The sequence below is a fragment of the Oncorhynchus keta genome, chromosome 13, assembly GCF_023373465.1.
Source record: "Oncorhynchus keta strain PuntledgeMale-10-30-2019 chromosome 13, Oket_V2, whole genome shotgun sequence".
Lineage (NCBI taxonomy): Eukaryota > Metazoa > Chordata > Actinopteri > Salmoniformes > Salmonidae > Oncorhynchus > Oncorhynchus keta.
In genome coordinates, this window is record NC_068433.1 from 36,887,875 (window position 1) to 37,135,931 (window position 248,057).

Sequence of the window (248,057 nt, forward strand, 5' to 3'; positions counted from 1 at the left end):
AGGACCCAGGGAGTTCAGAGACTGCCAGGGGCTTTCAGAGCCTCCTGATTAGAAGGGGAATAATCTGAATTACATCAACAATGATTTTTACAATAATAAACAAATGCTTGGCAATATTATGGTGCGTTTCCCTTGTCAGACTTTGCACCAGTGTTTTGGCCCAAAGATGTTTCCTTTTGTGCTTCCACCTCCGAGGCCTGGCCCAAAAACTAACTTTTTACGTGTTAGCTTCTTATATGGCCCTTGACCTTACAATCAGTCAAACACCACTTGCTTATTCATTGGGGTGCAACATTGCAAAACATTGCATATGCCTACCCCTGTGTTGCTCCTTTCCAAACACTTCCTTTCACACTAAACTTTGCATTACATCTACAATAAAGAGAACAAACAGCTGCCTTATTCTGTGTGGGCAGCACATTCCCTCCTGCTTTGGTTGGGTTTGGTTACTTCTACAATACACATTGTACATTATACAAACAGATGCTTAGCTAACTGTTTCAGTGGGCATCAGCCTTCTTACGCTTTTTGTTTTGGTTTCGTTGTGAAGGTTCAAAAACACTGGATGCTCAGCTTCTTCCTAAGCTCCATATCCTCTCCTTGGCCGCCATGCTTCTCCCTGCCTGTATGAAAATGCAGCAGCGAGAGGGGCTCTGCTCTGAAAACAAGATTAATATTAAATCACGTCTGCTAACGAGGCGGACCGCATAATAAGCAGACAAAAGGGCTCTGATTCACTCCCAGCGCTTCCTGATAAATAATACTGCGATTTCTGGAGGATATAGGACAGCCCAGGCTAGATTCATGTGTGTGTGTGTGTGTGTGTGTGTGTGTGTGTGTGTGTGTGTGTGTGTGTGTGTGTGTGTGTGTGTGTGTGTGTGGAGGGGGGACTGTTTCACTGTAGTCTGATGGGTCAGGACAAGGAAGGGCAGGGGAGGGGTGTTAGGGATAGAGGATCGAGAGGGCATGCTGAGACATGACACACCTTCCTTGGACAACTTAGCCCAACCAACCAACTCACTCACTCTGCCCACCCAAGTATATGCAGGCTCATGCCTTTGAGCACTTTGTCCTAGGGTGCAACCAACCAACTCACTCACTCTGCCCGCCCAAGTATATGCAGGCTCATGCCTTTGAGCACTTTGTCCTAGGGTGCACTACTTTGACCAGGGTCAAAGTAGTGCACCATATAGGTAATAGGGTGCCACTTGGTACGCAGGCAGAGACTCAGAAAGCAGGGCTGCTGAGTCATAAATTACGTCTGCACTTCGCTAATAATTAGCTTCTCCGTATTCAAACGTGGCTGCTGGAGCTTCTACTGTAGCCTACATTATGCGTGTGAGAGAGAAGAGAATATGAGAATATGTTTGAGCAGCCCACCATTGCTACACATACACATTATCATCATAGTTGTGTGTGTGTGTGTGTATATAGTCCAAGCATGCGGTTCTTTAGGGGTAAATGCGCCAAGCTAGCACGTTAATTATTCCATTGAGCTGTCATTTGAATAAGTGGTTGTGACGTTTGGCGTTAGGAGGGAATGAGTGTCCAGGGCTCAGACCGGGGCTGGGGCTTATCCCTCGAAGGCAATTATGTGTTCCACATGAGCTGGCTGGGCAGCATCAAACCATTCTGTCTTTATCACTGCAAGACTTAGGGCTGCCAAGCCTGCAACAATTCCAGCCAGCACAGCAGCAGATATATAGCCTATAGCGTGAGGCAAAGGATCAGAATCTCAAGGACAAAACTTTGATGTGTAGCTAGTTAGATGGTATGTTACATTGTTCTTTGTAAAGCCTTTCTTAATAATTTCTCAGTAAAAATAGACATCACTGCATAGGGGAAGATGGGAGGAGTGAGAGAGAGAGTGCTTACTTTAGCTATATGTGTTGACATTGGTTAATTGCTGTTAATCCAATCTCTGTAGCAGTATTAATAAGCGTCTACTTTACAAATAACTACACATCTAAACTCAACTCAAACTCATCAACATCCGTGTTATGACTTAATGCCATGCCATCAGGAGCATTAGTTTGTAGGCCTTAGTCTTTTTCATATTGTAACATTGCCCACTCTAGATAAGTGGTTTTCAAACCTCCTCTGGGGGACCACCAGACATTTCACAATTGTGTTGTATCCCTGAACTAATTCACCTGATCAAGGGCTGGATAATTAGCTGACAAATTGGGTCAGCTGTGCTAGCGCTGGAATACGTTGGCTGGGGGTCCCAGAGGAGCGGTTTGATAACCCCGGGTCTAGATAGCCTATGTCATATCTGTCACAGCTTGATATTTGTTTCAGCCTTGAAGTCACAGGGACATTTGTGAGCGTACAAGAGTGTTTCCACTTGAAAGAAAAAGGAGAAGGGAACAGGCTGCAGTGTTCACTGAAGCAGATCTTTGAGTGACAGAAGCAATGGGAAGATGTCAGAGCATAGATACAAGTCTATTGGTGACTGGAGAGTAGCACTAAACTGTGTGTGGGTGTGTGCGCGTAAGAACACTGATACAATTGCAGCTAGCTAGCATGCAATGTTTTGATTATGCCTACTGTACGGTGGTTGAGGATGGGGAGAAGCCCAAATACAGAGGTGTACAGAGATGGCCATAACTGTATGGAGGACTAAGTTATAAGGCAACTCCTGAATTACTATTGAAGTGTGTTGTGCTTTCTGGCCCCTTGTGACTGCCGTACCATTACCCAAGTGGGTACTGCATTTTGGTAGTACAGAAGAGTAGCTAGCTAATAGTCCAGTGGCTAGTGTCATGACATTGTTATTGTTAATATGATGACATGCTATTTATCAAATAATTAACTATGTTTATAATTACATGATTTAATTAATCAGGTAACCATTAACTCAGTAGCCTGGGGCACCACGGGAAAAGTTTGTTTAATGAGCTACCATTTCCCGAATCAACTCAAAGAATATCAGACTATCGATTTCATAGCAGTCACCAATTAATTAATTTCCTCATCAGTCTCATTCTGAACGTCGCATAATTAGTAAATCTGCGCAAACCCGGGTCTCATTAAATCATTCCGTACCACACAAATTGAGTTGATTTATTTTCTGGATACATTTGTAAACTATGCTTAGTTTAACCCGAACACCTTGCCCCGAACTGCTGCTCATATGGGTCAGAATTATAATGCCTGTATTGACACTACCGTTCAGAAGTTTGGGGTCACTTAGACATTTCCTTGTTTTTGAAAGAAAATGACATTTTTGTTCATTAAAATAACATCAAATTGATAAGAAATCTAGTGTAGACATAGTTAATGTTGTAAATGACTATAGTATTTGGAATATCTATGGAATATCTACACAGGCGTACAGAGGCCCATTATTAGCAACCATCTCTCCTGTGTTCCAATGGCAAGTTGTGTTAGCTAATCTTAGTTTATCATCTTAAAAGGCTAATTGATCATTAGAAAACCCTTTTTCAATTATGTTAGCACAGCTGAAAACTTTTGTGCTGATTAAAGAAGTAATAAAACTTGCCTTTAGATGAGTTGAGTATCTGGAGCATCAGCATTTGTGGGTTTGATTACAGTCTCAAAATGGCCAGAAACAAAGAACTTTCTTCTGAAACTTGTCGGTCTATTCTTGTTCTGAGAAATAAAGGCTATTCCATGTGAGAAATGCCAAGAAACTGAAGATCTCGTACAACGCTGTGTACTACTCCCTTCACAGAACAGCGCAAACTGGAGGAGTGGGAGGCCCCGTTGCACAACTGAGCAAGAGTACATTAGTGTATTACTGAGTACATTAGTGTGTCTAGTACATTAGTGTGTCTAAACAGACACCTCACAAGTCCTCAACTGGCCGCTTTATTAAATAGTATCCACAAAACACCAGTCACAACGTCAACAGTGAAGAGGCGACTCCGGGATGCTGGCCTTCATAAGCCAAATGCCTTATGAACCATAAGCCATTCCAAATAATACCAAATTCGATCTGTAGGCCCATCTCTTGTACATCTCTTAACATAGTTTGAGAGAAGCTAAGGGATTGGTTTTTGATAAATCTGGAAAGCCGATTTTACATGTCCATTTAAATCCACTTCACAATGGCTTATCAACTAGAAACGTTGTAGGCTAAACAAATACTTAACCATGATAAGTTTAAGGAAACTATTAACAAATATTTTCTCACTATGTAATGCTAATGCTTAAAATAATAATAAATAACCTTCATGGACTAAGTCAAATTCACGCCAAATGTGATATTTGGACTCATCACAATAGTCCCTAAAGAGTTAATACCGTTGATGCATTAAGAGATTGCCACACTGTAGATGCATATTAAGACAGATGTTAATATGCTAAAAATACTTCTAAAATCTTATTTGCATGAACCATAGGACCAAATTTGGAATGTAGGCCCATGGTACATGTCTTAACTTTAAAAAAAATATATGTGCCCATTTAAACCACTGTAAACCCACTCCACAGTGCCCCCCCTCAATCTACATACAATACCCCATAATGATTAAGCAAAAACAGGTTCATAGATGTTAAAAACTATTTATTACATGTATTTACATAAGTATTCAGACTGTTTATTCAGCACTTTGTTGAAGCAGCTTTGGCAGAGATTACAGCCTAGTCTTCTTGGGTATGAGGCTACAAGCTGGCACACCTATATTTGTGGAGTTTCTCCCATTCATCTCAACAGATCCTCTCAAGTTCTGTCAGGTTGGATGGAGAGTGTCGCTGCACAGCTATTTTCAGGTCTCTCCAGAGATGTTCGATTGGGTTCAAGTCTGGGCCACTCAAGGACATTCAGAGATTTGTCCCGAAGCCACTCCTGCGTTCTTGGTTTCAATAGACCAGAGAATCTAGTTTCTCATGGTTTGAGTTCTTTTGGTACCTTTTCGCAAACTCCAAGTGGGCTGTCATTTGCCTTTTACTGATGAATGGTTTCTGTCTGGACACTACCATAATGGCCTGATTGGTGGAGTGCTGCAGAGATGGTTGTCCTTTAAGAAGGTTCTCCCATCTCCACAGAGGAACTCTGGAGCTCTGTCAGTGACCATCGGGTTCCTGGTCACTTACCTGACCAAGGCCCTTCTCCCCTGATTGCACAGTTTGGCCGGGCGGCCAGCTCTAGGAAGAGTCTTGGTTGTTCCAAACTTCTTCCATTTAAGAATGATGGAGGCAACTGTGTTCTTGGGGAGCTTCAATGCTGCAGAAATGTTTTGGTACCTTTACCCAGACACAATCCTGTCTCGGAGCTCTATGGACAATTTGACCTCATGGCTTGGTTTTTGCTCTGACATGCACTGTCAACTGTGGGAGCTTATACAGACAGCCTTTCCAAATCATGTCCAATCAAATTGTAGAAACATCTCATGGATGATCAATGGAAACAGGATGCACCTGAGCTCAATTTCGAGCTAAATAGCAGAGTCCGAATACTTACATCAATAAGTTTTATTTTTTATAAACATTTGCAAAAATGTCTAAAAACCCATTTTTGCTTTTTCATTATGGGGTATTGTATGTAGATTGATGATAAAAAAAATGTTTTTGTCAATTTTCAGAATAAGGCTGTGTTGTAACAAAATGTGGAGAAAGTCAAGGGGTCTGAATACTTTCCGAATGCACCCATGACTGCACATAAAGGAAAATAATTCCTACATGATAGAGGGCTTGCTTTATTATCCATCTGATCGCATGTCCTTTGTCATCCTGTGAACCATGTTCATTGCTGCTCACAGCTATATTTAATATTATTTTTCATTACAGACTGGAGGAGCACTAAAGCAGAGTTCACTGATGATAACCATGGCAACCTTATGTACTGTACAGTATGGACAGCTCTCTGTGCACTGCGGTCTCTCTATGGAGACATTCTGTAGACATAGCTACAGCATGTAGAGCCATAGACATACAGCAGCTACAGAGTTCAGACTAATCCATTACAAACACTCCAACCACCATTATAATTCGAAGGCAAAATCCCAAATGACTTCCTATTTACCACTGTACAAATTAGTACCACTGTAGGGTGGTATTTGAGCCATCATCAATCTCAAACAACGTTTGCCAAACTCTATATTTCTCTGCTCTGTACAGCAGTGTGCATGCCCTACAGCCGAATCTACCTCCGTAAAAGGGGGTCATTGTGAGTCCCATCTCGGCCCATGCCACCTGTACCATGTGTGAGCGACTCAGGAAGTCCAGGTGATTCTAATGACTTTTTAAATTCCTGCTACTGTGAACATCAGTTAGCTTAATGAGAGAGAGGGAGGGGAAAAGGAGAGATAGAGAACGAGGGACTCCCTACACGCACGAAAAGGGCCTAATTACCACCACCACTCCACAGGATCACAACAAACCTGTTTACCAGCCGAGGCAGTGCGTGTGCGTGCGTCTGTGTGGGGAGCAGCAGCCATACGCATATAATACAGAAGTTATTAATACAACAGTCTAGGCAAACAATGCAGAAGCTATTACAGCCCTTATTTATGCAGTTGCTAGGCATGCCTGGGTTGAAGTGCCCTCAGCCGAGGTGAACGTCATTTAAATAACAACGTAAATACTTGTAATTTTCATGTTTTCATTGTGTGGTATGGAGACTTGAAACCACTGGGTAATTCTGGTGTTGAATATATACAGTTCTAATCTTATTTGATATTATAAATGGTTGGTTTGAGCCCTGAATGCTAATTGGCTGACAGCGGTGTTATATCAGATCGTTTGGTTTGACTGGTTTGACAAAACATGTATTTTTACTGTTGGTAACCAGTTTATAATAGCAATAACGCACCTCAGGGGTTTGTAGTATATGGCCAATATACCACGGCAAAGGGCGTTGCGTCGTGCCCAAGAACATCCCTAAGCCGTAGGATATTGGCCATATTCCACATACATGTGATTGCTTAAGTATACCACGGGTATGACACAACATGTATTTTTACTGCTCTAATTACGTTGGTAACCAGTTTATAATAGCAATAAGGCCGGAGAGGGTGTAGTATATGGCCAATACATCACAGCTCGGGCTGTTCTTATGCAAAACGCAACGCCATGAAAATATACAAACAGTTTGGTCATATATAGCATTTATTTACACTTTTCTATTTACAGATCTTTGTTTCAAAATTCATTTGCTCTGTACACATACATTTAAAAAAATAATAATCACAATACCTCTCCACTGTATGAGACTATGTCTTAGTCAGAAGTCAGAAGGGAAAGAGGACCAGTCTTAGTTTGGTCAGAAACATTAACATCTCTGAAAAGAAACAGAACAAAAGAAAGAGTGAAATTCAAGCCTTAAAAAAAAGCTTTAGTAGGGAGACCAAACATGTTAGGTCATGCCCCATGAGATGCTGACCGCAATGTCCAGTATGTGTGTCCGAGGGCTCCAACCAGCAGACGGACACCTGGTCACCACAGTAACCATGGTAACCAAGGGCTTGTGACTTTTACAGAAGGTGTGTCTAAGGTTTGTTGGGAGCATCAAACCAAGTTGAAACACATAAGGATACCAGAGAAGGCAGCTGCTAGACTTACCGATGTGATTCTGTGTACTCACTGGTTGCATCCCAAATGGCACCCTATTCGACCAGAGCCCATAAAGTAGTGCACTATATAGAAAATAGGGGGCCATTTTGGATGCAGTCACTGTCATGGCTTAGCAAACACAGAGAGTGAACGCATCAACTGAAAAAACATCCCTCGTTTCATTTGCAGAGCTTAAATTAAGGTAAAATAAATATATATGATGATCTGCTCTCTCTACATTAGGCACAACTTAACAGGCTCATGTAAACAGTATGTAAAAAAGGGAGGAGAGAGACTGATATTTAAAGCGGATTGCAAATAATATATTTCGTACAGAAAAAAGGGAAGAAAATGTACTTTTATCAAGTGCAGTTTTTTAAATTTCTAATCAATATGAGAATAGGAAATTGGGCCTGGAGCTAACATGGAGCGCAAAAACGTTACTGACATGATCAAAAGAAGCTGAGGAAGTTCAAATACTGAGAGTATTAAGCTGCCCCATCTATACATACACTCCCAACCCCACATATCAACAACACACATCATCGAGGGGCTCATGCAACAATTATTGATATTCAGTGTTACCTGACAGGATGTTTTTTGATGATACAAGTTGTACATATTATTTCAACATTTAATTTACATCATATATCAATCCTCTACACAAGGGGTATACAACTCTTACCCCACATGGTGCAGAGCCTGCTGGCTTTCTGTTCTACCTGATCATTAATTGCACCCACCTGTTGTCCCAAGTCTAAATCAGTCCCTGATTAGAGGGGAACAATGAAAAACAGGAGTGGAACGGAGTTGAGCAGTCAAGTGAAGGCAAACGGAGAGAGTTAATGTATTACACCCTAACGCCCTAACGCCCTCAGTCAGTAAGTGTTTATGAATAGACTGAATAACCAACAAAGCTACTGGACAGGGTACAATGCCCCATGTCAGCAATTTAGTTTATCTTTTTCAAAAATCTAACCATGGGCCCTAGTTCTGGACTATGAGCAGTTACAAATTGTAGTAGTTCAGGAGTTTTGCCTGACCACGTAGCCTGACCAGAAAAAAACACAACTCGTGGTCCTATTTCTGTGTTTTGGAGAGTCATTTTGAACCCTTTACACTCGTTGAAATCGGACAATATGGATAGGGCTAAATTGAAATGTTTCTTACAGAAGAAATATGAAAAGCATATGCATGACCATGGTAGCAATTGAAAGGGAACAGTTAGGAGGGTATGGGAAAATGATTACACTTGATTTTATGTGCGTTCTACATTTACTGTACTTTCACTGCATTTGTTGGAAACAAAATCTGAAAATACTCTGGATATATTCAGTAACATGATAAGAACATTCCTGGAAAATGTGGGGTAGGTGCAACATAAGACAAAACGATTACAAGGGTTTGAGAGCGAGGACTAACTGGTGTCTCCTTGTGGCCACATACCTCTCCAGTGTCCACAGTTCCTATGTCATTTCAAAGCACTATGTCTTCAACTATAAGGTGCCTTTATGAGCTCTCCTAGCTGTGCCGTTGAGGAACTAGCGCAAATACACTTGTAGTTGTTTTGTTTGGAACACAACCCTGCATTCGCATCATCACACAATTACTGTTGTTGTTTACGCAGTCCAAAAACGGTCCATTATAAATCGCAATCTGGGTCAGGTGGGCCTCATTTGAAAGCTTGTTCTACTGCCACAATGACTAGCTAAGTTATAAAATGTGATATTACTTGCTTTCACAATGCAATTCAGGGAAACAGATGATAATCTTGGTGCGCAAAGAAAGGAGTCTTGAGTGCATTCAAGTGCGTCTGCCGTGGCAAATTCTCTACACAATAGACAATCATAGGCTCATTCTGTTCAGAACAACGCAGTGTATGTCACCATGCCATCTTGTAACTGTATATCAAACATAGTGATCATAAATGTTGACACTATATATGAAATGTGAAGTGCATATTTCAACTCATGGGTGTTTGTCTTGCTTGCATGACAAAACGGTATTTATTATAATCCTCTATGCCTCACCTTTCAAAAAAAAATGGACAGCAATTTTCAGTTTTACCCGGTAAATTGACTGAAAACACATTCTCATTCACAACAAGGTCACGCGAGGTGCTCAAGTTCAGAACGGATGTCAGTCAAAAACCCATACAGCGATGTGAAGCGCAGAGCAAGAGCTCTGACATGTATAGCACGTTACTGTACAGCCACTGCGTTCCAATTTAGTTCTTTACTAGTCCCCAAATCTGCCATTATCAACCCGTATATGGTTACGAGTGTAAAGGGCTACGGCCTGGAGTTGTTGTTTTTTTCAGACCATGTGACCTAACTGGGAAATCTCCTGGCCTAAAAGGTGACTGCTCACCACTGCATGGTGCTGTGCCAACGTGTCTAACTGATAGACTGATCGAGTTAGGTAGTGAGTCCTAGGTTCAGAGACGATCGTAAGTCAGGCAGAGTCACGCGACACTCGTCCCTCCCTCAGCCAACCGACAAATATCTGACATAATACAATATAGTTCAGAGAGTGTTGTTAGACCTTATATTATTAGACCAACCCTGCGGACCATGACAGAGTCAGAATGAAACCATCCATAATAATACATACTTTCTGATCTCCCTATTACCTAATTATTGCCTTTTATGTGAATGTGTTTCTGTTTTTAACTAAAAAACCCACTTGTCTCTGGGGGATTGACCGCTTGTCTTAAACTGAAATCATGACATGAGAGAAGAGCTCAATGCCAGCTAGGGATGACTAGAATGATGACGTGTGTGTCCTCAGTTCCCTTAGGAATTAAACGTGACAGATATCAACCTAGTACAGAAGGTCTCGCTCTCTATCCCCCCCCACTGGGTTAGTTCAGGATTACAATTAATTCATTAGGTCTCGGGACATGTTGAGGCTGCTGTGGCCAGTCAGGGACAAATAGTACAGTACAGGACAGTCTAGAACAGTCATCCATGCGTCTGCAGCAAAATCTCTTTTATCATACTGACTGGAGGTCTTTCTTTTTTGGTTGGTGTCTACTTCAGTGGGACAGGCATTGATGTTGTTGCAGTGTTGCACAAATGTAATTTCATTGTTAAGAACAAAGAGAAGAGGAGTTAAGAAGAACAGTCGGTTGGAAAGGTACACACATACCAAGAAGCACTGGTTGGATGCTTCCCAAATGGCACCCTATTCCCTACATAATGCACTACTTGGGGCTCTGGTCAAAAGTAATGCGCTTTGTAGAGAATAGGGTGCCATTTGGGACCTAAATGTGTTTTTTGTTTTAATCTACTATTAGCAATGGTCGTGGACTGCCGAGGGACAAGAAAGTCGAGGAGGGGGTCCATCCGTCCTCCAGGGGGCCTCTGTCAGGGGTTCAGTAGCTAACTGTCAGGGGCCACATGGGCCAGACTCATCTCTTGTAGTGATTGGGGGCGTCAGCGAAGGCAAACTTCAGCCTGTAGGCCTCGGCCAGGAGCACGCTGACCTCCTCGTTGCCCCAGTGCATGGTGGGTAGGTTCTGCAGCAGGATCATCAGACCCTGTGGGGCAGAGAGAGAGAGGGGAGTGCCGTGAGACAGAGAATAAGTGATATGGCCACAGAGAGAGAGAGCGAGACAGAAAGACAGCGAGAACCAAGTGAGAGAGAAGGGCACACCACTCTGTGAGCATTACAGTGTGTGAATGTGAAGGTGTCGCCAGGGGCAACAGTAGCGAAACAATCAGCTCAGAGGAGCAAGAGGAACACACTTACACTTTTAATCAGCGAGTAATTCTATTTAACAATCTGCTGTGTGTCATTTCATTCTGAACAGAACCAATATATTTTTCATTCAGTTCCACTGTTCTGACCAGCATAATAAAATTCTGAACCGGTTTGAACCAGAATAAAAAAGCACTGGTTCATATAGTTCCTTTCTTAACTTGTGAAATCAACAGTTAGCAGTTAACATTTAGCTCATTAAATTACTCAAAAATGTGTGCAGATAGAGCAGGTTTCTATGAACCAGGCAAGCTAGCTGTTTGCATGCTCGATAGACAAGTGTAGGGAGTGAGATGTGACTGAAATGCAGCGGGGTTGGGGTGGACATGGAGGCTTGGCTTAAAGCGCTGGGCATCATGATAAGACATGCATTACAATGTGTTTAGTATTTTATTAGGCCTATCATTACTTCACTGAATCAAATAAGTATATCCTAACAAGGACGAACATCGGAAAGTTGGCTCAACGCTGAGGCTTGCTCAACTACTTGGACCAGAGCTAGCTAACAACCTTGTGTGCGCAGCGGCACCCAAATTCAAATCACATCTTACCTTATTATTGTAAATAAATCCAATGTGAAACGGGATAATTATAGTATCTTTAAATAGCCTAGAAAACTAGATGGCAGGCAGACACAAGAAAGAGAAGCTTCTGAGTGACAGAGTGAGTTTTTTTGCATAGGTGCCTTGATGGCATTTTTTTGTGGGACTGGAAAAAAAATGCTTGAAATTTAAAATAATGTTATTAACTGCTTCCCGTGATTTGGATATGAAGCGCAAAAATGCTAATATAAGTACCACCGACTTGCATTGGATTTGTGCCATTAACGCTAAAAAGTTAGCATTTGAAACAATGGCCAGGTACACAAAACCAAAGCATGGGTTGCTGTCATACCTGCTCCATAGACTGATTACAGTTAGAAAACAACATGTATTTGTAATTTAGGTGAACTATCCCTTTAACAATAGAGGGGTATTCTTAAAAAAAATGATCACCCAATAGCAGAACAGTGTCATCTATTGGTCAGAACCTGGTATTATCCTTGCCCAACAAAACGATACCAATAACCGATATTACATTTTTTTTGCGGCCTTTTAAGCATTCTACAGTTAAATAGTTAACACACAAACATGGACGCAGCGGCCTAAGGCACTGCATCTCAGTGCAAGATGCGTCACTACAGTCCCTGGTAGGAAATTATTTTATTTATTTATTTTATTTATTATTTATAATTATTTTATTAATGCATTACAATGTGTTTAGGATTTTAGTAGGCCTATCAGGACCCTTCTGCAAATAACAAATGTGTTTCTGTAACAGGGTTTTATTTCTGTATCAGAAAGGGGTCAGATGGTAGGCGTGGTAGGGGCGATCCCGCAGGTGAAGAAGCTGGGCTGGCGTGATTACACGTGGTCTGCGATTGTGAGGCAGGTTGAACGTATTGCCAAATTCACCTGTCAGGTGGATGGATTATCTTGGAGAAATGCGCACTAACACGGATGTAAACAAATTTATGCACAGAATTTGAGAGAAATAAGCTTTTTGTCCATATGGAACATTTCTGGGATCTTTTATTTCAGCTCATGAAACATGGGACCAACACTTAAAACCTGTTTGGGATAGGAGGCAGCATTTTCACATTTGGATGAAAAGCATGCCCAGAGTAATCTGCCTGCTACTCAGTCCCAGTTGCTAATATATGCATATTATTAGTAGATTTGGATAGAAAACATTCTGAAGTTTCTAAAACTGTTTTAATGATGTCTGGGAGTATAACATAACTCATATGGCAGGCGAAAACTGGAGAAAAATCCAACCAGGAAGTGGGAAATCTTTGGTTTGTAGTTTTTCAAAGCTTGGCCTATCGAAAACACAGTGTCTATGGGGTCAAATTGCACTTCCTAAGGCTTCCAATAGATGTCAACCGTCTTTAGAAACTTGTTTGAGGCTTCTACTGTAAAGGAGGGGCAGTGTGAACAGACAACAACACAGAGGTACACATGGAGTAAACAATAAACAAGGCAATAACATAGTAGGAACAAAAATAATCTATATACATTGTGTGCAAAAGTCATGAGGAGGTAGGCAATAAATAGGCCATAGGAGTGAATAATTACAATTTAGCAGATTAACACTGGAGTGATAAATGATCAGATGAACATCTGCAGGTAGAGATACTGGTGTAGTCAGTTTTCCTAGGGTAAGTTTTGTGGCGTGAGTGAAGGAGGCTCTGTAGTGAAATAGAAAGCATTTGGATTGGAGATGTTTGATATGAGTCCAGAAGGAGAGTTTGCAGTCTAGCCAGACACCTAGGTACTTATAGGATGTCCACATATTCTAGGTCGGAACCATCCAGGGTGGTGATGCTGGGCATGCGGGTGCAGGCAGTGAACGGTTGAAAAGCATGCATTTGGTTATACTAGCGTTTAAGAGAGTCGGAGGCCACGGAAGGAGTGTTGTATGGCATTGAAGCTCGTTTGGAGGTTAGATAGCACAGTGTCCAAGGAAGGGCCAGAAGTATACAGAATGGTGTCGTCTGCGTAGAGGTGGATCAGGGAATCGCCCGCAGCAAGAGCAACATCATTGATATATACAGAGAAAAGAGTCGGCCCGAGAATTGAACCCTGTGGTACCCCCATAGAGACTGCCAGAGGACCGGACATCATACCCTCCGATTTGACACACTGAACTATGTCTGCAAAGTAGTTGGTGAACCAGGCAAGGCAGTCATTCGAAAAACCGAGGCTACTGAGTCTGCCGATAAGAATATATGCACTTTATCGAACAAAACATACATGTATTGTGTAACATGTAGTCCTATGAGTGTCATCTGATGAAGATGAAGATCATCAAAGGTTAGTGATTAATTTTATCTATATTTCTGCTTTTTGTGACTCCTATCTTTGGTGGAAAATGGCTCTGTGTGTTTTTGTGACTTAGCTATGACGTAACATAATCATGTTGTGCTTTTGCTGTAAAGCCTTTTAGAAATCGGACATGATGGGTAGATTAACAAGAAGTTTATCTTTCATTTGGTGTATTGCACTTGTTAATGTGTGAAAGTTACATATTTCAAAAAATATATATTTGAATTTCGCACGCTGCCTTTTCAGTGGAATGCTAGCGGAGCCCCTAGCCATAAGAAGTTTTTAACATGTGTTCATATTTTTGTTCAGTGGGGCAAAAAAGTATTTAGTCAGCCACCAATTGTGTAAGTTCTCCCACTTAAAAAGATGAGAGAGGCCTGTAATTTTCATCATAGGTACACTTCAACTATGACAGACAAAATGAGAAAAAAAATCCAGAAAATCACATTGTAGGATGTTTTATGAATTTATTTGCAAATTATGGTGGAAAATAAGCATTTGGTCAATAACAAAAGTTTATATCTCAATACTTTGTTATATACCCTTTGTTGGCAATGACAGAGGTCAAACGTTTTCTGTAAGTCTTCACAAGGTTTTCACACACTGTTGCTGGTATTTTGGGCCATTCCTCCATGCAGATCTCCACTAGAGCAGTGATGTTTTGGGGCTGTTGCTGGGCAACACAGACTTTCAACTCCCTCCAAAGATTTTCTATGGGGTTGAGATCTGGAGACTGGCTAGGCCACTCCAGGACCTTGAAATGCTTCTTACGAAGCCACTCTTTCGTTGGGATCATTGTCATTTGTCCTCCAAACACGACGAGTTATTACCAAAAAGTTATATTTTGGTTTCATCTGACCATATGACATTCTCCCAATCTTCTTCTGGATTATCCAAATGCTCTCTAGCAAACTTCAGACGGGCCTGGACATGTACTGGCTTAAGCAGGGGGACAGGTCTGGCACTGCAGGATTTGAGTCCCTGGCGGCGTAGTGTGTTACTGATGGTAGGCTTTGTTACTTTGGTCCCAGCTCTCTGCAGGTCATTCACTAGGTCCCCCCGTGTGGTTCTGGGATTTTTCTCACCGTTCTTGTGATCATTTTGACCCCACGGGGTGAGATCTTGCATGGAGCCCCAGATCGAGGGAGATTATCAGTGGTCTTGTATGTCTTCCATTTCCTAATAATTGCTCCCACAGTTGATTTCTTCAAAACAAGCTGCTTACCTATTGCAGATTCAGTCTTCCCAGCCTGGTGCAGGTCTACAATTTTGTTTCTGGTGTCCTTTGCCAGCTCTTTGGTCTTGGCCATAGCGGAGTTTGGAGTGTGACTGTTTGAGGTTGTGGACAGGTGTATTTTATACTGATAACAAGTTCAAACAGGTGTCATTAATACAGGTAACGAGTAGAGGACAGAGGAGCCTCTTAAAGAAGAAGTTACAGGTCTGGCAGTAGCTCAGTGAATTTCAACGTGGCGCCTTTCCAACGAGTCAGTTCGTCAAATTTCTGCCCTGCTAAAGCTGCCCCGGTCAACTGTACGTGGGGTTATTGTGAAGTGGAAACATCTAGGAGCACCAAAGGCTCAGCCACGGAGTGGCTCAAGAACTGTTCGTCAGCAGTTTAATGAAATGGTTTCCATGTCCGAGTAGCCGCACACAGGCCTAAGACCACCATCTGCAATGCCAAGCATTGGCTAGAGTGGTGTAAAGATCTCCGGCATTGGACTCTGTAAAGTTTGGTCTGGGACTGTTTTTCATGGTTCGGGCTAGGCCACTTTGTTCCAGTGAAGTGAAATCTTAACGCTACAGCATATAATGACATTCTAGACAATTCTGTGCTTCCAACTTTGGGCATGACAATGCCCCCATGCACAAAGCAAGGTCCATACAGAAATGGTGTGTCGAGATTGGAGTGGAAGAACTTGACTGGCCTGCACAAAGCCCTGACCTCAACCCCAACGAACACCCTAGGGATGAATTGGAATGCCGACAGCGATCCAGGCCTAATACCCAACCTCACTGAGTATATGGACCAGAGAATATTCAATAGGACAACTCATTGGTATTCAGTGTCCTACCTAATGTGTAGAATAAGCCAGTAGTCAAAACCACCTCCCTGGTGACTGGCTGGTGAGAGTCCTTCATTAATGACTTAAACATTCTAATGACCAGCTGTTGGCTATCATTTATATTCCGCTAATGAGCTTAATAGACCTTAATTACACACATCTCACAAGCTGCTGCAGAAATCACTTTACTAACACAGGAGGGGCACTTCAGAATGAAGGGGGTACAATGTCTGTGTGTCTTAATATTTTAAGTCACATTCTAAACAGCATCAAAAGAGGCCCCCCAGAAGACTCAAAAACATCTGAACAGCCTCTCTAAAGAAGCAAGGCCAGTGGCAAAAATGCATAACGTTTAGAAAATGATGGGTCTGTTTGTTAAAGCATCCTCTTCAGGAAGTACAAATCCTTTCAAGCCGACCACTTACGCAAAGTACAGTTCTATGGAATCAAGCACCTGCACAAAAGGTAATCCAAAGACCCATTGATTCAAAATGCTCTCCTCACACTGAATAGGACATTCCTGGATGTTGCTCAGATTGTATTAAGTTAAATGAAAAGCCTGGTATGTCTCAAAAGGACTCCGCTGTCTTTTCTCCCCACAGAGCTAACGAGAGATCAAATTGGATAGATGGATAGAGGGTGGACTGTGTGTGTGTGCTTAGCGTATGTCTGTGCGTGTGTGTGTGTGTGTGTGACAGTGCTCCTGGGGATCATAATGGCTTAACACATTACGCAAAATTTTATCTTTGGTTTCACTGAGATTAAGGCGCAAGCAGACACACAGTCACAGACGCAAAGCCAAGTCACAGACCCAGAGTAAACGTCACAGGCCCAGTAGAGGTAAAAGTTCACAACCCCGTCTCTCCAAGTTGTCCTTGTGTCCCGGTCTCTCTTCCCCAAATCACCTCCTAAGATAGCTCCTCAGCCAAATCTATCTCCGCTGCTCTCACTGCTTTCTGATTGGCTCTTATGTAAGGCAATAATGACATTTATTTATTTAGCCTCACTGAAATCACTGAAATGAAGAGGCGGCTATGGTTATTGAGTCCTGTCCATATCGCAGGTGGCACATAGCGAAGCAGGAGCCAGAAAGAAGCAGTTTAATTATTTAGCTGCACTTTTGGCTCACTGTGGTGGGTCCGGGCCGAGCCAGACACGCAGCCATGCACACTGATAAACTGCAGGGCCAAAGACAGGTCTGGCAGCAAGGCAGACCACCGCACCACAGGCCGCTGGCGTGGGGAGTGATAACTGCTTTTAGGACATTTGTGAGTACGGATGAAAAAACAATCGACTGAGCCCCTCGTCAGCATCAGAGCCGTGTGGCACCCTGGTGTAGTTTATTGATCACCGATGGAGAATGCAGGGGCAGTCACTATCAAACTGCAAAGAAGTCTCAACACTTATACTGTATATCACTGATGGAGAATGCAGGGGCAGTCTCTATCATACTGCAAAGAAGTCTCAACACTTATACTGTATATCACTGATGGAGAATGCAGGGGCAGGCACTATCATACTGCAAAGAAGTCTCAACACTTATACTGTATATCAATGATGGAGAATGCAGGGGCAGGCACTATCATACTGCAAAGAAGTCTCAACACCTATACTGTATATCACTGATGGAGAATGCAGGGGCAGGCACTATCATACTGCAAAGTCTCAACACTTATACTGTACAGTTGATGTCGGAAGTTTACATACACTTAGGTTGGAGTCATTAAAACTCGTTTTTCAACCACTACACACATTTCTTGGACATCTACTTTGTGCATGACACAAGTAATTATTCCAACAACTGTACAGCAAATTCCAGTGGGTCAGAAGTTTACATACACTAAGTTGACAGTGCCTTTAAACAGCTTGGAAAATTCCAGAAAATTATGTCATGGCTTTAGAAGCTTCTGATAGGCTAATTGACATCATTTGAGTCAATTTGAGGTGTATCGGTGAATGTATTTCAAGGCCTACCTTCAAACTCAGTGCCTCTTTGCTTGACATTATGGGTAAATCAAAAGAAATCAGCCAAGACATCAGAAAAATTGTAGACCTCCACAAGTCTGGTTCATCCTTGGGAGGAATTTCCAAACGCCTGAAGGTACCACGTATAGTATAAACACCATGGGACCACGCAGCTGTCATACCGCTCAGGAAGGATACGCGTTCTGTCTCCTAGAGATTAACGTACTTTGGTGCGAAAAGTGCAAATCAATCCCAGAACAGCAGCAAAGGACCTTGTGAAGATGCTGGAGGAAACAGCATCTTCAGATACAAATGTATCTATATCACTTCCTATTGGGGCAGTAAGCAGACCTTGGGTCTCGACCCCGCCCTGTGCAATTGGGTCCTGGACTTTGGGTCCTGAAAGGCTGCCCCCAGGTGGTGAGGGTAGGAAACAACATCTCCACCCAGCTGATCCTCAACACTGAGGCCCCAGTGACCATCACAGAACCCTGACCTCAATCCCATAGAACATTTGTGGGTAGAACTGAAAAAGTGTGTGCGAGCAAGGAGGCCTACAAACCTGACTCATTTACACCAGCTCTGTCAGGAGAAATGGGCCAAAATTCACCCAACTTATTGTGGGAAGCTTGTGGAAGGCTACCCGAAACGTTTGACCCAAGTTAAACAATTTAAAGGCAATGCTGACAAATACTAATTCAGTGCATGTAAACTTCTGACCCACTGGGAATGTGATGAAATAAATAAAAGCTGAAATAAATCAATCTCTCTACTATTATTCTGACATTTCACATTCTTAAAATAATGTGGTGATCCTAACTGACGTAAAACAGGGAATTTTAACTATGATGAAATGTCAAGAATTGTGAAATACTGAGTTTAAATGTATTTGGCAAAGGTGTACGTAAACCTCCGTCTTCAACTGTATACTCTGTCCGGGTGGTATAGAAAAGCCAGTGCTACGATACTTCAATCTCTGTATCATATTGTCGAGCACCGTGCGATATGGTTGTGATGGCAGCAACATATGAGGCAGTCACACTCCCAACCTGTTCTATAACAGCTACCAGGCGAGACCTATCTTAATCATGCAGAAGTTTACACCTCCTCATCTCAGTGTAGCGGTCTTAATAGACTCACAGCCATAACTCACAACAGCCAGGCATCCGATGCCTGACAAGCATCCGATGAGCTCGACACATCAATCTCTACACCCAAAATACATTTGGGGAATTTTTTTACATACAAAAACCTTCATTCAATCAAGGGCAATTTTTAAATTATTATAATAAATTACATTTAACCCCCATTTCTATCTCTAAAAGTCCAGCAAGTGCCAATAGAGTTATAGGCCTAGTATGTGTACAAATTCTCTCAAAAAAAGGAGCATCATTTCCATTTCTTTTGGGAGTAGAGATTGATGTGTGGAGCGTGTCGGATGCTTGTCGTTTAGCTGCTGGCTGCTGTGAGTTATGGCTGTGAGTCTATTAAGACCTCTACACTGAAAGATGAGAAGGTGTAAACTTCTGCCTGATTAATACAATGCCCCCACCATTCATCAAAAAACATGTAATTTTGTCCAAACTTTGGCTGAGAGTGGAAACTCATTTAAACTACGTGTAGCTTGTTGAATCACCGTGCGCATGCATGCACGCCGGCACACACTCATTCACTCACTCGGAGGGAGGGAGGGAGAGACTGAGAGAAAAGGAGTTAGAGAGGAAGGGAGAGAGCGAGAGAGCTAGAGGCAAGGCCTCCCCTGTAAATTGGCTTTAAAACACTCTGTTAATGGAGTCTGTCGCATCGGCAGTATGATTCCACTCAACACAGGCTTTTACTGAAAGGAATGGAAAAAAACAAGATAATACTGTGGATGTAATTGTATAAACTCTCTCCCTGCATCGTTCTCTCTCTCCCTCCCCCTGCGTGTCTCTCTCCCCCTGCGTGTCTCTCTCTCCCTGCTTCTCTCTCGTTCTCTCTCTTTCCTGCTAACGTGTGTGGCCCATTGTGTACATTATCCATAAAACCCAGGACCTCCTGATAAATAGAGCTGTTGGTAAAGTTGCGCGCAACCAATCACCCGTCTGTGGTGGTTAGTGTGTGTGTCCGTGTGTTGGTGCCTGTGTGTCCGTGTGTTGGTGCCTGTGTGTCCGTGCGTTGGTGCCTGCGTGTCCGTGCGTTGGTGCCTGCGTGTCCGTGCGTTGGTGCCTGCGTGTCCGTGCGTTGGTGCCTGCGTGTCCGTGCGTTGGTGCCTGCGTGTCCGTGCGTTGGTGCCTGTGTGTCCGTGCGTTGGTGCCTGTGTGTCCGTGCGTTGGTGCCTGTGTGTCCATGCGTTGGTGCCTGTGTGTCCGTGTGTTAGTGCATGTGTTATATACCTTCATTTAACTAGGCAAGTCAGTTAAGAACACATTCTTATTTTCAATGATGGCCTAGGAACGGTGGGTTAACTGCCTTGTTCAGGGGCAGAACGACAGATTTTCACCTTGTCCGCTCGGGGGATTCAATCTTGCAACCTTACAGTTAACTAGTCCAACACCTGCAGAAGCAGGCGCGTAAACATTCATTCAAATAGCACTTTCGGGCGTTTTGCCAGCAACTCTTCGTTGTGCGTCAAGCATTGCGATGTTTATGACTTCAAGCCTATCAACTCCCGAGATGAGGCTGGTGTAACCGAAGTGAAATGGCTAGCTAGTTAGCGCGCGCTAATAGCGTTTCAAACGTCACTCGTTCTGTACCTTCTAGTAGTTGTTCCCCTTGTTCTGCTTCGATGGTGGCTTTTGTCGTTGTGTTTCTGGTTCGAGCGAGGAGAGGGACGGAAGCTATACTATTACACTGGAAATACTAAAGTGCCTATAAGAACATCCAATAGTCAAAGGTTAATGAAATACAAATGGTATAGAGGGAAATAGTCCTATAATTCCTATAATAACTTCAACCTAAAACTTCTTACTTGGGAATATTGAAGACTCATGTTAAAAGGAACCACCAGCTTTCATATGTTCTCATGTTCTGAGCAAGGAACTGAAACGTTAGCTTTCTTACATGGCACATATTGCACTTTTACTTTCTTCTCCAACACTTTGTTTTTGCATTATTTAAACCAAATTGAACATGTTTCATTATTTATTTGAGACTAAATTGATTGTATTGATGTATTATATTAAGTTAAAATAAGTGTTCATTCAGTATTGTTGTAATTGTCATTATGACAAAAAACTTCTTTAAAAAAATTATTGTCCTATTAAATCGGTATCGGCTTTTTTGGTCCTCCAATAAACGGTACCGGCGTTGAAAAATCATAATCGGTCGACCTCTAGTCAATACATGTTAGAATTCCCTTTGGCAGTGATTACAGTTGTGTCTTTCTGGGTAAGTCTCTTTGCACCCCGGGATTGTACAATACTTGCATATTATTATTATTTTTTAATTCTTCAAGCTTTGTCAAGTTAGTTGTGGATCATTGCTAGACAGCTATTTTCAAGTCTTGCCATAGATTTTCAGGCCAATTTAAATCAAAACTGTAACTAGGCCACTCTGGACCATTTAATGTTGTCTTGGAAAACAACTCCAGTGTAGATTTGGCCTTGTGATTTAGGATATTGTTTTGCTAAATGGTACATTTCTCTCCCAGTGTCTGTTGGAAAGCAGAATCAGGTTTTCCTCTAGGATTTTGCCTGTGCTTAGCTCTATTACATTTTTTTTAAATCAGCAAAAAATCCATAGTCGTTGCTGATGACAAGCATACACATAACATGAAGAAGCCACCACCATGCTTGAAAATATGAAGAGTGGTACTCAGCGATGTGTTCGTCTGGATTTGCACCAAACATAACACTTTGTATTCAGGACAAATTCATAAATCCTGAACTTCTTTAGGCTTGCCATAACAAATGGGTTGAATACTTATTAACTCAAGACAAAGGGCTTTACAATTTTTATGAATTTGTAAAAATTCCTAAAAACCCAATTCCACTTTGACATTATGGGGTATTTTGTGTAGACCAGTGACACAAAATCTACATTTAATCCTTTTTAAATTCATGCTGTAACACAACAAAATGTGTAAAAAGTCATGGGATGTGAATACTTTCTGAAGTCACTGTGTACACTCAAAAGTATAGGCCTACAGACATTGAAGTAGCACCAATATTAATTTAGTATAGAGTTATACACTCAGTACACATAAAGTCTAACTATTTTCTCTCTCTCTCTGCTAAGAGTGTCTATGTTTGTGTGTGTGTGCCCACGTCTGTTTCCCACAGTGACATTGTGATCTTTGATTTACACCAAACAAAGAGCTTTATGTGTACATGCCAGTCAGGCTGGAATTAACTATCCAATTGACGTTCCAAGCATTTATTCAATACCAGATAATAATGAAATCATAGAGAAATGGCATGGCGGCTGTATCGAAGCCATTGCTATTCATGCTTCATGAAACATTTGGTCCTGAAATTAGATTTGATGAATTCTAGGAAAGAAACATAACAGGCTCCCCACTCTTCTGTCCACTTGACCTTTTGTCACTAGCTGACTGGTGCAAATGGAAAGGCACCATTGAGTATAATTTGATATGATAGCCTTGACATCAACTTTGTGAATGCTCGTAATTCTTAGCAAAACATGATTGTGCACTTTATCCCTTGATACAGCTACAGGCCAGAGTGTTGGACGGATCAAGAGTTCTAGCATAGCGCTACTGTGAGCCAGTTAGAGCCAAACTCTTAGTCAATGTTCTTGGAGTATCTAGGGGTATGGTGGTAATGTAGAATGGCAGTGAGTGCTTCAGCCTTCTGAAAACAGCACCTCGGGCACTCTGCAATTATTCCAGAGCCCTGAACAACACATTGAGTGTGTGTGTGTGTTCGTGTGTGTGTGTGTGTGTGTGTGTGTGTGTGTGTGTGTGTGTGTGTGTGTGTGTGTGTGTGTGTGTGTGTGTGTGTGTGTGTGAGAGAGACAGAGACAGAAAGAGAGAGAGTTGGTGTGTGTGTGTGTGAGAGAGAGAGCGAGAGAGAGTCAGCGAGAGAGATCGTGAGAGAGAGACAGAAAGAGAGAGAGAGTTGGTGTGTGTGTGTGAGAGAGAGAGTTGGTGTCAAGTAAGTTATTGAGGCAGACAGAGCGGTATACCAGTTACAGTCGCAACGGTTCCCAGCCACCTGAGGTGGATCAGTAGAGAACATTTTCAGAGAACGTTCTGCCTGCTAGTTTCCACTTAGTCATTTACCTGCTTAACCAATCGAACCCTTTTTCTTCTCATTTAATTACTTACAACATTTTTGTTTTTTTCTGTCTCTATTGTTTCATTACACTGCCTATTAGGGGTCTAGGAGGGCATCAGAAACTTCTCTGAAGTAAGTGTGATGCCTCCATTCACCTCACTTCAGTGTGCTGGTGAACCGACTCTCTCCAAGTAGAGCCCCACCAGCCATATAATTTGGGATGCTTTTAAGGCATATATTAGGGAATGATAATTTCATATTCTGAAAAAGTTAAATCTGAGATAGAAATTAAAATGAAAGAAAAATAAATAAATCACCATTTTAGAAAAAGCCAATAGAAAATCTTTACAAGGTAAAGAAGAAAATATATTTTCTTAACTTAACCTTTTTGGGATAGGGGGCAGCATTTTCACTTTTGGATGAATAGCGTGCCTCCTTCTCTGTCCCAGATGCTAATATATGCATATTATTATTAGTATTAGTATTGGATAGAAATCACTGAAGTTTCTAAAAACTGTTTGAATGATGTCTGTGAGTATAACATAACTCATATGGCAGGCAAAAACCTGAGAAAAAGTCACAACCAGGAAGTGGGAAATCTGAGGTTGGTAGTTTTTCAACTCAGCCCCCATTGAAGATACAGGGTGATATTAGTTATGTTTCACTTCCCAAGGCTTCCACTAGATGTCAACAGTATTTAGAACATGTTTTGAGGATTCTACTCTAAAGGAGGGGCTCATAAGGGCTCTTTGAGTGAGTGGTCTGGCATAGTGCCACAGCCTCGGTCTGGAGCGCTCACGTGAAAGGTAGCTACGCTCCACTTCATTTGTACAGACAAAGGAATTGTCCGGTTGGAACATTAATGAAGTTTTATGTTAACTTCTTCGATATAGGGGGCGCTCTTTTAATTTTTGGATAAAAAAACGTTCCCGTTTTAAACAAGATATTTTGTCACGAAAAGATGCTCGACTATGCATATAATTGACAGCTTTGGAAAGAAAACACATTTCCAAATCTGCAAAGATATTATCTGTGAGTGCCACAGAACTGATGCTACAGGCGAAACCAAGATGAAATTTCAAACAGGAAATGCCCCAGATATTGAATGCGCTTTGTTCCAATATCTCTTTATATGGCTGTGAATGCTCAAGGAATGAGCCTACACTTTCTGTCGTTTCCCCAAGGTGTCTGCAGCATTGTGACGTATTTGTAGGCATATCATTGGAAGATTGACCATAAGAGACTACATTTACCAGGTGCCCCCCGTTGCAATTATTGCGCAATCTCCAGCTGCATGCATTTTACCATTTACTTAAGCAGGAAAATGATCTTTTACTTTTGAAGAGAGCCAACAGGTTAAACTCAAATAAAGAATACTACAGTGGTTCTTCCGTTAAAAGTTATGGTAGTGGTAGATGGTGGCAATTCTGTCATTGCACCACACTATCACAAGGGGGAGTAGGAATGCTGCTCTATCGGTAGTCTAAACCGTGGCACAAATGGACTTTTCTTAAATTAATGGAAGCGTTTTCAGTCTGAGAGTCTCTCTTCTCTGGCACAAGAGTCCTGCATCAGGCAACAACAACAAAAAACTGTCAGTGGTCCTGGAGTTAACAGAACTTGAGTAAATGCAATGGGAGAATTACACTTGACATGTTGCCTGAAGATTTTCGAAAATTAGGCACAGTGGGCTTTTGTTTTCTCTTCCTCTAAAAACAGAAATAATTCTAAAAAACAAATTGGCTTTATTTACAAATTAGTAAGAATGGCTCACCCCATGTTCAAGAATGGCGTTTTCCCCTTTATTCAGATTACAACCGCTCACTCTCGGTTTTTGAAAACGAAATCTCCAAAATATAGTTATTTTTAAAACAAGCAAATAAACCTGGTAAACACAGCCCTCACAAAACCAACGAATACACACCAAACTAGATATAAGATACACAAAACATTGCAGAAAGCCTATACAACTAAAGTATTGGAACCAACACCTAAAAATAACTGATATGGGCACATAATGGAGTGAGTGTTAGAACACAACAAACTAAATGACAGTAAATGTATGCTTAATCCAGTATAAACTAATGTACAGAATTGTTTATACAAGAGACAAAAATACATTTTTTTACAGCACAACGGCTGAGTCATCTGTAAAACGAACAGTGCTAGAAAGTCCAAAATGTATGGGCGGAGTTAGAGTTGGCTCTTTTACAATATCAATTAATTACAATATCAATTTTAAGACATGGCATATGAGGGTGCGGTGAGACTGGCTGGACTGACTGTACTTTTGTCAATCATTTTTAAAACTTTTGCTAAAAAACTGGAAATCAAGACAGTGGATAAATCAAATGCATTATTATCTAAATACTAAAAAAAACTTGGGCTACAGAGAGAGGCAGAATCGTGCAGTTCGAAGCTAGATGGCATGAAGTATTGCAAACACTGGTGATGTCCAGGGGATGAGAAATGAGAAAGTGTTATTGTGAGATGGGCAGGATGGGTGAAGTTACAGTGGGAACATGTGGGTCTGAGTAAGTGTGAGGTCATTAATATTTGTGTATGTAAATGTTGAGTTGTCTATTTTTTTTTGTATTGTCCAAAAAGTTGACAAATATTATTTAAACAATTAAAAATAAAGTGTTATAAACCTGATGGCGGAAGAAAATGTAAATGGAAACTGCAGTCTAATATTAAGGGAATGAATGATAGTGTGAGTGAGGCATGAATTATATAATGTGATATTGTATGTGTGAGTTAACATGCAGGTTATTACATGGCCATACATCCTCTCTTTTTAATTAAAGCCTGCACTCATGTATGATGTCGATAATAAGAGTGCATTACTTCCAAGTTTTCTGCTTCACACGTTTGATTGGCTGCTGGAGCTGCAAGGGCCATCTCGTGCGTGTGTGTGTGTGTGTGTGTGTGTGTATGTGCCATTGCTCGACGACTGCAAGTGTGTATCAGGGTAAGTGCTCCAGGGCTGTGGTGTAGAACTGTGAACAGATACAGATTACAGAACCCTGGAACAGCCATACAACAACCCCTGCACGACAGCGTCTCAACTCCAAGCCCTCACCATTATAGGCTAAACTCAATTTAAATCAAGTCAAACAGTGGAAGATTGATTAGACCCGTTTATATTGTCTTTCTCCCTCACCCCACATTTAAACGTGTTACACTGGTCACAAAGATCACAGGTGTCTTTCACAAGAGAGTAAGAGACGGACACACAGAGATAGAGAGGGCCTACGACTCTGTTCTGTACAGGGCTAGGCTGGGAGGGAAGGTGTGTGGGAGGTGTCAGGTGAGCCAGCCCCTGGTGTATGGCAGGACAAAGACATCTGTATCGGACAAGTAATGGACAGCTAAGACAGCAGCTACCGCTAGATTGCTTGTAGACTGCTGACTTTAGACTGGCTAATGATGCTCTGAGGAATCTGTATGAGCATAGGAATGGCTGTTTAAGTAGCGCCTGTATATAAGCCGTATAAGCACAGGTTATATCCTGCAATAAAGATCATTTCGCCCCAGTGCCTTTGTTATAATTTTGTTGTGTTGATTCAACGGAGAAGAGGAGCATCCGGCAGCATGGTAAAAAATATTGCGGTACATATTCTGCTGTTCTATCGCGTGTGCGATGATGTCAGAGGTTTAAAAAAAAAAAAAAACAGTGTTCATTGATTGCAGGAACTTCTTTGTTGTTGTAATATCCCAAACAGACATGTCAGGATTTCTCCAATGAAGGATTCTAGCTTTAAGGTAATGTCCAGGATGCATTACAAGATGGTGGGCCTCGATTCTGTCCTGATTTGTAGACAAGTTATATCATCACATCATTTTCTGTGAAACCAGAGGCCAGGGGAAATGTAATCGCTAATCAAAGGCTGGAAGGAAAAACAATCTTTGGATGAATCCTAAATGGCACCTTATTTCCTACATAGCGCACAACTTTTGATCAGAGTCCTGTTCAAAAACAGTAAAGGGAATAGGGTACCATTTTGGGCTGCAGCCTTCGTGTCTGTTTCATTAGCCTGAGAAAAGGCTTCCCATTATGTGATAAACAAATAGATAATGAGGGCTCATTTGCTGCATATTGGCCTCAGTACATGCCAGCGGGCTGTGACATTTGGCTGCCTGTGGCCTGTGGTGGCTCACTGCAGGGGGGCCAGGAGGGGATAGAGGCGAGAGGGGTAGAGCAGAGAAAGAAGAGAGCAGATGGCAGGCACAGTGGAGAGGAGTGGTGAACTCTTCAACTCTCTGTCAACACACACAACAAGAAAACTAACTCTGTGTCTGCACATGCATGTGCGCACACCCACACACAAACCCAATGCACTTTGTGTCACAAGCAGTGCTCTTGGGAGCTATACGAATATACTCAGTGATTAGAGTGGCTGACCAGAACAAGGTCTGTGAACCACAGGAAGCTGTCATTATCCCTCCCCCCAGGCTAACAGGCTGACTACACCGCTTGCGTTGCATGCGCTGCAAAATAAATGTAGACATGCATGTTATTCAATTATTGCACCCACACTGCTCGCGTGCGCCAACAAGCGTCTGCGTTGCCAAGGGCTAAAATAGAAGTCAGTTCTATTTCTGATGCAGATCGCGCTGCAAGTCCTGCCTCTCCCATCTCCTCATTGGTTTATAGAAGCAGGTACCCACGTGGGTGACTGAAAGACGAAATAGGTCGGTGGCGGTAATGCATCTAATTTATGAAAGTTGCCAATCGCAATATGAAGTCAAGAGAAGAAAAAGCCTGGAAGGAGGAGAGATAACTTGAAATGATTCGGTTGACTGTTTCATGTGTGGATTAATTGCCAAGTAGAGGACCTTGTGCATTTCAGGTAAAATAACAACTCAACATTTATCCCAGGACAAATTAGCTAGCAACAGCAAGCTAGCTAAATAGGACAAATTAGCTAGCAGCTGAAAGCTAGCTAGCTAAATTGCCATGAATGTTTAAAGCTTTTCGACCTGTCCCCAAATTAATATAATTGGTTCAGAGTTTGTTTTGATATTTTAACCTGCGTGTCGTGATCGCGTTTGGTGTGGGCGGACAAATTGAATTTGCGCACAATGACGCACGCACGCGGACGGGTTGGGTACAGAGCCATGGCATCACTATGCACTGCACTTATTACATAACTCCTCTATGGGTCATTCAGTTTAATGGAGGTGGAGGAGGGATGCAATAACCCTTTAGACTCAGAGTCAATTGAATGTTCTATCCTGCATTGAGTTGAATTGCATTGGAATGACCCCACAATCCAACCACACAACAAGGAAGCAGTGAATAATGGATTACTGAAGCCTGTTTTCTTTTTGGTCCTTCTGTAGCTCAGTTGGTAGAGCATGGCGCTTGTAACGCCAGGGTAGTGGGTTCGATTCCCGGGACCACCCATACGTAGAATGTATGCACACATGACTGTAAGTCGCTTTGGATAAAAGCGTCTGCTAAATGGCATATATTATTATTATTATATATTAATAATCAGTCATAATGTCAATGACTTGCTACACCCTACCAGGGGGGCCCTAGTGTTCACTCCATCAATACTGAGCCTTGCTGTAGTCCAGTGAGGAGAGAGGAAGAATGTATGTCTCAAATGGTACCCCGTTCCTTTATAGTGCATTACTTTTGACGAGGGCCCATAGGGCTCTGGTCAAAAGTACTGCACTATATTGGGGAAAGAGAACCATTTGAGACTCAGTCAGAAAATTTGGACAAGAGTAGCTTGGAGCTACCAGAAGAGTACAGTAGTGTGAGAGGAAAGCAAAATAGTGGGAGTTAGTGTGGTCTGTACCATCACTGGATGGTAATCACAAGACCCAGACGAAAGGTCACTGCTGAGAGAGACAGACTGGGTGTGGGAGTAATGGAGCAGACTGAGGCCTGGCCAACCTGTGGAGATGGTGCCAAGGCCTGGAGCTGGGCTGGGTCAGGGTGGGTGGGCTGCTGGTGGGGACCAGCCCCACTGTGGGGGGGATTTCCTGGGGCTATCAACTAGAGTCTGAGGTCGGTTTGATGGAGGCTAAGGTCAAAGCCAAAGCCACTTAATAGGGGCAAAGCCAAAGACTAGGGTGGGTTAGTTAGCTTGGAGCCAAAGACACAGTCTTGGATGTGAGTTTGAAGGGAAGAAGCCCAGAGGTAGGATTGTTTTTCAGGGGATCAAAGCCCTATTACTGGGGTGGGTTTGCTTGAGGCAGGTTGGCCTGAACAGCAGGCCTCGGCCTGGGATGATGGAAGGAGGTACGGTCTGGTCTCTGGTCCTCCCCTGCCTGCCTGCTAAATAATGGACCTGAGATTGGGAGGGGAACTCGGGTCTAATGTCAAGTTCTGGTCCTCCGCTGCCTGGCTGCCCAATTAGGTCAAACTTATTGCCAGCCTTTCTGCCAAGAATAGGCCTGGCCTAGAAGACATCAGTGGTCAGTACAGAGGACGGTACTGGCTAGCTGGGGCTGCAGATGGTCAAAGAACTGTCAGAGCAGGAGGCACAGAACACTGACAGGGAGAATGTCAGCCACACACACACACACAGACTCAAACACATACACACAGACTTGCACACACAGACGCACGCACACATTGGCATTAACCCGAGTCTCATCCTGTAACACGGTCGCCGTGGTGACTCATTGTATAGCCAATCCACACATTTAGATTGAACACTCATTTCAGTTCTCATAATCACACTTCACTCTTTTCTCTGCCTATACCTCTCTTTGATGCCTATCTCTCTGCAGGGTATCACACTTATCCCCAGAGGGAAATGCCAAACCTCCATCTCATTCCAAGTAGACTCGATACAGTACTGTATGGAATTAAGTAAGAAGAAAAGTGAATATGGCCCGTAGCTCTATAGTCAAAAAGGTATAGATGTTCTCTTGAGGTTTCATAGTGGGTGTAAGGTATGGGTGTAAATCAGTGGTGACTGTATATATACAGTGCATTCGGAAAGTATTCAGAACCCTTGACTTTTTCCACATTTTGTTACGTTACAGCCTTATTCTAAAATGGATTAAATAAATACAAATCCTCAGCAATCTACACACAATACCCCACAATGACAAAGCAAAAACAGGTTGTACAGTTTTGCAAATTTATTAGAGATTAAAAACAGAAATACTTTATTTACATAGGTTTTTAGAGCCTTTGTTATGAGACTCGAAACTGAGCTCAGGTACTGAGCTCATGTTTCCATTGATCAGCCTTGAGATGTTTCTACAACTTGATTGGAGTCCACCTGTGGTAAATTCAATGGATTGGACATGATTTGGAAAGGCACACACCTGTCTATATAAGTTACCACATTTGACAGTACATGTCAGAGTAAAAACCAAGCCATCAGGTCGAAGGAATTGTCTTAGAGCTCCGAGACAGGATTGTGTTGAGGCACAGATCTGGGGACGGGTATCAAAATCTTTCTGCAGCATTGAAGGTCCCCAAGAACACAGTGGCAAACATCAGTCTTAAATGGAAGACTCTTCCTTGAGCTGACCACTCTGAGCAATTAGGGGAAAACGAGCCTTGGTCAGGGAGGTGACCAAGAACCCGATGGTCACTCTGAGAGCTCCAGAGTTCCTTTGTGCAGATGGCAGAACCTTCCAGAAGGACAACCATCTCTGCAGCACTCCAACAATCAGGCCTTCATAGTAGAGTGGCCAGACGGAAGCCACCCCTCAGTAAAACACACATGACAGCCCGCTTTGAGTTTGCCAAAGGCACCTAAATACTCTCAGAACATGAGAAATAAGATTCTCTGGTCTGATGAAACCAAGATTGAACTCCTTGGCCTGAATGCCAACCGTCACGTCTGGAGGAAACCTGGAACCATCACAACGGTGAAGCATGGTGGTGGCAGCTGTGGGGATGTCATTTACATTACATTTACATTTAAGTCATTTAGCAGACGCTCTTATCCAGAGCGACTTACAAATTGGTGCATTCACCTTATGACATCCAGTGGAACAGCCACTTTACAATAGTGCATCTAAATCTTTTAAGGGGGGGGGGTGAGAAGGATTACTTTATCCTATCCTAGGTATTCCTTAAAGAGGTGGGGTTTCAGGTGTCTCCGGAAGGTGGTGATTGACTCCGCTGTCCTGGCGTCGTGGGGGAGTTTGTTCCACCATTGGGGGGCCAGAGCAGCGAACAGTTTTGACTGGGCTGAGCGGGAACTGTACTTCCTCAGTGGTAGGGTGGCGAGCAGGCCAGAGGTGGATGAACGCAGTGCCCTTGTTTGGGTGTAGGGCCTGATCAGAGCCTGGAGGTACTGAGGTGCCGTTCCCCTCACAGCTCCGTAGGCAAGCACCATGGTCTTGCTTGGGGATGTTTTTCAGCAGTAGGGACTGGAAGACTAGTCAGGATCAAGGCAAAGATGAACAGAGAAAAGTACAGAGAGATCCTTGATGAAAACCTGCTTCAGAGCGCTCAGGACCTCAGACTGGGGCAAAGGTTCACCTTCCAACAGGACAACAACCCTAAGCACACAGCCAAGACAACACAGAAGTGGCTTCTGGACATGTCTCTGAATGTCCTTAAGTGGCCCAGCCAGAGCCCGGACTTGAACCCGATCGAACATCTCTGCAGAGACCTGAAAATAGCTGTGCAGCAACGCTCCCCATCCAACCTGACAGAGCTTGAGAGGATCTGCAGAGAAGAACGGGAGAATCTCCCCAAATACAGGTGTTCCAAACTTGTTGTGATATCATTTTGTTTTTGTTTTTGCTGTGTCATTATGCAGTATTGTGTGTAGATTGATGAGGGAAAAAATTTAATCAATTTTAGAATATGGCTGTAACATAACGTGGAAAAAAATCAAGGGGTCCTATACTTTCCAAATGCACTGCATGTTCAGCTAAAGAGAGAGAGAGAAGAATGGAGGTAGAGAGAGCAAAAGAAAACGAGCAAAAGCAAAAGGGAGAGAAAAGGATAAAGAGAGAGAGAGAGAGAGAGAGAGAGAGGGAGAGAGAGAGAGAGGAACACTGAGGGTCTGAAGAAGGGAGAGGTACAGAGAGTGATGAAATAAAGACAGAGAAAAAGAGAGTCACCTCTCTTCCCCCTCTCTCTCCCAGGGGAGGAGGAAAGGAGGATAGATGGATGCGAGTGTTAGGGCCTCTGGCACGTCGGTGGCAGTCTGCATGCCAAGGTGTGTGTGTGTGTGTGGTGCAGCCGTGCAGCAGGGATAATACTAAATCAGTGGGCACTGTAAACACTATAAATCAACTGCGACACACATACACACAGGCGCATGCTCACACGTGTGCACACACACACCGACACACAGAGCCCCTCGCGGCATGCACCACTGAACCTCTGCATATTCAACCACACACCAGTTTCAATTCAATTTGCACAGAGAAGGAAGAAGGAAGAGGGGGAGGGAAAAGGAGGGAGAGGAAGGTTAATGAGGGACTAGGAGGTAGAGCAAAGGAGAACTTCGAAACGGGTCTTATTAAAGTTGAAGAAGCACTCATTGACCTAAAACTCTTCAGAGTGTGGTTGAGAGAAGACAAGAGAAGATACATCCGTCAATAAGAGAAACGGAGAGAATAGAAGAGAGGAACTAGGGGAAAGGGCCCAAAGTCTGATTCCTGCCTCATGCCAATGTCACCTTGCAGCAGCTGCTGCTGTCATCCCACTAATGCAGCCATTGTGACCCCTGATCCCTGTAGTTAATGATGAGCGTGGTGCTGGTCTGGGATGTGCTGGGGGAGAAGAGGACACTGGCTGGCACACTCTGTTCAGCCCTACTGGGACTCACATTCATACTTAGTGGCACAGTCTCAAATGACACTCTATTCCCTGTATAAACAGTGCACTACTTTTAAACAGCACCATCTGTGGCCAAATGACCAAAGCCCAAATTACACAATTTTTTAAACAGAGCAACATGGGAGTAGAGTGAGACCTCACTCACTCTTTCAAATATAAAGTGATGGAAACACCACTATTAAGTGGGGTATTTTTCTCACCCAGAACCTCAGAAAAAGGTGATGTAGGTATGACAACATACATTTCCATCCTTCTCTCTCTTACCTGGAAATCTCTCTCATCCAGAATCTCTTTCCTCCATCGCACCAGGAAAGCAGCACACACATAGAGATGGAAGTGAGAGAATCCCTCTGGTTCAGCCTGCAAAGAGAGAGAGAGAATTACACAACAAAACACATTTTCTAACATATCAGGCGTTAGCAGCAGTGGAGCGACAGCGAAGATAATACTGTAGCATCCTCCCAGTGCCCTCCATCTACATCTCTCCACTTAGGCCTACTCTACCTTGACATTATGTTTGATAGGAAGACAAATCTACACTCAGAGTGGGAATTTGGACACTTACTGCCTGGCAGAGCGAGAGAAGACAGGAAAAAGAAAGAGACAGAAGATATTAAATATTTTCTGTCACAATCAGAGAATTTACAATCGACTAGAAGCTGAAAGACAAATCCCTGTTAAATTTGCCCTTTACTTTTTCTCCTGCCTTCATTCAGACGCTCATTACATTTCCAGGCCGGCTTTTACAGGGCTAAATAAAGGAGGGGAATTAAAGTGAGAGAGAGCGAGTCTGAGATAGCCCTCTTCTATAGCCCTGGATAGCCCTCATCTAAAGGGCTATCCAGGGGAAGACAATTAAAGCTCTTAAAACAGACTGAAGAACTAAAGGAGTGGAAATGGGACAATATGTTCAAGTGCTTACAGTAATACTGGTCTTCACAAACTCTCAACATCCAGTCAACTTAACTGCATACAGTTGAAGTTGGAAGTTTATGTATACCTTAGCCAAACACATTTAAACTCAGTTTTTCACAATTCCTGACATTTAATCCTGGTAAAAATGTCAGAATAATAGTAGAGAGAATGATTTATTTCAGCTTTTATTTCTTTCATCACATTCCCAGTGGGTCAGACATTTACATACACTCAATTAGTATTTGGTAGCATTGCCTTTAAATTGTTTAACTTGGGTCAAACGTTTCGGGTCGCCTTCCACAAGCTTCCCACAATAAGTTGGAACCTGAGTCAGGTTTGTAGGCCTCCTTGCTCGCCCACACTTTTTCAGTTCTGCCCACACATTTTCTATAGGATGGAGGTCAGGGCTTTGTGATGGCCACTCCGATACCTCAACTTTGTTGTCCTTAAGACATTTTGCCACAACTCCGGAAGTATGCTTGGGTTCATTGTCCATTTGGAAGACCCATTTGCGACCAAGCTTTAACTTCCTGACTGATGTCTTGAGATATTGCTTCAACATACTTTTCCTCCCTTATGATGCCATGTATTTTGTGAAGTGCACCAGTCCCTCCTGCAGCAAAGCACCCCCACAACATGATGCTGCCACCCCCGTGCTTCATGGTTGGGATGGTGTTCTTCAGCTTGCAAGCCTCCCCCTTTTTCCTCCAAATATAACGATGGTCATTATGGCCAAACAGTTCTATTTTTGTTTCATCAGACCAGAGGACATTTTTCCAAAAAGTACGATCTATGTCCCCATGTGCAGTTGCAAACCGTAGTCTGGCATTTTTTATGGCGGTTTTAGAGCAGTGGCTTTTTCCTTGCTGAGCGGCTTTTCAGGTTATGTCGATATAGAACTCGTTTTACTGTGGATATAGATACTTTTATACCCGTTTCCTCCAGCAAGGTCCTTTGCCGTTGTTCTGGGATTGATTTGCACCTTTCGCACAAAAGTACGTTCATCTCTAGGAGACAGAACGCATCCCCTTCCTGAGTAGTATGATGGCTGCATGGTCCCATGGTGTTTATACTTGCCTACTATTGTTTGTACAGATGAATGAACCTTCAGGCATTTGGAAATTGGACCCAAGGATGATTCCTTTTGATTTTCCCATGATGTCAAGCAAAGAGGTACTGAGTTTGAAGGTATGCCTTTAAATACATCCACAGGTGCACCTCCAATTCACTCAAATTATGCCAATTAGCCCATCAGAAGCTTCTTAAGCCATGACATAATTTTCTGGAATTTTCCAAGGTGTTTAAAGGCACAGTCAACTTAGTGTATGTAAACTTCTGACCCACTGGAATTGTGATACAGTGAATTATAAGTGAAATAATCCGTCTGTAAGCAATTGTTGGAAAAATAATTTGTGTCATGCACAAAGTAGATGTCCTAACTGACTTGCCAAAACCATAGTTTTGATCTTTGTGGAGTGGTTGAAAAACGAGTTTTAATGACCCCAACCTATGTGCATGTAAACTTCCGACTTCAACTGTATGTATATTTGCATATTATCTCAGCCAAAATCAACAATCAAACAGAGGGAGCAGAGAGATGGAGCAGAGAGATATAATGTGCGCATACTGTGTGTGTCTGGGAGCGAGAGAGCAGCTCCCACTAAGCAATAACCCAATTGGGTCCGACTGGGCCAGCTTATGATTAGTTCCACCAGTGTGTCTACAAAACTTCCCTGGGACGTCTCTTACAGACGCAGCGCCATTTCAAAAACTCTCTGAAGGAAGGGAACTTATTCCCACTTTCCTGAGTAAATAGTCAGGACTAATGCTGTTCTCACTGGAGAAGAGGGGGTTGTTCAAAAATTACATTCTCCATTCCGGGGCTGGTGTGCTGCAGTTCAGTGGCGCAGCACAGTGAAGCAAAGCACAGGGCGAGGGTGATATTTGCGTATTCACAGCGAGGGGCGACGGGCCGTCATTTATGCCAGACACGGAGAGAACGTAATGAAAATCAATGGCTGTGTTCCTTCCTCAAGCCAATAAACAGGCAGGACAGACAGGACAGGGATAGTGCTCTTCAAGGGTAACTAACTGTTGGAGGTACGGCTGTGGAAACATTCCCTTCACATTGAGGTTAAAACATACACAGGTTTGACACACTGCAGAGTGCAGACTGTTAATATGGATATAGCTGTGTAGGGAACATCGACTAAGCCAACAGCTAAGCAAATCACTTCTCTGCATGGAAATTCCAACACATCTATGCTATGTACATTTTATGAAAAAACGGCGATACCGATTATTGGAGGACCAAAAAAGCCGATACCGATTAATCAGATTTTTTTGTTTTTTTATGTATTTGTAATAATGACAATTACAACAATACTGAATGAACACTTATTTTAACTTAATATAATACATCAATAAAATCAATTTAGCCTCAAGTAAATAATGGAACATGTTCAATTTGGTTTAAATAATGCAAAAACAAAGTGTTGGAGAAGAAAGTAAAAGTGCAATATGTGCCATGTGAGAAAGCTAACGTTTCAGTTCCTTGCTCAGAACATGAGAACATATGAAAGCTGGTGGTTCCTTTTAACATGAGTCTTAAATATTCCCAGGTAAGAAGTTTTAGGTTGTAGTTATTATAGGAATTCTAGGACTATTCCCTCTATACCATTTGTATTTAATTAATCGTTGACTATTGGATGTTCTTAAAGGCACTTTAGTATTGCCAGGGTAACAGTATAGCTTCCGTCCCTCTCCTCACTCCTCCCTGGGCGCGAACCAGCAACACAACGACAACAGCCACCACATCGAAGCAGCGCTACCCATGCAGGGCAAGGGAAACTACCACCCCAAGGCTCAGAGCGAGTAGCGCGCGCTAACTAGCCAGCCATTTCACTTCGGTTACACCAAGTTCATCTCGGGAGTTGATAGGCTTGAAGTCATAAACAGCTTGACGCACAACGAAGAGCTGCTGGCAAAACGCACGAGAGTGCTGTTTGAATGAATGTTTACCGCTCAGTCAGATACTTAGATACTTGTATGTTCAGTCAGATTATATGCAACGCAGGACACGCTAGACAATATCTAGTAATATCATCAACCATGCGTAGTTAACTAGTGATTATGATTAATTGTTTTTTTTTTACAAGATACGTTTAATGCCAGCTAGCAACTTATCTTGGCTTACTGCATTTGCGTAACAGGCAGTGCAACGAGAGAGAGGCAGGTCGTTATTGCCCTGGACTAGTTAACTGTAAGTTTGCAAGATTGGATCCCCCGAGCTGACAAGGTGAAACTCTGTCGTTCTGCCCCTGAACGAGGCAGTTAACCCACTGTTTCTAGGCCGTCATTGAAAATAAGAATGTTTTCTTAACTGACTTGCCAAGTTAAAAAGATTAAATAAAGGTGTAAAAAAAATCTATATATATTTTAAAAAACTATTTTTTTTTTAAATCGGCAAATCGACGCCCAAAAATACCAATTTCCGAATGTTATGAAAACTTGAAATCGGCCCTAATTAATCGTCCATTCCGATTAATCGTCAACCTCTAATTATGAAGCATGTGATATGGTAGCTTCACATGAGTTACTATCAATTATTATTCATTTATAACCTTTAATTTAACTAGGCAAGTCAGTTAAGAACAAATTCTTATTTACAATGACGGCCTACCCCGGGCCAAACCCGGACGACGCTGGGCCAATTGTGCACTGCCCTATTGGGACTCCCAATCACGGCCGGATGTGACGCATTCGAACCAGGGACTGCAGGGAGGGACGCCTCTTGCACTGAGATGCAGTGCCTTAGACCGCTGCGCCACTCGGGAGTCTACTCCATACCATTCCCCCATTTTGAGTCTTTCTTCATCATCCAACCGCTCTAACTTCCTACTAGAGGTCACTTTCAATAAGCAGACAGTATTCAATGGTAAACTAGACTAGTGGGTGTAATCATACATCATTAGAATTATACATGGCAGTGATGCCAGGGTACACCTTAAAGGAAAAAATACACTATATTTTGGTATCTTTTTCATCAGTCCACTGTTGATACGGAGTAATACGCTTTTAGCTCCGAAGCAACTTTGCAGTATTTTTTATATTCATTATTTCTGACATTTTTAGCCCAAATAGTTTTTTTTGGTGCTATTACATACCACCGGAAAGCAATGCCACTCTGACATTTCACATCCTATTATTTATTTAGTTCTTAATTCTATTATTTTACTTTTAGATTGGTATGTATTGTTGTGAATTGTTAGATACTACTGCACTGTTGGAGCTAGAAACACAAGCATTTCGATACACCGGCAATAACATCTGCTAAATAAAATTAGATTTATACAGTCCAAAAATGTTGTGCATGTCAGCAGTCACGTTTTCAAGAAGAAGAATGAATAAAAACAAAGTTCGTTTAAGTGGAGTTTTCCTTTAAGTGTCAGTTAACTGCAGCAGCGTCTACTCGTGGATCATTTTAATTGTTTCTCTCTCACTGCTCCTCGGGGGAATGGGACCTTAATAAATGACCACAATAAAAGAAAAGGCACTGGATGCTCTTTCTCCTCTCTCTATGACTTTCCTTGTCCTTTATGCCTTCCAAATTTGTGCCTTTGCTTTCTCTCAAAACATTTATTTTGATTAAATGTAAACTTTATTTAACTAGGCAAGTCAGTTAAAAACAAATTCTTATTTACAATGAAGGCCTACCGGGGAACAGTGGATTAACGGCTTTGTTCAGGGGCAAAACGACAGATTTTTACCTTGTCAGCTCAGGGATTCGAATCCAGCAACCTTTCAGTTACTGGCCCAATGCTCTAACCACCTGCCGCCCTAAAATACATCTTTGCACTCTAGTTCTTTCTTAGCCTGTCTTCCCTCTCAGCCACGCTCGTCTTCCCTCTCAGCCACGCTCTCCTTCCCTCTCAGCCACGCTCTCCTTCCCTCTCAGCCACGCTCCCCTTCCCTCTCTCTCCTTCCCTCTCAGCCACTCTCTCTCCTCTTCTTCTCTTCCCTCTCAGCCACTCTCTCCTCTTCTTCTTCTTCCCACTCTCCCGCCCCTCCCTCTCAGCCAATCGCTGCCTCTCCTTTTTCCTATTAGCCAATCTCAGCCTCTCCTCTCCCCTCAGACAATCTCAGCCTCTCCTCTCCCCTCAGACAATCTCAGCCTCTCCTCTCCCCTCAGACAATCTCAGCCTCTCCTCTCCCCTCAGACAATCTCAGCCTCTCCTCTCCCCTCTCAGACAATCTCAGCCTCTCCTCTCCCCTCTCAGCCAAACTCTGCCTCCCCTCTCAGCCAAACTCTGCCTCCCCTCTCAGCCAAACTCTGCCTCCCCTCTCAGCCAAACTCTGCCTCCCCTCTCAGCCAAACTCTGCCTCCCCTCTCAGCCAAACTCTGCCTCCCCTCTCAGCCAAACTCTGCCTCCCCTCTCAGCCAAACTCTGCCTCCCCTCTCAGCCAAACTCTGCCTCCCCTCTCAGCCAAACTCTGCCTCCCCTCTCAGCCAAACTCTGCCTCCCCTCTCAGCCAAACTCTGCCTCCCTCTCAGCCAAACTCTGCCTCTCCTCTCAGCCAAACTCTGCCTCTCCTCTCAGCCAAACTCTGCCTCTCCTCTCAGCCAAACTCTGCCTCTCCTCTCAGCCCAACTCTGCCTCTCCTCTCAGCCCAACTCTGCCTCTCCTCTCAGCCCAACTCTGCCTCTCCTCTCAGCCCAACTCTGCCTCTCCTCTCAGCCCAACTCTGCCTCTCCTCTCAGCCCAACTCTGCCTCTCCTCTCAGCCCAACTCTGCCTCTCCTCTCAGCCCAACTCTGCCTCTCCTCTCAGCCCAACTCTGCCTCTCCTCTCAGCCCAACTCTGCCTCTCCTCTCAGCCCAACTCTGCTTCTCCTCTCAGCCCAACTCTGCCTCTCCTCTTCCCTCTCAGCCTCTCCTCTCTCAGCCAAACTCAGCCTCTCCCTCTTCCCTCTCAGCCTCTCCCTCTTCCCTCTCAGCCTCTCCCTCCCCCTTATTCTTCCCTTTCAGCCACTCTCTCTCTCTCACTCTCTCCTCTTCTTCCCTTTCAGCCACTCTCTCTCTCTCACTCTCTCCTCTTCTTCCCTTTCAGCCACTCTCTCTCCTCTTTTTCCTCTCTCAGCCCGTTTCTCTCTCCCTCTCTCCCTCCCTCCCCCAGCCCGTTTCTCCGTTTCTCTCTCTCTCCCTCGGCCCTTTCTCTCGGCCCCTCGGCCCCTCTCTCTCTCCATCTCGGACCCTCTCTTTCAGTCCCTCGGCCCCTCCCTCGGTCTCTCCCTCGGCCCCTCGGTATCTCCCTCGGCCCCTCGGTATCTCCCTCGGCCCCTCGGTATCTCCCTCGGCCCCTCCACTCAATAAGGACATGTCTGGTAATAAGTTTAGACTAGCCAATACATGTAGCGTGGAATGTAGGCTAGATTGGGAGAAAGGTCTTGCATAAAACGATAATATAACTGGGATTCACCTTCTCGAGAAGGAGAGATGAAGATGGAGGAGGAGTGGTGGAATTAGAAAATAGAGGGAGAGATTGAAGAGAGAGAGCTAAGACATGGCAGAACACACACCTCATCTTCCCTGTCAATCACTCAGGCAGGGGACAGGCAGAGAGGGTACAGGGCGGAGTAGTAGAGAGAGAGAGAGAGAGACCGAGAGAGAGAGAGAGACACCGATAGACTGAGGCATAAAGAGAGAAACAGATAAACTGACAGAGATCGAAGGAAGAAAAACAGAGATACAGAGATAAAGTGAGTGAGTAAGAGAGGGGAGAGAGAGAAGTGTTTTGCAGAGTGAGTTATGGTCTGGCTGATGATTGCCTATTGGTCTACCCTCACGGCTTTAATCTGACCAGCTGATGGGTAGGAATCAGTCGCGCACACACACACACTCAAGCTCACACACACACACACACACACACACACACACACACACACACACACACACACACACACACACACACACACACACACACACACACACACACACACACAGACAGAGGGACTTCTGGGAGTGAGAGCGTGATCACCAATCTCTTGTGATTACCTCAGCCCCATGTTCTCCAACATTTCTCTGGGTCTATATCTCACCTCACGCTCTCGCTCAATATCCCCCCATTCAACTCTATCTTCCACCCTCAGCCTTTCATACAGATTACCTCATCCTCCATATAAGTCTTCACACTAAAAGACTACAGTACACCCTCTGATAATTACTGACTTCAAGTTTCTCTATAGTGTGCAGTATGCTTCCATCTCCTTCCCTATTGTTATTCCTGGTGCCAGTCCCGGTGTCAAGAGTCACAGTATTGGAGAAGACAGGCATGGGTTTGTCTGAGTGGGCCTGACCTGCAGACATGGTGTACAGTACTGAGGTTCTCTATGTGATCAGGAGAGAGGTGCAGAGTCAGGGAGTCAGGCGCTCCAAACTGTATCGCAAGCGGTCTTGTCTCTCATCTCAACCTTAACTAGTCCTATTTGATGTGTGACTAAAAACGTCTGCTCTTTGTGGAAAACTGATAACCAGGATTCAAACCCTGAAGGTGAGAGTAACCAGGAGAGTTGAGGTAGTGGGTGATGTGTGTGTGCCTGTGTGTGAGGAAAAACTCCTGCTGAGAAAACAAATATACAAAAGGCCTGTTGCTGTATGCTGAGTGAGACAGAGGACATCCATGGGAAGGAGGTGTGTGTGTGTGTGTGTGTGTGTGTGTGTGTGTGTGTGTGTGTGTGTGCAGAGTCAGTTCAGCAGCAACACTTCACACACAGGGGGTTAGTACTTGGCGAAATGCTGCAGCATACTGCAGACCAGAGCAATGTGGAAGCACAGCAAGGTGTTAACAGTGCGTGTTGGGTTCTGTGTGTCAGTGTGTGTCCTCACACGTGAAAGCTTGCCAGTGTGTTTGTATGTCTACAGCATAGAAAAAAAAGGACAGAGAGACAGAGGGATGAAGCGAACATGGCCGTGGAGGAGAGGGATAGAGTGAAAGAGAGAACGGTGTAGAGGAGGAGAGAGGACGAGAAAGATGGAGAGAGCGGTGCATCAGAGGAGAGGTATAGAGAGATGGAGTGAGCGAAGCGGCAGAGTTCTGTTTTTTAGAGAGAGCAGAACAGATTAAGTATTGATGCTTGGGGCCGTGTGGCTGACCCCACCTCTAACCCTGTCTGTGCCTGCTGGGGATTGGCTCTCTGTGTCACCAATCAGCCAATCATTAGGAGGCCCCTGGGGGCCTGGAGGGGAGGGGTAAAGGGGCTGGGGCCACATCCCCGAGGTTCATTTTGCCGTTCCTGTGCCCTGCAGAGGTATACACTCGCTCTTCCTCACTCAATCTCCCTCAATATCTCTGTTGCGCTCTCTCCATCTCTCTCATTACTTCTCTGTAAGCCCTGCAGTCTCCATCTGTCATTCTCTCTTTCCTTCTCTCTCTCTCTCTGGATAGACATAACGTAATAAGGTAAAACATTACAGCAATCTCTGACAATATAGTCAACCAAAATATAGGAAAATAAATAAATATAAATCTGAACAGACAAATGTTGGCTATACCATTGCCAAAGATAACACTCACACTTCAAGTTAGAGTAGGTCCATTGGCAGCGTGTGAGTTTCAAGTTCGGGGAAGCAACAACAACAAAAATCATGTTTTGTTTGTTTTATCTTGAATGATAAGTATTCCATGCATCCATCATCGCATTTTCAGACTCAAGTAAGATAGTGTACTAGTCCCTAATGTGATGAGTAGATTGGATAGTCCAGAAATTAGGCTAATAATATAACTGACTCACTGTTTGCAGGATATTTCATGCAGACATTCTACGACACTTTGCTCTCCACGACTGGAGATAATAGCAGCCTCTTCAATAAACAAAAATGACAGGGCAGACTACTCTGCTGACACTGAAAAAGTGAGAACGACATTGTCGTGAACGCATCCATCTAATTGAGGCCCGATGAAAAGGTCGTAGGCCTTGACGTCCATCAAGCCTAGATGAGATAATTGCCCTAAAAGAAAACTGTTCAGGAGCACGGACTCACCCAATGACAAAGACAGTGAATATGCGCACTCACCGGGGATATGGCTGATGCTCTCCCAATAAGATAAGCTACTGTTCGCTCAATAAATAGCCTATTGCGAGTTGAGCATTTTTATGGCCTCCCTAAAGACAGGTTCTAGTTTTATCTTTGTCTCCTCTCTTTTGGTGGTTTTCCAGCGATTGTATTTTGAAATATTACGATAGACCTAGGCCTATTTTAGATGCATTTCGCTGACAGCCGCAAATCAACAATCATCTATTTGACATGTTATGCGCGGTGCCCAATTCGCACGCCTTTAGGAAATGCCCTGGCCTTGTGATTTAAAAGAACCTGCAGCTATTGTTCGAAAATAAGCTAATGATAATCTGTGGCAAAATCATCCTCTCTGGTGTAGTGTTTTGAAGGATTGTAATATATTTTTGGAAAGACAGCAGTAAATATATACTGTCATTTTCGTCATTTTCTTTAGGGGAAGCTTCTATTGGAGACGCCACCTATGAATAGGGCAGATATGCTGTGAACCGTTCCAACAGCTAGCACAGTTCTGCCTAAACCTAAACTCTCTTCTGCCCATATGAACAAAGTTGTTTCTGGCCATATAAAGAACAGGTACGCATGATTTCATGAAAAGCAGCAAACGGACAACATTGTGTCTTTTATTAAAGAAAACCAAACAGAAAACAAACAGAAACAAGCAATTGGCCACAGCTCGCTTCACAGTTTCCCTGCCAAATAGGCCTATATGATACCTTCCACAAACAGTTTTGCTAGACAACAACACACATAGGCATAGTTCTAGAGGAGGGAATCTACCTCCCTGCCTTGGGGCTCTTTACAATGGAGTGGTGTAGCAGTAAGTGATGGGGGGGGCAAAAATGTATCCGGTTGCATATCGGGATATTATTTTTGACCATATATCGTATCGTTTTTGACATTATCGTACCAAAACTCCAGTATTTTTCCTTCACAGCTTGTTCTCCTTTTTTTTTTTTTTAAATAGAGAGCCAATTTGTTTTCAGCACTCATTTCCATGACTGAGCACAAATCGTTTTCTCATGGCTCTCGCTTGTTCCTCTGCAGCGGACATGTGGTGAGAAATATTTTGGGGGGGGGAAATGGAATTGCAATAGATATCAAATCAGGAGAATCGCAATACATATCGTATCGGCACCTAAATATTGTGATAATATCGTATTGTCAGGTCCCTGGCAACTCCCAGACCTATGTAGCGGCAGACATTCTGCATCATGCATACCGTGTTTCTATCTTCCTGGTTACACAAAAGAAGGGGGGGGGGGGCTTTCTGCTCCCTAACACCCCCTTGCTAATGCATTCACACAGAGCCACTTGCTAATTTCATGCTCTGTGCAACAAGGATAATTTGGACACCCCTCTGTCAGGGACGAGTGGAGCGTGGAGGGAAGGAAGGGTAGGAACAGTGTGAATGTGTGTGTGAGGGGTTTTAGGAACAGTGGTTTGGGTGGGTGTGTGGTATGGGTATGAGAAGAAGCCATGAATGAACATCCATTACATGCAAACACACACTTTGTTTTTCTCTCTGGCACACACACACACACACACACACACACACACACACACACACACACACACACACACACACACACACACACACACAATCAAAGCCCACCTTCAAAAGTCATATTTACTCTATTTCAGTCCTGCCAGTCATATTGGTAATACAATGGTAATTCACACATTAACTTCTCTGTGTGAACAGCTGTGGGGGGCCGCTGCATTATGTCGCCTGTTTGACATTTGACCTGTGATGTGTGGCAGAACCACCACAAGTACTTTAGCGGTCAGCAGCAGAACCCCTAAGGGCTGTACATGCCGTGCCCTGATCCTGCCTGCATTAACGCGACACACACACACACATTGACACACATGGTAACAGCCCTAAGGCTGGCTGCAGGCGTTTCCACCTCCAGGTCTGTCCACGGTAACTGTCATGGCTGGCTGAAGGACTGGACCAAGGTGCAGCATGGTAAGCGTACATTTTCTCTTGATTAGAAATTATGCCGACAAAACAAAGAACAAAACCAAACCGTGAAGCTTTGGGCCATTTGCCCTGAACAAAGTCAAAGTTAACTTCCCACAAAACAGGTGGGGGAAGAGGGTACCTAAGTATGGTTCTCAATCAGAGACAACGATAGACAGCTGCCTCTGATTGAGAACCACACCTGGCCAAACACATAGAAATAGAAAATCATAGAACATAGAACACTGCCCACCCAAATAACACCCTGACCAAACCAAAATAGAGACAAAAAACGCTCTCTACGGTCAGGGCGTGACAGTAACTACCTGTGAGAGCAGATACAGGACCCAACCAATGACTACACAGCATGGCAGTCATGCAACAAACACACACGATGGCACGGCAGTCATGGCATGGCCAATACCAACCTGATACAAATCGAATAATCCCACATGGATGTGGTTAGACTGTGTAATTTACACACATATGTGTGTCATTTACAAAGCAACTAAAGCAGGCGACGATAATGAATTAGAAGGTCTTGTGAGTGCATACGGGCACATGGCATTACATATGGAGGATGTGTTGGAGAGCAGATGGGCTGACTGCAGAGAGAGAATTTCAACACAGGTTAAACCCTCCCCTGACATACTGCTGCTCTAATGGCACAATACAGCCCTGTTGAGGCTCAGCGGCTCACATTGACCACACACACACACACACACACACACACACACACACACACACACACACACACACACACACACACACACACACACACACACACACACACACACACACACACACACACACCAGCCTAACCAATAACTACATATGCTCTGACATTGCTTTGCACTTTCTCTGGCGTTCATGAAAACAAGCACTAACTGTGCAACAGCACACTTATGCTGCCACTCGATGGACAACATTCCATACGTGACATTCTACAGCCTACGTTCTACAGGCTTGGAAACCTCTCCAAAATCTCACCTTGACTTCACAACACAAGAAGTATACATACATGTACTCATACGTGTACAGACTCTCAGGTTTGAAAGGTAGAACTATGTCCTCCTCCTGACACAATAACCAATAATGTAAAGAAATCCCCTCTGAACCTTGTGTGACCGAATTTATCTTTGGAAGCATGTCGAGAGCAGCCTTTGTAAATACAGTATAAACCTTCCCAGTCTGATGGAGAATGTAGGGGAGGCATAAAGGAAAAGAAGAGGCGAGAAGAAGAGGTCTCATGGTGAGTTAAGGTGTCCGCATGCTTCCCAGTTGAAACAGTTCAATAATGGAGTGTATATGCACAATCTCTACCAAATGTGTGTGGACAACTGCTCATCGAACATCTCATTACAAATTCATGGGCATTAATAAGCAGTTGGTCCCCCCTTTGCAGCAAGAACAGCCTCCACTCTTCTGAGAAGGCTTTCCACTACACGTTGAAACATTGCTTCAGGGACTTCCATTTAGCCACAAGAGCATTAGTGAGGTCGGGCACTGATGTTAGGAGATTAGGCCTGGCTCGCAGTCGGCGTTCAAATCCATCCCAAAGGTGTTCGATGGGGTTTGAGTTCAAGGCTCCATGCAGGCCAGTCAAGTTCTTCCGCACCGAACGACAAACCATTTTGGTATGGACCTTGCTTTGTGCATGGGGGAATTGTCATGCTGAAACAGGAAAGCGCCTTCCCCAAACTGTTGCCGCAAAGTTGGCAGCACAGAATTGTCTGGAATGTCATTGTATGCTGAAACGTTAAGATTTCCCCTTCCCTGGAACTACACCATGAAAAACAGCTCCAGACCACTATTCCTCCACCAAACTTTACAGTTGGCACTATGCATTGGGGCAGGTAGCGTTCTCCTGGCATCCGCCAAACCCAGATTTGTCCGTCGGACTGCCAGATGGTGAAGCCCGTTTCATCACTCCGGAGAACATGTTTTCACTGCTCAAGAGACCAATAGCGGCTAGCTTTACACCACTCCAGCTGACGCTTAGCAATGGAAACATATTACATGAAGCTCCCTACGAAAAGTTAATGTGCTGACGCTGCTTCCAGAGGCAGTTTGGAACTCAGTAGTGAGTGTTGCAACCGAGGACAGATTATTTTTTACAAGCTACGCGCTTCAGTACTCTACAGTCCTGTTCTGTGAGTTTATGTGGCCTACCACTTTGTGACGATCCGTTGTTGCTGCTAGATTTTTCCACTTCACAATAACAGGACTTACAGTTGACTGGGGCAGCTCTAGCATGGCAGAAATTTGACGGACTGACTTGTTGGAAAGTTGTCATCCTACGACGGTGCCACGTTGGAAGTCACTGAGCTCTTCAGTAAGGCCATTCTACTGCCAATGTTTGTCTATGGAGATTGCATGGCTGTGTGCTCGATTTTATACACCTCTCAGCAACAGGTGTGGCTGTAATAGCCAAATCCACTAATTTGAAGGTGTATGCACATACCTTGGTATATATAGTGTATTATGACAAGATTTTGTGATGTTTTTATTCGTTTTAGACTTCGGGGAGTCTTTTTCCGGCTGTTTAGGCACACCAAAAAAAATTGCGAGGCAAGTCGAAGTTTGGAGCCGAAGTCTACGCCCCTTCGTCTGTGACTGATCAACAGTAGGTAATTCTTCAATGAAGTCTTTGTTGTCATTCAACGAGAGACGACTCGTTTTCATGCACATTTTCTCATAAAAAAATAACGTAAAATTGCGCGACTAAGATCTCTTTGGCAAAAACGTTAAATTTAATGACAGATTTCTTGAGTTTTCTTAGATTAATTCTGACTATTTTGAGGAAGTGTATATGGACAAACAGTACTATTGCCGCTTTATTTCTGGTTTGTCGAGCGAAGGCTTTTAAAGGGAATTATGGGAGCACACTCGCTCGGTTCGACTAGGCGCCAGCTGCACTGAAGTATGCTGATGCCTTTACTGTGACACAGACTGTCTCAGGAGCATGTGGAAAGGAAAGGAGGAGAGGGAGGGACACAGACCGTCATAGGTCCCTCAGAGAAGGGGGGAGATTGTCATCATTCTCAACTATTTTGCAAATGTATTAAATATTAAAGGACTGAATTACATTCTATTTTTTGGTTTTGTTGAGGAAATTAATCTGTTTAAACTCTCTTTTATGGTATACTTTTTCAAGTTGTATAATTATTGATAATCATTTCTCCACCTTGCTACAGAAGCCTAAACTTCAAAGTTAATCTCAGTGCCTAGTCTTCAATTTAGTTACTGGGTTACTATATAAACCATACAGTGACTTCAGAAGTTATTAAGACCCCTTGACTTATTCCACATTTTGTTGTGCTACAGCCTGACTTATGATTAAATATACATTCTCACCCATCTACACACAATACCCTATAATAACAAAGTGAAAACATTTCTTTAGAACATTTTACATTTTGCTAATTTATTGAAAATGAAATACAGAAATATCTTATTTACATGTATTCACACCCGAGTCAATACCTTGTAGAAGCACCTCGGGAAGCGATTACAGCTGGTAGTCTTTCTGGGTAAGTCCAAGAGCTTTGTACACCTGGATTGGACAATATTTGCATTTCTCCTTTGCCAAGATAACCCATACACCTGACAGGTATGCCATATCAAGAAGCTGATTAAACAGCATGCTCATTACACAGGTGCACCTTGTGCTGGGGGTAATAAAAGGCAACACTAAAATGTGCAGTTTTATCACACAACACAATGCTACAGATGACTCCGGTTTTGATGGAGCGTGCAATTGGCATGCTGACAGCAGAAATGTCAAGGAATGTTAGATCTAGTCCTTTTATTTTTATCCTAAAAAACTCCCTTGCCGACAACAAGCATAGCCGTAACATGATGCAGCAACCACCATGCTTAAAAATATGAAGTGGGTACTCAGTGATGGATGTCATAAGGTGAATGCACCAATTTGTAAGTCGCTCTGGATAAGAGCGTCTGCTAAATGACTTAAATGTAAATGTAATGTGTTGAATTTTCCCCAAACATTACCCTTGTATTCAGGACAAAAAGTTAATTTCTTAGCCACATTTTTCACAGTATTACGTTAGTGCCTTATTGCAAACAGGATGCATGTTTTGGAATATGCTTTATTCTGTACATGATTCCTTCTTTTCAATCTGTCATTTTGGTTAGTATTGTGGATTAGTAATGTTGTTAATCCATTCTCAGTTTTGTCCCATCACAGCCATTAAACTCTAACTGTTTTAAAGTCAACATTTGGCCTCATGGTTAAATCCCTGAGTGGCTTCTCTGAGTGGTTTCCTTCCTAACCGGCAACTAAGTTAGGAAGGACACCTGTATCTTTGTAGTAACTGGGTTTATTGATAGACCATCCAAAGTGTAATTAATAACTTAACCATGCTCAAAAGGGATATTCAATGTCTGCTTTTTTAAAATTTACCAATGGAGTCTTGGTTGTTGAACCTGTGTTTGAAATGAATTACTGGACTAATTCTATGTGTAGGATACAGAGATGAGGTTGTCACTAAAAAAATAATGTTGACTATTATTGCACACAGAGTGAGTACAAGAAACTTATTATGTGACTTGTTGAGCTAATTTTTACTCTTGAACTTATTTAGGCTTGCCACAACAAAAAGGGTTGAATACTTATTGACTCGGACATTTCAGCTTTAAATGTTTTAGAATTTGTAAGCATTTCTAAAAACATAATCCCACTAACATTTTGGGATACAGTGTGTAGGCCAGTGACATGAAATCTCTATGTAATTATTTGAAATTTGAGGCTGTAACACAACAAAATGTGGAAAAAGTTCAGGGGTGTGAATACTTTCTGAAGGCACTGCACATTACCTTTGTGCCCAGACATAAAATGGCCCCATTTACGAGTTGTTTTCCTCCTACTCAAAATGATTGGGGAAGGGATCAATTCTACACTGTAGACCCTACTTGGATATAAACCCCCACTATGGCAGAACCACACATCTGAGAACACAGGGGTTGTCTTTAATCACTGATGCAGTAGCAGACATTTTCTCTCAATGAGAGAGAAGACATACAGCTTTTTATCATTTCGCTACATTTTAGAGTGTGTGTGGGTGTGAGACTTGCGTGTGTACCGTGTGCGTGCGTGCAAGTGTGTGCCGAGTATGCGTACCGTACGTGTGTGTGTGTGTGTGTGTAGGGGGGTTGGAGATGAAGAGCCAAGTGGAAGATTGAGAGGTCCCTGTAGACAGGTTGTTGGCAGTGATCTTACGGTCATAACTGAGGGGAACAACCGAAGGTTTTTAGCCCAAAAGGTCAACCACTCAGGGTTTAATTCATGTCACGGTCATTCCCTGCAGGCCCGACCATTGATTAGAAAAACTCCAGTCATTCACCACTCAAACCTCCAAAAACTCATATCAGCAAGAATGAAGTCTAGACAGTTATTCCTTATCACAACCCATCATCAGTGGATCCATAGTACAGGCAGCACATACTTCATATCTGCCAGGGCCTGCAGAGCCAGGGCTCAGAAGTGTTTTTAGAGAAAGTAGGCTATGTGATTTACTACGAATAATTCATAGGTAGAAATCAATTGAGTTTTATTTTGCAATTAATTTTTGGTAGGCAGCAGCTCAGTGTTGACTTCATAAAAACTGAACATTTGAGGCCTTCCTGACTGCTGCTCTCTGGGATTACGACCTGGGAATTTGACTGGGTGAGTTCATAAGCAGTCAGAACAGTGATCTTGAGAGTGTATTAAACTTCATAACAACGTCATGAGAGTTTACAGGCTTACCACTTACTGTATGGTCAGTGACTTTATCTTGCCACTAAGGGGCTTCTCCTGCCATTTTGCTTTATTATTACGTGTCATAATGCTCTCTGACTGAATCTACAACATTCACTTTGCCTGTGCGTGTGCGTGTGCGTGCGTGCGTGCGTGCGTGTGTTCTCTCCCAGTCAATAAAGGGGGTAGAACGGTAATTGAAGGAGAACAAGGGTATAGGTACACAATTACACCCCTCTACCCTCCGAGCGCCCCACCAAGACGTTGATGCCACGGTAATTAAAGTGAGTCATCAGGAGAGGAGGGTCAGCTTCCTCTACATCCCATAATGTAGACACACATTTTAGAGACGCAATAAGTAATATCCTGCTATTATTGAATCCTGGTGTTATCCTAACAAGAGAGCACACAACAACAAAGTACATACGTCAACAAGCATCTAAATCAATGGCAGGGTCTGATAGTGGTGGATACAGAGGTACAGAGGAAGCCCTCCATCTCTCCCTTCATAATTTCCTCCCTCTCTCTAACGCCTTGAGGTAAACAAAATAAAAGCCACGGCCGCTGTCAGACCACACACCCAAGGGCGCACGAATTCTGTGTGGCTCGTCGATAGGGCTGGAGAGTTTTGACCACCAGCTAAATTCTAAAGTCCTCATACGACCTTAAGGAAGTAGCTGATTAGTAGAACCAAGTGAAAAGCCAGGGCCGCTCCAGAGCTACTCTGTGTGTGTGTGTGTGTGTGTGTGTGTGTGTGTGTGTGTGTGTGTGTGTGTGTGTGTGTGTGTGTGTGTGTGTGTGTGTGTGTGTGTGTGTGTGTGTGTGTGTGTGTGTGTGTGTGTGTGTGTGTGTGTGTGTGTGTGTGTGTGTGTGTGTGTGTGAAAGAGAGAACGAGATGTGCATGATAAAATATATTAACAAATATATATATATAAAATAATATACATTTATGTAAAATATATATACAGTTGAAGTCGGAAGTTTACATACACCTTAGCCAAATACATTTAAACTCTGTTTTTCACCATTTCTGACATTTCATTCTCGTAAAAATTCAGTGTCTTAGGATCACCACTTTATTTTAAGAATGTGAAGTGGCAAAATAATAGGAGAGAGGGATTTATTTCAACTTGTATTTCTTTCATCACATTCCCAGGGGGTCAGAAGTTTACGTACACTCAATTTGTATTGGTAAAATTGCCTTTAAATTGTTTAACTTCGGTAAAACGTTTCAGGTAGCCTTCCACAAGCTTCCCACAATAAGTTGGGTGGATTTTGGTTCTGCCCACACATTTTCTATAGGATGGAGGTCAGGGCTTTGTGATGGCCACTCCAAAACCTTGACTTTGTTGTCCTTATGCCATTTTGCCACAATTTTGGAAGTATGCTTGGGGTCATTGTCCATTTGGAGAACCCATTTTCAACCAAGCTTTAACTTCTTGACTGATGTCTTGAGATGTTGCTTCAATATATCCACATAATTTTCCTATCTATTTTGTGAAGTGCACCAGCCCCTCCTGCAAAAAAGCACCCCCACAACATGATTCTGCCACCCCCGTGCTTCACGGGTTGGGATGGTGTTCTTTGGCTTACAAGCCACCCCCCCTTTTTCCTCCAAACATAACGATGGTCATTATTGCCAAACAGTTCTATTTTTGTTTCATCAGACCAGAGAACATTTCTCCAAAAAGTACGATCTTTGTCCCCAAGTGCTGTTGCAAACTGTAGTCTGGCTTTTTAATGGCGGTTTTGGAGCGGTGGCTTCTTCCTTGCTGAGCGGCCTTTCAGGTTATGCCGATACAGGACTCGTTTTACTGTGGATATAGATACTTTTGTACCCGGTTCCTCCAGCATCTTCACAAGGTCCTTTGTTGTTGTTCTGGGATTATTTGCACTTTTCGCACCAAAGTACGTTCATCTCTAGGAGACAGAACGCGTCTCCTTCCTGAGCGGTATGACGGCTGCGTGGTCCCATGGTGTTTATACTTGCGTACTATTGTTTGTACAGATGAACGTGGTACCTTCAGGCATTTGGAAATTGCTACCAATGATGAACCAGACTTGTGGAGGTCTTGGCTGATATCTTTTGATGTTCCCATGATCCAGAGCAAAGAGGCACTAAGTTTGAAAGTAGACCTTGAAATACATCCACAGGTACACCTCCAATTGACTCAAATGATGTCAATTAGCCTATCAGAAGCATCTAAAGCCATTACATAATTTTCTGGAATTTTCCAAGCTGTTTAAAGGCACACTCAATTTAGTGCATGTAAACTTCAGTCCCACTGGAATTGTGATACAGTGAATTATAAGTGAAATAATCTGTCTGTAAACAATTGTTGGAAAAATGACTTGTGTCATGCACAAAGTAAATGTCCTAACCGACTTGCCAAAACTATAGTTTGTTAACAAGAAATTTGTGGAGTGGTTGAAAAATGAGTTTTAATGACTCCAACCTAAGTGTATGTAAACTTCCGACTTCAACTGTATGTGTGTTTCCTGTCCTTCATGAGATCACCAAATGAAACACACTCGACATGACTGTCCCTTAAGTGTCCACGGACCACTCCCACATTCTCAAAAATATAAATATTGTTTAATTATTCAAGCTGTTGATGTCCAAGTGTCTCTCTGTGTTCCACCGTTTACATTCAAATCTCGAACACTACAGAGCATAGAGGCAGCGTATTTTATGACCGCCCATAAAACAGCCGACTTCCCGCTCTCCCCCTCTACGAGAGAGAGGGAGATCATGCTGTAGTGTGGATCCACTGTAACCTGATCCTTCAGATCGCCACAGGGGAGTTACGACAGTAACTAGGCTTCTCCAAAACTGCACTCTGATGCCTACCAAACTTGCCAACAACCAATAGCTAATAGTGGGTACTCAGCACCCTGTTGTCTCTCTAATCACTCTGACATGAATGCAAATGCAACAAAATTCAAATCAAACACTTTGTGAGACCCTGAGTTTGAGTGGAATAGGGTTACTTGATGCGCACTGAGTCAGCTCCTCATACCTGGTTTTTATTTAACCAGGTAGGCAAGTTGAGAACAAGTTCTCATTTACAATTGCGACCTGGCCAAGATAAAGCAAAGCAGTTCGACAGATACAACGACACAGAGTTACACATGGAGTAAAACAAACATACAGTCAATAATACAGTATAAACAAGTCTATATACAATGTGAGCAAATGAAGTGAGAAGGGAGGTAAAGGCAAAAAAGGCCATAGTGGCAAAGTAAATACAATATAGCAAGTAAAACACTGGAATGGTAGTTTTGCAAAGGAAGTATGTGCAAAGTAGAAATAAAAATAATGGGGTGCAAAGGAGCAAAATAAATTAATTAATTAAATACAGTTGGGAAATAGGTAGTTGTTTGGGCTAAATTATAGGTGGGCTATGTACAGGTGCAGTAATCTGTGAGCTGCTCTGACAGTTGGTGCTTAAAGCTAGTGAGGGAGATAAGTGTTTCCAGTTTCAGAGATTTTTGTAGTTCGTTCCAGTCATTGGCAGCAGAGAACTGGAAGGAGAAGCGGCCAAAGAAAGAATTGGTTTTGGGGGTGACTAGAGAGATATACCTGCTGGAGCGTGTGCTACAGGTGGGATATGCTATGGTGACCAGCGAGCTGAGATAAGGGGGGACTTTACCTAGCAGGGTCTTGCAGATGACATGGAGCCAGTGGGTTTGGCGACGAGTATGAAGCGAGGGCCAGCCAACGAGAGCGTACAGGTCGCAATGGTGGGTAGTATATGGGGCTTTGGTGACAAAACGGATTGCACTGTGATAGACTGCATCCAATTTGTTGAGTAGGGTATTGGAGGCTATTTTATAAATGACATCGCCAAAGTCGAGGATTGGTAGGATGGTCAGTTTTACAAGGGTATGTTTGGCAGCATGAGTGAAGGATGCTTTGTTGCGAAATAGGAAGCCAATTCTAGATTTAACTTTGGATTGGAGATGTTTGATATGGGTCTGGAAGGAGAGTTTACAGTCTAACCAGACACCTAAGTATTTGTAGTTGTCCTCGTATTCTATGTCAGAGCCGTCCAGAGTAGTGATGTTGTACAGGCGGGTAGGTGCAGGTAGCGATCGGTTGAAGAGCATGCATTTAGTTTTACTTGTATTTAAGAGCAATTGGAGGCCACGGAAGGAGAGTTGTATGGCATTGAAGCTTGCCTGGAGGGTTGTTAACACAGTGTCCAAAGAAGGGCCAGAAGTTGATGCCTGGAATTAAATAAGTGTTCCTATAAACCCATGTTGTGCAACATTTCTATAGACTATGCCATGTAATTGAGAAAACAGAGATTTGATGGCCTCTATTAAAAAAAATAAGGATCCCATCAGCTTCCTATAGGCTAGGCCTACTATATATTTAGTTTGAAACTTTCCTAATATTAAGCACACTGCTTAATATACAACTGGAGTAGCCTACCTGGCTGGCAAGAAAATGAACTGCAGGAAAAGCGTCCTGCATTCACTATTCAAGTGCAAACGGATGATGTATTTTTTTATCGTGTCCCTGTTCCGACAGGTGCATGATAACGGCCCATTCAAAACGGTCCACAGGAGTGCTGGCCCATATGGACTCCAATGCTTCCCACAGTTGTATCAAGTTGGCTGGATGTCCTTTGGACCATTCTAGATCCACACGTGAAACTGTTGAGCGTGAAAAACCCAGCAGGGTTGAAGTTGACACAAACCGGTCCGCCTGGCACCTACTATCATTCCCCATTCAAAGGTACTTACATTTTTTTGTCTTAACCATTCACCCTCTGAATGGCACGCATAACACAATCCGTGTCTCAATTGTCTCAAGGCTTAAACCTTCTTTAACCTGTCTCCTCCCCTCCATCTACACTGATTGAAGTGGATTTAACAAGTGACATCAATAAGGGATCGTAGCGTTCACCTGGATTCACCTGGTCAGTCTATGTTTTGCATACTCAGTGTATAGTGCACTACTTCTGATTAGAACCCATAGGGATCTGGTCAGACATAGGGAGTAGGGGTGCCATTTGGGAGATAACCAAAGGCAGTAACATGTCCTTACAAAACGCCTTCCTTGGCTCAGTGCTGTATTATACCGTACGTGGCGGAACAAAGGAGAGATGTTTGTTAGATAACCTACCTGTGGCCTAGGGTGTACTAGCGTTTAAGCAGCTCCCTCTGGAGCACATGTACAATAAAACAAAATAAAAAATAAAAAATAACAGGCTACCTTAGATGATGCACTGCTGAGGCAAAGGAACACAATGCAGGACACATACACCTGCTTCCTACATGGAACCAGTCCTTCAGTGCCGCAGTCATTTTTATCTCTGCGGTACTTCATGGATCAACTCATGTCATTGACCAACCGCCAGTTTATAGAAGTCAACCGTCAGTTTATAGTCAGACAGAAAAGCAGCAGACACTGTGGCCCTTCAGGGCCAAGCCACAGAGTTCTGCACCATTGTCCTACTGCAGCCTTTCAGAGGCGAGCTAGGTCGTACAATCTGAGGGGAGGGATGGGAAGAAGTCGGGGAGTTATAAAGGATGGTTTGTTAACAAGGCTTTTGTTTAGTAATAGTTCAGTGGTGTTGAGGCACGGGCTCATTGCTCTGAGCTGCTGACAGACCGAGAGAGAGATTGAGAGATAAAGAGCCAGAGGCACAGGCCACAGAGGAGAGGACTGACAGAGATGGATGACCTCCGCTGGATAGGGTCTTATGAAGGAACACAATGGGAGAATAATACACACACGTTGCGGCTGTGAGTGAGTGAAATGTGACAATTTGTGTGAATGCATGTGAGTGTTTTGTGTGTGTTCCGGCGCGCGCACAGTATGTGTGCGTACGTACGCGTGTGTTTGTACCTGGTAGGTGTCCCAGAGGCGTATAGTGCAGCGTAACGGCAGCTCTCTCATCAGCAGGTTGTTCATCCAACGGAAGGCAAACTGGAGATACTCCACTTCATACTGCTGCATGTGGACATGCACCGTTTCTGAAACACACGAATACACACAGACTCGTTAAACTGAAACACACACACACTTCCGTCAAACAATGATCCTCCTGTGGCTCAGTTGGTAGAGCATGGCGCTTGTAACGCCAGGGTAGTGGGTTCGATTCCCGGGACCACCCATACGTAGAATGTATGCACACATGACTGTAAGCCGCTTTGGATAAAAGCGTCTGCTAAATGGCATATATTATTATTATTATTATATTATGATCAACGCACGCACATACAGTATGCACACACACGCCCGTCAGACACTGATGAACACACACATGCGCGGTTCACATGGACAGCCGCTGATAATCTTCTGATATCCACAGCGCGCACACACACACACACACACACACACACACACACACACACACACACACACACACACAATTCTCTTTCCACCGATTATGGCTGGGCGGTCAGAGACAATACAGCAGTAATTGCATAGCTGTCAGTGGACCTCTCAACGAACATTAAAGCTCCTATAGAGCTAGGGAGAAAGACAGCATTATAACAGTGTGTGTTGCGTGCAAGCGTGCGTATTACTGGGAGCGATTGACACTGGGAGCAGGGTGGGAGAGACGAAAGACAGCAACCAACCAAGCCGACTTGTGCTATAGTAGACTAATAGCTGTCATACAGCTAGGGTATTTATCAACAGATATGATTAAGTAGTACCAATCTTGACTGCATCAAACCCGGGAGAAGCGAGTTTAAGGGTTGAGGGTACAGTACATGCGCTTTCTCATCCAACAGTTAAAAATAACTCCATTCAGAATATTAAGTAGCAGCCTTACCTGTTGGCTCTTGGTCGTTGTATTCTATACCTCTCTTTTAACTTTTCATTTAGACATTTTAATTATATCTTCCATTGATTAGATACACTATATACGCAAAAGTATGAGACACCCCTTTAAATTAGTGGATTCGGCTATTTCAGCCATAGACAAACACTGTAGAATGGCCTTACTGGAGAGCTCAGTGACTTTCAACGTGACACCGTCATAGGAAGCCACCTTTCCAACAAGTTAGCTTGTCAAATGTATGCCCTGTTAGAGCTGCCCCAGTCTACTGTAAGTGTTGTTACTGTGAAGTGGAAAGGTCTAGGAGCAACAATGGCTCAGCCGCGAAGTCGTAGGCCACACAAGCTTACAGAACAGAGCCACCGAGTGCTGAAGCGCGTATAGCGAGTAAAAAGTGTTGCCCTCGATTGCAACACTCACTAATGAGTTCCAAACTGCCTCTGGAAGCAATGTCATCAAAAGAACTGTTCATCAGGAGCTTCATGAAATGGGTTTCCATGGACTAGCATCAATTATGTTGTAGACGATTCTGTGCTTCCAACTTTGAGGTTAGTCTGTTAAAATGACACATACCCGAGACCCGCAACAATCATATCAGATCCGACCCGTTACATTATTTACAGTTCTGTGTCCGGAACGACTCGTGTCCCGGATTAGGTTTTGTGAAGACCTCTAGTGTGCATAAATCTGAGACTCTGACACAGCTAATCAGTTTGTTTGCATCAACAGAGTGACCAGGGGAGTGCAACTAGTTTTTCTTCACACACAATAAATGAATGCAACACATTCAGCAGAAAATAGCTTCATTTTCATCAGATGAAAAGAGAAGTGCCACACTTTTTAGCCAGCAGCCACACATAAGTACATTAGCTTACAGGGGGAAAAAAAACATTCATGGCCATCGATTCCTCATGTTTATCATAGAAGAATGTAGCCAGCTACATTTCCTAAAGTTTTGCATGAAGTTCATCTTGCATTTTAACTACCTGGAGAAAAGTACGCATTAACGTGACCCCTGCTGTACCCATCACGATTCACTTCGTTTGTCACCCGACACATGTCAAGACACTTCACATTAGTTCGTTCTCGCACGCACGCACACCCACACAAACACTCTCAGAGGGTGAGGTAAACAGTGAACACTTTCCCCTTTTTCGCTCTCGTCTCCACAGTTTAATTATCACATAGCTATGCTCCTGCGTAAACAACTTAGGCCTACCCTCATTAACAGTGAATAAATCACAGTAATATATCACTTCCAAACAGCTTCCCTAATAAGAGGCAAGAAACACTTTAGAGGAAATAAATAAATAAAACATCTTGAAATTAAACTTCTCACATGTAGTCAGAGGAGTTGGCTTGGCTAAAGTACACTCAGATCTGGTACCAGGCTAAGACTAATGTTAAGAAGATTAGCGAAACCATCCTACTATGTGTGTGTGAGAGAGTGGAGAGAGTGTGAGTGAGTGAGACACAGAGAGAGACTGAGTAGTGAGTGAGTGAGAGAGAGAGAGAGAGTTGTCTGAGTTCCTCCTGGTCCCCTGGAAGTTAATTAGTTAGTTATTGTTTATCTGTTCTAGAGCCAGTAGGAGAGAGGAACAGCTGCTATAGCTGGGGAAGGAAGAGAGAGTAAGATTATTAATGTTTGCTTCAGTACTACGGAACCACTCTTTCTGCTCCCTCTCTTTCTGCAATAGAGAACATTATTTTACTCCGTTTACAAACCCAGGGAGGAGGGAACCTGCTTTTTTTGGGGTTGAGGGTGAATTCAGTCAAGCCTGTGGTTGAAATTGTTTGCCCCAAAAAGTACTTTACCAGATCAAAATCAAAGTCAGTGGTAATTAACTCGTGAATTCTGTTTGCGAGTAGTCAGACTATAATATGGTAAAGAAGATGCAAGTTTTAGCAGGACTGTTTGTTTAGTAGAGAGTTTTGTAGCGAATTCAGCATCTGGGCAGACTCCGACTGGCAGCGCAGGGCCTGCTAGGTAGATTTGGGTTGCGGGAGGACAGTTGGAGGTCAGGGGTCAGAGAAAAGACAAGTGATGGCACTGAGATGCATTCTGCTGAGCTCCACACTTCTCCCTGACTTCTGCTCTCCTCCATCTATCCAATAATTACATCTGCGCAGTGACCCTCTCTTTCTCTTTCCGCATTCTCTCTCCCGCTCTCGTGCACGCTCTTTGTCCCTCATCTCTCTCCTCTTTCTTTACTCCTCTCTTTCCCCCCCTCTCCCTCCCTCTTAGCTACGTTTTCCGTGTGCATGCCATGTCTGCATGGGTTCTCTGCGGAGCTCTTTCTATTACTTTACCAGACCTCCAGTACTCTGACAGTACTCTATAGAAATCATTTTCCATGGCATACAAACAGCGTGTCTTTTTGCGTCTGTGACAGCTCTGCTGTAGTCCTTGTCATGTTTCAGTGTCAGGCAAAGTTGATTACATAAGGAGATTGATAAGACAAACCACAAAACGGTGCATCCTATATTCTTGAGTGTGTGTGTGGGTGTGTCTGTACTCTATATCCCAGGATGACAGTGTCTGTATGCCAGGCTACCAGTTCTTTCTCTCTGTGCTCTTAGTGATGGAATTTGTCACAACATCAGGAACGCGTCATTCAGTGCATCCTTCAATCACACACAGGGCTACAGCACTGACGACTATGATTTAAACCATCGACCAGGGACTCCAGTGTCCAAGATCAAAGTCAAATCCAGCTATAAAGAACAAATCTCTTCAAAGCACAATAAACACATAATTTTTTGATGCCAATGAATTAATGTATATTTGAGTTGCTTTTATGGTAAACAATATAGCAATATGCATAAAGCTGCTAAGACGGTAGAGGAAAGCCAAGCTCTATGGCCCTGTGTGAATCAATAGGTTATGTGTAGGTGGACTGAGAGGTCTAGAGGAGATGAGAGGAGCTCAGAGGAGAGGCAGAGAGATCAAAGGTGGGGTGACTGCAGGTTGAATCCTCACAGCAGAGACTTGACTTCAGGACAACATAAAGCTCTGCCATGGACCTGTAATCACAGGCATACTTAAGAGAGTGTGTGAAAGACACACGCAGGGAAGCACGCACAGTCACACAAACACACACACAATCATGCGCATACACACGGAATAATACCATCTAGCATCTTCAAACAAAGGAAACATACAAGGTTTTTCTTCATAGATACACAAGTCAACTGTTTTCCATTAATTCTATTCATACTTCTGCCTCAACAATCGAACCATGGGAGTCTTACATGTACATGATTCAGAGTGCAGAAACCATGCGGTTTCTCTCCTTCATTTGCATAAATAAATTCACCTTTAGCAATTTCCATGCTGATGAACCCTGAATGTATTCTGTATTCACACAGAACAGAGAGAGAGAGATGAGGAAAAATGTACAAACCTTAGAGAGACACACACAAAAAAAAAAAATGTAAATTCATTTTAGGGGGTAGATCAGCTTTAATATTTCAGATAGACTGTAGCTTCCGGTGAACATCTGGTAGAAATCACACGCTTTAGTGTCACAATAAGAAAATGGGGCTATCGTTTAATACTGTGTCGTTAGTTAGAGCGAAGCTCCTGATTGTTACTAAAAGCACCCGGCGATGGATCTGCCTTTTGGCTCCTGAGTAGAGGGGATTAAATTAATTGCATAATGAGGGGAGCAGGGGCAGCCAGGGGTGGAGAGGTGAAGAGTTCCACAGATTAGAGACGGCTCTGTTTTAGCTATAGAGTCAAAGGGGGGAGATCCCAGGGCCTCAGAGAAAAGATCAATAGGTTAGGAGGATCCAGATCAGGACTAAGTGACTAGAGAGTTAACTTACCTTGTGTCCTATGTCTGACAAGAGTCATCTCACGCTACACTACCACTCAACAGCCTAACGGTCCAACTGATGGAGCAGCCAATCATAACTAAATGGACATAAACCTCAATACCTGTCTGCATTTCCCAACACCTCCGGAAAACGGTGTCTAACTCACTGACTAATGTCACCTGTAACATCAACTCAAGTAGAAAAATGAAAAGTGAGCATAAAAGATATATTTAGCTGTGGTAGGCTAAACGCATAAAAAAAACGACATCCCCTTCTGGCTTAAACTAGGTTTTTGTTCCCGTCCGTTCTCTCCTGGATTGAAGGTGACCGTTTTCTCCTCCTCATTTATCTAGAGCACACCCTATGCACTACCACCTCAGCGCATTCATTTGAACTGTGAATGCACTCATCTCCATGCCTGGTTCTGTTTAAAGGGCCTGAGAGCTAGGATGGTAGTGTGGGCCGCGACAGAGCAGGGGAACATGGGGGATTACAGGACGAGATAGGGGGCTGTCATCGATCACGTGGAGGGACGAACTCAACACACATCTATATGCACACACACACACCACCTTATCTCTGCTTCAAAGAGATATAGATAACTTAAATTAGTACATAGCTTCCATACTGTACTGCACATACAGGAGCCCATCTTTCTACTCTTCACAAACTCCTTGTAGCATATAACATGTTAATACCCATCTAATCAACACATCAATCAACTTATGAACCCCGTTCTTTAAAAAAAGCACAAAACAAAATGTGCAATCTCGACCACCACGACACCCTGGTCAGGCAGCTAATGACAGACAGCAGTGACCCTAGGCGGCTACTGTGCGGCGAGTGAACACAATGGCATGAGTGACTGATTTCTAAAGCTATAGTGAGTGAACACATTGGCATCGACTCCTTTCTATAGCTCCACACGGCCCAGGCCATCCATCCATCCACGGGAGTGTATTTCTAAAGAGCAGAGAGAGAAGAGAGGAGACAAGCTGCCGCGTCCCTGCATCAGTCGGTCAAACGTAAACAAAGCCCAGAGAGAGGCAGAGAGAAGGAGAAAGGAAATGGAACAGAGGGAGATCGATGCTGTGGGGGGCTTTGTGTGTGATCTGATTCCCATTTCTGTAATAGCCTCACACCAGCCTCTGTATTTTAGAGAAACACAGCCCCACACAAAGGAGGATGAGGATAGAGAGGAGGAGAGATGTGTATTACTCCTGCTGTGTTGTGTGGAGAGGAGATTAGGCCCTGAGAGAGAAGAGAGGAATGCCATGTGGAGGACGAAGAGGAGATTTGAGGGACGCACAGTCCCACACACGGTTAGGGTGCACGCAACCCCGGTCTTAGTCAGAAGTGGTAAAATGTACTCTTCATATTCCGTTTTAACCCTGTACGCCTCTTCAGCTGGAATCTATACATCTCTACACACTGTAGCCTATATTTTAGATGTAGTGCACACGTACAAAGGCATGAATGTCTGAATGGCATGCAATGTTCTTTTCGAACCCTTACAAGAGTAGCATGGCTGACACCAGCTCTCAAAGACACAGCTCATTGTGTAGTCACATGGGTCACGAGGCAGCCAGGCTATTACAAAAGCAGACGTCTTTCATACCAGCTATCGCCATATCATCTTGGCAAATCAACTATAATACTTGAATATACCAAGCTTGAATAACCTCTAACACATTACGGAATCGGAGCGAATCTCCAACATACTCATCTGCCTCAGTGCGCCTATAAAGTATACGCTCCCTGCTCCTTGAAACATTCTGTGGAAGTCTGCAATAAATAATATAGTATAAAGTTAGATATCCAATGAGGGGGGAGTACAGCAGGTACCCCTCCACCCCTCCACTTCTCCTCCCCCGTAATAATGCAGGCCTGTAATAACAGAGCTAGAGGAAGCAGGAAACTGCTACAGGGGGACAGGACCCATTGGCTCCCACTGCCTCTCTGCTCGGAGATGTACAGATGAGATGGTACGGTAAGCAGAGACCTGGTTATACTAGAATAGGGGTAGGCAACCCTGTTCCTGGAGTGCCACAGGTACTGTATGATTTTGTTCCATCTAGGCACCACACCTGACCAACTGAGCTAATTGATCAGTTCAATGATTGCATAAATTCAACACACCTGGTCTTCCAGGTCGGTTAAATCAAAAAACATTTAGTGCCTGCGGCACTGCAGGACTAGGGTCGCCTACCCCTGTACTAAAATAACCGGTGGTTGTTTTTACCCAAGACGGGTCGTGCACCAAAATGTGTTAGTGATTTGTCACCGGCCTATTGGAGGTTGAACGTTCACTCCTCTGCTAAATTCAGCAGGGATTGGTCAGAGAGCCTAGACTATGCTCTCTGATATATAGGCTACTGTACTCTATGGACCTAGTGCTACACAGAGGCATAGAAAAGGGAGAGTTCTTGAGGCATCGTGCCAAACCGTTTCCTCTCTCCACCCCTGCCGATTTGAGAGGCAAGTGTGGGTGGTTGAGGGTCCAGGGAGGGCTGTGCCCTCCCGCTCTCTCTATTCCTCTCTGTTCTCTCTCTATTCCTCTCTGTTCTGTTTCCTCTTCTCTCTCTGGTCTCTCTTTACCCACGGTGTGTTTGTGTTTTTCTTTCTACTCGCTCGCTCTACTCTCTCTCTCCTTTGCTCTCTGTTTGAGGGAGATAAAGGCAGGTGAGCTGGCAGTGTTTGGGCTGAAGGGCAGGCAGGGAGAGACTGAAGGACGGACCTGAGCCGCTGATACAGAGCAGACGAGTCACAGGGTAGGACGGGACGAAGCGTTTATGCACTCAGACACTGGGGGTGAGATCAGCACCACTTCACCACCTCTCCCCTCCATCACAGGTGGTCAAATTGGACTGGATCAGCCAAGGTATAAGGAATTACAAGACTCTGTGGAGGCCGTATAACACAACAACACAGATCAGTTTCTGTATTATCATCATCATCAGGTGGGGATCAGTTTCTCATGTCATCACATATTTGCTATGCATGTAATTTAATCTATCAGCATCACTGCAAAGGACGATGCAAGGTGAGATCAATTCACCATTACACTGTCAACTCGTAAGGCACCTTGAGAAGCCCTACAAAATGCAGCATCGTTAGTATCTAATATAATTACAGGGGCCAAATGAGAAAATACCTCTTCATACAGTGTAGTCTGGGCAGATATTGTGGTTGCTGTTCTAGCATGATGTGGCTATTCAGCTGTATGACCACAATCTGTCTTTGCTGATGGCATCACGAGTGACGGACAGTTTAAGTCTTTCTCTCACACCACCTCCGCGCCCTCCTTCCACTCCCATCTTTCTCTGTCGCGTCCAGACGCTCCGCTGTGCTTACAGACATTATGTCAGGGAAGGCTGGCAGGCTGGTCAGATTCCGTGATGTCCCTGTGGTGCTAAGATAGCTCCTTCCTTTCTGTCACCTGACAGAGCAGAGCCATATGGCTGAGGAGCCAGAGGTGTGCTTCAGGAACATGTCTGAACATCAGGGCCACAGCCCATCAAGTAGCACCAATCTGGGAAGGCCATCTTTCAGTGGTACACCTCCAGCCCTGGCTAGCACACACCTTCTAACATCAGAGACTGTGGTAGGTGAAAAATACACAGTGGTAATAGGATCAAATACAAACTGGATTGTGTACCACATAGAGCAAGAGACTAAAGCTGATATGTGTCTCTGACGGAAGGGAATGTAACAAGGGCACTGATCTATCTCTTCACCACAGCTGTTGAATCTGATGCTTTCTTCCCATCTTCCCTTTTTCTCTCTCTTCTTCTTCACTGGCTCCATGTCCTCCTCTTCCTTTCTCTTCCCCTTTTTCTCTATTTTTCTTTCTTGTGCCCTGCTGTTCTCTGCACTCTGAACAATTTCCTCTTTTCAAGATGTAAATTCCAGTGTGGAATGGTGGTTAGGTGGTTATTTTTAAGTCACTCTGGGCTTTGTAGGACTGTTGTTACACTGTGCCATTATCCCAAAATGACCCCCTTGGAGCCATGTCCTGTGTCAGGTTTAATCAGCTAGCAGAGAGCTGGCAGAGTGGTGCTGCATAACATCTCCCCTGGAACAGCCCTAATGGATCTAGTTACGCAGAGGTGGAAATCAATCCACACCAACTCATACATGTACGAGGACATACTCACACACATAAACATGCATGGGCAAACACACAAACTGATATGCACACGCACGTGTATTTGATTATTTGTTATTTCCTGTGTATTTAATTCGTTGTAGCCTGAATCAACTGGAATATTGGAAGTATTCAAGTATTTTCAAATACTTTCCTATAAATAGCCTACTACTTTAAAGTATTTTCACAAACATATTTCGAAATACATTATTTAAAATACCAAACAGACCTGGTTCGAGTGCATGTACTTCCTAGATGTAGAAATAAATATGGAAATGTAAAAATAGGTGTACTACCTAAATTAAGAAAGCTAAATCAAGCTACTTTCTAAGTTATATCACAGACTCTGCTGGTGATCCATCTACATTTTGGAAAATAGTTAATGCAGTGAAGCGTGGCAATTCATCTCCTTCCCTGCATAAGCAAGTTGTGTCAGACACTGGCATCATTACTGAGAAAAATAAGACAAGTGATGCTTTCCCCATTTTATCTCTCCAGGCTTTTTATTTTAAGAAATGCTGGTTAAATCGACCCTGGGCAGTCAGTCGACTACTATTCCCTCTCCCAGCCGCCATTTGGCTCGTTGGAAGATCAGTCAACTTCTAGTGAATATGTTTTCATTTTCAACAACCAGGGCTTGACATTAACTTTTTTAGCCTCTTGTCCTTTGAACAAGTAGGACAGATTTTTTTACTTGTCTGAAAGCTGAAGTCCCAAAATAAAAGGTCTGTAACACCATCAGTCAAAAGTGTGACAGAAAATGTGTAAAGTACATAGTAGTGATATGGAAAAAAATTATGCGCTTGCCCATAGACCACGTGTCAAACTCGTTCCTCGGAAGGCCAAGTGTCTGCGGGTTTTCGCTCCTCCCTTGTGCTTGATTGATGAATTAAGGTCACTGATTAGTAAGGAATTCCCCACCTGGTTGTCTAGGTCTCAATTGAAAGGGGAAAAAAACTATAACCAGCAGACAATAGGCCCTCCATGGAATGTTTGACACCCCTGCCATAGACGATGTTATCTCCCCCTAGCAGCCATCCAAAATAACGTACAAACTCATTTATTCAAATTTTTTAAAGAAAGAAAGACTGCTACGCATTTACTGGCATGCTATTGGAAGGACGAGAAGTATCATGACATTGACAAAATACCTTTAGCTGAGACAAATCTTTTCGAATAGCTTATTTCACTCTGGTGGAGCTGTGACACGAAAGAGATGTGTAGTAGCCTAGGCCTATCTGGCTAGCTTTGTCTGCCAAAGTGTGCAGATGGAGCGAGTGACACAGTCAACGAGCCTCGCTAGCAGTGCGTCTTGTGCTGGGATGTCATCACGGGCTGCAGAGCAACTCTGCTATCCTCAGAGCTGGAAAATTATAAACTGATTAGCATTTTTTCCTCATCCTCTTCTCTTATTAAACCTAGGCTACTATATGCATTGTAAGTACATTGCTAGAATTATATGGAAATAGGCATAGGTCAACTACTCATTTCATTTCATAAGCATTCCTCAGCTGAAGTCTAAGTTTTTGACTCCTCATTGGATTGAGAATAGCATAGACTCCGACTTCCATAATTCATCTCATTTACGACATTAAACACTCAAATATTTTGGAAAATACTCTTCATAACTTGAATTTGTCTTAATGCTTTTATGATATTTTGTTTGGTTTATAAAGCTTTTGGTTGTTTGGTTCACAATGGCAAGGAATTTTTTTGGGGGGGCCTCGTATGCATAAAGTCTGTCTTATAATGCTTTGCTCAACAAGAAGGTGTTGTTCAAATTTCTCATTAGATGTGTATATATTGCTATCGTTTCCCCTGTCTCTCTCGTTATTACCATACGCCTTGGGGTTATTCAAAAACAATCAAACTTTCTGAGAAAGTCCAGAACTCTATTACATTAATTTATTGCACCGTGATCATGAAAAAGCATGGCAGGAGAAATCTGGGATGAATTACATTGAAGAGTGGCTTAATAGGCCAGGTCATATTCATATCAAAACTACATTTTCTGACCGGATATTTTGTGGTGCTTTGGTGAGGCTCTTAGCTCGGTCTACATTGTTCTCGTTTTGTATAAATATAACTTATTTATAGAAATGTGTTATAGCAAATTGGAATATAGGCAATTTACTCAGAATGTAAACCATGCACTGCGGCGCTGCTTGATCCAATTAAGATCAGAGTAATAGTTTGATAGTGATTTTCTACTGAAATCTATATTCCGGTAATCCTTCCTTCCTATGAGATGTATTCTAAGTGCTCACCAGTCTGGTTTCATGCCGGTTTATAGCACCATCCCTCATGCAACCTTGGTGTTAAACGATGTGGTAAAGGGTATGGATAAGAGAATACTGTTGACCACACTTTATTGATTCAAAGATTGTCTGTGGACATTATGGATATTATTTGGAATATAATATTTGTCTGCGTTGTCGTGAACGCTCTTTCCTGTGGATTTCTGAACAATAACGCAACAAACAAACGTCGATATTTTGGGTATAAAAATAATCTTTATGGAACAAAAGGAACATTTGTTGTGTAACTGGGAGTCTCGTGAGTGAAAACATCCGAAGATCAAAGGTAAACTTTTTTTTGTATTTGCTTTTCTGATTTTTGTGACCTAGCTACTTAATGCTTAGTGTACATAATGTTATGTTATGCTATCGATAAACTTACACAAACGCTTGGATTGCTTTCGCTGTAAAGCATAATTTCAAAATCTGAGACGACAGGTGGATTAACACAAGGCTAAGTGTGTTTTGCAATATTGCACTTGTGATTTCATGAATATGAATATTTTTTTGTAATATTATTTGACTGTGGCGCTATGCTATTCAGCGGTTGCCGATGACAATTATCCCGGTACCGGGATGGGTAGCGTCAAGAAGTTAAGAAGCAGAAGAAGTTATCCACATCGACGGGACCACAGTGGAGAAGGTGGAAAGCTTCAAGCTTCTATATTTGTGTGAATTGTTGTTAAATTGTTATATTTGATCTGCTTTTAGTTTTTTTTTTTGCAGCTTCCTTGTCCAAGGTTCTCAAAAAGGTTATGAATTGATGCCTCTAGGGCAATTCAAAAGGCTGATTGTTTTCTATGATTGTGTTTTTATTTGAGTGTATTGATGTGAATATTGATGTGCATTATTAATGTGTATGTGTGTTAATGCAGGGCTCAACTGAGAAATACACATTGGTCTCAGCATGACTACCGGTTGAAAAAAACGTATAAAAAATTGTATATGAATAATGTATTTGAGTATTTTCAAATATATGCCAATACTTTCCATTCCCATATCAAAAAATATCAAAATACTTACTTCCAAATGTCTTTAAAAGTAGTTAAAATACCATAAATAGTATTTGAACCCAGGACTCACATGCGCACGAACGAACACGTGTGCAAAGTATTTAACCACAGCCAATTAGCACATCGTATTTGTCACATGCCCCAAACATGTGTCACCTACAGTGAAATGCTTACTTACAAGCCCTTAACCAACAATGCAGTTAAGAACAATACCTAAAGAAAAATAAACAAAAGTAACAAATAATTGATGAGCATCAGTAAAATAACAATAGCAATGCTAAATACAGGGGGTACTGGTACAGAGTCAATGTGCGGGGGCACCGGTTAGTCAATGTAATTGATGTAATATATACATGTAGGTGGGGGGGTGCAATGCAAATAGTCTGGGTAACCATTTGATTAGATGTTCAGAAGTCTTAAGGCTTGGGGGTAGAAGCTTTTTGGAAGCCTCTTGGACCTAGACTTGGCGCTCCGGTACCGCTTGCCGTGCAGAGGCAGAGAGAACAGTCCATGACTAACGTGTCTGGATTCTGACAATTTTTAGGGCCTTCCTCTGACACCGCCTGGTATAGAGGTCCTGGATGGCAGGAAGCTTGGCTCCAGTGATGTACTGGGTCGTACGCACTACCCCCTGTAGTGCCTTGCGGTCGGAGGCCGAGCAATTGCCATACCAGTCAGTGATGCAACCAGTCAGGATGCTGTCCTTGGTGCAGCTGTAGAACCTTCTGGGGACCTGAGGACCCATGCCAAATCTTTTCAGTCTCCTGACGGGGAATAGGTTTTGTCGTGCCCTCTTCACGACTGTCTTGGTGTGCTTGGACCATGTTAGTTTGTTGGTGATGTGGACACTAAGGAACTTGAAGATTTCAACCTGCTCCACCAGAGCCCCGTTGATGAGAATGGGGGTGTGCTTGGTCCTCCTTTTCCTGTCGTCCACAATCATCTCCTTAGTCTTGATCACGTTGAGAAAGAGGTTGTTGTCCTGGCACCACACGGCCAGGTCTCTGACCACCTCCCTCGTCATTGTTGGTGATCAGGACTACCACTGTTGTGTCAATGGCAAACTTCATAATGGTGTTGGAGTCGTGCATGTCCGGGCAGTCATGAGCGAACAGGGAGTACAGGATTGGACTGAGCAGGCACCCGATGGGCCAACGTGTTGAGGATCAGAGTGGCGGATGCGATGCCACTTATCCTTACCACCTGGGGGGCGGCCCGTCAGGATCCAGTTGCAGAGGGAGATGTTTAGTCCCAGGGTCTTTAGCTTAGTGATGAGCTTTGAGGGCACTATGGTGTTGAACGCTGAGCTGTAGTCAATGAATAGCATTCTCACATAGGTGTTAATTTTGTCCAGGTGTGAAAGGGCAGTGTGGAGTGCAATAGAGAATGCATCATCTGTGGATCTGTTGGGGCGGTATGCAAATTGGAGTGGGTCTAGGGTTTCTGGGATAATGGTGTTGACGTGAGCCATGGCTACAGACATGAGTGCTGTGGGTCGGTAGTCATTTAGACAGGGATGAGAGAGCCAAGCCTATGGTTTCGTATTTTCAACCCGACACCACACACACACACACACACCAATTAATGTGTGTGTGTGTGTGTGGACTGCTGAATGTATATTTTTTTTATCTTGCTTTGTTTGCTTTTCAGTATTATGTCTATCTCTGATAAGCTGCCCAGGAAAGGACTGAAAATAGCCCATATTAATATATGCAGCCTTAGAAATAAGGTTCATGAAATCAATAACTTGCAAACATCAGATAACATTCATATATTAGCCATTTCTGAGACTCACTTAGATAATTAATTTGATGATACAGCAGTAGCAATACAAAGCTATACCATCTATACAAGATGCTTATTGGGGAGGTGTTGCTCTATATATTCAGACCCATATCCTTGTCATGCTTAGAGAAGATCTAATGTCAAGTGTTTTTGAAGTGTTGTGGTTGCAGGTTCACTTGACACACCTGAAGCCTTTTCTTTTGGGGTGTAGCTATAGGCCATCAAGTGCTATATATAATGTGTGTGAAATGCTTGCTAGTGTACGTGATGTAAACAGAGAGATCTACTTTCTGGGGACCTGAATATTGACTGGGTTTCATCAAGCTGTCCGATGAAGAGGAAGCTTCTTACTGTAACCAGTGTCTGTAATCCGGTTCAGGTTATTAATCAACCTAGCAGGGTGTTTACAAACACTACATGAAAAAGATAATCCACATGTACCGATCACATTTTTACTAACACTGTAGAACTTTGTTCTAAAGCTGTATCCGTATCCATTGGATGTAGTGATCACAACATAGTGGCTATATCCAGGAAAGCCAAAGTTCCAACAGCTGGGCCTAAAATTGTATATAAGAGATCATACAACATATTTTGCTACGACTCTTGTGTGGATGATATTAAAAATATCAGTTGGTCTGATGTGATTAATGAGGAGCATCCAGACGCTGCACTTGATTAATTTATTAAATAGTTTCTTCCAATTATTGATAAACTGTTAAGAAACTGACTGTTAGAACTGTTAAGGCTCCATAGCTTGAGGAATTGGAAAAACTGTATGGTTGAAAGAGATGGGGCAAAAGGAGTGGCTAATAAGTCTGGCTGCACATCTGACTGGCTTATTTACTGCAAATTGAGAAATAACAAGAACAAGAAGAATAAACTGTATTATGAAGCCAAGATCAATGATGTAAAGAATGATGAAAAAAACGTGAGTACTTTGAATGAAACTATGGGCAGAAGGACAAATTCAACTCCATCTTTCATCAAAAGCTTATTCATCACAACACCATTTGATGTTGCCAATTATTTTAATTATATTTTCACTGGCAAAGTGGGCAAACTTAGGCAGGAAATGCCAACAATGAAGAGTGAGAAATTGTATTCATGCAAAAAATAATATTAATAATGAAAGAAAAGCATTGCAAGTTTGAATTGTGTAAAGTTATAGTGGGAGAGGTGGGAAAATGACTTATCGATTAATGGTGACAAATCTTCTGGCATTGACAACTTACATGGAAAGCTACTGAGTATGGTAGCTGACTCTTTTGCCACTCCTCTGTGTCATATTTTCAATCTGAGCCTAGAGGGAAGTCTTTGTCCTTAGGCCTGGAGGGAAGCCAAAGTAATTCCTCTACCCAAGAGTGGTAAAGCGGCCTTTACTGGTTCTAACAGCAGACCTATACGTTTGCTGCCAGCTCTTCGCAAACTGTTTGACCAAATGCAATGCTATTTCTCTGTAAACAAATTAACAACAGACTTTCAGCAGAGAAGGGTACTCAACGTGTACTGAACTGACACAAATGACTGGTGAATGGTTGAAAGAAATTGATAATAGGATTGTGGGAGCTTTACTGTTAGATTTCAGTGCAGCCTTTGATATTATTGACCATAGCCTGTTGAAATAACGTATGTGTTATGGCTTTTCAACCTCTGCCATATCGTGGATTCAGAGCTATTTATCTAATAGAACTCTAAGAGTTTTATTTAATTGAAGCTTTTCTAATGTCAAACATGTAAAGTGTGGTGTACCGTAGGGCAGCTCTCTAGGTCCTCTACTCTTTTCTATTTTTACCAATGACCTGCCACTGGCATTAAACAGAGCATGTGGGTCCATGTATGCTGATGATTCAACCATATACGCATCAGCAACAACAGCTAATGAAGTCACTGAAATCCTTAACAAAGAGTTGCAGTATGTTTTGGAATGGGTGGCCAGTAATAAACTGGCATTGTATTTGGTACAAATCATTCCTTAAGTTCTAGACCTCAGCTGAATCTGGTAATGAATTGTGTGGCTGTTGAACAAGTTGAAGAGACTAAATTACTTGGCATTACCTTAGATTGTAAACTGTCATGGTCAAAACATATAGATTCAATGCTTGTAAAGATGGGGAGAGGTCTGGCCGTAATAAAGAAATGCTCTGCTTTTTTTGACACCACACTCCAAAAAGCAGGTTCTGCAGGCTCTAGTTTTGTCTAATCTTGATTATTGTCCAGTCGTGTGGTCCAGTGCTGCAAGGAAAGACCTAGTTAAGCTCCAGCTGGCCCAGAACAGATCAGCGCATTCTGCTCTTCATTATAATCAGAGGGCTGATATAAATACTGTGCATGCCAGTCTCTCTTGGCTAAAAGTTGAGGAGAGACTGACTGCATCACTTCTTTTTATAAGAAACATTAATGTATTGAAAATCCCAAATTGTTTGCATAGTCAACTTACACACAGCTCCGAGACACACTTATCCCACCAGGCATGCCACCAGGGTATTTTCACAGTCCCCAAATCCAGAACAAATTCAAGAAAGCGTACAGTATTATATAGAGCCTTTTGCATGGAACTTCCTTCTATCTCATATTGCTCAAATAAACAGCAAACCTGGTATAAAAAAAACAGGCAAAGCAACACCTCACGGTACAACGCCTCCCCCCTATTTGACCTAGACAGTTTGTGTGTATGCATTTTTATGTAAGCTACGTGTGCCTTTAAAATAAATGTACGTAGATATGTTCTTGAGCTGTTCTTGTCTCTTTATGTTCTTTATTATGTCATTCTGTATTATGTTTTATGTGAACCCCAGGAGGAGTAGGTGCTAATGGGGATCCTAATAAAATACCAAATACCTTAGTGTTCTTTGGCACAGGGACTATGTTGGTCTGCTTGAAACATGTTGGTATTACAGACTCAGACAGGGAGGTTGAAAATGTCAGTGAAAACACTTGCCAGTGGGTCAGCGCATGCTCGGAGTACACATCCTGGTATTCCGCCTGGCCCTGCGGCCTTGTGAATGTTGACCTGTTTAAAGGTCTTACTCACATGGGGATCCTAATAAAATATCAAATACCTTAGTGCTCTTGTACACAGGGTCTATGGTGGTCTGCATGTTATTGGGGTAGCCTAGTGGTTAGAGCGTTGGACTAGTAACTGGAAGATTGCAAGTTCAAACCCCGAGCTGACAAGGTACAAATCTGTCGTTCTGCCCCTGAACAGGCAGTTAACCCACTGTTCCTAGGCCATCATTGGAAATAAGAATTTGTTCTTAACTGACTTGCCTAGTTAAATAAAGGTAAAATAAAATTACTGAGAGTGTGATGTAATAACATGTTATTACAGAGAGTGTGATCACACAGTCATCCGGAACAGCTGATGCTCTCATGCATGTTTCAGTGTTACTTGCCTCAAAGCGAGCATAGAAGTAATTTAGCTCGTCTGGTAGGCTCGTGTCACTGGGTAGCTCTACCCTTTAGCTCAGCGTGGATGTTGCCTGTAATCCATGGCTTCTGGTTGGGGTATGTACATACAGTCCCTGTGGGGACGATGTCATCGATGAACTTATTGATGAAGCCAGTGACTGTTGCGGTGTACTCCTCAATGCCATCGGAAGAATCCCAGAACATATTCCAGTCTGTGCTAGCAAAACTGTCCTGTAGCTTAGCATCTGCTTTATCTGACCGCTTTTTTGTTGAACGAGTCAATGGTGCATCCTGCTTTAATTTTTGTTTATAAGCAGGAATCAGGAGGATAGAATGATGGTCAGATTTGCCAAATGGAGGGCGAGGGAGAGTTTTGTACAAGTCTCTGTGGGTGGAGTAAAGGTGGTCTAGTTTTCTTTCCCCCTCTGGTTGCACATTTAACATGCTGGTAGAAATGAGGAAAAATGTATTTAAGTTTCCCTACATTAAAGTCCCCGTCCATTAGGAGCGCCGCCTCTGGATGAGCGTTTTCTTGTTTGCTTATGGCGGTATACAGCTCGTTGAGTGCGGTCTTAGTGCCAGCATCGGTCTGTGGTAGTATGTTGACAGCTACAAAAAGTAGAGGATGTAAACTCTCTAGGCAGAGTGTGGTCTACAGCTTATCATGAGATACTCTACCTCAGGCGGGCAAAACCTTGAGACTTCCTTAGATATCGTGCACCAGCTGTTGATTACAAATATACATAGACCACCACTCCTTGTTTTGCCAGAGGCTGCTGTTCTATCCTGCCGATACAGTGTATAACCTGCTAGCTGTATGTTATTCATGTCATCGTTCAACCACGACTCGTTGAAACATAAGATATTATGGTAGGATAAATGTGCTTTTAGTTCATCCAATTTATTATCCAGTGATTGTACGCTGGTCAATAGTACCGATGGCAAAGGCAGATTAGCCACTCGTCGGCGGATCCTCACAAGGCACCCTGATCTCCTTCCACGATACCTTTTCCTTCGCTTTCTCCTGTGAATGACGGGGATGGTGGCCTGTTCGGGTGTCTGGAGTAAATCTGGTCCGAAGGATTGCACTATATAGAGGATAGGGTGCCATTTTAATATCAGAAGAATTAACACATTTGGGGTTCTTAGAAGAATTCCCAGGAGAAAATGTTTGTCTCTAATTATAATGAGTACAGAGTTTGCTTGTAGTGTTGGTTCTGCCTATAAGGAGACATGTGAGCGTATAAGTGTGCGTGTATAGGTGTCTTTATGGTTCAAACCTTTAAGGGGCTGCGTGTTGAATTAATGAGCAATATGTTAAATTGTAAAAAAAAATATTAAAAAAATGGAAATTTAAAAAACAAACATGTTTTTGTCATTCAGCAAACGGTCTTATCCAGAGCTACTTAAAGGATCAATTAGGGTTAAATGCCTTGCTCAAGGGCACATCGACAGATTTTTCACCAAGTTGGCTCAGGGATTTGAACCAGCAACCTTTTGGTTACTTGCCCAACACTCTTAACCGCTAGGCTACCTTCTCTGTTACAAATCAACAGAGAAAAGGCCACCCAACAGCTGTTAAAAATATCACGGAAATAAATACCTGGCAAGGTATGGTTCATTCATAAGTATTTACCGGTAATTTACAGTAGACATGTACTGTAGGATCAAGAAAATGAAGGCAACAACACTGGAAACTCAAAATGATAAAGTAAGAGAAAAATAACTGAAGTTCTCAAGGAGGACTGGTAAAGTTCAATATCTGTTTAAGAACAGTCTCTTACTCCAGAGAGGGTAAATCTAACCTGCGACCTAAAGACATTTATCTAGTCCAAAAAGACCAACTCAATTTCCCTCCCTGCATAAATTTGGTTGTTAAATATAGCCAAGTCCAAACTGAGCAGAGATGTCAGGAAGAAAGAAAATATAAGAACGTTTTGGAATACAAATGCCTGGGTCTGGGCTGGATCTGTCAATAGGGTATAGCGCTAGGTGTTGAATCTGGGTCTAGAACTGGGCTGACTGTGTGCAGTGCAGGGCTCGGTTTCTGTCCCTGTTCTGTAAGAAGATGTCCACTGAATCCTGATTACAACTCTCTAATATTAAGAAAGTATAGGAGTATAGGACTAGGACTAGAGTCTAGATCTGGTCCGGCTTTGTGCTGTGCAGGGACCGGTCTCCCTCCACCCTGGCCTTATCCTGCTCTGTGAGGACATGGTGGGAGGAGAGGATGGCCAGTGAATTCTGATTACACCTCAGTAATTTAAAGTAATGAGAGGATCTCATGCTCTGGTGGCTTCTGCTTCCCCCCGGCGGACCAGACGCCAGCCAGCCACCACTCTTAAAAGCCACACTGACCCGCCGCTGATTGGGTGGGGATGACACACAGCAGTCAGGGTCTGTGTGTGTGCGCGCGTGATCACTATGACAGAAGGACAGACTAATCATCATTCTGACATACAGGAAGAGATATATGGTCAGACAGACAAAGAGAGCGAGAGATATGATGCAGGGGTGTGCTCAGAGACAGGATTTCCCTCCTGGAAACCACACAGATCGAAAGAGGGAGATAGAAAGTGGGAGAGGACAAGCCAAGGGGAGGGAGGGGTGAGAAAGATGGAGAGGAAGAGGGAAAGGACCACAGGAGAGTAGAGGACCACAAGAGAGGACAGGAGAATGAGCGAAAGGGAGAGAAAGCACTCACCATCGATCCTGCTGACCAACTCCTCCAGAGCCTTGACTTTTCTTTGGATCCCAGGCTGGGCAAATGTGTAGTTGTCCTTGATTGGAGAGAGAGCGAGAGAATGTGAGAGAGAGCGAGCAGAGAGAGAGAGTGAGAATGTGAGAGAAAAGAGAGTGTGTGAGAGAGAGCAGAGAGAGGAGAGAGAAAGAGAGAGATGAATTTCACAGTAAGGTGAGGCCTGACTTACTAGGGGTGATGGCTGCACTATTATTGATTTGACTTAAAAACAGAGACAAGACTGTTGTACCAAACTGTACTTCAATAAAGAAAGAGGATGTGTGTGAGGAATAGTAATGATGACATATGAACAAACATCTGTGTATACTAGCTGAGGGACACTGGCACACAGAGCATACACAGTCTCATCTCAAGTGCTAGCTACCACAGCTCGTGATCACCCTGTGGCCATTCTGAAGGGGGCTGACAGACGGACAGACGGAGAGACAGAGAGATGGGGAGAGGGAGAACAGGATAGATCAGGAGTTGCGCTGTCCTCTCAACCAATAAACACATGCTGACAGGGGATTAAATGCAACATTTACAGTCTAAATGCAAATATCAGACAGCAGGGCTTGAAGGGTGGCTGAACTCACTGATTTGGCATCTGTTTTTCTCCTCCTCATTACTACATTTGACTGTTTTGAGACTAGGATGTATGTTTATGACTATGTCGTGATGTGACAATCATCAACGTGATGACTGTTATTTACCTTATCAACTAACTATGTTTAAGTGTTATTCGATTAAATTAATCATGTAGCAATTAACTCATTAGGAATTTGGGGCACCACGGAAGAAGTTGTTAAACGAGTTACCTTCGCCCGAATTAAACTCAAAAGATATATAGATATCTTACATCAATAACAGTCAATTATTACCTCAATCTCACTCTGAACGTGGCATAATCCTTGGATCCGGAAGAACGCTAGCCCTTCTGAATATTCAGTACTAAACAAATTGATTTAAATCATTTATTTACCAACAAAAAATTAACAAAGAATACACAAAACACACTTACATGAGATAAAAGTCCATAGGGGGATTAACAAGATATGACGGCTTGTTACACATGGAGAGGGAGGGGTAGGTAAAGTTCCCTCCTACTAAAATGGAATTTACGCTCAAAGGAATAATAATACTTTGCACATGAACCACCACTCTTTCGGATAAGAAATTAAATATATATTCTAGCGTTCAAAAGTTTGGAGTCACTTAGAAATGTTCTTGTTTTTGAAGGAAAATATAATTTTTTGTCAATTAGAATAAAATAAAATGTATCAGAAATACAGTGGAGACAGTCATTTACAACATTGACATTGAACCTTTATTTAACTAGGCAAGTCAGTTACGAACAAATTCTTATTTTCAATGACGGCCTAAGAACAGTGGGTTAACTGCCTTGTTAAGTGGCAGAACGACAGATTTTTACCTTGTAAGCTCGGGGATTCGATCTTGCAACCTTTCGGTTACTAGTCCAATGCTCTAACTACTAGGCTATCTGCCACACCATACATAGGCGTACAGAGGCCCATTATCAGCAACCATCATTCCTCTGTTCCAATGACAGTTGTTAGCTAATTTAAGTTAATCATTTCAAAAGGCTAATTGATCATTAGAAAACCCTTTTGCAATTATGTTCTGATTAAAGAAGCAATAAAACAGTTATTCTTTAGACTAGTTGAGTATATGGAGCATCAGCATTTGTGGGTTCGATTACAGGCTCAAAATGTCCAGAAACAAAGCACGTTCTTCTGAAACTCGTCAGTCTATTCTTGTTTTGAGAAATCAAGGCTTTTCCATGCGAGAAATTGCCAAGAAACTGAAGATGTCGTACAACGCTGTGTACTACTCCCTTCACAGAACAGCACAACAGCACTGGCTCTAATCAGAATAGAAAGAGGCGTGGGAGCCCCGGTGCACAATTGAGCAAGAGGAAGGGTACATTAGTGTCTGGTTTGATAAAACAGACACCTCACAAGTCCTCAACTGGCAGCTTCATTAAATAGTACCCGCAAAACACCCGTCTCAACGTCAACAGTGAAGAGGCAACTCCGGGACGCTGGCCTTCTAGGCAGAGTTCCTCCGTCCAGTGTCTGTGTTTTTTTGCCCATCGTAATATTTTATTTTTATTGGCCAGTCTGAGATATGGCTTTTTCTTTGCAACTCTGCCTAGAAGACCAGCATCCCAGAGTCGCCTACTCACTGTTGACGTTGAGACGGGTGTTTTACGGGTACTATTTAATGGCGGCAAAGGTCTTCTGTTCACAAAGGCCTTTCTTTGGTGGATTTTTAAAATGTATTTAACCTTTATTTAACTTCTTGACTGTACCCCTCCCTTAAGCGGGATAATTGTCATCAGCAATTACGCAACTACGCTGAATAGCATAGCGCCACAGTCAAATAATATTACTAAAAAATTGTCATATTCATGAAATCACAAGTGCAATATTGCAAAACACAGCTTAGCCTTTTGTTAATCCACCTGTCGTCTCAGATTTTGAAATTATGCTTTACAACGAAAGCAATCCAAGCGGTTGTGTAAGTTTATTGATAGCATAACAAAACATTATGTACACTAAGCATTAAGTAGCTAGGTCACGAAATTAAGAAAAGCAATCAAATTAATAATTTACCTTTGATGATCTTCGGATGTTTTCACTCACGCGACTCCCAGTTACACAACAAATGTTCCTTTAGTTCCGTAAAGATGATTTTTATATCCAAATATTTGTTTGTCGCATTATGTTCAGAAATCCACAGGAAAGAGCGGTCACGTTTTTTTATAATCAATCCTCAGTTTGTTTTTAAAATATATAATCGATTATATATCAACCGCAAATGTCTTTCACAGTAGGAGAGGGAAAAACAATAGCTGTCCAAATTCTGTTGCCCGAGCAAAACTCATGTGACCACTTGACGCGATGTTTTCGTTCTGGCTCATTTTTCAAAATAAAAGCCTGAAACTATGTCTGAAGACTGTTGACACCTTGAGGTAGCGATAGGGAAAGGAATCTGGTTGATATCCCTTTAAATGGAGCAATGGGAGGCTATGGAACATGGAGTATTCAAAATAGAAGCCACTTCCTGGTTTGATTTTTCTCAGGGTTTCGCCTGCAATATCAGTTCTGTTATACTCACAGACAATATTCTGAGAGTTTTGGAAACTTTAGAGTGGTTTCTATCCTAATCTGTCAATTATATGCATATTCTTGCATCTGGTCCTGAGAAATAGGCCGTTTACTTTGGGAACGTTATTTTTCCAAACATAAAAATAGTGCCCACTAGCTTCAAGAAGTTAACTAGGCAAGTCAGTTAAGAACAAATTCTTATTTACATTGATGGCCTACACCGGCCTAACCCGGACAACGCTAGGGAAATGGGTCTCCCAATCACAGCCGGTTGTGATACAGCCTGGATTCGAACCAGGGTGTCTGTCATGATCCCTCGAGCACTGAGAAGCAGTGCCTTAGACCACTGCGCCACTCTGCACCACTCGATCCAGTGTTAATGTATCATGAACGGCCCAGCCCCCCTTCCCCTCTTCTGTGGGAGAGAGGGGGTCTGGCTATCTTCAAACATTTGCCTAGCTGATGGGTCCTTTCATCCACTGTCTGGAGAGTCATGACAACTACTACCGATGCCACATAGGCCGCTTTTCAACCAGAGAAGTCGTTTTTTGGTTCAGTTCCTCTTAAAGTACTGAGACCATTATACATCCATTGATGTCGCCTTTAGCCACAGTATGAATAGATGACAGCTCTTGAAGAGCTAATGATGTCTCCTTATAGCATAGTGAAGATGGTATCCATCTAATGGGCACATGTACGATCAACTTTATATAACAAGCTCCATTTAGAGAGTGCATATGGGTGTGCTAATAACATAGGCGAACAGTAATTGGAAATTGAAAAGTCACATGTGTTTGAGGTTTGTCCTAATGTACAAATTGTCATTGGAAGTGGACTTAACATAGTGGAGCAAGTCACATGTACATACAATCCCAGTTTTGATCCTAATGTACATTTAAGTAATCAAATAATGTATGATTTGATTAAGGGCTTCGGGGACAAAAAGCAGCAACCTCACAACAGGCCTTGGATCAACCATGCATTTACGAAATTATAAATGATAAAATCATGGGCACTAAGTTTAAGTTACTACAAATTTTGTGTGTGTGTGTGTGTTCTACGTTTGTGTTCTGTGTGTGTGTGTGTGCTGCGTGTGTGCGAGACCGAGGGAGCTCCAGACATTTTAGACAGAGAACGAGACAGAGAGCGAGAGACATTTTAGATAGAGAGAGAGATATTTTAGACAGAGAGCGCGAGACGTTTTAGACAGAGAGCGAGACAGAGAGAGAGAGACATTTTAGACAGAGAGAGTGAGATATTTTAGACAGAGAGCGCAAGACATTTTAGAGAGAGAGCGCGAGACATTTTAGACAGAGAGCGCGAGACATTTTAGACAGAGAGCGCGAGACATTTTAGACAGAGAGCGTGAGACATTTTAGACAGAGAGCATGAGACATTTTAGACAGAGAGAACGAGACATTTTAGACAGCGAGCGCAAGACATTTTAGACAGAGAGCGCGAGACATTTTAGACAGAGAGCGCAAGACATTTTAGACAGAGAGCGCAAGACATTTTAGACAGAGAGCGCAAGACATTTTAGACAGAGAGCGCAAGACATTTTAGACAGAGAGCGCGAGACATTTCAGACAGAGAGCACAAGACATTTTAGACAGAGAGCGTGAGACATTAACCGATAAACAATTGCTGCCCGACCTTCAGGCTCAGCTGTGCATCCTGCGGTGAGCGTTCTGGTGCCTGAGTGTTGTGGCCATGAATACAGGAGTGCCTCTGGATGCAACACACTACTATACTGACAGAGGGGGAGAGAGATGGAGAGATGGAGAAAGATAGAGAGGGTGGGGGGGGCAGAGATAGAGAGCGAGAGAGATAGAAACCTTGGCCTACCATCACCTCTCCCTTCACTGTGACCTTCCAGTGCTACTGTACAGCCCAGCTATAAAGAAGCTACTTCAAGAAAATAATGCACTATGTAAAATGTGACAAGGATTTCACGTAGGCTGACACATATAAATTATATTTCAATGGCTGGCATGGATTCAGGAGTACACAGCAGTACCGGGTCAAGACATTTGCCTTTGTTTCTTCCTTACCTCGCTCCCTCCCTTGCTCCCTTGAGTTACCTCTACTCATCTAACTCCATTCAGCAGGAGTCAGTCCATTTTCCTATAGTAGAGCTACAGGGCCAGACTAGACAGTAATCTCCCTAACCTAACCACATTAACAGTGAGTGTTCTGAATCCCCTGAAATCACTACAGTGAGATCATATCTTGTTTGATGGGCTACGGTCTGACTTATTAGAGAGAGTAGGGATTGAGACTTTCTGGCTCTATCTGCACACGTGCAGTAGCCATGTCCCCGGGTCAACAGACCATAATACGCTTAATCGCTCTCCCTCCCTCTTTCTCTGTCCCTAAATGCAATTACCTGTTAAGAGAGTGAGCAGTAGGCCAGTTTGAAGCATGCATTAAGACTAACCCAGAGCCCACAGGCACCAATAAGTACGTCAGCTTTAAGATCCCCTGCTTTAATGAAGTAGCTACTGTACCGGTCTCTCTGGTCCACTCTAAGCACTGCTTCATGCAGAGAGCCGTAAATAGGGAGGGCCTAACGGACACATGCACAAACTCTTAAACAGCTGCAAATTAGAGACATCAAAGTGTCACCAACAAAAACATAAATAATAAATATGTAGTAAATGCACCTATGGCATTCATTTTTCACGTACTGTATATTGTACTTTTCGGTAGTGCAAAACATGATACTCCGAGGGCAACGTTAACTTTTCAAATCAAAGCAATGAGCCCAATCAGTCCTCCATGACAACAAAATCATAAACAATAGAGTAGGGCTGGCTAATAAGTCTTTCGTTTTTGGGTTATGCGCAAGTAAAACAATTGGGGTAATCTATAATTCCATATTTCCAAGTCTTATTCTTGAAGACCAACAGGTATTAAATTAATTGTAATGACTGGAAATCTGACAGACTTTGGTTTTTAATGTAAAGATATGGCCAAATCGTATTAATATCTGCAGAATAAAGCAATGGGTTAGAAGAAGTCTACATAACCAACCCAAATGCAAAATCCATTTATGGCCAGCTATGTAAACTCTAAACGCTGATTTATCCTGCAACAGATGTTGTTGAATTAGTAATATAATGTTATCTGAAAGTAATCTGATTACATTACTGAGTTTGGGTAGTCCAAAAGTTACCTTTGGTAACTAGTAACTCTAACAGGCTAAGCATTCTTAATACCTGGCCCACTGGGGTAGTACAGAGTGAGGCCACAGCGCAAGTGTAAGGAATATGGTACACTTAACCTGACCCATAGCACTCAGATGATACCCTGTGATCTAGACTGTCCAGCTCAGTATGAAGACAGTGTGATGCTGTCTCTCATATCTGATTCTTCCCCTCCCTAACGCTCTCTCACTTTATCTCCCAATGCCCCAGGGCAGTGATTGGGACACTACCCTGTGTATGTAGGGTGCAGTCTTTCGGATGGGACGTTAAACGGGTGTCCTGACTCTCTGAGGTAGGGGTGTTAACCCCGGTGTCCTGGCTAAATTCCCAATCTGGCCCTCAAACCATCATGGTCACCTAATAATCCCCAGTTTACAATTGGCTCATTCATCCACCTCCTCTCCACTGTAACTATTCACCAGGTCGTTGCTGCAAATGAGAATGTGTTCTCAGTCAACTTACCTGGTAAAATAACGAATAAAAATAAATAAATCTATTGCCCTCTCTCTCTCTCTGTACTACCCTTGCTCTCTGTACTGCCCTCGCTCTCAACCACACTCTCTCCATCCCTTTCTCCATCACACTATCCCTCGCTTCTACTTCTCTCTTCCTCCCTTTCTCGCTCCCCATATCTCCACAAAGCCATATTGTCTGTGATAAAGTATTTGACCGTAGCTTTGATCCTCTGAGGCAATGGCAGGAAATATACACATTCCACACTTTGTTCTTCTTCTTTTATTTTCTCGCTGTTCTGTTATTCTCAACTAAAAACTGAGCCATTGGGTCACTGTCTGTGTCTGTCACGTCTCTGCCCTCACCAACAATGACAACTATTCCCTTTTTCATCCCAGGAATGACAAGACTCTCACAATCGATGCATGGCTAATGAGGTTTTCAGGGCAGCCATTTCTTCCCCTTTCTATTCTGTTAGTGGCTAAACAATGTAAAACACAATCTTTGGAGACTGAGGCTATTTATTGTGTGTGTCGGCGCCTATCAACAAAGTGAACAACATAGAAAGTGTGCCTGGCTGTCTGTTTGTCTGTCTGTCGCTGGAGGCGTCTGCTGCTGAGATGACAGCTACAGATAACCCTGAGTCACAATAGACCTGCTGAACACCGGGCTGTATGCACACACACAGACCCCTACAAACACACAGGAGGCATGTTGAGGAGGACAAAGCCCTATTGACGCACCTCCATCAACCTTCTCTCCATCTATCGCTCCCTCTGCCGACTGGCAGATGGCTGTGTGAGTGTGTGAGTGTGGATGTGTGTGTTCAGGGATAACCTGGCTCCTCACTGTGTGGGAACAATCAGCAATCATGGGCTTAACTGAAAAAGATCTCACTCACAGTGAGAACCTGTCCTCTTCTCTTCTCCCCCTACCTCTCTAAATCTAGGACTCATTGATTGTGAGTGCTCTCACATATTTTAACAGGGTCTGCAAGGTACTTAAATGTGCATGTGAATGGGGTCTTATAGTTTGAGTATTTGTTAGATGTGTCAGCAAAAGGACTGAATAGAGAGTGTGAGTGCTGGCTGTGTGTGTGTGTGTGTGTGTGTCAGAAACAAGGAGAATATGAGTGACAGGCCTCTCTATCAGCTGTGTGATTGAGTAGCTTGCGGAGCTGAAAAATAGGCATCCAGCTGTCAATAAAAAGGTAGGGGAGAGAGCCGCAGTCAGCCAGAAAAACTCCCTCTTCCCCCTGCCTCCCCAGGTCCCAATCACTCCCTCCCCGTCTCATTCCATTCGCTCAGTCTCTCCTGCCTCAGCCTCCCTCCTGCCTGCCACTCTCCCTCCCCCCTCCCTCAACCTGAGTCTCGCTCCCAATGTTTCTCCTTTACATCCCATTGTTTCATTATCCTACCTAAATTTAGAATTGGCCGAGCTGCACATTTTTACATGGTCACCTCCTATTTTTAGGAGGCTAAAACCAGGATTTGGTCAAACAGAAAAGTAAATTATCCTCATGATTCTTATAATGAAAGTGTCTGCCTGCTCTGGGAGGGAAAAAAAGTGGTTATTGTGTCACATTTTAAAATCCAATATCGGGGAAAACACAGCGATCCTGTTGTCACAGTTAAGGAGGTTCTCAGCTTTCTGTACTTTAAAAAGAATCAGCTCAATTGCAACTATTTTACAACCAAGACATTTGATATGGCTTTGAGATAGAGTGTGACAAATGTGTATTGGCCATTGTGATTGCATAGGCCTCATTGGGTGGTAGGCTACAACTGCAAAGGTTTTTGGAGATTACATTAACTTTTAGACTAATATATGGCTATTAGTGGTTATTACAGTATATTTAGAGTTGGTTTAACAGTGAAATATAACAGCTTAATTGTCTACCCAAAATGCATGACCCACTGGATTATGTTGCAAATTAGAATATTTTGAAACATGAATAGATGAAAATTGATGAAAAGGGAAAAAATTGTATTATTGAATACCATCTCAGTAGTCAATTACACGTTTTAATACAGAACTGAATAACTTTATAAGATGATAAAATGTTGCTCTATCACGTGACGCTGCAAAGAAAAATGGGTGCAACCAAATTATGGACTGGTGCCACCAACTGAAAATGTTTGGAGCCTTGTTCTCCCTCTCCTTTACTCTTATTCTTTCCCTCTCCCTGGCTCTGGCTCTTCTCCATGTCTCCCCCGCCTCCTCCTGGGCACAGTTGAATGAATCTAATTGGCAGGGGTGCGCTAGGGTGAGATATTCCCCCAAACAAAGACTGGCATCACCCTTCCCTAGGCTCCAACCACAGCCACCCCCACACACACAGGAGCAAGCTGAACCCGGGCAGAAGCTATGAGTCACGGTTCATTTTAAACATCCCGGAGCAGTAATAACAGGATAGCAACCCACTGCACCTCTCACTACATCGCCTCAACACTGGCTACACCAGCAGGCTGCACCAGCCTCCCACGGCAGGGACCCTTTAGCTCACAGCTAAACCAGCAGATAGTCAAGTGAGTGTCTGTGTGTGGTCTCTCCAGTTGCTTGTGAGACAGACATTACACAAACCTTGCTCTTAATCCACCGCTCTAGCTATGTCAGGGATGGGCCTCCTTTTGAAGGATCAATTCCCCCCAGGTCTCAACTTACTGTTGCAAGTTCGAATAGTACAATACACAAGGTGCAATTTAAACACTTATTTGTGCATCACCAGTTTCTCTCTTGTTATGTCAGTCACTGATAGTCAGCCAATTATCCCATGTCAGCAAAAGTATTTTAGATTGCCAAATCATACTGAACAAAAATAAACATGATAAGCCAAATCAAATTGTATGTCACATACACATGGTTAGCAGATGTTAGTGCGAGTGTAGCGAAATGCTTGTTGCTTCTAGTTCCGACAATGCAGTAATAACCAACAAGTAATCTGGCTAACAATTCCAAAACTACTACCTTATAGACACAATTGTAAGGGGATAAAGAATATGTACATAAAGATATATGAATGAGTGATGGTACAGAGCGGCATAGGCAAGATACTGCTAAATGGCATATATTAGATGGTATTGAGTGCAGTATATACATATGAGATGAGCATGTAAACAAAGTGGCATAGTTAAAGTGGCTAGTGATACATGTATTACATAAGGATGCAGTAGATGATATAGAGTACAGTATATACGTATACAGATGAGATGAATAATGTAGGGTATGTAAACATTATATTAGGTAGCATTGTTTAAAATGGCTAGTGATATATTTTACATCATTTCCCATCAATTCCCATTATTAAAGTGGCAGGAGTTGAATCAGTGTGTTGGCAGCAGCCACTCAATGTTAGTGGTGGCTGTTTAACAGTCTGATGGCCTTGAGATAGAAGCTGTTTTTCAGTCTCTCGGGTCCCAGCTTTGATGCACCTGTACTGACCTCACCTTCTGGATGATAGCGGGGTGAACAGGCAGTGGCTCGGGTGGTTGTTGTCCTTGATGATCTTTATGGCCTTCCTGTGACATCGGGTGGTGTAGGTGTCCTGGAGGGCAGGTAGTTTGCCCCCGGTGATGCGTTGTGCAGACCTCACTACCCTTTGGAGAGCCTTACGGTTGTGGGCGGAGCAGTTGCCGTACCAGGCGGTGATACAGCCCGACAGGATGCTCTCGATTGTGCATCCGTAGAAGTTTTTGTGAGTGCTTTTGGTGACAAGCTGAATTTCTTCAGCCTCCTGAGGTTGAAGAGGCGCTGCTCCACCTTCTTCACGATGCTGTCTGTGTGGGTGGACCAATTCAGTTTGTCTGTGATGTGTACGCCGAGGAACTTAAAACTTACTACCCTCTCCACTACTGTTCCATCGATGTGGATAGGGGGGTGTTCCCTCTGCCGTTTCCTGAAGTCCACAATCATCTCCTTAGTTTTTTTGACGTTGAGTGTGAGGTTATTTTCCTGACACCACACTCCGAGGGCCCTCACCTCCTCCCTGTAGGCCGTCTCGTTGTTGTTGGTAATCAAGCCTACCACTGTTGTGTCGTCCGCCCACTTGATGATTGAGTTGGAGGCGTGCGTGGCCTCGCAGTCGTGGGTGAACAGGGAGTACAGGAGAAGGCTCAGAATGCACCCTTGTGGGGCCCCAGTGTTGAGGATCAGCGGGGTGGAGATGTTGTTGCCTACCCTCACCACCTGGGTGCGGCCCGTCAGGAAGTCCAGTACCCAGTTGCACAGGGCGGGGTTGAGACCCAGGGTCTCGAGCTTGATGACGAGCTTGGAGGGCACTACGGTGTTAAATGCCGAGCTGTAGTCGATGAACAGCATTCTCACATAGGTATATCCCATAATGTAAAAGTTCCCAGAAATTTGCCATATGCACAAAAAGCTTCTCCTGGCTAGTGAGCATTTATCCTTTGCCAGGATAATAAACCATCCACCTGACAGCTGTAGCATATCAAGAAGCAGATTAAACTGCATGGTTATTACACAGGTGCACCTTGCGCTGGAGACAATAACAAAGGCCACTCTAAAATGTACAGTTTTGTCACACAACACAATGCCACAAGAGGGAGTGTGAAATTGGCATGTTGACTGCAGGAATGTCCACCATACATATATTCTTCTCACTTCGCCCCCACAACATGATGCTGCCATCCATGCGCTTCACGGTTGGGATGGTGTTCTTCGGCTTGCAAGCCTCCCCCTTTTCCCTCCAAACATAACGATGGTCGTTATGGCCAAACAGTTCTATTTTTGTTTCATCAGACCAGAAGACATTTCTCCAAAAAGTACGATCTTTGTCCCCATGTGCAGTTGCAAACTGTAGTCTGGTTTTTTAATAGCGGTTGTGGAGCAGTGGCTTCCTCCTTGCTGAGCAGCCTTTCAAGTTATGTCGATATAGGACTCGTTTTACTGTGGATATAGATGCTTTTGTACCTGTTTCCTCCAGCATCTTCACAAGGTCCTTTGCTGTTGTTCTGGGATTGATTTTCATTTTTCGCACCAAAGAAGGTTCATCTCTAAGAGACAGAATGCGTCTCCTTCCTGAGCGGTATGCCGGCTGCGTGGTCCCATGGTGTTTATACTTGTGTACTATTGTTTGTACAGATGAACGTGGTACCTTCAGGCGTTTGGAAATTGCTCCCAAGGATGAACCAGACTTGTGGAGGTCTACAATTTTTTTCTGACGTATTGGCTGATTTCTGTTTATTTTCCCATAATGTCAAGCAAAGAGGCACTGAGTGTGAAGGTAGGCCTTGAAATACATCCACAGGTACACCTCCAATTGACTCAAATTATTTCAATTAGCCTATCAGAAGTTTCTAAAGCCATGACATAATTTTCTGTAATTGTCCAAGCTGTTTAAAGGCACAGTCAACTAAGTGTTTGTAAACGTCTTACCACTGTGAATTATAAGTGAAATAATCTGTCTGTAAACAATTGTTGGAAAAATTACTTGTGTCATGCACAAAGTAGATGTCCTAACCAACTTGCCAAAACTATAGTTTGTTAACAAGAAATTTGTGGAGTGGTTGAAAAACAAGTTTTAATGACTCCAACCTATATGTATGGAAACTTCTGACTTCAACTGTAGATATTACTGATTAAAACTCAGCAAAATAAGAAATGTCCTCTCACTGTCAACTGTGTCCAACCTTGTTGAGGATGGCTCGTTGTCAGGCTCAAAAAGCCTCAAATTTGTCCGGATGGCCACCAATTTTTCAACCCTTGTATTGGTCAGCCTGTTGCGTGCTTTGGTGTGTGTGTGCTCCCCTAAAAAGGTCCAGTTGCGCTCTGAGGCGGCTTATGTTGGTGGGATTTGGAGGATGATGCCTCAGATCCACAAAGTCCCTTCCACCAGGTGGGTGATGTTGGCACAACTGCCATATTACATCTCCATCCCAAAGCCCTTGCTTGGAAGTGTACTTCGCCAGACTGCCAAGAACCTTGCCCTTATCCAGGCCATGGTGACGAGACACAGTAGTGATGACACCATAGGCCTTGTTGATCTCTGCACCAGACAGGATGCTCTTGCCATACTTGGAGTCCAACATAGACACTGTGGCATGATGGGCTTCAGGCAGAGGTCTTCACGTTTCCTTCACGTTTCCTCTGCTTGGAGGAACAGTGAAGTGGGCAGGGCAGTACGGATTTCTTCGCTTACATCTGCAAGCAGATTCTGAACATCAGACAGGACGTCTCCCTCAATCCGTGCAATGGCTAACGCTATAGGTTTCAGGAGTTTGGTGCTGCTTACCACTCTCTCCCAAAATACATCATCCAGGAGGATCCTCTTGATGGGGCTGTCCATATCGGCAGGCTGTGATATGGCCATTTCTTGGAAAGACATCTTCCCCTCCAGGAGACTGTCAAACATGATGACAACACCACCCCGAACGGGTGTTGATGGGCAGCTTCAATGTGGTGCTCTAATTCTTCTCACTTTGCTTGGGGAGGTAGATCGCTGCTATAAAAATACATAAGCGCAATACATTCGGCAGAAAATAGCTTCATTTTCAACAGATGACAAGAGAAGTGCAACGCTATTTGGCTGGCAGCCACACAAGTAAATAAGCTAATGATGAAAAGGCAAGGGTTTTTTTTGTTGCAAAAATGATGTATGGTCATCCTGTTTCTAATGTTTTTCATAGAAAGAATGTAGCCAGATACACTTCCTAAAGTTTTGTTTAAAGTTAATCTTGCATTTAACTGGAGAAAGGTGGGATGGCTACACTGAGAAAAGTACTGGAGAAAAGTAGCTTCACATCAGTTAGAGCGCTGTCTGCTGATAAGAATGCCCGTTCATGAATGAATTCTCATCCTCGTGGAGAAGTGCAACTGAAGCACAACATTTGTGTGATGCCGAGCAGAAATTACAATACGAAGAATACGAAGAATTTTAAAAAACGCAGCAAGATATTTCTTGTGTGTTTATTTCTTTCTTTCCTGCATGAAAAAAGCTGAATTCTGCGTTAACTAGCAAGTGAAACTTAGGGGTCACGTTAGCAAGTAAGTTGATGAATTAATAAGGTGACGGAGCCTCATATTGTGTTAGCTTTCTGCTGTGTTTGCATAGTCAAAGCCCTTTGAATGCGATATCTGTATAACTGCCGTTGCCATCTTGACAAAGACACAGCGTGCACACATGCTGCTCCAGAGCCAGTAATGTTCTTCCTTCAGACAAGCATGCGTCAAAACTTTGTTCATTTTTAATATCGCTTGTTCATATTTGCTTGTAAATGTCCAAACTCACAAAAAATATAATTTGGTAGCTTCTATGTACAAACCTATGTACAAATTTATGAGCTGGATTGCCTGTCTTTACAATTCTTTATTTTTGTTTGCACTCGTTAGCATATTTAGCTAGCAGCCGCCATGAATATGTGATATTACTTGTGTATTAATCCATTAATACTGTAAATCCCGGGGTGAGAGAAGGACGGTGTGAAGATATGGAAATCTGGATACCGCCCAACCCTAGTGTGTGGAGCTAGCTAGCCAGTGTTTAACCTCTTTGTATGTTTGTGTGTCTGTCTGCATCTAGTTAAGTAGTGCAGCAGATTACTGAAAAAAAATGGTAAACAGCTAATCCAGACAGACAAGAAGATTTCGGAAAGACTGAACAAATGGCACTTTAAACAACCATGTAAAATTAGACGCCAATACTAGTTTTATAACACAACAGAAAAGCTCAATTAAAAAGAAGGCCATTGTAACGACAAGTAACCTAGTTGCTGGAAAATCATTTAAGCTCCATTTAAAGTTCAAGCTGAGAGGAATTTATTAATATATTACGGAAAGAAAAGCCTTTTCTATTCCAGATCTGATACTACTCTCACAGTGGCTTTCACAGTGTTTTATACCACTAATCTCTAGGGGCTCTGAGGTAAATGCTTCCAATTTCTTCTCTGTTAAGTTAGCTATAGAGCACGTTAAAAATAGGCTATATAAACAAGTGGCTCATTAATATCACTGAATGTGTTTTAGCGACAAGGCCCCATAAGGGACCTATTTATTTAGGAGATTTAATAAAAGCATGCTTTGGCTCCTTTGTCCCAGCGTAAATGCTACTACATTCTGTCGACAGCAGCAGTTCCTACAGGAGCACCAGAGAGAGGGTGTGTGTGTGCATGTGTGTGTGTCTGTGTGTGGTTCCTGTGACCTTGTCTATATCTAATTATGTGTGTGTGGCAGAGAGGGGTAGGGGCACGTCATTTTGCCCCTAATGGTTTCTAAACAATCTTTACGAGCCTGAACACCTCTAGCACCTTAATTAGCTAGTTTGTTATCCATCCTGTCCCAGCCGTTAACTTATTCTCTCTGATACCCACTACTACAATAGCCACAGTGGAGACGGGGAGTGCAGAGGAGTGGGGGGTCTAGAAAGCCATTACCCTCTTTGGGTTTGGATGTTTTATAGGGTGTTTTCTAAGGATGCATGTCAGTTCTTTTGTCTTGCTACTGAATACAATTACATGATCAATTCCTAGAGAAAATCCAAGTGTTTGTAGGTGAGTGCACTTCACTAGAGCAACTTTATTGGTCTTTTGGTCAAATAAACACCAACTAAAAGACTCCAACTCTGATAACCAGCTTCACAAGCAAGCTGTGTGGCCCCTTCCCTCCCTGAGAGAGCTGCTCTCCTCTCTGACACCATACATCTGTTTACAGATCACCTAGCCGTGCTAATCAGAGATGGGGTCTCCCAGGGCCCAACACAGGGGTCCGAGGTCGGCGTTAAGCAAACGCCACCGTGGTGCCGTGTCCCGCTTCGGCGAATCACAGGGGTTTAGGCTGCACCGCTCACATATCAGTCATCAAAACACAACAGCTGGTGATGTGTGTGAGTGTACCCACAGCTGTGTGAGTTCACCAAGTGTGTGTGTGTGTGTGTGTGCGTGCGTGCGTGCGTGCGTGCGTGCGTGTGTGTGTGAGAGAGAGAGAGAGAGAGAGAGAGAGGAGTGGTCTTGTTGTGTCGTTGATTGAGTGCCATACGAAGAGCCTCTAGGGAGCAGAATCAAAGCCTGTAAAGTCTCTCCATCTGTCTCTAAACCTAATGCTCAACATAAACAGCAAGGATTAAAGAAATGCATGTTAGCTTCCACACAGGTCATTGTGACATGTAAACGGCATCAAGTGGTGCGGGAGACCAATAGAAGAACAGCTAAACAGAAGATGGGGTTAGTTAGCTAGTCTCATGCTTGATTCTGATGCATGCTGGTGCAAAATGAAAGAGAATGTGACAAGTGATACACATTGAGTATTGTACATTGCTATATGAAGCAGTGTTTTTGTGGTGTACTGCCTTCAGGGCAGAAAGCTATAGAAAGCTGTCTGAAAGCTGGATGTTATTGTGAATTTTACTTTAGAGCTTTTAGGAAACCAAGATTTCAATAATAGCAGTCTGCTTTATATACTAGGAGCAATGCCATCTAGTGTTGTTCGCCTCATTGAGGCTGCATCGCAAATGGCACCCTATTTCCTATATAGTTCACTTCTTGGTCAAAAGTAGTGCACTATGTAGGGACTAGGGTGCCATATGGGACACATCCTTAGTGTTGTTAGCCATCCTTTGTATTGTCCTTGAATGTCCAAAGATCAAGGTCAAAAAAGCAATTTGCTGTGATACAAAATGTTGTTTACTGCTTAATACCTATTGTGTTATGTTCATCACGATCTTATATCATTCCGTGGAGATGTAAGAATGCTATGGTGTCAGATAATCTTCAAAGTAAGCATTCCTTTCTACTGCAATAATCAGAGGCAGTCTCTCTCTCTCACACAGACACAGCCCCACAAAGACACACACAAACACCTCTAAGCACTGTGTAAAAGTTAAGTACGAATATTCCTGGGTTATAACTGAGTAAACTGTGAAGTTATGAAGAAAATCATAAGTGCCTGTGCGAATCAGCTTTGTACACATAAGTTACTGCGGTAATTAGGGACAAAACAGCACAAAAGGGTAGCTGGCTGGGAGTGCCTCCTAATGCACTGCTACCTCTGAAGAGAGGTGAGTCACCAGCATACAAATGGCCCTCTCTGGAGTAGAGAGAGACTGGAGTAAAGGAGAGGAGAGACCGCCTTCTGAATGACAGATGCAAAGAGGCCAGGAAAGACGATGAGAGGAGAGAGATGATAGAAGTAAGCGAGGTGAGCGAGGTGAGAGGAGAGAGAAAGAGCGGGAGAGAGAAGAGCGAGCGAGAGAACAAGAGATACAGTATGTATATGATTGCCATAGCCTAAGAGTCATCCCATGACCATTAATTCCATGTAGTATTTACATTGTATATAACTTAGAAGTAATAAATAGTGTAACCATCATGCATATACATTTTTGTTGTTTATTTCCCATTCCGTCTTTTTCTTTTATAATCTTAAAAGGTATCTATTGAAGATTACACAATACAACAGCAGTAGTGTTGTACCTGTATATATGATTATATGTACAATTATTATTACTACACAAATTAACTGTATTTCACAATTTTTTTTAAAGCATATTGATGAGTAAGTTAAGAAGCTGAGAGTACCCCCTAAAACAAAATACCTGCAAAAATGGAAGATAAATAAATAAATACAAAATAAAAATGGGCTTCTTCTATAGAAATGGGCACTGCCAACCGCTAAACAGTAGAAAACAGAATATTCAGTTGATGTTTCTATCAGTCCTAGACTACAGTGGCAACGTCTACAGTTAGTTTACATACACTTTAGCCAAATACATTTAAACTGTTTTTCACAGTTCCTGACATTTAAACATGGTAAAAAGTCCCCGTTCTAGGTCAGTTAGGATCACCACTTTATTTTAAAAATGTGAAATGTCAGAATAATAGTAGAGTGATTTATTTCAGCTTTTATTTATTTCATCACATTCCCAGTGAGTCAGAAGTTTACATACACTCAATTAGCGTTTAGTAGAATTGCCGTTAAAAATTTTACATTGGGTCAAACATTTCAGGTTTGATTCCACAAGCTTCCCACAATAAGTTGGGTGAATTTTGGCCCATTCCTCCTGACAGAGCTGGTGTAACTAAGTCAGGTTTGTAGGCCTCCTTGCTCACACACACTTATTCAGTTCTGCCCACACATGTTCTAACGGATTGAGGTCAGGGCTTTACAATGGCCACTCCAATATTTTGTGTTTCTTAAGCCATTTTGCCACAACTTTGGAAATATGCTTGGGGTCATTGTCCATTTGGAAGACTCATTGCGACAAAGCTTTAACTTCTTGACTGATGTCTTGAGATGTTGCTTCAATATTTCCACATCATTTTCCGTCCTCATGATGCTATATATTTTGTGAAGTGCACCAGTCCCTCTTGCAGCAAAGCACCCCCACAACATGATGCTGCCACCCCCGTGCTTCACGGTTGGGATGGTGTTCTTCAGCTTGCAAGCCCCCCCTTTTTCCTCCAAACATAACGATGGTCATTATGGCCAAACAGTTTTATTTTTGTTTCATCAGACCAGAGGACATTTCTCCAAAAAGTACGACCTTTGTCCCCATGTGCAGTTGCAAACCGTAGTCTGGTTTTTAATGGCAGTTTTGGAGCAGTGGCTTCTTCGTTGCTGAGCGGCCTTTCAGGTTGTCGATATAGGACTTTTACTGTGGATATAGATACTTTGCACCGTCCTTTGCTGTTGTTCTGTGATTGATTTTCACTTTTCGCACCAAAGTATGTTCATCTGTAGGAGACAGAACGAGTCTCCATACTGAGCGGTGTGACGGCTGCGTGGTCCCATTGTGTTTATACTTGCGTACTATTGTTTGTACAGATGAACGTGGTACCTTCAGGCGATTGGAAATTGCTCCCAAGGATGAAACAGACTTGAGGTTGCACTGAGTTTGAAGGTAAGCCTTGAAATACATCCACAGGTACACCTCCAATTGACTCAAATGATGTCAATTAGCCTATCAGAAGCTTCTAAAGCCATGACATACTTTTCTGAAATTTTCCCAAGCTGTTTAAAGGCACAGTCAACTTAGTGCATGGAAAATTCTGACCCACTGAAATTGTGATACAGTGAATTATAAGTGAAATAATCTGTCTGTAAACAATTGTTGGAAAAATGACTGGTGTCATGCGCAAAGTAGATGTCCTAACCGACTTGCCAAAACTATAGTTTGTTATCAAGAAATGTATGGAGTGGTTGAAAACGAGTTTTAATGACTCCAACGTAAGTGTAAACATCCGACTTCAACTGTATATGAACACAGCTGCCACTTCATTAAAGCAGTTAGTTGCTGTTCATCATAGCGCACAGAGCTATATTACTGGGTGACAATTTTAGTGCTCATCGAGGCATTCTCTACCGGAAAGTTGGCTGGCCCTCTGATGTCACGTAGGTTGATACATTTCTATGTTTTAATTTATAAATCCCCTTAACAAACAGTCCCAACTTTACTAAACTTTAGACATACTAGTTACCACACCCGGTTTCAGGGATAACTTTGGAAATTCCTTTGGTCTCTACTGAGTTCGGTAAATCAGCTTTAAGTTCTTGCATCTTTTTTTATTTTTTTTTATCTTCAAAATGTTCTTAAATTTGATATTTTCGGGACTCGAGGGCAATTCAGAAAGCTGATTGAGGACCGTATCACTGATGAAAGCATTTGTTTTTTATGACCGTGTTCTTCTTTCTGCTTGCATTTTCTATTTATGTGTGTATTTTCTGTCATGTATGTCATTCAGGGCTCATCTGTAAACCTTGGTCTCAGTATGACTCCTTGATAAAAATAAAGGTTAATAAATACATTTAATTATCCTCATTGTATTTACTGAAATGCTGTACAACTATACTGCTTTGGCAAGATCTACAAATTGTATTTCATGCCAAAAAGGCAATCTGTGTGTGTGTGTGTGTGTGTGTGTGTGTGTGTGTGTGTGTGTGTGTGTGTGTGTGTGTGTGTGTGTGTGTGTGTGAGTGAGTGAGTGAGTGAGTGAGTGAGTGAGTGAGTGAGTGAGTGAGTGAGTGAGTGAGTGAGTGAGTGAGTGAGTGAGTGAGTGCGCAAGAAAGAGAGAGCGAGAGCGAGAGCGAGAGCGGGAGCGAGAGCGGGAGCGAGAGCGAGAGAGAGAGAGAGAGAGAGAGAGAGAGAGACAGAGAGAGAGAGAGAGAGAGAGACGGAGAGAGAGAGACGGAGAGAAGGAGAAAAAGAGAGAGAGTACTGGTTGAAGTAAATCGAATCCTCTTCCACACCCTGGTGTAATTACACAACATTTCATCCCTAGCAAGTGTTTAGAAAAAACCACAGCGAGACAAACCGGTGGAAGCGGGCAACACCCGGGAGCAGTGTCGGGCATGTGGCTAGTAGCAACCCTCCGCTCTGAACACACTGTTGAATGGCTGTATGGAGAATATAGCCTTGCCACCTACCTGCCTTTTTCCACTGCCTAGCTAACTCTGTGTATGGGGACATTTACATCAAGGCCAAACACACACTCGCATGCTCACGCATATGGGCGCACTCACACACACGGGGCTCTAATGTTATGGCTGTAAATCAATAAGCGACAAAGAGAGCGAGAAAGTGAGGAGGCGGACCAGTTCCCTGGGTGATATGCTTAACGCTGCCCGCCACCAGGCTGACAGGTAAAAGGCTGTATTTGGCTACGGTAACAGTGCAGAAAGAAAATATGTACCACACACTCTAATTCTGAAGAGATGGAACAGAGGGGGAAGGTGGGAGGGAGCAACTAACCTACACACAGGGGAACCTATTGTGACTAAACCTGTATGCATTCATGTTTGTGGCCAAATCAACACACATCATAACTGCACCCCTGGAACTAATACTCCACATAAATATACACACGCCTAACCGTTCTCTCCTGGGGCGGTGCTACACACACACACACACAAGCGCACACACACAGGCACACAGTGAATGTAAACAGCGGAAAGGAAAGGAGAATCCATGTACCTGAATGCCGTCCAACAGCTTGCTCATGCACCAGAAACTGTCAGCCTCGATGTTCCGCAAAGTCTCCTCCTGCAAGCTGGACACATCAAAGTTCTCCACCTCCTCCTCTGTACCAAGAGAGAGAGAGAGAGAGAGAGAGAGGGTGAAAATAAGAGTGAATTGGGTCTACCAGCATCACAGCAGGGGCCTTCTATTAAACTGGGAAAAAAATAAGAGAAAGAAGTTTGTGAAGAGAGCCTGGGGAGTCTCTCTCCTTGATGAAGTGTAGTGGTACAGATGGTTGTTCTCAGCGCTTCATGGAGGGTCTCTCTAACACCTGTTAATGTGTCAATTTCCTCTCCACCCCCATTCACACACACATTACTTACATTATAAAAATACAAATACAAGTATTTCACCTTTATTTGACCAGGTAGGCTAGTTGAGAACAAGTTCTCATTTACAACTGCGACCTGGCCAAGAATAAAGCAAAGCAGTTTGACACATACATCAACGCAGACTTACGCATGGAATAAACAAACATACAGTCAATAATACTGTAGAAAAAGTAAATAAATAGGCCATGGTGGCAAAGTAATTACAATATAACAATTAAACACTGGAGTGATTGATGTGCAGAAGATGAATGTGCAAGTAGGGATACTGGGGTGTAAAGGAGCAAGATAAATAAATACAGTATGGGGATACGGTAGTTGGATGGGCTATTTACAGATGGGCTATGTACAGGTGCAGTGATCTGTGAGCTGATCTGACAGCTGGTGCTTAAAGCTAGTAAGGGAGATATGAGTCTCCAGCTTCAGTGATTTTTGCAGTTCGTTCCAGTCATTGGCAGCAGAGAACTGGAAGGAAAGGCGGCCAAAGGAAGATTTGGCTTTGGGGGTGACCAGTGAGATATACCTGTTGGAGCACGTGCTATGGGTGGGTGCTGCTATGGTGACCAGTGAGCTGAGATAAGGCGAGGCTTTACCTAGCAGAGACTTGTAGATGACCTGGAGCCGGTGGGTTTGGCGACGGCCAGCCAACAGGAGCGTACAGGTAACAGTGGTGGGTAGTATATGGGGATTTGTTGACAAAACGAATGGCACTGTGATAGACTGCATCCAATTTGTTGAGTAGTGTGTTGGAGGCTATTTTGTAAATGACATCGCCGAGGATGGTCAGTTTTACGAGGGTGTGTTTGGCAGCATGAGTGAAGGAGGCTTTGTTGCGAAATAGGAAGCCGATTCTAGATTTAATTTTGGATTGTAGATGTTTGATGCGAGTCTTGAAGGAGAGTTTACAGTCTAACCAGACACCTAGGTATTTGTAGTTGTCCACATATTTTAGGTCAGAACCGTCCAAAGTAGTGATGCTGGACGGGCGGGCAGGTGCGGGCAGCGATCGGTTGAAGAGCATGCATTTAGTTTTACTTGCATTTAAGAGCTGTTGGGGGTAACGGAAGGAGAGATATGGCATTGAAGCTCGTCTGGAGGTTAGTTAACACAGTGCCCAAAGAAGGGCCAGAAATACACAGAAAGGTGTCGTCTGCGTAGAGGTGGATCAGAGAATCGCCAGCAGCAAGAGTGACATCATGGATGTATACAGAGAAGAGAGTCGGCATGAGAATTTAACCCTGTGGCACCCCCATAGAGACTGCCAGAAGTCCAGACAACAGGCCCGCCGATTTGACACATTGAACTCTATCAGAGAAGTAGTTAATGAACCAGGCGAGGCAATCATTTGAGAAAGCAAGACTGTTTGTCTGCCGATAAGAATGGGGTGATTGACAACGTCGAAAGCCTTGGCCAGGTCGATGAATACAGCTGCACAGTAATGTCTCTTATCGATGGCGGTTCTGATATTGTTTAGGACATTGAGCGTGGCTGAGGTGCACCCATGACCAGCTCTGAAACCAGATTGCATAGCGGAGAAGGTACGGTGGGATTCGAAATGGTTGGTAATCTGTTTGTTAACTTGGCTTTCGAAGACAGGCAGGGTAAGAGAGATATACGTCTGTAGCAGTTTGGGTCTAGAGTGTCTCCACCTTTGAAGAGGGGGATGATCGCGGCAGCTTTCCAATGTTTGGGAATCTCAGACGACACGAAAGAGAGGTTGAACAGGCTAGTAATAGGGGTTGCAACAATTTTGGCAGATCATTTTAGAAAGAGAGGGTCCAGATTGTCTAGCCCGGCTGATTTGAGGGGGCCAGATTCTGCAGCTCTTTCAGAACATCAGCTATCTGGATTTGGGTGAAGGAGAAATGGGGGAGGCTTGGGCGAGTTGCTGTGGTTATGCAGACTGATGCTTCTTACTACATCTACAACCATAGTCATTCAACTACATCTACTCTCCACAGTCATTCAAATATACAGCACTAATCTATATTTTTTCAAAATACTGATAACAATTTTAGTGCCATCTTACTCTTTCAGTATGTTCTCTGCACATAGACCTATCATCTAAACCATGCATAATATCTTCAAAAGCCATGGAAATACAGTACAGATTATGAAGCTCTACATCAGCAATGAAGTCCATCCGTGGGTAACATATTGCAAAAGGGTTGTCTAATGATCAATTAGCCTTTTAAAATGCTAAACTTGGATTAGCTAACACAGTGTGACATTGGAACACAGGAGTGATGTTTGCTGATAAATGGGCCTCTGTACGCTTATATTCCATTAAAAAATCTACCGTTTCCAGCTGCAATAGTCATTTACAACATTAACAATGTCTACACTGTACTTATTTTGATGTTATTTGCTTTTCTTTCAAAAACAAGGACATTTCTAAGTGACCCCAAACTTTTGAACGGTAGTGTACATACATACAAGGGTTGAATGGTGGGAACCCGGTTACCGAGATTTACTGCCCAAAACCACTCCCTTTGACCAGGATAAATAACTGAGAAACCAGTAAATTATCTATATGAACAGCATAGCGTGAAATGGACCGGCTAAATGATATGTGATGTCTAAATCTGGCTTTGCTACGGCCTCTGCATGATGAATCAACACTCAGGGTGGGGACAGACAGCCCCTCGCCGTATGCAACGCAGTTCACAATGCATGTAGACCAATCATCTCATCATGTTAACTTTCTTTTCTTCTGATAGGTAATATAAAGACTGAAGTCTTGTCTAATTTACCCATCTCCATCTGGCTTTCGGGGGGGGATCATATTATTTTTTAATTGCAAAGATATATTTTTTTTAATTGTCGCTGCAGATTTTGTAATCAGCCTATCACTTGAAAATCGTTGCTTTGAATCAATGCACGTGTGAGCACTTTCAGTCTTTCTCTCTCTCTCTATTAACTCTATTTAAATTGCATCCAAAATAGATAATCCTGTTCTTGATTGATATACAATCCTATATATAGATGTCCTAGCCTACTTCTTTCGGGTAATACATTCAATGCGGTATTAGCCTTTTATTTAGCTAAATAATGATGGATTATGCATAATTAGCTTATAGCCTCTGTCTCATGCGCAATACGGAAGCACCTGTGCTCCGCTGGCCTCTCATTAAAAAAAAACACTACTTAGCTCTTTTGCATTTCTTATACCAATAGACAATTCGAAGAGGGACACAAGCTCATTTTTGATGAATGTTAAACACGGCAGCCAAAAGAAGAGCGAACCTGCGATGGCGGTAGGCTATAGCAGTTATTTATTCAGGCCCATAAAGTGAAAGCCATCTGCCTCTAATTCCAGTCCTATATTATTAAAGGACGTTATTAGAATGATGAAGATGAGGACAACAAAACGTATTGCATTTACCTGTTGAAAGGCGAGGAATGAATGAAGCAACGATAGAGAAAGAGGTAGGCTAATAACATTAGGGGAAATATTATTAAAGCTATATACTGTATGCGTAAGCCTACTAATTATACATATAGGCCCTAATATATTTCCAAATTAAAATCCCAATTCGCTAGCCTGTACTTGTAACTTTGTAGGCAATGTGCTGAACCAGAGTCGCATGTTATCTTCTGCTTTAGCATTATTTGAACGATGTGCGCAATTCCTGGTGCTGGAGCAGGTTTCATTTATGTACTCAAGAGAGCATATTGCTGGCTACATCTATGGAATTTTATGTCGTGCGTAATGTGCAGTAGCCTATATCATATATGTATTGGATAAAAGCAAGATCATTTGGGTTTTTTTGGGGGACTGGGCTCAAAAAATGTACACTGCTCAAAAAAATAAAGGGAACACTTAAACAACACAATGTAACTCCAAGTCAATCACACTTCTGTGAAATCAAACTGTCCCCTTAGGAAGCAACACTGATTGACAATAAATTCCACATGCTGTTGTGCAAATGGAATAGACAACAGGGGGAAATTATAGGCAATTAACAAGACACCCCCAATAAAGGAGTGGTTCTGCAGGTGGTGACCACAAACCACTTCTCAGTTCCTATGCTTCCTGGCTGATGTTTTGGTCACTTTTGAATGCTGACGGTGCTTTCACTCGAGTGGTAGCATGAGATGGAGTCTACAACCCACACAAGTGGCTCGGGCAGTGCAGCTCATCCAGGATGGTCCATCAATGCGAGCTGTGGCAAGAAGGTTTTGTTGTCTGTCAGCGTAGTGTCCAGAGCATGGAGGTGCTACCAGGAGACAGACCAGTACATCAGGAGACGTGGAGGAGGCCGTAGAAGGGCAACAACCCAGCAGCAGGACCGCTACCTCCACCTTTGTGCAAGGAGGAGCAGGAGGAGCACTGCCCTGCAAAAGGACCTCCAGCAGGCCACAATGTGCATGTGTCTGCTCAAACGGTCAGAAATAGACTCCATGAGGGTGGTATGAGGGCCCGACGTCCACAGGTGGGGGATGTGCTTACCGTGCAGGGCGTTTGGCATTTGCCAGAGAACACCAAGATTGGCAAATTCGCCACTGGCGCCCTGTGCTCTTCACAGATGAAAGCATGTTCACACTGAGCACGTGACAGACGTGACAGTCTGGAGACATCGTGGAGAACGTTCTGCTGCCTGCAACATCCTCCAGCATGACCGGTTTGGTGGTGGGTCAGTCATGGTGTGGGGTGGCATTTCTTTGGGGGGCTGCACAGCCCTCCATGTGCTCGCCAGAGGTAGCCTGACTGCCATTAGGTACCGGGATGAGATCCTCAGACCCCTTGTGAGACCATATGCTGGTGCGGTTGGCCCTGGGTTCCTCCTAATGCAAGACAATGCTAGACCTCATGTGGCTGGAGTGTGTCAGCAGTTCCTGCAAGAGGAAGGCATTGATGCTGTGGACTGGCCCGCCCGTTCCCCAGACCTGAATCCAATTGAGCACATCTGTGACATCTCATGTCTCGCTCCATCCATGCACCACAGACTGTCCAGGAGTTGGCGGATGCTTTAGTCCAGGCAGGAGATCCCTCAGGAGACCATCCGCCACCTCATCAGGAGCATGCCCAGGCATTGTAGGGAGGTCATACAGGCACGTGGAGGCCACACACACTACTGAGCCTCATTTTGACTTGTTTTAAGGACATTACATCAAAGTTGGATGGTTTTCTGTAGTATGGTTTTCCACTTTAATTTTGAGTGTGACTCCAAATTCAGACCTCCATGGGTTGATAAATTTGATTTCCATTGATAATTTCTGTGTGATTTTGTTGTCAGCACATTCAATTATGTAAAGAAAAAAATATTTAATAAGAATATTTCATTCATTCAGATCTAGGATGTGTTATTTTAGTGTTCCCTTTATTCTTTTGAGTTATGTATTAATATATATGTGTATTTAATATATAATATATATGCCGTATATTTAATATATAATATATAAGTCTCATCAGACTCGGGAAGCATCAGGTTAACATTTCCATGGTGATCAAAGCTCTAATAAAATCCAGACATATTTATATGATTTATAATGCTTTCAATGACACTTACGGTTTTGGCGGGAAATACCGGGTTACCCGGAAGAAAGGTGAATTATTCTCGGGATGTAACATTTGTAAAATACCTGGAAAATATTCAACCCTCATACTTGTGTTATTTTAGTCACATATGATATCGCAGACACCAAATTCCAGACTTTGAACAAGCATATCTCCTGTCCCATTTGTGTTAGTCAGTTTTTCACGATTCCTGACATTTAATCCAAGCAGAAATTCCCTGTCTTAGGTCAGTTAGGATCCTCACTTTATTTTAAGAATGTGAAATGTCAGAATAATAGGTTTCCTTTTTTTTATTTATTAAAAAGTATGTTAATTATCCTATCAGAAGCTTCTAAAGCCATGACACCATTTTCTGCAATTTTCCCAAGCTGTTTAAAGGCACAGTCAACTTAGTGTATGTAAACTTCTGACCCACTGGAATTGTGATACAGTGAATTCTAAGTTAAATAATCCGTCTGTAAACAATTGTTGGAAAAATGACTTGTGTCATGCACAAAGTAGATGTCCTAATCGACTTGCCAAAACTATAGTTTGTTAACGAGAAATTTGTGGAGTGGTTGAAAAACGAGTTAATGACTCCAGCTTAAGTGTATGTAAACTTCTGACTTCAACTGTATATGCATCTTCTCATGCGCAACATGTTTCCCATAAGGACCTATAAGCCATACATACAGCAAATGAAAAAAATACAACAATTTGTTGCCTTGTTAACCATACGTCCTTCTAATTACCTCTACATGTCCATCATGTGTCGACCTGGGTTAATATAGACCAGGTGTAATATAATTTGTTATCACGCTGATGGATGCCATATGGGATCATGAACATATAACCCAATTGATTAGGTGAGGCGTGGGGAACATGAGGTGTGTGTGACAGATATGGTGTGGGCTTTAGGGAGGGCTGTATGTAGGGTTTGACACATTCTTGACAACTGCAACAGAGTGGAACACTAGAGAGAGATGATACTGATTAATCACACTCTACTACTCTCACACACCTGACGAACCATTCTGTCTTTATACACATCACTGGCCAGCCGCCTATTACGTTTGTGTGTCCTCAGTGGCTACTCTGACAGGTAACACCAGGGGAGGTGAGCAGCAGCCACCCTCAGGTAAATAGGGAGAAGAGAGAAGAGACAAACTGCTGAAGACAGGCTCTAATATGGACAGGGAGAAGGAATGGCTGGATGGATAGATTGTGGAGAGCCTTTTCATGAGCCCTTAATACAGTGGTCACCAATCGGTCGATTGCGATCGACTGGTCGATCACCAAAAATGTCTGTAGAAAAGCCAACGATATAGCCTTGCGCTCCTCTCTATCTATTTGTATTTGTCTTGCGCTGCTGGCAGTAGGTCCACTTGATTCAGAAACCCTGCACCCCAGGTGGGTGAAGTCTTCCCATTTAACTGTTTACTGTTTAATTTGTCTGAAGGGACAAACTCCGTCTACCCGGCAGACCAGGAGAGCTAAATCAAGTGTGCCTACTGCTCATATCAACGTGCCTACAGCTTCCACAAAACTATCAAAGAATTCAGCACTGTCACAGTTTTTTTCTCCAACACTTTTACAAAACATAAAATACGCTTATCCCTACTTCCACTTGTGCTACAAGCAGCACTGCAGCTGCAAAGAATGAAGTATCCAAGTGTATCAATATGTTGTGTTTTTATTACGCGCAGCTTGTCGTGTCTATTTTAATATCGAAGAATATTTCACTTGTTCTGGTCATGCGAACACCATGAATTTGTGCATGAGGCAGAAATAAAGTGGTGCGACTCCAGTTGCCCCATCAGGTGGAAGACTGTCCCCTCTGTTCAGTCTCACCAGAGGAAAAGAGAGTGCAGGGGCATTGAGAGACAGACACTCTGCTGCTCTCTCCTTTCCTCCGCTGAGACTGACCATCAGATACAGATCAAGTCCAGTAACATAACAAAGCAATTTTTTTCAATTTATGCTCAGCTGTGCCGAGCAAGTGATGCAACAACTGATCTATTTTGTTATCAAAGCACAAGTTTTGAAATATAATATGGTCTGAGAAGAACAATATTGGCAGGCCAATCATAGCCAATATGCTGTGATAATGTATTAGACCTGCTGCACAAACCTCATTCCTACAGAGCTATTTTTATTAAGTCAGTTTTTTTTCCATCTGAGTGGTAGATCTAGACTTGGTGACCACTGCCTTAATACAAATCAGACCCTCCCCAGGTCGTCTTAACTGCCAGTTTAACATTGTTCTGTTCAAGTGAGGTGAGGGTAGGGGAGACACTTGTATAGGAGTGTGTACAAGTGTCTTGGGGGTAAGGGGGTTGATGTGGAATTGGGGCTAACTCAGAGTATGCATGAACAAGGGTACAAGAAAGAAGGCGCTGTGTTTCTATTCGTCTGTACTACTTGTTCCACAAATCAACAGCTCCCCCTGTGGTCACTGGAGAAACTAAAGCCTGGGACAATGCTAAAGAAGTGCATTTCCATTGCGAAGGAAGCACAGCAAATAATGTCCTTTGTTATATTGGGAGATCTGAGTCACCGACACAGTGTTCTCTGCTTTATTCAGCCACACACTCACTCTACCTCTCTCCCCTACACACTCTTTACTAAGACAAGTCACGGGGCCACCACTCAGTTTCTGACGTCATCAGTAGTAGACGCCACAAAGCCTGAATGAGTTCTATTTCTATGAGTCAACATGACACACAAACCCAATGTGTAGTTCATATGCAATAATAAGAGCCTTTTGCTGAGAGGAAGAACGTGTCAGTAAGAGTATGTTACGGGCATTATAGGTGAGCAGTCAGATTATGAGGGTTAAATAGGCATAGTGATAAGTCCCAAGCTCTGGACAAACACACACTCTCCCTCCCTCTCGAACAATAGGACCATGCCATCTGTCGAAGCGTATCGTCAGGAGAAAGAGAGGGGCTGTAGCCTGTGATCAGCCACTACAGAGGCAAGGTGACATGGCCACTGAGCATCACAAACACACAGACAGAGAGACAGAGCAGGAGCGAGGACACAGGCACTGAACATCACACTGACTGGACACAGGAACCAGAGAGAAAGAGGGACAATAGAGAACAGATGACCAGAGAACAGGGATGCAGCCATACGAGGTGAAGCCCAGTCCATGGGAGGGTGAGATAAAGGTGTTTGACCATTAATAGTGGGATACAGGTGTATGGCTAGACACACACTAGTACACAGGAACAAGTAAACACACACACACACACACTAGGGCTGAACCCCATTAAGTCAACTGGTCGATTGTTTAGTCGATAGGCTGTTGGTCAATCGAGATTGCGAGCAGTAGGGGGAAAAAATAAAGAAAATGGTCATGGTGTAGCCTACAAGGCACCTGTCTGATTCGAGTGTACTGATCCACTGTGGAGGCTGTTGGGTGGCACGGTCCATCAGTCTAAGACATGTGCTACTGAAATTGTATATGGTTATTATTAGGTAAGAACAATGGTGCCACACAAATAAAAAATATTATACAAATGCGCTTTCTCCCGTGTTGGATAGCTGTTGCAGTTAAATGTGCCTGGCTTTTCAATCATCCACACACATATATATACACATCTACATAAATAAGATAAAAAGGGAACACAAGCAGGATATGAGTGTTTGTTTAATAGCACCAAGCCGCACGCAACCGGTCGATTGTTTGATCGATAGGCTGTTGGTCGATCGAGACCACAACATGTCGGATAAACAATTTCACAAATTCGGCTGTTTTTAATATTTGCTATGCTTTACACTGTTTTTGTTTGTTAGAACAGCCTCTCTGGTATTAATTATAATTTATTTAGTGTTGTTCACACTGTTCTAAATTGTCCGAAAATATATAGTTATGATAATAACAATCCTTTTTCTTGATCTCCGTCTTATAGTTATTATTACTATTATGATCATCATTAACACGGCAATTAACCCACTGTTTGTAGGCCGTCATTGAACATACAAATTTGTTCTTAACTGACTTGCCTAGATAAATAAAGGTCAAATCAAATGAAAAAATAAGTAATGCCATTATCATTCGCAGGCTGAGTATAGCGGCCTTGTATAACCACCATTGAGCTGTAGGCCTTAGACCGCATCCTGCTTAGTCTTAATACCGTAACTTGCTTAAGCCCATATTTCAATACTTATATAGGCTATTGTATAAATCAATCATTAATTTGTTCAAGTCATCACACAGCATATGGGTCATTCATGACTTCAAATGCAATCAAGCGTTTACATTAAAAAATATATATAAATAAAAATGCGACACTTGAATAATTAGCAAACCATTCCATTTTGGCAATTGCATTCACGAATGCATGCGACTGTTTAGTCTTTGCTGTAATAAAGGCTTTAAAAAACAACAACATTACAATATACTCTTTGGTTTGCTTATAATTTATTTTGTGTTGTTTACATTGTTCCAAACGGTCAGAAAATGTTTTATTGTCATCTAACAGCACCTGTTTAGCACACATTATGCACGCAGCGCTTGCTGCTTACCTTGATATCCAGTATTTTCCACAACTACTCAAATGTATTCCACACATCTGACTTCCCCTTTATCCCCTGAGCAACCAAACATTCCCCCCTTTCGAGTTTGTCATGTCATTTGCATCTATTTCGCTGCCACATGTTTTACAGTGTTCAGCATTTGTTATAGCCAATTTATTGATGTGATTATGATATGCTATAGGTCAGACCCTATTGGTCACGTGCATGTGATGCATATGCCTCACATAAAGAAAGCAAGGGTTGAGGGCACAGGGAATGTTTTTCCTAAACAAATGAGGGATTTCGGCAAGATAACTTTTCAGTCAGAAATGGCTGTAATTATGTTGCAGCTTCAGCAACACCCACAACGCAATAAACACTGTTAATGTTCTGTGGTGGACGGTGCAGTGGGGAGGAGAGAGCGACAATGGGTGCTCGTCACACAGTCACTCGCTGTCATTTGTTTAAAACACAGCCAGTTTGAGTCCTGCCCGGCACAATCAAATCAATTGTGGTCAGACTCCCTCTAGTCATTTGTGCGTCTTAATTATTTATCAAACAGGGCACTTAAAGCATCAGACAAGCTCAGTGCATATAGTTGATTAAAACACATAGGATGTGTCTATATATGAAAACCTACAAGTGATACAACTTTGACCAATTGATTGATTGGTCGAAAGAACAGATGACACTCGGTAAACCAAGATTTATAAAGTCAGGGACAGCCCTACATATATGCAGCGCACACACACACACACACACACACACACACACACACACACACACACACACACACACACACACACACACAGGGAGAGAGATCCCTAGAGCCTGGTGTTGTGATCATCTGGGTTCATTAACCTTTTGCCTACAGATTAGAAAGAGAGGGCTGGTAAAACTAGTGCTGCAGCACTACAGATCACAAATTCCAAAACAGAACCATGCATGTCTTTGGCCGCCCGGGGAACAGTGGGTTAAAACTGCCTTTCTCAGAGGCAGAACAGATTTTTACCTTGTCAGCTCAGGGATTCGATACAGCAACCTTTCGGTTACTGGCCCAACGCTCTAACCACTAGGCATTATTATTTTGTTGCCTTATAACCTGGGGAGGGGGTTTTATCATTTGATTTACACAACATGCCTACCACTTTGAAGATGCAAAATATTTTTTATTGTGAAACAAACAAAGAAACTGAAAACTTGAGTGTGCATAACTATTCACCCCCCCCAAAGGCAATACTTTGTAGAGCCACCTTTTGCAGCAATTATTGCTGCAAGTGTCTTCGGATATGTCTCTATAAGTTTGGCACATCTAGCCACTGGGATTTTTGCCCATTCTTCAAGGCAAAACTGCTCCAGCTCCTTCAAGTTGGATGGGTTCTGCTGGTGTACAGGAATCTTTAAGTCATACCAAAGATTCTCAATTGGATTGAGTTCTGGGCTATGACTAGGCCAATCCAAGATATTTAAATGTTTCCCTCTCGAGTGTTGCTTTAGCAGTATGCTTAGGGTCATTGTCCTGCTGGAAGATTAACCTCCGTCCCAGTCTCAAATCTCTGGAAGACAAACAGGTTTCTCCTCAATAAATTCCCTGTATTTAGTGCCATCCATCATTCCTTCAATTCTGACCAGTTTCCCAGTCCCTGCTGACGAAAAACATCCCAAAAGCATGATGCTGCCATCACCATGCTTCACTGTGGGTTATGTGAGGTGTTAGCGTGAGGACATAGCGTTTTCTTTGATGGACAAAAAGCTCAATTTTAGTCTCATCTGACCAGAGTACCTTCTTCCATATGTTTAGGGAGTATCCCACATGCCTTTTGGCAAACACCAAACATGTTTGCTTATTTTTGTCTTTAATCAATGGCTTTTTTCTCACCTCTCTTCAGTAAAGCTCAGCTCTATCGGGTGTATGGCTTAAAGTGGTCCTATGGACAGATATCCAATCTACACTGTGGAGTTTTGCAGCTCCTTCAGGGTTATCTTTGGTCTCTTTGTTGCCTCTCTGATTAATGCCCTCCTTCCCTGGTCCGTGAGTTTTGGTTGGCGGCCCGCTCTTGGCAGGTTTGTTGTTCCATTTTTTAATAATGGATTTTAAAATGGTGCTCCGAGGGATGTTCAAGGTTTCCGATAAAAATAAATTATAACACAACCCTGATTTGTACTTCTCCACAACCTTGACCCTGACCTGTTTGGAGAGTTCCTTCATAGTGCCCCTTGCTTAGTGGTGTTGCAGACTCCGGGGCCTTTCAGAACATGTGTATACAGTATATCACAAAAGTGAGTACACCCCTCACATTTCTGTAAATATATTTGAGTATATCTTTCCATGTGACAACACTGAAGAAATGACACTTTTCTACAATGTAAAGTAGTGAGTGTACAGCTTGTATAACAGTGTAAATTCTCTGTCCTCTCAAAATAACTCAACACACAGCCATTAATGTCTAAACCGCTGGCAACAAAAGTGAGTACACCCCTAAGTGAAAGTGTCCAAATTGGGGCCAAAGTGTCAATATTTTGTGTGGCCACCATCATATTCCAGCACTGCCTTAACCCTCTTGGGCATGGAGTTCACCAGAGTTTCACAGGTTGCCATTGGAGTCTTCCTCCACTCCTCCATGACGACATCACGGAGCTGGTGCACTCCTCCACCTTCCATTTGAGGATGCCCCACAGATGCTCAATAGGGTTTAGGTCTGGAGACATGCTTGGCTAGTCCATCACCTTTAACCTCAGCTTCTTTAGCAAGGCAGTGGTCGTCTTGGAGGTGTGTTTGGGGTTGTTATCATATTCGAATACTGCCCTGCGGCCCAGTCTCCGAAGGGAGGGGATCATGCTCTGCTTCAGTATGTCACAGTACATGTTGGCATTCATGGTTCCCTCAATGAACTGTAGCTCCCCAGTGCCGGCAGCACTCATGCAGCCCCAGACCATGACACTCCCACCACCATGCTTGACTGTAGGCAAGACACACTTGTCTTTGTACTCCTCACCTGGTTGCCGCCACACACGCTTGACACCATCTGAACCAAATAAGTTTATCTTGGTCTCATCAGACCACATGACATGGTTCCAGTAATCCATGTCCTTAGTCTGCTTGTCTTCAGCAAACTAATTGCTTCTAATAGATCATATGCATAGCGATGTAACTGAACCAATTATTTTAAAATTGCACACAGAACACAAGGATAATTTAGTTGCTAATGGCAGCCTGCAGGAGGCTTTATCCGGCTTACCTTAACTGGGAAAAATTGTGTAGTAATTATTTTAGAGTCTGTGACAACTTGGATGGCATGTAGAGTCAAACATTTGGACACACCCACTCATTCAAGGGTTTTTCTTTCTTTACCATTTTCTACATTGTATTCAGCCACCAATTGTGCAAGTTCACCCACTTAAAAAGATGAGAGAGGCCTGTAATTTTCATCATAGGTACACTTCAACCTTGACAGACAAAATGAGAAGAAAAAAAATCCAGAAAATCACATTGTAGGATGTTTAATGAATTTATTTGCAAATTATGGAGGAAAATAAGTATTTGGTCAATAACAAAAGTTTATCTCAACACTTTTTTAAATACCATTTGTTGGCAATGACAGAGGTCAAACGTTTTCTGTAAGTCTTCACAAGGTTTTCACACACTGTTGCTGGTATTTTGGCCCATTCCTCCATGCAGATCGCCTCTAGAGCAGTGATGTTTTGGTGCTGTTGCTGGGCAACACGGACTTTCAACTCCCTCCAAAGATTTTCTATGGGGTTGAGATCTGGAAACAGTCGTTCTGGTCCCCAAACTGCCCCAAAGCATGATGTTTCCACCCCCATGCTTCACAGTAGGTATGGTGTTCTTTGGATGCAACTCAGTATTCGTTGTCCTCCAAACACAACGAGTTGAGTTTTTACCAAAAAGTTATATTTTGGTTTTATCTGACCATATGACATTCTCCCAATCTTCTTCTGGGTTATCCAAATGCTCTCTAGCAAACTTCAGACGGGCCTGGACATGTACTGGCTTAAGCAGGGGGACACGTCTGGCACTGCAGGATTTGAGTCCCTGGTGGAGTAGTGTGTTACTGATGGTAGGCTTTGTTACTTTGGTCCCAGCTCTTTGCAGGTCATTCACTAGGTCCCCCCCATGTGGTTCTGGGATTTTTGCTCACCGTTTTTGTGATCATTTTGACCCCAGGGGATGAGATCTTGCGTGGAGCCCCAGATAGAGGGAGATTATCAGTGGTCTTGTATGTCTTCCATTTCCTAATAATTGCTCCCACAGTTGATTTCTTCAAACCAAGCTGCTTACCTATTGCATATTCAGTCTTCCCAGCCTGGTGCAGGTCTATAATTTTGTTTCTGGTGTCCTTTGACAGCTCTTTGGTCTTGGCCATAGTGGAGTTTGGAGTGTGACTGTTTGAGGTTGTGGACAGGTGTATTTTATACTGATAACAAGTTCAAACAGGTGCCATTAATACAGGTAACGAGTGGAGGACAGAGGAGCCTCTTAAAGAAGAAGCTACAGGTCTGTGAGTGCCAGAGATATTGCTTGTTTGTAGGTGACCAAATACTTATTTTCCACCATAATTTGCTTGCAAATAAATTCATTAGAAATCCTACAATGTGATTTTCTGGATTATTTTTCCTAATTTTGTCTGACATAGTTGAAGTGGGCCTATGATGAAAATTACAGGCCTCTCTCATCTTTTTAAGTAGAAGAACTTGCACAATTGGCGGCTGACTAAATACTTTTTTGCCCTACTGTATGTGAAATAACACACATCCAATGTAGTAAAATAAAAAATGTTAAACATATCAAACCCTTTGCCTTGATAACAGCTTTGCACACCCTTGGCATTCTCTCAAACAGCTTCATGGGGTAGTCACCTGGAATGCATTTCAATTAAAAAGGTGAGCCTTGTTAATTTGTGGAATTTCTTTCCTTCTTCGTGTATTTCAGCCAATCAGTTGTGTTGTGACAAGGCAGGGGTGGTACACAGAAGATATCCCTATTAGCCCTATAAATCCACATTATGGCAAGAACAGCTCAAATAAGCAAAGATTACTTTAAGATATGAAGGTCAGTCAACCCGGAACATTTTAAGAACTTTAAAAGTTTCTTCAAATGCAGTCGCAAAAACCATCCAGCGCTTTGATGAAACTGGCTCTCATGAGGACCGCCACAGGAAAGAAAGACCCAGAGTTACCTCTGCTGCAGAGGATAAGTTCATCACAGTTAACTGCACCTCAGATTGCAGCCCAAATAAATGCCTCACAGATTTCAAGTAACAGACACATCTCAACATCAACTGTTCAGAGGAGACTGCGTGAATCTGGCCTTCATGGTCGAATTGCTGCAAAGAAACCACTAGTAAAGTGCACCAATAAGAAGAAGTGACTTGCTTGGGAAAAGAAACATGAGCAATGGACATTAGACCGGTGGAAATCTGTTCTTCGGTTTATGAGTCCAACTGAGATTTTTGGTTCTAATTGCCGTGTCTCTGTGAGACGCAGAGTAGATGAATGGATGATCTCCGCATGTGTGGTTTCCACCGTGAAGCATGGAGGTGGTGTGATGGTGCTTTGACGGTGACACTGTCTGTGATTTATTTAGAATTGAAAACACACTTAACCAGCATGGCTACCACAGCATTCTGCAGCGATACGTCATCCCATCTGGTTTGTGCTTAGTGGGACTATCATTTGCTTTTCAAGAGGACAATGACCCAACACACCTCCAGGCTGTGTAAGGGCAATTTGACCAAGAGTGATGGAGTGCTGCATCAGATGACCTGGCCTCCACAATCATCCGATCTCAACCCAATTGAGACGGTTTGGAATGAGTTGGACAACAGAGTGAAGGAAAAGCAGCAAACAAGTGCACAGCATATGTGGGAGCTCCTTCAAGATAGTTGGAAAAGCATTCCAGGTGAAGCTGGTTGAGAGAATGGCAAGAGTGTGCAAAGCTGTCATCAAGGCAAAGGGTGGCTACTTTGAAGAAACAAATCTCAAATATATTTTGTTATTTGTTTAACACTTTTTGGGTTACAACATGATTCCATGTGTTATTTCATAGTTCTGATGTTTTCACTACTATTCTACAATGTAGGAAATAGTAAAAATTAAGAAAAACCCTTGAATGAGTAGGTGTCCAAACTGAGTGATACTGTATATCTTCAACCTAGTCCGAGTACCCAGATTGTTTGTCTAAAAACATTTGTTTTTCGCAATAAATCTTCGCCCAAAACGTGTTACATTCACAACTGAATTTTCTTCATCAGGCTTCCCTTAACTGAACACATTGGGGAGAGATGGTTTTGGAGTCTATGAAAGCCTGTATGTCATATCTAGATGTGTCAATATCATATTGTATAGTCTTCACAGAGCCAAGAGTGGCCACAAGCCACAGATATCAGTAATCTCACTTAGATTAACCCAACCTGACTAACACATGCCAACTATTCTTAAACCTAGTGTTGGTTAATGATTATCACATAGATTCCTCTCAGGTAGGTAATTGAAACAGTGGATAATTAATATGAGAGTCAAATCTGGCAAAGTTGTTTTAGTAGAGAGAAACAAGTGATGCTGAGAAACAAGTGATGCTGGGAGCGTAATTACACAGTGTGAGGGAAAGAGGCGAGAGAGCATTGTGAATCCATCTGTGATTTATGGAAATACACATTGTGCGGTAATAAACAAATAGATATGCACTCTGTGTGTGTGTGTGTGTCTTCCTCCTATAGTAAACATATGATAGCCTACAAAGGACACAAGCTAGAGGATGAAAATAACTGCCTGCGGCCATAGGCTTTGCACTGGACTAGACTAGCACCAGCCCAGCCCACGCAGTCAGCCAACACACACAGCTGCTTCTCCTCTACAGCCAACCAACCCAGCAGTACGACTCACCTACCAACGTCCAATGCTTGCTCCGCAATCACGTAACCATGGCGATGGTACAGCAGCAGAGCAGAGGAGAGCAGAGCTGCATTTCAGATTTGTTTCTATGGCTGTATCTAAAATGGCACTGGCACTGGGTGTCATTAAAGATGCACAGAGATGTTGTTGCTGTTCTCTCTGCGGCCTGCTGGTTGCTTGGCTAGTGGTCCAGTACTGTATCTAGGGCTCTCACTGCCACATAGAAATACATGAGCCATAGATGATAGACATATAAATTGGACAGATGTGGGGTACAGGTCTTCGCGGATCGACCTATACTCGATCCGGGACTCGAACAGATCTGGATCCAGAATTCTAAATCATTTCACAGGTCTGGGTAGGAGCTGATATGATTGTCACGGGTCTTGGGTAACTGACTTGTCCAAAAGGGCCCGTAGAGATCCAACCTCGACTGCTGCAGTAGAGAGAGAGAAATTCTATAACTTATGCTGCTGCTATTGCTTTACACAAGAGAGGAGCATGACGCGTGTAGCTTGTTGTCGTTGTTGGCCAATCATAAGTCATCAAAGCGGAAATAGGCTATAGTCATAGAGCCTCATGTGTTGCAACATTTTTGAGATATCGAATCAATGGAAGATGTCATTAAAATGACGGATAAGTTAAAGGAGAAGGATAGGCTACAACGACCAAAAGCCAACAGGTAGGCTGCTGCTTAATATTCTGAATGGACTGGTTGTCATTTGTAACTGTGGGATGCTGCCTTAATCTTAACTAGCTTCTCCCAGTTTGATGCAGTCAAGACAGGTACTAAGTAATCATATCTGATAATCTAGCTGTATGACAGCTATTAGCGTACTAAACCAAGTGTGCTTGGTTGGTTGGTGTCTCTCCCTCCCTGCTCCCTGTGTCACTTGCTCACAGTATGGCCCTTCCCCCATCTGCTAGAGAGGCACCTCTCTCCCCCTCCATTCGCTCTGTATCCCTCCTTTCGCTCTGTATCAGCTCCGGTTAAAAAAAGTAGCTTAAAAAATGACTATTCTTCTGCTTCCCTCACTCGGATTGGGTCTGGATCCGACCAGGTCTATATGGAACGTTTTTAGTTGTCCACGAGTCCATTCGGAACGGTTCTCTAGGCTTTAAAAATGTATTTATGAAAAACGTGTACGGGTGGGAAAGCCCCAGGCACATTTCCGAGTCCCGTGTCCCAAGTCCCGTGAAGACCTCTAATATGGACTCTAACTGTATGTCTGGGAAGGCTTTAGTATAGCTATACTATAGTCTACACACAATGTGAACATCTTACTGCTTACTTGATTACCGCATTGTTGGGAAAGAGTTTACAAGAAAGACATTTCACTGTACTTGTGCACGTGACAAAACTTGAAACTTACCACAACATAACAGAACACGAACACTATCCCCACCGACTTCACCTGTTATTGAGGCAGAGATAAACAGAGTCATCACTCTAGATGAGCTGCCACTAACGGAGAAAAGAGGAGGATAATCATTAGAAGTATAGTTAATGGGGGCCTCCCGAGTGGCGCAGTGGTCTAAGGCACTGCATCGCTGTACTAGCTATGCCACTAGAGATTCTGGGTTCGAGTCCAAGATTTGCAGCTGGCCCTGACCGGGAGAGCCATGGGGCGGCGCACAATTGGCCCAGTGTCGTCTGGGTTAGGAGAGGGTTTGGCCGGCAGGGATGTCCTTGTCCCATCACGCACTAGCACCTCCTGTGGCCGGCCGGACGCAGTGCACGCTGACACGGTCACCAAGTGCACGGTGTTGCTTCTGACAGATTTGTGCGGCTGGTTCCGGGTTAAGTGAGCATTGTGTCAAGAAGCAGTGCAGCTTGGTTGGGTTGTGTTTCAGAGGACGCACGGCTCTCGACCTTCGCCTCTCCCGAGTCTGTACAGGAGTTGCAGCGATGAGACAATTGGATACCACGAAATTGGGCAGAAAAACAAGGTAAAAAAATATATATATAAAAATGTAAGAATGGGAGATATTATGCTCTACCCCATATGGCACCCTACTCCCTACATAGGGCTCTGGTCAAAAGTAGTGCACTATGAGACCCAGTCAAAAGTAGTGCACTATATAGAGAATAGGGCATCATTTGGGATGTAGTGTTGTTCTACGAGGCTGAGTGGGATGTTAACTGATAAATAAACTCAGCCAGGACACTGTCTTTCAAAGACAATTTGTAAAAATCAAAATAACTTCACAGATCTTCGTTGTAAAGGGTTTAAACACTGTTTCCCATGTTTGTTCAATGAACCATAAAAATTAATGAACATGCACCTGTGGAACAGTTGTTAAGACACTAACAGCTTACAGACGGTAGGCAATTAAGGTCACAGCTATGAAAACTGCGTGAACGTGCCTTAGGCATGCTGCAAGGAGGCATGAGGACTGCAGATGTGGCCAGGGCAATAAATTGCCATGTCTGTACTGTGAGACGCCTAAGACAGCACTACAGGGAGACAGATGATCGTCCTCACAGTGGCAGACCACGTGTAACACCTGCACAGGATCGGTACATCTGAACATCACACCTGTAGGACAGATACAGGACAGCAACAACAACTGCCCGAAAAACACCAGGAACGTGCAATCCCTCCAGACTGTCTGCAAAAGGCTGTGAGAGGCTGGACTGAGGGCTTGTAGGCCTGTTGTAAGACATCACCAAAAACAACGTCACCACGTCTCAACACTGTGCGTTACAGGGAAGACATCCTCCTCCCTCATGTGGTACTCTTCCTGCAGGCTCATCCTGACATGACCCTCCAGTATGACAATGCCACCAGCCATACTGTTCGTTCTGTGTGTGATATCCTGCAAGACAGGAATGTCAGTGTTCTGCCATGGCCAGCGAAGAGCCTGGATCTCAATCCCATTGAGCACGTCTGGGACCTGTTGGATCGGAGGGTGAGGGCTAGGGCCATTCCCCCTAGAAATGCCCGGGAACTTGCAGGTGCCTTGGTGGAAGAGTGGGGTAACATCTCACTGGAAGAACTAGCAAATATTGTGCAGTCAATGAGGAGGAGATCAGCTGCATTAAGTACTGCAGTGTGTGGCCACACCAGACACTGACTGTTACTTTTGACACTTTGACCCCCCTTGTTCAGGGTCACATTATTTCACTTCTGTTAGTCACATCACTGGAAGTTGTTCAGTTTATGTCTCAGTTGTTCAGTTTATATCAGAGCTGTTGAATCTTATGTTCATACAAATATTTACACATGTTAAGTTTGCTGAAAATAAAGGCAGTTGACAGTGAGATGACGTTTCTTTTTTTGCTGATTTTATGTGCAGTAGCTACAATCTGAATTACTATCAGAAGAGTGGAAGATTATTCAACAACAAATGTATCTTAAAAAAAGATGACACTCAATTGCATCATGTCAAGTGCATTTTAGCGGGATGACAAAATGATAAAGGAGCCATTTTTCATGGCGAGAAATCCAATTTATGCCTTTTTATAGTAGAGGAATTAACGTAATACCAAAATATTCAATAACCGTGATTATTATTCATGGAAAATGTATTACATCTTGACAAGGAGTTTTTTCAGAACCATTCTCGGCTCCAGTGCATTTTATGGAATCAGGAATGATGAGAAAATGTGTGGAGAAAGTCTCAAAATAGATCTAGTGTTTCAGTTCCTGGCCATTGGAATAATGAGTCAGCTTCTCCATCATCTTAAAGAAGAAAATATATCAAGACGTGATACGAACTATTCCAAGTACTGTACTTATTAGTATGATAGTGTATATTATATTTCACAAAAATGATTTAAAATTTAAATAAACTGGAAATATGAGGAGTGTGTAATAAATAAATATAGATGAAAAGCCCAAGTCGGGAAAAAAAGTGGCTCAAGCCAAAACAAATTCTAAATAACCCTATTTAAAATAACAGAGCAAGAGGCAAAAACAAAACTAAAGTTAAGAGTCTTTCTTTCTAATTGCTAGGCCTACTTCAGATGCACATTTCTTTACTACTGCCAATAAGTACTGTGTGTGCACTGTTCCCTGCCTTCCACATCAGTCTACTAGACACAAACTTGGGTCAATGGGGAACTCCATCAGAGAACGATAGAAGAGGGGGATAAGAGAGAGCAGAGGAGGAAAGAGGGAGGGAAACCTCCAGTGAATGCCAGTGGCCGTGCAGAGGCAATTAATGACTCGTTAGAGCAAATAAAGAACGTTAATCAGCTAAGCTTTAAAATCAGCGCCTGGCGATGGGAGACTGCGAACAAACCGATACTCATTAAATACTCAGCAACAAGACACACCACACTGATCCCCCGCTCAATCAACAGACAGCACGACAGAGAACCAACACACCCCACTGACACTAAACTCAATCCACAGACAGCCAGCTGAACCTCCGCTCAATCCACAGACACCAGATAGACTACCCCCAACTGACCCAGTGCTCCATTCACAGACACACCTCTGGCCCTCCGCTCAACCCACAGTCAGACCAAACTGACAGACAGCAGGCGTGATTCTCCGTCGTGCTGTCTGTTCATTGAGCAGAGGGTCAGTGGTCTGTGTCTGCGCTGTCTGTGGATTGAGCGGGGGATCCGTGTGGTGTGTCTTTAGACAGTAGGCATGATACTCACGCAGTCGATACGGACCACTTAAACATGGATAAACTAAACCAGCCTGGTAGTAGCTGACAAAGTAGTTGGCTAAAGCTACAAGACTCTGATGGAGAGACAAGTAAAACCCAAGAGTGACATTTTGACTGCGATTCATTACATCAAAAGTCTCCCGTTTTGATCACATGGTGTAAACACAAAATATAGGCCCACTACTCACTTCAGTCGCTTCTCTGCTTAGTAGGAAGGGATCATCTTTAGCTTGCTTGGAGTAGTCCAATAGGGCTGTTGTTGAAGCTCAATATGTGTATTTCTCTCTCGTCTACATGGTTTATCATTTAGGCTGACTGTGTATTCCTCTCTACCCCTCTCGACATGGTTTTTCCCTGACTGCTCCGCCTAGTCCCCAATCCCTCTGTCAGATGCTGAGAGTGACACACACAATAAAACTTTTTTTTTAACATTAGCGCTGTTTAGAGTTGGTCAGAGATGCCCAGTGTCAGCTAGGTCTCAGACTGTAAACCAACCAGCCATGCTAACAACTTGCTAGGATAGCACTGCTAACAGAGCAGGTAGATTCTCTTCACTTAGCTTATTTGGTCTTCTTTCACACTGTTCTGTTGCTGTTATTAAAACCAACCTTCATGTCTATGCGTCGGCTTACAGTGTAGACTCAGTCAGAGCTTGGCTATATGTCTGGTTTATTATTCTGAATCAAAACCTGATAAGTAATGTATTTGCCAGCACTGTCACAATGTATCATTTTCAATTTCTTAAGAAGTGCACAGTTGGAGCTAGGAACATAAACAAGCATTTCGCTATACCCTCAATAACATCTGCTGAATATGTGTATGTGACCAATAAAATTTGATTTAAGTGATGGTTCACTTAAGACACAGTGAGCTCCAAAAGTATTGGAAGAGTGACACATTTTTGTTGTTTTGGCTCTTTACTTCAGCACTTTGAAATGATACCATGACTACGAGGTTAAAGTGCAGACTGTCAGCTTTAATTTGAGGGTATTTACACCACTTTTTGTATATAGTCCACCCATTTTAGGGGGAAAAGGGTATTGGGACAAATTCCCTTATGTGAATTAAAGTAGTATAAAGTTAAGTATTTGATCCCATATTCATAGCACGCAATGACTTCATCAAGCTTGTGACTCTACACATTTGTTGGATGCATTTGCTCTGTTTTTTGGTTGTGTTTCAGATTATTTTGTGCCCAAGCGTAATTTTGGAGTAACTTTAATTGTAAATAAAATATCATACCCCCAAGACATGCTAACCTCTCACAACTACAATAACAGTGGAAGTTAGCATTATTGGGGGGATATTTGTGTCTTCAACTTTCTCACTCATTATTATTCACAACTCATTCAGGATTATCCCTAATCATGGTAGCAAGTATAAGTAGAAACATAAATATAAAATAAAAATTAACAGCTAATGGGGATCCGAATAAGGGGGATTTCTCCCTCTGAGCTCCTCACTTCCCCCCTTCTCTATCTTTCTCACAGCCTCTTCCAATCCCTGCTTCTGCTCCGCTCTCAGCCCGTCTCAGTCACTCACTGTCCCTCTATTTCCCCTCAATGCCAGGACCAGCAGGCAGGACTTGAGGTAGTTGAGAGCTCTGGACAGACAGGACTGAATGCCCACCTCATTCCTCCCTTATTACATTCATTCCCCTCACCTCTCTGCCATAACTCCTTGGCGTGACACCATCATGGTGTTCTTGCCTACTGCCCACTGGCACACTGCCTGCTGCCCACTGGCACACTGCCTGCTGCCCACTGCCTGCTGCCCACTGCCTGCTGCCCACTGCCTACTGCCCACTGGCACACTGCCTGCTGCCCACTGGCACACTGCCTGCTGCCCACTGCCTGCTGCCCACTGCCACTCTGCCTGCTGCCCACTGGCACACTGCCTGCTGCCCACTGGCACACTGCCTGCTGCCCACTGGCACACTGCCTGCTGCCCACTGGCACACTTGGCACACTGCCTGCTGCCCACTGGCACACTTGGCACACCGCCTGCTGCCCACTGACACACTGCCTGCTGCAGCCCCCTTTATTACTCCTGACCGGACCCCTACACTCACTCACACAGACGCAGGCACAAGTTATATTATCCTTTTCCATCGACTTTGTACTGACATCACTACTGCTCCTGTATAAAGCCCAGCAGTACTATCATAGGTCATCTTCCAGGAAACACGTGCAGCTTCCTTCTGACAGCACGGATCCTCTCTCTCCAGTCTCCACACTGACAATCAGAAAAAGACCGGAGCTCATCTGTCCTCTCCTCCTGAACTTCATCCAATCAAAATAAAAAATGTGATTCACATTTTTTTTAATAACATATTTAAAAAATAATCTTCACAAAGTCTTCCTCGCCTGAATAGCCTCGTTTCACTGCCAAAAATAAAATGAAACCATCTCGTGTTCAACGAAACACAATATAGGTAGCCTCGTCAAATAACTAACATCCAATCACATTACCCGTTACTCTCTCGCGGGAATTCCATTATGTATGTAGCTGCTGTTCCTGTTGGTATCTGTACTGACAGATACCAACCATGACAGGGAGGCATAGTGGAGTGGTAACACGCGTGCAAGCAGTTGCTACTGACGCCACTTGGGTACACTGCAGCATCAACCGAGAGGCTCTTGCTGCCAAGGGAATGCCTGACAGCTTGAAAGACGTTTTGGACACTACAGTGAAAATGGTTAACTTTGTTAAAGCAAGGCCTCTGAACTCATGTGTATTTGACATGTATTGACACATTGCTACTACTTTCACATTTTACTCTTGAAATCTTTGGTTGTTTACTACACTACCTTACTCTGTTTAGCACATGGCTTCATATGTTAATCCTTAAATAGATGAGTAGGGCTAATGCTCAACTTTTTAGTGACTTGGCAGTATTTTCACGTCAGGATGAAATGCATGCCCAAATTCAACTGCCTGCTACTCATACCCAGAAGATAAGGTCCTTCTGTAGCTCAGTTGGTAGAGCATGGCGCTTGTAACGCCAGGGTAGTGGGTTCGATTCCCGGGACCACCCATACGTAGAATGTATGCACACATGACTGTAAGTCGCTTTGGATAAAAGCGTCTGCTAAATGACATATATTATAAGATATGTATATTATTAGTAGATTTGGATAGAAAACCCTCTGAAGTTTCTAAAACTGTTTGAATCGTGTATGTGAGTATAAGACGTTATTTAGCAGGCGAAACCCCGAGGACAAACCATTCAGATTTTTATTTTTATTTTTCAATGGGTTTTCATTGGGAATCTAGATTTCTAAGGGACATTCTTGCAGTTCCTATCGCTTCCACTGGATGTCAGTCTATAGAAATTTGTTGAGGTTTTTCCTTTGTGTAATGAAAAAGTACAGCCATCTTGAATGAGGGTCACTTGAAGTGTACTGTTAGATAGAGGTGCGTGACCAGAAAGCTAGCTACAGTTTCTTTTCCTCCTGTATTGAACACAGATCACCCAGTCTTCAATTATATTGATTATTTACGTTAAAAAATACCTAAAGTTGTATTACAGTAAATGTAGGCTAGTGTTCCTACAAAAACGTTCCAGACCTAGGCCTATAAGCTACTTAATTGTAGGCCTATTCACTGCAAATGGCATACTCCGCTCCGCAGGCACACCAAAACCATACTAACTACAGCATACACCAGTGACAAAGTGGTGCCATGAAGTCAATGTTGAGAAATACATTATATGACTATCCTCTCTGTAACTAGACATAAGTTGCTTTAAAAACTGTATTTTTCTCTCAAAAGCATTTTGAGCAACGGTAATATGCTTGTGCTTCGCAGAACCCATCTTTCCCTACTCCGTGGGCACAATGGGGAGAGGGAGAGAGTCAGCAGACGACGGGCAAAACAGGAACAGGCAGATAATGCATAGGCTATGAAAGTATGTTGATTCCAGCTATCTGTTGAACAAATAGTATAATATAGAAAACATGGATTTTTATTAAGATGCAAAGAGGAAAGCAGTGTCGTTCTTGTCAGAAAAATATTTTAACTGCATGCTGTTGTTCAATGCAGAGTGAATCTTGAGTATGAGGAACTGCCTGGTTGAGTGACAGGGGGTGGGGCTTGGTGTGTGGGATTTGGAAGCAGCCAAAGCATTAGTGTGCAACTACAGCCACCAATTCGGGGCTGCAGTTGCATCCCATTGTTCTTGCATGAACCCCCACCCCATACCCCCCTTGAGCAACCCACTGGTTTCTGCATGAAACACAACGTCTTAGTTCTTGCATCATCAAAGGAAGGAAGATAGATGTTTGTTTGAAAACTAGCAGCAACAAAGGAACAAAAATAGAGACACAAAAAAAGCGATAGTTTAGCGTTGTTACAGAGCGAAGGCAAGGCGAGAAGACAGAGATGGAACGGCAGCCTTGATCCTGTCTGATAGACATATTTAGATGGTGTTGATGAGAGAGAAAAACACCTAGTGCAGGTGGCCATCTTAATAATTTCCCTGACAGAGGAAACTGTGATTCACATTTGACACAGCATGTCACTCAACCTCCTCACATCTTTAACACCTCTCTCTGGTGTTACAGTGCCTTCAGAAAGTACTGACACCCCTTGACTTTTTCCACATTTTGTTGTGTTACAGCTTGAATTAAATTATTTTGTCATACCCCATAATGTCAAAGTGGAATCATGTTTTTCAATATTTTTACAAATCCTTCAAAAGCTGAAATGTCAATAAGTATTCAACCCCTTTGTTATGGCAAGCCTAAATAAGTTCAGGCGTAAACATGTGCTTAACAAGTAACACATGTATTTTTATTTAACCTTTAGTTAACTAGGCAATTCAATTAAGAACAAATAATTATTTACAATGATGGCCTACCAAAAGGCAAAAGGCCTCCTGCGGGGACCGGGGCAAAAATATATATATATATATATATATTGGACAAAACACACATCAGGACATGAGAGACACCACAACACTACATGAAGAGAGACCTAAGACAACAACATAGCATGGCAGCAACACATGACAACACAGCATCGTAGCAACACAACAAGACATCATGGTAGCAACACAACATGGCAGCAGCACAACATAGCAGCAGCACAAAACATAATAATTACTCCGTTTGCAATAATAGTGTTTAACATGATTTTTAAATGAGTACCCCATTTCTGTACCCCACTACAAAACACAGGTGTCCTTCCTAACTCAGTTGCCGGAGAGTAAGGAAACCACACAGGGGTTCAGAATTGAATGGCTGAGATGAATTGAAACAGAGGATGAATCAACAACATTGTAGTTACTCCACAATACTAACATAATTGACAGAGTGAAAAGAAAGCCTGTACAGAATACAAAACTAGCTAGCTAACATTGAACCTAGTTGGGGGTGATTACAGTCATCTATTGGACTAGATAAAGTGTATTTTTGCTATTACTTTCACTCTTGAAATCTTTGGTTGTTTCCTACACTACCTTACTCTGTTTAGCACATGGCCTCAAATGTGATTCCTTAAATAGGTAAGTGGGGCGAAAGCTTAATAGGGTATGAACGATACTGAATGGGTATAGACAAAGAAGAGCTTTCCAGTAGGTGTACCAAAACATTCAATAGCCATTTTCTCAAAAGTGGGGTTATCAAAAGTTTATCAACTTTCAAAGCAGAATTACTTCATCATAGTTCCCCACCTGTAGTGTATGATGTACAATTTTCTAACTATGAATACTTTCTGAAGGTAGATTAAACAGAGTCAATACTGCCCCCAGTGGTCAAGCAGGGTGACAGGTTAAGCAGTGTATTACAGTACACTTCAAAAGCATACAGCCAACATGCTACAGCTACATTGTGTAGGCCTACTGACTACCCGCAAACAAACATACACACACATCTCTCAAAAGTGTATGTGCATAAGTGTGCGTGAGTGTGTGTGTAGCAGAGGGGGAAAAAAGGTTTATTTTTCTATAGAGAGCAACAGCAATGGTGTCTTTTTGGGCAAAGCCTATGAGTTTTTGGATAAATGCAGAAGGTCTGCCAAACACAGGCTTAGGAGATTTTGTTATATGAGAATCTCCTTCAGCTAAAATCACCTTTTGTGAATGTTGAAGCATTTATGTAATTTTAAAAAGTACATAACGCACATAAAGGCTTCATAATTCATAAAGGTCATGCTAACTCACTGATATCTCATAGAACAAAACGTAGATCTCCTAAGCCTGTGTGAACTAAAGCCCTTATGTTCTGCATTCATCCCAAAAATCTGAATCTTTCCGCATACATTTTCCCAGAAGGAGCAGCTGAATGAGGTAACTAATTTCCGGGTTTTAGGACTACAAGCTGGCAAGCACTATAATGCATGGTACCTGACAGCAGCAGGCACAACACAGCATGACCTACTGGCCTTTCTATTACATCCCAGTCATCATGGGACGGCAGGTAGGCTAGTGGTTAGGGCGTTGGACTGGTAACCGAAAGGTTGCAAGATTGAATCCCCGAGCTGACAAGGTAAAACTCTGTTGTTCTGCCTCTGAGGCAGTTAACCCACTGTTCCTAGGCTGACATTAAAAATAAGAATTTGTTCTTAACTGACTTGCCTAGTTAAATAAATGTAAAAAGTTAAAAAAATATATATATATATATTTTTTTTAATGCATCTTTAACACACAGGGATTCAACCAGCACAATCCAGTGAGTACGAATCACGATATGGCTGCAACTACTGCAAACTCTGCTGAAGAACAACACACACACACAAACAGATCCAAACACACACTAGCACACCTCCTTTCACCCTCCTCCTTTAATAAGAGAGAATCAGCTAAAACAGAAAGCAGCATTACCTTCAACAGTAATGTCCCCCAAGAGTTTGTACTAACACCTTGTAAAATGCTACTGAAGAAAAAGTGATTAGGAGTGTACAAACCCATCTATTTCCTTTAAAGAGAGACAGGGCCTGCTAGTCAGTGGATCTTTCTGACAAGATCACGAGACTAAAGCCAAGTCCAAAAAATACAAACACACACACACAGACAGCGAGAATCTGACTCAGAGAGGGATGTCCTACACTAACAGCTTTCAATTACTCTGAAATCTCCAACCCTCTGACTTCTTTCTTCTCTCTCTAGTGATGGAGAGTTCTTTCTTTTCTTCCCAAAGTGATAGAGAGAGGGAGCACGTTAAATAAAGTTGAGATTTGATCCCTTTCATTCATTTCAGTCAGACTGCGATGTTCACACGGCCTGACAAATGAATGAAAGGGATAAAATCAAACTTTACTTAACGTGCATTTTCAATCACTCCAATGTCAGCCCTCATTAGGCTCTGTAGAATACTGGGAAATAACAAATGGCTGCCAGCTAGCTGTGACGCAGCACCATCAAAAGTTGAACTGAGTTTGTGTGTGCGTATACAAGATAGAGTGTGTGTTTGAATGAGTGAGCGAGCGAGCGCATGAGAGAAAGTCTCAGACAGAAGGGTAATTAGCCTGCTCATTCCCCAGCATGAACGCCCAAAAATCGCTCTATCCCTCTCGCTCTCTTAACCTCTCAAAAGAACACGAGCGAAAAGCAACAGACAGCACATCAAACCATTGTGTTACGTGTCAGGCGGAGCACGTTTGAAGGTTTGTTGGCTTTGTAAGCTTTCAAGGCTCATCAGTAGCAGCACATGAAGATGCATATAAACAAAGCGAAGCAGGCCAGGAGACTTTTGGGGATCTGACAGACCGACAGAGAGACAGGGTCTGAGTCAGAGACAAGGAAAGAGAGGGGAGTCAAAAGCAACAGAAATAACTATTTTCTGTTTCACGCTTCAGCATACAAAACAGCTGCAATCCCTTGGGTTCACAACCCAACTTCTCACCATGCCTTTAGAGCAACCCCTGGAGTGGCAGAGGAGCCATTTATTCAAGCACAAACACACTAGAGTGCAAGCACGTGCATACACACACACACCCCCCCCCATGCACACAAACGTCATTTGAGATGCTTTACTCTCTGCAAATCAATGTTTGCGGCTCAGTTCAGTCTACACAGCACAAGAGAACATAGTCATCAATTTAATGAAACATTCATAACACAAATAATTTGCACCACATAAACTCATACAGCAGGGACCCAGGCAAGCTCTATTGTGAGAGGAGAGCCTATTAAAACATTTAAATTAGGATCTCTTCATGGCTTGGTATTCTCTCGAGTGAGGGAAGTGGACGCTACTATCTAGTATTTGGCTATCTACTCCAGTGATTGAAGCAAAAAAAAGAGGACAATTCCCTTAAATGAGAGAAGCGGCTAGAAGAGAGGGACTCACCAAAGTACAAACGGCATACTATCTAGTCTTTGGCTTTGGCAATTCCCTTGAGTAAGGGAAGAGAGGAGGGAGGAAGAATAGGGAGGAAGAGGACAGAGGAAGAAACGGGAGGACAAAGAGCGAGGACGAAGACGGAGGAAGAGGGACTCACTGATGTACTCAAAGACATAGACGACGAAGAAAGGCGTGACGAGGTCGTTGATGCCCTGCACGTAGCCGCTGGCCGGGTGGCGGATCGCCCAGATGAACAGGATACGCTCAAAGATCTGACGGACAGACAGAGGAATACACAGGTCAGCACACTATGTATAGAGCACAGTACATAGAAGAAAATTGAAGCTACTTCTAGAATCAGTATACGCAAGCTATCTTGTTAATATTTGTAAACTGAGAGGAATAAGTAAGCTTGCTTGTTTTAATGTGAAAGTCAAAGTCCCTCTCAAGGACGATAAAGTCAATCTAGCCATCTCTCCATCTAAGACATACCTAAATAGGAACAGACACAATACAGATGACAAATCCATGTAAAACAGTGAATAATGTAGACTTACTTCTATGTTTTATATATTTGACTTTCTTTAACAACGTCACATGACGGTTTCAAACCAACCGAGAAACGCCCCATCCCATGCCCACCAGTCAATCAAAGAGCAATATCAGATTAAATTATAAAAATTGACATAAAGGTTTGATCGTGTTAGAGAAGTGAGGAAATTAGTCATAGGACATGCATGTGCGGTGAGCAGTGACATGGAATTGAAGCGTGCACACGACAACATCAACGTAAATGTCTCATCGCCGTGCTGGACCCGTCTGTCTCTCTACTACTGCTGGATCGAGAACTTTGAACTCGCTCACAAACTTTTTAATTTTCTCCTCTCTTCTTTCTCTAATCTTTTTCTGGAAGGCAAACACCTCCATCTTCGTTACAGCCTCGGTTTTAATGTTCCACCTTGCTGCTGTCATCCCCCAAGAATTAAAGGAGGCTTGAAGTTCAGCACAAATCAACCACACAACACTGCGTCCCAAATGGCACACTATCTATCCCCCCCCCCAAAAAAAATAGCGCACTACTTTTGACCAGGTCCCATAGCATTCCTGTCAAACGTAGTGCAGTATATAGGGAATAGGGTGCCATTTTGGACGCAGCCTTGGATTTCCATTCTCTTTCTCATCCCTCTTCTAGTCTGGCCCCTGAAAGTCTGTGCCGGAGTTCTGACATGTCAGGCGATGCATTACACATGCAGAGCACTTTCTCGGACGCCATGTTTCTGTCATTTTTCTAAATAAAACACATTTCTCAAAATTGTGATCGCCCCGGCTTCCAAAAACATGTTGGTAGGCTGCCTGGGATGCTGGCGTGTTATGCTAGCTAGTATGGTTTGGCGGTGTCCCTTTAAAACGCTGTTACATGGACATGTATGGGATTCACATCTCCCTACTGCTGTCCCCCTGCTTTCATCATCAAAGTCACATCTATCAAAGCGGGGCGGGAAGGAGAAGGAGGGGGAGTGAAGGCGGAGTGCTAATGTGAGTTTCTCCCTTTTAGAGCACACCCTCCCTTCTCTCCTCCCCATCCATGTCTTCCCCTTGGCCTCCCTTTCCTCCCCACGCTAATGCTCTCCCCTCCTCACCCCCCCCTCTCGTCACCCACCGTCTGTCTTCTCTTTTTGTCCTCTCACTCCCTGAAACAACCCATGTTCTTGCTCCTCATCTCTCTCTCACCCATCATCTCCCTGCAGCTAGAATTCATGGCCAGAGCTCCCACAGTGCGTCAGAAGCCCATCAGAGGGTGGAAAATAGACACTAAACCAGGTGGAGGAAATCAATGGCCAGAGAGAGTGAGTGTAAGAGAGTTAGGGAGAGAGGCCAATAAGGAGATTCAAGAGCCTGAAAGACTCTGCCAACATAATAAAATATTGTAATCAAAAATAAATGGATCAACAACAATAAAAAATGACACGCAGCAGAGTAACAGATGAGGTATGTTGACCTCGTGGTGGTAACTGATTAGATAGTGGTCCGTGTGTGATCAGGAGAGGACAGTGTTGAACAGTGTCAGTGTGTGAGGGTTAGGTCCAGACATTAGTGTGTTATGTTTATGCAGTGAACAGGCTGCCCATCAAGCCACAAGCACAGGGAATAAAGGACAGTGAGTGGTCAGTAAAGCCTGGTCCCAGGTCTCCATGTTATTTTTCCCAAAAATGTAGTAGCGAGGAGTTGGCTTGGCTATTGCAGATCTGGGACAAGGCAAGCTTTACAATACAGCTCTGATGAAAAAAAAAAACATTTTAAAAAAGGGACAACAGGCTACTAAAAATCATAGGACTGATGAGTTATGTTTTCATCCAATAGCTTGTGCATAATTCAGTGCACCATCACGGAATTATTTTAATTTGATCATGCATAAAAGCACAACTTGCTTGGATGAGCATTAGGTTTTCACCCCTCCGTCACCCTCCGCGTCCTTCTCCTCTTCCCACCCACGCTGCTACATTGCCTCCTCAAGGGAAATCATGAGGACAGAAATGTATGTATGGACACACGTGCTCTTCTCTCTGGCGCTAGCATCACTGCTAATGTGTGAACAGCATGTCTACAGCCATAGTGGTGCACCGAGGCCAAGTTTATATCCAGTGCTGTAGGTCCCTTAGGAAGAGATTTTTACTTATTTAATCCATTTTAGAATAAGGCTGTAATGTAACACAACGTAGAAAAAGGGAATGGGTATGACTTTCAGAATGCACTGTATAACACAATAACACAATAAAATGTGAAGAAATGCAAAGGGGATGTAGATTTCTATAGGCACTATGTACACAGACTAAGAGAGACTGAAATGTGTGATTTTTAGACAGCTCTGCGGTCACATGCATCACCACCACAAGTTATTTCGGGACAGAAATAAAAAATGATCCCCAATTAAATTCTCTAAATATTTCAACGCAGGCCTGTGGCCAGATACACCAGCATGCAAGGAAAGGGAGAGAGATGAGGAAAAAGAGCAGCATAGGGAGAGAGTGTCTGAGGAATTAAAAAAAATAAAACAGTAGGAAGAAGGAAAGAGGAGAGTCGGAAGAGGGGAAGAAAGGGGCAGCTAGAGAGAGAAAGAGGTGAGGGACAAAGAAAGAGGCAAAGGAGTGAGTGAGAGAAAGAGAGGTATACGAAGAAAGAGGGAGACACTTTAAATTAAGAAAAATAGATATTGGGGTGGGTGTATGTGAGGACGGCTGGCCCATTCATGAGTATTCTCTCATAGCACTGAGGTAGGAGTGTGGTCTGGGAAGGGAACAGAGGTAAAGACCAATAGAGGACATTGAGGAAGAGGGGTGTGACTCGCAAATACTGAACAAACGTATCCAGGACACACAAGCAAACCCGTTCCATTATAGCCAATGACAAAAACGATCTGTTTTCTAAAATACTCATTGCAGAGTGCAAAAACGACTCATACCAGAGTGCAAACAAAACAGCAAAACCACACGGGAGAACCTTTCATTACACCAGATTGTTTCCACTCTTCAGTAGTCAAGAGGATGCTTGAGTATACGTGCATGCATGCATGGTGCAGTGTGTGTCTGTATGTATAATAAGACGAACAGGATGTCATACACTAGCTAGGTCTAGGTTAGGCAGGGCAGTCAGTGTGTTCTGTAAAGAAGGTCTCACCTCTTGGACAGAAGCTTGTTGAAAGAGAGGAATAAGGGGATTGGTTCTCGGGATGTCAATGTGAATCTGCAGAGAGGAGAGAGGAATCACAAAACAGAAGACCAGCCGAGGTTATAATACGCCGTCACAGAGAGGGAAGAGAGGAGAGAGAGAGCTGGTTAGTGGATTCACTGGATCGAGGGTCCAGGGCGTGTATTGTCGGCAGAGAACTGAAGAGAACTGGAGCTCCTAGGCTATAATTCTGAACTGGGTGGCGGGGTAGTGTGTCTCACAAGCTCTCCAAACCAAACCCTGTTTTCTCTGTAGAACCACAGTGGGTCAGTGCAGGGCACAAGCAAATACACCATGTCATCACTTATGTGTGTAGGAGAGCTTCGTCAAACCAGAGAACCACCGGCAACCAGTTCAGAACTTGGAGCCTGCAAACAGACGGACAAACACAGACAGGGCAGACCAGACGGGAACCGGACCGGTGTCATTCTGGCCAGTAGCCCCTTTAACCAGTCTTACCTCTGTCACCATAGGCTGCAGCAATAGACACTCCCGGACTCATCCGGGGGATGTCTATACGAATCTGGTGGCGTGGAGAAAACAGTTAACACAAACACATTACACCCACACGCATACTCAGTCTTCACGCACGGACCGTGCACAACACACCCACACTAAGGAAATAAGTCAACACACTCAATTGATCAGACATCCAGTGGAGTTTTTCCCCAGCCCTAAATGAGGGAAAAAAAACTGCTGTTTTTCCACAAACAGTACATACCGCTAAACGCACAACAACATGAGACAATTCAACAGGAAACACTACAGAAGTCTGACTGAAAATGAAAATATGAAAACTCTGACAGATTCGAACGTGTCAACTCTAAAAACTACTGTAGATGTGTGAGAGAGTGCCTGACAGTACCCTCCTGAGAGTGTGGGCGGGGAGTGCCTTTCTAGAAAGTTTTTCCTAGCCACCGTGCTTCTACATCTGCATTGCTTCCTCTTTGGGGCTGGGTTTCTATATAAGCACTTTGTGACATCCGCTGATGTAAAAAGGGCTTTATAAATACATTTCATTGATTGATTGATTGAAAGAGAACGTTAGAGCAAGAGGGAGAGCTTGAGTGAGAGAGGAAGAGACAAGGAGAGAGATTCATGTACAAAAACAGAGAGACAGACAGACTACTGTAGGGAGATGAGAGGAGTTACAGAAGAGAGCGACTGGGGAACAGACAGTCACAGGAGGCTGACCGTCAGGTCAGGCAGACAGACAGACAGAGGTCTTGCAATGCCAATGTCAGGAAGTTGAGCGCTGACTCGGGAACAGCAGGGAGCCTGTGATCAGCCAGAAAACATCCTCTGCCACTGAGACACAGAACTGAGATCAGTGGAGAGAAGGACTCTCTCAAGACTCCCTGCTGAGACTACATTTCTACTCGGTTTGCTGGAAGCCTAAAACTCTCATTTTAAAGTAAATATCAGTCATTTTCTTAAAGGCAAAGAGAGGACTTTTCTCTCTTCATCTTACTCTAGCGGGAAACGGGTGTATATGTCAGCATAGTAAATATTGACGCACCAAAGTAAATATCGACAATACACCGCATAGTAAATATCATGCGTGCATGCGGTGTGTATTACTATCCTCGTGGGTACCGGAAATCTCCAAAAGGATATTAAAACAAGGACAATTCCCCCTTCTTAGGGAAAAAGGTTATTTTAAGATTAGGGGTTAGGTTTAGTGTTATACAATTAGGGTTAGGGAAAATTGTACTTTGAATAGATTTTGTTTTTAAGGTAGTAAAACACATGTGTCAGCAGAAGTGATTCCTCTGATAAACAGAGAGTGAGGGAGAGAGAGAGACTGACACCAAAGGTGGGAGGGAGGGGGGAGAGAGAATTTTGGGGGAGAGGGAGAGAGAGAGAGAAAGGGTCATTCTTGTCTAGCCTCCATAGTGGCACTGCTATGTGTGAGAAGAGAGCAGCATGGAAAACCACTTATCACCGTATAACTGGATCTGTAATGCAGACTCGTGGCCGCCGACAGGCAGTGGCTTGGCTAGTCTGGGCTGCGGGGGAACGAACACATCAGGGACAAAGGGAAGGGCCTGGTAAGAGGGCTTGGGGATTTACACCCACAGGACAGCCCATTCTAACTGTAGATGGCTGAGGAATTATATTTACCCACTACTGGAATGGATGAACTATGGAGGAGCTGAGCTTAGGATAGACAGGCTGCTCTCAATATATGAGTGCATGGCTATATGAGTGCATGGCTATATGAGTGCATGGCTATATGAGTGCATGGCTATATGAGTGCATGGCTATATGAGTGCTTGGCTATATGAGTGCATGGCTATATGAGTGCATGGCTATATGAGTGCATGGCTATATGAGTGCATGGCTATATGAGTGCATGGCTATATGAGTGCATGGCTATATGAGTGCATGGCTATATGAGTGCATGGCTATATGAGTGCATGGCTATATGAGTGCATGGCTATATGAGTGCATGGCTATATGAGTGCATGGCTCAGTGGATATAGGCATACAGAAAGACATGGGGGAGGAGAGAAAGAGAGAAAGAGTGACTGAGAAAGAGAGAGAGAATGTGACTGTGTGTGGTCATAGATAGCATGCTTACCTGTCTGTATGTGTCTTGGTGGTGCTCGTCATTGCGCGAGTCGTAGTACTGTTCTATGAAGCCAAAGTATTCCTGTCTCTTCCTCTGTAGTGTGCTTTCTCTCCTCTCTGTGTTGGCAGGAAGGTACCCCTGGGAAGAATACACCAGAACTGTTAGAATAGCATAGGGTCCTTCAAACTCAGCACTGTACCGCGAAGCCAGTTCCACTCCTTTTTAAAATATGTTTTCCCGAGCCACTCCCCTAATTGGAGTAAACTAAATGGACAACAACACTTAGGATTCTATTTCCAGATTAAACATACCATAAATGTTTTACAGACACAGTATATCTTACAGGACTTATCTTTAGTTTGTTTTTAGTCCCATCCTCCAGCTACTCTCAACCCCTCCCATCTATCTCTGAAAACCATCCAGTTTTGATTTTGATTTGCCATATGCTGTGATGTGATGTTCAACAAAGGTTCTGAACCTTTCTATTCTCATAGTTTTTACAGATTATAAATTAAAGATAAATATTTTTGGTAAGAGTATTATTATATTATTGATCGATTGACTGACTTTTCAGATCACCCAGCAGTGCTATTTGCAGAGTTAACTCCAGGTAAATTCAATTCTTCAGCCATTCCTGGACCTGCGACCAAAAACAAGCTACATATGGATAGTACTAAATGATTCGGTCTCTACGCAGCTAAATCTGTAGAGCTGGGATGGCTGTTTCTCCCCACATATATAACATTCTATTGGTTGCAAGAATTTTGTATAATAATTTAAATTGAACTAAGTTTTCAATCTGGTTTTGTGTTTCTCTTTATGTAGTGTCTCTCTGATCATGGTGTGTGTTTTGTCCTATATTTTTATTTTATTTTTAATCCCAGCCCCCGTCCCCGCAGGAGGCCTTTTGCCTTTTGGTAGGCCGACATTGTAAATAAGAATTTGTTCTTAACCGACATGCCTAGTTAAATAAAGGTTAAATAAAAAATCAAAATAATATGTTTATGAACCATGTACCATGGAACCAGTCCATCGGAAATCTATATGGCACAGCTGCCAATGTTTTGGTCCTTAAATGAAGCTGGTATACTTTTTATTTATCTCAGTTTTCTTTAACCAATTTTGGTCTTCAATGCAGGGCCAATGTAGGTTCCTTACCATCTTCCCTCTTCCATTTTTGAAGAAATGCTGCAATTAGTTGGACGCAATTTTTTGATAAAGCAGACATTTCCATATATTCTTGTTAGCTGCATGTGTGACATCATTTACAAAAAATGATACTGTTTTGATCGATTGTTTTTAATCAGTCAGCATATTTGAGTTTAACAATAATATTTGTTGAAATAATTGTTCTGTCTTTTCTGGCATATTAAACTTTCTATGGCTTGTTTAAAAATACAGATATTTTGGAGATGATTTCATTTTCAAATAACCAAAAGTGTGAGGTTGTAATATGAATAAAGGGGAAAAGGCCACAAGGGGTGAGCCATTCTTACTAGTCTGCCAGGGATCCAGTTTGGATGTAAGTATAACTTCGGATGACTGAAGCCTCTAATGGTTTAATATTTAACAATGTCTGCCCTCCGAATTCATATTCATTATATAAACATGCCGGTTTAATTTGGTCTGGCTTGCAATTCCAAATAAAATTACATTTTTTGCTCATATAATTTAAAAAACAAGTTGTTAGGTATAGGCAGGGCCATAAGCTAATAGGTAAACTGGGATATGACTAAAGAGTTAAATCAGGGTGATTTTACCACAAAGAGACAGGTATTTCCGTTCCATGGTAGCAATAGCTTATCTATTTTTGCTAACTTTCTATTCAAAAGGCACTCGCACAGCTGCGCCATCTTTGTTGCAGGTGCATGGTAACAATTGAATAACATGAGAAAAAATAAGAAACCTGCACACTGCTCTTGCTAGTATCACTGCCTTTTATTAAGCTTTACATATCGGACATATCGGCCTCAAGGCCTTCGTCAGAGGTTAGAAAAAATATCTAGATCCTCTATTGTGGATTTCAATGAAAATTAAAATCAAAATTGTATTTGTCACATGCGCCGAATACAACCTTACAGTGAAATGCAAGCCCTTAACCAACAATGCAGTTAACATTAGTTTTCTTAAGAAAGTATTTACTAAAAATAAACCAAATCTAAAATAAATCAAATAAAAAAATAACAATAATAGGAATATAGCCTCGCAACAATAAAATAACAGTAGCGAGGCTATATACAGTGAGTACCGGTACACAGTCAGAAAACAATCAGCGTACAATGACACCTTTGTATTTAAGCCCTGGATTTCTAGCACCTTGATATTATTGTTTTAAATAGCTAATACTTCAATGGCAAAAAATAAATAAATATGCCGATAGTGGACAACCTTCTTATATTTCTCGTTAGTTTAATACTTTCTGAGAAGTAGAGAATATTTGCTATTTTACATCACTTTAACCCGTTGTATAAGAGATTCTCCAAAATGGAAAAATTCCAGGCATTTATATATAAATTCCAGTCGTACTTTACCAAAAGCTTTTTCAATGTCAGCTTCGAATACCAGGCTGGTTCCCTTGATTTTTCATTGTGTTCAATTGTTCCAGTACTTGTCTTATATTATCTCAAATCTATTGTCCATGTCAAAAAAAAAAAACTTCCTGATTGGGATGAATAATATCCGAAAATACCTTTTAAATTCTATGCGCTATGCAAATTTTTGCATCACAACACAGAAGTGTATGGGGCCTCCAATTTGTTTTATTGATTGGATCTTTATACAGTGCATTCAAAGGTATTCAGACCCCTGGACTTTTTACACATTCTGTTACAGCCTTATTCTAAAATGGATTAAACACATTTTGTTCCTCAATCTTCACACAGGATTCAACATTTTTGCAAATGTATTAAAAATGAAAAACAGAAATACTTTATTTACATAAGTATTCAGACCCTTTGCTATGAGACTCGAAATTGAGCTCAGGTGCCTCCTGTTTCCATTGATCATCCTTGAGATGTTTCTACAACTTGATTGGAAAGGAGGATACCTAGTCAGTTGCTCAACTGAATGCATTCAACTGAAATGTATCTTCCGCATTTAACCCAACCCCTCTGAATCAGAGAGGTGGGGGGGGGGAGGGACTGCCTTAATCGACATCCACGTCATCGGCTCTTGGGGAACAGTGGGTTAACTGCCTTGCAGAATGACAGATGTTTAGCTTGTCAGTTCGGTGATTCGATCCAGCAACCTTTCGGTTAATGCCCCAAGATTCCTATAAGCTAAGTTACCTGCTGCCCGAAAGGAGTCCATCTGTGGTAAATTCAATTGATTTGGATATGATTTGGAAAGGCACACAACGGTCTAAGGTACCACAGTTGACAGTGTATGTGAGAGCAAAAACCAAGCCATGAGGCTATTTATGGTAGAGTGGCCAGACGGAGGCCACAACGGCCCGCTTGGAATTTGCCAAAAGGGAAGGGGGGACAATTGAATCAATTTTAGAATAAGGCTGTAAGGTAACAAAATGTGGAAAAAGTCAGGGGATCTGAATACTTTCCAAATGCACTGTATTTACCACATGGGTCCTGTTACAGTACTAGTGAAATCAGACCTTGTTCAGTATCTGATTATCTACCATTTTTATAGGAGTGGTTAAAACATGCTAATAACGGTCCTCTGAGCACATCAAAAAATGTTTGATACCTTAGCTTGCCTTAACCGCTATGCAGTCTAGCCCTGGAGTTTTCCCGGACTTCAAGGCCTTAATTGCATCAGGAAGTTCCTCCTCTGTAACTGGCACAACTCAGGCCCATACTCTACACAGACCGGTGCACCATAACCAATCAGAGCTGCAGTATCCCTATATGCAAATAGACCATTGACATATATGGATCTGTGCCATTCACTTTGCACTGGACTGTGTTTACAGCATGAGTGGTTGTGAATAGATGCGTTTGTTTTGCGATCAAACCAACAGCTGCATGTAGCCAGGTGTGTGCATTTGTTCATATTCTTTGCAAGTAAGTGAGTTATTAGCCCAGTTATAGCTCATTGCTAGTCAGCAATGGGGGAGTAGTTGCTTCCTACAAGAGCACAACAAGTGCATTTTTTGCCATCTTTGAAAAGCAAGTCAGGTAAAGAGCTTTTGTTCTGCAAGGGCAAGTGTTGTATTTTTAGACAGGCTTGAATAAGTTATAGCCAGTAGGCAGCATAATTTGCCTGAATCTCTGTAATAATGGTATGAGAAAAACATTGCATTTTATGTTCTAAAGTAGTTTCTTGAATCAAACACAACATGTTCAGTCACCTCCTTGTCTGAAAGACAATTGGATAAACAGGTTAATATCAATCCCTACAAAAGTCTGATGGAATGTAGGCCTACATTGAACACCACACATTGGCTGCTACTGTAGGATGAAATACAGGACAGCTATTTCCATGTTAAAATGCTATGTGATGCATTTTCTCCATTGTTTTTTATGCTAGGCCACTCTGATAGGCCCATATTATGATAAAATAGCCACAGTAGCCTACTTGGCCACTGTTATACCTGTAACTTAAGGCAGGTACAGTGTCAGTGTTCACAGTAAAAGTGTGCCAAAAGTCGCACAGAATTTTCACAACTTTCAAGTTTGCACGAAAATGTGCTAAACGCTCTGCAGTTGTGCATTTGATTTGACAATGTATTAGCTAGTTAGCTATCTATCTAGCTAAATGGTTAGATTCTTCCAAAATCAAGCTTCACTTGGTAACAGCAGAGAAACCCCTGCTCGATTAAGAGCCTTGCTGTCTTAGATTTGTTTTGTGCATGGCGAAAACTGTGAGTAACTTTTTTTAGTTGCTTGTTTACTTGTATGGTTTAGTTCAGAGACTGTAAAAAATGTTTGCAATGCACTCGTTTGCATTTAGTTGTCATTCTCTATGGATTTTTAAATTTACCTCTAACTGCTCACCTTTGGATTACAGAGCCTCAGTGAGGTTTAAAAACAGTGCCCTTTGTGTTCAGGTGCCAGTATTACCCGATATCTCAGTATGGCACAAGGTCTGTGTGAAAATATGACAATCTGGATACCACCCAAGCCTAATAACTACACTGAATCAATTCACTGGGGGAAAAAACCCAGCCCACGCTAGGCATGCTAGCCTTGTGTGTAGTTGAGAATGACTTCTCACAAGCCCAGTTTACACACTAGTCTAGGCTAGACGCACACACACCCATGCACCCAAACACATCGTGAGAACTACGTTAGGGATACAGTAACTTCCAATCACTTTAAATCTGCTAAATGGACTGCGCTCCAGTGGGCCTCACGCTGGGCAAATGTAGTGCACTACTCTATGTAGGGATGAGGGTGCCATTTGGGACACAGCCTGTTAGAGCACTGTACTACTGACACACTTCCACTGCATGAGCAAATGTTTCAGTATGCCAAGAGAACTTGAAAGGGGAACTGTTCAGGTTGTTGGCCATATGAAGAGAATAATGGCAGTTCTGTAGCTCAGTTGGTAGAGCATGGCGCTTGTAACGCCAGGGTAGTGGGTTCGATTCCCGGGACCACCCATACGTAGAATGTATGCACACATGACTGTAAGTCGCTTTGGATAAAAGCGTCTGCTAAATGGCATATATTATTATTATTATTATTAATATCAACCCACATTCAATAACAGATGGGCAGAGATTAATGCAGAGAGGGTTAATGTCCTAACAGTGGCATAACATTGAACACACACACTTCTCCCTCTCCTCCAGTGAGAATGTATCTAGCTACAGTATACACCATATGTCTGGGACAGAAAAGACAAGTCCTGGTGGTGTAGACTAGGCCTATAGTGATTCAGTAATTGATTGCCTGGAAATCTACAGCCCCAGAAAACCATTCATCTCTGGAGCAGTTGAGGCTTGTGCCCATTCTTCACTCCCACGGCCCAACAAAATGGCTCTAACAAGACGTATGTGTGCCAGGCAGCCCCCTGAGCACTGGCTGTAAGGGCCATTACCATATATCCATGTAATCACACTGACTTTATAATGTGCTATAAAGGGAGGAGGTGAGGGTTGGTATTCTATTGTTGGTGACAGTGGAAGGTCAAGTATTTGAAGAGACTCGGAAGTATTATCCAAGTGCTACTGCTGTGAGATATGCAGTGCATAACTACGTTTGGTAGGGGTCAAATCCCTTTGAAAACTCCATTAAATCAGGATGCGAGTGGAAGTTTGATTCGTGAATCGAGAGAGGAGAAATGGGTTACTTTATTGATGGAACATGTGGTTAAGTCAGAACATGAATAGGAGTCCTTTGAAAGTTGAAACCCCTCCGTCATACAGTACAAACACAGTTTGAGTGAGTCACACACGGGTTATAGTAATTTGGAGGTGGGCTGGCAGTATGTTTGCTGGATACAGTAGAGAGCACATCAAATATTAGAATTTTCTCCTCTTCACCTACAAAAATATATGTCAACAGTAATAAAATGTTGATCAGTGCGAGCTGTCAGTTCCAAGCAGGTTCAGGAGGATTGCCTCTTCCTTTGGAGTCAGGACTGTCATAGTTGTGAGCAGATGTTCTCTACAGCCAGGCAGGCACACAAACCACAGTTAGGTAAATGAAAGTGTCATTCCTAAAATGAGGTGTCCTCCTGTCCAATTAAAAATCGACCCCTAATCCTACCGTGTAACCCCATTAGTGAAGATGGGAGAGGAGAGTGGTCAAATCCAAGCAAATCTTCATCAAACTTACTTTTCGAACTATAAAGTGTGAATTTGTGCTCTTTTTTTTATTTTGTGAGTGTTTATACATAGCCTTGTAGGTGTTATTTTTGGAGAGGATGTTGTGAGAATAATAGATAAGGCTGTGAGATGAGCTGGAGCACCTTGCTGTCTCCCCAGCTGTTGCCAGACTTTACATAATAAAGGGAAGAGAAAGTTTCCTGCACCAAGGTTAATGGAGAGTGAACTGAGGGTCAACAAGGGAGAACACACACACACACAGCCGAGGGAGGCACTGCACTTTATCAAGGTTTTTATAGGCTTGTAAATGTCTCCTACAGCATGCCGCAGTCTTTAAAACTACACAGTAAGAAACACAGGCAGGGGGAGCTGCTTGGGGTGGGGGGTTTATGGTTGTGTTCGGAGGTATCTGTGCCAAGGGTTGGAACTGGTTTCGAGAACAGAACCGAATAATTCAAGGGTGCCAATATATTTGACTACATCTGTACTTGTGAAAATTAGAAGAATCAATAGCCGGGCCCTTGTGAAAGTTTCGGAAGAGGAGAGAGTAAAACTATGGAGGTGCTGACAGTCAGTAGGCTACTGTATTACAGCTGGCCCGCCGAGAAACATCTAAAGATCCCTTTAACTTGCTGGTGATTCCTTTCACCGCTAATCGCTCTGTGAATCCATGGGCTGGCACCTGACACAAACAACCTGTTCTCCCACCGCTCTCCCTCAGAAAAAAAGAAGCCTACGGAATCAATTTAGGGATTAAATGAAATCTTTATTTTCTAGCGAGGAACTGACAAACAAAAAAAATGTCTACTTAGTAGAGTGTTGGGGAGGGTTGCTCAAGTCTGAACAGTACGTGTGTGTGCGCAGTAGGTTGTGAGAAGTCAGCAGGATGAAGAGAATTGATTTTGCAGGAAAACAACAGCGCCTCAAGAGGTGACGGCAGCCCCCTTTGCTCCCACAGAGGCCTGACGAGTCGTCGCTCTAGTTTAAAGATGATTCCCTGCTGTTTTAATTCTTATGTCAAAATCACAGATACACAAACACAGGACTAGATGCAGAAAGACACAGAAGAAGGATACCAAGAACACAGACAGAAACGAACATACCAACCCTCACCACACAGGGGGTTCAATAGCGTGCATCGATGTGGAGTGATTGAGTGGAGCTCAAGCTCTGGGTCTGAGTCAGGATGACAGATGAGCGAGCCATAGGTAGATGAAGGTGAGACAGGTGAACTAGATATGGCTGTGTGTGTGTGCGTGTGTGTGTGTGTCAGTGTTTTCTGTGCAGTCATTTAATTGTGGCACAGCGCGTGGAACACCACCCTACCTCAAAATCAGTTTATTTGGAGTGATTTTATTTATTTTCTTTACATTTTTAGTTGAGTAGCAACCAGGGAAAGTGTTGGGGGATAAAATGGTGATGGTTACTGTGAGAAGTACAGGCAGGGGGCATGTTAGCCCAGGTGGCGGGTTACCAAGTTAATCTAGGCCTACCTGTTAGGTTAAATTCACTGTGTTTATGCAAGTTGTTTTGGGGACATAGCATCCTATTTATGAATTTTAACTAGTTAAAAGATTAATTTTCGGATCGAATAGCCCAATAGGGTAAATGCAAATAGGCAACCCCATGCTTCAGCTTATGTATTTATAGCCACTATGCTGCATCAGTTGGGCTACAGATGATAATGCTTATTGCTAATAGCATACCTGATAATATGGACCATGTTGTACCAAATCATTTTCTCAATATGTTAGGCTCATTTCTGGAGGTGGAAATTATATTTCAGATGGTGCCAGTATAATTGTATTTTCATTCGGTTTGGAGTAGTCCTTTTTAAAAAGCCACCTGAACTGAGCTTCTCAGTCTTTCTACATAAAAATCAGAGGTGTTTGTCCCTCACCAGAGACCGTTCAGAGACACGGGCCGTGATAGCACCTTTCTATCACCTGCTGTCTACCCTGTCCTTCATTGGCACCTCCAGCATCAGTGTGCCAGTCTCAACATGGCAAACACTGAGGCACCAGGGCTTCCTGCAGCCTGAAATGGGACATAGTCCTGGCCTGAGGGGTGAAGTACTCAATGGCATGGTGCCTCTCACCCACCCAAGCAAGACACTAAATGACTCAAAAATTGTATGCATCTCAATGGTCATAAAGTTATGTTTGTACTAGAGTTAAGCTAGTTATATCTGCTACTTTTCTGGTTTAGTGGCACTGAGTGCAGAGATATGATTTTCTATATACAGTTTCTACATGGGTCATTGCATATGAAAATCAACTAATAAAAGAATGGCTTTGGAAAAAGGCCCTCGATTTGATATAGAATGATCCATAGGCCTATATGCTACAGCTAACATGCTGTGCTGACTATGGGGCCTACACTAGGCTATATATCACATCTGGCCTTGCAGCCACATCAATACCACAAAGCCAGTTAGCTGCTACTTTACCAGCACTTAACATTTGCTACGGGCGGCTTAGCCATTCTTATCACCGAAAATCCACTTAATTGACTCCCTCCAGGCACTGGAACCCAAGTGGACGATTCTTCTTTAAAAAGCTTCTTATTCATTATTCCAGAAACACTTATTATTTTTCACAGAGCCGGAAGCTGAAGTTCTCTCTGTGTCTTATGGTACAGACAGACAGAGACAAGTCTAAACATAACTGTAGCGTATAGAGATATCACCCAGGGAGAGGTAGAATGACGAGAATATAAAAAGGGCTCATTCACTGTTTTCTTACCTTATAATTACCTCCGTTTCCTAATAATGATTGAGACAGTTATGTATAATTTGTGCAGTCAGGTGATAAAATGCAACTGGGGGGATAGTATGGGTGGTGATGCAGCATTAAAATGTATTAACAACCTAGAATGCCTGATTGTCTCTTTCAGAGGAGGTAATACAGCTAGCACTAACCAGCCTCTGGAAAGGAATAAATTGAATATCCACGGCACGGTCGGGAGCAGAGAAGGTCACAGGGGACGCGCCGAGAGTGAAGTTTTATTATGTGGCTCCAAGTTTATGGAATAGCGGTAGAGGGTGGAGAATAGATTCTCAGAGCCTCTCCTGTCTATCGCAGACCGCATCTTGACAGAGAGGATTTAAAGGTCAGGGGAGTGTTCAGATATCCCAGGATCCTTCGGGGGAGGATAGGGATGGCATGTTGCAGGGATTAGACATCTCTTTCTGTCTCCTCCCTTTCCATTTTTTTTTTCAAACCACAAACACTTGCATCTCTCGTGTGTCTGTTGTGCATTATAGGCCTATATTAAAAATTTGGTGGGCCAAGGCTGGGGGTCTAAGGGAACCTATCAAATATCCCAGAAAACCAAGCCGTTGAGAGCCAACAGCACAACCTGATATTGGATTGGGTTATTGATGACTAATCTGAATCTGATGCCATCTGAATCTGATGCAATCTGATGCCATCTGAAGCCATATTGTATCGATGTGCCACCATCACCAGCAAAATAATAGGTGCTTCCATTTCGAGGCAAAGCACAGATAGAGTGCAATGTACTGTAACCCATTACTTCCCTAAAGTTTCCAATACACACCATGTCCTATCCTGTTAAGCATTCGAAATGTAATGAGTACTTTTGGGTATCAGGGAAAATGTATGGAGTAAAAAGTACATTATTTTCTGTAAGAATGTGTTGAAGTAAAATAAAAAAAATTGTGAAAAATAGTAAAGTACAGACACCCCAAAAAACAACTTATGTAGTACTTTAAAGTATTTTTACTAAAGTACTTTACACCACTGCATCTCAGCCACTCAGACCGAACTGGGGACCTCTGACACTAATTTGTGTTGACAACAAAAATCGTTGCCGTACCCCTAGGCAATTTAATGAGCTATTGTCTGTGGGACATTAACTACACACAGCAATTAATGTGAAAGTCACACCACTCAAAGTAATGCTCCACACACTGAAGTGATCACCAGACTGAAGTCACTCACTAGTTGGGTCACTGTAAACTGCAACAATAGCTTAATGAGTAAACATTCTGTATCGTGAATACATTATTTGTGCCTGGCAATTAATTTCTAAATGGAGGTAAAGAGCGTTATTAATCTCCATGAATCACAGGGAGAGAGAAAGAGAGACAGACAAAGAGAGAGCGCACACGAGAGCGAGAGAGAGAGAGAGAGAGAGAGAGAGAGAGAGAGAGAGAGAGAGAGAGAGAGAGAGAGAGAGTAGAGAGCACGCGAGACAGAAAGACAGAGCGAGACAGAAAGACAGAGAGCGAGACAGAAAGACAGAGAGCGAGACAGAAAGACAGAGAGCGAGACAGCGCGTGAGAGAGCAAGAGGAGACAGCGCGTGAGTGAGCGAGACAGAGCGTGCGCCAGAAAGAGTGAGAGCGAGCGCCAGAGAGAGTGAGAGCGAGCGCCAGAGAGAGTGAGAGCGAGCGCCAGAGAGAGTGAGAGCGAGCGCCAGAGAGAGCGAGCGAGGGCCAAAGAGAGCGAGCGAAGGCCAGAGAGAGCGCCTGGGAGAAAACTGACAAGATGGTTTTAGGGTGTTTTCACACATGGTCCCTTTCAGACAATTTGTGAACACTCCAAAGGAACTCAAAAGAGCCTCTTGAATGTGAACATAAAGCTCCACACGTTCTCTCATCATTATTCTCGACTCGGCTACTGCAACACCGTTTCCCCTGCCATAACCCCTCACATTGGTGCCACAAAAGAGAGACGATGATGTACAGGTTCACAGAAGAAACGTGTGCCGTTTTTGAAAATTGATTAGCGATTGTCATGAATGCACAGAAATTCCAAAGTGTGTGTGGAGTTTTGTACTGACACAATGTTCAGATAATTATTTTGCAATATGTGATCTATAGAGCTTCATAAGCTGTTTATTTGATTGTGAGGTTTGAATAGTGTGAGAAGAGAACATATTTGGTGACAATCACAACATATGGTACAAAATCAATGCAGGCTCTTAAAGGGGCAGTAGCCTACATTGGGTGTTACATTTTCAATTACAGCATTTATGTAATTGAGCAATAATACGAAGCCACAACAGCCACCAGAGCCATGGTAAAAATGTCATAACACATGGACTCGAGTGTAGAATTGCTTTTATACAACAGGTTACTAGCATTAAAAAGCAAGATTCTTTCCCAAACAATAAATTGATCAACAAAATGTGATGCTATAGTCACTAACGCTAGTTGTCCAAGTGCAATTTTAAGCATTCTCTGGTCATTAGCTCTATTCATACTGACTGCCATGTAAAGCAAAGTCACCCGAGAGCTGGTTGACATTCCAGAACTTTGCAGGTTGCTATGGCAAAAAAAGGGTTGATATGGTGGCTCCTCACCCCCATCGCTAGCTGGCCAACTACACAGCTAACACAATCACTTTAGACTGAAGCTGGAAAGATAGCAAAGTAGATGCATTTCATTTCAATAGTAATTTTATTGACATTTCTTTGTATATATCCATAAAAACTATGCAGATTCCATGATTTTGACTGGCTGAGAAAAGGTGTCTGTCTGTCTCGTCCAGACTCCCAACAGGTTAATTATTATAGCACAGTGAAGATCGAATTTCAATGTTGCAAATGTTTAGATGCTTTTTACAGTGGAGATAAAGTTTATAAGTTGCACGGCTAGGCAGATGAGAAAGTGGATCTGTAAAATTAGTAGTGCGTTGCTAGGTAACAATGGCACTTTTTATGAATGTGGCCATGTGCATGTTGCCTTGTATATCATGGGCAGGATAGGCTCTAACAATGGGAATTCCAAACCATCTGTAGTAACTAAGCAACAATACATGAGACGCCATGTGTTATGACAATTGTATCATGGCTGTGATGTGGTCATAGCCACAAGGGAAAGATCATTAAATTGGACTGAGATAGTTTCTTTTGGGGGGGTCACATATCGTCCTCTTTAATGTGAACTCTGGGGTAAAAACTTTGAATGAAGACTCAACTCTTTTGCCAGTTCACTTCACCTATTTTGTGGACCGAGTCCTCTTTGCATTCACATTGTTATGTTAAGGAACCAAGATCATTTTCCAACATTCACTAAATGCACTCTGGGTTTTTACAAAGTGCTGAACAGGCCATTTAATCACAATGTGCTATCGGCAGCTAGATATACCTACTTACATTTTGGAAGCTAATAGATTGCGTTTAGTTAAAATATGAGACATAATAATTGTAATTAGAAGATACTATTAACATGTACATTTGATTAGACACCCTAGGTAGGCTAAGCCCCCCTCGAGATGGTCTCAGTTCGGTTCGCATCGGGGGGCTCTTCTCTTTTGAGGGGTCTGAGTTCTTTATGAGTGTTCAAACTACACACAGAAAATTGACAGAGTTCACAAAAATTGTCTGAAAGGGATCAAGGGTGAAAACACCCTTAAAGACGACTGAACATCCTTTTAAACGAGGACTGTGTGTGAAAACACCCTTACTTACCGATAGGAGCTTCCATGTGATTGGACGAACCTGGCGAGGAATTCCAGACCAGCTCAACTTTCGTAATTCCTCTGGAAGGGGAACAGACAGATAATTACATTATGACACTTTAAAAGAATATACAAGACCACTGATATTCTTTGCCTGAAGAAAGCAAAAGAAAAGAGAATAATTAAATAAACACAAATGTCAACAATTCCATATTCCACTACTAAGCCTACAGCATCAGCCTAATGCATTTATCATGTTTGCGTCGGGGGGGGGGAACAAATATTTCCTGGAAAGACAGCGACATGAATATTTACTGTACAGCCTATTTCCCCCAAATATTCAGAATTCCCAACACCTACAGAGATCATGATGCCAGAAAATGAACCCAAAACATATGGTCGATCAAGAGGAAAACATATTTCCTTGAAAGACAACAGCATGCAGATTTCTGAATTGCTGTATATTTTTCCCACATTCCCTGATATCCAACACATACAGGCATCGGGGTGTCAGGAAATTAATTCCAAACCCAAAGCTTCTCCTCACTGTCTCTGACTTCCATAACATTATAATTTGATGGGTTTAAAGAGGTTTCCCACCACATTGTCAGGAGGCCGGGGTCTGGGGCCCACAAGCGTTAATGTGAATACATCTCACAGAGAGGTGCAAATTGGACTTTTAAATTGGGAAAGATGAGCTCCCCCTGGGTCTATAAAACCACAAAAAAAATGGTTTCTGCTGGATTCTTCACATTGGCTGTGTCCCAATTTGCAACCTATGTAGTGCACTTTTGACCAGGGACCATTAGTGCACTGGTCTAAAGCAGTGTACTACTGTATATAGGAAATGGGGTGTCATTTGGGATGGATGCAGCCATGGTTTAACGCTGGATACTTTCACAATATGTCCACTGCATACTTCAAACTCTGAGAGTGGACGGTGCTAAATCGGGCATAAAAACACCCCTATTTGAAGAGGAAAGGTCTTTATTTCCATTTCCTGTTGACAACATGGACACCTATGCTGGCTACTCTACCCATTGACTACTGTAGATATGCTAAGTATTATCATAACGAAAAGACTGACTGAGGAAACTGGCTGAGTACATAGCAGAGGAACATTTACATATTCAGTACAGGACAATCAGAAATGAGCTAGATAGCGTTCCTATCACAAAATAAAAGTATGACATTGATTGGGGACTTGCTAGCTGAATAGTTTTGCTTTGTACATAACTTTATAGTTCTATGGTTTGTGCACTACTCTACAGAAACCTAAAGAAATATGACCATGAACATTTCTCTTCACTTGATGAGAGTCCTTGAACATACATGCATATAGCAGTGAATGCACATGAGGTACAGAATTACAATTGTTTGCATTAGTCTGTGCACTAAACTATAGGAACCTTTAGATAGAGATATGACATTGAACCATCTCTCAACTCAGAGAGCCCTTGTATATATATAGAGAGAGAGAGAGATATGGAGATCCTATTGAATTGCAGGGAATTCTCAGTATTGCTATAGTTTGCAACTAGATTCAGCTGTGAGAAGATTTTTGTTGATGGAACATAATTAAAATAATTTACGCTCTGCTAATTGAACACAACTCAACCTAAAAATAGATTTTATTTTAAAATAATAATTTCATAGCTTGCTTATATTGACACACGATAACTCTTTTTGTATTCGTGGAAATACTTGCGAATACTTGATTTCCTAAACTAAACTAATTCTGGGCTGAATTACTGGCGGGACGGTAAAGCTAAATAAAATCTAAATACGGTTGCACGCGGGCCAACTGTTGCCGACCCCTGCCCTATACAGTACCCTACTTTTAGCCAGAGCCCTATTGGCCATGGTAAAAAGTAGTGCACTATAAAATGGAATACTAGGATGCCATTTGGGACGCACAGAAGACCTTCACCGGTGTCATTCAGCCATAATTCACAAATGGCCATGCATCGAGCCTCGCTTCAGCCGAACTAAAGTTTAGGACTGTATCATTAACATTCCGCTTGCCTATTCCAATCCAAATTCAACAAGAATCTCTTCAGTGTAATTGCATATTGTGCATTGTTTCACTCGTGTTAGGAGAGCGGGGGAAACTGATTTGAGTGTAAATGAGATGACACCGGCAGGCAAAACATCGCTTCCTCTTCCCCTCCCCCACACCACCTCCACATCCATCCCTCCCACTCTCCCTCCCTCCATGTAAAAACAGAAGCATCTCCGACTTAGGCCTAACCTCGACTCTTGTTCAGAACGCTGGCATGAAATTGGTACAACACAGCAGACATATTGATTAGTTCCAAATTACTTTGCCCGGCTGTTCTAAAACAAACGCAATAGAGTATTGTGTTACTGACAGATATTGCAATGGGAAATGTTGGCATGTTCTAAACAGGAAAGGCCTTGATTAGTCCATTGGCTAAATCAAGCATCCACTTATACAATTACTAATACGTTGTATAGCCTATCACTAATGCTTTGTATACCATCGCCACTTAAGCATGTTCGTTTTTCATTTATTTATTATTTTAATTTCCTTTGAAATTCAAAATCATTTTCAGGGCCTCCTGAGTGGCGCAGAGATCTAAGGCAGTGAAGTGCTTGCTAGCTGTGCCACTAGAGATTCTAGGTTCGAGTCCAGGCTCTGTCGCAGCTGACCGGGAGACCCATGAGACGGTGCACAATTGGCCCAGCTCCGTCTAGGTAAGGGGAGGGTTTGGCCGGCAGGGATGTCCTTGTCCCATCGCACACTAGCGACTCCTGTGGTGGGCATTGTGCAGTGCATGCTGACACACCAGGCGTACGGTTTTTCCTCAGACAAATTGGTGTGGCTGGCTTCCGGGTTAAGTGGGCATTGGGTCAAGGAGCAGTGCAGCTTGGTTGGGTTGTGTATCGGAAGACGCACAGCTCTCGACCTTCGCCTCTCCCAAGTCCATAAAGGAGTTGCAGCGATGAGACAAGACTGTAACTACCAACTGGATACCACTAAATTGGAGCGAAAAAAACTGGGTAAAAAAATAATAATAATTTAAAAGATAACATTTTTCAGAATGGAGCAAGAAATCAAGCATTTATTAGATATACACCATATAAAATCAACAACACAGTGACGGTAGGCATAGAATAAAGGCTTGCCTATAGGACATAGCTATTGATCCATATTTCCTCTCTGTATCTCCAGGGTCTCGACTGACATACATAGATTCTATTGTGAATCACAGCCCACAGAACACTATGGTCGCGTCCCAATGACCTCGCCTTCCTCCTGAAGTGTGCAATCGTAACTGGCATTAACCTCACGGTGGGGAGAGAGAGTCGTACACAGCCTTACACACTTTCTCTCCTCGGCGTCGATGATCTCCAAAGACAACCGTTCTCATGGCCATACGTGCAAGGCTTCAGTGTTTGGGAGGGCTGGAGGCCAGACATTTACCTGGCACCAGCTGGCCAGCAGTGTGAGAGCATCTGCCTGCTGCAGCCATACATCAAAGGAGGAATATCACCGAACATGACGGAACACACCCTCTGTGCTCGCTGCATTTTAAAACGCTACTCGAAACTGACAAAGGTGGCCGCAGCTGGAAAAATCCAAACTGGGAAAATCTCAAATTACATTCTGTTCACGCATAGGGATTAGGTCAAAAGTACTGCACTACATGGGTACCCTCTGATTGAAAGAAGTGCACTAACAGTTGAAAATGAGTGCACTATAAAAGGTTATAGAATGTAATTTAAGATGCGGTCTGCATGTCCCTTTAACATCCTCTCCCTAGCTGACTCAGTCAGATAACTGATGAGGAAATTCCATCCGGAGCTTCCTAGAGCCAGGTCTTAAAATTGCAAATGCTGTTTCATTACTAGCCGGAGCTGTCTTGTTTCTCAGAAAACACGGCTTTTTCAAGAATGTATCACATGTTCATTAGAATAAAATAGCAAAGCCTGAAGCACTAGATGAACAAGGTCCCTGGGGACGTGGAACAAGGTCCCTGGGGACGTGGAACAAGGTCCCTGGGGACGTGGAACAAGGTCCCTGGGGACGTGGAACAAGGTCCCTGGGGACGTGGAACAAGGTCCCTGGGGACGTGGAACAAGGTCCCTGGGGAAGTGGAACAAGGTCCCTGGGGAAGTGGAACAAGGTCCCTGGGGAAGTGGAACAAGGTCTCTGGGGACGTGAACCCAGAGCTAAATCAAATCAGAAGTCTCAGAGCCCTGTGTGAGATTATGAGGGGAAAGCACAGTGTGAAGCACGTCAGTCAGCATTGTGATTGTGTCTGAGCTATGAGGCTAATCTAAGAGAAACAGAGGAAAGGCGTATCCTGGACAGGGTGATACAGGCAAAGTCAAATGAAAATGCCAGCACAGACTACGAATGACAAATAGAATATACTGTAGGCCTATTTCTTCTAAAGAGGGGGGTGACTCAGTCAGGCTTCGAACCCTGGAATCACAAACACAGATAGTTAAGACATGGAAAATGTGTAGATTTGCAGGAAATAACCTTTAAAAACAGCAATACTCTGCCCCATGCAAAATGTGTAAAATTGGTTGGAAATTAGCTTTAAAACTGCAAAACACAACAACAACAAAAAAGAGGGAAAAAAGGGGGGTGTAGAATTGCAGAATAAAATGAGTTTTAAAACAACCACCACTGGCCATGCCCCCCCCGCTGCTGAAAAATCCCAGGGAAAACACTATGTTATGTCATAGACACTCTCTCTCCCCGAGACCACTTCCTATCCTATCCCAGTCCTGAGACTAGAGTTAATGGTTTATTCATGAGGTCACACCGGACAGGTCTTGGCTACAGTAGTTTCACTTGTGGCCATGCCGGTACTTTGTAACATCATGTACCCCCCGTTTAAGCATTGTAACAACTGTATCCCTATGGGTGAAGTTGAATTAATGGATGCTAAATACCTTAAAAATATGGCCGTGTTTATAATGTACTGTACAATCCCAACACAGATTGTGTCGTTTCATTCTCCAGCTGGAGAGTCAAGTGCTTGGATTTGGGTCCAAATCATATATATATATATATATATATATATATATATATATATATATATATATATATGTGTGTGTGTGTGTGTGTGTGTGTGTGTGTGTGTGTGTGTGTGTGTGTGTGTGTGTGTGTGTGTGTGTGTGTGTGTGTGTGTGTGTGAAAAAGAGGAATATAATAAAATATATTGAAAAGGCAAGACAGGCCATTTATCAGGAAAGATGAGAGCTGTCAGTCTGTGTGCTGACTGAGTGAGGTAGTCAGTTGGGAAGCCGGAGCCATGGTCGATTCAAACACTACTCAGACGGAGAGGGGGCAATGGGGCGGACAGACAACCAAGAGGTCCTCACACACAGCTCACATTCACAGACTCACACACAACCAAAAAGCGTAGAAAAACACCCATCAATAAGCAAACACCTCACTCAACTTCTTCTGACTGACTCCCCTGTTGCCACAAATCAAATACAGCCCCCTATTTTCAACAAATACCAAAACATAGCCCTCTCTTGAATAAAAGCATGTCAACAACACAAAACAAACACTTACTTAATAAAGTGATACGCTATAATATCAGACAGTGACCGCAGATCCCGTAGGTCTATTTCTATCATGGCCGACAACAACCCAATTAAGAAAAATCCCCAGCAACATCCCGATACACTCTGATGTAGGCCTGTGTAGGCCTGTAAAACTAAAGGTGGAGAGGCTACAATCTCAGTGGCAGGCAGATCCCCTTTTCTTCAAACGCAGGGGCCCAAGACAACATCCCCAGCAGATAAACTAGGGCCTATCTCCACATCATCACTATCATGGCTAACAGGGATGTCATCCGGCCTGACGCATTTATGCGGCGCTGTAAAAGTTTTAGCTGATGCTCTAAACCTTAAGCACTATGTCTGTCTGTGTGAGAGGCAGAGTACAGTGCTGTTAACTCAGGTAAAGGACGAAGAGACAAGCAGCTGGTGACAACAGGCTCGTGAACTAATAGGAGTCTTGTAAAAAGATACTCCTCCATATTACCACCTGGATTCTGGACGATGGAATGTACTCTACATCCCAAATGGTACCCTACGCTCTATAAAGTGCACTACTTTTGACCCAAGCATATATAGCACACTAGGCCTATATAGGGTATAGGGTTCCATTTGGGACGAATCCATGGTGAGATATAGTGCAGATGACTGGGGAGTGAATGGTACAGTAAGGACCCTGTCAACTCCCCCCTAGCCCGGCCTCTCAAAGTCACTGCAGAGAGAGGTGGTTGGCTTCTTAAACTGATTGCATTATAAATTCCCCTACTTCTTATAAACGATCCTACTTTTCTCATGATGTTAACAACGTACAATATTCTAATTTCAGATGACACTTTCAAAAAACTTTTTTGAACTTCTCCCTAGTCTCTAAAGTGTGTGTGATGCCAGCTTTTTAATGAGGTTGAGTAAAATAAAAAGTTTTAGTGCCAGTTTTGAGGCAGGCCACCAGATCTCTATATTGGTTGTGATTTGGCTCATGGGGAGTTCACAGTCAGTCTTTGTTCTACTATGGGAAGACAAAGTTCTGCATGGCTGCCATTGAACCACACTGTAATCTAGTGAATCATACGTTTTCACTTTTTCCACATTTTGTCACGTTACAGCTTTATTCTAAAGAAATCTTTTTTTTTAAATTACCCTCATCAATCTACACACAAGTCTTCTTAGGTATGATGCTACAAGCTTGGCACACCAGTTATTTTCAGGTCTCTCCAGAGATATTCTATTGGGTTCAATTCCGGGCTCTGGCTGGGCCACTCAAGGACACAGACTTGTCCCAGAGCCACTCCTGCGTTGTCTTGTCTGTGTGCTTAGGGTTGTTGTCTTGTTGGAAGGTGAACCTTCTCCTCAGTCTGAGGTTCTGAGCGCTCTAGAGCAGGTTTGCATCAAGGATCTCTCTGTACTTTTCTTTGTTCATCTCTTCCTCTAACCTGACTAGACTCCCAGTCCCTGCAGCTGAAAAACATCCCCACAGCATGATGCTGCCACCACCATGCTTCACCGTAGGGATGGTGCAACGTTTCCCCCTAGAACTTACGCTTGGCATTTAAGCCAAAGAGTTCAATGTTGGTTTCATCAGACTAGAGAAATTTTGTTTCTCATGGTCTGAGAGTCCTTTAGGTTCCTTTTGGCAAACTCCAAGCGGGCTGTCATGTGCTTTTTACTAAGGAGTGGCTTCCGTCTGGCCACTCTACCATAAAGTCCTGATTGGTGGAGTGCTGCAGAGATGGTTGTCCTTCTGGAAGTTTCTCCCACCTCCACAGCAAAAGTCTGGAGCTCTGTCAGAGTGAACATCGGGTTCTTGGTCACCTCCCTGACCAACGGCCTTCTCCCTTGATTGCTCAGTTTGGCCGGGTGGCCAGCTCTAGGAAGAGTCTTGATGGTTAAAAATGTATTCCATTTAAGAATGATGGAGGCCACTGTGTTCTTGGGGACCTTCAATGCTGCAGAAATGTTTTAGTACCCTTCCCCAGATCTGTGCAGACACAACCCTGTCTCAGAGCTCTACGGACAATTCCTTCGACCTCATGGCTTGGTTTTTGCTTTGACATGCACTGTCAACATTGGAACCTTATATAGACAGGTGTGTGCCTTTCCAAATCATGTCCAATTAATTGAATTTACCACTGGTGGAATCCAATCAAGTTGTAGAAACATCTCAAGGATGATCAATGGAAACAGGATGAACTGGAGCTCAATTTCAAGGCTCATTGCCGAGGGTCTGAATACTTATGGTACTTTTGTTTTTTATTTGTATTACATTTCTTAACATTATTAAAAACCTATTTTCCCTTTGTCATTATGGGGTATTGTGTGTAGAATGATGAGGGAGGGAAAGTATTTAATACATTTTAGAATAAGACTGTAACGTAACAAAATGTGCGAAAAGTCAAGTGGTCTGAATATTATGACGACTGGTTTTCATGCAAACTTTTTCATTGAGAGGTACTGCAACAAACATCTCAGTTAGATGTAAAATTGTGCGACTATTATCTGCTCGGCTAAAATGTAAAAAGAGTAATCGTCGATGAATTCAGACTATTTTGAGGAAGTGTATGTATACAGCGTCTCAAAATGGACAAACAGTACTATTGCAGTTTTTTTCTCGTTTCTCAAGCGAAGGTCTTTTAAGGTAATATGCGAGCACACCCGTTCCATTCGCCAATAGGCAGCAGCTTTTAGACACACTTTCCTAAGAAGCTCGACAGGCACTGAGTACTGCATAAGTTCAACTGGGGAAAAATTCCATCGTTGGTGGCCAGAGGCCTTTCAAGTCTGGATTCCTCCAATGGGGATGAAAAGCTGTTGATAAAGTCGAAAGGACACAAACACATTAAAAGCAACTCAAGTTGGTGCTCTACAGCAGTTAGGAACTTAGGCCTACTTCAGAGTAGCCTTAACAAAAACAACTTGTATTGGTTACCATACACCTGACTTTGTGTGCTAAGTAATAACGCACAAAGGAATTAGCAATCAGAAGAGGGAGACAACTGGCACTTGAGGGCCTGCCTGGTGAGACCAGCTACAGTTGAGCAGCTTTCGGCCTAGGGCATCGCCATGAGAGACATAATCATCACAGTACTTGTCATTTAGCCTCTGGTCTTAAATGAACACTGAGGTGTGTGAAATGCTGTACCACACCAGACAGAAACTTGAACTACTATACTGGTTCAACTGTGCAAAATTGAGATGCTGTTAATGTTTTTGCGGGATGAGTGTCTTGCGCTCCTACTCTACGGTCCACTCTCCAGGGTATTCATCATTGGATGATCGTCTTAATAGACAACTTACCTAAACTCTAAGACTTTTTCAAAGAAAACCATATTTTGGAGGATCATACTTTCATCTAATTTTCATACACACTGGAGAAATACATCAGAAATGCAGTCCCAGTACAGATTTTCAACAAAATGTCAGAATTGAGTTGAATTAAATCAAATCAAATGTTATTTGTCACATACACATGGTTAGCAAATGTTAATGCGAGTGTAGCGAAATGCTTGTGCTTCTAGTTCCGACAATGCAGTAATAACCAACAAGTAATCTAACTAACAATTCCTAAACTACTGTCTTATAGATGCCCACTTTGAGTTCTGATGTCAACTGAGGGCACACAGTCAATGTATTGTAATGTTTTAAAATGGTATAAACCGCCTTAATTTAGCTGGGACCCAGGAAGAGTAGCTGCTGCCTTGACAGCAGCTAATGGGGATCCATAATAAATACAAATGTTTCAGTCAGAAGGCAGGGAGGGGCAGAACTAGCCTAAATTTCCTCTTTCAAAGAGGATATATTTTATCACAAAAAAAGGAGGTTAGATTAAGATAATGATTCATGTCTGTGTCTGTAATGGCAGCCTATTTGTCATAGGCCTATATTGCACAACTTTTGACCAGGTTTCAGACACATCCCATGCACCGTATTTTTATCGGTTATCAATCAGTGCTTAGCTAGACCCCTGCCTGAGGCCAGGGAGGTTCAGTTGGGTAAACTCCAAAGCAGGATCAATGAGTTAGCCATCTATCTTTGATAAGAAAGCTCAACTTAGATATGCGTTTTAAGTTGTTGAATCAATCAGTCCAGGGGTTCCCAACCTTTTTTCCCCCAGGGCCCCCTTTTTCACCTTTGAAAAATGTCACACCCTCCCAGCGTTCTTATTATTTTGTTTATTGAGATAGCCTTTATTAAAAATACTTTCAGCTTGATTGTTTAATTTGAGGGACGTAGGAAACTTTTGTTTTGAAGCTAATTTAATGCAATTCTACATAGTCTAAACAGACTCATGATTTATTTTAGGTAGGCTATCATAATACATTACAATTATAAATGGATAAGAAAAATAAAGTGCAGACCAGATTTAACCAAATTGTATTCCGCTACCAAATATATGTTTTATGATCATTTATATTAACCCTCAATTTAATTATACATGATGTTTAACAGAAATTGACTAGATGAATTGATAGCGACAGAGTCACACATTGTATAACAATACTTCCCATGCAAAGTTGATTTGTTTTTACTCCTCCACTTTATAGAGTCGTATCTCCGATTCTGAATGTCAGAGACAAATCAAAAAGATATCCCCATGTGCAGAGTCGCATTTTCCTCGGGCAAATCAAGGAAGGCTCCGCACCTACCCACGTTGGTGCCCCCTAGGTTGGGAACCCCTGAATTAGACCGTGCCCACCCATTTCAATCTTATATTTCCAAAACAAAATGTAAATATTTAGGTAGCTTGCTAACCCCATGGACTTTGCTTTGTAGTATACCCCTCTGGTTCAGAAGAAACCTAGCCTGGTGACTTCTGTGACCTCATTGGGTCCCAAAATTAGGCTATTTTCAATGCTAACTTTGCATACAACCTATTACGTAAAGCACAGGGTACATAAACATTTTGACACATGGAATTTCATGACTTCTCCATTATTTTTAACCAAATTTCCAAGACCAACAATTGGAGGCGTCTCTACGCAAGTATACATTTATTTTTTTTTGGTCTTTTTTTAGCAGACACTCTTATCCAGAGTGAATTACAGTAGTGAGTGCATACATGCTCATACTTTTTTCCGTTCACACAACCCTGGGGTATCGACACTGGGAGGCTAATCTCTAATCACAAGTAGCCTACTGTCGTTCTGCAAGGCACTTAACCCCCCCCCCCACACACACAGTAAAATACATGTTAGGCAACTGTATAAAACACGTGTTCAACCCTCGGTCTGGAAATCTACTGGGTGTTCAGGCTTTTGATCCAGCCCTGCTCAAACGTCAAAGTCAGTTTATCAAGGTCAGGTTGAGCAACTGCTTTCTAAAATGGTTGACCACCCTTGATGTAAAAAATTTTAACATTTTATAAAAGAATTCAATATGTGAGGCGGCCAACGAGAAGCCTTTAGATGTCGCACCAACTCTGTTGGGGGAAAAACCCAAAATTCAAGAAAAAATCTGATTGATAGCTGTTGACACTTTAAACCATTTACTTTATTGTAATGTAAAAATGTTGTTTGATAACTTAAGGAAAATAGTAGATTTTGAAGGTTTTTCTATATTAGCCAGCATGCCCAATTTGAAAACGCTAGCTCCAACTTCCCTAACCTGAAAAGTATTGCAGCTGACTTGTCCCATTCAAGATAACGTGCAACAGATCAATGAAATCAGACTGGTTAAGACACAGAATAATTAGCTGGCTAGTTAGTAATGTAGTAGTATAAAGTTGTCACTTACATTCAACAATGTAGTTATGAATAGAAGTGGGTCAGATTTTCATTGTGCCTACAAGTAGCACTTTGTGCTAGGGACAATAAAAGTCTACTCTAAAATGTCCAGTTTTGTCACAACACAAAGAATTTGACAGTAAGTCCAGCCTCACAGACCACGTGTAACCACGCCAGCCCAGGAGCTCCACATCCGGCTTCTTCACCTGCGGGATCGTCTGAGACCAGCCTCCCGGACAGCTGATGAAACTGAGGAGTATTTCAGTCTGTAATAAAGCCCTTTTGTGGCAAAAAACTAATTCTGATTGGCTGGGCCTGCCCTCCCAAGCCCATCCATGGCTGTGCCCCTGCCTAGTCATGTGAAATCCATAGATTAGGGCCACATTTATTTATTTCAATTGACTGACTTCCTTATATGAACAGTAAAAGTAACATCTTTGAAATTGTTGTTTATATTTTTGTTCAGTATATATCAAAAATCAAACGACTATGTTAGGCTACAAATCTTTTTATACAGCTGAATTAAGTCCACCGTTTTTCAGGAAATATATACGGTATTTTCCAGATTAGTCATATTTATTGTAGAAGTGTTTATTTTGCAGGCTGACTAGCCAATATTAAGTTGCAATGTCCCATACATTGGATGCCCAAATCAACTGGAAGTATTGCAGCCACATAATCCCCCAAAAATGTCACATCGAATCTCTTTAGAAAGAGGGAGACAGCAAAAGGGAGAGAGAAGGGGAGACAGAGTTCAAATGAAAGAGATGAGAGGCTGTGAATGAGATCCATTCATATTCTCGCTCTCAGTGATGATAAATGGGTTTTGCCTGCTCTTGCCATGGTCTATCTGGCCTTAGTGCTGTAAAGCCTGCTCTGTTCCGCTGTCAGCCTGCCTACCTCTGCAAGGTTCACTGCTCTGTCTGGAGAAACCCAGAAATCCTGACATAGACAGACTGCACTAGTGCTAAACATCAAAACACATCCACCCACAAACACAGATGGCTGATGATTGCTTGAATTAGATACAAAAACTAAATATTACATCTGGAAAAACTAAAGTACCTGATTGTCACAAAGATTTTGAAAAGAAAATTAGGAGCATGGGAACTGGGAATGACAAGAAAAATAATGATTCCTTTTTAGGCCTGAGGGTTTCAGCATCGTTCTCTCCCATGACTCATCTACTAATCATTAAACAGGTGAGAGTGGAGCAGTCAGTCAGTTGTTCACACACAACTCTGGAGACAAATCACAACATGATGGAGGGCTAGACCCACAAACGAGGCTGCAATCCATCAGGCTGAAGAAAGAAGCGCACGCACACACCTTCCCTGACACACACACACACACTTCCCCCAACATCAAGGACAAGAGTCATAGCAGTCGTTCTACACTAGAGGGCAGAGTCTCCCCCGATAGATAGCTGTGTGATTGAGAAAGGGATGAGATGAGGTTTGAGCGAGAAAGAGCGACAGTGTGTGAGAGATGGAGGTTTAAGCGAGCTCCGTTGGTAGTGAAAGGACTGATCAACGGCTATGTAGTGCTACAGATGCTGTGATGTCAGAGGGGAGACTAGGACAAAAACCAGGTCGGCCACCTCAACCACTGGACAACACAAACATCTGTCTCTGTCAACACCTCTCTCGCTGTCTGTTCACTCGCTCCCTATAGGCTCTCTCTTTCTCTCCATCAATCAATCCATCTCCCTCTCTCTCCGTCTCTTAATTATGGCCTCTGAATTCAATTCATCGCTGGCACCATGTGTCTGGCTAGTATAAGACTATTTTGAAGATAAATACACAATGCAGAGAATGAGGACGAGAGTACTATAAACTAAATATAACACTAATGGTCAATAGGGAATTGTCAATGTAAATAGGAGTTGGTTTTCAGTTCTAAACAGCTGTTTAGAATCTGTGAAATGTCACTCCTAAACTCAGAGCTACATTCTGTACATTGAGTCTGGAGCAGGATACTGGTTATCTGGCCATTGGCCCAGTGGTACTGCAAGGACTTCTGATTAGTCAACCCCAGGCTAGGCTGGGGGGCTATAAATGGCATTATGTTCCTTTGTTCAGTGGAGAAGAGCTGAGGAGAGGGGAGACTGAACAGCTACCTCCCAGCAGAACATCTTGACTTGTCCTTTTCAAATAAACCTATTTTTCTCCCCCTGATTTGCTTTGAAGTTTGTGTTACTGAAGAATAACATAAATTGCTAACACTTCTTGCCGACACTTCTTTGTGATGACCACTCCAATACCTTGACTTTGTTGTCCTTAAGCCATTTTGCCACAACTTTGGAAGTATGCTTGGGGTCATTGTCCATTTGGAAGACCGAGTTGCGACCAAGCTTTAGCTTCCTGACTGATGTATTGAGATGTTGCTTCAATGTATCCACATAATTGTACATCCTCAAGATGCCATCTAATTTGTGAAGGGCACCAGTCCCTCCTGCAGCAACGCACCCCCACAACATGATTCTGTCACCCCCATGCTTCGTGGTTGGGATGGTGTTTTTCAGCTTCCCCCTTTTTCCTCCAAACATAACAATGGTCATTATGGCCAAACGTTTCCATTTTTGTTTCATCAGAGCAGAGGACATTTCTCCAAAAAGTATGATCTTTGTCCCCACATGCAGTTGCAAACCGTAGTCTGGCTTTTTAAATGGCGGTTGTGGAGCAGTGGCTTCTTCCTTGCTGAGTGGCCTTTCAGGTTATGTTGATATAGGACTCGTTTTACTGTGGATATAGATACTTCTGTACCCGTTTCCTCCAGCATCTTCACAAGGTCCTTTGCTGTTGTTCTGGGATTGATTTTTACTTTTCGCACCAAAGTACATTCATCTCTAAGGACCCAGAATGCGTCTCCTTCCTGAGTGGTATGACAGCTGCGTGGTCCCATGGTGTTTATACTTGTGTACTATTGTTTGTACAGATGTACGTGGTACATTTGGAAATTGCTCCCAAGGATGAAGCAGACTTGTAGAGGTCTACAATTCTTTTTTTCTGAGGTCTTTGCTGATTTGTTTTCATTTTCCCATGATGTCAAGCAAAGAGCTACGGAGTTTGAAGGTAGGCCTTGAAATACATCCATAGGTACACCTCCAATTGACACAAATTATGTCAATTAGCCTATCAGAAGCTTCTAAAGCTATGTCATCATTTTCTTGAATTTCCCAAGCTGTTTAAAGGCACAGTCAACTCAGTGTATGTAAACGTCTGACCCACTGGAATTGTGATACTGTGAATTATAAGTGAAATAATCGTTCTGGAAACAATTGTTAGAAAAATGACTTGTGTCATGCACAAAGTAGAAAACAAGTTAATGATTCCAACCTAAGTGTGTATGTAAACTTCAGACTTCAACTGTATATATAAACATAGAGATATATATATAATACAACTTTTGACGTTAATGTAATGTTATTGTTAAGTGAGAAAACCACTCTGGGAAAGGGTGGAACAGCTCTTTCGGATGTGAGCATGAAAGAGATTATACAATTGACTGTCTAGTGATATAAAAAGCCATTTCAAAGTAGAGCAAGAGACACAGGTGAAAAAGTCCGACGTGAACCCCACCTGTGTCCCCTCTATCTATTCTCACACTGAATTGGGCATGGCAGATCAGGTTTCAAGCAACTGGTCAGCACTGCCTGTCCTTGAGTCAACAGATTCTGACAGCAGTGACGAACGATGTCTTAGGCCAACCAGAACACAGGCTGTAAAAGGGAGTAAAGACAAACCTCTAGAGACGGTGATCACACACAAATCAGCATCTCCAAAACAGTTGGATGAATGGTCAAAAACTTTTAAGTATTCACGAGACGTGGTTATCAGAGTTGTGCAGGTTCCGAGTGAAACCAACAACATTATTTGTTCAGCAAAAGAGAAACCTGGAGTATGTCCTTATTGCGGGATTTCTGGTCACTGGCAACGAGAATGTTGGAAAATAAAACGGGATTTTATGAGAAGTGTCCAGGAGAAGAAGAGTCCGTTTAAGGGAAAATGGAAACAGGACAAAAGCCCCAATGACACAACACTTATGGAGACATTTAAGAAGCTCTCTCCGGCTCAGCAGCAGAGATGCTGTGGAGGTAAACTAATAAACTCCCTCTTACATCCCATCTCAGCTGGTGTATATATGAAATCGGATGGAATAAACGTGAACATGATGGTTAACTTTGCATTAGATTTGTTTTAGTAGATACGGGTGCTGAAGTCACTGTATTTCCCATATCTTAAGCAAAACACATATGTCCTCAGCACACGGGCAAGAAGATGAGAGCAATGGGAGTAGGGGGAAGAGGAAGACAGATATGAAACAGACCAAACCATTATCAATTTCTATTGGTCCAATGAAGAATTATGCAGGAATCTATAGTTCAGAATCATGCTATTTGGACTACGAAGAACATTGAGTGTGGAACTTTGGATATGGAACCAGTGTGCTTGACAGGTGTTGCACCACCTTGCACAAAACAATATCCCACTAGCAAGGAAGCTATGGATGCTACTAAAGTAGTGGGTAAAAAGATCTATGGGACATGGGTATAGTTGAAAAGACACCATGTAATCCAGCTACTCTGATGTATCCTACAGATACCACATTACTTGAACAAGACGATGTTTAACTATTGCATACAACTCTCTAATGGGGAATAACCCCCGAGGGGGACATGACGTAGTGCCGGGACAGTGTGTGATGGTACAAAAATATGTGACAGACACATTAGGGCCAACATGGGACGGTCCTTATCAAAGTTCGCTCATAACGAGGTCAGCAGTAAAAGTTCAGGGAAAAATCGCGATGGACACATGTCATTCATTGCAATGTTGTCGATATCGATGACAAAGCAGGGCCTGGAGAATAAAGAACTGATTGGTCCCCCAACTGCTATTCAATCTCGGGTGAAGAAGCATCGTAAGATGATCAGAACCTGATAAGCTTTTATGTTGTACACCGCAGTCGTCATATTAGGGATATCTAGGTGAAATGTCAATCTCTCTTGAAACCAGGACCTGGTACTTTCACTTTTTTGTTTCCTTCATAACAGGTTATGAGAATCCATCATCCGAGGCTGCAGCAATATCCCTCGACTGTGCCTGAAACGATACAGGAAGTAGGTGGTGTTTCTATTTCTTACACAGCGATGCATCAGCAGGATGAGGGACACGGGGGAGTCAATACGTTTCTAGCCCTCTCTCTACACTATACCACAGTAGTCAATAAGAATTTGTTCTTAACAGACTTGCCTAGTTACATAAAAGGTCAAATAAAAACATATCAAGGCCAGGCATTCCATGAAAGGCTATTCCTTTTAACCATAGTGAAATGTTGGGTATATGGAGAGATGTTAATTGGTATAAGGTGATTATTGGTAATAATTTGGATGAGAATGTTGGGTATCAACATGCGAGAGTACCTAGTTCTGCAGTTCCTTCCATCAATTGAGATTGCCAATGACACTAATCAGCGACCACCTTACCTAGTTATTACACATGGCCCTGTTGGGTGGTTATGTTTTAATAGGTCACTCTCTAGGAATTTGTATCAACTGCACCAGGACGCATGCGTTTGTCAAAATAGGACAGTAAGTGTGATCAGACAACAGATCTAGCTATCTGCCTGTGATGGTACTAAGGTCGCGGAATGTCTAACGTCTGCTGAATTGACTCAGTAATAACACTATGACTACTTTTTATGCCAATACCTTCAGTAATATCATCAATAATGGCATGATAGCTCCTAATGGGACTTACTTTATCTGCGGATCCTATGCCTATTCCTGGTTACCAAAGTTGAGGCAAGGGTCGTGTTATTTGGTATATGTCGTACCCTAGGGTAAGATGTTCTGTGAATTCTCTTCTTTCACACAGTCATAAATGTGGGATTACAGAAACGGAGAGATTCTCTGCGATTGATTTTCCCACTGATGGTATTTCTAAAATAGCACGGGAAGTTATTAATAAGGCTCGCTCTTTGGAAATCCTAGCTAATAGTACAGCTGAGAGTCTTGAGTTAATAACAGCTGAGATGGTTGCCATCTCGTCTGTGGCAATGCAAAATCGTTTGGCCCTTGATTATCTTCTGAATACTGTGTTTATATTCCTGATAATTCTGAGGAAATAACTGACCTAATCCAAAAGATCAGGACTTTTCAATATCATGATTATCATGATTACATTCCAGATGATCTAGGCTTAGTCATGTGGTTGTCTTCCACATTCGGTACATGGGGGGCTATAAATGGCATCCTGTTCCTTTGTTCAGTGGAGAAAACCTGAGGAGTGGAGAGACTGAACATCTACCTCCCAGCATAACATCTTGATTTGTCCTTCTCAAATAAACGTATTCTTCTCCCCCTGATTTGCTTTGGAGTTTGTGTTATTGAAGAATAACGTAAATTGCTAACACTAGTCAGTTTGGATATGTTATAAAGGAGCGACAACTCCATTTTTATTTAAAAAGCAGATCCCGACTGCAGGCCTGGTATAATCAATGTTGACAGGCTTAGAATCACTGACTGTACCCTGCTGCCTGACCCGGCCTCCATCCATCTCGCTCTCTCTCTCATCCTCCTCCCAGGACACTAGAATAATAGAGAGACAGATGGAAGACATGCATCGGTATATGGATGGCTTTAAATCCTCGTATGACCTCGCCATCCTGGATTGCTGCCGTTTCGCAAGCTTAGACCCAACTGTGCTATTTTGTGATTATTTTGTCATTTATTTTTACTCTATTTTTATGAAATGTATCCGCTATTATTTCTTACAACCGACAAGAACTCTTGAACATCAGATCGGCAGTTACTTACCCCAAATCCGGCTTCTAATTCGACTCATCTGACCTGGGCTCTCTCTGTAATTTTCGGGCTACCCGAAAGGGAAAACGCCGGCGTTACAGAGGCAAGACAGGGGGATCCTGGTGAGATTAACGCGAAGGGAAAACCGGCCACCTCTTCCCTCCATTCTACTGGCTAATGTACAGTCACTTGATAATAAGAAAGATGACCTCCAATCTAAGATTTGCTACAAACGAGACTCTCGGCCCTTACAAAAATGTACCATGGTCCTACTATGATACTTTCACTTATACCATGATATAGTCAATCATGGAAATGTACCATGGTTTTAGCTTTGAAGTATGATGATCCTAAATAATACCATAGTATTGCCTCATTGAAATAGCATGGTTTGAAACTGCATTACAAATTCAACCAAAAATTATCATACGGTACCATCTTTATTAATTGTGATTTATTGTTGTACAATATAATTATGCTTTAAATAAATAAACCCCACAAGGTCAAAAGAGGTTGGTTGGCATTATATTGATGAATTTATTTACCTGTATGGGCAAATTTCTAATAAAGTCAGAGGCAGGCTACCATTGTTGGTCCTAGTTTGTCTGTAACGTCAAAGAAAAAGGGAAACTGTTGCTGTGAAAAGGGAAAATACTTTCTGTATTAATAGTACTGTTTTTTTTGCTCATATTTGGGTTCCCTGTGTTGCCAACATGAAATGTGTGAGATATCTGGTAGCCTTATCTTTGGAATTTTGGAATAATTTACAGTAGTTATAGGCAAGGGGTGCTGTGCTTGTTTTGGCCCACAGAGAGAGCCGCTCGCCTAGTTGTTTCTTCACACGCGCTCACGCTACAGTGGCTCCTGCGCTAGACTGCCTAGTTAGTGAGTCAGTGAGAGAACCACCAGAAAAACAAAATATTTTAAATGTTACCATTACGGTGTGAGAGTTATAAAGCATAGGGTATGAAACACCAAGTTAAGCGGATTGTAATAATATAGCCAATTGTCATTTTCCGATGATGTTTTGATAGTTTAATTAATAATTAATTAATTAATTAATGACCGTTAGCATAGAAGATAACGTCAGGTAAAGTTAGCTTCAGTCAAGCTAGCCTATCATAGTCATGGTGACAGGACCAACGAACATTCACACATAGTATACACAAAGGGAAACATTGTAACTTGGTGTTTTTAGGGATATGTTTAAGCAACAAGGCCCAAGGGGGTGTGGTATATGGCCAATATAACAAGGCTAAGGGCTGTTCTTAAGCACGACGCAACGCGGAGTGCATGTATACAGCCCGCAGCCGTGGTATATTGGCCATATACCACAAACCGCTGAGGTGCCTAATTGCTATTATAAACTGGTTACCAACGTTACTGGAGCAGTAAAAATAAATGTTTTGACAGCCAATCAGCATTCATGGTTTTAACAACCCAGTGAATAATAAGAATTACATAATTAAAATGTATCTATGAGATAAGAATGTATACACTGCATGACCAAAAGTATGTGGACAACTGCTCGTCGAACATCTCATTCAAAAATCACGGGCATTTATATGGAGTTGGTCCCCCTTTTCTGCTATAACAACCTCCACTATTCTGGGAAGGCTTTCCACGAGATGTTAGAACATTGCTGTGGGTACTTGCTTCCATTCAGCCACAAGAGCATTAGTGAGGACGGGCACTGATGTTGGGCGATTAGGCCTGACTCGCAGTCGTCATTCCAATTCATCCCAAAGGAGTTCGATAGGGTTGAGGTCAGGGCCCTGTGCAAGCCAGTCAAGTTATTCCACAACAAACCATTTCTGTATGGACCTCGCTTTGTGCACAGGGTCATTGTCATGCTGAAACAGGAAAGGGCCTTAGCCAAACTGCCACAAAGTTGGAAGCACAGATTCGTCTAGAATATCATTGTATGCTGTAGTGTTAAGATTTCCCATCACTGGAACTAAGGGGCATAGCCCACACCATGAAAAAGAGCTCCAGATCATTATTCCTACTCCACCAAAAGTTACAGTTGGCACTATGCATTGGGGCAAGTAGTGTTTTCCTGGCATCCGCCAACCCCAAATTTGTCCGTCAGACTACTACTAGATTCATCACACCGGAAAACGCATTTCCACTAATCAAGAGTGCAATTATGGTGAGCTTTACACCTCTCCAGCCAACGCTTGGCATTGTGCATGGTGATCTTAGGCTTGTGTGCTGCAGCTAGGCCATGGAAACCCATTTCATGAAGCTACCAACGAACAGTTATTGTGCTGACGTTGTTTCCAGAGGCAGTTTGGAATTCAGTAGTGAGTGTTGCAACTGAGGACATACGATTTTCAGCACTCGGCGTTCTTGTTCTCTGAGCTTGTGTGACCTACCACTTCGCGGCTGAGCCGTTATTGCTCCTAGACATTTCCACTTCACAATAACAGCACTTACATTTGACCGTGGCATCTCCAGCTGGGCAGAAATTTTGCAAACTGACTTGTTGGAAAGGTGGCATTCTATGATGGTGCCACATTGAAATTCACTGAGCTCTAAGTAAGGCCATTCTACTGCCGATGTTTTGCTATGGAGATTGCATGGCTGTGTGCTCGATTTTATACACCTGTCAGCAACAGGTGTGGCTGAAATAGCCGAATCCACTAATTTGAAGGGGTGTCCACATACACCTTATGTACAAAAGTATGTTGGCTATTTAGAATCGTATACGAGTAGCCAAGTCAGTTGAATGAGAGAGAGCCAACTGAAAACTGTATTGATGAGAGAAGTACCAGAAACTAACATTTTTGATTCTTCAAGGTTTCAGAATGCATTCTTCTCACCATACTCTATCCAGGTCCCAAGTTTTAAGACGGTACACAACTAGACCAAGTGTGTTGTGGTTCACTATGAGCTAAAGGGGTTTAAGAGGGAACTAGGCCTACGCTTTGCATTTGAAGTAGTCAATGTTGCATCACGTGAGTACATTTTTAATTTGTCATTTAGCAGACGCTCTTATCCAGAGCGACTTTAGGTAATGAGAGCATACATTTTCACACTTTTTGTACTGGTCCCCTGTAGGAAATGAACCCACAACCCTGGTGTTGCATGTGCCATGCTCTACCAACTGTGCTACACGGGACTAGCCAAGTACCATATTTTACTATGTTTTTGGTCACTTTCCCCCAAAAAACGGTGGGACACACAACATCATAATACATCATAATACATTGTAAACAACTACCATGCTTTCATGTATGCTAGTACAAAACCATAGTATTTTTTTCATTGTTATTTGTACCAAGGTAGCAAGTCCAATTAAAAAAATGTCATGCTTTTTGTCACTACCACGGCAGGAAAATACCATGGTACTTGTGCAAATACCATGGTATTTTCGTGCCATGGTTGTTTTTTCACTGTACTACCATGGCAGGAAAATACCATGGTATTTGCACAAGTACCATGGTATTTTCCTGCCATTTTTTTCCCATTGTACATTTTTGTAAGGGGGAACTGCAATATTCTTTGTATTTCATAAACATGTATTTGTATTTCATAAACATGTCTCTCGGACAAGATACTATCCAACTCGATGGATTCTCCATTCACAGGGAGGACAGGACAGTGGAGTCGGGGAAATCGATGGGGGGTCCAACTGATGTGTCCAACTGATGTGTTAATTCCAGCTCGGTGGAAGTGCTCACCTATCTTGGAATACCTGATGGTCAAATGCCGACCTTTCTACCTCCCGAGGGAGTTTTCAGCTGTTGCCGTGAATGCTGTATACATTCCACCTCAGGCCAATAAAAATAACAAGCTGGCGCTTAACAAACTGTACAAGGCTATAAACAAGCAGGAAAACCTACACCCAGAGGCTGCCTTTCTGGTTGCTGGCGATTTTAATTTGCCGTCACGAAGACACGTGATGCCCAACTTCCATCAACACATCTCCAAAGCCACTATGGGTGATAAAGTCAGACGACTGCTTTTCTACCCACAAGAAAGCAACAAGACCCTCCCTTGTCTGCCATTCGGCAAATCAGATTGTGACTTACTTCCTGTTTACAAGCAGAAGCTCAAACAGGAAGTACCCGTGATTCACTCTGTTGAGAAATGGTCACCAGAATCAGAGGTTATGCTACAGGACTGCTTTGCTAGTGCTGATTGACGAGATAACCACCTCCGTCACCGGCTTCACTAGAAAATGCTGCGGCGACGTTGTACCCACGGTGAGGGTTTGCTGCTTCCCCAATCAAAAGCCCCGGATTAACACAGAGGTTGTAATTAAACTAAACAGGGCTACCGCACACAGAGCTATTTTAGACAACCCTAATGCTACGGTCAAAGAAAGGAATAAGTACAAGAAGGCCCGCTATGACCTACGCAGAGTCATCAAACAAGAAAAATAACAATATAGGAATAAGGTGGAATCCTATTACACAGATTCTGCCGCCCGCCGCATGTGGTTACAGTCCATTACGGATTACAAAGGAAGACCTAACCATGGTCTGCCCAACGATGCCGCTCTACCAGACGAACTCAATGCATTTTGTGCATGCTTTGACAACAACATTGAGCCTGGTGTCACTGACCCAGAGGATTTGGTGATCTCGCTCACCGAGGCCAACGTGAGAAGGGTCTTTAAATCAGGTCAACACCCTCAAATCCACAGCCCCCAATGGTATTCCAGGGCGCGTGCTCAGAGCATGCACAGAAAGGTTGGCAGGCAAATTCATAGTAATTTTCAAAATCTCTTTGTCCCCGTCTGTAATCCCCATGTTTAAGATGACCACAATCAATCCTGTTCCTAAGAACGTTAAGGCTTCATGCCACAATGACTACTACCCTGTAGCACTCACTTCTGTAATCTTTACGTGCTATGAGAGGCTGGTTATGGCACACGTTAACTCCCTCACCCCAGACTCCCTAGACCCACTCCAGTTTGCATACCGCCCCAACAGATCCATAGATGATGCAATCTCAATTGCACTCCACATTGTCCTCAATAACCTAGATAAGCGGAATACCTATGTGAGAATGATGTGTGACAGTGCTGCTTCCCCCTCTGGAAGTTAAAAAAAAGTCTGGCATTGGCCCTCAAATGATTCCACAGCTGTACCATTGAGAGCATATTGACTGGCTGCATCACTGCTTAGTATGGCAATAGCAACGCCCTCAATTGCATGGAGCTACAGAGGGTTGTGCGGACAGCCCAGTACATCACTTGGGGCGAGCTCCCAGCCATCCAGGACCTCTATCAGGCGGTGTGAAAATAAGGCTAGGAAAATCGCCAACCACCCAAGCCATAGACTATTTTCAAGTCTGACACCAACAGGCTCCTGAACAGCTTCTCTCCCAAAGCAATACGACTGATAAATAGCGGACAAAATATCTACACAGACTATATTTTTTGACCTTTTATTTCAATCTTGCACTGTCTCTATGCACACTCACACACACTGTCACCCCAACACACACACTCACTCACACATAATATGCAGATACATTTATACTGACTCTACACACCCGCTCACATACAAGCTGCTGTTACTCTGTTTATCTTATCTCCCATCCTGTTGCCTAATCCCTTTACATATCTACCTCCATCACTCCAGTATCCCTGCCCATGTAAATATGGTATTAGAACTGACTTAAATATTTCCAGTATATTGTATGCTTACTTACTTTGTGTATTTCATATTCTTATTTCTCCTGGTATTGATTATTGCATTGTTGGGTTTTGAGTTTGCAAGAAAGGCATTTCACTGTACTTGTACATGTGACATTAAAACTTGAAAAAACTTACCACTGTTTGTGTATCAACTGAGCTCTATATAGTGGTCCCTTCTTTAGTCATGAGCTGTCCAGGTTAAATGTGTCTATTGAAAAGGAACAGGTGGCAAAAAAAAAAAAGGTGAACCTGTTATGGTCTTTGCCTTTCAAAATCGGACGTGGTCTTTTGACATTCAGCACGTCACTTACCCCACTCCTACGCCCTCATATGTCTCTGCACGACCCTGAACCACCTCATGACTTGTAGCTCACCTCAGGTTGTATAGACAGACAGTTGGTGACACTAAGCCTCACTAAATGGATACAGCTAGTGGGTTGAATCAGCGCTATCACAATGACTCAATAGCATTGACTCCCTCACAGGTATAACCTCACTAAGACACCTTCACAGAAACTGAAATCATTGAGGCGGAACAGACAGCACACACACAATCACACAGGACATTCAGAGCATTACAAAAGACGACTGCAGGGAAAATCATCAAGGGTACAAGAGGGCTAAGAGTGAGTCTGACAACACGTACACACTCGTGCACACGCCTGAGCAGCTCCAATAAAACTCACTAGCGATCTGCCCCCATGCCTTTCCAGGACGGAGCTGATAAGACAGACAGATGCTGCAAGATTAGGGGACTGACAAAGAACAAGACCTTGAAACTTATAGGAGAACAAGTGGGAGTCAAAGGGTGAATAGACTCCTTCTAATCACCCATAGAACCTAAAATCCTCCACAGAATAGCCCGTAGAAGTTGAAAGCATAACCAATAAAACTTTCAAATCGGCCATATAAATGCCCATAGAAGAACTATACCAAAGCTACTTCCGCTACCCCATTATGGCCTTGGATCACAAGTTAAGCACCATCTCATCTCATCCAGGCTGCATCAAATCTAGCGGCGCACAATTGACCCAGCGTCGTCCGGGGTTTGGCCGTCATTGTAAATAAGATTTGCTCTAATTGGCTTGCCTAGTTAAATAAAGAATAAATAAAAAAACATCTCAAAGAAGTACTGTAGAAGTAAGCTAAAGAACGAGCAAGTAAAAACTAAAATCATCATTTGAATCCATTGGATTATGCACGGTGGCCACTGGCCAGATGGCAGAGCTTAGTTCCCCCTCAGCTATTCATATGGCATCGTTAGAACACCGCAGATGTTTCACTGCTTGATTTCTCAGATGGAGTTCAATACCACAGAGCTGGGAATGGTGTTTTCAAAAAAAAATTAAAAGAGGATGTCTTTATCTTAGCAAGGTGAGACAGAGAGGTGTTGTAACCCAAAGCAATGATACAGCTTCAGATATCTTTTCCCCCCAAATGGTTTAGTTCAGGATTGGGGTGAACCTGTGTGGTTAAGTGGTAAAGTTCCTACACAAAGCACATATCAGAGCTTCAAACGTTGTGGGTTCAATGATCCCTATGACCACCATTCCTACAGGCATCTGATCTTAGATCTGTAATTAATATCCAGAAACATACCAAGGTCAGTGTTGGGTCCAGCCAGGACCTGTCTGAACTTGTCCAGGCGAGAGGCCTCTCTCTCTGTCATGGCTGGGGTCCCGGAAGTGTTCTGGTCAGCTATACGAGCCACCATGGGGATGGTGGGCCGGTGGGGCAGGGACTGCTGTCTGTGGAGCGACACATCTGGATAAACAGAGAGAGGGGACAGATACTGAGAACAATAAACACGCAGACACACACAAAGATGCACACACACTTGGTCACACGCAAAAACACACAGACAAACATGCACACACACCTGTTGGAAGCACCTTTCCTCCGAGAGCACCCATTGAAGTCACACGTCAAACAGACACACAAAAATACCACCATTCTCCATTCCAGCAACAGAAAACCACAAATACAGGCAATTACAGGGCAGAGTCTAGTTTTTTCCCAGCAGCAGAGGGTAGAGGACAGTGGAGGACAGTGGAGGACCCAGAGAGGGTGTAGAGTGCTGCAGGGTCAAGGTCAGCCCACTCTCTCTCTCTGTCTGTCTGTCCATTAGCAGAGAGCAGCCTGAGTGCAGGCTGGGTGCTGAAGCCTAATGAAAGCCTTGCAGTGGGCCATTATCTAATATAGGACTAGGCAGCTGGGTCCACAGAGACAGACCACAGCAGCAGACAACAACAACACATCAGAAGGTAGGGAGGCAGGGAGACAGGGGAGTGCCAGGTTAGACAGACGGGAGAGCATAGAAGTGGGTAGAGAGGAGCTACCAGATAGACACAACAAGATTATAGTGATGTGACTAAAGGAAAATGAACACTGCGGTTTTATGTGATGAGTTGAGCTCAAGGTGGCAGCTTTGTTTGAACACAGCATGCAAAGGGGTGTGTGAGTACTATCACTTCATGCAGACAAAGAACAAGAATTGAGGGGGTAGCACAACAGGCACTGCATTATCACCATGATTTATAATTTACCCAAACACTACAGTTGACTCAATAATAGAGAGCAGAACATTCAGAGATAATATGTCGTCTCTCAGAGGAGGAAGAGGAGTGTGTGAGCAGGGGGCAGTATGTATGTGTGTGCATCTGTCTTCGTGTGTGTGTGTGTGTGTGTGTGTGTACTGAACAACACAGGTGAATGGAGCAGACACGAGACAGTATCTGCTCAGCCAGTGTCTCCTCCATGGAGATAACTACTGGTGTTAGGGCGGCTACGGGCTGCTTTCTTATCTCCTGCACCACCACAGACAGCAGGCAGGCATTCCCTACAGCACAACACAAACACCACCCTCTGCTGCTGTTACCACACTTACAAATTAACATGAAAAGCCTAACAGGCTCAGAGCAGAGGCAAGGAGAGAGGAAATATTGTGTATAGAAGGAGTGGGTGGAGACTGGAGACAGTTAGGAAGTTGATAGTCGCATCTGTCACCTCACCTGAAGCTTACATTTGTTTGTTTGTCTGTTTGTTGATTGATTGATCGATAGAGAGGACGAGAGATAGAGAGCGGGAGAGCGAGACCGAGAAGTGAGAAACGTGCGACAGATGTCAACTTACCCTTAGGTGATCCGATGGGGGCCTCACTCAGTGACTTCACAAGTCTGCCATCGCCAAGCGGGCTGGGCTCAGAGGCAAACGACACCTCAGGGGTTGATTCCTCCCCTTCCTCCCCCTGGTCTTCCTCTTCTTCCACCTCTTCTTCATTTGCGTCCTCTTCCTCTCTCTCCTCCAGCTCTGACGCGCCGGCATCGTCCTGTCTCTGCTTCTCCTGCTGCTTGCTGTGGTTCTCGATAACCTGCATAATGATAATAACAATACATTACATTTTTGAACTCCTTACAAACAGCTGAATGTATTATAAGGGCTTATATGTTAACATAAAAAGGACATATGAGTGCATAATAAGCGCCTTTGAAACACCCAAGGATGACTGACTGCTGTGTATGTTTTTACATCACAGAATCACCTTGTTGGCGGTTTCCATGACGACCTCGATGTTGAGGTTCTGTGCGGCCATGGCGAGTAGCTCGTCGTCGTCGTCCCCCACGTCCCAGGCATCGCTGGTGATGCTCTCAAACTCCTGGAAGGTGGTGGCTTTCTTTGGCTTCCCTCCCGGTGTCGTCTGGGGCTTGTTGCCCGCTTTGATTAGACTGAGAGGGAGAAACATAAGGAGAAGTTTAGGGTACTAGAAGTCATCCAAAACATTAAAAAGACATCAAAAAGCACCAAAAAGATTAATGTGTTTTCAAATTCATGTTATTTTTGCGGAAGGTGGAAGGGGTTGGTAATAATGGTGATTTGAAGGACAGGTGTAAAACTTAGAAAGGATGAACAGAAGGGCCATGAAAGATTAGGACAGGGAGCCAAATTCACTCTGGAAAGGCAACTTCAAACAACCTTGCTGTCCATTAGATGGCATTAAGATTCAAATGCCAAATACAGTTTGTCAAAAAGTGCCTACTTCAGCCAAAGAGCATAATCTTGTACTAAATTCCCAAAATGCACGGGTCCTTTTTAAGTTATATTAATCAGACTGCAGGTGTGCCTTTGATATTGACAGGCTACGGATGGATATTCTCACGTTGACGCAGCGAGCCAATGTTGAAAATAACTGACTGACGATAATGAAAGAAATTAGACAACCACAAAAACATTCCACAAGGACAATCAATGAGTCAGCATCTATTTAAATTATTTCAAAATGGTTATTGTAAAAGGTACACAATCATTGCGCAGAGATGAAATCAATTAAAAATACAATCTCACAGAAAACCTTCCTTTGTGTATGAGAGATGTTTTCTTCAGGGGGAAAATGAAATAAAAAGTCTATTTAAATGTATCCTTTTTCCTCTCATGTCCATGAAACTCAGGTGTGCACCAAAGATTGAAAAACAGCGAACGTGGAAGAAGAGAGGGAGGGGGGACCCTTCCTTTCCATCTAATTATTTTCATTCAAAACCAAGCATTAGCATAACAAAAGCAAAGCCAAGTTCAATATGACTCTGCCTGTCACTAGCCCACTCCTGACAGGTGATAAAATTATGGAACTCAGCCTAACAATAACAAGTAACTGAAATAAACCCCTCTGTGGACATCAACCACATGATTAAACTTGCTGCACTTTAATCTCAATGGCAAAGCAACAAAAGCCTATTACTGAAGATCAGCTGCTTCGTGTATTTCCGCTCCCTCCTTGTCAACCCACAACCAACAGTTGGGAGAATATACTTGGTATACTGGTATGTGAGCAGATGGGTGGAGATTCAGAACTGTGCAAGACTGGACTGCACAGCCCAGAGAGCCAGCAGAGAGAATATTATACTGTTACGTATATAGAGTATTTGATTAGGCCTAACTTGGATCTGTGTGTGTTAATCTAAACAGATGTCAAATGGTGATAAGACAGATCATAAACAAATATAGTCGGTGCCAGGCAGCCTGAGAAATAAGCCCTTCTAGGTATCAGTCTGTCTCTGCTTTAGGGAATTTCCATCAAAAAGGACACGTGAGCACCGACATGTGAAGTTCATAGGCACATATAAAATTGTGTCAATTGAAAGCTATATATTTGGGGAAAATTAAGGCATAGATACATTTTTCAACCATTTTCCATCTTAAAAATTCAGCATGGAAAAGGGCCTCCCGAGTGCCTGAGACGTCACTTCAGATCCGGGCTTGATCCCGGAATGTGCCGCAGCCGGCCGCGACCGGGAGACCCATGTGGCTTGGCAGGGTCGTGTTTCAGAGGACACACGGCTCTCAAGTCGGTGCCGGAGTTGCAGCAATGGGACTTGACTGTAACTACCAATTTGATATCACAAATATTGGGGGGTAAAAAGTTAAATAATAATTATAATGGAATAAAAATCTATGAGAAAAAGTAATCGACGGTGTTAGAAATACATCAAAAGACCATAATGTTGATGTATAGACCCCTGACAACTAATATCATATTAGTATTGGAGAAAATGCTTACCTTCAGTAAGTTTAAGAAATATTGTCTTGTACCTTGTATTTCTGTTACCAAAAACTGATACCTTTAAGATATTTTCAAATTACTCTTCCTCATAAGGGAGGACAATGAAAGTTAACAGAAGTAACAAGGAATGTCTCTTTCTCCCCTTACCCATCTGTCTATCGCCTCCTTTGAATTTCATGCTGTCACAGTTACCAGCCCTTTCAAGCTTAACATCCTTATCATTTATCGCCCTCCAGGTCCCCTCGGAGAGTTCATCAATGAGCTTGATGTCTTGATAAGCTCCTTTCCTGAGGACGGCTCACCTCTCACAGTTCTGGGCGACTTTAACCTCCCCACGTCTACCTTTGACTCATTCCTCTCTGCCTCCTTCTTTCCACTCCTTTCCTCTTTTGACCTCACCCTCTCACCTTCCCCCCTACTCACAAGGCAGGCAATACGCTCGACCTCATCTTTACTAGATGCTGTTCTTCCACTAACCTCATTGCAACTCCCCTCCAAGTCTCCGACCACTACCTTGTATCCTTTTCCCTCTCGCTCTCATCCAACACTTCCCACACTGCCCCTACTCGGATGGTATCGCGCCGTCCCAACCTTCGCTCTCTCTCCCCCGCTACTCTCTCCTCTTCCATCCTATCATCTCTTCCCTCTGCTCAAACCTTCTCCAACCTATCTCCTGATTCTGCCTCCTCAACCCTCCTCTCCTCCCTTTCTGCATCCTTTGAATCTCTATGTCCCCTATCTTCCAGGCCGGCTCGGTCCTCCCCTCCCGCTCCGTGGCTCGACGACTCATTGCGAGCTCACAGAACAGGGCTCCGGGCAGCCGAGCAGAAATGGAGGAAAACTCGCCTCCCTGCGGACCTGGCATCCTTTCGCTCCCTCCTCTCTACATTTTCCTACTCTGTCTCTGCTGCTAAAGCCACTTTCTACCAATCTAAATTCCAAGCATCTGCCTCTAACCCTAGGAAGCTCTTTGCCACCTTCTCCTCCCTCCTGAATCCTCCTCCCCCTCCCCCTCCTCCCTCTCTGCAGATGACTTCGTCAACCATTTTGAAAAGAAGGTCGACGACATCCGATCCTCGTTTGCTAAGTCAAACGTCACCGCTGGTTCTGCTCACACTGCCCTACCCTGTGCTCTGACCTCTTTCTCCCCTCTCTCTCCAGATGAAATCTCGCGTCTTGTGACGGCCGGCCGCCCAACAACCTGCCCGCTTGACCCTATCCCCTCCTCTCTTCTCCAGACCATTTCCGGAGACCTTCTCCCTTACCTCACCTCGCTCATCAACTCATCCCTGACCAATGGCTACGTCGCTTCCGTCTTCAAGAGAGCGAGAGTTGCACCCCTTCTGAAAAAAACCTACACTCGATCCCTCCGATATCAACAACTACAGACCAGTATCCCTTCTTTCTTTTCTCTCCAAAACTCTTGAACGTGCCGTCCTTGGCCAGCTCTCCCGCTATCTCTCTCAGAATGACCTTCTTGATCCAAATCAGTCAGGTTTCAAGACTAGTCATTCAACTGAGACTGCTCTTCTCTGTATCACGGAGGCGCTCCGCACCGCTAAAGCTAACTCTCTCTCCTCTGCTCTCATCCTTCTAGACCTATCGGCTGCCTTCGATACTGTGAACCATCAGATCCTCCTCTCCACCCTCTCCGAGTTGGGCATCTCCGGCGCGGCCCACGCTTGGATTGCGTCCTACCTGACAGGTCGCTCCTACCAGGTGGCGTGGCGAGAATCTGTCTCCTCACCACGCGCTCTCACCACTGGTGTCCCCCAGGGCTCTGTTCTAGGCCCTCTCCTATTCTCGCTATACACCAAGTCACTTGGCTCTGTCATAACCTCACATGGTCTCTCCTATCATTGCTATGCAGACGACACACAATTAATCTTCTCCTTTCCCCCTTCTGATGACCAGGTGGCGAATCGCATCTCTGCATGTCTGGCAGACATATCAGTGTGGATGACGGATCACCACCTCAAGCTGAACCTCGGCAAGACGGAGCTGCTCTTCCTCCCGGGAAGGACTGCCCGTTCCATGATCTCGCCATCACGGTTGACAACTCCATTGTGTCCTCCTCCCAGAGCGCTAAGAACCTTGGCGTGATCCTGGACAACACCCTGTCGTTCTCAACTAACATCAAGGCGGTGGCCCGTTCCTGTAGGTTCATGCTCTACAACATCCGCAGAGTACAACCCTGCCTCACACAGGAAGCGGCGCAGGTCCTAATCCAGGCACTTGTCATCTCCCGTCTGGATTACTGCAACTCGCTGTTGGCTGGGCTCCCTGCCTGTGCCATTAAACCCCTACAACTCATCCAGAACGCCGCAGCCCATCTGGTGTTCAACCTTCCCAAGTTCTCTCACGTCACCCCGCTCCTCCGCTCTCTCCACTGGCTTCCAGTTGAAGCTCGCATCCACTACAAGACCATGGTGCTTGCCTACGGAGCTGTGAGGGGAACGGCACCTCAGTACCTCCAGGCTCTGATCAGGCCCTACACCCAAACAAGGGCACTGCGTTCATCCACCTCTGGCCTGCTCGCCTCCCTACCTCTGAGGAAGTACAGTTCCCGCTCAGCCCAGTCAAAACTGTTCGCTGCTCTGGCTCCCCAATGGTGGAACACACTCCCTCACGACGCCAGGACAGCGGAGTCAATCACCACCTTCCGGAGACACCTGAAACCCCACCTCTTTAAGGAATACCTAGGATAGGATAAAGTAATCCTTCTCACCCCCTAAAAGATTTAGATGCACTATTGTAAAGTGGCTGTTCCACTGGATGTCATAAGGAATGCACCAATTTGTAAGTCGCTCTGGATAAGAGCGTCTGCTAAATGACTTAAATGTAAATGAATGGTAGACCTACCAGTAGTTAGTGATTTTACTGATATACATTTTGTTTACTAATTATTATGTAATTAAAACTCGTAATCCGTTACCAAATTGGTAACGGAATAACCCCACGAAAAAAATTCTGTAATGGAATACCTGCAACTGAATTGGCTACAATGGGAAATAATAAGTCACAAACCACAGTCACCTTCTATTGTCCTCCCTTCCACTGGCACACTTATGTTCAGCTCAAAATGAATTTCTTTGTCTTTCTGTGGTCTGGTAGTCTAACCAAGAGTGTTAAAACAGTCTGAGTCCCAGTTAATGTCTTACTGACACCTAACCATGACCCCTCTCTCTTTCCCTCTTTTCATTTACATTAACTAGCATCCTCACCCACTGAGCACCGACCAGCACCGGACGTTCATGAACATTGAAAAGTAGTTCACATTTGGTCAGGACACCCTGGCCTTGACGTTAACACCCAGACAAAACGGACTGGACCAAATCTGAACCAACTGCATCGTAGAAGTAAGTGCAGATTAGTGAGTAGAGCACAATAGAGTACAGTCCAATACAATAGTACAGTATAATATTAGGACAGTAGAATACAGTACTATACTTTACTGAACTCTGCTGTATTGGACTGTCCTCTTCTGTGCTTCGTAAAATATGAGGACAATATCATATCCATAATTATGCATTTCTGTGTAGTACAGATCAAGGAGCCATGTTGTAATGCCATTACCATAATTATATTACCGGGTGTAAATCCCACTCACTGACTGTAGTTCAATAACCAAAATAAAACAAATTCAAACAAGGTGCCATGTCATAGCTGACACCACAATCTTTCTGCAGACATCTTTGAATCTTAATTCAGAACCGATATTTTTCAGTTCTTGGAAAATGTGGTCTCATAAAAACCTAAGGGAGATGTTACCGTAATTCCGTTACCATAGTCATTGTGAATAGATTTGTATGGTCGGGTCAACTTTGAATCAATGTTTTTTGTTTGGCATACATTTGAAAGTGAAAAAACTCAGTAAAGCTTAATTCTGTTACCGTGGAATTGCCCTTTAGCCAATCTGCTGTTGTCTTGGCAAGGCAACGATGTAGCTAGTGTTGATTAAACTGTTAGACAGCCAGGCTAAAGTGGAGCGGACATAATTCCCTATTCTCAATCAAGTCAAACGGGTGCTTAAAAAGACAGTCAAACTAGGACATGCAGTGTTTCTGTAATTACAATAGCTTTAACGCATAGATCACACTGACAGTGTCATCTGGATATCTGTGCAAAAGTTCAACATTCACCTTCTGCTACCATTTCTGTCAAGCCATACAATTTGATGCATATGTTCGATAAATACAATGTATGCACCACACAGAATGCACTAAAACTGTCTCTGAAATGCAATGCTGCAAGGAAAACACAGAGATCCATTGGAAATGAATGTACTTTTGGTACTTCTGGTACCAAAACGCAATGTCGCTGTATGAGGCTTAAGGAAGTTACAATAGCATTGAACGTCGGCCTCAGTATTTTCTGAAAGTGCTAAACACACCCAGTTTATTGACTGGATTTTCAGGTACGTTCACTACTTCAACCTGAATGACCATCTTAAATCCCCAAAGGACCAACAGTCACCATTATAGAATATGTCCCAATATTATAGAATATGTCCCTACGTTATTCCCTATATTGTGCATTACTAGAAGGAAATGGGGTGCCATCTGTGACTCAGACATACTGTTGGGCCTATACAGTACAACTAATCAGACACTTACTTAGCATGCAGAAGAGGGTCGAAAGGAGGATGTTGAGCCCCATACACATGTTGTATGCTGTGGAGAGGAAAGAAGACACAGTGACCAATTGCTATGCTTTGACAAGAAATCTATTGAATGAATGTATTACTGTATTACAGTGTGTTATAGTGAACAGTGGATAACACGTCTCTGTCAACTAATGCCTTGATTCAGTTAAAGTGCACTCCAATAAGGAGCAAAGTCGTAGAGCATGAATGAGCAGACTAACTTTGGTTTACTCAGGTTTAATTTGAAAACAACAGAAGGTGGCAATGTGATGCCCCGTTTCATTATTTGATGAGCATGTAAGTTAGCTAGCTAATCTAAATGTGAAGTTACTTGAAACATGGCTACACATCAGAAAGAAGTTCAATAAGTCGTCTTATTTCATTGTTGGTGTGTTTACAATACGCTCTGACAACGAGTCAGTTCAATCAGAAAAGGCTACTAGCTAGCTAAATGAAAACCCTAGCAAGTTAGCGAACTGGCTAGCAAGGAATGTTAGGCTGGTTAGCTAAGCTAGCTGTTTACCTATCCGACTAAATTATACTAGCCTTAAGCTAGCAAATGGCTGCTGATATGTTCTCTGAACTCACTGTCACAGGCACACGTTTGACAACCCCATAAAGTATAACATAAAGCAAGAAATCATTCTTGGTATGTGAAAATGTTAATGTTTTAACGTTACAGTCAGTGTGATATGCATTTTCAGATTCAATAGTGCAACGTAGCTAGCTATCAAGCAGTGAGTAAATGTAGCTAACAAGAAGGAACACGTCACTAACCTGCCAGGGACCTTAGCTGTGTTTCTTTTCCAGAATTGTTTCTTGTTTCCGTCAGTTGACATTTTACTTCCCCGGTACAATATGTCATATACACAAAAATGCGAGTGTTGTTAGCTATAGCTTTTAAAACGTCTAACGAGTGTTTATTTACACCCAGTTCCCTCCGCCATGTTGGATCTGGGTTCCTCTGAGCAAGCCCTGCAGGGATTGGTCCGTTTCACATTTCCTAGCCATCGCCCAATCACAAGTACGATCTACCGAAAGTGATTTGAGACGCGGTTGACGCGGTCAGTTTTCAACTATTGTCAGTTGCTGAATTCACGTACTAGCATTTTAACTCATAAATCTAATTGTGCTAATGGCAAAGTTTCACATTCATACATGTAAATTCACTATTAAAAAAAAAACACTCTTCCGTGATTTCTATAAGGAATTCGAGCAGTACATTAAGACCATTCTATATTATTCTAATAAGAAAGCTGTTAAAACAATCAGTATGTGTGTTTCTTTTAAGGTCTTTGTATAATCTGTAATTTGTTGTAACGTTACCCCCTAGCATATGGTAGGTATCATTGTCTATGTACTTATTGTATGTATACAGATTTTTCAACATTGGTATTAAATCAAACAAGTGTAAAAATGAATAACATTTTTTTATGTGCTAATCTATACTAGAAACTCGGAAATGTCCGACTACTTTCCTGGTTTAAATTATTTTACGTGCCGCGTTGAACGATTCAGCAAATCGGGCATTTCCAAGGTTCATAGTTCCGACTAGTTTTGTGAACGCGGCAAATGTGGTAGTCGGAATAGGAAACTCGGAAATGTCCGACTTTTATTTTTTTATTAACAACAAATCAATACAGGAAGTACATGTAGGAACACAACCATATATAAATAATATACAAAGGACAGTTGGGCTAAGGGGTACAATATCACATTACACAAGGACCTTAAGGGACATACATACACTTATAATTCTAACAGCTTTTTTGTTAGTAGAGTATTTAATTGTCTTAAAATATAGTTCAATCTATTTTTGTAAGGTAAGAAAATGTGGTGTTTTGTTTGTAAATTTACATTTGTGAATATGAAATTTGGCCAAAATAATAATTACATCAATTGCATAAAATAGTTTCATCTTATTTCTATCATAGGTAAAGAATCCAAGCAGTACATCTCTCCATAATAGTGTAAACTCTTCATAAATGTGTTCAATTATAAATCTACGGATGTCTTGCCACAGTTTCCTTACATGAACACAATGCCAAAAAAGATGCAACACGTTTCTTGGTGGTGATTACAAAAAGGTACAATTTCAGTTTGTTTTCCTTAAACTTCTTCATATAGTGGTTGGCAGGATAATATTTATGAACAATTTTGTTAACAAGTAGGTATGTGTGGCAACATCCAAACTTTTTCCCAACAGATATTATCAATGAAACCATTCCAATAAGGCATGACATAAGGTCATGGATACAACATCCTACTGAAACAAGGTTTGTAATCGCTCTGTTGTTGAACGGACCAAAAGGTAAAAAAGCTTTCCTACTGATGAGTCAACAGGATTAATGGAAGGTAGGTTCTGAGGGTCAGGTCTTGACACGTTCCTGAATAATAAAGCAACACCTGAGGGAATGGCATCTAAAACAATTGCAAAATCTTTAGGTGTTACAGGGAACTTATAAAGTGATAAGAATTCCTTATAACTAAGTAAAACAACCTCTGCATTTAGAAGATGGCTCACCAAGAGGATATTATTTCGGAACCAGTATTCTAAAAACAAATAAGTATTTTTATACAATATATCCCAATTATTCCATATATAATATATGTGTGGAGAAAAATTATGCTTATAAATTATGACCATGACAAGAAAACCTGCAGATGAAAAGCAGAAAGTTTCATTGGAACTTTGTCAATATTATAATTGCAAACCAACATGAAGTTAAGGCCGCTTAAAAGTAGAGAAGACATGGTGAGGAATAAAATTCCACATAGAAGTAGGTCTTCTTAGGAATTGTTTTATTCAATTGATCTTAAAAGTATTATTTAAGGTAGTAAAGTCCAGAAAATTCAGTCCACCAAGTGTTCATTACAACAGTCTTCCTGGTGTAATGGGTACGGTTTCTACACAGAAAGCTGAAAAGCATCTGGTCTATCTCCTTGTTTATTTTACTGTCGAGATCTAAAAACAGAGCGCCATATGTTAGCCTAGAGATACTTTCAGCCTTGGTTATTAGGACGCTTCCTTTTAAAGATAAGGCAGGGTAGCCTAGTGGTTAGAACATTGGACTAGTAACCGAAAGGTTGCAAGTTTAAATCCCTGAGCTGACAAGGTACAAAATCTGCCGTTCTGCCCTTGAACAGGCAGTTAACCCACTGTTCCTAGGCCGTCATTGAAAATAAGAATTTGTTCTTAACTGACTTGCCTAGTAAAATTAAATAGCTTTTGATTTAGCTTCTTCTGGGGTTTTTTAATAAGAGGAAATGTCCGACATCATTGAACGCAGTACGTGATTAACGAAAAGCAGTTAGCAAGTGGGACATTCCTAGTTTCCTAGCTCAGACTAGCACTTAAACACGGAATAACATGAACAGTCAGAGCGATGATCATTTCCTGTACATAGAGGCAGATAGTCTAGTGGTTAAGAGCGTTGGGCAAGTGGCCTAAAATGGCCTAAAAGTAATATATAAAAAAAAATATCAGAGGTTTGGACGATTCACGAAATACAGTTGAAGTCGGAAGTTTACAAACACTTAGGATGGTGTAAATAAAACTAATTTTTCAACCACTCCACACAAACTATAGTTTTGGCAAGTTGGTTAGGACATCTACTTTGTGCATGATACAAGTCATTTTTCCAACAATTGTTTACAGACAGATGATTTCACTTATAATTCACTGTATCACAGAAGTTTACACACACTGAGTTGACTGTGCCTTTAATCAGCTTGGAAAATTACAGAAAATGATGTCATGCCTTTAGAAAAATAGGCTGATAGGCTAATTGACATCATTTCAGTCAATTGTAGGTGTACCTGTGGATGTATTTCAAAGCCAACCTTCAAACTCAGAGCCTCTGCTCAACATCATGGGAAAATCAAAATGAACCAGCCAATACCTAAAAAAAAACTGTAGACCTCCACAAGTCTGGTTCATCCTTGGGAGCAATTTCCAAATGCCTGAAGGTACCATGTTCATCTGTACAAACAATAGTACGCATCATACCGCTCAGGAAGGAGAGGTGTGAAAAGTGCAAATCAATCCCAGAACAACAACAAGGACCTTGTGAAGATGCTGGAGGAAACAAGTACAAAAGTATCTATATCCACAATAAAACGAGTCCTATATCGACATAACCTGAAAGGTTCCTCAGCAAGGAAGAAGCCACTGCTCCAAAATCGCCATAAAAAGCCAGACTACGGTTTGCAACTGCACATTGGGGACAAATGAAATGTCCTCTGGTCTGATGAAACAAAAATGGAACTGTTTGGCCATAATGACAATCGTTATGTTTGGAGGAAAAAGGGGGATGCTTGCAAGCCGAAGAACACCATTCCAACCGTGAAGCACGGTGGTGGCAGCATCATGTTGTGGGGTTGCTTTGCTGCAGTAGGGGCTGGTGCACTTCACAAAATAAATGGCATCGTGAGGTTGGAAAATTATGTGGATATATTGAAGCAACATCTCAAGACATCAGTCAGGAAGTTAAAGCTTGGTTGCAAATGGGTCTTCCAAATGCACAATGACCCCAAGCATACCTCCAAAGTTGTTGGAAAATGGCTTAAGGACAACAAAGTCAAGGTATTGGAGTGGCCATCACAAAGCCCTGATCTCAATCCTATAGAACACTTGTGGGCAGATCTGAAAAGCTTGTGCAGGCAAGGAGGCCTACAAACCTGACTCAGTTGCACAAGCTCTGTCAGGAGGAATGGGACAAAATTCACCCAACTTATTGTTGGAAGCTTGTGGAAGGCCTACCCAAAACCTTTGACCCAAGTTAAACAATTCAAAGGCAATGCTACCAAATACTAATTTAGTGTATGTAAACTTGTGACCCACTGGGAATGTGATGAAATAAATAAAAGCTGAATTAAATCATTCTCAACTATTATTCTGACATTTCACATTCTTTAATTAAATCATTTTTAATCATAGCTAAAGTTTCCGCAAGTTTCCGATTCCGCAATGCGGTCAGGCTTTATGGCTGGAACCGCAAGTTTTTCTCCCGGATTCCTGTTAAGTAGCAGTTAGCTGCTAGGCATCATGAAAACAGATCAGGCTAACGCTAGCAGTGCTAGCCCACCGGTGTTTTTTCCACAGCTGGGCACAAACGTGTCAGGTGTCAGATGTTTTCCACACAATTACACAATGAAGATAAGGTGGAACTGGGAAATAGACATGGATTTGTCTGCACCACCATCAAGATGCACCACCATCAAGCAGCTTAGGGAAGAGATCCTCTGGCTGTTCGCTCGGCTGTGAAAAAAGGATCAACTGCTTTCTAAGTACACCGACCTTGCTGTAAGCCAGGCAAACCGAATCTCAGTTTTAAAATGCCTCCTATAGCAAAGCTTTTGACGAGTCGGGTGGCGTTGTCCCAATCTAACAGACAGATGTTAAGCTCAACTCCGCAGCCCCATGGGAGACTGGAAACTCACAAGGCGTGGGAGATCGGGGAGGCAGTCTGGCCACTCTTCATCTATCCGAGAAGATCTGTTCGAGCTATCAAACAGCTTTCCCCCACTTGAGACGGATCTACTAGCCCCGGGAGTCAGCACGGAGCCTGGGTATATACCAACAGCCGGTGGCCGCCCAGTGGCACACTCCACAACAGCCACCGCAGTTCAGCAGGTCTCTTCCCCATCGGATTCCATCCCGACCACCAACATGGGAAAATCGATGGTGAGAAATTTTGGCCTGCCTATTGAACTGTGGATCAACAAAGGTCCACTATCACCCAAGAGCCCATGTCCATGACGTCAACTCCCCCTGCCCACGGTTCTGGCCAACTTCCCCAATATTGACGCCATCCTCAATCACATAGGTTTTAACAATCTTCGTTTTAGGCGATCTGAGGAACTGAGGGAGGACTGCAAACATTTTAAACACCCTCGCTAGCACAGGGAAGAAAATAATTATCTCTGGCCCCCTCCAGTGCTACTGAAGGGATTCTGAACATTTTAGCCGATTCTTTGCCCTGAACGAGTACCTATAGAAACTTTCCAACGACAGGAATGTCTCTTTGATTTGATGTGGGAGCAACCAGCACTTTTTTAAAAGAGACTCATCCTAACTGCAGGGGTTCCAGGATTTTTTTCCAGCAACATCGAGTTTTAGAGACAGACAGGGTCTGGTAGTACTCCAGTTCTCCCTGTCAGAAAAATCAAGAGAGGACGTGGCAAGCATATCAACTCCTTTAGAAATGGCACTATGGTTATTGTGAGTCATTTTATTTACATTCCTTTAACTCATCCTTCTATTGAGTTTATACGGTACAAACTGTCATCTCCTACCATTCTGATAGATTGGAGACTGTCAGAAAACGTGTTTGTAATGTTAATCATTTGGTGATTGTTCTTTCTCGTAAATTACCTCATTACTGAGCGCAAAGTTGATCACATGTCCTTGAGTACTATGATAAAATCATTGTGTTGGGCGACTTTAATATTCATGTTGACAAAGAGACTGTCTCTAAGGCCATTGAATTTATGAATCTTTTGAGCTCTATGTACTTTATCCAACATGTTACTTGGCCCACCAATAACGCGGCCATACTCTGGGCCTGGTTAATACCAAGGGGCTTTCTACTGATATATCCTCTATTGTTGATGTTGCTTTATCTAATCACCACTGTATTTTTTAGTACCTTGTTGCCCATAGCACAGTGTAATACTGAACGCATTATTAAAACGTAATCTTACCTCTGAAGTTGCTACAGATTTTGAGTGTATGAATAATACTCCACCACCTATTCTGCAATCCTCTTGTGATGATTTGGTTGATAACTTTAATAGCAAATTAAGGACAACCATTGATGCCATAGCTCCAGCGAAGTTGAAAAAGGCCACATAAAAATGGAGAGCCCCTTGGATGAGTGAGGAAAGGAATCCATTAAAGAGAAATTGCAGAAAGGCAGAGTGGAAGTAGAGAAGGTCAAAGTTGCAGGTCCATTATGATATTCTGAGAGAGAAACTTGGCATATATTACAAAGCAATTAGAAGGCACAGGCACATTTTTGTAACGTGATCACTATTAATCAGACTCATTTGAGAATACTCTTCTCGACCAGTGATGGTCTGATAAATCCTGCCCTCGCAAACCTGTGAACCTTCCTCCTTATCTAAATGTGATGAGATGTAGCATATTTCAGAGATACACAGCCTAATGTTGGTTATCAGTCAAGCAAGACTGTCGTGACTTTACTTTCATTAATCTGTTGACTGTTATTTATCGAATAAACTAATTACGCTACCATTCAAAAGTTTGGAGTCACTTAGAAATGTCCTTGTTTTTGGAAAAAAAAGCAAATTTTTTGTCCATTAAAATAACATCAAATTCATCAGAAATACAGTGTAGACATTGTTAATATTGTAAATTACTATTAGCTGGAAACGGCAGGATTTTAATGGAATATCTACATATGCGTACAGAGGCCCATTATCAAAAACCATCACTCCTGTGTTCCAATGGCACGTTGTGTTAGCTAATCCAAGTTTATCATTTAAAAGGCTAACTGATCATTAGAAACCCTGTTTGCAATTATGTTAGCACAGCTGAAAACTGTTGCCCTGATTAAAGCAATAAAACTGGCCTTCTTTAGACTAGTTGAGTATCTGGATCGTCAGAATTTGTGGGTTCGATTACAGGCTCAAAATGGCCAGAAACAAAGGACATTCTTCTGAAACTCAACAGTCATTCTTGTTCTGAGAAATGAAAGCTATTCCATGCAAGAAATTGCCAAGAAACTGAAGATCTCATACAACGCTGTGTACTACTCCCTTCACAGAACAGCGCAAACTGGCCCTAACCAGAATAGAAAGAGGAGTGGGAGGCCCCGGTGCACAACTGAGCATAAGGACAAGTACATTAGAGTGTCTAGCTTGAGAAACAGACTCCTCACAAGTCCTCAACTGGCAGCTTCATTAAATTATACCCACAAAACACCAGTCTCAACGTTGTGACCTTAGATATCCTTTTTATGTCTCTATTTTGGTTTGGTCAGGGCGTGAGTTGGGGTGGGCATTCTATGTTTTGTGTTTTATGTTTTCTATTTCTGTGTGTTTGGCCGGGTGTGGTTCTCAATCAGAGGCAGCTATCTATCGTTGTCTCTGATTGAGAACCATACTTAGGTAGCCTTTTCCCACCTGTGTTTTGTGGGAAGTTATTTTCTGTTTTGTGTCTGCACCAGACAGAACTGTTTTGTTTGTTCCGCTTTGTTATTTTTTGTTCTTGTGTTCAGTTTTTATTAAAAATCATGAACACGTTTTTTTTTATGTTGCTGAATTTATATACTGTAGCTAAGAAAGTAATACGAATTGTATGTTGTGTAGTAAGCTGTTAGCAGCCCATGTGCCTCACCCTAATAATTTGGTCCCTTTCCCCCTCATAACTAAGCCTAATGTTCTGACTTGGTGGTGCACATGTAGCCTGTAGCCTGTTTTAGAGAAATGTAATCATTGAATATTGTTAGAGCTTTCATTCTCTGCTTACACTGCATTCGGAAAGTATTAAGAACCATTGATTTAAAAAAAATTTTTTACCATACAGCCCTATTCTAATATTATGCTTGTCCCTCATCAATCTACACATAATACCCGGTAATGACAAAGCAAAAACACGTTTTTAGAAATGTTTTCAAATTTGTAAAAATAAAAAATAGTATTCAGACCTGTGGTAAATTCAATCGATTGGGCAAGATTTGGAAAGGCACACACCTGTCTATATAAGGTTCCAATGTTGACAGTGCATGTCAAAGCAAAAACCTAGTCATGAGGTCGAAGGAATTGTCCATAGAGTAAAAGTAAATGTATAATGTAACTGTCCTGTGTGTAGCTGGTGTAGAGAGTCAGGCGCAGGACAGCAGATATGAGTAATCAACATACTTTACTCAAAATTACAAAAATACAAAGCAACATAGCGAGCCCACTTGTATTTTCATGAATGTTTAATATTACGATTTTGTCATTTGAATTTGCCACGCTCCAGCTTCACCGGATGTTGTCGATTTTGATCCCTTCAACGGGATCTGTGCACATTGCACACTGCCATTGGCCTTTCTCTAAGTGGAACCAAATGTCCTTTAATAACCCTCTAAAGCTCTTAGGTCAATGTTCACCTAGCAATATCAAACACACAGATTCATACCCTCGACCAGCACACTGACGACAAGGGTCAATGTCCTTATCTGTAAACTAAACAAGGGCCGGGGGAGTCGGGGTGTTAACCTGACTAATAACTCATTAGAGCATTTCCATTGAAAAGGACCCATGAGCACCAACAGATGAAGTTCATAGGTGCATATCAAATTGTGTGTCAAATGAAAGCTAAGAGTCTGTATTGTTTCGAAAATGCAGGCATAGATACATTTCTTAACCATTTTCCATCCAGTAAAACTAAGCATAAGTAAAGGCTTTGATTTCTGGATGAATAGAGGGGAAAGGGATCATAGAATCTACCAGACAAAGTTTAAATGGTATCAGAAATACATCCAAACACAATAATGTTGATGTAAAACCCCTGACAACTAATATCAACACTTATATGTCATTATGTAAAAATTGTTTACCTTGTGCCGTGTAGTTCCGTTACCAAAAACACACATACCTTTAGTATATTTTTTACTTTCTCTCCCTCAAGAGGAGGGAGGATAATGAAAATAACAAATAATGGTAGACTATAACCATTTAGTTATAGTGATTTTACTGATATTAACTTTGTTTACTAATTATGCATTGGGGCAGGTAGAGTTCTCCTGGCATCCGCCAAACCCAGATTTCATCTGTCAGACTGACAGATAGTGAAGTGTGATTCATCACTCCAGAGAATGCGTTTCCACTGCTTCAGTCCAATGGCGGCGAGCTTAACACCACTCCAGCCAACACTTGGCATTGTGCGTGGTGATCATGTGCTGCTGCTCGGCCACTTCATGAAGCTACCAACGAATCGTTATTGTGCTGACGTTGCTTCCAGAGGCAGTTTGGAACTCAGTAGTGAGCGTTGCAACTGTTGCTCCTAGACGTTTTCACTTCACAATAACAAGCACTTACAATTGACCAGGGCAGAAATTTGATGAACTGACTTGTTGGAAAGGTGGCATTCAGATGTTATCGATAGATGGGCAGGGACACCGCTGTCCTGACTTTAGGGGGAAGCTTGCCTTGTTCCACTATTGGGGTGCCATGACAGAGAAGAGCTTTGACTGAGCAGAAGCTGCACTCCCGTAGGGGTGGGAGGGCCAAGAGAGTTGGAATGTAGGTTTTGATTATAGCCTGAAGGTAAAGAGGTGCAGTTCCCCCTGCTGTTCCGTAGGCCAGCACCAGGGTCTTGAAGATGATTCAAGCTTTGACTGGAAGCCAGTGGAGTGTGCAGAGGAGCGGGGTGACATAGGAGAACTTAGGAAGGCTATCATTTAGAAATTGTAATATCCCATTATCAGGCCAAGTAGCAATGGGTTTGAGGTTAAAAACTGCTTTGTTGGTACTTTATAAAAAAAAACATGCTTTGTTTTAAACAGCTCACCTTTTTATGGATTTGTTTTATATTTTAGTTGTAGCTGGAGGACTGCCAATTCCCCCTTTGGGATGTTTGTATAAGCCAGATATAATGAGATAATATTCACACTTCTTCGCTTGGTTATATTTGACTGTACTCATTAGGACTAAGTTGTTTTTCCTGACCATATGACCTGACTATAAAAACTCTGGGTCCCAGTTAGGTCTTGGTGCCAATCCAATCTCGAAATCCTGTGCATTCTATACACAGTAGTTGTCAGACAACTTCTCTTGGTTATAGCTGTGCCAGACCAGTGAATTGTGTGTGGAAAAAGCTCCTGTGTTTTCTAACCTGTGTCACACCATCAGGTCAAGTCACATACTGTCCAGCAACAGTAATTGGGTTGTGTGTTCAGCGTGGTAGGTGAGTCAGTTGTGCAAGCCAGTGATTCAAGGCCGCCTGCATTAGAGGCTTTATGCAAATTGGGTCTGCTCTATAATCATCAGCTCCTAATGCTGACATATCTTGAAGAGGAAGACCCAGTCACAGAAGACTGAGGCCGGGCAATGCACACGTGACACTGTAGTTCACTTATCCTCACTTTGACAGTTTCTTGCTGACCAGATTTTTCTGTTGTTCTTAGGCGTTATGCCATATAAAGGCAGAGCATCTTTGGGTCCGTTGAAATGTCAGCCATTATTCCAGTGGAACTTTCTACTTACCCAGTTTAGTGAGGGTTGTCGTCTTCATACTGGGGTGCCCCAGAGACGGCCTGACTGACTCTCAGGCACCTCTCTTATTTGACCTGTTTGAACAAAAAAATAGGAGCCTAGCATAGTGTTTGATCAATGTATTTAATTATATTTTTAGTGGAGTGAGTCAAAGTTTGGTTTATTCCATCATGTCATACATAGGGCCATAGCGTCACAGTGATACAACAGATTCAGCCCAAGACCTTATGATTATGACGGGCTGTAAACCTCGAGTCACTCATCCCATCTCTCTGCTTTCACTAATCAGAGTCCACATGTGACTAAAGAATAACCTCTCCTGTTGATATACTGGAGAATGTACAAGCAACACCGCCCTTCGCATTGTTTAGCATTGTCAGTACTGGAATGTTTCGAAAGCTCCATTGTTCTTTATGTTGAGAATAATATGTGATATTATGACTAGATATAGGCTCCAGAGCGGCATAGCGTTCTAAGGCACTGCATCGCATCTACAGACACCCTGGTTCGAATCCAGGCTGTATCACAACCGGCCGTGATTGGGAGTCCCATAGGGCGGGGCACAATTGGCCCAGCATTGGCCAGTGTAGGAAGTCATTGTAAATGACAATTTTGTCTTAACTGACTTGCCCAGTTAAATAAAGGCTAAATAAAAATAGAACCAATTGTTATTCTACTTGACCGAGCGGGTGTAAGTTGGTTGACTGCCTATATCACAACACTAAAAGGTACAACATACACAAATGGCAGGTTTCAATCAACTAGATTCCTGAGAGGATGGTCAGAACATATTTCCCAAAAAGATATAACTTTTGACAAAAACAATGATTTCAAACCTTGCTTACATTTGTGTACGTTCACATATATCTCTTTATTTCAGGGTGTTTTATTGTCTTTTATGCCCAACCACAACAACAATTAAACACTTTTTTTTGTGGGGGGGTGGGGGGGTCAGGACTTTGGGGGCCAAACAAAATCACCTGCAGTGCAAATTCACCCAGAGGGCACCCATTCTTCAAGTGTTGTTTTTGCTGCCCTTTGCTGCCCAATTTTCATGGTGTCAGCTAACTTCCTCCAAAAGCATTCATCATGACGCAGGTCAGGCTGTACTGTAGACCTAGACGTTTATGTATGTCAGCGTTAGGTGGTAACTGTGTATGACTATGAGGTAGATGATTAACGTCACCTAGTCTAAACCCTCCACTCCCTTGAACAAAGCCATAACCACTGTCACCCTTCCCCCAGTATGTCACTGTAACATGAGATGTTTACTGGCATCCAATGACGCAAACTTTAGTGCCCACAGCCTGTTAATAGGAAAGTCAACAAAACAGGAAGGCTCATTCCAAGCATTCACATGGTCCCAAGACAGATACAATGTTCCTTGATTTAAGTCATACAACCACTGGGAATATGACCCTAAAAATATGCCCAAGTTAACCCCAGGTTATCTTTGCCTTTTAATATCATATCTCTGTTATCGTTGAATTGTTAATCCTGACCGCAGGTCAAACTGTCCTTTCTGTAATTGATGTGTTATTATGGGCCACTAAACTGTTTTTCTGTGTTGTTTCTTAACGTTTACAACAGACCATCATTTTCTCCTGGTGTCTGAGATAGTTGGTGCCAGAGAGACCAAAGAAGATGACCAAACAAACTAAGATGGTCGAAGGAAGCATAAAGTTCTGTTGTATCCGTCTGCATTCACAGGTAGGGGAGGGATACATCATCTGGCATGGGAGGCAGAAATCTTTGTTTTGTTTAATCTACCCTAACAAGACAGAAATTCATTTTTTTGTTGGAATGATAGAATCCTTCTGGACTTTTTACAGTTTTTCAGTCTCTGTCTTTATCGCTCTCTCTTTCTCTATTTCTCTTACCTTTTTCTAAATATAGTGTCCTACATGGAGAGGACCAAACATCCCTGCTGGAGGTGTAGACATCATCTTCCATTGCTTGGATTAGGCACAGCGTCAACAGTGGGTCCAGACCATCAAAAACCAGCTCTCACTACTCAGTATGTCCTCTTTCAATGCAGACTGTTTTACTGACTCTACTTTAAACAAACGCCAACGTTAAAGGTTCATAATTTGTGAAACATCTATGAAGGCCTAACCCTATAAATGCGTTGTCTGTGTAAAGTGGGACCATTTACCCAAACCATTAGCATACTATTTAGCATCTTACAAAGAAGTACCTTTCCAATGCTTTTTGCTCATCTAGCCTTCAATATCCCAACAATTTATTCCCATAGAACATTAAGAGAATCAGTCAGAGGAATTCAGTTTGATGATGACGGAGCATTTCTGTAAAGTTTTGTTGGTTAATGAAAACTTCATGAAGTTGTCAGACAGTCACAGACTACCATCCGTTAAACTAAATGTTGAGTCCTCCGTTTTAATGACCAAACCAGACTCTTCTTCACTTTGCAGGCAGCCGACCGAAACGCTTGCTAGTGTACATCAATCCCTACGGTGGAAAACAGCGTGGGAAGCGGCTTTACGAGCAGAGAGCAGCACCACTCTTCTCCCGAGCCTCTATCTCCACCGACGTGATCAGTGACTTACTGTCATAGGGCCTACATTAACATTTAAATAACAAATGAGCATTTATGGCCGGCAAATATTTATTTGTTGACTTGGCAAACAGCCTATACCCGCCAACCACTCCCAAGAATATGGTTTTATTTATAGCACCATCCATCAAGGGAACACTAATGGAAGCTGTGATAGTCGATAAACATGAGAATCCATTCCAAACACATCTATGATTCGTGTGATGCTTTGAGAAGATCATGGATCATCTAGGGCAGGGGTACTCAACGCTCACCCTATGAGGTCCTGAGCCTGCTGATTTTCAGTTCTACCTGATAATTAATTGCACCCACTTGTTATGCCAGGTCTAAATCGTGAACCCTGATTAGAGGGGAATAATGAAAACGTGTACTGGAACTGGCTTCGAGGTCCAGAGTTGAGTTTGAGGGGTCTAGGGTACTGGCAGGGGGAGGCATCACATAGGTTGGGAAGATCAAGGATCGTCTAGGGCAGGGATGGGCAACTCCAGTCCTCAGAGGCTGGAGTGGTGTTTAACCCTTTCCCCATCCCTAGCAAACACAGCTGATTTAAACTAATTGCATTCTAAACTGAAGATCATGATTAGTTGATTATTGGAGTCAGGTGTGTTAGCTGGGGCTGGGGCAAAAGTGTGACACCAATCAGGCCCCCGAGAACTGGAGTTGCAAGTCCCTGGTCTAGGGTATTGGCAGCTCGCGACCATAGAACCGTCATGGGCTTAAGTCTGGACCCAGCCCCATAGCTCAAGGTGTTTTAATTGGTGTGGGCATTTCACCATTAGTTGGAACACCTTTTTTTCCTTTTAGACAATGGGAGGAGAAATACTGTGTGCAGGATTCTTGGCTTAACTATTTTGTGTTGTATGTGCAACATCTTGACAAGCTTGTGAGATATTCGTCATGGGTTTCTAATACTGACCATATAACTTGTTGCCATAGTTACGGAGAGTGCCAATCATGCCAGGGATCACTAGAAGACGGAGGTAGATCTGAAGCAATGTGACGGGTGAGTTGTAGACCTTGCAGGAAGACACTTCAAACACCTGGCATAGACTTTATTATCTCGGTCAGAAATGACTTTGTTGGTGCAAAAGACAGTCCATGTCCAACCACAATGCATTCATATCTGAGGAAAGGGGACTGCTGAGAGCATAGTGGACATTAATGGCAGCATCAATGCAACAACAACATTAAGACGAAAGCTTAGGGGGACAGAGTGTCTGCGGGTTTTTTTACGGGTTTGTACTTGATTGATCAATTAAGGTCACTGATTAGTTAGGAAATCCCCTCACCTGGTTGTCTAGGTCATAATAGGACACAAATTGAAGGGAAATAACAAAAACCAGCAGACACTCTAAGGCTGGTCTCAAAGTAGTGTTTTCATGCATCGTGGGTGTGTGTGTCCCTGATCAGGGTGGTGTGTGTGGAAGGAGACGGGATGTTCAGTGAGGTTGTCCACGGCCTGGACCCAGAGTGATTCCAGAGTGGACCAGAACCAATCGAACCAGGACCTGGTTCCATGTGTGCTCCGCATTGGAATCATCCCTGCAGGTGAGAGAGGAGGGGAAGGGGGGAGAGAAAAGGAGAAGAGGAAAGAAGGGGAGAAGGTAAAGGCCAGTTATAGCACATAGACTGTGTTATAACTGTTAGTGGCCATGGCTATGATTGACTCTCACAGTGGCTAACTTCAGCTCCCATGTTCTGTTATCTGGCTGTTGCTGAGTTACGGGGGGTTGTGAAGACTCTATCACTCAAAACTGCATTAAGAGGGGGCCTGTTGTGCTGCGTGACACTTTTTAAAATAATATATTTCACCACCGTAAAATCCATTACTTCACAATACCTAAGGTTGAAGACAGAGGAGGAGAATCAAATCACAGCTGGTTAGACCTTAGAGCGTTGGGCCAGTAACCAAAAGGTTGCTGGATTGAACCCCGAGCTGACAAGGTCAAAATCTGCCAATCTGCCATTCTGCCCCTGAACAAGGCAGTTAACCCTGTCAGGTATGCGTAAATGGGTGTAAGGGAATCAGGTGCAGGAGAGCAGATATTGGGTAGCCAACGGAGCCTTTTATTTACACACAGCAAAGTGAACACAAAATAACAATACGGGTTACCATAACCCAGCGCAGGAGAGGCATTGACTTCAGCAGAAGTCGTGACAAACCCACTGTTCCCGGAAGACGTGGATGTTGATTAAGGCAGCCCCCGTCTCTGATTCAGAGGGGTTGGGTTAAATGCGGAAGACACATTTCAGTTGAAGGCATTCAGTTGTACAACTGACTAGGTATCCCCTTTCCCTTTCCTATAGCTTCAGTGATTCTATAGGTTAATGCTACTTCTTAGCATCAAGTGCCTGCTGCTGCTGGGGTCCAGAATTACAGCCTTTTCCCGGTCAGTCAGATGAAGGTGAAATAATTTTTTGCCACCAAAGTATAAGCCAGTTGACATCTATATCTAGAGAAAAGGACTCACAGTATCACAGTTTTTCTTGTGCATTTGCCTTGGTTGGTTTCTCACTGACAGGTTTCATGAGGTCAAGTGTGGCCTCTTCTGCTGCCACTGCTCAGGCTGTATAAACCTTTTAAATATTGTTACCTATCAATCATTATATAATTTTTGAGGCTGATAATAATAACTCAAAGTAATAATGATGTATTAATTAGACATGTGGTAAGATAGCGAGCAAAACCTCTCAGTATCAAATAGACTTTCACTGACTAATATGAGCAACACAGCACACATACAGCCTTGGTTAGAGTATCCAAGTTCCCCCAGTTTTATCAGGTAACCTACTTAGATACCTAGTGGCTGTGTGTAATTCAACACATTGTCTTATCACATATTTTCTAGGTACTATGTTCAGGTAAATGACTGAACCTTGACTGTTAGTCTGTTAGTTAGGCAGACAGAGATAGTGAAAGAAGCTTTGGAAAGATTCAAATGAGGAAGTGAGTCAAAACTGCAGAAAATATCTCTTCGATAAGAATCTGGAAATCCACAGAGGGATATATTTAGCTGAGAGAGTAGCTAGTTTCCTCTCTTCTGTGAATATTTTGGCTGGGTGCTAAGATTTGTTGTTTGATCATGAGTACATGCTTGGCTCACACAGTCACACACCCAAGGCAGCCAGGCTTCCTTCATACAGATGTCTTCACTTGAGTAAGAAATAAGGAAGTGTAAACCTGTCTGTTGCACTACAGTAAGTTTTCATTTAAATTCAAGAACTTTTCAGAAAGTATTGGAGAAGCAAACCAGTCAGTCGGCTGTGTCATTGTCAAAGATTCTTCATAAGAGCAATATGAAAAGGGAGGAGTGTGATTACTAAGCAATGATGAAGAGAGGAAGATAACTCATCTTCGTACTTATCTCTGTGTCCATCTGTAAACTGCAGGGCTGATTTCCCTGGCTGCTTTCTGCTCTGTCAGGGTTCACTGAGTCAGCTGAAAACATCTAGCTTGCATCCCAAATAGCACCCTATTCCCTATATAGTACAATACTTTGGATCAGGGCCTATTAGGGAATAGGGTGCCATTTGGGAAGCATCCCTAGCATCAGTCTGCTGTCTAGCTGTCGAGATGGAAATAGGAAATAAGTCTGTCTCCTCACCAGTCTGTCTTGGTGTCGTTGGTGCGTCTCAACAGATAGTGAATTATCAAACTGTGACAGATATGCCTGAAATTACTGTCCCCCGGCTAAACGGTAGTGCACGGTCGATAGAGACCTATTACCATAATATAAAATCAGAGATTTCAAAGTAAAACTGAACATTTCTCTCAAGTGCCAGGCAGGGTCTGCTTCTCACTTTCCCCTCATTTACTGTGTAGTGAGTGCTAATTGACCAGACCCAGACAGACCCATTGGCTATGATATCTTTCTTTGGCTCTGATACATATCACCTCTTTTCTGCCTAATAAAAAAATTGATTAAAATGTTATTTGTCACATACAACCGGTGTAGACCTTACAGTGAAATGCTTACTTTACAAGCCCTTAACCAACAATGCAGATTTAAGAATATACCTTTAAAAAAAGTAAGAGATAAGAATAACATGTCACGCCTTGGTCTTAGTATTTTGTGTTTTCTTTAATTATTTGTTCAGGCCAGGGTGTGACATGGGTTTATTGTGTTGTCGTATTGGGGTTTTTGTAGGCATTGGGATTGTGGTTGATTAGGGGTGTGTCTAGTATAGGCTTGGCTGCCTGAGGCAGTTCTCAATCAGAGTCAGGTGATTCTTGTTGTATCTGATTGGGAACCATATTTAGGTAGCCTGGGTTTCACTGTGTATTTCGTGGGTGATTGTTCCTGTCTCTGTGTAGTGTTTACCAGATAGGCTGTAATTAGGTTTCACGTTCCGTTTGTTGTTTTTGTATTTATTAAGTTATTTCATGTATCGCGATCATTCATTAAAGAACATGAGTAACAACCACACTGCATTTCGGTCCGATTCTCTTTCGACAAACAAACGCCGTTCCATAACAACTTAAAGAGCAGCAGTAAATAACAATAGAAGGGCTATATACAATGTGCGGGGGCCCAGTTGTCGAGGTATTTGAGGTAATATGTACATGTAGGTAGAGTTATTAAAGTGACTATAAAGTGACTATGCATAGAAAGTAACAGAGATTAGCAGCAGTGTTACGGGGGGGTGACTGGTATTGAATTGGAATTCACCCCGACTCTGACTCCAATTCTATTTTGAGTGCTCTGAGACATTATTCCAACCCGTTGAATAAGGCCCTTTCTGTCTGTTCTGTTTGTTCCTCCTCCAGGTGACTCCCAACTCATGGACGTGTGTTCTGTCCGTCACAACAACACCTTCCTCAGGTAAGTCTCGCTGCTCGGATACGGTTTCTACGGAGACCTCCTGACGGACTGCGAAAGGAAGTGCTGGATGGGGCCTCCCAGATACGATCTCTCAGGTAAATAATGGAGTTATAATTGTTATTACAATGTAATTACCACATTATTAAAATGTAGTTACAATTGCAGTCAAACAATGTAAGAATGGTATTATTATTAGTTACTATGTTATGTAATTGAAAAAAAAATCAATTTCCAAATATTACCAACAGAGAAAGGGAAGAATGAGTGGAGAAACTAAATATTTCACACAATGTCACCATCATGATTTCCAAAGCCACGCACTGCTTCTGTTGCAGGTCTAATGATGTTCCTGACCCATCAGTATTATGAAGGGACTGTCACTTTCCTGCCCGCTGAGGACAAACCTGGGGAAACTTAGAGACAAGGTCAAGGACAAGTGCAGAACTGGGTGTCATATCTGTGAGCAGGTTGCCAACAATAGGCAGCCCCTCTTAGGGGATCATGTCTACTCGATGGCTGAAGAGGACTCTGACAAGGGTAAGAGGTTATATCCCTCTGTAAGTCTGTGCTGTGTGTAGTCTTTTCCCAGTTGCCATGTCTGTTAATAAGGCTGCCCATTATCCAGCCATAAGCATGATGTCCTTCCTGTCCCCATGTCTGTACCTCGTCTGTCTGTTTCTCCCTCACTGCCATGACACCCTACAGACAGTCAGAGTAGACTGTTTGGTGTTGAACACACACACACACACACACACACACACACACACACACACACACACACACACACACACACACACACACACACACACACACACACACACACACACACACACACACACACACACACACACACACTCACAGCCCACTCTTCTCATCACAAACCATTATCTACCCCCCCAAACTCACTAACACCGCACATACACACACTACAGTCCCCACTATTGGGAAATGGGAAACTCTCTTCTCATCCAGCATTTCTTTATTCCGAGCAGCAGATAGGAGGATAAGTCATGTTTACTGAGAGCCACAGAGAGATCCCCTTTCTCTTCTCCTGGGACTCTAATTGGTGTTAATTTCAGGCTTCTCTGTCGAGGCTGGCTGGAGCGCTGGCTGAGGCGACAGGTTCCTGTGGAGCTGGGACACACACTCGCACACACAAAACACACAGAGGGAGACCGAACCCCACTAATCAGAGTTGGCGGGGAACTTGCTGCGCTCATTTTGGCAAGGAAATCTCCAACAACTGCTTAAACAATGGGGCAAGACACCGGCTGGGTGCCTCGTTGAAAACAAGCCTCCCAAAATACTAATGTGTGAGGGACACTTGAGAGGTTCCCGAGCTAAGACAATGCCAAGTCCCACAATAAAGTTTGTCAGATAATCAGATTGGTTGTTTTTAAGACATCTAATCATTTACCCTCCAATTAAATGGGACACATACCCAATGATTTGTTTTTTAATCCCCGTGGACTTCATGTTGGTTCAGGTTTTAGCTCCTGTGATTTTGTTATATGAGATAAGAAGAAGAAGAATTAAGCTTTTATGGCCTCAGATCACATGTGATCAGATATAATATTGTAAAACACTCAGGCATTTTGGAGTTACTGTATATCCCCCATTAAACCACTCAACCACTAATTGAATGGCAGAAGACTTTGATTCACCTGGGTGTTACCTATAGTGGCATCACAAGAGTGTAATAACACATAATATTTTGTCCAGCCTTGTTCCTGATTTTAGAGTACCCCAAAGAGTTAACAAGAGTGTATATATTTGACTAGCATTCTACAAATCAAATCAAACTTTATTTGTCACATGCGCCAATTACAACAAGTGTAGACTTTACAGTGAAATTGTCACGTTGATAACAATGATTCAGGAGACAGGCGCAGGAATGCGTAATAGTTTTTGAAAATTACGTCCCAAATTACGGTGTGCCATGTTAGAGCACGGGGACAAAGACCAAACAAACACGTATACAAAACACAGGGTTGAAACCCAAACAAAAGAGCGAGGAGTACCCTGAATAAAGACACACGTGCACAATGATTAACACATGGGATGAGACCTGTAATCATACGCGCAATCCACAAGGGCACGAAAGCCCAAAACTCACAGCACAGGTACTCACACACACCAACGGACATTGTAACAATAATCAATAGCCCAATGGAAATCAAAGGGCACACTTATAACAGTACAAATCAGTGGGAATAGGGGACAGGTGTGCGCAATGAAAGTTCTGAAGGGATCCGTGACAGAAATGCTTACTTACAAGCCCTTACAAGCCCATAACCAACAGTGCAGTTCAAGAAGAAGAAAATATTTACCAACTAGGCTGTAATAAAAAGTAACACAATAAGAATAACAATAACAAGGCGGGGGGGCACCGGTCAGTCTGCGGGGGTACAGGCTAGTTGAGGTAATCTGTACATGTAAGTGGGGGCGAAGTGACTATGCATAGGTAACAAACCACCAGCGAGTAGCAGCAGTGTACAAAAGGGAGGGTGTCAATGTAAATTTTCCGGTAGCGATTTTATGAATTGTTCAGCAGTCTTATGGCTTGGGGGTAGAAGCTGTTGAGGATAATTTTGGTCCTAGACTTGGCGCTCCGGTACCGCTTGTGGTAGCAGATAAAACAGTCTATACCTTGGGTGTCTGGAGTCCCTCACATCGCATTTTATATAGGTCCTGGATGGCAGGAAGCTTGGCCCCAGTGATGTACTGGGCTGTTGTCATGCCCTCTTCACGACTGTCTTGGTCTGTTTGGACCATGATAGTTCGTTAGTGATGTGGACACCAAGGAACTTGAAACTCTCGACCTGCTCCACTACAGCCCCATCGATGTTAATGGGGGCCTATTCGGCCCACCTTTTCCTGTAGTCCACGATCAGCTTCTTAGTCTTGCTCACGTTGAGGTTGTTGTCCTGGCACCACACTGCCAGTTCTCTGACCTCCTCCCTATAGGCTGTCTCATCGTTGTCGGTTATCAGACCTACCACTGTCGTGTCGTCAGCAAACTTAATGATGGTGTTGGAGTCGCGTTTGGCCACGCAGTCGTGGGTGAACAGGGAATACAGGAGGGGCCTAAGTACACACGGTGGTCTGTTTGAAACATGTAGGTATTACAGACTCGGTCAGGGAGAGGTTGAAAATGTCAGTGAAGACACTTGACAGTTGGTACAAGCATGCTTTGAGTACAGGTCCTGGTAATCCGTCTGGCCCAGCAGCTTTGTGAATGTTGACCTGTTTAAAGGTTTTGTTAACATCGGCTACCGAGAGCGTTATCACAGTCATCCAGAACAGCTGGTGCTCTTGTGCATGCTTCAGTGTTGCTTTCCTTGAAGCGAACACAAAAGGCATTTAGCTCGTCTGGTAGGCTCGCGTCACTGGGCTGCTCACGCCTGGGTTTCGCTTTGTAGTCCGTAATAGTTTTCAAGCCCTGCCACATTTGATGAGCGTCAGAGCCGGTGTAGTAGGATTCAATCTTAATCCTGAATTGAAGCTTTGCTTGTTTGATGGTTCGTCTGAGGGCATAGCGGTATCTCTTATAAGCGTCCGGATTAGTCTCCCACTCCTTGAAAGCGGCAGCTCTAGCCTTTAGCTCGATGCAGATGTTGCCTGTAATCCATGACTTCTGGTTGGGATATGTATATACAGTCATTGTGGGGACGACATCATCAATGCACTTATTGATGAAGCCGATGACTGTTCCAGTCTGTGCTAGCAAAACAGTCCTGTAGTGTAGCATCCACGTTATCAATACTTCCGTATTGAGTGAGTCGCTGGTACTTCCTGCATTACTGGCACAGCAATGCAGGAAGAATTTCCCCAAAGGAATGACACATTTAATCGATCAACTCCTTGTGTTTATAGAGACGAGCGGTGATTGTGTATGGCGGTTGATCCGGGGGAAGTTCCTAGCAATCAACGCTGCCGGCATGAGCTGTGCCTGTCCTTGCAGCCCAAGAGGCCTGTTGCCAGAACCGGGCGGCCCTATACACTCACTACGCAAGTAGGACCCTGCAAATTACGCTAGGGCCCGCCTCCCCCTTGTGTCAAAGCGGGTGTCAATGTTTACAACTTCGATGAGAGGATGAAGTGGAAGTATCCTTCTGGTCACGAAAAGAGAGAACAAAACACCATGAGAGTGAATTGTGGGAACAGCAATCAGGTAAACTTGTGTTTGATGTCAGCAAATAAGTTGATGTGCCAGCTTGCAGTGCATCTCTCTCTAGTATGTCTGTCTTGCTAACCTAGCTGGGTAGTGCATCTCTTGGTCTGTCTGTGTCTTGCTTGCTTGCTTGCCAGCCACTTCCAAGGCTGTGTTCTGTGAACTTGTGCCTAACAAAAGTGAGAGTGAAATAAAACTATTTATTACGTTTGACAAACGCCAACGGGCAATGGTGTTTATAAACTGCAGCTCGGAAAAGATAACCGTGTTGCGCGTGAACATGCGTTCATATGTGCGTGCACGAAATGAACCTCGCGCTTTCCAGCAGCAACCTCTGTGGGGACCAGTCCAGAAAATATATGGGAGTGACGGTACTCCTCATCGGCGCACATCATTTTAAAACAAGAAAATTATTATCTAGTCACTCAGTCAAGGTTTAGTTACAACTCTGGACTAATGCAAGATGGAAAGCAATGGATTGACATTAACTATTGATTTATATATTGAATTGAAAACGTTGATTTGCTGGGCATACTGGGCAATATGGAAACACATCCCTCAGTAAATAATAACCATAAATTACTCAGCCAAGCCATAGTATAAATAGTATTTTATGTTTGAAAATATATAAAAGGAAATCTGGGGGAGCCAGTTTGAATGGGCAGCTGATAAAATTAATACTAGTATTGTTATCTATAATTTACAGGTGCTATGCTTACGTTTCTCAGCAGAGGAGATGCTGGATCATCAGACAGTACAAGCACAGTTAATCCACATCCAGCCAGTACTAACACAGATCCAGGTGAAGTACAGGCAGCCTCAGCCAGTACTAGCACAAACCAGAGGTGTACAGCCAGCATCAGATACTAGCAGCTCAGACCGCAATAGAACAGTTGCTGCTCCACAAAATGCCCCAGCAGATTGGCCCCCAGTCTTAACATACTTTATGAGGACTGAGTTAGTGCTCAGTGGTCCATTCAAACCAGGACTGGATTTTTTACCCTAAAGACAAGTCTAGAAGAGGTTTCCATTCAGGCTTATTACAGAGACAGCTGTCAAATGGGGGAAAGATGAGCTGAGCAAGTTGTGTATTGTTTTAGCTGTAAGCTCTTTTCTACAAAAGAATATAAAATAATAAAGGAAGGCGTGAATGACTGCTCAAATATCAACGCCATTCTGAAACACCACGGGGGTAATCCTGAACACACAAACAATATGATTAAGTGGAGAGAACTTGATCTGCGCCGAAGTCGGGACAGACTCTCGACCAGATACAAATGACAATTTTGGAGGCTGAAAGAAAGAGATGGCGGGATGTCCTTACACGTTTAATAAGTATCACCCAGTCTCTGGCTGAAAGAAGCCTAGCATTCAGGGGTTCATCAGACAAACTCTTCCAATCAGATAATGGAAACTTCCTAAAAGAGGTTGAATTACTTGCAAATTTGACCCCATTATTTAAAATCTTCCCAGCAAAAGTAAAGATGGAGAGACACATGCTCATTACCTTGGGAAGCACACACAGAATGAGCTGATATAGATTGTAAGTGACAAGATTCTGGAAGCAATAGTGACTCAAGTAAGAGACTCAAAGTACTTCTTCATCATCTTGGACTGTACACCTGACATTGGTCACCAGGAGAAAATGTAAATTATTCTGAGAAGTGTGGCTTTAAAGGGAAAGCCAGAGATCAAGGAGCACTTCCTCGGCTTTGTGAATGTTGAGGTTTACAACAGGCTTGAACCTGTCCACTGTCATCTTAGATAAGCTGAACGAGCTGAAGATTCCATTTGAAGATTGCAGAGGGCAAGCTTATGATAATGGGGCCAAACATAAAGGGCAAGCACCAAGGAGTACAAGCCAGACTGCATAAAGAAATCGACCCATGTGGAGCACATACTCTAAACCTTATCATTGCAGATGCTGCCAAATCTTTAAAAGATGCAGAAGCCTAGCATTCAGAGATTCACACTTAAGAGTGTTTTTAAGAAACACGTGAACATAACTGAAGTCATGGAGTGACACAAGATGGGAGAGTAGGCTCCAAAGTCTTCATGCAATCAGGTATCAGGCTTCTGAGGTTCGGGAGGCATTACTGGAAGCCAGACAGATGATCAACGATCCTGTGGCCAAAGTGCTTGCAGAGGAAGTTGGGTCCTACCGCTTATTGATTTGCTGTGTCGTATGGTGTGAGATACTGACAATGACAAACAAGGTGAACAAGCTCCTCCAATATGTCTCAATTCAGTAAATTCGCAGTGAATTTAATCTCAAATGCAAAGGCCTCCCCCACTACATACCGGGAAACTGGATTCTCTGTGACCCAGACAACAACCAAAAGCATTTTTGAAGAAATGAATGTGGAGGATGTTCTGAAAGAGAAGAGACTGAGACACAGCAAGAGGCATTTCATCTATGAGGTCGCTGATGAACCAGTGACTGATGCACTGAAAAACCTTCAAGTCAACTACTTCATGTCACTGCTGTGATATTCATGAGTTTTGGAACACTCAACCAGGTGAAAACCAAATATGGAGTTCTGCTGAACTTCCGCACTGCCTCTCAGATGTCCAGTGAATCTTTAAAGGTTCACTGCATGGAAGCTGAAAACACTCTAACCTTCAGTGGAATGGATCTGGCACACGAGATTCAGAATGTACCTGATCTTCCATCAGATAAGATGACTGCCTTTGAGCTGCTTTCCTTTCTCTGTGAGCAAAACCTGGAGGAACTCTAGTCTAACCTTTGGATAGCCCTAAGAATTGCAGTCACCCTACCAGTAACAGTAGCATCAGCAGAGAGGAGCTTTTCAAAATTAAAGCTCATCAAAAGCTACCTGTGACAGGTCTGTTACCTGTTTCCTTGCCTCGGTTGGCTCAGCGGCTTCCCATCAAACTTCACACTCCACCGGATCTTCGGGCTCCCCCTCTGCAGCGGGATTGACAGGCGTCTTGCCTCAGCCGGATCATCGGGCTTCCATGCCTCACACGGCTCGCCAGACTCTCACGCTTCCAAGCCCCAACCGTCTTGCCCCAGCGCCCATGCCTCGGCCGGTTCGCCCAGGTGGGACACCGGTTGGCGCCCTTACAGGGGGGATACTGTCACGTCTGCTCCCGCTCCCCCCTCTGTTTCCCGCTTCTGCATGAATTGTTTTTTTTTGTCTGTATTATTAGTTTGCTGACGCTGTTACTGTCTCGTTCCATGTCCATTCTTTATTAAACGTTTTACTCCCCATACATGCTTCGTCTCTCCAGCGTCGTCCAATGTGACAACCTGAGGTCTTCCATGTCACAGGAGTGACACGTGTGTGTGGTCTGGCCATCATGAGCATAAATCATGACGTGGGGAAACACATGTCCTATGATGACATCATTGATGATTTTTCTCAAAGTGCAGTAGAGGAATATTTTGATGGTAAGATTTGAATTCAAACATTGAAATGTTTACATTCTTCGTGACATTTAAGATTGTATGGCAGAAGTGGATTTGTGTAAATGACTGCTTAACTAACTATGTGACATACTTTCTCAACTTCTTCCAGACAGTACAGATAGACTGGTGCTGATGCTGGAAATGCCCAGACTGCAGAGGGAACCAAAGTTAATCACACAGCTGTATAGATTTTATTTGACTGTTTTAAGACATACAGCTGCAGCCAGAGCCTATAGGCTTATGTTTACATTGTATAGACAAAGCTAATTGTATAATACTGTGAGGACTGGACTAATTGCCAGGCAGCAGAGCCATAGCTCAGTGTTATATTTGATTATTTTCTACTTTTGATATTTTCTACAATTTCTTATTTATGTTCACGTTAATATTCACTTATCTTAAGATTCTATAGAAAATATTCTATTCATTAAAATTGTTTGTTTATACCTTTGTCTGTATAGGTCTACTTATTCTTAGATTGACAGGTGGAGCAAACTGTTTTAAAGGGGGGGGGGATTGTAGTGGGAGCACTGAGGGATCAGGTGTGACTGTGTGGCAATGGCAAATGGTTTACATGACTCACAGTTCAGGTAGGAGGGCCCCTTAGCAGAATTTTTGTTTAGGGCCCCAGGGAGGTCAGGACCGGCTCTGCCTGTTGCCCTCTGCCAACCTGGCTGATGGCACCACGGACCTCATCCTAGCTTCCCGCCTCGACTTCCTCCGACAACAAGGATGACCGTGTAGGGAACTCTTTGAGTTGTTAATGAGAATTGTTTTGCTATTATTTATTGATGTTGACAATCATAAAAGATAATTAGATGTAAGATGATTCAATCAGAGGGGGATATCACCCCCCCCCAAAAAAAAGTTAGAAGATTTAGCAAAGTTACTTGCTAAGTAAATACAGATTTTTTCCAAACCATATTAATCTCAGGTAATGTATTATGGATCAAGCCAGTAAAACTTTTGAAAGTCACAAGGAGTTCAGGAGGAGATGGAGAAGTGACTCACTCAGTCACTTACTCACTCAGTCACTCCCATGTACTGCATGTCATGGGTTACTCAGCTTTCACAGAGAGATGGAGATTGAGTGGGAGAGAGTTTCCCTGTACTTCGCTTGCACACCTCATGGTTTAGTTTGCTGACACAGCTCTTTCTAAATCGGGGTATACCTCAATTCAGACATGCTCTTGCTTCCCACTCTTGCTCTCTCACTTTTCGTAAATATCCCAATTCTACAAAGTGATATCCCAATTCTACAAAGTGCTCTGGATAGCTTGCATCATCCTCCTACACGCACACACGGGATGGTAGGATGTTCATTGCATTATACCTCTGTTATATCTGCATAGCCCATCCACCAAGGAGTGAGAGGCCACTAGGTGTATTCATAGTTTTGACAGAAAGCTTTTTAGGGGAAACTTGGTGTGAATACTAACCAGGCCCAGTCATAAAGTAAGTCTGATGGAGAATAAATCGCTCCTCTCCTCTCAGACAGTCTGTGGAGTAGAACTGAGTAGTGATGGGGGGGATAAAGAGATTGTTTTCTGGGGCAGTGAAAGATTGAGATCTTTGGCACTGTTGATTGACCCCTTCTTTTCTGCCTCTTTTCCCTACTCTCTATCCATCCCCTCTTGTCTTTACTCCCTTCTCTTTATTCCTACCTCTATCCATCCATCCCTCCCTCTCTCTCTCCATTCCTCCCTCCCCTAACTTCCCTCCATCCCTCCCTCTCTGCCTCCACAGTTTGACATGTCCTTCATGGAGGTGCACCGTGTGCGGGAGATCCGGTTTGTTCCGAAGCACAGCAATGTGATCTCAGAGGTGGACCAGTGGGAAAAAGATCTGTAACCAGGTCTGTACGGCCCATCCCAGCTACGACACAGGCCATAGCAACTGGAACTGTGATGAGGAGATCATGCCTCATGCGGCTATACATGTCAGGTACGCTATTCATAATTTGAATCTGTTGGTTTTGTTAAGAGATTTAGGAGTTTGAGGTTTACCCACGCGCAAACACACACACACAGTGGTCCCATATCTTCCACCACAACATCAGTAGAGATCTTTTTATAGCATGATGGTGGCTCTCCCTCCACCACCACAACATCAGTCGAGATATTTTTATAGCATGATGGTGGCTCTCCCTCCACCACCACAATTTCAGTAGAGGTCTTTATATAGTACAACAGTGGCTTTCCTCCTGAACACATCATTTACTTTATGCTCCATTATACTTTGCCAATGAGGCATGGCTGTGTAATTCTAGTTTATCTAATTTAATATCCCTTCCACTGTTAAGAGCCTACTCCCTTTTAATTAAAATACAAGTCCATTCATTTATTGCCTTTTTCCTCTCTAGTAATTGTTCTTGGAATGAGTCAGCAAATGAGCGGCTGAGATAATTGATGGTGATAACCCCGATCTCCCCCTCAAAAATAAAGAAAAAAAGAAGACGGAGAGAAGTTGGCTGCTTTCTTTCACTGCTAGACACAATATTCGTAGGTGACTTCAATAGTATATATTTTAAAGTAAATATGGTTACGTGTTTGGTTGCGTCTGTCTGGATTGCCTGATGGGCAGTGCATGCACAGTTGGGCCTATTCAAATATTACTTGAATCACCAGTGTGACTGACTGGAAAATAAAATCTGTATGGTCCTTGCAGCATCATCTGAGTTGAATTTTTATTAAAGCCGGGGTCTCCATACTGCATTAACAACTGTCTCACTACTAACGGACCATTCCAAGTCCCATCACCAGTGTTTCTGTCACCAAACCACGTGAAATCTAAATACCAATCTCCATTTCTACTCTAAAATGGGCAATAAAGTTTCTGAACTTGGATCTTGATCTGCATTCCATTAGTTTTACATCTGTGATATGGACCGTAAAGTCAGACTGGAAACGAACACTCATTATGTTGATAAATGTGTAGCTGTCCTTCTGTGTGTCTCTCTACAGTGTTCACTGCCTGCTGATCAGACTATTTGCCTGAGGTGTTGAAAGAGGGACCGTAATAGAAGGATCAAATCTCTCGTGGCAAGCAACTGTCCCGAATTGTGCTAGAAAGTCCTGCGTTTGGGCCCTTTAGCCCTCATCCTGTAACCACACAATGTCCTGCATTTAAAAAAAAAAAAGTATAACATTAATTGAAAAAAAGTCAATTTGTCACGTATTTGACTTCCCATTTATTTGATGAGAATTAGCATCAGGTTGCGGTTTTGACAAGATATATAGGCTATCACATGGTGCTTTCCCTTCTCAGTCAAGTATCTTACTTGATGTATCTTACTTACAAGTATCAAGTATCTTACTTGATCTCCCCCCAGAACTTACTGTTAGCGAGTATCTGATATCTGACACAATTATGCAAGATCTTAGTTCAGGTTTCCGAGATTATGGAGACCCATACCCACAATGAGATGAAAGAAAAGAAGGAATCTGTTCTATATTCCTCAATCAAGTACGTGACTGATATTCTGTGTGGACATCCGAAGACAATGTGTGGAAGTAGAAATCACAGAGCTAGACTGTCAGTATTGCATCACTGTTTCCGCATATCACTGTGATACGATGTGAGGGCAGAGAGACTCATGGGCAATCAGAGGTTGCTAAGTGATTTAGCTTCCCCAGGAAGTGTCACACCTGTGGCACAAAGCAACAGTTTGTCTATTTAGAAGTTATTTAGTTAAGACTAGTAGCCCCCCTCACTAGCGGGGTGGGATGCTGCCAGTGGGTTGTCCTTAGTGTGTAGGGTAATGTCTTTGTGAGAGTGCCATCATAATGAGTTAGCTCCGTTACAATTATACACCAGACTGCCATCAGACAGATGCTGCTTCCTACAGCCAAAATATCAGCCAACTCTAGGACACACACACACTCCATGCACACACACACACACACACACACACACACACACACACACACACACACACACATCCATCATCTGCCACTGTGAAACCACACACATACACCTAAACTCTCAACACCGTGGGAGGCTCTGCCTTTTCTTTTAGAAACCTCTCCAAGATCATTAGTGGTTGCTGTGAATGGCCATGATTATATTTCAACTCTGAGCTGTGAGTGAATCAGGTAGTGCTATAATGTTCCCTGTGGGTGTAAGGTGTCTGTGGCTGTCAGATTCTGATGAACTGGCTGAGGTTAGTCTCTTTGCTGTATAATACATATATCTTTGTGGAACCAAAAGGTGCTATGTCAGTCCCACCCTGACTCACTAAGCCAGCTGACTAGGGGGAACGTTTTGACTAGCACATGGGTCTTGTATGGATATGAGTTTATAATGACTGAATATTATGTCATCCATTGCAGGTCTCAAGATGTGTGTAACTAACCTGATGTGGATTAGGAATTGATAAAGATTGAATATGTATGAATGTTTGGATACAGTGGTTTTAAACTCATATTAGCTTGTTAGCATGATTTTTTTTCCAGAAATGGGAAGAGGGAATTTTGAAGATTGTGATGTTGGTGTCAAGTGCAAGTGAGATATTTTATAGTAGACTTTGAAGAAACGTAAAGCCTTCATCAACCCTGTGAAGGTTTTGGAGTGGGTTTATGTATGTTGCTTGTTCATTTATTCTCAGGGTGTCTTCTCTTGTTATTCCTTTAACAGGGAAGGACATTTTCCACACACAAAAGCACAGTCCAAAAAAAACAGGCCCCAGACTCAGCCCTGTCTGTGGGCAGGCAACCCTATCCTCTCTTGGCATTGTTTACAGGATGTAATTACAAATATACCACATGAAACCAGTACATTTTTCCCTGTTTTCTCTAAGGGTCTTCCATAATGCTGGATGCGCCGCAAAGCCCATTCCGCTGACAAATATGCGTCACTGGGGCGAGGGACGAATGAGACGCCCACAGCATTTAATAGGCTTATTACATAAAAATGACTGCAGGGGAGATAAAAAAAATTGTCTCTGGCTCCACTCTTCTCCCCTGGCATCCGATGGAGAGATATTTTGCCTCGACCACATTTGTTCGTCCACCCAGTCTCGCTCACTGTTTTGATATGGCCCATACATTATGGTGCTATCTGGACCGGCATGGCAATGAAGCAAGGTAATTGTCCGATTTTCCAACCCGCAGAGTACGTTCGGTTTCCTCCCTTCTCTCCCATTTTTCAGGCTTCACCGTGTCTTCATTTGAAGGCGGTTGCGGGCCGCGTTCCGTGGGGACCCACTGTCCCATTCTCCTTATTAAGAACCTGTTCTGAGACACCACAATAAACACACACACAGCCAGCTCCTGTCCTCGGCTCACACCTAAACTGGATGGAGATTGGTGACAACTCTTTGTGAGTGTGATTACACTTGCATTTTTTATCAAGTCGATGAGCTTCCATTCCCATCCACCTTGAGACCGCTCCGCTCTTTCAGATCCCAGGATAGTACCTGTCTACACTGATCCCTGGTCTCCGGTCTTAAAGAGCCACAGCTGGGATCAGGTAATGCATTCTAATGGGCAAGAGAAACAGCCACTCTGGGTAAGGAGCCAATGCAGCGACGCGGAAGGAATTATAAGGCCATGTGACGCAGAACTGGGTAAGCAAACCATTTGGGGCCTTAAAAAGGGCAGTATTTTTTTTGTTGAAAATAACTAAATATATCCCACATTGATGAGGGAAGGGAAAGTGGATACCTAGTCAGTTGCGCAACTGAATGCATTCAACCAAAATGAGTCTTCCACATTTAACTCAGTTCCTCTGAATCAGAGAGGTGCAGCTGCCTTAATCAACATCATCAGCACCCGGGGAGTACTTGTTGGGGGTTAACAGCCTTGCTCTGCACAAGGATTTGAACCAGCAACCTTTCAGTTACAGGGCCAACTGCCACCGCCTCTGAGTGGGAGAAAGAGTGTTTTTTATTTCCTGAGGTGGTGGCTGTGAGCAGAGGAGAGAGAACCTGGATCAGAAGAGTGAACCCAAACTGCTGCTGGCTGCCACAGGGCTCTATCTGTCTATTGATTGTAGCAGTCCTCCCGTTTCCATGTCTCAGCAATGAACTCCTGTGAGACTGCCACAGATCAATGAGTCTATAACACTCAAACACCCTGATACCTGGCTCCCATCACAGCAGGCCATGAGAGGACTGACCACACATACGAGACACACACGCACAAACAAAAACGCATCCACACACACAGACTGACACACAAGTACATACACACACAAAAACCACTGTGCCAGACTAGGCAGCCTGCTATGAGAGCCGTGTAAACCCAATTACCCCAACCCCTAGCTCTCAGTGCCTGCTGGGCCTACACCGGCCCTCACAGTGTAACCCTTCATAGCCTCTCAGTGGGACACTAATAAAAGCTTCACAGGACTGGCTGGGGAGAATGTTACCTACTGGGAGGTCACAGACAGGAGTGAATACTGTAGAGAGTGTGGTGAGTAAATGACTGTATTGGTAAAGAACCGGTCTCTGTCTACGATTGGGGCCATGCTTCATTGCAGTCGAATGATTTGTCATCCACAATAATCAGCTGTCAGATGTAATTCCCAAAACACTGGTATTTGCTGCTGTCATTTACTTCCTATTTAGTTTGAAACAGAAGATGATGCATGACATGGCAAGGTGAGCAGAGACCTTTCTGCCTGTAGCAATTTACCCTCAGGTGTAGTAACAGGTACCAGGGTTTAGGTAAATGTTTTATTGAAAGCAGTCAATTCAGGAAGTAAACTGAAGACAGTTGGTTACATTACATTACATTTAAGTCATTTAGCAGACGCTCTTATCCAGAGCGACTTACAAATTGGTGCATTCACCTTATGACATCCAGTGGAACAGCCACTTTACAATAGTGCATCTAAATCTTTTAAGGGGGGTGAGAAGGATTACTTTATCCTATCCTAGGTATTCCTTAAAGAGGTGGGGTTTCAGGTGTCTCCGGAAGGTGGTGATTGACTCCGCTGTCCTGGCGTCGTGAGGGAGTTTGTTCCACCATTGGGGGGCCAGAGCAGCGAACAGTTTTGACTGGGCTGAGCGGGAACTGTACTTCCTCAGTGGTAGGGAGGCGAGCAGGCCAGAGGTGGATGAACGCAGTGCCCTTGTTTGGGTGTAGGGCCTGATCAGAGCCTGGAGGTACTGAGGTGCCGTTCCCCTCACAGCTCCGTAGGCAAGCACCATGGTCTTGTAGCGGATGCAAGCTTCAACTGGAAGCCAGTGGAGAGAGCGGAGGAGCGGGGTGACGTGAGAGAACTTGGGAAGGTTGAACACCATGGTTAGTTGATTAGGACTGTGTGTATACTGAAACAACGTAGCTTTTTCTCTGTCCAATTCAGACCAGCCTAGCTGGACTTGTAGCGAGACACTCCAAGTTATTGCATTCCTAATGGTGCTTAAAGTAATTACACTTCGTAATGTTCCTCCTTTTTCCCCTTCACCGAGCCCCATCAGATCAGCCCAATCCAACGGGAACAATGTATACATCCCAAATGGCACGCTATTCCCTACCTAGTGCACTACTTTTGACCAGGGTCCATAAGGATCTGGTAAAAAGTTGAATAGGGTGCCATTTGAGACACACTCAATGTCTTCCATTCCCCTCTAAATGACGCTATTAACCATGTTGCATTTGCTGACTCTCAGGCAACTGAACTCAAATGAGGCTCGGTTCACTGAGAGTTTAATTGACCGGATACAAGGTTTATCTAAAATATTCCATGGTTGGATAGAAAACAACTACAGCATAACAATTGGTTAGAAGGGATTTATGTTATTAGGCAGTTGATATAAGATCTGTTGTGCATTGTTATACATTCATCACCACAACCTCAGGGCTACCTTGGAGGAAATAGAGACATTTTCAGTCCCAGACCATTATTCCACCTCCACCAAACTTTACAGTTGGCACTATGTTGTCCTGGCGTATGCCAAATACAGATTCGTCCACCAGACTGCCAGATGGTGAAGCGTGAGAACGTGTTTCTACTACTCCAGAGTCCATTGGCGGCGAGCTTTACACCACTCAAGCCGACACTTGGCATTGCGTATGGTGATCTTAGGCTTGTGTGCGACTGCTCGGCCATGCAAACCCATTTCATGAAGCTCTCGATGAACAGTTGAGCTGATGTTGCTTCTAGAGGCAGTTTGGTAGTGAGTGTTGCAACCGAGGACAGACGATTTGTATGTGCTACGCCCTTCAGCACTAGCCACTCCCGTTCTGTGAGCTTGTGTGGCTTACTACTTTGAGGTTGAGCCATTGTTAAACCTAGATGTTTCCACTTCACAATAAAAGCACTTACAGTTGACCGGGGCAGCTCCAGCAAGGCAAAAAATTTACGAACTGACTTGTTGGAAGGGTGGCATGCTATGTCGGTGCCACATTGAAAGTCACTGAAAGTCACTGACACTCTATTGCCAATGTGTGTCTATGGAGATTGCATGGCTGTGTGCTTGATTGAAATACCCAAATCCAATCATTTGAAGGGGTGTCCACATCAAATCAAAATCATATCAAATCGAATTTATTTATATAGCCCTTTGTACATCAGCTGATATCTCACAGTGCTGTACAGAAACCCAGCCTAAAACCCCAAACAGCAAGCAATGCAGGTGTAGAAGCACAGTGGCTCGGAAAAACTCCCTAGAAAGGCCAAAACCTAGGAAGAAACCTAGAGAGGAACCAGGCTATGAGGGGTGGCCAGTCCTCTTCTGGCTGTGCCGGGTGGAGATTATAACAGAACATGGCCAAGATGTTCAAATGTTCATAAATGACCAGCATGGTCAAATAATAGATCTGGGACAGGTACCACGTCCGGTGAACAGGTCAGGATTCCATAGCCGCAGGCAGGACAGTTGAAACTGGAGCAGCAACACGGCCAGGTGGACTGGGGCAAGGAGTCATCATGCCAGGTAGTCCTGAGGCATGGTCCAAGGGCACAGGTCCTCCGAGAGAGAGAAAGAAAGAGAGAATTAGAAAGAGCACACTTAAATTCACACAGGACACCGGATAAGACAGGAGAAGTACTCCAGATATAACAAACTGACCCTAGCCCCCCGACACATAAACTACTGCAGCATAAATACTGGAGGCTGAGACAGGAGGGGTCAGGAGACACTGTGGCCCCATCTGATGATACCCCCGGACAGGGCCAAACAGGAAGGATATAACCCCACCCACTTTGCCAAAGCACAGCCCCCACACCACTAGAGGGATATCTTCAACCACCAATTTACCATCCTGAGACAAGGCCGAGTATAGCCCACAAAGATCTCCGCCACGGCACAACCCAAGAGGGGGCGCCAACCCAGACAAGAAGATCACATCAGTGATTCAACCCACTCAAGTGACGCACCCCTCCTAGGGACGGCATGAAAGAGCACCAGTAAGCCAGTGACTCAGCCCCTGTAATAGGGTTAGAGGCAGAGAATCCACATCCTTTTGTATATATAGTGTCCTTCTTCCCCTGCCTCAATTTCTGTCTCTCCATTGGTCTCATAGAGCTTGGGGATGTTTGATTAGAAGTTTACAATACATTAGTTTCTTCCCCCCTCCTGTGTCACTTTATTTCACATGACTCTCTTCCTGTTTGTCATTGCTGGGGATCATGGGCCATTGCGTCAGTGGAAAGGACCCTGTTGGAAGCACAGCATGACAATGACAAACAAATATTGTCATTATCTGATGGGGTTAAACTGACGTTACCTCCAGGAGGGAGACATTTTTATCTGTGTCGGGGAGGAAAACACACACACAAGCACGCACACACACAGACACACATGGGTGCACACACTCAAACACACACATTGTCTGTGGGAAGGGAAGAAGCGTTTTTGTGAGAGAGCAGCCACATCCTATTCCTCTTTACGGCACAATAAATCGTCCCAACCTGGCTCTCCAAGAGATGGAGATAGAGATAGAGATAGAAAGAGAGAGAGGACATGTCCCTGAGTCTGCCGTCCCCATTTGTTAAACTGTCTGTGCAGAGAAGAGGAGAGAAGGGGAAAGAGGATAGATGGTCCTACAGTGCCCCCCTTTGGTTGTCCTATGTCACTTTCTCTTTTCTCTCTTCTCTCGCTACACTTCTCTCTCTCTCTCTCTCTCTCTCTCTCCTCTCTCGCTACCACTCTCTCTACCAACCCTCTCTCACTCTCTTTCTGTCTTATGTGTTATGTTATCTCCCACTTCTACTCTATACCCTCTCTCAATTTTCTCATTCTTTCTTACCCTGCCCATTTCCCTCTCATTCTCCTACGTCTCACTCCCTCCATCTCTGTCTCTCTACAGTCTTTCCCCCTTTATCATGCACCTGGAGCCGTGCCTTTGAACCCATTAAAATGAGCAAAGAGAACATCCAGACCCACAAATACTGTGCGGCTGTTGGAGTGTGAACACACAGAATGGAATGATAACACTAGCTAGGTGTGTTGGAGTGTGAACACAGCACGGAATGATAACAAGAGCTAGGTTTCCAATCCAATTGGCGATAGACATTCATGTGAATATTCTAAAATCTGCACATTTTCCTGCCAGGGTTGTGTTTTTCACCGAACAGACTTGTTGCGGATGAAAATCAGTGCATGATGATGTAGTGCACACAAATGTACTTTTTTTCACTTAAAAAAATCTAAAGTTCAATGTGTTTCCATCTCATTTTCAACTAGTTTGGTCACAAAAACTGTTGTGTTAAATAGCTAAATGTACCTATACAGTGCAGGTAGGGTGCGCGCTCAGGCAAGTCTACATAATCATATTATTATGGATAAGAATATTTCAAATTGTCAAACATAGTGCTGAACGAGTAACTGACATTTTTTGTTAAACAACTAATTGACAGTTCAGTCAGTTCAATTATTTAAATTCCATTTCTTTAGGGTTTTTTCTGTGAGCTAGATGTGGAGTTTCTGTAGAGATAAATCAGATGAAGCCTGAACTGTGTGATGTAGTAGGGAGTTGTAGTTTGCAACAGGTCAATATTCAATATAGTTTAGCGCAAAACACGTGGTAATTAACTACAATGACCATAATCCATTGCGCACCCGCTTAAACTTGTCCGATCTGTGCTGAGCAGACACAGAGACAGAGAGAACACACATTGATTATCTGAATCAGATAAGGACTCAGTTTGGGAAACCCTGATCTAAGTGATTGATAGTTGGTATTCGGCAGTCATAAAGTATGCCATATTTACTTTGAAGAACTACTAAAAACGACTGAAATCCTAAACCGTTATCATTTTTTTCTAATAAAACCTAAGCAACCTCAAAAGGCACTAATCGCTCAGCACTAGTCAAACAGCAGTCAAGAATCGACCATCATGTCACCAGAAAAAGACCCTCGATATTTATTGGAAAATAAGAGGGAAAGGAGCATCAAGATCACACTGAACTTTCGAAGTTCATCATAAGTTTGTCAGTAGCATAAACTGCATGGTTTCCTGAGTCTTAGTGGGATGACCACACACCATATCATTGCGTGACTCCAAGTTTACTTCAATATGGTTAATATTAGCCATTTCTCGCCTAATTCATTTTACCACACAAAAAGATCCCACCATGTCGAACTAACAAATTATCTGTTGGCATTTCTAAAATTGTACCGAAACTTCCTGTTTCCATCACAGCCGTTGTGTTTTTTTTTTTAATACGGTATGACTTTACTCGCATAAAAACTGTGAATGGATACGTGGTTAGTGACACACACACACATTGGACACACAGTTTTGGAATGATAACACTTCTGTCAGGTCACTGCGTACCATCTGGGACGGTAAACAGGTAGGTTTGTTGGAACAGTAGATTATTTCTACACCTGCTGGGGTGCTAATATTTGACTTTACTCCTGCATGCATGTCTGTAATGATTTTGTCTACAGGGAATCATTCTCTGTGCCATTCTCTGTTGGATTCCCTTTGTAAAATAGTAACGCTCTGTCTGTCTGTCTGTCTGTCTGTCTGTCTGTCTGTCTGTCTGTCGCCTGGTAAATGGATGAGATCCCGGCTGGCATATACTATATCATACAGCACTGACCTACTTATTTCATAGACCATTGGCCACACTCATGTATTCCCTAAGTGTGTGTGGGGGATTGAGATGGACTAGAGGTGTACTGGTCCGGAGAGGCTGCTGAGGACAGGTAATGGCATCATTGATCACAGTGGTCCCCAAAGGGTGGTCGCTCTGACCGTCGTCAAGGCCCAGTCAATCAATCAAATGTATTAATAAAGCCAGCCAGTCAGCAGGTGTCAAAAAGTGCTATACAACCCCAAACAGCAGCAAGAAAGTACACCTGCACTTCGCTGATCCTCAACACTAGGGCCCCACAAAGATACATAATTGAGAGCATCCTGTCAGGCTATATCACTGCCTGGTACGGGAACTGCACTGCTCGCAATAGCAGGGGCTCTCCAGAGGGTGGCGCGGTCTGCCTAACGCATCATCAGGGGCATGCCCTCCAGGACACCTACAGCACCCAATGTCACAGGAAGGCCAAAAAGATCATCAAGGACAACAACCACCCGAGCCACTGCCTGTTCACCCCACTATTATCCAGAAGCGAGGTCAGTACAGGTGCATCAAAGCTGGGACCAAGTGACTAAAAAGGCCATCAGACTGTTAAACAGCCATCACTAGCACATTAGAGGCTGCTGCCCTATACATAGAATTGAAATCACAATCAAGCCTGTCCACGACCATTCTCTTGCCTATTCCCTTTGGATTTATTAAACATCGTAAACTCCAACCATCTGCCTCCTGTGTCTGCATTTGGGTCTCGCCTAGTGTCATGAAACACGTGTATGTGACAAATAACATTTGATTTGATTTGAATGCAGATGACTCTGTGTGCCACCTCCTCTTCACTGCAGATACCCTCATACCCTGGGTGCATTCATGTGGTTGAAATGATAAAGACCACTGCAGACAGATAATTCTCTAACCTGCTCTTATTTCAGTTACAGCCAGCAAGATGGTTCCCCCTGTAACTCATCCACCTATGAAACGCATCCATTCTCCACCATCTAACCCCAGCCCATAGATATGGAAAGAGGTCTAAACTTGTATCTGTGCCATTATGGCATCTGTGATGGCATGGCAGTGCCATTGAGGCTTTCTCCATTTAAAGTAGTACATTTTCTTCTTCTGTGTTTGAAAAAAAGTGTAAAGCTAATATTGGTGACAGCTTCTATCTCAAGGCCATCAGACTGTTAAACAGCCACCACTAACATTGAGTGGCTGCTGCCAACACACTGACTCAACTCCAGCCACTTTAATAATGGGAATTGATGGGAAATGATGTAAAATATATCACTAGCCACTTTAAACAATGCTACCTAATATAATGTTTACATACACTACATTGTCCAGCTCATATGTATACGTATATACTGTACTCTATATCATCTACTGCATCTTTATGTAATACATGTATCACTAGCCACTTTAACTATGCCACTTTGTTTACACACTCATCTCACATGTATATACCGTACTCAATACCATCTACTGTATCTTGCCTATGCCGCTCTGTACCATCACTCATTCATATATCTTTATGTACATATTCTTTATCCCCTTACACTTGTGTCTAAGGTAGTAGTTTTGGAATTGTTAGCTAGATTACTTGTTGGTTATTACTGCATTGTCGGAACTAGAAGCACAAGCATTTCGCTACACTTGCATTAACATCTGCTAACCATGTGTATGTGACAAATACAATTTGATTTGATTTGATTTGATTTACTGACATCTGCAGTTCTGTACCAAATCATTATTCATTCATTTATTGTGGCCACTAGATGGCGGTGATAAATCTTAAAGCCATTTACAAACCATAGCATCCAATTTGAAGAAGACCATGCTCTGCTCATTGACTGATGTCGAATGTGTTTTCAATCCTTCTTTTATTTATTCCCATAGGAATCCCCACCCAGTGGACTACTTTAAAATGGTGGAAGCCCTCAATGGTAAGGTCCGTTCAAAAAATGGGTTATATCCACATATATCCTATAACTATCTCTTTAAGTCCCAGCCCAACCTCAAGTATTCCTTTCATTTAGGCCCTAACTTAACAGAATCATTGAAAAAAACAATGCAATAAATATTCAGCAGGTCCAGCCTTCCATTAAGATTCTCTTAAATGTATGATTGAACCTAAACAGCAAAAACATTTTGGCCCACAGAAGCAGAGCAATCATTCACCTCACTTCTCCAACATGGCATGCCAAAAAACAAACAAAAAAATGTCCTTCCAAATGTCGGCTGTGTGTGTGTGGTCTATGTTGCGTGTGTGTGGTGTATGTTGCGTGTGTGTGTGTGGCGCATGTTGTGTGTGTGCGCCTGTGTTCAGGGCAGTGTCTGCGGTGAAGCAAGCTTGGCTGTGCTGATGATATCTCGCTGCTGACAGTTGGATTCTCACATTCCCGGGCTGTGAAGTCAAACATGGCCCGCTGTGTCAGGATCCATCATCTCAAAGGTTACATTGTGCGTCAGGCAAACAGGAGGCTACAATATGTCCCAAATGCCATCCTATTCCCTATTTAGTGCACCACTTTTGACCAGGGTATACTACACTAAAAATGGTGCCATTTGGGACGCAAGCCTGCCTGTTACAGTCTGGTTACACCCACTCCTCATGAGGGCAAACCACCAGTCAATCTAGGCAGCACTGGCCCAGGAGACAGATGCATATGTATGATCACGCAAACACATAAACAGCTGCCATCTACAGCAGCATTTGTTTGAGTAAGCACTATATTTGCCATGTGACATTCAGATAGATTGGATGCTAATGATTTCCCCCCTGTCACCGACAGCATAGGTTGCGGATTGCTGAAAGGATGGAAAATGGCAGCACTGACCATGGGAAGGAAGAGAGTACACAAGGCCATCGTCTCTAATTATAACCCTACCTAGCCCTTAGCCCTGACCCTAGCTTTATGTCCACATCTCAGTTCAGCTGCTACCCTAGCCTCAAACATAACCCTAATCCTATTTTCTTTTCATATCTTTTGTTGACATTTTTCTTGTTTTGTTTGTGTAAGACAAAACAAAACAAAACCATTCCACCTGGTGGCGGACAAACAACAGATTCATGCAATAAAAGACAAAGCAACATGAACAAACAATTGACAATAGCGCAAAGAGTAAAAACAGTGGCATAGTTTGGGTCCTTTAAGACACTAACGAAGTTGTGATGTGAGCTTGGAACCCTAACCCTTACCCTAGCTGCATGTCCACATCCTGGCCCACAAGCAAGCCCCACCCCTGTACGCTCTGAACACACGCGCACACACACAAACGGCTGGGCTGTTGTCTGTACCAGTGTTTCAGTCCGGAACTCGATCCGGCTTTAAACTTAATCTTGACTGTTGTAATGGTAAAATGCACAAGCTGCAATTTCGAAATTGGGTAGTTTTCCTCTTTTCGTGTCAGTCATTGCATACCGTAGAGAGCTATTTATAACTTGTCAGAAATGTCTAGATCAACTAGCCCATGTCAGCTAACGTTTCATTATTTCGTTTTTTTTAGCCCATAGATATTGTTGTTGTAATTTGTTTGTCACTCAAATCACACGAATACACATTAGACATGTAAAAACGTATAGAATTGCAAAACACTTTGCTTTAAACTGCAACATTTTCTTTGCACCCGATGAACACAAATGTGTAGAATTGCAGGAAACAAGCTCAAACCTGTAAAATTCTCTCCACCAACAAGAGGGGTGTGAACAGTTTGTGTCATGAACAATGCTTGTGCCCAAGGAAATAGACATTGTGCATGGGGACGCCGGTGGGGGCGCGGGATGTTCCCCGTTGCTGGACGTTGGGTCCTGAGTGAAAAAGTTTGGGAACCCTTAGTCTATACCTGCGATTTTCTGACAGGCACTCCAATGGTCAAAACAGGTAATGAGGTCAATTTGTTCAGGTCCAGTCAGAGTGGAGGAGGAGAAATCCGTCGCTCCCGTCAAAATCTGTCCTCAATAAGCAGACCGTCTGCCTTTGCAATTTAGGGACAACGAAAGGCAGTGAAAAGAAAGTAAATGTCAGCCTCAAATAAGATTTTTTTAATCAAGGTTAGAGAGACAGGAACGTTGATTTGAATATGAGTGGATGTTGATTTTTGTATCGAGGTTAGGGAGACAGGAACGTTGATTTGAATATGAGTAATGTTGATTTTTGTATCGAGGTTAGGGAGACAGGAATGTTGATTTTTGAGAGTAATGTAAGGGGCTCTATTCAACCCGTACCGGGGAAGTTCAGCGTTACAGCGTGATTGACATTTAAAAGGAATGTTCCTGCGTTTAGCGGAGACTCTCACGGCAAATGCTGCCTACGCAGGCTCAATTGTACATGACCTTAATAACATTTCTATCACACAATCTGTAATACCTCAGCGATTAAATAGAGCCCTAAGACAAAGTTTCATACACACTGCTGTTCCGCTCTGCGGGGAATACCCAGGGTATGAAAAGCACACACAATAAATACCCTGTTATTAAAACACAGAGGAACAAAACTGAAAATCCATTGTTCAATTATACTTAATTGAATTGAGGTAATAAAAGAAGCTAAAGAAAACTGGAAATATAATATAAAGCCACTCAGCTCTCTTAAGAGATTTGACATATTCTACAGCCTTACACAAACATACTATGAAGGTTGCGTGTAAATTCAGAATGTATCAAAACCGTTATGGCTTTTGGATTTGGTCCCCATTTTCAGTTGGAGTGCAGAGTAATGAACTGACTCAGAGAGATTTGCACCTTTTTGATTTTTAATATGGAGTACCGCAAAGGCAGACAAAAGACTCCGTATCAGCACAGTACAGTCTGTCTACTGGAGTCCCCTAATGGGCTCTGGACACATTGTGAAGCACGCGCGCACACACACACACACACACACACTCGCACAAGCAGTCACACGTGTACGCAGGCATGCACACACACACAAAACAATGTGGGAATGAATGTGGCTCACACAAAGGCATGGTAATGAGAGCAAGGATCTATTCAGACAAGGGCCGTCAACGGAGACCTGCTGTGTGTGTGTGTGTGTGTGTATGCTTCCGTGCAAGTGTGTTTGAGTGTGTCTGTGTATGTATGTATGTATGGTACAGGGTCCAGGACCAGCAAGATTAGAACATAACAGTGGTGGAAAAAGTACACAATTCTCATACTTAAAAGTAAAGATAACTTAACAGAAAACGACTCAAGTAAAAGTGAAAGTCACCCAGTAAAGTATCGGTTTTTAAATCAGTTAAGTATCAAAAGTCAATTTAATTGTTAAAAGTAGAAGTTTAAATCATTTCAAATACCTTATATTTAAGCAAACCAGATGTCACAATTATTATTTATTGACGGATAGCCAAGGTCACACTCCAGCACTCAGACATAATTTACAAACAAAGCATTTGTGTTTAGTGAGTCCACCTGATGACCAGGGATATTCTCTTGATAAGTGTGTGAATGGACCATTTTCCTGTCCTGCTATGCATTCAAAATGTAACGAGTACTTTTGGGTGTCAGGGGAAATGTATGGAGTAAAACGTACAGTATTTTGTGTGGGGGTAGAGAGGGGGGAGAGAGGGGAGAGAGTACATTATGCGTGTGCATTTGAGGCGCATGTGTGCGTGTTTTCGTATGCGGGTTTGCTTATTTCTTTCTATTGTATGTATGCTTCTTCAGAAACCTTGAGCACTAGCTAAAGAGGCTCAGAAACCTTGAGCACTAGCTAAAGAGGCTCAGAAACCTTGAGCACTAGCTAAAGAGGCTCAGAAACCTTGAGCACTAGCTAAAGAGGCTCAGAAACCTTGAGCACTAGCTAAAGAGGCTCAGAAACCTTGAGCACTAGCGAAAGAGGCTCAGAAACCTTGGGCACTAGCTAAAGAGGCTCAGAATCCTTGAGCACTAGCTAAAGAGGCTCAGAAACCTTGGGCACTAGCGAAAGAGGCTCAGAAACCTTGAGCACTAGCTAAAGAGGCTCAGAAACCTTGAGCACTAGCTAAAGAGGCTCAGAAACCTTGAGCACTAGCGAAAGAGGCTCAGAAACCTTGAGCACTAGCTAAAGAGGCTCAGAAACCTTGAGCACTAGCTAAAGAGGCTCAGAAACCTTGAGCACTAGCTAAAGAGGCTCAGAAACCTTGAGCACTAGCTAAAGAGGCTCAGAAACCTTGAGCACTAGCTAAAGAGGCTCAGAAACCTTGAGCACTAACTAAAGAGGCTCAGAAACCTTGAGCACTAGCTAAAGAGGCTCAGAAACCTTGAGCACTAGCTAAAGAGGCTCAGAAACCTTGAGCACTAGCTAAAGAGGCTCAGATGTACACAATGACCTGAAGTCATGTTTCATTACACAGGTCTGTTATAACCAGACAGACATTTCCCTTTGTCTCCTTGGCGGAGATGAGAATATAAGTTGACTCTATTCAATAGACTGGCCATGGCTTTGAGAACAGAGAGCGAGATCTGTACAGCACTCCGACAGCAGCACCGTGGGTTGTTAACACCGCTATCAGACTTTCTTTTCCCATCAATGTAAAAAAAATCTACAGAGCTGGGATTCTTGTATGGGGGATATATATATATATATACCTATAACATTCTATTGGTTGCAAGAATTTTGTCAAATCATTTAAATTGAAAAAGTTTTAAGTTCATAAACCAAGTGCCATGGAATTGGTACATCGAAAACCTCTTTCCAACTATTTAGCAATCTATATGGCACAGCTGTCAATTTTATGGTCCTTAAATGGATGTGGTATACTTTTTTATTTTTCACAATTGTCTTCAACCAATTCTGGTCTTTAATGCAGGGTCGACAGACGAGTTCCTCTTGCCTCTTCCATTTTTGAGTTAAAACTGCAATCAGTTGGTTGTCATTTTGAGTAGAGCATATATTTCCATATATTTTCGCTAGCATCATGTGTGACATACCTACCTAGTCCTATGTATGTTAGAATTTACAAAGATTATACAGTTACATTTTTTTTCTAAAAATATAGTTTTTTTTATCAATTATTATATTTTAGTTGAACCATTTGTTGTAATATTTGTTCTGTCTTTTCTGGTGGATTAAACTGACATTGCAACCACCTTTCTACGGCTTGCTTTAAAAAAAGCAATATTTTTTAAGAATATTTCATTTTCAAATAACCAAAAGTGAGAGGTTGTAATCTTAATAAAGGAAAAAAGGCCATTCTTGAACATGGGGTGAGTCATTCTTAATAATCTGCTCGAGAACCAATTTGGATTTAAGTATAACTTGTGGATGACTGAAGCCTTTAGTGAGAGGTCTAATGCTTTAATATTTCATCATTTCTACCCTCTGAATTCATATTCATTATATAAATAGGCCCATTTCATTTTGTCTGGCTTGCCATTCCAAATCAAATTGAATATTTTCTGCTCATATAAAAAAAAACAAGTCGAAAGGAATAGGCAAGAAGATGAGCAAACAGGTAAACTGGGATTTGACTAAAGAGTTAATCAGGGTGATTTTTTTTCCACAAATAGACAGGTATTATCCTTTTCATAGTAGCAAAATTGTATCTATTTTTGCTAACTTTCTATTCAAATGTATTGTAGTGAGAGCATTTCTTTTTTTTCGGGATATGAATACATAGCCTGAAGTGAACATACTATGTTATTGGTAAACTACACGGTAATGTAAAAGCTGTATTTTTTAGTGATCCAATATGTAATATAGTACAATTATCATGATTTGGTTGTAATCCAGAGATAATAGGAAGTATCTAGATCCTCTATGAGGTTGTGGAGGGATCCAAATTGTGGATTTAAAAGAAAACCTCCAAATCCTCAGAGTACAATGACACCTTCGTTTTTAAAAACCCAAATTTCTAGGCCCTTGATATTATCGTTGATTTAGATAGATATGCTGATAGTGGACAACCTTGTTTTACATCTCTTGACAGTTTAATACTTTTGACAAGTAGACATTATTTCATATTTTACACCTAGGGTTAATATACATAACTTTAAACCATTGTATAAGAGATTCTCCAAAATTGAAATATTCCCGGCATTTATATATAAACTCCAGTCGTACTTTATTAAAGACCTTTTCAAAGTCAGCTATGAATTCCAGGCCTGGCTTCTCAGATTTTTCAGTGTTCTATTGTTTCCAATACTTGTCTTATCTCCAATGTATCATCCATGTAAAAACAAAGCTGTCTGATTAGGATGAATAACATCCAACAATATCTTTTTAATTCTATGCATTCTATGCATTCTATGCATTTTGCTAGAATTTTTGCGTCACATCACTGAACTGTAAGGGGCCTACCATTTTTTTAATGGACTGGATCTTTATATTTACCACTTTGGTCCGAATTATGAAATTCTTGTTGCGTATCTGATATTTTTATAGGAGTCGTTAAAACATGCTAATAACAGTCCTCTGAGTACATCAAAAAAGTTTTGGTATACCTCAACCGGTATGCCATCCAGCCCTGGAGTTTACCTGGACTTAAAGGCTTTAATTGCAGCAAGAAATTCCTCCTCTGTAATTTGGCCTTCACATGAGTCTTTCTGTTCAGCTGTTGGCACCCTATTCCCTATGTAGCTTTGGTCAAAAGTAGTGCACTATACAAGGAATAGGGTCCCACATATACCTGCAACCTCCACTATCACAGCCAGAAGGCCACCAGATGTCTTCTTTCAAATCAAATCAAACTACTCATGTGGTCTGTGTGTCACTAAAGTACTGGGGCAGCCCGGAGCGAAAATAAATATGGAATGGCATATCTGGGAGCTGGGGAGGTCTGAGTGACCTCTGTCTGTCTGTCTGTCTGTGTGCGTGCATGTCTGGGGGTCACTGTAGTCAGCCAACAGTTTATTAAGTCCCCCAACACACCTAAAATTGAGTGGTACAATGCAGTGAGATGCAACTGCCATTATAATCTTATTTTTTATTAAATTCCATTTATTGACCTACGATTAGACAATACAACAGCAGTAGTGTTGTACCTGCATACATGATTATATGTACTGTTATTATTACTGCTATTATCCTCATTGCATTCTACTGTATTTATGCTGTGCCACTATACTACTTTGGCAATATCCACAAATTGCATTTCATGCCAATAAAGCAATCTGAATTTGAATTTGAGAGAGATAGAGAGAGATGGAGATGGGGAGCGGGAGACAGAAAGAGGGTTTAATAGGTAAAACCACAGGAGGTTGGAGAACAATGTAGGACACATACGGAGTCAGGTAATAACCCGTGACCACAGCGTAATTATAAACAATTTTGCAATAATGAATTGCTTTCGTAGCGGTGTTATGACCGCGGCACGCTAAGCTGCTCTTAGCTGCCTGCGGCGAAGATAACGAACAACAACGGAGAGCAAGCGAGAGCCTTGGTGTTGAGCTTTACTATTTTACAAAGGAAATCCAAAAGAGAAAGTCACTGTGATTCACTGTAGACACAATCATTACACTCTTAGCCCTAAATCCTGTCTCATTTGGGGGCTCTGGGTGTAACAAACAATATCTAGTGTAAAGAAGAAATGGTGGATGGCTGGTGGTGGGTGGTGGAGAGGGAGGCCTACTGAGTGTATCCCTGTCGAAGTGCCTGAATCTGGGCTTAGAGCAGAGCGGTGGCAGCCTCTCCCTGGCTCTGGTGGAATGAAATCTGACTAGGGCTGGATGGTTATTAATGTGCAGCTGAGTTTGGGGGTGCGGGGCGCATGCACGTGTGCGTTTTAGGCTAGCAAGAGAAGATAAATCCAGAGGCAGACTGCGGGAGACAATCTGATTACAGTTCCCCTCAAGCTTTTCATCTTCATACTGCTCAGAGCTCACCATGGCAACTGGGAGAAAGACCCAACTGCCACCAACAGTTAGACAGTCACCCTATAGCCGCATGTCCTTGCAGGATCCAAAGGAGGGTGACAACACAACCACACAACCTACAGTACACCTAGCATCGAACTAGCTTCTATCTTTTGCTCATCCTTTTCAGAATTTGGCCAAATATTTGTCTCTTCTTATACCATTGTGTGGTGATTACAGGGGACAGAGGGGAGTATTACAACCAAAGACATAGACATAAAAAGGACCATCCTGACAATCCTGGACTATGGCGATATACAGTACCAGTCAAAAGTTTGGACACCTACTCATTCAATGGTTTTTCATTATTTTTTAAAACTATTTTCTACATTGTAGAATAATAGTGAAGACATCAAAACTATGAAAAACACATGGAATCATGTAGTATTTTGATTTGTTTATTTATTTTTTGACTACTACATGATTCTATGTGTTATTTAATAGTTTCGATGTCTTCACCATTACTCTACAATGTAGAAATGAGTAGAAATAAAGAAAAACCCTTGAATGAGTAGCTGTGTCCAGACTTGTAGTTTACAGGCTTGCCCCGTAAACCTCCCTCAACAAACTCGATGTAATTTATCACACAGCTATCCTCCTTGTTACCAGTGCCCCCTGCAACATTCATCACTGGGACCTTTACACCCTGGTCAAACTAGCCCTTGTTACATACACAACGTCAGACCCACTGGTACCAATTTACTTTAGCTCACTCTTCAACATCTCCACTACCGATAGCAACCTGCGCTCTGGTAAATGTGTCACACTGGTCATTCCCAAAGCCTGCACTTCCGTTGGTCATCATTCATTCCAGTTTTCCACCACCAACGACTGGAACGCGCTGCAAAAGACCCTCAAACTTTACACATTCCTCCCACCAGACTCCTTCAATAACATTAACTGAGCTGCTATCTGATCAATGTATCTGCTGATCATTAAGTCTGCTGTGTTGCCTTGGACTTTTCTGCTCTAACCAACCCACTGTGAATATTTCTTATTGTTGTATATTTGATAAATGTGTACCTTTCCTCTGTATATTGTGTTTATTTCTAGTGGTATCGTGTGTTGTCCTGTTCACTGTTGCAATGTTATTTAAATGAGTATTGGTTCTCAATGGACGTATCTGGGTAAATAAAGGTGAAATAAAACAAATAAATAAACATAGCAAGGTCGAGCCAAGTCTAGACACCAACCATACTCCATTCCTTACTCGTGAGAAAAGTTGGCTGTGGTTCAGGGATTTAGTTGTGTGGGGGAGTTATCAAATCAAATTTTATTTGTCAGATGCTCCGAATACAACAGGTGAAATGCTTACTTTACAAGCCCTTAACCAACAATGCAGTTTTAATAAAAATACATGTTAAGTAAAAAATAAGAAATAAGAGTAACAAATAATTACAGAGCAGCAGTAAAATAACAATAGCGAGGCTATATACAGGGGGTACCGGTACAGAGTCAATGTGCCGGGGCACCGATTATTCGAGGTAATTGAGGTAATATGTACATGTAGGTAACGTTAAAGTGACTATGTATAGATAATAAATAGAGAATAGCAGCAGCATAAAAGCAGGGGGGGGGGGGCAATGCAAATAGTCTAGGTAGCCATTTGATTAGCTGTTCAGGAGTGTTTTGGATCTATACTCGGCGCTCCGGTACTGCTTGCCATACAGTAGCAGAGAGACCAGTCTATGACAAGGGTGGCTGGAGTCTTTGGACATTTTTAGGGCCTTTCTCTGACACCACCTGGTATAGAAGTCCTGGATGGCAGGAAGCTTGGCCCCAGTGATATACTGGGCCATACGCATTACCCTCTGTAGTGCCTTTTGGTTGGAGGCCGAGCAGTTGCCATACCAGGCAGTGATGGTGCAGCTGTATAACTTTTTGAGGATCTGAGGACCAATGCCAAATCTTTTTCAGTCTCCTGAGGGGGAATAGGTTTTGTCATGCCCTTTTCACAACTGTCTTGGTGTGCTTGGACCATGATAGTTTGTTTGTGATGTGGACACCAAGGAATTTAAAGCTCTCATCATTGTCGGTGATCAGGCCTACCACTGTTGTGTCATCAGCAAACTTAATGATTGTGTTGGAGTTGAGTCTGGCTATGCAGTCATGCGTGAACAGGGAGTACAGGAGGGGACTGAGCACGCACCCCTCAGGGGCCCCTGTGTTGAGGATCATCGTGTGGATGTGTAGTTGGCTGATGGGCCACCTGGGGGGCGGCCCATCAGGAAGTCCAGGATCCAGTTGCAGAGGAACGTGTTTAGTCCCAGGGTCCTTAGCTTAGTGATAAGCTTTGAGGGCACTGTGGGGTTGAACTCTGAGTTGTAGTCAATGAACAGCATTCTCACATAGGTGTTCCTTTTGTCCAGTTGGGAAAGGGCAGTGTGGAGTGCAATAGAGATTGCATCATCTGTGGATCTGTTGGACCGGTATGCAAATTGGAGTGGGTCTAGGGTTTCTGGAATAATGGTGTTGACGTTGGCCATGGCCAGCCTTTCGAACCACTTCATGGCTACAGGTGTAAGTGCTACGAGTTGGTAGTCATTTAGGCAGTTTAACGTAGTGTTCTTGGGCACAGGGACTATGGTGGTCTTTTTGAAACATGTTGGTATTACAGACTCAGACAGGGAGAGGTTGAAAATGTCAGTGAAGACACTTGTCGGTTGGTTAGGGCATGCTCAGAGTACACATCCTGGTAATCCATCTGGCCCTGCGGTCTTGTGAATGTTGACCTGTTTAAAGGTCTTACCCACATCGGTTACGGAGAGAGTGATCACATAGTCGTCCGGAACAGCAGATGCTCTCATGCATGTTTCAGTGTTACGAAGCAAGCATAGAAGTAATTAAGCTTGTCTGGTAGGCTCGTGTCACTGGGCAGCTCACGGCTGTGCTGCCATTTGTAGTCTGTAATAGTTTGCAAGCCCTGACGAGCATCGGAGCCGGTGTAGTACGATTCGATCTTAGTCCTGTAATCGACGCTTTGCCTGTTTGATGGTTCATAAGAGGGCATAGCGAGATTTCTTATAAGCTTCCGGGTTAGAGTCCTGCTCCTTGAAAGCGGCAGCTCTACCCTTTAGCTCTGTGCGGATGTTGCCTGTAACCTATGGCTTCTGGTTGGGGTATGTACGTACAGTCCCCTGTGGGGACGATGTCATCGATGCACTTATTGATAAATCCAGTGACTGATGTGGTGTATTCTCAATGCCATCGGAAGAATCCCGGAACATATTCCAGTCTGTGCTAGCAAAACTGTCCTGTAGCTTAGCATCTGCTTCATGTGACTATTTTTTTATTGACCAAGTCACGGCTGCTTCCTGCTTTAATTGTTGCTTGTAAGAAGGAATCAGGAGGATAGAATTATGGTCAGATTTGCCAAATGGAGGGCAAGGGAGAGCTTTGTATGCGTCTCTGTGTGTGGAGTAAAGGTGGTCTAGAGTTTTTTTCCCTCTGGTTGCACATTTAACATGCTGGTAGAAATGAGGTAAAATGGATTTAAGTTCCCCTGCTTTAAAGTCCCTGGCCACTAGGAGTGTCACGTCTGGATGAGCGTTTTCCAGTTTGCTTATGGCCGTACACAGCTCATTGAGTGCGGTCTTAGTGCCAGCATTGGTTTGTGGTGGTAAATAGACAGCTACGACGAATATAGATGAAAACTCTCTTGGTAAATAGTGTGGACTACAGCTTATCATGAGATACTCTACCACAGGCGAACAAAACCTTGAGACTTCCTTAGATATCGTGCACCAGCTGTTGTTTACAAATATACATAGACCGCCACCCCTTGTCTTAACAGAGTCTACTGTTCTATCCTGCCGATACAGTATGTAACCCGCCAGCTGTATGTTATTCATGTCGTCGTTCAGTCACGAAACAAGATATTACAGTTTTTAATGTTCCATTGTAGGATATACATGCTTGGAGTTATTTTACAACAGTTTTATTATCCAATTATTGTAGCTTGGCTAATAGGACCGATGGTAAAGGCAAATGACCCACTCGCCTCAGGATCCTCACAAGGTACCCCGACCTTCGTCCTCGATATCTCTGTCTCTTTCTCCTGCGAATGATGGGGATGAGGGCCTTGTCGGGTGTCTGGAGTAAATCCCTCTCGTCCGACACGTTAAAAAGTCATTGCTGTCCTGATTTCTAGAAGCTCTTTTCGGTCATAAGAGACCGTGGCAGAAACATTATGTACAAAATAAGTTACAAATAACACGAAAAAACACACCACAATAGCCCTATTGGTTAGGAGACTGTATAAGGGCAGCCATTCTCTCCAGTGCCATTCACTGTAGTTAATGAACAGACCAGAGAGAAGATGGTAGGAGGTAGGTAGGAGAGTGGGATGAGAAGAATATCCCCTGTCTTTTTTAGTGAACAATTATAGATGACAGGACTGAAATGTTGGTCTTTTTGTTCTGCCTTTTAATAGCTTAGCCCAACAAAGGGACCAGTTCTTAATTGAAGATAATTCCTTATGCTTCTTTGATACGTTAAACCACTTTGTAAGTGTTTGAAAGCTCTGACTGTAGACCTCCAAAGCTGATGTGCCTTTATAGCATACTGTCAGGTTGTTAATAGCTTCTAAAATGAGAACATTAAGCATTTTGTGAACTTGTCTTGAGGAGAGAGGAGAGATTTGGTAGAATTAACACACCACCACACATAATTAATCACTGTGTTTTGATTGGTCTATTTTCAAATCATTTAAAGAACCATGCCCAGAGAACATAGCAGAACCAAACCTTTCAGACCTAGAAACCACCACTGGCGAGGGAACCTGTGAGTAGCAGGTACATAATCACACACAGGTACACACAGCAGGTAGATATTCACTTATGGACCAGCCAAAACACTGAACAGAGCGGAGTGTCGACCACTGTAAACTAAATCACCAGTGTTGTTTGCTTCTCTCACTTGTTGAAGAAGAAAGCTTTTGCTTGACAGAACAATAAAGAGAGAGAGAGAGAGGTACACTCATGTAGTCACTCAGTCTGGTACAGCGCAGTGAGATACAACTGCCATTAGATGGAAAGCGTTTTAGAAGGGTAACCTTGGTAACTGCAACTGCTCTCAGGATAACAAGAACCTTTACAGTGTTAGAGCTCCCATGAGCCTCAGTATGGGTGTGTGACCAGACAAACAGGCATCCATTGACAGTCCTTACACACATGCACACGCGCTCATATGAGCACACACACACGCTTTCTCTCTCGCACACACACTCTTGTAGTGCAACATGAGAGCGCTGCACTAACACAGGATGCTTTTCGTCCTCTGTTACTATGTGGACAGCAGTCAAGGATTAGGGACCTCCCTGTTTTTACTGGCCTCAGTACAGTACTCACTACCATGTTCAGAGACTGCCACACAGTGGTCACCTGGGGTATTACAGATAGTACAGCACCCACAGAGTTCGAGCTGAACAGCATGCACTTACAAACATATTAACATACAGATAGAACACCATATCTATTACATAGGTAAATTGTGTGAAATCACACCGCAAAGCATAATTGTGAGCACAAAGAGTTGTTGTTATTATTATCATCATCATCATCACAGATAATTATACCTTCTCACCTAAATCAGTTCTCACCGGGCACACACTGGTTGAACCCAATGTTGTTTCAATGTTATTTCAACTAAATTACGTGGAATAGATGTTGAATTGATGTTTGTGCCCAGTAGAGTGCGATAGAGTAAGACTCTTCAACACCAGTGTGATTTATACATTTAATTACTTGTGAATCAAGTACATAGAAAAATATGGTAAAATATGATTTAGTCTTATATTCAAGTAAACCCATACACAGTTCGCCATTTTCAATAGTTTCTTCTAAATCAAAAGGAGATGATGGTAATTGCACAGGACGTCAGACTTATTGTCGTTATTATCACACATCAAATGTCTAGACTTTGTTGTTTCCACCATCTTAGCTTCACAGCAAGCACCAGTCTGTCCAACTAAACAGACCACTTAAAGTGCTGTTAAAGGCTTCAAAATACCTCATAACCACTTTCTCCTTTCCATCCTAGTGTTCCCTCTGCTCCCTGCAGGATGTACAGTATCCTACATCCGAAATTACACCCTATTCCTTTCAAGTGTGCTACTTTTGACCAGGGCCCATAGCGTAGTGCACTTTGTAGCCAGGGAATAGGGTGCTATTTGGGCCGTTACTTTAGCCTCAGCCCCCTTCGGCTCTCTACAGCTCCAGTCAGCAGCTTAAGTAAAGTAAAGGGCCTGATCTTCCATCACCTGCTGTTCAGAACATCTCCTTCTCTCCTCTCTCTCCTCCTCCAGCACAGTGTCTGCCTGTCTGCTACAACCCTCAATGGGGTAAAAAAAAAGAATCCTTTTAAAGCCAGTAAACAAAGTGACCTTAACACAACTCTTTTTGAAATGGCCATAACCAGTGGTGTAAAGTACTTAAGTAAAATACTACTGTACTTTACTATTTATATATTTTTTTAAACTTTTACTTCACTACATTCCTAAAGAAAATTCTGTACTTTTTGCTCCATACATTTTCCCTGACACCCAAAAGTACTCGTTACATTTTGAATGCTTAACAGGACAGAAAATGGTCCAATCCGCACACTTATCAAGACAACTGGTCATCCCTACTGCCTCTGATCTGGCGGACTCACTAAAAACAAATGCTTTGATTTTAAATTATGTCTGAGTGTTGGAGTGTGACCCTGGCTATCCGTAAATAAAAAAGGAAAAAAGGAAATTGTGTCTTGGTTTATTTAACATAAGGAATTTTAAATTATTCGTATTTTTACTTTTACTTTTGATACTTAAGTATATTTTAGCAACTACATTTACTTTGATACTTAAGTATATTTAAAAACAAATACTTTTAGACTTTTACTCAAGTAGTTTTTAATGTGTGACTTTTACTTGAGTCATTTTTATTAAGGTATCTTTACTTTTACTCAAGTATGAGAATTGAGTACTTTTTCCTACCACTGGCCATAACTAAACGCAGTGGTCCACAAATGGTGGGTCGAGAATCAACATGGGTTGGTGAAAATGGAAAGGTCTTGGTGGGTCACTGCACAAAAAGGTTTGGAAACCATTGGAGGATAAGGTGAGAATATTTGGCATGGGGAAGGGGAGAGTGGAGAAGTGAAGAGAGGCTTGAGGTTTTAGAGAGAACAGCAGCTCAGTGTCACACCCTGATCTGTTTCACCTGTCTTGTGATTGTATCCATCCCCCACCTGGTGTCTCCCATTAACTTTTGTATTTATACCTGCGTTTTCTGTTTGTCTGTTGCCAGTTCGTCTCGTCAAGTCCTACCAGCATGTTCCTGTGCTCTAGTTTTTGCTTTTCCTCGTCTTCCCAGTTCTGACCTTTCTGCCTGTCCTGATCATGCTTGCCGTTCTGTACCTCCCTGACTCTGATTTCGATTACGACTCTTTGCCTGCCTTGACCTACCGATTGCCTGCCCCTTGTACTGTAATAAACTCATGTCTCTCCAGATTTGGAAGTGCCTTGGCTACAGCTCTCTACCACCTCCACACAGCATTAAAATATCCCTAATTAGCATAACCTAACTGGGGAGCATGTCCACATTTACAGCAAATACATTCCTTTAGTTTCTTAGCTACCGCTACCATCCGAATCACCACGGTATGATTAGCCAGCGCTGTGAGGCTTATGCCACAAAGGTAATTTAATCTGCTAGTGTAGTGTGGACAGTGGTTACATCCCAAATGGCACCCTAGTCACTACAAAGTAGTGTACTATGTAGGGGATCCGGCGCCATTTAGGACTCGGTCGGGATATCGACAGAAAGAGACCTGGATGAGAAGGAAATTAAAGAGTGATTGTAGGAAAGCAAAGTCATCAGGCTTTATCATGATAAGAGAGGGGTATTAAAGGAGAGTTAGATTGGATTTACCGCTCACAGTTTGGTGAACCACGCTACCACAATAAGGAACCTTGCCTGAGACCTGACGTCTTGTGTTAGGCCTATATAAATCACTAGGCGCTATGGTAAAATCTACATCTGCTACTGCATGGTCTGCATGTTTGCAGGCCATTGAGCAGCAGACCCGTGGTGCGGGAATGCACTGAAGTGCTTAATACCAAACTATCGGTCCATTATTAGTCAGTGTTATGCAGGGAGAGGATGGGTGGGAAGCTGGGAATCTCACATCATTTAGTTCATGTTGGTAGGCTAAGGCCTACATTCAATCAGATCAAGCATTAACAGGTGAAAGCCGATACCTGCATAGCTGATGTTTTGGTGGTGTGGGAGGAGTAAGTGTGTTGGAGCTGTCAAATCAGTGAGCAGCTGCTCTTGTGATCATTGTCAAGCCACACCGGTCCCGACAAGTTAGAAGTTCAGAACGGGAAAGTGTAGGCTATATAGAAATAATCACACTCAAATTGAAAATCATTGAACTAAATAATGAGGATTTCTATCAGCCTAATCGAGGTGTAGATAACATCTCACATGTCAGTGTTCCAAATTGTAAAATCATATCAAATTGTATTTGTCACATGCCTCATCAAAAACAGGTGTAGACTAACTGTGAATTGTTTACTTACAGGCCCTTCCCTATAATGCAGAGGGAAAGAAAATAGAGAAATAATAGAAAAGGAATAACAAAAGGAATAATAAATACACAATGAGTAACTAACTTAGTTGTATACACGGGGTACAAGTACCGAGTCGATGTGCAGGGGTACAAGGTAATTGAAGCAGATATGTATTGTACATATAACTACAGTGACTAGGAAACAGGATAGATAATTAACAGTAGCAGGAGCATATGTTATGAATCAGAAAAGTTAGATATCAAAGTGTCACCAACAAAAAGTTAACCAATAGGCCTAAAGCAAATGCAGTATATGGCATTCATTTTTCACATGAAAATAGCACTTTTCGGTAGTGCTCAAAGCATGCCATTCCATGAGTGCAGCATTTATTTTTCAACTCGAATCAATGAGCCCAATCAGTCCTCCATGACAACAAAATTATAAACAACAGAGTAGGGCTGGCTAATAAGTCCTTAGTTTTGGGGTCATGGTCAGGTAAAACAATTTGTCTAATCTCTACTTCCATATTTCCACATCCTATTCTTGAATATCAAGGGGTATAACGTTTATTGGAAAGACTAGAATTCTGATAGACTTTGGTTTTTAATGTAAAGACATAATTTAACCGTATTATTATATGTATTAGAAAGCAATGGGTTTGAAGAAGCCTACTTAACCAACCCATGAAGTTAAATGTAACATCCATCTGGCCAGCTATTTAAACATTAATATGGATTTTTCCTGCAATTGACATAATTTAATTGGTAACATACATTTTTGTCTTCTTCTAATGGCTCTTAAGAGGAAAGTAATCTCAAAGTAACGGAATGTAATCAGATTACATTACTAAACTTGGGTAATCCAAAAGTTACATTACTGATAACCATTTTGGACAGGTAACTAGTAACTGTAACGGATTACATTTAGAAAGTAACATACCCAACCCTAGTCATCAGTGATCAGGCCTACCACCATCGTGTCGTCAGCAAACTTAATGGTGTTAGAGTCATGCGCGGCCACGCGGTCGTGGGTGAACAGGGAGTACAGTAAGGGACTGAGCATGCACCCCTGAGGGCCCCCCATGTTGAGTGTCATCGTGGTAGATGTGTCGGTGCCTACCCTCACCACCTGGGAAAGGCGCGTCAGGAAGTCCAGAATCCAGTTGCAGAGGGAGGTGTTCAGTCCCAGGGTCCTTAGTTAGTGATGAATTTGGTGGGCACTATGGTGTTGAACACTGAGATGTAGTCAATTAACAGCATTCTCACATAGGTGTTCCTCTTGTCCAAGTTGGAGAGGGCAGCGTGGAGTGCAATAGAGATTGTGTCATCTGTGGAGTCCTGGGTGTCTGAGATGAGGGTGTTGATGTGATCCATGACCAGCCTTAAATAATATATATATTTTTTAATTTTACCTTTATTTAACCAGGCAAGTCAGTTAAGAACACATTCTTATTTTCAATGACGGCCTGGGTTAACTGCCTGTTCAGGGGCAGAACAACAGATTTGTACCTTGTCAGCTCGGGGGTTTGAACTCGCAACCTTCCGGTTACTAGTCCAACGCTCTAACCACTAGGCTACGCTGCCGCCCCAATGGCTAATTAGGAAGATTGTTATGGGGCGATAGTAATTTAGACAGGTCATCTTGGCGTTCTTGGGCACAGGGACTATGGTGGTCCACTTGAAACATGAAGTTATTACAGACTGGGTCAGGGAAAGGTTGAAAATGTCAGTGAAAACTCTTGCCAGCTGGTCACCGCATTCTCTGAGTACACATCCTGGTAATCCGTCTGGCCCTGTGGCCTTGTGAATGTTAACCTGTTTAAAAGGTCTTACTCACATCGGAACAGCTAGTGCTATAATGCATGGTTCAGTGTTGCTTGCCTCAAAATGAGCATAGAAGGAATTTAGCTTGTCTGGTAGGCTCACGTCACTGGGCATTTAGCGGCTGGGTTTCCCTTTGTAATCGCTTCTAATATGCAAGCCCTGCCACATCCGTTGAACGTCAGAGCCGGCGTAGTAGGATTTGAACTTAGTCCTGTATTGAAGTTGCCTGTTTGATGGCTCGTCAGAGGTCGTAGTGGGATTTCTTATAAGCTACCGGATTAGTCTCCCACTCCTTGAAAGCGGCAGCTCTAGCTTTGTCGCAGTGCGGATGTTGCCTGTAATCAATGGCTTCTGGTTGGGATATGTACCGTATGTACAGTGGGGATGACTGTGGGGATGACATTATCGATGCACTCATTAATGAAGCCGGTGACTGATGTGGTAAACTCCTCAATGCCATCGGATGGGTCCCATAACATATTCCAGTCTTTGGTAGCGAAACAGTCCTGTGATTTAGCATCCGCTACATCGGACCACTTCCATATTAAACGCGTCACTGGTACTTTTTGTTTGAGGTTTTACTTGTAAGCAATAATCAGGAGGATAGAGTTATGGTCAGATTTGCAAAAAGGAGAGTGGGGGAGAGCTTTGTATGCGTTTCTGTGTGTGGTGTAAAGGTGATCTAGAGTCGTCTCCACTAGCTGCACAGGTGAGATGTTTGCGTATGGCACTACATAGCTATGTGAGTGCATCCTTAGTGCCAGCATCTGTTTCTGGGTGTAAATAGACAACTACAAAAAATATAGATGAAAATTATCTTGGTAAATAGTATGGTCTACAGCTTATCATTAAGTATTTTAACTCAGGCGAGCAGAACCTCGAGCCTTCTTTAATATTAGAGATAGCACTGCAGCTGTTGATAACAAAGAGACACACACCTCCCCCGTCAGTTTACCAAATGCTGACGTTCAATCCTGCCGATGCATAGAAAAACCAGCTAGATGTACACTAAGTAGACCAAACATTAGGAACACCTTCCGGGAAACTGTTGAGCGTGAAAGACCCAGCAGCGTTGTAGTTCTTGACACAAACCGGTGCACCTGGCACCTCTACTACCATACCCCGCTCAAAGGCACTTCAATCTCGTCTTGCCCTTTCACCCTCTGCATGGCACACATACACAAGTCTTAAAAATAATTATTTAACCTGTCTTCCTCCCCTTACTCTACATTGATTGAAGTGGATTTAACAAGTGACATCAATAAGGGATCATAGGTTTCACCTGGATTGACCTGGTCAGCCTATGTCATGGAAAGAGCAGGTGTTATTAATGTTCTGTATAATCAGTGTATATTGTCCATGTCCATCCACAACTCAGAGAAACATAGGGTATTACAGTTCTTCAGGTTCCTTAGGTAGGATAGTCTCGAACGGAGCCTGTCCAATTAGTTTCCCACTGATTGTATGTTCGCCAATAGAACGGAGGGTTGAGGTGGATTATACATTCGCCAACGTAGTTTCATTAGGATGCCCGTACTGCTGACTCTATGAAGTAGAAATCTTCCTCCAAATTGAGGTTTTTGAGCGCTTTTCTGTCATAGGAAACGATGGCGGAAACATTATGTACAAAAAAAGTTATGACCAGAGCAAAAAACCACAAAATAGCATAATTGGTCATGAGCCCGTAAAATGGCGCAAAGCAACCAACAAGGCTGCATGGGACTTCTTTTAATGCAACTCCGGGCAGCCAAAGACAATGTCCTCTTTAGGTATAATTGCCGGGAGCCGCTTGTAGATCTGACAGCTCTAATGCCTCATTCACATTACATATGAGCAGTCCGTTGCATTGCGGCAGATGTCATTCATTTCAGTGGAGACTGTTCGCAACGAACTGGTATCGCAGCACCCCCTTGCCTGTTGAAAGCGCCATTGCGAAATGGATGCCGCATACTTAAAATATTTCCAAACGTTGCAATGTCTATACGGACTGAGGTTACTACATGCCGCGCCCACTACACGTCACTACAATCAGTGCCCACTGCCATTGATGTTGCGAGTGCTGTCTCTGGCCCACACTCCAGCACAGTAGGTGGCGGTAATGCACCAATTAACATTGACAATTGCCAAAATCCCCCACTGTTTTTTGAATGATAGGGCAGTGAAACTAAAAAAGAAACTAAAAAAGATTGGTATCTAGCTGGAGTAAGTTATTTATTTATTTCCAAATTAATTTGGTGATCAAGCTAAAGCTGGTAGTTCAGTCGGTTCTCTGCTTATTCAGGCGGTACGAGCTAGCAAAACAGAAGGCTTTGAAGAGCATCTGTGTGACGTCGCACACCCAAGACGGGTCAACCAATCACCCGACGGGACTCGTGAATATTTATGACACTGTCTACAGTCATCCTTTGCCAGGAAATTTTGCGTCCAGTTGCGGAACGACATTCTGTGAAGGTGACGGTAGGTCGTAATAAATATGTCAATGTGTATGGGCATAACAGGGTTCCACTTCTGACACCGCCAAAACAAACACAATGCGGATGTCAGCAAGCAGAGATCTGATAATGTAGCCGTAAACTCCCTAATACTTCATCACCAAAGCCTCCTCACCCAAATCTCCGTTGTCAAAGTTATCTGACTTCTTATGAATATTTAATATTTGAATATGAAGTTTCCTCTCAGGGGATTTAGTGGTTCTCCCTGCATGAAAACCTTTCATTAATTAAGGGGATAATCTCCTGTTGTTTCTCTTTCTCTCGCTCATCCTTAATGTTGGCGTAGAGCCCAAACTGTTAGATGATTGTGGATGGTAATGAGCTGGGGAAGAATTGTTTTAATGATGTTGATTTGCCTTATATTTGAGGAGAGGGAGCGTTTTGACTGATCAGCAGATGCTAAAGTTTAAGGGGGGCACACCACAGATGTTTGCTCAACGTTGCACAGAGAAACACCGCTAATTCCCCCACACATATTTGAAAGGGTCTTGGCCTCTCAGATAAATTCAACAAGTGTACCGGAGAGATAACATTTCTTGGCTTTGTTTTTGTTGTCTCTTCATCAGTACATTTTTCCCTCCTGAACAACAGTAAACAAAAATGTGCTCACTGGTTGCCAGAGGCAAAGTCCATAGACTATCCATTACGTTTACTGCAGACCTTGGGCTCTATTCAATCTGTACCATGGAAGTTCAGCATTACAGCATGATTGTTTAAATTTCAATGTTCCCGAGTCAGTGGAGACTGCATACACGTTGGCTCAGTCAAAAAAATATCCTTGAAATTTCAATTGTGCAATCTGGAACACTTCGTCGACACAGATCGAATAGAGCCCCTTGTCTCAAATCACTCTAATGACAGGGGATCAATAGCCCTGCCTTTCATAAGAGTAAACAACAGTAACGGTAATTGCTTTCTCTGAGGCTCTGAGCATATAATCTGTGTATTGTGGGCAAACACTAGCCATAATGGAAAACACCGCGAATGAGTCTTGACGGTGGCTTGACCCCAACTAGCCTCCTCTCATTCCGCAGAGTTTGGCAGCTTAGTACGAGCAAGGGGAGGATGGATAATAAAAAGTGACACTGTCACTTGCTGTCACCACATTGCCTTAAATTCTGCTTTTCACCAAGAGAGAGAGAGAACATTGTGTGTGTGTGTATGCTCCATGACAGTGGAGGGATGTGATTTGTCTAGAGCTCTTTAATACATATACCTTTTATATACAGTATATAATGTGTATATATACAGTGCCTTGCGAAAGTATTCGGCCCCCTTGAACTTTGCGACCTTTTGCCACATTTCATGCTTCAAACATAAAGATATAAAACTGTATTTTTTTGTGTAGAATCAACAACAAGTGGGACACAATCATGAAGTGGAACGACATTTATTGGATATTTCAAACTTTTTTAACAAATCAAAAACTGAAAAATTGGGTGTGCAAAATTATTCAGCCCCCTTAAGTTAATACTTTGTAGCACCACCTTTTGCTGCGATTACAGCTGTAAGTCGCTTGGGGTATGTCTCTATCAGTTTTGCACATCGAGAGACTGACATTTTTTCCCATATCTCCTTGCAAAACAGCTCGAGCTCAGTGAGGTTGGATGGAGAGCATTTGTGAACAGCAGTTTTCAGTTCTTTCCACAGATTCTCGATTGGAATCAGGTCTGGACTTTGACTTGGCCATTCTAACACTTGGATATGTTGATTTTTGAACCATTCCATTGTAGATTTTGCTTTATGTTTTAGATCATTGTCTTGTTGGAAGACAAATCGCCGTCCCAGTCTCAGGTCTTTTGCAGACTCCATCAGGTTTTCTTCCAGAATGGTCCTGTATTTGGCTCCATCCATCTTCCCATCAATTTTAACCATCTTCCCTGTCCCTGCTGAAGAAAAGCAGGCCCAAACCATGATGCTGCCACCACCATGTTTGACAGTGGGGATGGTGTGTTCAGGGTGATGAGCTGTGTTGCTTTTACGCCAAACATAACGTTTTGCATTGTTGCCAAAAAGTTAAATTCTGGTTTCATCTGACCAGAGCACCTTCTTCCACATGTTTGGTGTGTCTCCCAGGTGGCTTGTGGCAAACTTTAAACAACACTTTTTATGGATATCTTTAAGAAATGGCTTTCTTCTTGCCACTCTTCCATAAAGGCCAGATTTGTGCAATATATGACTGATTGTTGTCCTATGGACAGAGTCTCCCACCTCAGCTGTAGATCTCTGCAGTTCATCCAGAGTGATCATGGGCCTCTTGGCTGCATCTCTGATCAGTCTTCTCCTTGTATGAGCTGAAAGTTTAGAGGGACGGCCAGGTCTTGGTAGATTTGCAGTGGTCTGATACTCCTTCCATTTCAATATTATCGCTTGCACAGTGCTCCTTGGGATGTTTAAAGCTTGGGAAATCTTTTTGTATCCAAATCCGGCTTTAAACTTCTTCACAACAGTATCTCGGACCTGCCTGGTGTGTTCCTTGTTCTTCATGATGCTCTCTGCGCTTTTAATGGACCTCTGAGACTATCACAGTGCAGGTGCATTTATACGGAGACTTGATTACACACAGGTGGATTGTATTTATCATCATTAGTCATTTAGGTCAACATTGGATCATTCAGAGATCCTCACTGAACTTCTGGAGAGAGTTTGCTGCACTGAAAGTAAAGGGGCTGAATAATTTTGCACGCCCAATTTTTCAGTTTTTGATTTGTTAAAAAAGTTTGAAATATCCAATAAATGTCGTTCCACTTCATGATTGTGTCCCACTTGTTGTTGATTCTTCACAAAAAAATAGAGTTTTATATATTTTGTTTGAAGCCTGAAATGTGGCAAAAGGTTGCAAAGTTCAAGGGGTCCGAATACTTTCGCAAGGCACTGTAATATATATATATATCACACACACACAGTTGAAGTCGGAAGTTTACATACACTTAGGTTGGAGTCATTAAAACACATTTTTCAACCACTCCACAAATTTCTTGTTCACAAACTATAGTTTTGGCAAATCAGCTAGGACATCTACTTTGAGAATGACAAGTAATTTTTCCAAAACATTTTTACAGACAGATTATTTCACTTGTAATTCACTGTATCACAAATCCAGTGGGTCAGAAGTTGACATACACTAAGTTGACTGTGCCTTTATACAGCTTGGGAAATTATGTCATTGCTTTAGAAGCTTCCGATACGCTAATTGACATCATTTGGGTCAATTGGAGGTGTACCTGTAGATGTATTTCAAGGCCTACTTTCAAACTCAGTGCCACTTTGCTTGACATCATGGGAAAGTCAAAAGAAATCAACCAAGACCTCAAAAAAAATTGTAGACCACAAGTCAGGTTTATCCTTGGGAGCAATTTCCAAACGCCTGAAGGTACCACGTTCATCTGTACAAAAAATAGTACGCCAGTATAAACACCATGGGACCACGCAGCCGTCATACCGCTCAGGAAGGAGACGTGTTTTGTCCCCTAGAGATGAACGTACTATGGTGCAAAAAGTGCAAATCAATCCCGGAACATCAGCAAAGGACCTTGTGAAGATTCTAGAGGAAACAGGTCCAAAAGTATCTACACTGCTCAAAAAAATAAAGGGAACACTAAAATAACACATCCTAGACCTGAATGAATGAAATATTCTTATTAAATACTTTTTTCTTTACATAATTGAATGTGCTGACAACAAAATCACACAAAAATGATCAATGGAAATCAAATGTATCAACCCATGGAGGTCTGGATTTGGAGTCCCACTCAAAATTAAAGTGGAAAACCACACTACAGGCTGATCCAACTTTGATGTAATGTCCTTAAAACAAGTCAAAATGAGGCTCAGTAGTGTGTGTGGCCTCCACGTGCCTGTATGACCTCCCTACAACGCCTGGGCATGCTCCTGATGAGGTGGCAGATGGTCTCCTGAGGGATCTCCTCCCAGACCTGGACTAAAGTATCCGCCAAGTCCTGGACAGTCTGTGGTGCAACTGGTGGATGGAGTGAGACATGATGTCCCAGATGTGCTCAATTGGATTCAGGTCTGGGGAACGGGCGGGCCAGTCCATAGCATCAATGCCTTCCTCTTGCAGGAACTGCTGACACACTCCAGCCACATGAGGTCTAGCATTGTCTTGCATTCGGAGGAACCCAGGGCCAACCGCACCAGCATATGGTCTCACAAGGGGTCTGAGGATCTCATCTCGGTACCTAATGGCAGTCAGGCTACCTCTGGCAGGCACATGAAGAGCTGTGTGGCCCCCCAAAGAAATGCCACTCCACACCATGACTGACCCACTGCCAAACCGGTCATGCTGGAGGATGTTGCAGGCAGCAGAACGTTCTCCACAGAGTCTCCAGACTCTGTCACGTCTGTCACATGTGCTCAGTGTGAACCTGTTTTCATCTGTGAAGAGCACAGGGCGCCAGTGGCGAATTTGCCAATCTTGGTGTTCTCTGGCAAATGCCAAACGTCCTGCACGGTGTTGGGCTGTAAGCACAACCCCCACCTGTGGATGTCGGGCCCTCATACCACCCTCATAGAGTCTGTTTCTGACCGTTTGAGCAGACACATGCACATTTGTGGCCTGCTGGAGGTCATTTTGCAGGGCTCTGGCAGTGCTCCTCCTTGAACAAAGGCAGAGGTCCTGCTGCTGGGTTGTTGCCCTCCTATGGCCTCCTCCACCTCTCCTGATGTACTGGCCTGTCTCCTGGTAGCACCTCCATGCTCTGGACACTACGCTGATAGACACAGCAAACCTTCTTGCCACAGCTTGCATTGGTGTGCCATCCTGGATGAGCTGCACTACCTGAGCCACTTGTGTGGGTTGTAGACTCCGTCTCATGCTACCACTAGAGTGAAAGCACCGCCAGCATTCAAAAGTGACCAAAACATCAGCCAGGAAGCATAGGAACTGAGAAGTGGTCTGTGGTCACCACCTGCAGAACCACTCCTTTATTGGGGGTGTCTTGCTAATTGCCTATAATTTCCACCTGTTGTCTATTCCATTTGCACAACAGCATGTGAAATTTGTCAATCAGTGTTGCTTCCTAAGTGGACAGTTTGATTTCACAGAAGTGTGATTTACATTGTGTTGTTTAAGTGTTCCCTTTATTTTTTTGAGCAGTGTATATCCACATTAAAATGATTCCTATATTGACATAACCTGAAAGGCCACTCAGTAAGGAAGAAGCCACTGCTCAAAAACCACCATAAAAAAAGCCACACTACAGTTTGCAACTGCACATGGGTACAAAGATCAAACTTTTTGGAGAAATGTCCTCTGGTCTGATGAAACAAAAATACAACTGTTTGGCCATTAATAACCATCGTTATGTTAGGAGGGAAAAGGGGGAGGCTTGCAAGCCGAAGAACACCATCCCAACCGTGAAGCACATGGATGGCAGCATCATGTTGTGGGAGTGCTTTGCTGCAGTTAGGGGCTGCTGCACTTCACAAAATAGACAGCATCATGAGGATGGAAAAGTATGTAGATATATTGAAGCAACATCAAGACATCAGTCAGGAAGTAAAGCTTGGTCACAAACGGGTCTTCCAAATGGACAATGGCCCCAAGCAGACTTCCAAAGTTGTGGCAAAATGGCTTAAGGACAACAAAGTCAAGGTATTGCAGTGGCCATCCCAAAGCCCTGACCTCAATCCTATAGAACATTTGTGGGCAGAACTGAAAAAGCGTGTGCGAGCAAGGAGGCCAACAAACCTGACCCAGTAACTCCAGCTCTGTCAGGAGGAATGGGCCAAAATTCACCCAACTTATTGTGGGAAGTTGGTACCTTCAGGGGTTTTTGAAATTGCTCCCAAGGACGAACCTGACTTGTGGAGGTCTACAATTTCAAATTATGTCCATTAGCCTATCAGAAGCTTCTAAAGCCATGACATTTTCTGGAATTTTTCAAGCTGTTTAA

At 42.8% G+C, this 248,057-nt stretch overlaps 1 protein-coding gene and 2 long non-coding RNA genes across 5 annotated transcripts; 2 read left to right on the forward strand and 1 right to left on the reverse strand.

Moving 5' to 3' along the window:
* Positions 1-7,056: 7,056 nt before the first annotated feature.
* On the reverse strand, positions 7,057-182,302 carry LOC118392255 (TBC1 domain family member 22B-like). Of its 2 annotated transcripts, XM_035784045.2 has the most exons (14): positions 182,002-182,294; positions 181,196-181,252; positions 174,567-174,750; positions 174,158-174,395; positions 172,625-172,789; positions 147,308-147,378; positions 134,147-134,275; positions 131,512-131,577; positions 127,994-128,108; positions 97,616-97,722; positions 76,872-76,947; positions 56,756-56,883; positions 33,446-33,541; positions 7,057-11,059 (listed from the first exon to the last, which is right to left on the reverse strand). In XM_035784045.2, exons 1-14 carry the CDS (start codon positions 182,061-182,063, stop codon positions 10,931-10,933), a joined length of 1,623 nt encoding a protein of 540 aa, XP_035639938.1. In that variant the 5' UTR covers positions 182,064-182,294; the 3' UTR covers positions 7,057-10,930. The 2 variants fall into 2 exon arrangements, with proteins under 2 accessions (XP_035639938.1, XP_035639939.1); XM_035784046.2 differs by lacking the exons at positions 7,057-11,059; positions 33,446-33,541; positions 56,756-56,883 and adding an exon at positions 76,388-76,589 and having other exon boundaries at positions 182,002-182,302.
* On the forward strand, positions 162,268-207,924 carry LOC118392256 (uncharacterized). Of its 2 annotated transcripts, none has more exons than XR_004827337.2 (12): positions 162,268-162,660; positions 163,621-163,686; positions 179,795-179,938; positions 194,041-194,160; positions 194,347-194,467; positions 194,883-196,028; positions 196,436-196,573; positions 199,794-199,943; positions 200,184-200,385; positions 203,725-204,022; positions 207,278-207,437; positions 207,565-207,924. It is a non-coding gene; the product is annotated as an uncharacterized LOC118392256 (long non-coding RNA). The 2 variants fall into 2 exon arrangements; XR_004827338.2 differs by having other exon boundaries at positions 199,794-199,848.
* Positions 207,925-207,976: 52 nt separating this feature from the next.
* On the forward strand, positions 207,977-210,124 carry LOC118392257 (uncharacterized). The gene is made up of 3 exons (XR_004827339.2): positions 207,977-208,195; positions 209,202-209,399; positions 209,818-210,124. It is a non-coding gene; the product is annotated as an uncharacterized LOC118392257 (long non-coding RNA).
* Positions 210,125-248,057: the final 37,933 nt, after the last annotated feature.

Bases quoted from the DNA above. Each gene is read 5' to 3' on its own strand.
- LOC118392255 (XM_035784045.2), bottom strand. From the start codon at position 182,063: ATGTCAACTGACGGAAACAAGAAACAATTCTGGAAAAGAAACACAGCT. The intron at 174,396-174,566 runs GTGATTCTGTGA...ATCATTATGCAG, and splicing joins TCATGGAAACCGCCAACAAG to GTTATCGAGAACCACAGCAA. The intron at 56,884-76,871 runs GTGAGTGCTTTC...CGTGTGTTTCAG, and splicing joins GTTGGTCAGCAGGATCGATG to AAACGGTGCATGTCCACATG.